Source organism: Puma concolor, chromosome A2, assembly GCF_028749965.1.
Source record: "Puma concolor isolate L17-30 chromosome A2, mPumCon1.1.hap2, whole genome shotgun sequence".
Taxonomy (NCBI): domain Eukaryota; kingdom Metazoa; phylum Chordata; class Mammalia; order Carnivora; family Felidae; genus Puma; species Puma concolor.
This window is the reverse complement of record NC_141668.1, coordinates 66,574,601-66,862,958: the sequence shown is the minus strand read 5'-3', so window position 1 is coordinate 66,862,958 and position 288,358 is coordinate 66,574,601. Positions and strand designations below refer to the sequence as shown.

The 288,358-nt window shown below is 35.1% G+C and overlaps 1 long non-coding RNA gene and 1 pseudogene across 1 annotated transcript; both read right to left on the bottom strand.

The window, feature by feature from the left end:
- Positions 1 to 63,315: 63,315 nt before the first annotated feature.
- On the bottom strand, positions 63,316 to 230,999 carry LOC147583240 (uncharacterized). The gene is made up of 3 exons (XR_015242970.1): positions 230,879 to 230,999; positions 224,036 to 224,131; positions 63,316 to 63,394 (listed from the first exon to the last, which is right to left on the bottom strand). It is a non-coding gene; the product is annotated as an uncharacterized LOC147583240 (long non-coding RNA).
- Positions 231,000 to 237,935: 6,936 nt separating this feature from the next.
- LOC112866346 (large ribosomal subunit protein uL6 pseudogene) lies at positions 237,936 to 239,866 on the bottom strand (annotated as a pseudogene).
- Between the last annotated feature and the right edge of the window lie 48,492 nt (positions 239,867 to 288,358).

Genomic DNA, 288,358 nt, shown 5'->3' with positions numbered 1-288,358 from the left:
GACAAGATACCTAGGCCTTTCTTTCCAGGAAACAGCTATATTGGTGCTAGCATGGGCTCAGTGGGCTAAGACCCACAAGGCTGAGCCCCAAGCGTTGCAGGGTATAGCCTTTTATGCAATTTCTACTTCCTCTTCCCTATATGGTAACACATATAGTCTGATTGGACACAGTCCAAGTTACAGAGCCATGTCAGAGCTATGCAGACACATATAGGAGTTAATTGGACCACGTTGCCTTCCTTTGTTCTGAGGAGGCCTCCACCCATTCCTTAGGGAGGGGCTCCACCTCTACCACACTATTACTTGTAGGAGGAGATGATACAACTATAATATGTAAGATATCATGGACTAACTTTAGGAAACCAAATATAGCACATATTTTTATAAACAATATAAAGAGTTCACTTGAAATATATCACATCTTAGATCCTAGAGAAATTATGTTGAAATAAGCTTTTTTCCTCATTCTTCTATTTTAATTTCCCTTTTTTACCAAAACTCTCAGGGCCTCATCCATGAACAGTATGTTTAAGACAGGTAAGAAACTTCTCCTACCTAATTTACCGAAATGTTAAAGTTAGTAGTTCAGACAGAAGGAGTAGGATTCCAGACAGAAAGTAGAATCTATACAAATAGGTGAGCAGTACTGAAAATCCAATAAAGATTAAAAAAAAAATTATTCATTTTTATTTTCTCTTAGTTTAATTGCTTTAAAAATGAAGTGATTGTTTAAAGCAAAATTAGTACTGACATATTATGTGGTTATAGCTGATGTAAAACCAAAATACATGAAAAATAGAGCAGCGGATAAGAGGAAGAAATTGGGAGTACAGTGTCATAAGTTCCTTTCACCACAATTAAAATGGGAAATATTATTTGAAAGACATTGATTAAGTAAAAATAGATATTTTAAACCCTAGGGCATAATCTCTCAAAATTGGAAACAAACCACATCTTTCAGTAAGTGGACTAACTATGGTTAATCAGCAATAAAAAGGAATAAATTATTGATCACACAATAATGTGGGTGATTTTTAAATGCCCTTCCTAATTGCAAGAAGCCAGGCCTTAAAAGCTACATATTCATGATTTAATTTACATTATAATCTGAAAAATGCAAAATAACAGGGAAGAAAAACAAATGTATGGTTCCCAGTGGTAGAAGGTAGGATTAAGTACAAATGAATAGGATAAGAAAATTTTGAGGCTATGGGATTCTTACATATTGTGTTCAAGGATACATGATCCTGTGCAGTCACCAGTACCCTTTTATGTATACCATAAATAGTGAATTTTACTTCATGTGAATTTAATAAAATGTCAACCAAGATGGGAGGTGGAAACTAAAATAAATAATATTGGGGCGCCTGGGTGGCGCAGTCGGTTAAGCGTCCGACTTCAGCCAGGTCACGATCTTGCGGTCCGTGAGTTCGAGCCCCGCGTCGGGCTCTGGGCTGATGGCTCAGAGCCTGGAGCCTGTTTCCGATTCTGTGTCTCCCTCTCTCTCTGCCCCTCCCCCGTTCGTGCTCTGTCTCTCTCTGTCCCAAAAATAAATAAACGTTGAAAAAAAAAAATTTTTTTTAATAATATGTAAATTATAGTAAGTAAATCTAAATAAATAATAGTAGTAAATACATAACAACTGAAGGAGGTGGGGAAGAAAACAACATAATTTACTTCGGAAAACAGAATTTGACTGGAGGATAAAAGGCTAAATACAAAATACATTACACATAAATGCTGTACTCTAGTTAGTGTTTCATACAGAGGTATGGATTAGAAATTCTTAAATTAATTTACGTGCATAGTAGAGTTGAACATGTAAGTCAATATGCTGTAGATAACAATAGGTAATTTTCTCCTTATTGGAGAAAGAATTTATAAATAAGGAAAGGGGAAAGGCAAGATTGAACCCTGTGTTGTTGGATCAGAATTAGAGAAATCATTAGGAACTCAGTATCATTTTTTTCTTTAAATCCTTTTTTTTTTTTTTTAAGCTTTCTTTAATGTTTGTTTATCTTTGAGAGAGACAGAGCATGAGCAGGGGAAGGGGCAGATAAAGAGGAAGACACAGAATTCCAAGCAGGCTCTAGGCTCTGAGCTGTCACTCAGGGACCTGAAGATCATGACCTGAGCCAAAGTCTGACACTTAACTGACTGAACCACCCAGGTGCCCCTGGAACTCATTACCTTTAAATATTCTTACAGGAGCACTTGGGTGGCTCAGTAGGTCAAGCATCCTAATCAGGTCATGATCTCCTGATTGGTGAGTTTGAGCTTCTCATGGAGCTCACTGAGCTGCCATTACCCTGTCAGTAAAGAGCTCTGTCCCCCCTTCTCAGCTCCTTCCCCACTTGTGCTCTGCCCAAAAATAAATAATTATTTTAAAATATATATTCTCACAGGTAGTGTACTAATTTTGTATTACTGCTATAACAACCACAAATTTAGTGGCTTAAAATGATATAGATATATTATTTTGCAGTTCTGGAGGTCATAAGTCCAAAAGGGTGTGCACTGGACTAAAATCAAAGTGTTGGCAGTGTTGCATTGCCCTTTGGAAGGTTTAGAGGAAAATTTTTTCCCTTGCCTTTTCCAACTTCTAGAGGCTGTCTACATTTCTAGGTTTGTGACTTTCTTCTCCTATCTTCAAAGCTAGCAGCACAGCATAGCATCTTCAAATTTCTCTGATTCTGATCTTTGCTTCCCCCTCCTTTCACTTCTAAGAATCTTGTGATTACAATGGGACCACCCAGATCATCTCCCCATTTCAAGATCCCTAGCTTAATCACACCTGCAAAGTCTCTTTTGCCATGTAACCTAACAAATTCAGAGGGTATCAGGACATGGACATTTTTAGGGGGCCAACATTCCATTTGCCACACATAGGAAGGTCAGAAATAAGTCTAATTTATGTGTTTATGCATGGGTCAATATGCATATATACTTACCTGAGCTCTGCTCCTGAGAGGTCCTTGAGACAATGAGAGCCCAATGGCAATGAACACACCTTCAGCCCAGATCTTGATTCCTAAATACCACTCTTCAATAAAAGGAACTAGCACTCTGAACACAAAAGATAATCCTAGAGCAGTTTGTGATGCCAGACAATAAAAAAGGGATCCAAAAAAATAAGGACATGGTGAAAGGGTACTGAAGCCAATATGAAAGAACTCCCAGTGGTCAAAACTAGAACAATTTGAGCAACAAAATAAATAATGACAATACTGGATTATCAGCCACAGAACATAATACATACCTGTGTGTCTATACTGAATAAAGTTGACTGATAAAATATAGGACACACAGTCAATTTGAATTTAAGATAAACAATAAATATTTTATATAAGTTTTTATGTATGTTTATATACTTATATTTTATATATATTTCAAATATACATGGAACATACTCATACAAGAAAATTTTCATTGTTTAGCTGAAATTAAAATTTAACTGGGTATTCTGTACTTTTCTTTGCAAAATCTGGCAACCACAACACTGATACATGATAAATAGGTAGATAGATGATACTTAGATACATAGAGTAAGTGAGCTTTGTTTTTTACAGAAGAAATCTAATTAATGTATGCAGAAAGAATGAGAAAAGTGGAAAATCACTATCAGAACAAAAGGCAAAATCAACTAATAACTGAAAAATTAGTAGGTGGAAAGTTTGTGGTAAAACAAGATACATAGTCTCAAAATATCTCCCTCCAGATATTTATTTATTATAAATAAAAGAATGGTAACTTTAGGTTAAATTTATTACCCTTGCTCTTAAACTATGACCAAGTCCAAACCTAAGGTACCTGTGAATAAAACCTCATTTCAAAATAGGCTTTTACAGATTTAATTAAGTGTCTTCAAGATGAGAACCTCCTGGATTTACTGTGGACCTTAAATTCAATTACTGGTGTCCTTCAAATAAGGGGGAGATAGGAGCCATAGACAGAGAGGAACCCTGTATGAAGACCAACGTGGTGCTGGAGGGATGGCAGATACAAGCAAAGGAACACCAAGGATTGCTGCTATCACCAGAAGCTGTAAAAGCCATGAACAGATTCTCCCTCATTTTCCTTATAATCTTCCATAAGGAATGAATGCTACTGACACCTTGATTTTCAATTTCTGGCCTTCAGAACTCTGAGACAATATATTTCACTTGTTTTAAGACACCAAGTTTCTGGTAAATTGCTATAGCAGCTCTAGAAACCTAACATACCAAGTGATTGAGGTTAATATTACCAGTAATGAGGTGTACTGATATCAAGTATTCCTCTTTCTGACAGAATGAAAAGTAAGCATCACTTCTATGGTATTCTTGCCTTAAGACATATTATGCATTATGTATTTAATACATTTAAATTAATGTATTTAATACATTTATTTATGTATTAAATAAAAACCTCATTGATGAGTCCAACTGAGCAGTTTCATTTGGGTATTACAGGCAGAAGATAAACAAGACTACTATTTGCTTTTAACTGGGATACAGAGAAGGGGAGTCAGGCTGTTATTGACTGAATGGTGCCCCTTCCCCGCCCCCAATTCATATGTTGAGATAGGGCTTTTAGTAACTAAATTAACAAGAGGTCAACAGGGAGTGACCTACTCCAATCTGACTGGTGTCTTAAGAAGAGGAGATGAGGACACAGGAGGGACACCAAGATGAGCATATCCAAAGAAAAGACCATAGAAAGACACAGGAAGAAAGTAGCTACCTGCAAGCCACGGAGAGAGGAGGCTTCAGGAGAAACCAAACACTCCAATGCCTTGATCTTGGATTTCCAGCCTCTGGAAATGTGAGACAATGAGTTTCTGTTGCTTAACCACCAGTCTGGTACTTTGTTATGGCAGCCTTTGTAAAAGAACCCACAGAGGAGACAGACAGTCTCCCATGGTGGTTGTGGTGGAAACTATACAGGCTTTGATAATTGAATATCTCCAAATGTCCAATTCTTTTTGTCAATATGGATATTAATACTTAAATTTCAATCTGTTACGATTATTCCGAATCAGACAGTTTGGTTTTCTTTGTGAGGAGAGAAGCGACTTCTTTGCTGAGCATGAAAGGAAAGTTGTATTTGAGGGTTTATGGGAGGGGTGAACCTTTAGAAGACACGTTATGGGAAACAGAGATCCAAGAGTAGTAAAGAATTAAGGATAATCCCAGTGAACTGTGTGACTAAATAACGCCCCTGAGTAGTTAATTTGCTTGCATCAAAACCTAATTATAAATGCCCTTTCTGCCATTTGTAATTCAAGTTTCTTTTTGTCCTTATATAAAACTGAAATCAAATATGCACTATAGTATTTATGAGAGCATGGCCTCTAAAAGTCAGACAATAAAAGCCTTCAAATATTTGACACTGAGTTATATAATTAGTGTCAGTAAAACTTAAAATATTACAGAATTCATACTAGATAATATCTGTTAAGAGATAATTTACAGAAGAAGGCTAAATTATAACCCTCATGTATATAAAGGAACACACATTAAAGATTATATTTAACTCACAAGGGAACCAGGCAGATGTTATAAATGGTTTAAAAAGGAATCCAAAAAAACCCCAGAAACATTTATAGATCAGGAATAGTGAAGTAAATATGCAAATGGAGGGAAAACTAGTTTTTCCACAGGGTGTAAGGAAGACAGCTGAACTTCAGCCAAATGGGATAAATTTATGTCTATCAATTACTTACATACAAAGAGTATTATAATCTCTCAAAGATATTGAAAGATTAGAATCAGATAACCTGAATATGTGTTCTTCAGATAGTACACACACACACACATTTTGTTTTTGAAACACAAGCTTTTTGTCTACATTTATAAGTAGAAGTTTCTCCTTCAATGAAATGTTAGTAGTTTAGGGCCAGGATAGTTTAGTGTATCCCATAGACCAAGAAAGCTGAAAATAGTTTCAATGTTGCATATTCCCATGACCACCAAAGAACCCTCACAGGTGGGTGCTTATTTTGTCAGAGTCAATGTCATTTTCCTTCCGATAAAATGCATAACTTTTTGGATATTGGTCATGCAACTTCTATAAAGCCCTGTGGTTAATCTCATTAATATCTACAAAATAGGCCTAAACTGATACATCTACACATGAAACTGTATACCAAGATGTTAATTATTCAAAAAGAGAATCAACATGTATTCTTGCTCTGTTTGTGACCTAAAGTAAGTAAAAACGACTTGGAAAATAGACCCTGATGGGATATTTTTTTTGAGGGGGAAGGTGTGAAAAACAGTAGACCTAAGATAAATCTTTGAAAGATACCAAGAGGAGCACTGTAATAAATTGTAATAAATAAATAGCTATTAAGAGCAGAAAAAAGTGGGGCTCCTGGATAGTTCAATCAGTTGAGCGTCCGACTTCAGCTTAGGTCATGATCTCACTGCTCATGAGTTAGAGAACTGCATCAGGTTCTGTGCTCACAGCTCAGAGCCTGAAGCCCACTTCAGATTCTGTATCTCCCTCTCTCTCTGTTCCTCCCCAGCATGTGCGCATGCATGCTTTCTCTCTCCCTCTCTCTCTCTCTCCCCAAAAAAACATTTAAAAAAATTTAAAACAAGAGCATAAAATCAATTCATTTTTCCTTATAAAAAATGCACATTAAAATACATAGATGTGCCCTTGTTAATTTAAAAATGTTTACTGAAGACACTTATCCTTTCCCTGCCTTAGCATCTAAAAGACAATAGGTTCTAATTTATCTAAGATGGCCTAAAAGTAAACAGAAAATGGGCTAGAAAAATAGAATCACTTGGGAAATTATATAAATATTACAAAGACCCATCTCAGCATACTCAGACTCAAAAGATTAGTAGTTAAGTCTAGTGTTCTAAATTTTTACATTTCAAGTGACTTTACAGAACCTCTGTGTATGAAATCTATTTCACAAAATATTTTCAACTTTTTTCTGATTTATCATCCTATTAACCTCTTATATCATTTGATTTAAATAATTCTGTGCAATATAGCTTCATGTCAAGAGTAAAGTGGACAAGGCAGAAATATTTAGGAATACCAGGATTTTCAAGTTTCCGAAACCCATTACTACCAAAAATGCAGTATTTCTGTCTTTGGGATGGAAGATAAGGGTGTCTTTAGTCAAGGGTCTTGTCCTGTTTTAGCTATGTGTTACAAAAAAAAACAAAAAAAAACAAAAAAAACAAAAAAAAAACAAAAAAAAAAAACAAAACAAACAAACAAACAAACAAAAAAAACTATCCTCAGTCCCTGAGACCCCAGTAATTGCCTTAGGGTACCGGCAATGTGGTCCTGTCATACTATATTCTATCTTTACAGTGTTCTTATTTTATTTATTAGTTTTAGCAGGTCACAATAATTTGTTTTGCTATTCATAGCCCCTCAGGATTCATTCACCTACTTTGCTGATAATTAAATGGTTTGTTTCAGTTTTACCAAAAGCTATCTGCCTTCTGCATTTGCAATGTTTGTCAATATTCTTCCTTAAGTACTTTTTTCCCTTTGCTGTTAAAGTGATTTTTTTTTTTTTAAGGACACATGTCCACTATTATAGTTGCCATTTGATGAAGAAGTCATTGTGACAGGTAGGTATTTTCTATCTCTGGTTTTACTTGGATAGTATCTTTTTTTCCCCCTAAAATCTGCACTCAATGAGAAATAAATTCAATATTTCATGCATTTGTCATTTTATATCAGCTAAACTTAAAGTCACCTTTCCACATTTACAAAATAAGGATTAGACCATATGAATCCACTTTTCCAAGTTTGCCATACAAAATGAAATATTTTCTGTCATGTTTTACATTTTTCAAACTTGCCAGGGGCCCTGTGTTCAGAACATACCGGAGTGACAGCATACTTGCAGAGAGAAATCAGTATGTAGTTATGTAGTTAATGTGAGATTTCTAGTTTATCTGAAAAGAGGTAATCTGGATAGCTGCAGAATGAAGACTAGAGTGTATAGGAATGTCTTCAGGAGTCCAGACCTATTATCGAAGTGCCTGGTGGGTTAAGTATACTACTTGGAGGTCAGGATGGGGAATATCTAAAGGCAAGTCTAGCAAGGTGTTCTAAGGCAGGGTTGTTAATGATTTTGAGCACCACAAATGATTGGTTCTTTTTTGTTTGTTTGTTTGTTTTTTGTTATGGAAAATTTCAAACATATACAAAAATAGAGATTAGTAAAATGAGCACTTGTACTCATCATCCAGCTTCATCAATTATCAACACATAAATGTTGCATCATTTCTCTTCTTACCACCCTTATCTCTATAATATTTTACAGTAAATTCATTTTTCATGCTACAGAATGTGTATCTGATAGAAAAGAACTTAAACAAAATCTTTATACTTCATGTACACATCTACTAAACTTAAAAATATTTTTTTAATTTTTATAATTTTTCAAATGTTTATTTCTGAGAGAAAGAGTAACACAGGGGTGAGGGAAAAAGAGAGAGGGGGACAGAGGATCTGAAGTGGGCTCCACACTGACAGCAGAGAGCATCATGCGAGGCTTGAACTCACAAACAGTGAGATGCTTAATACTTGGTTGCTTCACGGACTGAGCCACAGGTGCCCCAACAATAATTTCTTAATATATCATCTAATACTCAGCCATGTTGCCTCTAAAACATCCAAAAATGAATGAATGAATGAATGAAACATCTATAGGTGCATTTGTTGACATGTGTCTTTAGTCTATTTTAATTTTTAACAGTTTTTCTCAGTCCCTTGCTTTTCTAAAATGCTATTTATCTCTTCAAATAATGTAGTCCTTTGCTTTGTAGAATTCTGACTTCAGATCTGGTTGAGGCAGCTCTGATGTGCCATTTAACACGCTCCTCTTTCCCCCTATATCCTGTAAACTAATTAGAGCTAGAGGTTTGAGTAAATTCAGGTTCAGTTGTTATGGCACAAAGACTTTCTATGTCATTTGTGTGAAGTATTTTGTCTTTATGTTGTAGGCAATGAAGAACCATTATGTCCTTTTAAATATACCCTTTTATGGATCTAGCATGGTCACATTTTGTTTTAGAAAGCAGACATTGGGAAAAGTGAAAAAATCAAATCAGAAGAAACTAGAGGAAGAGAGAAATGTCATTAAGACAGTGTCTGTGTCAGCAGTAGAAGGAGACAGCTCTTAAGAAATGTTTTTGTAGTGGACTCAAGAGAAGTTGAGAACTGGTTCGGGTGGGGAGGTGAAAGAGAAGATGATGACGGTGTCTTAGGCACTGTTTTGCACTTGGATAACTGGATGTTGATGCTGCTAAGTGACACCAAAAGTACAGGGCTCCTGTGTGTTTTAGAAAGAAAGTTTGGATTTGAAATAATGAGTGAGAGGAGCTTCTAGAATGTATAATAGCAGCCTCTATCCAGCAGTAAGAAATATGGACCTGGGTCTGAGGAGAGAGGTTGAAACCAAAGATAGCTGTGTGGGAGCTGAATCCCTGTGCAGTGAGTGAAATGAAAGGTAGGAAAATAGACTATTATTTTTTTATTTTTTATTAAGTTTTTTATTTTAATTCCACTATAGTTAACACACACTGCTATATTAGTTTCAGGTATACACTACAGTGATTCGATTAAATAGATTGCTTAGTCATGTAAGTGTACTCATGTACATCATGATAAGTGTACTTTAACCCCACCACCTATTCCACGCCTCCCTCCCATCCCCCTCCCCTCTGGTAACCATCAGTTTGTTTTACTTGAATAGCGTTTTATTTTAAAATATAACAAGTGGATTGTTGACCTGAGAAAGTGAATGTTTTAATTGTAGATTTTTCCTTTTTATATGTATTCAGGAAAACAAAATTATTAAAGAAAACTACTTTTTTTAACTTAGTGAATTTGAAAAGTGTTTTCTGCTTCATTGTCTGTCAGTCTCCCTTAAAAGATGGAAAATAAAATAGGGCCAGAAAGACAGCAAAATTGAAGGGAATGAGCAGTTCTGGCAATAATAATAGATAAGTGTTTTGTGAAAATAGGTTATAGTTTTATTATTAATATTAAAGCTGCAATTCAAAATAAATTGGCACAATTTACAATAATCATTTACCACAATTACATATACATAAAAAATTTTACTGTCTCCGTAATCTCAGAATGGACGGTATTCAAGTTAACATTAAAATGAGGTCCTTCAATACAGGGCCATACTGCAATTGGGAATAATCTAGACTTAAATGAGATTCAACTGAATGGTTGTTATTCCTTCCAGAGCTGTGGCTTCAACTTAAATCATCCCAGGAAATGCAAGAATTCTTTGGTAAAAACTGAAATCTTAGCAAAGAAAGATAGAACTATTGTACTCAGAATGGCTTTCCTGGCTTTGAATTTAGCACCCTTTAGAACTTGGAAGCAAAACAGATCCCAGAGAGGCTCAGGGCAGATTTGAATGTGAATATGGGCTCTGGAAGTAGACCAGGTACTTCATCTAACTAAACCGCAGATTCCTCATATATAAAATAATATTATCGATACCTACCTCAAAGGTTGCCAGAAGGAAGAAATGAGCTAATTCATATAAAAAGTGCTTAGCCCAGGCTTGGGTTACAACAAGCAATCTTTTCATGGTTAGCTATCATTAATATTTATTACTACTCTCCTTCCTTTACTTTGTTACAAGTTTTCCTGAGTAAACAAGCAAACAAACAAACCTAACTGTCCAGAGTTTAATGAAACTACTCCATGTTATTGCTGCTTTGGTACCCATTTTGTTTGGCTAAGCAGCTCTTGGGGCCTTACCTCGACACTAGCCCCTCACGCAAGCGCATGCCCTTGATAATAGCCTTCAGAGTCCCAAGCATGACACTGGGAATGTATCACGGTTTCTGCTGTGACTCCCCAGCAGCCCTTGTGATAAACAGTCTCCCCCACCTCCTATGCCCTTTCTTTTTTTCACCCCTTAGATAAGACCCTCATGAAATTACCAAAACCTTGTTCTTCTTGGTTTGAACTAACCAATCTGGACTTAGCCTTAGAGCCCCAAAGCACTCTACCTAATGACCCTAATAAAGGCATGTGCCCCAAAACCTGTCACTGTCTCTGCCTGTGCTCTGACTTGACCTTATCGTGGGACCCTTCAAGACATGCTTGCCATGTACTTCCATCAGTGTGAGTAATAAACTTCTCTATCTCAACTGCTCTTGTGGTCTTTTACTAAACTATGGTGGTTCACCATCTGGCACCTGGGGACTTAACAAATGTTAATTTACAAAATCATAACACTTACATATAAACAAATAAAACGAACAAACAAAAAAAATACTTTGCTGGGTCAATCTTCTAGGAGCCCTACCACTGGGATTGTATTGTCTATGTGCCCACTTTGCATTTCCAGGAAAGCATAGATAAGTCACATGTAAGTTTATGTATTTTATATTTAAAAATTAGTACCTTCCCAAAAATATGTCAATTTTTATTGAAAAAATATTTTTAAATGTATGGAAAAAAAGTGTCTAGACAATGGTGGGAAAGAACTACATACATATACAAAAAGAAAAGAATTCTATTAGAGTGAATGTATACATGACTAAATCTTATTTTGATTTTTCTTTTTGTTAAATTTCCTGATGTATTTTTTTTATATTGCCTTATTAAATTACGACACACTAAGTGGCAGAGAAAACCCTAATTTATTATTTTACAATTCTGAAGGTCAGAAATCTGGTAGGTATGGGGTTACTGGGCTAAAATCGACATATTGGCAGGGCTATGTGCCTTTAGGAGGCTCTAGGGGAGATTCCCTTTACTGCTCTTTTGGGTTGTTGGCAGAATTCAGTTCTTTACTGGGATTACCATTTTCTTTAATTTTTTTTAATGTTTATTTATTTTTGAGAAAGAGAGAGAGAGAGCACAAGCAGGGGAGGAGCACAGAGATAGGGAGAAACAGAATCTGAAGCAGGCTCCAGGCTCTGAGCTGACAGCACAGAGCCTGATGCAGGGCTCTAACTCATGAACCATGAGATCATGAACTGAGCAGAAGCTGGACACTTAACCAACTGAGCCACCCAGGTGCCCCTGGGATTACCATTTTCTTGCTGCCTGTAAACTTAAGGCTGTCCCTAGTTTCCAGAGGTTGCTCATATTCCTTCATTTGTGGATCCCTTCTTCCATCTTCAAACCAAACAAGAGAGAGAATCAAGTCATTCTCACCTTGTATTCTCTCTGGCCCATTCTTCTGCTGTCCTCCTCCACTTTTAAAGATTTCTGTGATTACATTGGACCCATGGGGTTAATTCAGGATCAGAATAATCTGCCTATTTTAAGGTCAACTGTAAGCAATTCTTACTTGTTTCTACAAATTCTAATCCCTTTGTCAAGTAACTTAATATCTTCACAGATCCTGGGGGATTCAGAGGTAGACATCTTTAGGAAGCATATTGTCCACCACAACAAACTTTCAGAGAAAGAGAACCCAAATTTGGCATGTCTGAGATTGATCCCAATTTTACTCATTCATCTCTTTTCCTGATCTCTAAATAAACACCAAATTGAAACTATAAAGCACATTTAATTCCTCACACATTACTAACAATTCAGTTCTTCAGTGAGTTTTATATATAAATAATATGTTCTTGTTAGTATCCTTCGGCCTCATCCCCTACTTTGAATTTTACAGTCACTGCTTTAGTACAAACTCATTTTCTTAACGTTCTTAACTACAAATTTCTACACAACAGCCAGTAGACTTAATCTAAAGTGCTACTGCCATAGTATCATTTTCCCGTTAACTTTTCATTAACTTACAATTTCCACAGGGGAATGTCATGATTTTATCCCTCCTTAACCATCCACTTTCCCTTTCATTCTACACTTGACTCTTTCTTATTCAACATCTAAGACTTGGATCCACCTATCATTTTTTTGAGTAGGAGTCTCATTCCTCCACTCTGAGTGAGGTGTTCCTACGTATCCTTTCATACTTATTTCTCTCACCATATTTATCACACAGGTAGAATTGACAATTTTCTTGTCTATTTCTCCCAATAGGTGGTAAAATCCTGGGACAAAAGGATTATGCTTTTTATCTTGAATCCTTGAGTTCATTTTCCATCATCGCACCTAGTATGTACTCACTAGTTCTGAATGAATGATTAATAGTGATGAAAATGATCTCTGCCCTGTCTAGTCCCACAAATTTCTCAAGTTTCCAAAGAGGCAAGTCATGGACAAGTTATTTCTAAAATGCATACTACAGGCATTCATAGTTCAAAAAAATTTTTAACTTATAAAATAAAATATCTGTAGTAAGGGCTATATATTAGTAATCAATTTTATTGCCTCCTTTTTGGCACATCTATATTCTACTAAAAATGAATGATTTTAAAAGCTATTTTTAGAAACTTTATAATGGCCAATCCATGTACACTATAAAACTGTATTAAATTTCAAAAAAAGGCAGGGAGGTCTGCCATGGTTAACCTACTTTCACATCTATCCAGAATCACAAGTCTCCTCCAATACTGACGCATAGACCATGTAGTAAGAATCTTGACATGCTGACAACTCATCCCTATTAATTTAATAGTTGAATGAACAACAGTTTAGAAATCAATGGATACTTCCTCCCCTGTATTTTAAACAACTGCTCGTCTGTAAGTGTTAGACATGGGGTTAAAATAGAGTCTGCGTAGCAATACAAATAGTATAAGGGACCTGTCTTTATTTGAGCCTTGGTCACAGCTGAGCAGGAAGTTTAGTTACTTATAATCTGACAGTCTGAATACTCATCAGGCAGCAGAAAATTACTATATGAGTTTATGCCTTGATTTCATTAGTGTTTCAACAGGGTCCTATTTGGACCTATTTGGAAAGGAACTCTGGAAGACAATCTTTCCAAATCTAATATAGTTGTTTACAAAATATATCAAAATATATTTTAAAAATAGCCTTTAAATATTCTAATAACTATTAGAAAAAAACAATTAAAATAGTCTCATCCTCATTAGCAATCAAAATATACATTTTCTAAAAATAAACGAGAAAATGATAATACTTTAAAGAAAATCATCTAGGGGCGCCTGGGTGGCGCAGTCGGTTAAGCATCCGACTTCAGCCAGGTCACGATCTCGCGGTCCGTGAGTTCGAGCCCCGCGTCGGGCTCTGGGCTGATGGCTCAGAGCCTGGAGCCTGTTTCCGATTCTGTGTCTCCCTCTCTCTCTGCCCCTCGCCCGTTCATGCTCTGTCTCTCTCTGTCCCAAAAATAAATAAACGTTGAAAAAAAAAAATTTAAAAAAAAATAAAAAAAAAATAAAATAAAAAAAAAAATAAAGAAAATCATCTAATAATATTTGTATAAATGGAAAGATATAGCATGTTGATAGATGAGGATTTTAAAATTCTTTGGATTTCAATTATCCCTAAGTTGGATTACAACATTCATCAAAATATGAAAATAATTTATTAATATTATAACATTTTATAATTGTTAATTATATAATTATAATTAATTATAATTATTATAATTCATTTGGAGAGATAAATAGGCAATGATAGATAATAAAATATTTTAAAATAATAACAATGAGAATGTAGCTGTTCTATAAGATATTAAACTAGAATTAACTTTTCCAAAAATTAACATAATTATGACATTAGAAAAGGAGTAATAATTAGTGGAATTGAATATAAAATTCTGAAATGGATGTGATCATGGAAAATTTGGTATATCATTAAGATATAATTGCAAAGCATTGGGGAGAAAGAATAATTCAGTAAGTGGTGCCAGAAAATTGGGGGAAGGAAGTTAAGTTTAGATTTTTATCTTGTGGAATATAAAGACTAGATGGACTAGTGAATTAAGGAAAGAATGGAAGGAGGGAGGAAGGAAGGAATGAAGTCAAAGAAGAAAGAATAGAAGGATGAAAGAAGTAAAGGTAATAAATATCTAAAAGCAAATGCACATGCATATGAATATAATATAAAGTGAAGGGAATATAGAATCTTTAGTAAATGAGGAAAAAAATGAATTCATATTTCTATTAATCGTCAGCCACTGTGATACCTACACCCCATCATGTAAGTTCAGGAAGTTCATTCTTCTACAGTTTTTATCAACTATATGATTTTTTCACAAATATATAAGTTGCTTACTTAGTTCTAAGGGGTCAGTAGAGTTAAATCTGGGTCTAAAATATAAGAAATGAGTCTGAAATGTATTGCCATACAAAAGAGTAACAAAGCTCTCAAAGACTACCAGCATGAAGGATTATGTTCAAAGAATGAAAGAGCCAATGTGAAGTGATTCCTAATGGCCAAAGATGAGTCTGGTTGAGTATGGTCATCAGTAGGATGAGACACTCAAGGAGTTTTGAATACTGACTGAATATTTGATTATGGGGACTATTGGTTGGAAAATGGGTATACAGAGGTTTGTTATTCTATTTTCCCATTTTTATATGTGTGAATTTTTCTATAATAAAAGTTAAAAGGAGAAAACACTATTTTAAAATAATTATTATTCCTTTGTGTTAAAACAAAGGAAAAGACAAATAAAAGAAGCTCTATGATTATTCAAATTGCATATTAGTTGTTTTAATCTTTAACTTTAAAACAAATAGAAAGACTAATTCCCTAACAGAACTATCATCCACTAAAAACAGTACCAGTGAATCTGTAAATAAGCACCCCCCCCAATAGTCTGGCAGACACAAACATGGAAATATCATATATCTAATACAAATATTTAAATAATTATTATGAAACTATAGGTGAATAAAACATCTGTAGAAAATTTTCTTCTCCACAAAAAGCCATTTCAAAGGACCATTTGAGACATAAGTTCGTTAAATCTAATAAAGAAACAATCCTATTTCACAAGTATCTTTAATATAACAACAAAGGTGAAGGTGTTAACATTAAACCACTGCTTAAAAACAGTGCTCAGTTGTGTGAATATGATGTACTACATGACTGACCTTGTTGTCATGTTATATTTAAAGCTGATTTAATACTATAAGATCTCTTAGTGTATTTACATATAAAGGGTTAAAAATATCCTTCTCAGTTCCTCTCTAGATCATTGGTTTTCAACCATGGGATATTTTTGTACCAGCTTTTCCCTGGGCATATTTGGCAATGTGTGGAGACATTTTGATTCTCATAAATGGGAAAATGCTATTGGCGTCAACTTGGTAGAGGCCAGGGATACTGTTTAACATCCTCTAATGTACACAGCTGCCCTCTCAAACAAAAATTATCCAACTCAAATTGCAATGGCAACCTGGTTTAGAAATCATGCTTTAGACATACTAATATTTTTCTGTGTAAAATCATGACTTTTTAAAAATCATAAATAAATGGAAAGCTTACTTTTTATGCATTTATTCATTTATTTCTTCTTATCCTTAGAAATGTATTTTCTTTTCTTTTCGATTTAAGAATATAAAAGATAAGTTTATGCATATTAGATTTGTTTTTTAAATTTATTTTTCAATAGATGACAGTTACAGTAAGCTGATGTATATCAGATTTAAGGTCACAATTGTATTAAATTTGCTCTGATAGTTGAAGAGGCAAAACAAAAATTGTTTGAAGAGGTACGCTATGCTCATAGAGATAATAGAAAGCACTTCCTTATATCGTTACTTTGATTCACTGCGAACATACATGAAAGGTGCAATGTATAAAGTACAATACGATGGGAGAATGTCTTACAAAGACATTCTCTTTTATTCATTCATTCATTCATTCATTCATTCATTCATTTTTGATATGGGGCTTGATCTCACTGCAGTGAGATCATGATCCGAGCTGAAATCAAGAGTCAGATGCTTAACCAACAGCCTGCAGGCGCCCCATGAAGATAGAGTCTTAAAGATATTACTATGTAATTCTAATCTCAGTACTTTAGAAGATGAAATGATATTTGACAAGTGTATTATAAATAGATTGTATAAGGCTAAAATAAGGACAAATTTTTAAAAAATACTTCTACTTAAGGTCAAATAGATGTCACTAGCCTTAAGTTCACATCGGAGCTAGAATGTAATTTTTTTAACATTAAAAATTTTAAACATCGAAAACAATTTTAAGCATTAAAAATTAAATTTTTGTTGTTTCTATATCAAAAAGATTGTTATGGGGGTGCTTGGGTGGCTCAGTTGGTTAAGCACCTGAATTCGGCTCAGGTTATGATCTCATGGTTAATGGGTTTTAGCCCCATGTAGGACTCTGTGCTGACAGCTCAGAGCCTGGACTCTGCTTCAGATTCTGTGTCTCCCTCTCTCTCGGCCCTTCCCCAGCTCATGATCTGTTTCTCTCAAAAATAGATAAACATTAAAAAATTTTAAAACAAAAAGACTGATATGTACTCTTTTGAGACTATGTTCTAAATCCAAGAGAAAAAAAAAATGACCTTTGTTATACTTTGTTAACTTTATGCTATGTATTTTCTTCTGAACATACCCCAATTCTAAAATGTTATTACAAACTTAAATTTATATATTGTTATATGCTGTTAAATATAATATGCTGAGTCAAATCTAGAACTAAAATTCCAATATTTAACTTTTATTAATATTTATGACAGATTATTTGAATAGTGACTATTAAAGAAATAATAATGAAAAAACCCTTATGTTTTAATGTGATGAATATATTTTGAAAAGAGATGTTTATCAAATAATGTTCTTCAAGAAAATGAGGTACTAGGAGACTTATTTTTTTTTAAAGACTGTATTTTCTAGAGTTCTCAGATTGCTGCTTTGGATAACAACAAGGAACATAATTAAGTAAATCCTATGCCTTTAAATTTTAATTTGCTCCCAGAAATTAACTTTGAGTTTGGCTGTTCATTTTTAATAGCTGACCCATGTTTTAGTGAATCGTTGCCATGTATGTGTGAAAGAAATCTAATCAGGTGATTTAGACTCTATCATTATATCTAAACAAAAAATAATCTTTATCAAATATTATATTCATATAAAAGAGAAAATGAGAATTAGAGAAACGAAGGATTTTAAAGGCAGCCTAATTAAATCAATATGTAGCTATAAATCCCCATTGCAGATAAGTGACTAATTAGGTAGTTAAAATTAATAAAAATGTTTCTTGTGTGAGATTAATTTTAAGGGGTTAGTGACCACTGAAGATGATTTAAACTACTCTATTTTCAATATCTCTGAAACTATTCAAAACCAATGGGAAAATATTCAAACCATTCATAAACTATTTTACATTTTCAGATTTTTATGTGTCTGACTTTTTATGTGACTTCCTCAAATTCAGTATTAACTATTTTACTCAGCATCTGGGATTGTCATGTATCAGCTAAAACAAGACATAAATGTAGCTTCTGTTGAGAAAATAATTTAATGATTATTAATGACAATACTCATATAAAAATAAAAACTAAGATATGAATCCAACATAGAATTCAACTCATTTAATAATTGCATCAAATAATTGTTTTGGTTGCCAGGCTTAAGTCAATTATCACTTACAGATTCACTCAGGGGCTAGCAACAGAAGTCAGGAATAACAGTGGGTCAAAAAGATGGAAACCTACATCTCTCTTATATAAAAGGAGTTCTGAGGAAGGTACTCCAGGCTATCTGACGACTCCATTGAGTCATCAGAACCAAAAATTATTTTTTTTTCTTTTTTTATTCTCCTCAGCACTTGTTCTCTATCTTCAAGTTAGCTATACATTGCAAAATGTCTGGACTCCTAAGCAAAAAAATCACACCTGGACTCAAGCAAAGAAGCAGAAGGATGAAAAGGAACAGTCAAAAAGAGCTTATGGTAAGTGTGCATCTCAGTCAAGGGAGAGCATTCTTGGAAGTTCCTCTCTGCATCTTCTGCTTGCATCCATCTCATTGGTCAACTGTATCCACAAAGTAGTTTATACAGTCTTTGCATGAGATATCTTACTGTTTTGTTTTGTTTTTCTTTGGTTTTGGTTTTTGTTTTTGTTTTTGTTTTTGTTTTAATGGGGAAAGAAGGTAATGGCTATGGAATAGGAAACTAGCTATATATTTCTCATTCTGTAAAGCATTCTATTATTATAAGATACCTACTAAATATACAGAAGTTTAAAGGCTGTCTCTAAAATTTTAACTTTGGCCATTTTATTTAATATAAAAATTTCCTACATTTGTGCTCAAGTACTTAGAAAAAGCCGTTAATATGATACTCAATACTGGGAAGAGTGTTTTTTTTTTTTTTTTTTTTTTTCTCTCTTTTTACCTTTAAGAAGAAGGTGCACAACATAGTAGATTGTATTATGGTACATTTTTACATTTTTTCATTGATTTTTTTTTTCATGTTAACTTGTTGTAAGGGTCAGGGAATTTTTTTTTGGTCAATTATATGTAGTTTATAAAATAAATCTGTTACACTTAGGATCCACATTCATGCTAATAAATGTGTTTGCAGTTAAATTTGGCTATGAATCAGGCAAACTTCTCTAGAGAAGTGGCTCTTTGAAAAATAAATCTCCTATTTCCAAGAATGAATCTCATATAGGGTAAGTCCAAGAATGAGACTAGTTAAGTAGAAAGGAATTATGTGAAGAATTAGTGTGTCCCCTACATCAGTTCCTAATCATGACAGAGGCTCAGTTGTCTCATAACGCCCAATCTAGCTCTACCTCCTAGTCTTCTAGAGCAACTATTTCTCCCCAGGGTCCTTTTCATGTGAAATTTTTAACATCTGATATGATGATCTGTTTTTCCTCAGCTTACTTATGCTTAATAGCTGTTAATGAAATAGAGACTTAATTGTTTTTGATTCCCCTACTATCCTCTTAGGGGATAAGTCTGATGTTGTCAGGAACCAAAACATTCTTATGATAAGGTTTGGATGTAGTGCAAGGTGAGTTTCATAAATTGTGTTCTCCAGAAGAGAAGGCTCAGATAGATATCAGGGCACAAGATGTTTACCAAATAGTGTCTATAAAGCAAAGGCTTTGGAATTGAGAAGAAAGTGAACAGTGACAAGGACCTAGCATAGCCACGAGGAAACTAGTGGGGAGCTCTATACAAACAATTGTTCATCAGGCAGTTACAAGAAACAGTTGTAACTTTATATCTCTGCTTCACTCAGTCACTGGATTCAGGATTCCTAGGAAAGATTTGACCTCAGGAGGGCAGTTCTCTGCAGCTCAGGCAGACCCCAAAAGAGCTGAGAAATAGATACAATCCATACATAGGCAGAAAATCCCTTTGAAAGGGGATAAGGACAGTGCATCTCTATGTCTATGAAAATCCATTCTGAAGCAGATCCTCCAGGATTCTGGACAGCTTCTTTTCTTAAGCAGAAACTTGAAAAAAAACAAAAAACAAAAACCAAGAAGCTAGGAGACTAGCACTGTCACTATAGTTGGGATCAGGCTTTCTCGGTACTCTCTCTTCAACTATCCATTCTGTATTTCCTTCACTCTTAGCTACCACCTGGCTTGACTCAATAGCCTACCCTAGTGATGCAAAAGAGTCTCATCCATGAGGATCCTGAACTCCTGGTTGCCGTGCCTTTCTTGGGCAGGTTTTACTTTACCTGTGCATCCAGAGTCAAAACAGAGCAAAAGAGTACAAAGAAGCGTCAAACTGGCTCAGCTGGGGTTCTCACATACTCCTCTCTTTCTCTTCTATAACATCACCACCTTAGTCCAGGTGTCTGGACTGAGACGCATCACGGTATTTCAGCCTCTCCAGTGGGAAGGTAATGATCATCCTGACCCAGATCCGTTAAGGAGGGGATATTCTATATCCCTTAAGAGCAGAATTTGAATAAAGAGGGAAAAAAGAAGGATGAAGGAGAAGAGGAAAGAGGAAGATATTCAACTTTACAGATATCAACTCTGGATGGGGATCTAGAATGAAATAATCCTCAAGAATAAGGCAGATCTATTTAAGATATTAAATGCTTACATTTCAAAGGCAAGACATAGGTACCACTCAAAAAGGGTTTACATAAAATAGGAGGTTGATGCTGGGAAGAAACATGCTATTAGGTTGTGAGGACTTGTGTTAAGTTTCACTCACCTTGAATCTTACAGAAAAATTCATGCACAGATCGTTTTTTTCAGATGATAGTTTTCGTGTATCTTAACTTCAGTTTCTGGATTGTAGTCCTCACAGCACCCAGCCTACCCACAAAGCTTATCAATATCTGTTTTTTGAATCAAATAAGAATGAACAGGAAATATTCTTGAGTTCTATTTACTTAGAAATGTATTTACTTAACACATTCTATTTACTTAGAATTCTATAAATTCTATTTACTTAGAAATGTCCTATAGTAAAGATAATATATTTCCATTTACAGATGATAGCAAGTCAATATTCTTGAGCAGAGATTGTCAGAGGAGAACAAGCTAAACCAGACCCCAAATGGCAGCTCATGCTGCTGGAGAGTCCCATTTCTCTCCTGATGACATTGAGTTGAGACTCCATGGGAAGTGCCTTCAATTTTTGCTTATTCAAGCAGATTCCAGATAGGTGAAAATTCCTGATCTAAGAAACTTGGACAATATTCCGCATTTCCTAGAATACAGAATACTTTGTTCGCATTCCTCCAGTATGCACACGCTGAAAAGTAATTCATCTTGCCTTGAACTGTTGCTGTATCTATACACCTGAGCATAATCTACCTCTGCTTCTTTCTCCTAAATACCTGTCCCCATGTTTATCTTTAGCTACAATCCTCTGAATCTCCACCATGGCCAGGGCAGTCAGCCTAATCATTTCTTCTTGGATTAGGCACTACTGAGCCTTGTCCACTCAAGAGACTTCTGGTAATTCTCAGCTTGCTTCTCTCAGCATCATTGAGCAAAGCTGTTCTTACAGGTTGGACAAACTTATCCATGTCAAAGCATGAGGCTTTGGGTGGTAGGATAATCACATTTCTTCCTCTTTTGAGCTTATCACCTGATCTTTGAGAGCCCTCACTTTCATTCCAACTTCAGATTTAAAGCCTTAAATGTTACTGTACCATTAACTGCTGTGTATATCCTACCATAGTGATTCTATCCCTGTTCTTAAACTTTAAATTACATATTAAATTATTTTCAGGGAAACTGTTTTAAGGCAAAAATTTAGTAAGTACAAGTTGCATAATGATAAAGACTGAGAGGTATATCTAATAATTTTTAACACGCACAGACTATGTGTGTATATATATACATAAATGTATATGTGTGTGTATATACACACATATGTGCATATACACACATGTGTGTGTATATATATATGTATATATATACACACACACACACACATATATAGCCTTTTATTTTTCCTGTTACAAGAGTCCTCAAATTAACCTGAATTGTTCTTGGAAAAGTAATTTAAAGAGCTATCCCATGGTATAGACTATATTGATTTCTTTCACTTGAGTGTTAACACAAAGTAGAGGATTTTCACTGAGAGAGAACCTGGATAATCATTATAATTTGTTGATGGAAAGAATATTTGTCTCTAAACTAGGAAACCTGAATTCTCATCCTAAGTCTGACTCTAACTAGGTGTAGCACACTATATAATATTCCTGTTAAATTATTTAATATTTCTGTTAAGTTTGTTCTTAATTTCTTAAAATAGTTGTTATGTAGTTTATTTTTATAAACAAAAAATTACTAAGTGGTTCAAATAGACTTGCAAGCCAATCTTAAATGGGTGGAAATTTCTAAGGGTGGGTGGGGAAAGGAAAAGATATATTGATATAAGCAAAACAAATGTACTTTGGGTGTGTTCTGGTATTTTTATGAGGATAAATGGATGGGTGTTAAGATATCCCTATAGATTAGTTCCAGAAATGGGTGCATTAATAGGCTTGTTTGACTCCTATACAGGGACATAAGTAGCTGCTATTGGTCCTGTTTGAAAACCCCAGGTACAATTGCCAGTTTTTTGTGTCAGTGTGGAAGATATTTGAGTCTTGTATATATATATATCTCTCTTTTATGATTGCCGTACTAACCCCTGTTTTTTAGGAAAGGGTGAAAAGATATTTGAGTAAAAATGTTTAGAAATTCTTATTAAATAAAAGGATTTAACAAAATTATGTCAAAAGTCCTTTCTGAATCTAAAATTATAGATTCTATTCTATGGAATATTCTTATATCAGACCATTAATACTTTATGATAATTTTCATTGGGCAATGATTCCTGCTAAGTAACTATTTGCATACCAGCAGGAGGATGAGGATTCTCTGAAATCAGAACTAGTATTTCCCATAATGCAAAAGCAATTGCTTTTATAATTAGATGGTTTTTATGCTATTGCAAATAAAAGCATTAAAAACTCTAATTTTGAGCTGTACTACATTCTTGTTATATGGTAAATAAATTAAATATAAAGCTTTTAAAAGTTTATTCTCAGATTTCTTCCTAACCTCTTGAATCTTCTGAATGGTCACTTGGTAAGGCTGATAAATATATCTGGTTGGGAAACAATATACACAGGAGAATACTCACATATGATGGTTACTTGAGGCAAATCCAAAATGATAAGATAGATTTGAACAATATTTAACCACCAATTAAAAAATGGAAAAAACTTTGTGAACCTCTTTTCTATACAAATCTAAGAAGGGAAAGTCTCAACTTCAATAATGTTCATTTGTATGTGAGTCTTTGATGATAATTTCAACTGATTAAGTACTGTGTGAAGAAAGTATACCATCCTTCAATCTACTTGGGATATAAGACACCTTTTAAATGATCATCTAAAACTATCATCTTTGGATATTGAGTTTTTTAAGGAAATAGTAATAGTTCTGTTGGAAGTCTAGGAATTAGACTCTTTTTATCATTTCAAAACAACTTGTCCGTAATGATACATATTTTATGCTTAGTACTGCTCTAGTTGTTATGAGAGTGTGAAATCTTACTAGAGATTATACTTTCATGACCCTTTTTACAGTTTGAAAGGAGATCACAGTATCTTTGTATTATACATTTTAATATTATGTTCTGATAAACTACACTTTGTGGGTTCTATATTTTTATATTATATTTCCTATTCATGTCTGACAGTATCAACAAGGCAAAAAAAAAAAAAAAACACGTCCTTATGCTTTTATAGAATTCCTGAGTATGCACTATTGACTATGCAATATTGCAAAATAAGGATCTGATTTTTTTTTCCCTTTGTTAATGTATTTTGTACCTATTCAATAGGAAAAGTCTTATTTAAAACTAGAGCCAAGGGCTTTAGTGAACTGCATCCATTTTAACCTGCTGAGTTTATCACATCTTGGAAGATGACATTTTATAATTGCTGATGAAACCAGGCATGATGTGTTATACTGATAGTGCATAAAGCTTATGATCACTGAAAAGAAATGGTTTACTGAAAATGCATGTAAGGAAACCCTTCTTAAAATTAATATTGCTTTTCTTCAATTGAAACCAGCCATCCGTGTTTATAACTATGTTAGCAAGGAAAACCCAAGGACTGATAAACTATAAGGTATTTTTCACCTTAGCCCTACAGGCTCAACACTGATAAATGACTTTATTAAAACACATACGTTACATGCACACTCACATACACTTTGAAATTTTTGATGCTTTTACATTTTTGAAGTTTTTATTTATATACTTTTTATTAAGCCCAAGACATGGGTCTCTCAAAAGTACTCTAATATAAAGAATATTTTTCAAATCCCTCCAATGAAGTTTTGAGAGAAATTAACACTAGACAAAAATGAAACTGTGGCATAATGTGGTTATTGATATAAGATTTCACAGGTCTTAAGGATTTAGAAATAATTTTTAGCTGTTATTAAATAGAATACTTCTATCAAACAAGTCAATACTATCATCTTCTACTAAGGAAAACACTACTAACAGAGCTATTAAGGCCCTCTCAGTGAATGTCCTGAGAGTTTAATGTGGTATAAACCTCACTTTGTACACAGAAATTGATCATTTTAAAAATAAGAATATAACAGTGAACTATATATGTAAGTTCACTCAATTCTTCTTGTAACATCTGTAATGTCATAGTTTCTCAAGATTAACGGTACCAACTGTTTAACTTGGTTCTCCCAAGTACATAAGAAATGACATCTTAGAAAATAGCTGTCAGAAGCTGTCAACAGCTTTTACACTTAGCAACTACTCTGTCAATTTTCAACAACCACATCTTGCTATCAGTTTAGACTGAAAGAGTAGGAGACAAATGTGTATGCTTATATTTTTTTCATTTTTCAAAATGTGTTAATTTGTATTTGTTTATACTTAAAACACTGAGCAAAAAGTTGGTTGAATAACTATTTCATGAAGTTATATTTTGGTATATGTGCATGAGTTTCAATAAAAAATTCAAGTGGCTAAAAAATAATAATAAAATAATTCGTTTGGCTAATTTAAATATTCTAATTCCTGCTATGTAAAAAATACTGTACCAGGTACTGGAGTAAGGAGAATGGAAAAGAGACAAGAAATGTTGAAGAAAGAAAGAAAGAAAGAAAGAAAGAAAGAAAGAAAGAAAGAAAGAAAGAAAGAAAGAAAGAAAGAAAGAAAGAATAAATGTATTTCCTTACTATAGGCTTTAAAGCACAAATTTATTTGAGTAAATGTTAGAGTCTTTGAGTAATTAATAAGACATTCATGTGAAACAAAAAAAGACAATTTCAGAGTAATATTCTAATAAATAGAAGTAAATGTTATTTAGACACACTTTCTTCTTGGTGCTGAGGGACTACCTACAGAGGGATGAACTGAACCAAACTGCTTAACAATAAAGTGCTTCCTACATGAGCTGAGTTCTATTTCTTCTGAACTTAACATGAATGAGAAACAAATTCTAAAATTCTATACTTTGTGAGACCCACTGACACATTTTTATCACCTGTTGGAGGAGAAACCATTCCAAATATATTCAGTCTGGCTTAATATTTAAAGCCCCTTTAGGGGCGCCTGGGTGGCGCAGTCGGTTGAGCGTCCGACTTCAGCCAGGTCACGATCTCGCGGTCCGTGAGTTCCAGCCCCGCGTCGGGCTCTGGGCTGACGGCTCAGAGCCTGGAGCCTGTTTCCGATTCTGTGTCTCCCTCTCTCTCTGCCCCTCCCCCGTTCATGCTCTGTCTCTCTCTGTCCCAAAGGGGAATAAACGTTGAAAAAAAAAAAAAATTTTAAAGCCCCTTTAAAGCACAAAAGGATGTAGCTTTGCTCATGGTCCTCTCCAATCCATTTTGTTCCACTTGCAGAAGCTGGTCATTATTTCTTTTCATCTAGTGTGAATCATCTGATTGCTTTTCCTTTCCCGTCATTTTCAAACACCAATACCATACCTTAACCAAGTCTAGATTTGATCTCTTTCTTTTCCCCAGGTCTTATTTGTTCTGAAATTATTGGGTGGTAGTCTGCAAATTAAATCATTGTTCTATTTTTTTCACAGCCCTGCATTTGGACATATTTTCACACTACAATTAACCATGTTTCCCAGGTGATTTTACTTAAGCAGGAGAACGAGAGGAATTATGCAAGCATCTGGGATTCTGCCACACCTGACAAATTTTATTAATGATTAAGATTCTCATCTCAGTTTATTAAAGAGTAATCACTTATCTACAGCTACACAGCAATCACTAGTTAAGCTAACAGGACTACATCTTCATTCTTTCCACTTAAAAGGAAAAAATTATTTTAAGTGAGAATTATGTCTGCTCTTAAGACCCAAGTAAAGAGAGGTAAGTGATAGAAAGTCATACATTTTATAAATCCTCCTTTTGAGTGGAATTAAGGATTTTAAAAAAACTTTTTCTTCTATGAATTAGAACTTTTTTTGGTGGGAGGGGGGCAGGTAAGCACCTATCAATTTGAAGACTGACAATTTTTCATAAGGTTGGAAGGATCCAGTAAACACAGTTCAGAAAGTGGGGTGACAAAAGATAGGAGAACATTGATTTGATCCTTTCCTCCTTGATTTTATAGATGGCTAACTAATCTAACATGAATATTTATTTCTTAATGGAAAACATATAGACCAATCGTGTGCACTACTACCCTCCACTTTCACCCACATGAACCCACCATCATACTGTATTCTAGTCTCTTCCTTAGGAGAATATCCACTAGCATAATGATTGTACCTTTAAAATAAGTCAATAAATTTTAAAAAGGAGTATATCAGTTAAGATACAACCAAAAGTGAGTTAAACAAAATGATTGAATGAAAGTATCTTACGAAATACAAACATTAATGTCCCCACATGGCAAGAAGCCCAAAGTAGGCGATTCCAGAGTAGCAATTTGGCAATGTTCCAAATGAATGTTCCAAATGAATCTAGCTCTTTCAACATCTCTGCTCTGCAATCCTCAGTGTATCAACAGCATCTTCCCTCATGGCCACAGCATGTCTGTGCCAACTCTGGAATCACCTTCTCACATATCAGCCACCAAAGGAAGGAAGAGAGGGGAAAGCTGTTGATTCTTCTACTTCACCTTTTAACAGAAAGGAAAATCTTCCTCAGTACTCATTCAGAAGATGTCCCTTTATTCTCATTGGTGAAAATTGGGTCATATGCCCACCCTGAAACAACCACTGGTAAAGGTGAATAGGTCAAATGTAACTGCTTGGCCCAAAGTTTATCCCCCATATCTGGGGGAGAAGCACAGTTATCCAACCTAAAATCTAAAGGAACACATGTGAGAAAAGAATGACTGTTGGGTAAAGGACACATCACTCTGTCACCAGAGCTAAGTGGTTTCAATTAAATTTTCAAGGCCAACCTCATTAGGGAAAGGTAAAAATTCATGAATGGGGAGTGGATGAAGACGACGTGGGGGGTGAATGGGATGTAATTTTCTAAGTATGTGTTATGATAATGCTGGAATCTTTTTCAGAAAAACATCATTTGCAGCTTAAATGGTCCTTCAAACAAAGACTATCCCATGTGTGGGTGCCTGAGTGGCTCAGTTGGTTAAGCATCCAACTTCCGCTCAGGATATGACCTCCTGGTTTGTGAGTTCGAGCCCAGAATCGGGCTTGGTGCTGACAACTGGGAGCCTGGAGCCTGGTTTGGATTCTCCATCTCTCTCTTTGCCCCTCCCCACTTGCACTCCAACTCTTTCTTGCCCTCTCTCTCAAAAATAAATAAACATTAAAAAACATTTTTTAAAGACTATCCCATGTAGAATGGCACATATGCACAGGGAAGGAAAAAATCTAAAACGATCTTAGAGAGTGGCTATCACACCATTTACTGCCTGTAGATAAATGGAATCTCAATACTTTATCAGCACTTCAACTTGCTTCCTACTTTATCTAGCCTTTCATTAGTTAGAGCTTGAAAGCAGGCTACTTTCCTTAGTCTGACATCATTGATTTGGCCCTGACCACACTTTGGACGTCATCTCCTTTATTACATCTGCTTATCTTTCACTTTTTTTATTGTGGTAAAATATACATAATATATATTTTGCCATTTTAACCATTTGTAAGTTCAAAGTTCAGTGTCATTAAGTATATTTGCATTATTGTGCAACTGTTACAACCATCCATCTCCATAATTATTTCCAACCTGCATAACTAAAATTCAGTACACATTAAACAATAGTTCCCAACTCCTCCTCCCTCTAGCCCCTGACAACCACTATGCTACTTTCTGTCTCAATAAACTGGACTACCCTAGGCACCTCATAAAAAAGTGAATTCATACAGTATTTTTCCTTTTGTGACTAGCTTATTTCACTTAGAATAATGTTCTCAGGGTTCATCCATGTTATAGCAAGTGTAAGAATTTGCTTCCTCTTTATTCCATTGTATGTATGGTTTATACAATGTATAAACCACATTTGTTTATCTATTTACCTGTAAATGAACTCTTGGGTATAAATGAACTTTTGGCTATTGCAAATAATGCTCTTACAGATCTTGTGTACAAATAATCTGTTCAAGTCCTTGCTTTGAATTCCTTGAGTTATATATTCTAAAGTACTATTCCATTTTTAATTTTGTGAAGAACTGCCATACTGTGATCCATAGTGGTTACACTATTTTATTCCCACCAGGGGTGCACAAAGTTTCCAATTTCTCCACATCCTCAATAATACTTGTCATTTTCTAGTTTTGTTGGTGGTGATGGTAATGGTGGTGGTGATTATTTTTATTTGTTTGTTTGATGATAGCCATTCTCATGGCCCTGAACATGTATGTCACTGTGCTTTTGAATTTAATTTCCCTAAAGATTAGTCATGTTGAGGAACTTTTCAAGTGCCACCTGTCAGTTCTAAATCACTTTTCTTAATTTTGTTCTCTGAATGTTTTAACATATTTTTATCTCTGTTTTCTCTGTTTATAATAAAAGATATATCTACTTTACCTGGAATAGGTTCAAGTTTCAGGTCAAATCTATCTTCTATGTAAAACATTGATAATTACTGATGTCCTTTAAATATGTATTTTTCTGAAATAAACAATATAGAATCTAAAAAAACTGTAGAGCAGATAAATGAAACCAAGAGTTGGTTTTTGAAAAAATAAAATTGATAAACCTCAAAAGAAAAGGGAGATGACCCAAATAGATAAAATCATGAATGGAAATGGAATTATGACAAACAATTCCTCAGAAATACAAGCAATTATCAGGGAATACTGTGAAAAATTATATGCCAAAAAACTGGACAACCTGGAAGAATTGGACAAATTCCTAAGCACCCATCCACTTCCCAAACTCAAACAGGAAGAAAGAGAAAACTTGAACAGACCCATAACCAGCGAATAAATTGAATCAGTTATCAAAAATCTCCCAACAAATAAGAGTCCAGGACCAGATGGCTTCCCTGGGGAATACTACCAGACATTTAAAGCAGAGATAATACCTATCCTTCTCAAGCTCTTCCAAAAAATAGAAAGGGAAGGAAAACTTCCAGACTCATTTTATGGAGCCAGCATTACTTTGATTCCCAAACCAAACAGAGACCCAGCAAAAAAAGGGAACTACAGGCCAATATCCCTGATGAATATGGATGCAAAAATTCTCAACAAGATACTAGCAAATCGAATTCAACAGCATATAAAAAGACTTATTTACCATGATCAAGTGGAATTCATTCCTTGGCTGCAGGGCTGGTTCAACATTCACAAATCAATCAACGTGATACATCACATTAATAAAGAAATGATAAGAACCGTATGATCCTGTCAACTGATGCAGAAAAAGCATTTGACAAAATTCAGCATCCTTTCTTAGTAAAAACCCTCGAGAAAGTCAGGACAGAAGAAACATACTTAAACATCATAAAAGCCATTTATGAAAAGCTCACAGCTAATATCATCCTCAATGGGGAAAAACTGAGAGCTTTCACCCTAAGATCAGGAACACAACAGGGATGATCACTCTTACTGCTGTTGTTTAACATAGTGTTGGAAGTTCTAGCATCAGCCATCAGACAACAAAAGGATATCAAAGGAATCAAAATTGGCAAAGATGAAGTCAGGCTTTCACTTTTTGCAGATGACAAGATTTTATACATGGAAAACCCAATAAACTCCACCAAAAGTCTGCTAGAACTGATACATGAATTCAGCAATGTCGCAGGATACAAATTAATGTACAGAAATCAGTTGCATTCTTACACACTAATAATGAAGCAACAGAAAGACAAATAAAGAAACTGATCCCATTCACAATTGCACCAAGAATCATGAATTGCCTAGGAATAAACCTAACCAAAGATATAAAAGATCTGTATGCTGAAAACTATAGAAAGCTTATGAAGGAAATTGAAGATACAAAGAAATGGAAAAACATTCTGTGCCCATGGATTGGAAGAATAAATATTGTTAAAATGTCAATACTACCCAAGCAATCTACACATTCAATGCAATCCCAATAAAAATTGCACCAGCATTCTTCTTGAAGCTAGAACAAGCAATCCTAAAATTTGTATGGAAACACAAAAGGCCCCAAATAGCCAAAGTAATTTTGAAGAAGAAGACCAAAGTGGGAGGTATCACAATCCCAGATTTTAGCCTCTACTACAAAGCTGTAATCATCAAGACAGTGTGGTACTAGCACAAAAATAGACACACAGACCAATGGAATAGAGACTCCAGAATTGGACCCACCAAAGTATGGCCAACTACTCTTTGACAAAGCAGGAAAGAATATCCAGTGGAAAAAAAACAGTCTCTTTAACAAATATTGCTGGGAGAACTGGAGAGCAACATGCAGAAGATTGAAACTAGACCACTTTCTTACACCACTCACAAAAATAAACTCAAAATGGGTAAAGGACCTGAATGTGAGACAGGAAACCATCAAAACCCTAGAGGAGAAAGCAGAAGAAAACCTCTCTGACCTCAGCCACAGCAATTTCTTACTCGACACATCCCCAAAGACAAGGGAATTAAAAGCAAAAATGAACTACTGGGACCTCATCAAGATAAAAAGTTTCTGCACTGCAAAGAAAACAATCAACAAAACTAAAAGGCAACCAACAGAATGGGAAAAGATATTTGCAAATGACATATCGGACAAAGGGCTACTATCCAAAATCTATAAAGAACTCACCAAACTCCACACCTGAAAAATAAATAATCCAGTGAAGAAATGGGCAAAAAACATGAATAGACACTTCTCTAAAGAAGACATCCGGATGGCCAACAGGCACATGAAAAGATGCTTAATGTCACTCCTCATCAGGGAAATACAAATCAAAACCACACTGAGATACCACCTCATGCCAGTCAGAGTGGCCAAAATGAACAAATCAGGAGACTATAGATGCTGGAGAGGATGTGGAGAAATGGCAACCCTCTTGCACTGTTGGTGGGAATGCAAACTGGTGCAGCCGCTCTGGAAAGCAGTGTGGAGGTTCCTCAGAAAATTAAAAATAGACCTACCCTATGACCCAGCAATAGCACTGCTAGGAATTTACCCAAGGGATACAGGAGTACTGATGCATAGGGGCACTTGTACTGCAATGTTTATAGCAGCACTCTCAACAATAGCCAAATTACAGAAAGAGCCTAAATGTCCATCAACTGATGAATGGATAAAGAAATTGTGGTTTATATACACAATGGAATACTACTTGGCAATGAAAAATAATGAAATATGACCTTTTGTCACAACATGGATGGAAATGAAGAGTGTTATGCTAAATGAAATAAGTCATACAGAGAAAGATAGATACCATATGTTTTCACTCTTATGTGGATCCTGAGAAACTTAACAGAAGACCATGGGGGAGGGGAAGGGAAAAAAAAGTTAGAAAGTTATTTATTGATTAATAAATAAATAAATATGTATTTTTCTGAACATCTATTGTTCATTAAAAATTTTCTGGGGCGCCTGGGTGGCGCAGTCGGTTAGGCGTCCGACTTCAGCCAGGTCACGATCTCACGGTCCGTGAGTTCAAGCCCCGCGTCGGGCTCTGGGCTGATGGCTCAGAGCCTGGAGCCTGTTTCCGATTCTGTGTCTCCCTCTCTCTCTGCCCCTCCCCCGTTCATGCTCTGTCTCTTTCTGTCCCAAAAATAAACGTTGAAAAAAAAATTAAAAAAAAAAAATTTTCTGAACATCTATTGTTTATTAAAAATTTTTTAATGTTTATTTACCTTTGAGAGAGAGAGAAGAGAGAGAGAGCACAAGCAGGGGAGGGGGATAGAGAGAGGGAGACACAGAATCTGTAGCAGGCTCCAGGCTCTGAGCTGTCAGTACAGAGCCTGACACGGGGCTTGAACCCATAACCATGAGATCATGACCTGAGTTGAAGTCAGATGCTTAGCCAACAGAGCCACCCAGGCATCCCTCTATTGTCCTTTTTAAATCACTATTATTATTATAATCACAGTGATTATTTAAATCACTATTATCAATCCACAGATTGATATTATTATAGTTTATATTTGTATGGGTCTTTTTCTTCTACTCAACAGAGCTTTGTGCTTACTCATCTTGTTTTTCTCCCCATTTATAAATTCTGAATTGGCTCATTTACAAAGAGGAAACCTTTATTTAGAATATTTTTTTAATCTTTTGTATATTAATGTGTAGTTTTATGTATGATTATATCACAAAGTTCAAATTTTACTATTTAATTAGAATTATCAAAATGTGACACAGAGGCACAAAGAGAGCAAACGCTATTGGAAAACTGGCACCAACAGACTTGCTCCATACAGGGTTATCAAAACCCTTCAATTTGTAAAAAATACAATAAAGCAAAGCGCAAAAAATGAGGTATACCTGTATGATTTTTGAATAGTTGCCTAGATGTGTAATTGAATAGAAACTTGGTTACTGTTTTATTCTCTTGATATCAGTAATATTTATATCCTTGTAGCTCAACTAGATACCCAAAAGTAGAAAGCTTTTATAAGCTTCATTTGCCCTGACTTTCTAATAAACATAAATTTAATTTACTGTATTATTTTCTTCTATGAGATTCAAGTGGTACAGACAGGAGATTTGATTATAAAGAACAACTTGTTATTGATATGTTCCTGTGATAATGGGCACCATGAAATATTGTACACATATACACCGAACCGTGAACCCAAAGAAGGAATTAACAACATTGCACTTTTGATAGCTCTACTGCTGATTGTGTGCACTCCTCCTGGTAACTTAACCAAGTGGCAAGTATTCTCAATAGCAGCTTTAAGAAAGGCCAGGGTGTTGCTAAAAACAAACAGCACTTTCTTACCCTGGGACCAAAAGCATCTTGCAACTATTGAAGGTACATAGAAAAAAAAAAAAAAAAAAAAAAAGAATCCACGCTTAGAAATCCAAGGCCCTGTTCCAAACCAAGGTTGTCCTGGTCTCTGTTAAGTATGTAAGAACAGAGGTTGTAGTTGAAATCAAGATTATAATATTAGATTTCTCTCATTCTCCCTCTGGAAATAAAGACAAATCCTGGGTTAAATAAACCATTTTCATTTGGTATTATGCTAACAAAGACTTCATCATGATTAACTTACTGTGATACTGAGTAACAGTAATTAGCAAAGAACTGATGTGGAATCCACTCTTCTACAACTTTATTTGGTTAGTAAGTGACTAATGATGTATGAGATCCCTTCCCAAGATCTGATCCCAAAATGACATGTAAAATGAGACCTTGAAATAGCAAATATTATTTAGTTTATATATAGTAGTGTATTTTGTGGCAAAACACATCAAAGAGATAAACTATTTAACCGGAAATGTCTTTAGTTTTAGTTTTATCTGAGATCTAAAGACAGTAGGTATCACCTACTCCCATATTCCAGAATGGTATGCCAGACCCTCTAGGGTGGACTTGCAAAGGGCTTGATTGAAAACTTAGGTTGTTTTCCTTAGATTACAACACAGTTTCAACCCTGAGACCAGAGAGACAAAGAAAAGGGTAAGCAATACAATTGTTTTGAAAAACTGTGACAATTATTTTTTATTTATTTAAAAGGCAAGGGACTGGCTAAAGCAACACATGCCAGCAGATTAGAGAGGCCACACATGAGAAAGAAACAGTGCATAATTATTTTATATTCTTCCAAAGAAAGCCATCTGCAAGAGAAAGAATAACTTTAGAGACAAAGGCAATGAAGGTCTACTCACTCACTGCTGGTTGGTCAGAGGCTACAGGAATCTGGTCTGCCAAAAAGGGATGGTACATGAGGAAACTACAAAGCCTCCTCTCCCCAAGAAAGAAAAAGTAACTTTAGTCACATGCCCAAAAAGAAGATACCAGATCCAGTTTATAGCCAAAAGTTAAATGAAAATGTCTTAACCCATTGCCTCTTATCCCTCCTGATCATGCTGGATATGCCAGAACTACAATTAGCAAGGTAGGAAGTAGGGTATGAGATTTGATGAGACAGAATGATCTGATCACTTTTCCCTTTCCCATGGCAGTCTTATTTCCTGCAGCTGGCTCAAAGTGGGAAGCTAATTAAAATTAAGATAAAAATTAGAATACTGATAATTACACTGAACTGGGCATTATTATTGAACAGACTGATTTTTTTAAGTGATTAGAGAACTCTTTATTTTTTGAGAGTGATAAGTTATGTTCTGTACTCAGACAATATCCAGAGCCAGAGAAAAAATTAGCCACACAGAGTGAGTCCTATTGGACAATGAATATCTGGGCACTCCATGTGTTCACTGCTACTGGAATGACATTACTTCTAAGCACTTTGATTGAGTGAAGAAATAAATATGAGTTAATATTGATATTTCCGATTCCACGTTCCAATTCATGCTCGTATTTCCATGTTCTAAAATTAGGAACAGGGTTTTTTTTTCATAGCTTCGTGTTTTATAACTGTCTCTTTTAAAATAAAAAAGACAGCTCTAGTAACATTAGTATATCTATTTGATTTTTCCTAGATTTTATGTAAAATTATTTTAAATAAAAAAATCCCACAATTATGATAAATACTAAAAGACCTGAAAATGTAGTTTTGTTTTTTGTTTTGTTTCATTTTTATCTAAGTTCTACACCCAACATGGGGCTTGAACTCGTGACCTCAAGATCATTAATTGCATGCCCTAGGGTGCCTGGGTGGCTCAGTCAGTTAAGTGTCTACTCTTAATTTTGGCTCAGATCATGATCTCATGGTTTCATGAGATCAAGCTCCATGTCAGGTTCTGCACTGACAGCACAGAGTCTGATTGGGATTCTTTCTCTCTCTCCCTCTCCCTGTGGCCCCCTGCCCCATGTGGCCCCCTGCCCCATCTCCCTCTCTCTCTCTCTCTCTCTCTCTCTCTGTCCATCCCTCCCTCCCTCCTTCCCTCCCAAAATAAATGAATAAACATTAAAAAAAAAGTTGCATGCTGTACCAACTGAGCCAGCCAGACGCCCTGAAAATGCAGTTATTTTCAAGCTTAGAATATGTCCAACTAAGACTATGCAAAGTGCCATATCCAAAAATCCCTTGACATAATTCTCTATGCTTATTTTATTTATAAGCATAAAGATGCATGTGTTTCCATTATTTCATAATTTTGAGGTTTTTCTTCCTCTCCATTTTAATTTAATTTAATGTGATGTATTTTTAATATATAGAAATGTACATTTCAGAAGTCAAAATTATATAAATAAGTATAATATCCACTCATCACCATTTCAGCTATTTATTCTGAATCATTGACTTTCTGTTCCAAGATGTTATTCATATGCAATTATTTAATTATATTAAAAATTGTACTGTGTTCAAATATCTTCTCCTTCATTGCTTTCATCTGTGTGTGTTTCCTCTGCTGAAAACCTTTGATTTTCATTTGTTTTATAGAATAGTTACACTTTCTTTCCTTACATTTGTTTTAAAAGATGTTCCAAAGTCGCCTTGAATATGTGTTACTCTCAAGGTGTTGGATAACAAATTGATTTTTTTTCATGTATAAATGACTGTTTATCTTCATGTCTTAATATTACTGTATTTTACCCCCCCTATTATCTTAATAACTGGTATTATCTTGGATCAATTTTCCCAGAAAAGATTCCCAATGGAATCTTTCAGCAATCGGATCCACTTTAATATCATGAAATTTTCCTTGAATTATAATTGTAAATTGTAGTTGTGATCCATTGTTGACTTGTTTTTTTTTCCTAGCCAATTATAACTATTTTGGATCTTCTTTGCCTATCATCTCTATCATTTTTTTTTCTCAGATTCTCTCTACCTTGTTCTTTATTAGTTTTTATTCTTGGTTATTTTAATTTCTATTTGTATTAGAATTCAAAACTAAGACTAAAAACAAGATAGGGATATGATTAGAATAGAATATTTTATGCATGGCCTTAAATATACGTATTGATAAAAATTATTAAAATAATGAATTTGCAATAACCATTAAAAAGTACAAAAATAACAAGTAGAAAGAAGCAAAGAATAAAAATAAAAACATAAAATAACAAAAATAAGAAATACATATCTAATAATTAAATAATCTGATTCTTAATAGCAATAAACCACCAGGAAATTTAATTTGAAAAATAGCACAAATATATATAATAAGAAATTTAAAATGTAGGGGTTGCCTGGTGCCTCAGTCAGTAAAGCATCCAACTCTTGACTTTTGCTCAGGCCATGATCTCATGGTTCATGAGTTCAAGCTCCATGTTGGGCTCTGTGCTGAGAGCATGGAACCTGCTTGGGATCCTTTCTCTCTTTTTCTGCCCCTCCCCTGCTTGTGCTCTTTCTCTTTCTTTCTCTCTCTCCCTCTCTCTCTTTCTGTCTCTCAAAATAAACATTTAAAAAAAGAAAGAAAGAAAAATGTAATAACTATTGAAATAAAAATCTTATAGGAAATTACATTGTGCTAATCTATGAAAATAAAGTTGAAAATCCAGATGAATTGAATACTTTTTAAAAATATCATAAAATCCCAATGGAGATTAAATGTCTAAAAGAATAATGTCCATAAAAGAAATAGAGAATATTTTCAAGGACTCCCATCTCTACAAAGTAACCAGTCTCTAGTGGTTTCTGGGAATTCTTCCAAATATTTAAAAACAAATAATATTGCTCCTACTTAACTAGTTACATGAAATGCAATATAAGAAAAAATTATGGAGGGGCTCTTGGGTAGCTCAGTTGGTTAAGTGTCTGACTCTTGGTTTCAGCTCAGGTCATGATCTCATGGTTCATCGGATAGAGCCCCAGGTTGGTCTCTTTGCTGACCTGGTTGGGATTCTCTCTCTCTCTCTCTCTCTCTCTCTCTCTCTGCCCTCCCCCACTCTCTCTCTCTCAAAATAAATAAACATTAAAAAAAATAAAGAAAAATTTATGGAGCAACTATAAACTGATACCTGATAAAGGTGGTACAAAAGGAAGAAAAAAAAATACTTATGAGTACCGAGGTAAAATATCAAATAAGTTATTTGCAAATTAAATCAAATGTATATTATAAAGATAACACCAAGTGAGGTTTACTTCAGAATGCAAGGTAGGAATTTAAAATTTTTTATATGAGGAAATTGATTAATATTATTCACCATATTATCAGATTTAAGGGAAAAATTATAACATCACTTCTTTAGATTCCAGAAAATTCCCAACAAATGTTATTAAAATACTCAACAAAATGAGTATCAATGTATACATTCTTAATCTGAACATGTAACATATATACAAGCACATTTATAAAGGACACACATACATACAGACAAAAAGCTAGTATCATACTGGGAAAATACTGCATTCCTCATTTAAATCTGAAGTTATTATTATGACTTTTTTTTTTTAGAAAAATGTAATGTCCTATTAGCAAAATCAGTTAAAATAAGGGAAAGCAACTAAACTTTTGGAGAACAAAGAAATTAGAAAGGAAAAGATGCAGTTCTTGGATTTTATGTTGAAGTTCTTGAATTTTCTAGATATGCAATCTTACCAAATGTAAATAGATAGAACCAGCCCCTCTTCAGGAACCATCCAGGAGCCCACCCAGAGCCAACTCATTATAACAAAAGACACTCCTATCACCAGGGAATTCCAAGGGCTGTAGCAGCCTGTGTCTTGACCGGGGTCAAAAACCAAATATTAGAATAATAAATGCTTCTCATGCTCTTATCACTTAGGAATTACAAGAATTTTAGGAGTTCTGTGTTGGAAACTGGGATCAAAAATCAATAAAAGATTCTCCTAGCACCCTGTTTACAAGGATTTCAGAAGCCCTGTGTCAGGAACCAGGGTCAGAGACCAAAATATGTATTTCTTATTATTTCACAAGAAGCTTTTTGAAATCTTTTCCTGGGGAAAAGTTGAAAGCAATCAAGTTGCATCCCACCTCCTTCCTTAGTACTTGAAGAGCTCTAACCTTTAGTAAAACTTTAAATTATATTCTAGCACTCTTTCTCACCATACGAGCCATATATTTCTTCAGTATTAGTGAATTTCAGAACTAAATATTGGAATTGTTATATGAATATAGAACTTTGTCTTTATTTAAAGTTAGTAAAACTAAGGAAAATAACACTTTTTAAAGAGTTTTAGTCCTATAAGAAAAACTGTGTTCATGTAATATTTTGATAAATTATTAGAATAATGATGTTTTTGTTTAGTTGAAAAATTTTAATACTTTTTGGTCTATTGCATTATTTTAATGTTTACTTCCACGGAGGACAATTGATAGTCTTTGTTTTCATGAATGATACATAGAACTCCTAGGTCTTCTTTTTTAAAAAGGTTGATGTAGACCAAAAATGTGAATCAATTTAAAGATAAGCATTAAGCAAATTCTAGTACAGATGATGAGATTTCACAAGAATTGTGAAGAAACATTCAAATGAATGAAGTGTGAAAAATACTGGCCGACTGAATATATACTCTTGGCTGAACATTTTCAACAGATAAATAATGAAATCATTCTCTTTATCCCCAAGTCTGCCCTATTTCTTAGCTTGGTTATTGACATTACCATCTATTCAATCTTTTTTCTTTTTTTTTAACTTAAAAATTTTTTTAATGTTTATTCATTTTTGAGAGACAGAGAGAGACAGAGCACGAGTGGATGTGGAGCAGAGAGAGAGGACACAGAATCCAGAACAGGCTCCACACTCTGAGCTCTCAGCACAGAGCCCAATGCGGGGCTTGAACTCATGGACTAGACCATGAGATCATGACCTGAGCCAAAGTCAGATGTTTAACCCACTGAGCCACCCACGCACCCCTCCATCTATTCAGTCTAACAGTGATTTTCCTCTGGCCTTTACATTTTATCCCCCATTCACTGTGTTAAATAAGTCATAATTTGATCTCTTTCTATATCTACAATATTATATTTGTTCTCTATCTGTATTTATAACATTATATCTACATATCACTGGAGCATGAACATATTTTACAACTTCATTTCCATTTCTATGTCCTCAGTTCACCCTCATTAGTGTGTTTAAACTAATTATAATACCCTTCCATCTCATTGCTTTGTAACTTATGCTGTGCCTCTAAGCCACTCTCACACCCAGAGTTGTCATTTTAAAACCCAACTCTGATAACATAATTTTATATATTTAAAAGTCTTTATCAGTTTTTCATTGTCCATATAGCAGAACTCAAACTATTAGTATGGCAAATGACATCTTTTATATTCCACCCCAAACTAAATATCCAACATCATCACTCTCTCTACACAAATCCTAGTTTGGCATTTAGGCACACCAAGCTTTGTAATAATAATTTATCTTTGAAAAAAATTGTTACTTCTGACAGAATTGCCTTTTTCCTCTACTTTATCTGTTAAATTCCTCCTTCCCCTTTAAGAGTAAGTCATTTACCATCCCTTCTATATAACCTTCCCAAATTTCTGAAAGTACATTTCATTATTCATTCCTCTATAATACCAGTTAGTTCTTTGCCCTATTATAGAATATCCTGCATTGTATTGTGTGGTTCATCTATATTTTCCTTTTTATTATTGTAGACCCTGTCTTATTCATAAGAGGCAGTATAATATACAGTTTTCGGACTTGATGTTCTGTGGGCAAGCAGACCTGGGTTAAAGTCCAAGAATAAGTGGATTTCTGGTAAATGTCAGATGAATGAAAGGATAAATAAATTAAATGAGCTGAGAACCATCCCATGCATCAATGTATTCTTTATCCTAAGAACTTCCTCTCCTTTCATAGGATTACTACATTCCTTCAAGGTCTTATTCCCTTTCATTTCTTTAAAAAAACTAATATCATTTAGTGTATAGAGATGAAAAATAAGTTTAGAAAGATGCCATGTAAATGTCCATTTTGTATTCATTGGTAAAATACTACTTGTTAAATGAGTGGGTTCAACTTGACAATATTTGCTCCCTTCTGCTCACATCCCACAGTCTCTGACCTCAAGGGGCACATCCCTGCTGTGTGGTAAGCTTATGTTTAGCCATGCCTTATAAAGATTTTATGACATCATTAAAATTATAATTGTGCATCATCTAATTATGTCATTAACACATACAAATTATGTGATTAGAGCTATTTACATTAACATGCAATTAGATCAAATTATGCTAATAGGCCAATACAGGATAATTAACTAAAATTAATTTTAAAAGCAGAGAAATTAACTCAGATAAACTACATTCAAATATCATTATATATTTAGAAGTAAGCAAATAAATATTCCTGTTTTATCTGTACTAGTTCAGGCTCTAATCAACATGTCAACCAGCTTCCTTCTTCCCTCTCAAATCCAAACTCCATATATAATGTAGACCCAAAATACAGATCAAGCATATTACTTCTCTGCTTAAAAATCTTCAATGGCATTTTTCCCCTGTTAGAAACAATCCACACTTTTACTCCTCAAAAGCAGGATGGACTTTAACTTTCAGTGAGTCTTCTGAATCTTTCTGGTAAATTATCAAACCTGAGGATTGTTTGGTATACTCTTGAACTTATAGTTGGTGTCAGAAGTGAGAGTGGTCTTATGTGGACTCTTCATTCTGTCTTTATAGTTAGGCCTTAACTCCCTGTATTTGGGTTCAAAGTCTTGGGTAGACTTGGCAGTCTGGAGGATTGTGAATTTACCCTCAACTTTGGCTAACTCTGGGTAGTAGCTTTCGTTCAAATGTTTGCAATCATTTTAATAAATTAAATTTATTCCTCAGAATACTACTTTGGCTTCTTCCTGTAGGTTATAATATTTAGAACTACTACTTTAATTCTATTGAAAGTAATTTATAATTTCCATTTGATTTCTTCTTTAAACCCAAGAATGATTTTAAGTGTGCTTTAAGAGATCAAGGTTAGAGATTTTTAAATTTCCATTTTTGTTAGTTTCATTTTTGTTGTTAAATTTTAGTTAGTTAGATTTACATTAATTTTTTTTGTCTTTATAAGTATATTGATTATGCTGTACTGGGCATAGGTTCGATTTATATCTGTTAAGAATTTGTTCAGCTTCTCAAATGTATAAGTGTGTTTCTTTTGCCAAACTTGAAAAGTTTTCTGCAATTATTTTAATATTTCTCTGGCTCTTTACTCTTTCTTTTCTCATGATAACGATGAAACAAATATTAGCCTTTATGCTAATGAAACAGGTTCTGAAGTTCTGTTCATTTTAAAATATTTTCCCTCTGCTATTCAGATTGCATAATTTTTTGATGTGCCTTCATGATCACTGGATCTTTTTTTCATCATTTCCATTCTACTCTTACATTTATCCAATAAATGTTAGAGTTTTATCCTTTTATAATTTCCATTTTGTTCTTCTATTCTTTTATTTCTTTGCTGATACTTTCTATTTTAATTTATTGAATGTTTGTGATTGCTCATTTGACATTTTTGTAACTACTGATTTAAAAACATTGTTGATAATTCCAACATTTACACCATTTCATTTTGAGAAACTGTTGATTTTCTTTTTCATTGAAAGCTGAGGTTCTCATGACTTTTCTCATTCCAAGTAATTTCAGATTGTATTCTGGCCATTCTGAACATTAACTTTTAAACCTCTGGGTCTTGTATACATCTTATGGATAATGTCGATAGTTTCTTGTTTTGATGGATGATCAACCTATAGGTCAGGTTGTTTTGACAGATAATCAAGCTGCAAGTTCTAACCCACCTTCTCCATGCTGCAGTTCTAATGTCACTTCCGTTTCATAGATTGTGCAATACTATTCAGATTTGTTCCATGTATGCACCACTCAGTGGTTCATCTGACATCTGTATAAAGTCTATGAAGTCTTAAAATCTTGGTATATAAATTAGGATCAAGTCCCAAAGCCTATAAATTGAAGTTTATTAACAACTTTATGGGTCATTTTTCTGAGCTCCTCACTTCTTGCAACCATTCTGATAATTTCTAGTTCACTCAAATTCCTTTTTTTTTTTTTTTTTTTTTAATTCCTCTGGTTTGTAACTATTCACTTCCGAACTGTGTCATGCCCAGGGCCAAATGGCAGGAGAACAGAAAATAACAAACAAGCAAAAAACAATAAGGTTCTGCCATGCCCTGTTGGAACTATAGGTTCATCACACAAAGAAGTTCCACACCCTCAGGGTTTGGGGACTGTGGGCTCAGAGGGACACTACCCTTACTGTTGTCACAGCTGCCATCATACAATTGCTTTGGGGTTGTAGTGCAAGAAAATATAGGAAAACTATCGACAAGCCTAAGTATGGAAAGAACCCTAATGTCCAACAACTGATGAATGGATAAAGAAGATGTGGTATATATATACAATGGAATAGCAGTCAGCAGTCAAAAAATGAAATTTTGCCATTTTCAACAGCGTGGATGGAACTAGAGTATATTATGCTAAGCAACATAAGTCAGTCAGAGAAAGACAAATATCATATGATTTTACTCATATGTGGAATTAAAGAAGCAAACCAGATGAACATAGGGGAAGGGAAGCAAAAATAAGATAAAAACAGAGAAGGAGACAAACCATAAGAGACCCCTAAATACAGAGAACAAACTGAGGGTTGCTGGTAGGGTATTGGGTGGGGGGTGGGCTAAATGGTTGATGGGCATTAAGGAGGGTGCTTGTTGGGATGAGCAGTGGGTATTATATGTAAGTGATGAATCACTAAATTCTATTCCTAAAATCATTATTACACTACATGTCAGCAAACATGGAATTAAATTTAAAAAATAATAAATACATAAAACATAAATAAAAATAAATAAATAAATAATAAATAAAATAGAAAAAAGAATGAAAGAGAAATAAAACATAGGATTTTACTCTTTCTATGCTTAAGAGTCCCCTTTTCTGCTCCTTAATTCAGAACTTTCAAAGGGTTTCTCTTGAAGGTGTCCCTACCTCTACCAGGGTTTGCATTCTTATTTATCTGAGTATGTTAAGTACAGTCCAGGGCACAATGAAAGAAAAATATGATAAACTCCACACTGGCTCAGTGGGACATTAAATTCTGGTGTCCTTCCACAATTCACCTATTTCTGATTATTTTTCTGAATTTTCAAACAGCAATCAATCAATCAATCAATCAACTAGAATTTTAAGGGTCATCTACATAGAGACTGTAGTGATTGAGAAATCCTAATTGAATGATAAAAATTGTATGTAATAAATTATTTCCAGGACAATTTTATGGAAAATAAGCTTCCCAACTTGATCAAAGAACAAATATAAAACACACAATTATCTATAACTTCTTAAAAATGGTAATCAACAGTTTTTAAAAGTCCTCCCCTAAAAAAACACAGGAACTTGAAGATTTGTAGATAAGTATCAAAACTTTAGCAAATGGTCTAGAATCTAGGCAGAATCTGAGGACTCCTAAACTTTATCAGGCTTATCTTCCGTTAATATTAAAATAGGACATGTAAGGATGCAAAATAAAAAACGTAGTTCAGAGGTACCTGGGTGACTCAGTAGGTTAAGCATCCAATGCTTGATCTCAGCTCAGGTCTTGATCTCAGGGTCGTGAGTTTAAGCCCCATGTTGGGCTCTGCACTTGGAATGAAGCTTATTTTTAAAAAAATGTAGAGGCACCTGGGTAGCTCAATGGGTTAAGGTCCGACTCAATTTCAGCTCAGGTCATGATCTCATGATTCGTGAGAGAGCCCAGTGTCAGACTCCGCAGGGACAGCATGGAGCCTGCTTGAGATTCATTCTCTCTCTTTCTCTTCATCCTTACCCCCCTCTCAAAATAAATAAATAACCATTTTAAAAAATCAAAAAAATGTAGCTCAAATTCATTTCTGTCATAGTTGTAGAAGCACCAGGTGAAAATTAGCAAATCAAAGCCAAGATGTATATATAAAGATATTATAGTCAAATAAAGTTTAATCCATGAACTACAAAGATTATTTAGACTTAGAAAATTTGATAATATAATTCATGCTTTTAATATATTAAAGGAGAAAACTTATTTAATTCTTTTAAAGGATGCAGAACAGCACCAATCACTAATAAGGAAATATCTTAAGAAAAGATGAGAATGGGGGCGGGGGGGACCTGGGTGGCTCCGTCGGTTAAGCGTCCAGCTTCAGCTCAGGTCATGATCTCACAGTTAGTGGGTTCGAGCCCCATGTCGGGGTCTGTGCTGACAGCTCGGAGCCTGGAGCCTGCTTCAGACTCTGTATCTCCCTCTCCCTCTGCTCCTTCCCTGCTAGCGCTCTACTTCTGTCTTTCTCAAAAATAAACAAACATTAAAAAAATTTTAAAAAATAAAAGAAAAATAAGAACAGAAAGAAACGTCTTTAGCTTGAAAATTGGCATCTAGTCAAAATCTACAGTAAACATATTTTAGTTTAATATGCTTGAAACATTTCCTTTAAAGTCAAGAAGAAATGTGTTAGCCATATTGTGCTACATACAACTGATGGATGTATTACTAGTTTACATAATGAAATACTACATATACATAAAGAAATTTTTTTTTTAATTTTTTTTTCAACGTTTATTTATTTTTGGGACAGAGAGAGACAGAGCATGAACGGGGGAGGGGCAGAGAGAGAGGGAGACACAGAATCGGAAACAGGCTCCAGGCTCCGAGCCATCAGCCCAGAGCCCCATGCGGGGCTCGAACTCACGGACCGCGAGATCGTGACCTGGCTGAAGTCGGACGCTCAACCGACTGCGCCACCCAGGCGCCCCAACATAAAGAAATTTTTAAAAATCTAATATAAGATATTTCCTAGTGTTATTATGGATACATTTGTGGTGAACACAGAATAATGTATAGAGTTGTAATCATATATAAATGTATATAGATGTATATATACATTTATTTGTTTATTAATTAATTAATCAATTAATTTTAAGTTTATTTTTTGAGAGAGAGAGACTGCAAGCAAGGGAGGGGCAGAGAGAGGAAGAGAGAGAGAGAATGCCAAGCACAGAGGCTGACATGGAGCTTGATCTCACGAACATCATGACCTAAGTCAAAACCAACAGTAGGATGCTTAAATGACTGAGCCATACAGGTGCCCCTATATATTTTCTATTATGTGTGTATATATGATTTTCTATCCTGTTTCGGACAAAGTCCCTGGTTTAAACACAGAAATTTCTTTTTTTTAATCTAAGAAATAAGTTTTTATAACTGTCCATGCAGTTTTTATAATACTACATGGGGCTCTATGTCATTTAATGAGGCATTTCTCTTCATCAGTCTGAAATGTTCTGAAATGTTTTCATGCTGTGTACAAAGATGAGAATTTATAGAATATGCTTGACTATAAAATTTTCTTATTTTCATCTATATATAAATAGATTTGAGAAGTTGATGGTCTACTTGGTATCTAGCTCACATCTTACAAAAATTTAGATGAGCCATTGAGAAAAGTATTCACATACTATTAAGTTTGAAACATTAATACATAGATTTCCTTTATCCTCACCACCCAAAAATAAGGGACAAATAAACAAATCCACTATTATGAGTTTGGAGTCTGAATTCTACAGATTTTAGTGCATAATTTCAAATATTTTCCTAATAGATTTTATCTACATGATGGAAAGCATATTAGGAGAATATGGGTAGATGTGGCTGCATATACTATTATCTCAGACCATTAAAAAGAAAAAAAGACACTCACGTCCAACTGATGTACAGTTTTCGACTGTATACAATGCAACTAAGTCAGCTGTATAGTTATGACCAGAATGCTAAGCTGAATTCTCTTTACCAGGGCTCATCCATCCACAAATGGAAATAGTGCTAATGTAGGAAATACTTCTTTTAACTTAATTTTTACTTGCTGATGAAGCTTTACTTCAACGTATCTTTAATGTATCCTTGTAGTTCCTTATAGCCAGGTAATAAAGGGGAGAGAGCACAGTCTAAGACAGACAAAGCACCATTATTCTAAATGTTGGCCCTTTTATATAGGATTCAAATGATATCATGAAGCATCTCTGTTAAAAGGTGAGTAGGGGTGTTATTGGGGGCTGGCATCTATAGATCACTACACATTTCCTATTTTCTTATAGTGGGAGAAGTAAAACAAAATTAGACTTTTTGTGCATACCTTAAGTCTATTTCTTACAAAACTATCAAAACAAAGGCAAGTTATATTTTAGACCTACAAAAATAGCAAACAAACAGTAAATGTAACGCTTTATGCTAACTAACTGGCATTAAAATAAAAACTTTAAAAATAACAGACAGTAGGTTTTTTCAATAGCATTCATTTCGTTAAATCTCTATACTGTACCTTAAGCTAAATCCATCAGGTTACAAACCTTAATATTCAGTTAAGCCAAAAATGCTACTTGTGGTCAAATGATTCACTCATCATCATTAGAGTACATATGCAGGGAACTTGGTCATTGTGTTCCCAGCTGGCAGCTTTTACTAACATCTGGGTTATTAACATCAGAATCAGCAATCTAGAGAATTGTTCCTTCTAACACATCCAGCTAATCCTGGACCCAAATTAGTTCTCTTCCAAACCCACCTGCAGTAAAATCTAGCCGTCAAGCATATTACCCTTGCAAACAACTGTTTGAGTTAAACATAAGTGTATATATTAGGATTAAATATTCCAGAAGAACCCAGGCCTGACTTTCTGTCTGTAGACAGCTTTCGGTATCATGTTCTTGGAAAGTAAAAATCAAGATGCCAACGTTCATTTATCAGTGAGAAATTTCAATGAAAATTCAGAGATTCTGACTGCTATGTAACTAAAGCTATTTGAAAGAAGGGATGTTTTCCTCATACTTGAGACAAATAATCACAACTTGAGAAGTATCTAATCATAAATATTTGGACTGTTTCAGAACTGTTTGCTTATATGGAATATACTCACAGCAGGTTTAAACGGCAGTTCTGCTACTGTTTGAGCTTCGTGGTCCTGAATATGATTACTGCCTTGTTTGTAACCTAGTTTAGGGAAAGCTCTACCGTGTAGTGAAAGGAACCTAAAGCCTCTTCTGATTATGTGCCAATTATCTTACTGTATTTACAAACCATGAAGATAGTTTAACGCCAGAACATTCAACCAGTGTGGATTTTGTTTCCAAAGCCTTGTAACATGGCTTACATCATTGGTATTTTCTCTATGTGTCCCCCTACACAGAAACTTGTGGGTTTTCTCATGGAACACTGATTTTAATTCAAACACACACTTGACCAAACTCAAATATGTCACTTTGATGAATAAATGAAGTTCCTTAAGTTAGTAAAAATTTTTAAAGAAAACATTACATTTCTAAAAGGCTATTTGACAATACTTAACTGTGTTTAAAATACATACCATTCTATTAGTTATTCTTTTTTAAGAAATTTATCTTATGAAAATAATATACAATGTTTTTTTCCTACAAGATTGCTCATTGCAGCAGGAGAAACTGAAAAGCACGTAAACATTCTACATAATAAAATTAGTTAAATAAATTGCAGTGCACTTGTATCATGGGATTCTAGTCATTTATAAAAATCAAATGGATATGTGTTTACATCAAATATGATAAAGAAAAAATTATTAAGCAAGAATGTAAACTATTAAACACTAAACAGCATAATAGTGTGTGATGGCATGACTGTGTTCTATGAAATGCATGTACATACTTTTTTTTCACGGACAAGAAGGATTCACCAACCCGTTGGCAATAATTACCCATGAGTGGTGAAATAATGGATGTTCAATTCAATATTTCAGCTTAATTTAGTATTTTAGAATTCTCCCTAATGGAATGAATTGTTGGTATCAAAATAAATAAATTCATTTAATTTCTCTTAAAACTACTCCACTCTACAGGTCTTTTGTGGTTCTTTTAGGCAGAATTAAATGCTCTTTCTTCCATCTTCCCAGGACACTTTATTCGCTTATCTTATCAGTATAAATATACATTTCCTTAACTGATTTCACCACCAAATTTTGAGCCTTGAGGAGGGGCTATGATAAAATCATCTCTGTATTCACTGGTATTAGCAAAGTACTGGACTCATAATGACACTAATCATAGTTTTTAGAACAAATAAATGAACAAATCATTAAGCAAAGTTTGTCTAAATGTAGAAAAAGAGAACTAAAATTGAACTGATTAAGTCTATCAGAAACTACTTCAAGTTAAACTAAATGCCACAGGTATTTAATGCATTTCTACCTTCTAAATTAAAATAGCTCGTCCAGAACCATACACACTGTGAGCCCTCAATTAATATTGACTGAGATAATTCTATAAGAGGCATGAGGTAGGCCAGTAAATAACATAGAGAATGTTAATTTAGATCATGTTTCCAAATGATAACTAAAGTTTCAAGTGAATCTGTTAGGTGGCAATTCTATTTAGAAAGGAGAATTGGGGCTAGGCTTTTAAGTTATTTTTATTATATACCAGCCTAAATTAAGAAAATCTCCAGGTTATTATAATTTGAAATATATTGATATTTCATTTTAGCATAATGCAAAACCATAGAATATTTGCACACACTTAAAATAATAATGATAGTAATAATAACAGTAACAATAATAAATATGCCACATTAGATCTCCTAGTTATAGCTATCTACACATACTGACAGTTGAGGACAGAATGAAATATTTTTTCTGTTGTGTATAAAGCCTAGTCTTGGCAAATATAATAATTACAGCAAATATTTGCTTTATTCATCAATATGCTGTCTAGGACTATGCTAATTTACATATCCTTGTGATCATCTTAAAAACTGTATGAGTGCTTATTATAATTCTGCCCATTATACAGATGAGCAAAGTGTGATACAAGAAGTATATTTACTCCAGGATCATACCAACTGGTATTTCATACACCCAAGCTTGTCTGATGTCAGAATCTGTGCTTTTAAGTGCAATACCAAAGTGAGAAAAATTATCATGACCAGAAAAAAACACCTTCACTTGATATTCAAAATATTCAATGTCATGTATTACATGTTAACTGCAATTTTTTTACATAATTAAGAAATTAATTCTAAAATTCTGTGTTGAAATGACTTGAATCTAGACTTTTAGAAAATAATAATGAGGATAAATTAAATGAGGCCTGAAAGATGCTTTTGATACCTTGTGAAAAAGCAATATGTAAAATATGAAAATGTATTGTATTAAAATACTTATTTCAAGAAGGGAACCATAGTAAGTGTTTGAATATATTTTTTTCCTGGATATCAAAGGTAATGCATATCCTAATTAAAATAAGAAATATATACTAACTATTTTAGAATTAAAAAAAAATCCTCATACTATCATACTCAGAATTTGGTCCACTATATGTTGTCTCTGCAAGAGAAAGACAATAACTATCAGTAGATGTTTATAAAATGAGATAAAATGCATCTTGGGAAAGGAGCCTGAAATCCTACAAAGCCAAGATCAAAGGCACTATTATTACTTTAGTGAACAAGCAAAACAATCTGCAACCAGGAAACTCTTACATCTTAAAGGAAAGATAAAACAAAAACAAAAGCAAAAAAACCTCAGGAACAAGAAATGGAACTGGATTCATCAGGCTCTAATGATAGAACCTTAATGTTGTTCATACTCAGCATCAAAGAATAAACATTTAAACGCTCTCAACTGCTCTTTTCATTAAGTGAGAAATATAATAATAATCTTTGTCTAAAATCTCAGAAAGAGCCATGCATTTGTGAATAATACTTTTAAATACTTGTGGATATCATGGTTTCTAGGTGAATCTCGAAGACTTGCTAATTATCCTGCTTGTTTGTGTGAGTACCAGTCCCCCATCAGATGGAAAGGGGATTAGGATAGGCAGTTGAGTCTCTTTGAATTTGGTTCTGAAAGGGCTGTAAGCCAAGTTGAATTTGATTTCAGGTACTGCAATATAGAGTAGCACGTGTAATCTGGTGAACATTTTCAGAAACCTAAAAACAGCTTCCTTTTGCAAATGAAAAGATTTTAGATATTTTAAGAAAATTATTTGTCCCCTAAGGCATTTTTACATTTAAATTTTCCATTTAAATACTCTAAGGCCTTATTAAAATATTAAGTGTGAGAAATTAGCTAAAGATCCCTAAACTAGACAAATTGTTGAATTAAATATAGTACATCATACACTGAAAAATTAAGCAGCCCAAAATCTGTCTAAAATAATTTAATGATATGGGATGATGCTTATAAAATAAATTCCAAATGAAATATTACATGATTTCTTAGACATTTCCAATTTCATTGTCCATGCTAGCAGTTAGCCTCATCACCATGGTGCCAGTTATCTTTTCTAGTTATCTAAAAACAACTTATAAAATTCCTTATAAATGAGTTATATCTCCATAGAGGATAATAGAGAGGTACTGAGATGTGAATTTCAGACATTCAGTCAGTTAATTTACAAAATTCCTAAATCTTGCATACCTGTCTTCAAATGTGCACTGTTTAAATTCATGCCTCACCTAAATTACAAATTTAGACCAGTCATCCTTTCAAGTTTGCTAAAAAATGCATGCACATGAAACATTTATATTTATGGATGCCTTAACTAACATGAAAAATATCCTTCCAAACCTCCAAGTCTATAGGAAAATTTCTTTTCTTTAATTTTTTTTCTGTTTGCACAATTTCCCGTGGGAAAGAAATGTGTATTAATACACATCACTGACATCCTGGAAGAGACCAACTAATAGCTAAATTCAGGATATCAAAAGTGTTGCTCTCAGCTTATCAAGATTGACAGCTGATTTGTTAGTGCTTTGGAGTGGATGCTGTTTCATCTTCACAAAGCTCTAAGAAACCAATGTTTAAAACTAGTGTCAATAAATTTATTAAAAGAGAAGTAAAGGTACCAAATGGATAGAACATTTGTGTTAGTCTGACTAATGGATTATTTGTCTCTGAAGACAAATTAAGTTGGAATCCTATCTATTATGAGGTGGTTTGGTAAACTTGAAACAACCATCAAAACGAAGAGTAGTTCTCTGATTCAAATGTATAATGACTTCAGTTCCAGTGGCTCAGAGAGCCTGGTGCCTCCCACTAAGAGGTCTGCAGGTGAGAGGAAGTCTCCAAGAGTTCAAGGCCTCAACTGAACATCTTCCAATACTTAGGAATTGCTTGGAAAGAGTGACATAACCAAAATGTTTCTTCTGGCTTCCTTTTCCTCTCCTTATTTTCCCTAACTAATCAACCATCTCTCAACAAACATTCACATACATTTGTTTTTGAAATCTTTCTTTAGATATGCTAATATCATTAGTCTATTCTTTATATATTTCCATTTAGAGCCATTAAATTTTTTTAACAGTTCTCAGAAGACAAGTTCTTTTTCTGTCTACAAGTTATACTACTATTTTGTGTCTTGCGATTTTTTTTTTTAAACAAGGCTTTGAGCCAACACAGGGCTTACACTCACGATTCTGGGATCAATACCGAAGCTGAGATCAAGAGTCAGATGCTTAACCAACTGAGCCACCCAGGCACCCCTCTGTTTTGTGAAATTTTATTAAGGAGAATATATTACACTTCTAATCAGAAAAAAATTACTTTAAAAAGAAAATATTTGCAAAGAAAATCTGATCTAAATAAAAAGTAACAACAATAACGTACAAACATACAGTTTCTGAAGTTGATCAAGCTATTTTCTATAAGTTCTCACCAACTCAACATTTTCACTTATTCCTCTGTGGGTGAATTTTATGCTTCCCTTGATACAGCCCAAATTTTTATTTCATTTTTGTCTATATGTCCTGCTTTCTCACTCATTCTCATTAGTAAGATCATTTATTCTTCCAGACTTCACATTTTTCTTAATTATTTCAAATTAATCTACCATAGCACTCAAATCCGCTTATTATTTCTAGTTCTCCTTTTAGACTGAATTCTATGTCAATACAATAGGATTTTTAGCTGAGGACTGAACCACAGTTGGGCACTGATATAACTAACTGTTCTATGTTCAAAACAACTTGACTATAGAAGCCATTTGAGCTTCATTCATCCTGAAGCCTGATTCTCAATTCTGGCATGCCAATGGTGCCCCTTTGCTTATTGCCAGGGCCTGTTGTCAGCTAGTATTTTATATAGAGATAACAGCTCAATAAAGGGAGAGCTGTGTAACAATTATATTACAAGGGGACCACAGAGATACCTATTACACTTTTCATCTAAGAGCCTCAAGGTAACCTACTAACTATGGTTAATGGAGCCTTAGAGTTCCCTGGGGAAGATTTGAACTTGGACTGTATGCCTTGAAAAGCTATTGAGAGTCAAAATCAGAATTCACTTAATCTCTTTCACCTATTTATGGCATTACATCAAGTGTTGATAAGTCAGCCCTGCAGCAGTATTTAAGAAAAGAAATCATGAAACCCTTGTCCGCATGCAATTAGGGAGACCTGATCATTAGTACTTGGGATTAAGTACAAAACTGCTAAAATACTATGTCAGACCGAATTTGCTTTTTCTCCCTTCAATAAGAAATTATCTTCCTACTGTGTCCACTGCCACTTTGAGAAGATGAGTAATGATATCAAGTACCAACAAAAGGCCATTTGCTTTTTCCTGTCTAACTCAATTATTAAATGATCCGTTACAAGATTGCCTTTTATTCTCTTGCAGCAGGTGGTTCAGACTCAGATAATGAGCCTTATGGTGCAGGCACTGCATCTTTAATTCCAGTTAAAAGCTGGACTTCCACCCAGTTGGGCAGAAGGGTAACTATGGCAAATGACTAGTGACTCAGATGGAAGGAGGGACATTGGTGAGTCATCATGATTTAATGCTGAACTTCTTATAACCAGTGGGCTATTTTAGCAACTTTAAGGAAACAGTCAATGGAAGTGTTCTCTTGCTGGTGTTTAAAGAGCAATTCAAGTAATAAAAGAAAGATTTTGACTATTTGTGTACAATACCAAAATATCTGAATGGAGAGGGAAACATTCACCCATTCTTGACTTTTGGTCTTCTATGGAAAAAGCATCCAGACGACAAAATTTGTTGCATTTTTCCTCTGAATACTGAATCACTGTAAGGCAATTCTTTTCTAAACAAAAAGACGTTTGTAATCTTATTGGGCTGGGATGTTGAAAAGCTCTAAGAAAAATTTTCTAAAAATATATAAATATTAGATTTTTAAAAATTAATAAAAAGAAAGTGATTCTGGTGATTTAAAAATTCCTATAATATAATGGCCAGAAAACTCAGCAGAGCTACCTCAATATATCTTTTGGATAATATATGATATATTACAAAGAAGAAGAAAAAGGAGAAGGAGAGGAAGAAGGAAAAGAAGGAGGAGGAGGAAAAAGAGGAGGAGGGGAGGGAGGAGATGGAAAAGAGAAAAGAAATGAAGAAAAATTTCCTTAGGCAACAGAATACAAAATAACCAAATATCCTCTGAGACAAACTCAGAGAGAAATTTATCCAAAAGCACTTTCTAGCCAAAAAGATGACAGTTAAGGGGAGAAACAAGAGGGCAAGACATAGGAGGGAAGAGTAAAGGTAAAGAACTATATTTTTCATATTCCTTCAGAGAAAATTATCATTTGCCTTCATCCTTAACCCCCCAAAATATTTTCAGCATGTTTTTATGGAGTTTTGACTTCTATTTTTTTCACCCCCAGTATAGAAAACACAACCTTAAAAAGGAAACTAATGACTCCTCTGTTCTAAGATATTTGGAAATTCTTTTTATTTTTTTTAAAATTTCTTTTTAAATGTTTATTTATTTTTGAGAGACAGCCACCCAGAGTGTGAATGGAGAGGGGTCAGAGAGAGAGGGAGACACAGAATCCGAAGCAGGATCCAGGCTCAGAGCTGTCAGCAGAGACCAAAGTGGGGCTCAAACCCACCAACTGTGAGATCATGACCTGAGTTGAAGTTGGCTGCTCAACTGACTGAGCCACCCAGGCACCCCTAGAAATTTGGAAATTCTTACATACAGATTTGTGTCTCTGGAAAAAATTACATGAAACCATGAAAATAGTGTAATACTTATAAAGTTTATGGAGTGTAAAAATCAAAGTTTAAAAATGCAGACAGTAGGTCACTCTAATAAGAGAGACTTGACTTAAATGAAGGATATCTCTATGGTGAAAATTCTTAGGTAAATTTCTACTTTCTCTTAATACACATGGTTTTTTCTGCTTAGGAAAAATCTAAGGATCAAGTTGTGTAAATATATACTTCTGAACTTTCTAATTTTGCTCTATTTATTGACTTTTTCCTCCATAAAGCTTCAAATAAAATTACCTTATCTGTAATCATAAAGCATTATATTTTATGGGCATTTTAGTATGGAAGCATTGTGACTGATATTACAATGTTGTTTTAAATAATTGCTTTGCTATCAGAAAATTAAATATTTATTGAGGACTGGATTTCAGATAAAAACCAATATTCAGAAAAAACCAAGAGATTTTTATTTTAGGGGCCCCTGGGTGACTCAGTCAGTTAAGCAGCCAACTTCGGGTCAGGTCATGATCTTGTGGTTGGTGAGTTCGAGCCCCACAGTGTACTCTGTGTTGATGATGACAGCTGGGAGCCTGGAGCTTGCTTTGGATTCTGTGTCTCCCATTCTCTCTTCCCTTCCCCCACTCACGCTGTATCTCTCTCTCTCTCTCTCTTTTTCTCTCTCAATAATAAATATTGATTTATCAATAATTGATTGATTTTAATTGGACAGTATGGTTCAGTTTACTTCACTTTATATATTAATTTCATATTATGTTTTATATATTTATATATTTATATTATATATAAATATATTTATTATTATTTATATAATTATTATATATTTTAAAAATATGTTTATATATTTTATATTTTATATTTTAATTGATTGATTTTAATATGGACAGTATGGTTCAGTTTACTTCATTTTATATAATAGATGCATATTTTAAACTTCCCTCCAGAAATATTCATAAAAATGTTTATGATGGAAATTTCAAGTAATCTTTACTTTGCTCCCAAGCCACAAGAATAATAGTTAAATGGCAACAAAATTTATGGAAAATAGTAGAGACTTTTAAATCTTTTTACTTACTTTAATAAAAATAATTTTTACCAGCTAATATTGTGACCCATCTGCAACTATATGCTTAGGAAATAAAACATTCAGTAGCATACCATATTACAGAACATTAAAAAATTAGCAAAAATTATATGATATTCACAATTTCTGTTTCATCCTAAATATTTGTTTAAAAGAAAGCTTTTCTCTTCTTTGTGCTCCAAGTTTGCTGTATTGATTTACAATGTTTTCTAAATGAATAAATTATTCCAAACTATTTTAGGTGCTTTTCTTAATTGTAGAGGTATTTTAGAACCACTGAACAATTACTTTGGCTTTGGTGTATCTGAATATACTGATGAGAATAACTTTAATTAACCATTCCTTTTAGCAGGACACTCACTAGTCAAATACTACCCATACAAAGATATTTAATGACACTAGTCAAATTCTCTCTATCCTGTTCTTGATTAATCCTAAATAGTTTTGAGGGGGAGGAGAGGAAAATTAATATGGACTAAGCACAAGATCTCTGCTAAGCATTAATCCACACAATTGACCTGAAACATAAATATTACTATCTTTATTTTATAGATGAGGAAACAGAGGATCAGAGAGCTATAATTACAAGATTAAAGTTAGACTTTAACTATGAATAGGCAGAAAGTTGCTTGAGAATTTGACTTTAAAATCCATGCTCTTTCCCTTTACATATATTGCATCTACCATTTTTCTAATCTAGAAGACTTGGTTTTATTAACATATATTGTATAATCTTGAGGCACACTATATTTTTTCATTCAAATGAAATAATGATGAGGAAGGGGAAAAGGAGGTTGGTAACAGCTAGTATTTGTTAAGCTCTTACTTATGAGACCCAGAATGTCTGGGTCTATTTTTCACTGGGCTACTCAGTAGGCAGGTGACCACGGGAAAATTCATAATTTTGTTTTTCTTTGCTTCCATTTCTTCATCTGTAACATAGGGGTAATATAATCACGCATCTCCAAAACTGTTGTGAGAAATAAATGCACACAACATAAATGGGCATTTAAACTAGTGCCAGTCATAAGAGTAAACCTTCAATAAAAGTAATTTATTACTTCCAGTTTTTGTGTTAAATGTATAACACATATGATCTGAGCACACATTCAGGACCAGGCCTGTCCTTTGGAAAGATACACCAGTGTGGCCTTCTCCAGGTCCCATGAATAGCTGAGCAATATCTAAGGGATTCTACACTTTTCTCCTCTTTTCTGAGTACCATTAAAATCCATTTTGAAATTTCAATCTGGAAAGATACCCCAAGAGGCCTCTAAAAGATGCCTCCAGTACAGTTCCTTTGCAAGTCTGATTAAATTGGGCTGCTTCCTCCAACTGAGTTGCCCTGGTCCCACAGCCTTCAAAGAATTTCCCCTGAAACTTCCTCTGCCTCATGTCTTCATACCCACTTTACCCAGTTACTCCCATTCACCAAGCACTAGTGTGGTGATGGCAGTCGCAGAGAAAAAGCATGGGCGGGTGTCAGAGGTTTATGGGAAGTAAAATACATAGTAACCAACAAAGGATGCAGCCAGTCCAGCTGTGTGGAATACAATTGCCACCTTCTTTTGCCTCCTGTCATGTCTCTGCATAAATATAACTTTTAGGGAGTTCTTTCCTAGGCTATAGGATTGGTCCAGTGCCCTCTAATATTCCCATTGTGTTTATAATTCTCCCTTATACATTTTCCATACTTTCTGCTAAGTAATAATAGTAAGTACACTATATGTCTTCCCAATGGTTTCAAGATTTCATGGGGAGGGCCGATGTAGACCTGTAGACTGCCAATACCTACCTAGAGCCTGGCACATACTAGGCACTGAGTAAAAATTGGTTGAATGAAAACTAACTGATCGTTAGAATCTAAATATCTCCCCCATTCTCAAATTGATTTAATAAATGTTAACTTGTGGTTTTCTGGAATAATTATGAAGTATTCCTACTCTTTCTTCAAAAAGTATTATCCTTCCTGTCTGTATTATTTGCTGGTTCTCGACATTCTTTTATTGCTTGCTTTTTTCATCTTTTTTTATTGTTCCTCAGAGACTGTGTGTATCATTACCAAATTTAAATCAAAACTGGCTGTTTTAGGGTGCCTGGGTGCCTCAGTTAATTAAGCATCTGACTCTTGATTTCGGCTTAGGTCATGATCTCACAGTCATGATATCGAGCCCTGTGTCAGACTCCATGCTGTACATGGAGTCTGCTTGAGATTCTCTTTCTTCTCTCTCTGCCCCTCCCCCACTTGCTCGTGTGTGTGTGTGTGTGTGTGTGTGTGTGTGTGTGTGTGTGTGTGTGCGCGCGCGCGCCCTCTCTCTCTCTCTCTCTCTCAAAATAAATTAAAAAAAAAAAAAAACATTAAAAAAAACCTGGCTGTTTCGAACACGTTATGTACTACTTCAATCCTCTTGTCTTGTACAGCCACCACTGAAGTGACCATTTCTGTAAGGATAAGACCCAGTCTCATGTGGGGCCAGCACCTAGAATGCAACATGTGCTTTTCAATTCTAGCCTTCTCCAGTGAGAAGCAGACATGTGACAGTGAAGAAACCCATTTGCCAAAATACTGAACGGTCAATGGGAGCTGTAGGGTGAATGCATTTCCCTCTCTCTCCCAAGGTAATGGTCCACAGACATAATCACAAAGTTTCCCGGAAGGTTCCACAGTGTAAAGAAGCAAGTTGCCTATAGCGATGGCCAGCTCTGAACTTCACTGATTTGGCCTCCCTCCTCCCCTGCTTTGCTCCACCAGTAATAAGATCATATATACATCATTTCTTCAGGTCCTGCTTCCTAGGGAACCCAAGCTACAATAGATGCTCTGTCAGTAAAATATACTACAATGGCATGGTGAAGACAATCAGAATTCCAATGGCCCATTAAAAATCCCTAACAATAACAGTATTCCTGTTTTTATAAGTTCATTAACAAACCTTTGCCATTCTTTAAATTTTCTCTTTCTTTCATTACAATGAAATTCATAATCTTATTTTGTCTTATATAAGATTCATCTGCCTTATAAAACTCAGTTACACTGGATTTTGACACTTTACTTATGAAGTATAAAACTATAATGTAGATTTTTGTTGTCTGATGTAATCAATACGAGGACATTCAGAAAAGATTAGTCTGAACATAAGTTAACATGGATGAGAACAGTAAACTGGTTTGGTTTTCACATTTTGAATTATTTTTCTTTCAAAATCTTATTAATGAATGTAGGGAACAGGGGATACAGAGAATGAAAGAGGAAGAAAGAACAATAGTTAGAAGGTTGTGTTGAGATCAAGAGTAGGCACGAATTGTTAAAAACAGCTTACTCATATTAATCACATATAATAGTGCTTATATAACATGTGTGTACAATTTATAGCATGATACAAACAACACTTATTAACCCACCACTCAGTTTAGGAAATAGAACAAACACACCACAAATTCTTGAGAGTTTTGTGTGGATGACACATTTAAGCAAGAAGACAAACACCATGGAATCTCCTGGTAGTCCCAATAGTAACTGTGTGACTTTAAGGGGAAGCAATTCTCTTTGAGGACTTTTCTATTTGTGGGGAGAGGAAGTCACACAGATAACAGTAGCTGACATGCCAACTTTAGATAGTTTTGGGTTTTTTTCAGTTTGAAAAGAGATCATACTTGTGAAAGCAACTAAGTTAACATTTTTCTCCTTTCACTATTTCCTTGAATGCGTAAACAAACTAAATATGCAAATAATATTTTAAAACAGTCCCAAATTAAAAGAGCTGGTGAAAGGTGCTTCCTTACTATATCTCTTTTGAACTAGTAGCAAATTTGGTGGCATTCTTACTATCCCAGATACAAGATCAAGCATTTCCAGAATCTTAGGAAAATTTAAAGCATTTGATTATACTCTTCCATTGATCATAACTGTCTCTGAAATATATGAAATTGAAATAAAAGGGTAATTTAAAAAATAATACACAATTTAAAATTGCTCATTCACAATTGCATATTGATAATTCAGAAAATCTACCTCTACCTTAAAAGGAGAATCATTAAAAAATCCTTCTTGATTTTATAAATATGTCTGGCATCTAAAGGGGAAAAAAAAAACCCTGAAATTTTATTTGCGATCTCATTTGTTGTAATACGGCTTTTGTATTTCTAGATTTTGATTCAGTTGCAACTTGTGCCACACTTCACGGGCAATTTGCTGGGATAATGCCTGCCGCCACTTCCTCTCACATTAGCTGAGGGGGTGACTTGGAATCGGACACTCAGAACTTATCTCTCAGTAGGGTGCAAGTTCCTTATGCTACTCTCCCCTCCTCCCTGCTACCACGTTACTTGTGGTTAGTTTCATGCTGAGCACATGTTCTTCCACGTTAATACTCAGTTATTTTTCAAGTGGCTTTGGAGAACAGATGTTCTTATGTGAGTTCCCATCTTTCTTCTTTCGCCTGACATATTTTTCACAAAGGACTCCCTTGCTATTCCTTGTTTAGTCCAGAAAAGGTGGGGGGGGGGGGGGGGGGGAGGAAAGACTCATCCTAAGTATCATAAAAAAAGTTGTTTCTTAGATATCTTCCTATATAATTTTTCTTCACCTATTACTCCTGATACCTACTTTTGTAAAAAGAAATTTGCTTCCTAGTTTTTAAAATCTATTTCTATATATAATTTTCTCTTGAATATTAGTATGCTTTCATTTCAATATTTTACACCTAGATTTTATATGACACTTATCAATATAATCTGTACATATATATATATGTACGCATATGTATACGTATAGCATGTATATATATATACATAATATATACTTAAATACATATGTATTAAGATACATATCTTAATAAAAATATATCAACATAATGTATATGTATGTTTGTGTTGATACCTTTTTTATGAAGATTTTCATTTCGATGCAAGTGAATGGTTACAAGGTAAACTTAAAGAAAGTTAGAAAGTTAAGAACCAACCTTCTGCTGGTCCTGATTTAAAAGTTAAATGTCATTTTCTCCCATCCTTACTCTCTGTCACTTGTCAGGAATGACTTTGCGTTCTGTCTGCAAGTTTAATCAATTAAAAATGCTCTTAAATTTTTCTGTTTCTGAAATTCATTCACTGGGTGAGCTACACTACAACCTTTGGGAAAAAATGCAGTTTTTCTCTTCTTCAAGGGTAAAAATGAAGCTTTTGAATCCAGAGATCTAGGAACAATTGGATCCCTGGCCTTCACTCCCTGTTGCTAATCTCTTCTGAAAAATTGTACAATGAAATACAAAGTATATACATGTTGGTCCTCCAGAATATTATAGTTGGAATCAGTCTTGATTTTCCAAGACTAAAAACATTTAAATTCAAGCTCAAAAAAAAATTTGCTGAGGAACCATTTACTACAGTTTGTCATTAGTTCATCCTATAGGTACAAATCCTTATTTTGATAGAAATCTTTGAACCCAACTTGTTCCCTATGCCCTTAAGATAAATTCTTGACAAAGAATTTACAGATTTCAACCTGGGTGGGGGAGAAGCTTGAGTGTTAAAGACTATTAAATTAATCAAGATGGCCCAATACACATTGATTTTTTTTCTCTATCAGCTCAGAGGATTGGTTAAAGGAGAATAAAAGACTTCTGAATCGTTCCCCATTAGCAGATTGTAAACCTAATTATTTTTTTTGCAAAAACTTTTCAAGAGAAAAAGAAGTGGAAATCTTTCCTAAATGTATTACAATTCAAAATCCTTCTTACAAAGGTATTTAAACATTGTTCATTAATAATAGTAATAGAAAATCCTAGAGGTTCCTGTCACTTAAAAAATGCCAATTTATAAAAAAAGAAATCCCCAATTTCCTATAGTCCACCATTAAAGCCAAAGTCATTTCATATCTGAAACATGCCATCAGCCACCTCTTCCTGAGAAGGAGGGCGGCATGCTGTTAATGCATAGCTGTCACTCACACACATGGCTGTTAGGCAATCGAGGAGAAGAAGGGAGCCATTAGTCTGTAATTCTGAAAATTTACATCCCCTGTAATTTTCAGCGACCGCTTTGCTTTCTTGGCATCTAAAATAGACTGAACCACAACTACCACCACCAGTTCATGGCATTTTCCTAGAGTGAAGGCAGACAGCCCAGTAAGCTATTTCAAGACCAAAAAAAAAAGAGGGGGGGGCGATTTTGTTTTCCATCTCGACTTTCCTGTAACGGTCAAATAACAGACATTTGTTTATCCCATCTGCCTTCTTTAATGATCATGAACAGTGACAGATCCCAGAGAGAATGAACAATGCATTCTGCTTTCTGGAGCTCAGTGTTATTCTCTGTCAGGAAAAATTTACAAGTTGGCTTTCATGTTTGTAAAGTTCATTTCCCAGAATAGTAGGTTATAAATGGTCATTACCATAAACTACCCCACATATAGATGTTGTTCTAAGGAAAAAGGCTTGATATTTTGGGATTGATTTTTTTTTTTTTTCTATCTTATTTCTGGAAATATACAACTGTGATGTGGTTGGTCACTACTCTTTATTTCAAGGAGTTCATAACTATGAATGTTATTTTACTTAAGAAATGGAAGAAAACAAAGCATTAGTTGAATTATCATATAGCAGTTATGATACCAAACAGTTTCTCAGGAACCAATCTCCACTCACCCTGACACTTAAAAACATAGCACGAAGGGCCTGGAGAAATGAATGTCAAGTCAGGTAATCTGGGTCTTAAATTCTAGCTTTGACCAAAGTACCTACTGCACAGATTCCCTGAACCTAAATTTATTCATTTCTTAAATGAGAGTGCTAAACCCAGTTATATCTAAGTGAAAGTGTTAATAAGCTTTGACACATTAGAAAACAACAAGAAAGACCATGGAGGTGACAGAACTCTAGTTTTTACTTTGGTCTTCTTCAAAGTCCTCTGTTCAATCATGAATAATTCAGAAACAATGGACAAGCTACTTAGGTTCACAAAGCTTTGGAGTCCTCATTTGCCAAACAAAGAGGATAACTTGATCCTCCTGTCCACATTGGCATGGGAATCCATGCAGAAGGGTTTGGCAGGACGCCAAGCATCTATGGTAAGGCTTCTATGAGTGACGACTATTATTATTTCAGAAAACCAGTAAGAGCTCTTAAAACCATTTGTTTTGTGTTCTTTACTCTAGCAATTGTTTTCTAGGAGAAAGATCTTCCCTTATTCTGGTGGAACAGCTTAAAGTATGACTGGTTACCGTATACCTGTACTTATGTGACAAATGCACCGAAAAATCAGAAATATTCATCACTGATGAAACAAGAGTCACACATTAATCATAATAATGAAAGGAAATGGGAAGTGTAGTTAGTTCAGCTATAATGCAGTCTATATTCCTTAAAATGTGCTATGCATAAATGTGAATTAAGAAAACCACAGGGCTTATGGGAGGAGGAAGACAGGAGGAAAACACTCAGAAACCTTGATCAGTGACACATCAGAAGACGAGTAGTGATCTAATAAAAGTACTAGCACAGTGACATGATTAAGAAATATATGAATCCTACAATAAATATGACACTTTACCTTGAAAATGACAGATGGTTCAAGTTGGAAGGGCGGCAGCTTGTTGGTGAGGATTCGCAGAGGGAAGATTATCTGAAATCAGAAAGAGAGTTGTAATATTAGATGTGAATGTGTGTGGCTCATAACACGTGTGGTGAACTGAGGTACCTGGTAGTTAGCTGAGGTGTATACAGGTGTATGTTTGTGTATTCTGTATTCCTAACGGGCTCCCTTCAGCTGAGTATGGTTTTATGCCTTTACTGAGTGTTTCTTATAGACAAAAAAAATCAGACATGAGCAAACACAAAATTTGCATTATGCTCAAATTGTTGTCTAATATATCAATCGCTTTGGAACAAATTTGCATTTTCTAAACAAGTGTTATAGCAGAAATAACAACTCCAGGTGGTAATTATCCTCAAATCTCTTCCTTATACAGATTATGTATACACCTCTGTGTGCATGTGTGTATATATAGCATTGAAGATGAGAAAAGAAGTAGAAATAAGTGAATTATGATTTTCTTGTACATATCCATAGTAAAATTACTCATGATTGGGTATTTTCGCATAGTTCTGCATTTTCTACTACACCAAAAAATAATACTTGTTTTTTAAAAAATTCAAATACCAGGAAAAAATAGGTCTTACAAAATCCTTATAAGCACTCTTCTGCTTTCAACCTTTTTCAAGTTCCACAGTGTCTCAATTTCCAGCTTCAGTGGAAACAAGAGAGAAGGTGGTGAAGAAGGAGAGATACAGAAGAGAAGAGAATAGGGTAATGGAAATTCAGTTTAAAATGCAGACAAATCTGCCGTTTCTGCTTGATAGCCTGTAACATTTCCATGTAGTGCACTTTGCATGGCAGAATAGCTACTAGTAATAGAATTCTCTCACAGTGGAGGTTAATTACTTTTCAGCTACAGCAAAATAAATTTCCTGTCAAGCCCATGGACAGGAATATGCCAGTGTCCCCGTTTTTACCTGCAGTTTTAATTCAACATTAATATCTGACACTCCTTGCATTTGGTAGGCTGTTCCACTGAATAGTGGGAGCCCCAAAGGAATATTGAGGGCTTGTCAATTACGTAATATCAAAATGTGTGTTAAAAAAGTGGTTTGCCTCTCCCAGAGTTCATCATAAAGAAGACTGACTGAAGTGCCTCTCACTTTATCAAATGGAGTCTACCCTCTTGGTGATGTAAACACGTGCAAGTTAACACAAGACAAGGAATGGGGGAAGCTCATTGTCCCCAGTCCAGAGTGGAGTAAACCCTGGCTTTCAGGTGCATCTCCAACTGACTGCAGGGAGGCTTTGGGAGTCTCATTTCAGTCTATTCTCCATTTTAATAAGGCCAGGCCACTGCACAATGAGTTGAATTTTGTAGGGTAATGTATCAAGGGTTTCCTTTATTTATCCTGTTTCAGTACTGATTTTCTTCCCCCAAATGTAATCTCATCTATGACCATACTCATGTTGTATCTTTTGGACAGACACTGTCACAGTCACTTAATTAACACCAACTTCAGCAATCCAGAAGGCAGATGGAATAAAGACATGAGCGCAAATTACCTCCCGCTGCATAGAGAGCACGGGGTGGGGGGTGGGGGCGGGGGCACAGAATAAAGAAGCAGAGGGTTACTCCATCAAAAAGAATAGACTTCCTAGCTAAAATATTTATTATCAATTAGAAAATAATTTATTATCAATTAGAAAATTATCAATTAGAAAATGCATTCTCTTCCCATCAAAACTTTTAATTCCATATATCTGAATAGTTCACCCACAAAACCCTTCCTGATTCAGCTAATCCTATGTGGTCTCACTCTCCTTTGAAATGCTTTAGAATTCTGTTTTATTCTTTCCTGTGACATTTACTATACAGTCTCATATAATAGCTTTCACGCAATTTTTTAACCACTCTTATCCAATTAGATTGCAAGTACCTTATGATTTAATGTTTTATTTTGCTTCTAATTTACTGCATCTCCTAGCATGATGCCTTGCATCTAATGAATCCTCAATGAGTATTTGTTGAATCAACTTTTTTTTTTGAAGTTTAATCCTCTTCTGATACAGAGGAAATTGGAGGAGGGGATCCTCAGTGTATTAAAAAACTCTTAATGCTTTTATCTTTGACACTTTTGTAGTAAATTCATTTGCAATTTAGAATTTCTGTAGAAATCATTTAAGTGTGGATTTCTAGTGCAAAATATTGTAAGTCAAATATTCCCTTATGTTTTGCTGGAAGTTGGGAAATCAATAACCAATACATATCTTTTCTCTTCCTGAGGTTGAACCACACTGAAAATAAGATACCTGAGTCAGATTGATGGAGATAAGGGGTCAGTTTTGCTAAGCCCAAATGTGATGGGAGAAGGTGACTAAGATGCCATGGTTACATCAAGTTCCCCAATACTCCATTCCAGGCAACTCTATGCATTCTTTATATCAAGTTCCCCAATACTCCATTCCAGGCAACTCTATACATTCTTTACAAAGAGGAAAGTCATCACCACACAAATTATGTAATGGGAGAGTAGTAGAGCCAGAGGCTGCTCCAGGCAGGTGATCCATTAGGCTGATCCAGGCACATTCAAGTTCTCGAAATTCACCAATCAGAACAGTTTCTCCCCTCTGCTGAGGCACAGAAAAGTGATTGGAGAGGGGAAAAACGAAGCTTCAGAAAGAAGTTGTAGCATACTCCAAAGGCTTTTCTTTAATAAGAGGTAGAGGAAAATGCAGGAGAGGGAGCAAGTAGTTAGCTTTCCTGCCTAATATGGAATCCTGATCATTCCTATTAACTTTCTTTGTTGATGATAGTCAAGATATTTGCCATTAATGTTAAGTCTAAGTTGGTAACAAACCAGTTCTTAGAGAAAAATAAGTAATGGGTAGTGGAAAACATGTGAAGGTGGGGGAGGGCCCTACAGACAGATGGAAAAGAATCAGTCTCTATAAGTGCATGCACTGAACAGCCTATTTGAAGAGATGAAAAGTTCTAGCAAGCAACTGAAAAAAACTGAAACACACTCCTGAATGTTTTCTTACCTTGGAATTTGGTGAAATTTGTCCGATCATTGGTTTAACGGTACAGAGAAAATTCTCATTTGAAGCAGGGAAAAGGGGGAGTAAACAATCATTGAATAAGTTTCAAGTACTCTTGGGGTAAAATGGTCTATTGTAAAATAAATCAGGGTCACAAACCTTTTCTATAGAGTGTCAGATAGTGATTGTTTCAGGATTTGTGGGTCATATGGTTTCTGTCCGAAATACTAACTCTGCTATTCATAGTAGTGTTAAACCAACCATAGACATATGTAAATGAGTGAGCATGACTGTTTTCCAATAAAACTTTATTTATGGACACTGATATTTGAACTTCCTATACAGTTGACCCTTGAATAAAGTGAGAGTTAGGTGTGTAAACCCCTCACACTGTTGAAAATCCACATGTAATTTTGTTTTGTTTTAATGTTTTTATTTACTTTTGAGAGAGAGAGAGATAGAGAGAGAGAGGGAGAAAATGAGCAGGAAAGGGAAGAGAGAGGAAGGCAGAGGATCTGAAGCGGGTTGTGCACTGACAGCAGAGAGCCTGGTACAGGGCTCGAACTCATGAACTGTGAGATTGTGACCAGAGCTGAAGTATGATGCTCACCATACTGAGCCACCCAAGCATCTTGAAAAATCCACATATAATTTTGATTCCCCCAAAACTGAACTACTAATAGCCTACTGTTGATTGGAAGCCTTACCAATAACATAGTTAATACATATTTTGTAGTATTATATACTATATTTCTTACAATAAAGTAAGCTATAGAAAAGAAAATTTTATTAAGAAAATCACAGGAGGGGCGCCTGGGTGGCTCATCAGTTGGGTGTCCGACTTTGGCTCAGGTCATGATCTCACGGTTTGTGAGTTCCAGCCCCGTGTCGGGCTCTGTGCTGACAGCTCGGAGCCTGGAGCCTGCTTCAGATTCTGTGTCTCCCCTTTTCTCTGCCCCTCCCCTGCTCATGCTCAGTTTGTCTCTATCTCTCAATAATGCATAAATGTTGAAAAAAAATTAAAAAAAAAGAAATTCACAAGAGAAAATACATTTGTAGCACTGACTGTATTTATTTATTTATTTTTTTTTTTTATTTTTTTTTAATTTTTTCAACGTTTTTATTTATTTTTGGGACAGAGAGAGACAGAGCATGAACGGGGGAGGGGCAGAGAGAGAGGGAGACACAGAATCGGAAACAGGCTCCAGGCTCTGAGCCATCAGCCCAGAGCCCGACGCGGGGCTCGAACCCACGGACCGCGAGATCGTGACCTGGCTGAAGTCGGACGCTTAACCGACTGCGCCACCCAGGCGCCCCTACACTGACTGTATTTATTAAAAAAAAAAAAAAAAAATCTCTATATAAGTGGACCTTGACACTTCAAACCCATGTTGTCCCAGGGTCAACTACACCTTTTATGTGTCCCCAAAATATTCTTTTTCTTCTTCTTTTCTTTTCTCTTCTTTCTTTCTTTCTTTCTTTCTTTCTTTCTTTCTTTCTTTCTTTCTTTCTCCTTCTTTCTTTCTTCTTCCTTCCTTCCTTTCTTTCTTTCTTTCTTTCTTTCTTTCTTTCTTTCTTTCTTTCTTTCTTTCTTTCTTTCTTTCTTTTCCAGCTCCTGGATAATACACTGGCTTGATTTTGGTCTGTGGACAATACTTGACTGTCTCTTTAAATAAACATTATGGTTCACTGAAATACTATTATCAGTTCCCTACCCTGATAAAACCTGGAGAAAAGTACTGATAGCAATTATCTACTCTGTAATCCTCTATTTCTAAGCTTAGGTTCCTCAACTATGGTCAGAGATTTGCAAAAGCGAGTATCTATAAGCTTTTCATAAAATCTACAAAATGAAAGATGTTGATTATGCATTGTGATTATTGGCAAACCAACATTTCATTGTACGTTCAGACAGACCTTAATGCTAATGGATTTACAACAGAAGCAGAAAAGGTCAGAGGAAGAAGCCTGCTCAATTGCAGGATTTTAAGGATCAGTCTAATTTAGGGGCACAGGACAGGGACTTTGAAGCTGTATCACGGGTACCCAATTACACAGGAAAATGTTAAGCAAAGGCAAATTGGTGACCTTTACCTCCCTGCTTCTTTCATGAAAGGGCACAAAAGTATACTTTTTTCTAGACTGCTTCACTGTTTTCTGTGGGAAATAGAACTGAAGTTTCTGGGGGTGGAACAGTAGCTCAAGCTAAATTTATACGACAGTTCCTCAGAGTTACTACCTGAACAATATTGGCAGGGCGGGCACTTGCAGCTCATTCAACAGCAGCACAGTGCACACATTTCTGGTCCTTTTCCCATGTGACAAAGCTGCATCCACTTGTCCTGATCTTGACTCTCTTCTCTCCTCCTTTTTCCCCGCTTACCCAGTTTTTGTTCTTCAAATTATTTTCACTATGTCGTAGACACAGAACATTTTTAAATAAGGAGTAATATTTTATCTTTCTCTCTTCCCTAAAGACTTATGTATATAGTATGCCTCTAGTGGGTGAGCTGTGAAAAGATTTCCATTTTTTCCTTCTCTTTTCCCATACGTATATATAATACATACATAAATACATACATATATAAATATATATACGCATACATATATATAAATATATATATACATACACACATATATATATATATATATACACACACACACATAAAATGAGGAATTTGAGCTACCTAGTCTATACATTCCTTTTCAGTCCTAATGTTGTGATTCTCCGAATGCATTTTTATTGCATTTTGCCAGGTGCTGTACCAAGGCAGAGACAATCCTCGTACTTTAAGTCAGTTAAAAAAATGTAGATAAGAAAAAGGATGCACATGCCTGTGAAACGTGATATCAATATAATAATATAGTAATTATCTGTAAAATGTTTTGTACTATTTATTTTTATGTTCTGGTTACTAGAAACCCTAAACAATTACTAAAAAGCAATAAATTAACCAAATATGGGTTGGAAACATAAATTTCATATTATCCAAACACATTTATAGATTTAAAAAAAAATTTTTTTAACGTTTTTTCATTTTTGAGAGAGACAGAGTGCGAATGGGGGAGAGGCAGAGAGAGACACACACAGAATCCAAAGCAGGCTCCAGGCTCTGAGCTGTCAGCACAGGGCCCAACGCAGGGCTTGACACGGGGCTCTAACCCACAAACTCTGAGATCATGATCTGAGCTGAAGCCGGACGCTTAACCGACTGAGCCACCCAGGCACCCCACATTTATAGATTTTTTAAAGGACAATCACTATTTTTAAAATTTAAAAGAAACTTTCAGTCTATGCCTAATTCTTTCCACTCAGAAGTTTATTGCAAGAGGAACAGGAAAAGTAGCAAAAAGTCAGTACATTTAAATAATGTCTAAACTCAATTCCTCTGCAGCACATGCCCTCTGCAGTGTATAGTGCGTATACAAGCGTCTAAACAGCCCAGATTCCATCTCTGGGCAGAAGACCCCCTAGGATAAAAGCAAAGCAGTTGTTCCCAGAGAAAAATGTTGTGGTTCATGCATTGTTACTCTGCTCATAATTTATCCAGAGTCTGTAATTTACAGAGGGTCTGTTGTTCACCTCATTCATCACAGAGAGACACTAAGGAGAGGAAAGCTGTACACACAAAAATTAAAAATCTATTTGTTGCCCTTGGCATGCTTTCATTTCTTGTTCAACTCAGTTTGTTGTGTTTAACTCTTATTGGTTTATTCTGGGCTCCACAAAAGAAAAATGAGCTTGCTTTGTTGATCTCCTATAGAAACTGCCTCCCAGGGAGTCTCCAGGTTTCCATTGTCATTTTGCACTCTTACTGATGATACTGAAAAGGAGGATTGTTGTGGGCTAAAAAACAAACAAACAAACAAACAAAAAATCACAATTCTCCACCATATTTTCTGTTTTGCATTTGTACCTAAAGCAATTACTGCTGTTTTAGACATTATTTGCAATATAGCAAATTTTTTCTCTTCCTCTTTCTAATAATTTGCTACAGAGAAGTAGTATGATGTAGTTTAAAAGCTTACAACTTCTTTTATCTGAGTGAACTTAAGCAAGTTACTTAGACTTCACAGGCCTCAGCTTCCTTATTTATGAAAGAGGATAATAATATTACCCCTACTTCCTTAGGACATCAAGAGGATTAGGGGTTGTTGTATGCACTCACGAGAGTAATGGCAATTATTACAAACTTTCTGGGGATATTTGGTTATTCCATCTGTTATGAAGTGAATGTCTGTGTCCCCCTATGTTGAAACTCTAATCCCCCAGGTGGCTGCATTTGGATAGAGGCTTTAAGGAAGTAATGAAAGTTAAAAGAGATTCTAAGGGTGGGGCTCTGGTCCTATAGGATTAGTGTCCTTAAAAAAAGAGACAAGAAGAGCTTGCTTTCCCTCTCCTTGCACAACCAAGAAAAGGCCATGTGGGTACACAGTGTGAAGGCAGCCATCTACAACCAAAAGAGCGACATCAACCCTGCTGACACTTTGATCTTGGATTTCCAGTCTCCAGAACTGTAAGAAAATACATTTCTGTGGTTTATGCCACCCAGACTTTGGTATTTTGTATGGTAGTCTGAGTAAACTAATATCCCACCACCTACACTCCAATATGACTATTAAAATCAGCTGAAATATTTAGTTTTATTCATTGAGATTTTTATTTCAGGTTTTTACCATCTCTTGTTTCAGGTATTTTTTGTAGACACAAAGCTTAGTCTAAAATTTATGTGGAAAGGCACAGACTCTAGAATACCTAAAACAATCTCAAAACAGGAGAATAAAATGGGAAGACACTTTACCCCTTTTTAAGGATTACTTATAAATACAGTCATCAAGATAGTGTGATATTGGTGGAGAGGTACACGTATATATGAATGGAACAGAATAGGGAAACCAGAAATAAACCCACATAAATGTGCCCTACTGATTTTTGACAAAATTATAAAAGAAAACCAATGGAAGAAATATAAACTTTCAATAACTGGTGCTAGATTAATTGTACATCTATAGCCATAAAGGTAAACTTCAAGCTAAACCTCTCACACCTTATTTAAAAAAAATTAACTCAATGGGCTCCTGAATGGCTCAGTGGGTTAAGCATCCAACTTTGGCTCAGGTCATGATCTCACAGTCTGTGGGTTCGAGCCCTGCATCAGGCTCTGTACTGATAGCTCAGAGCCTGGAGCCTGCTTCGGATTCTGTGTCTCCCTCTCTCTCTCTGCCACTCCTCCACTCATGCTATGTCTCTCTCTCTCTCTCTCTCTCTCTCAAAAATAAACATTAAAAAATTTAAAAAAATAACTCAGAAGTCTTAAGGACTTAAACATAAAACTATAAAACTTAAAAAATAGAGCAAATCTTCACTATCTGGGGCTAGGCAAAGGATCTATAGATTTGACACTAAAAGCTAAATCTATACATGGATAGATTAGATCTCCTCAAAATCAAGAAGTTTTGCTCTGGGAATTGAAATAGAAACATTTCCCCTGGTCAGAGGATGAAAAGACAAGCTCCAGATTTGGAGAAAATATTCATAAACCACATATTTGGTAAAGGACTAGTATTGAGACCGAGCATCAACAACCCTAAAACTCAATAATGAGTAAAATAGACAATCTAATTAGAAAATAGGGGAAAAAAATGAATAGACATTTCACAGAAAACATACAGGTAGCAAATAAGCATATGAATAGATGTTTGACATCAGGAATGTAAAATGACATAACTACTCTAGAAAACAGTTTGCCAAATCCTTATAAAACTATATGTGCAATTGCCATAAGACCCAGCAATTGCATCTTGGACATTTATCTAAGACAAATGAAAACTTTATGTTCACACAATAACCTGAACCTTAATGTTCACAGAAGCTTTATTTGTAATAATCTAAAACTGGAAACAACCCAACTGTCCTTCAATGGGTAAACTGTTAAACAAACCAGTTCATCCATGTTGTGGAATACTACTTGGTGATAAAAAGGAACTAGCCATTGGTATATTACGATAACTTGGATGAATTTTCAGAAAAATATGCAGAGTGAGAAAAGCCAATCCCCAAAGGTTACATGCTGTATGACTTCATTTATATAACATTTCTGAAATTACAGTATTATACAGATGAAGAACAGATAAGTGGTTGCCAAGGGTTAAGGATGAGGATGGTTGGAAGCAGATAGATGTAGTTATGAAGGAGCAGCACAAGGGATATTTGTGATGATGGGCAGTTATTTATCTTGACTTTGGTGGTGACTACACAAGTAAGTGCATGTAAACCAGTGTATCTGAATAAGGTCAAGGGATTGTATCAACCTCAATATCCTACACTATAGTTATGCAAGATTTTACCACTGGGGAGAAATGGGTAAAAGGTACACAGATTCCTCTATTATTTCTTAATATATTTGAATCTACAATGATCTCAAAAAAAATTGAATTTCAAAAGTAAATGGAATCAAAATAAGGAATAAAGTAAGAGAGATAGTATTAGTTGATTCCTTAATTTTGTAATTTTACCATCACCAGGTGATCCAGGCAATGGGAATGCCCAGTTCAGGATTCTGTGCCATATGGTGTCTAGAATATACATAGCTCAGACATTCAGCTGTTCTCCTAATTTGTTCTCCTAATAATGTTCAAGCTTTCTGGTCCTTGAAAACTCCACTTTGTAATTGGACTTGATAGAATAATTAAGACTACAGGAATTACCATGCAGAGCATTTAGTCTCAAGTCCTCCAGTCAAAGAAAAGTTGAACTTTTGACATGGATATAAAACAGGCCCAGAAGGCTGCTGTTCAGCATAGTTTGATTCTTGGATTCAATTTCTGAACACTTTGAAGTCATTTTATGCCACTTGACTCAAATCATTCATCTCAGTGAAAATTTGTTAGTTAAATGTCAGCTCCTTGGTGTTAGTCTACAGACTTCGCAGAGGGAACCAAGGCTGTCTAACAATGTTTAAAAAGACACTTCTAGCTCTAGCAGCATGCCTAAGCAACAGAGAAAGCCTTCTACTGTAGAAGATTCTGCCGTAGGATAGCTTTGCTATCAGTAAATATACCCAAAACAAATAAATATCACGTTTAGCACACTAAATGAATTGTAGCATGATTCCTGCTGAAAAGACTATCTTCCTTGTTTTTAAAATATTTAAATATTCTTTCTCTCCCATTTCGAATAATATGGTAATTCAGAAGTAGCTATAGTTGTAATTTGTAAAAAACATAACAGGAATTGGTTGCTTTGAGCAGTTCTCTGCATGTACTACACGCCGTCTACTCTGAAGATACTATCTTCTCTCTGGTTCCAGAGACAGCCCCTATGATAAATATGTCAGCAGAATCAAGCCGAACAACATCTAGGCAGGATTCATTACAGGTGACTCTCAAGAAATGAAATGTTTGTTTTCAGATTTAAGTTAGTTTCAGTTATTAAACAAAGACACTGGCAGAACACAGTCGCAGATTAGATGTGTTTAAGAGGATGCTGGTAGTATTTCTAAAGAATCACTACTTCACACGCTCTGTTAGGGGACAAAAACCTCAAAACTCTTTTTCTTTAAAATTTATAGCAAGTGATTTATATTTAGTCTTGTCATGAGATCATGTGTAATTGCCAAGATGACATTATTTTCAATCAAAATAATTGCTAGACATCAAACCATAACCTGTGATGAAACAGAATATTTTTATCATACTATCACTTAGCAGCAGGACAATTAACATGTGTCATTTTTTTGATTTATTACTTCCAAGTTTGTTTTTTACAATAAACACATGTTGTTTCCATAAGAAAATTCTGGGTGCCTGAGTGTCTCAGTCGGTTAATCGTCTGACTTCAGCTCAGGTTACGATCTCACTGTTCATGGGTTCAAGGTCCGCATAAGGCTCTGTGCTGACAGCTGAGAGCCAGGAGCCTGTTTCAGATTCTATGTCTCCCTCTCTCTCTGCCCCTACCCAACTCATGCTGTCTCTGTCTCAAAACTAAATAAACATTAAAAAAAATTTTTTAAGAAAATTCTTAAAAATTAGTAAATCATTGGATGAGGTAGGAAACTGAAAATACAAGTACATGAAGCTGATTGGGGTGGGGGAGATGGAAATAAGAGAGAGGAAATTAACTTTTACATTTGTGGAACAATAATGAAGCCAAAGTTTAAAACATTAAGTGCAGCTTAGATAGTATCTTTCAAAACTAATAGCAGCTCTTTTGTCATTCTCTCCATGCTCAGATTCCTTCCATATAATATACAATTATTAACAAGAGTCCTATCTTCTAATCTTGGCTGCCTTAAAAGCATTAGCAGGGCCATTCATCATCATATTTCTTATTAAATCTTAGAAGAAACACCACACAGCAGTGTATCTTAGAAGTTGGTACTGTGAAGAAAATCACTCTCCATTATTTTCTCACTGATTTTAGCTAATACTAAAAGTAATTGCTATTACAAAATTTGCCTATACTTTAATTGCCAATTTACACAGATCCAGTGATTTAAAATTCCATTCCTATCCTCTAAAAATATTCATAGTTGCCCTTTTCCCCCTCTCTCTATCTGAATGTCTTAGAATTACTCAAGGTAGTGTTTTTGAGTTTCCCTTTTCAGGCATCCTGACAAAATCAGTTCACTAATGATATGTGTAACAGCCACTGGGCACTGCGATAGTATTGTAAAAAACAGAAACCAAAACAGCCAAATCCTGAGTTTGATATGGTTAGTCTGACAACATAGTCAAAAATCTGATGCGTTCCTCCTTTTGCACTGCTGGTGGGAATACAAACTGGTGTAGCCACTCTGGAAAACAGCATGGAGTTTCCTCAAAAAATTAAATATAGAACAACCTTACAACCCACCAATTGCACTACTAGGTATTTATCCAAGAGATACAGGTATGCTGTTTTGTAGGGGCACATGCACCCCAATGTTTATAGCAGCACTATCAACAATAGCCAAAGAATGGAAAGAGTCCAAATGTCCTTTGACGGATAAATGGATAAAGAAGTTTTGGTATATATACACAATAGAATATTACTTGGTAATCGAAAGGAATGAACTCTTGCCATTTGCAGCAACATCGATAAAACTAGACTGTATTATTCTAAGTGAAATTAGTCAGAGAAAGACAAATATCATATGACTTCACATATATGAGGGCTTTAAGATACAAAACAGATGAACAGAAGGGAAGGGAACAAAAATAGAAAAACAGGGAGGGGGACAAAACATAAGAGACTCTTAAATATAGAGAACAAACTGAGGGTTGCTGGAGGGGTTGTGGGTGGGGGATGGGCTAAATGGGTAAGGGGCATTAAGGAGGACACCTGTTGGGACGAGCACTGGGTATTACATGTAGGTGATGAATCGCTGGATTATACTCCTGAAATCATTATTGCACTAACTTGGATGTAAATTTTAAAAATAATAATAATAAATATGATGTGTCTCTTCAGTTATTATTAATTTTTCTTCATTGTGTTTATTATTTTAAAAAAATGTTAATGTTTATTTTATTTTTGAGAGAGAGTGAGAGAGACAGAGCGTGAGCAGGGGAGGGGCAAAGAGAGAGGAAGACACAGAATCTGAAACAGGCTCCAGACTCTGAGCTGTCAGCACAGAGACCAATGTGGGGCTCGAACCTACAAACCACAAGATCATGACCTGAGCCAAAGTTGGACACTTAACCAACTGAGCCACCCGTGTGCCCCTCTCTTTATTGCTTTTGTTCTGCTTACTAAGAATTCCTTAGAGGGCACCTAGGTGGCTCAGTAGGTTAAGCTCAACTCTTGATTTTGGCTCAGGTCATGATCTCACAATTCGTGACACTGAGCCCCACAATGGGCCCTGTGCTGACAGTGCAGTCAGCTTGAGATTCTCTCTTTCCCTCTCTCCCTGCCTCTCCTTTGCCCATGCTTTCTCTCTCTCTCTCAATAAACAAACAAACAAACAAACATTAAAAAAAAGAATTCCTTAGAAATACCCATCTTTTTCATATTTTGCCCTTAAGGGATACTTCTCAGCAAATAATTGATCATTGGTCTCATTCACAAAGAGCTTGTGTTGGTTTTCGGTTCTAAACATTTCGTGGAAATGAAATCAAACACTTTGCTTTCAGTGGCCTAAATCTTTCCTGAGCTTCTCTATGTTATGAAAGCATAAATACTACAAATACAGATTTTTTTTCCCATTTTCCAATATCCAGGTTAGCGTATTATAAACCACTGATCAACATTTAGCTTTTTTTTCCTTCACATTATATTTTGGAGATAGTTCTTTAATCAAACATAGAAAATATCTCCATTCATTGACAATCACTTGTGTATGCATCATAATTTAACCAGTCCTTACTGATGAACATTATGGCTGCTCATTTTGTTTTTTAGTTTTTTTGCTATTCTATACCATGCTTTATTGAATAACCTGTGTTTAGTCTTCCATTGCATTTGTCTGTAACTGGAGGATAAATTTGTGGACACGAAGACTATGTTATGTAGTAATTAAGCAATATTATATAACTGTCATCTAGAGCAAGGTTTCTTAACAATGTTGTTGACTTTTTGGACCAGTAATTCTTTGTCGTGGAAGACTATTCTGTCATTGCAAGATGTTGAACAGCATCCCTGGCCTGTACCCACTAAGGTGCCAGTAGCATCTGCTGCCACATGTCACCAGATATCGCCAAATGTTTTCTGGGAGGGCAAAACTGCCTCAATTCAGAACCGCTGTTGTAGGTGACTGTATCATCTACCAATATCACCAGTAGGATGAGACTCTTCCTCACTAATAGTGTGTGATATAAAACTTCAGAATTTGTGACAATTTGATGGGGAAGAAAATGGAATCTCAGTATCATTTCAATTTGTATTTCTCTTCTTATGAGAGAATGAACATTCTGTCATTTTTTTGACCTTTTCTCTGAATTGCCTGTTTATATTTCCTAAGTTTTATATTTGACAATCGATTTTCACTTTATATTTTTTTATCTGTTCTTGTAAATTTCGAGAAAACTTTTAAAGATTAGAGAGATTACTTCTTTGCAGTATGAGTTGAGATGTTTTTAACGTTGTCATTTGGCTTCTGACTTTTGTTATGGTGATGCAGATATTTTTAATTTTTTTGTAGTTCAATTTACCAATCTTTACTTTTTTTTAATGTTTATTTATTTTTGTGTGAGAGTGTAAATGGGTAGGTGCAGAGAGAGGGGTCAGAGAATCCAAGACATGAAGCGGGTTCTGTGCTGACTCTGCACTGACAGTACAGAGACCGATGTAGGGCTGAACTCACAAGCCATGAGATCATCACATGAGCTAAAGCTCAACCTACTGGTGCCACCCAGAGACCCACCAGACTTTATTTCTATGATTTCTAAATTATGAGTCATAATCAGAAAAGCTCCCCATTATATTATTTTCAAGGAGTTCACCTATGTTTTTGTTTAGTACATTTATGGCTTTATTATTTACATGTCTTTTATCATAGTTGATATTTATCCAATATTCAGTGTACCAATCTTGTTTCTGCAGATTTCCTTTGGTAATGTTTAAATTACTACATTCTTTTATAGATTTTTTTTCTTTTAGGTAGCTAAAACCAACAATTAATCAAGATTATTGATTGAGAGGACACTGGTAGGTATAATCTAAACTACCCTGTAGTTCTTACATATTTTACATTCTATATCATACTCTATGAAAAGGGTCTGTTTAGTAGAATCAATATTCTAATGTTAAACACAAAGTTTTATAACATTTTCTTTTTTCACAGTAAAATTCTATTTTCCCATAATCGTGTGGTTTTTATTTTATTTTTTGTACTAGGTCAACATTCAGAAACCTTAAATGGAGATTTATTTTAAGAAAACTTTACTACTATAATATTTGAAACATATAAGAACTCACTTTGGCTTTTAATATGAGCAGTATAAAATGTATCTGGTGAGGTCGTGTCTGTGCTTTTAAAAGAAATTCGTTTATAATAAGAATTGGTGCATATAGACAAAAACTTCCTCCTGAGCCAGGTTTATTTTTAGGTAAAACCACAGAATCTAATCAGGTTTCCTGTTATAATGTAAAGTGGAAATATAAAGATGCCTGATTATTTTGTGTTAGGACCAACCGTTTCATTCTATCATCTGTCTTTTTCTATCACCTCTGGTGTGATATCCTGAAATGGGGCTCCTGACACATAATAGAAAGCTTCAGAGGAAACATTAATATGTTCCTTAGTTCAAGTAGTCCATGTTATCACAGAAGCAAATGAAAAGTCTCCCAACCTTTTCATTTACTTCTACGACAACATGCTCTGAGAGAAAGGATTTTTGCCAGCTGTTTTAGTTTTAAATTACAGTGCCATGATTGGTTTCATTTCTAGGTCACCCATAGCAACCATTATATGCCAGCACAAGATGAGCAATGGATGCATATAAAATTGTCAAGAATTTAAGTTCAAGTAATCTAATTTCTTATCAAGAAGATTTTGTTACTCCGGATTTGATGGGATAGGGGAAAATTTACATCATTTGTTCATTAATTCCTCTTGTTTGTGGGGGGTGTTTTGAAAAATCCCTGTCTTTCAAAACTACTAATTCTTTATACATAACACTCCCAACAGTGGAAACACTATTCAAATAGTTTTGAAGTGTGTTCCACGGACCTCCTAACAGGTTCCCAATAAGAGGAAGAAGATTTTAAAGACTGTATAATAGGGAGGAGCCAAGATGGTGGAACAGCATGGAAGGTTTTTTTTTTGCCTCTCCACCCCTGAAATGCAGCCAGATCAACACTAAACCATCTGGCACACCTAGAAAACTGATTTGAGGATTAACACAACAATCTGCACAACCTGAACCACAGAACTCGACAGGTACACTGCACGGAGAGGGAACTGGTGAAGAGAGAAGCTGTGGGGGCAGGAAGCTGTTCTTGCTTGTGGAAAGAGGACAGAGGCGGGGTGGGGGGGTGGTATGAGAAAAGCTTCTACCCCCCAAAAAAAGCAGCTGGCAAGTGGATAAGTGGAAACAAACACATGGACTGAACAAAAAAAGGAGAAACAAGAGGATTTAAATTCCATTAAGACTGTATAAGTAGGGAGAGCACAGAGTCTGAAATTCTGCAGCTCAATACCTGGTGGAGCTCTGGTGGGAAGGGCGAATCCCCAGGAGCAGAGAACAAGGTCCTCTGGCCACACAGGGAGAAGCAGTTCCCTGCTGGGCAGACATGTGGCAGAGGCTGTGTGGCCACTCCACTGGCAAAGTTTACAGTGGAACCCCGAAGAAGAGCCACATTTGCCGTTGCTGGAACAAGGACGTTAAAGGTGAAGACTGGTGCCCAATGTGTGTTGTGTTTTTTCCATAAAGCCTGAAACACTGCTGGTACAAGATCACGTGACCCTTTTCCGGGGTGGGCTGGCATGAGGCTGCAGTCTCTGGGCTTCGGCAGCAGTGCAGTCTTGTGAACGTTTCCAGGGGTGGGCGGGTACCCCGCCATTGCTCAGTGAGACCCTCCCCCAGAAGGTCTGAGCAGGGAAGCCGCCGTCTCTCAGAGGTGAGGCATTAGGAAACATAGCCCACTAGAAATGGAACTCAGGAGGGAGGTGCCACCTGGCAGCCTGATGGCTGGTCAGGGACAGTGTAGATTCAGGGAGTGGATGGAAGCAAAAGACAAAGGAGGGGTGCTTGATAGCCAGTGATGGAGAGCACAGAGTTCTGGTACTAGAGACTGGGTAGTTGAGTGATGCCATTTTCACATCTCCCGCGCCTCTGCACGCATACCCACCTACAGGTGCCTCAGCAATCCACCCCAGTAAACTAAACAGCGCCATATAGTGGAGAACTGAGCTGTTACACTAAACTCCACCTAACTGGGCCAACAGTGCTCTTGACAAATACAAGTCTCTCCACCTGCTTAGTTTACAGACTATGAAGTGCTTCATAGCTTGACTTCTATGGAAACTACAATTAATTTCAATCGTATTTCATTCTGTTTGCTAGTCCTTTTATTCATTTTTTCTTTTCTTATTCTTGAATACAGAAAGAGAAAACATCTATTTTTACTTTCCATTTTTATTAAAAAGATTTTCTTTAGTTTTTTTCCTACTATACTTCTTCCTCTTTTGTAAGTTTTTTAAATTCTACTTTACTTTCATAACTTCATTTTATTCTATTTTATTGTATTCATTTTTTAAATTTTCAAACATTTTCCTTTTTTTCCTATTTTGTTTTTTTCTTTTTTTCTCTTTTCTTATCACTCCCTTTTTTCCCCTCTTTCAACAACCAGACTAAATGTTCTAGCATCCTTTATTTGATTTCTGTGTATTGTTTTTAATTTTTAATTTTTTTTTACTTTATTAATTCCTTTTCTTCCTCCAAAATGATGAAATAAATGAATTCACCTCAAAAGAAAGAACAGGAATAAATGACAGTCAGGGATTTAACCAACACAGATACAAGCAAGATGTCTGAACTAGAATTTAGAATCACAATAATAAGAATACTAGCTGGGGTTGAAAATAGATTACAATCCCTTTCTGCGGAGATAAAAGAAGTAAAACCTAGTCAGGATGAAATAAAAAATGCTACAACAGAGCTGCAATCTTGAATATATGCCACAGTGGCAAAGATGGATGGGGCAGAGCAAACTTATAGAGAATAATGAAGCAGAGAAAAAGAGGGAGACCAAGGCAAAAGAGCACAAAATAACAATTAGAGAACTCAGTGACTCATTAAAAAGGAGCAACATCAGAATCATAGGGGTCCCAGAAGATGAAGAGAGGAAAAATGGGTAGAAAATTTATGTGATAAAATCACAACAGAAAACTTTCCTAGCTGGGGAAAGACACAAACATCAAAATCCAGGAAGCATAGAGGACTCCCATTAGATTCAACAAAAACCGACCATTACAAGGCATATCATAGTCAAATTCACAAAATACTCAGGGAAGGAAAGAATCATGAAAGCACCAAAGGATATAAAGTCCTTAACCTACAAGGGAAGGCAGATCAGGTTTGCAGGAGAACTATCCACAGAAACAAGGCAGCCCAGAAAGGAGTGGCAGGATATATTTGATGTGCTGAATCAGAAAAAATATGCAGGAAAAAAATATGAATTCTTTATCCAACAAGGCTGTCATTCAAACTCGAGAGATTAAAAGTTTACCAGACAAACAAAAATTAAAGGAGTTTATGACCACTGAACCAGCCCTGCAAGAAATTTTAAAGGGGACTCTCTGATGAAAAAAAGAAAAAAGAAAAAAAAAAGACCAAAAGTAACAAAGACTAGAAAAGACCAGTGAAAAATACCAGAAACTCCAACTCTACAGGGAACATAATGACAATAAATTCATGTCTTTCAGTACTCACTCTAAACGTCAATGGTCTAAATGCTCCAATCAAAAGACATAGGGGAGCAGAATGGATTAGAAAACAAGATCTATCTATATGCTGTTTATAAGAGACCCACTTTAGACCTAAAGACACCTTCAGATTGAAAATAAGGGGATGGAAAACAATCTCTCTTGGTAATGGTCACCAAAAGAAAGCCGGTGTAGCCATACTTATATCAGACAATCTAGATTTTAAAATAAAGACTGTAAAAAGAGATGAAGAAGGGCATTATATAATAATTAAGGGGTCTATCCACCAAGAAGACTTACAAATTGTAAACACTGACGCACCAAATGTGAGAGCACCCAAATATATAAATCAATTAATCACAAACATAAAGAAACTCATTGAGAATAATACCATATAGTAGGGGACTTCAACACCCCACTTACAACAATGGACAGATTAATCCAAAAATAAACAGGGAAAAAAATGGCTTTGTATGACACACTGGACCAGATGGACTTAACAGATATATTCAGAACATTTCATCCTAAAGCAGCAGAATATACATTCTTCTCCAGGCACATGGAACATTCTCCAGAATAAATCACATAATGGGACACAAATAAGCCTTCAACAAGTACAAAAAGATCAAGATCATACTGTGCATATTTTCAGACCACAACACTATGAAACTTGATACCAACCACAAGAAAAAGTTAGGAAAGATAACAAATACTTGGAGACTGCCTACTAAAGAATGAATGGGCTAACCAAGAAATTAAAGAGGAAATTAAAAAGTATATGGAAGCCATAGAAAATTATAACACCAGAGTCCAAAACCTCTAGGATATAGCAAAGGTAGTCATAAGAGGGAAGTATATAGCAATCCAGGCCTTCCTAAAGATGGAAGAAAGGTCTTGGATACACAACCTAACCTTACACCTCAAAGAGCTGGAAAAAGAACAGCAAATAAAACCAAAAACCAGCAGAAGACAGGAAATAATAAAGATTAGAGCAGAAATCAATGTTATAAAAGCCAAAAAAACAGTAGGACAGATCAATGACACCAGTAGCTGGTTCTTTGAAGGAAATAACAAAATTGATGAACCAGAGAAGAAATTGAATTAGTAATCAAAAATCTCCCAACAAAACAAGAATCCAGGTTTGTATGGCTTTCCAGGGGAATTCTACCAAACATTTAAAGAAGAGTTAACACCTATTCTCTTAAAGCTGTTCCAAAAAATAGAAATGGAAGGAAAACTTCCAAACTCTTTCTAGGAAGACAGCATTACCTTGATTCCAAAACCAAAGACCCCAGGAAAAAGAACTATAGACCAATTTCCATGATGAACATGGATGCAGAAATCCTCAACAAGATACTAGCCAACCAGATCCAACAATACATTAAAAGAATTATTCACCATGACCAAGTGGGATTAATACCTGGGATGCAGGTTCAATATCCACAAAACAATCATTGTGATCCACCACTCAATAAAATAAAGGACAAGAACCACAACATCCTCTCAATAGATGCAGAGAACATTTGATAAAATACAGCATCATTTCTTGATTAAAACCCTAAAGCAAGTAGGGATAGAAAAAACATACCTCAAGGTCATAAAAGCCACACGTGAATGACCCAACACTAATATCATCCTCAATGGGGAAAAACTGAGAGCTTTCCCCCGAAGGTCAGGAACAAGATAGGGATGTCCACTCTCGCCACTATTATGCAACATAGCATCAGAAGTCTTAGCCTCAGCAATCACACAACACAAAGGAATAAAAGGCATCCAAATCAACCAGGAGAAGGTCATACTTTTACTCTTTGCAGATGACATGATACTCCATATGGAAAACCCAAAAGATTCCACCAAAAAACTGGTAGAATTGATCCATGAATTCAGCAAAGTTGCAGGACATAAAATCAATGCACAGAAATTGGTTGCATTCCTATACACCAATAATAAAGCAAAAGAAAGAGAAATCAAGGAATCAATCCCATTTACAATTGCACCAATAAGATAAAATATCTAGGAATAAACCTAACCAAAGAGATGAAAAATCTGTACACTGAAAACTATAGAAAACTTATGAAAGAAATTTAAGAAAACACAAAAAATGGAAAAATATTTCATGCTCCTAGATTGGAAGACCAAACATTGTAAATGTCAGTACTACCCAAAGCAATCTACATATTCAATGCAATGCCTATCAAAATAACACCAGCATTCTTAATAGAGCTTGAACAAACAATCCCAAAATTTTTATGGAACCAGAAAAGATCCTGAATAGCCAAAGCAATCTTGAAAAAGAAAACCAAATCAGGAGCCATCATAATCCCAGACTTCAAGACATATTACAAAGCTGTAATCATCAAGACAGTATGGTACTGGCACAAAAATAGACACTCAGTTCCAATGAACAGAGTAGAAAACCCAGAAATGGACCCACAAACGTATGGCCAACTAATCTTTGACAAAGCAGGAAAGAATATGCAATGAAATAAAGACAGCCTCTTGAGCAAGTGGTGCTGGGAAAACTGGACAGAGACATGCAGAAGAATGATCCTGGACCACTTTCTTACACCATACACAAAAACAAACTCAAATGGATGAAAGACCTAAATGTAAGACAGGAAGCCATCAAAATACTCAAGGAGAAAGCAGGCAAAACCTCTCTGAATTTGGCTGCAGCAACTTCTTACTCAACACATCTCCAGAGGCAATAGAAACCAAAGCAAAAATGAACTACTGGGACCTCATCAAAATAAAAAGCTTCTGCACAGTGAAGGAAACAATCAGCAAAAGTAAAAGGCAACAGACAGAATGGGAGAAGATATTTGCAAACAAAATATTAGATAAAATCAGGTTAGTATCCAAAATCTATAAAGAACTTATCCACTCAACACCCGGAAAACAAATAATCCGGTGAAGAAATGGGCAAAAGACATGAATACACAGTTGTACAAAGAAGACTCCAGATGGCCACCAGACACATGAAAAAACGCTCAACATCACTCATCATCAGGGAAATACAAATCAAAACCACAATGAGATACCACCTCACAACTGTCAGAATGGCTAACATTAGCAACTCAGTCAATGACAGATGTTGGTGAGGATGCAGAGAAACAGGATCTCTTTTGCACTGCTGGTGGGAGTGCAAACTGGTGCAGCCACTCTGGAAAACAGGATGAAGTTTCCTTAAAAAATTAAAAATAGAACTACCCTATGACCCAGCAATTGCACTACTAGGTATTGATCCAAGGGATACAGATGTGGTTTTCTGAAGGGGCACATGCACTCCAATGCTTATATCAGTGCTATTGACAAAAGTCAAAGTATGGAAAGAGACCAAATGTCCCTCGACGGATGAATGTATAAAGAAGATATGGTATATATATACAATGGAGTATTACTCGGCAATCGAAAAGAATGAAATCTTTCCATTCGCAATTACATGGATGGAACTGGAGGGTATTATGTTAAGTGAAATTAGTCATGAGAAAGACAAATATCATATGACTTCACTCATATGAGGAATTTAAGATAAAAAACAAATGAACATAAGGGAAGGGAAGCAAAAATAATATAAAAACAAGGAGGGGGACAAAGCATAAGAGACTCAAATATAGAGAACAAACAGGGTTGCTGGATAGGTTGTGGGAGGGGGATGATCTAAATGCGTAAGGGGTATTAAGGAATTTACTCCTGAAATCACTGATGCACCATATGCTAACCAACTTGGATTAAATTAAACAATACATAAATTAAAAATAAAATAAAGTGTATAACAAAAAAAATCAAGATTTTACAACAACTACCACCTTTGCTCTTTAAAATTTTTTAAATAGTTATTTTTGAGAGAGAGAGAGACAGAGAGAGAGACAGAGAGAGAGAGAGAGAGCAGGGGAGGGGCAGAGAGAGAGGGAGACACAGAATCTGAAGTAGGTTCTAGGCTTTGAGCTGTCAGCACAGAGCCTGATGCAGGGCTCAAACTCACAATCCAATCCAAGCCTGAGATCATAACCTGAGCCAAAGTCAGCAATTTAGAAGACTGAGCCACCCAGGTGTCCCCACCTTCACTCTTTAGAACCTCATACTAAAAGTGACAGGTTTTAATTACACTGGTATTGCTATTTTTTTTCCTGAGCTTGTTATTGCTTCCATGTTATCTGCTTAGTTATTTTACTTTTCTCCACCTAATTTGTTTCTTCCCAGTTCTCCTTACTGAAGAGCCTAGAAACCCCAAATGAATACAGAACCATGGCTTACAATATCTCCGCACTCCCCAAATGTGTCTGCACATCTGGCTGGCTTCACACTGGTACTTAGTAGTGTCTTAGAGGAGGGATTTCACTTCAATAAGTAAATTTGTTATCTCTAATGTTCTCAATTTCCTATAAGTCAGTGATACTATAAAATACATTTCGATAATGGCTTAATCCAGGGTTGGCAATTTTATTTATAAAATGCCAGATAGCAAATATATCAGGCTTTTTGAGCCATATGGTCTCTGTTAGAACTACTCAATCTTTCCTTTATAATATGAGAACAGTCACAGACAACACATAAGTAAATTGAACACAGCTGTGTTCTAAAAAGTCTATGCACACTGCAACTTTAATTTCACATAATTTGTAAGAGTCATTAAAAGAGTCTTCTTTTAATTTTTTAAAATTATTATCAAGATAATGTAAAAATGATTCTTAGCTTGAAGGCATACACAAAAATATGAGGGAGATTAGATTCAACCTAGAGGCATTATTTACTAACCCTTGCTCTAAGCAGTGATTTTTCAAACTTGAACGTTGAGTCACATGAAAAATTAGCTATAACAGATTAGCAGGGCCTACCTCCAAAATTTCTGATTTGGTAGATTTGGCTGGGGTCCAAGACTTTCTATTTCTAAAAAGTTCTCATGTAATATTAATCTGAGATGCTCTTGGAACCACACTTGTAGACCAGAGATCTGCATCAATGGTTAGCAAACTTTTTCGGTAAAGGGCCAGATAATAAATATTTTCAACTTTGTAAACTATAGAGTATCTGCAGTAACTACTAGACTCTGCTATTGTAGCACAAAAGTATCAATAGACAATACAGAAATAAATGGAGGTGCTGTATAATAATAAAACTTTATTTACAAAAACAGCCAGGGGGCTGGATTCGCTTTATGGATGTGGTTTGCTTACTATGATCTGGAAGATTTCCTCTTAGTCAAGAGGAAGGTAAGAAACACATCCATATTATTTTTTATGAATAAAGTTTAAGCTTTTACATAATTTCCTAAGCACATTGTGATAAAAATAATTTCAAAAATTATGTTTTTTATAAAGTTTAGCAAGTTCAATTAGATATATCTGTGTCAGACTTCACTGTTGATATTGAGAAATAACAGTAGAAAAAAATCTGAGCTAACTAATGAAATGTGCATGCATGCAAATAAAAATAACATTCCTTTTGTTCTTCCTTTATTACTCTGCTAGCTGCTAAGAAGTATGTTTGATTGTTTTCACTAATGTACACTTTCAGGTATTTATCAAGTTCGCCTGAGAACTGGTATTGCAAAACAACACCCTCTAAATTATAATTTTCCCTCAAATTTTCTATTTATTTCATATAGTCTGAGACTTTACCTTGGCTTTCTCTTTCAAATGTTTTACTGACTTTGCACCAGATGTATTTTTTTTTTTTTGATGCATCATTTTATCAAATACTTCAGCAAGTCCCTGGGGACATTTGTCTATGTCCCTCTGTATGACTGTTTGTAAGTGCATGTGCACATATGTACGTGTGCAAAGCTTTTCTCTTTCCTTAAATTATTTCAATTTTCTCTGCGTTACTTTTCCTGAGCGGTAGGCTAGGCTAATTTTTGTCATACAATTCTCAAATATATAATGATCTTGACTTTCTATTCATAGTTAAAAATGAGAGGACAGGAATATTGGTTGAGAATTCCAGTTTGTGAGTGGATGGCTCTGCTTTAGGATAAATAGTTGGGGAATCACATATGCTTGGAGTCCTCTTAATAGAATTACAGGGCTTCACTCTGAAGTGAACCAACTACCCTAGTTCTTCCAAGTTCTCCCCCCTGGTTGTACATACAGTTGCTATTCATAGAATTTCAATTAACATTCTTGTTTTTATTTTTTTTTATTTTTTTTTTATTTTTTTTTAACATTTTATTTTTGAGACAGGGAGAGACAGAGCATGAACGGGGGAGGGTCAGAGAGAGAGGGAGACACAGAATCTGAAGCAGGCTCCAGGCTCTGAGCTGTCAGCCCAGAGCCCGACGCGGGGCTCGAACTCACGGACCGTGAGATCATGACCTGAGCCGAAGTCGGACGCTTAACCAACTGAGCCACCCAGGCGCCCCAACATCCTTGTTTTTAGACTACTCTCCTCTCTTTGAGTCTAAATACCTTAAAACTGATATATAACATATTACTTGTATACATATACAACATCCTTAGGTTTGGTATGCAGGGAACTCAGCGACAATGACAGCAATACATTCTGGTGAGTGGGTGGGGGGTCCTAAAACTGCAAAGCATTGACTGAAGTAAGTTTGTATCAAAGAAATAATCCCTTAAAATTAGCATATCAGTAAACACTGCCATCTCTGCTAGAATTTAAAACTGAATGAATTAGCAAATTGTATATTGATAATATTTTTCACAGATGCAAATTGTTTGACTTCTAGAAATCCAGGCTACGTTTTACCAACCCAGCTAGGCGATCAGGCTTGACTCTCTTCTCTTCTCAAATGGGAGCCCCATTACTCTCTCAAGACCTCTTAAACCCAGGCTTATTTTCACACCACATTACAAGGACAGAAGAACGCTTTTGAGTAGGAGAAACTTGACCAGCATTATTTCAAAGAGTTTTTGAATTTCCTTAAACTCTATTGGTAAGTTTTCCATACAAACTCCAAGTGGATTACAATTGCCACAAAATGCTTTTGGTTTGATAGGGTGTGACAGCACATCAAAGTCAATTGCCTCAAATCTAATTTATTATTTTATTGAAAAGTTGGATGTGTTGAAGTTCAGCTTAATTGAGATTACTCATTACCAGCTATCTTCCCTGGGTGGAAATATAAAGTGAATGGCATTTTATGTATAGAAGGAAAAATTTCAGCAATACTGCAAAAATAGCATCTGATGAGCAGAAAAGAATCCTACGTAAAGCACACTATTATCAGCCACCACAACTGCTCTTATGTAGCAGTCCTGTAGCATAAGCTCTGCAAAGTAAGCCAAAGCAATCATAAGCATTTTTACAGCAAGGCTGTTCATGCTTTTATAGTATGCATTGTGTCAGCACTTTAATTATAAATTCTTTTTATAAGTTTACACCAAAGATATAACCCCCCAAATTATTTTTTAAGCCTCACTTGTGTTTAAAATAAAATAAGAATATTTTTTAAATGCTGATCAGAGCTTTCTATGTATCAAACAACAAATGCATCAATTAGTATGTGCAACAAGGCCCTTGCAAAAAGAGATGGCCAATGAAAGCAAAATTGAATAATCCAATAATGTTCAGAAAAATATAGTACTCAAAGGCAACAAGAAAATGAAAAATTATTAGGAAACAAAATATTTTAATTTTAAAATTGTAAACTATAGATTAGAACCCCCATCATTTTCCCCATTACACGGGTTTGATAATAATGCTGGGGAGGAGTGAAGAGGTAGGGAACAGTGTTTTCATTGTCACCAGTGCTACAATTGTATGAAATTTTATTACAATTAATATATATGTGTGCGTGGGTGTGTGTGTGTGTTTTCATGTGTGTTGTTTGTTTTAAGACAAAGAGTGTGAAGGGGGGAGAGGGGCAGAGGGAGAGAGAGAGAATCTTAAGCATGCTCAATGCTGTGTGGAGCCCAACATTTGGCTCTATCCCATGACGCTGGGGTCATGACCTCAGCCAAAATTAAGAGTTGGAGGCTCAACTGACTGAGCCACCCAGGTACTGCTTGACTAATATATTTTAGTTCAATTATATACTAAAGTTAATTTCCTTAAAAGTTAAACAAATAGGGGCGCCTGGGTGGCGCAGTCGGTTAAGCGGCCGACTTCAGCCAGGTCACGATCTCGCGGTCCGTGAGTTCGAGCCCCGCGTCGGGCTCTGGGCTGATGGCTCGGAGCCTGGAGCCTGTTTCCGATTCTGTGTCTCCCTCTCTCTCTGCCCCTCCCCCGTTCATGCTCTGTCTCTCTCTGTCCCAAAAATAAATAAACGTTGAAAAAAAAATTTAAAAAGTTAAACAAATAAAGGCAATACTGAAGATGTTAAAAACATTTAACATACAGAACAGAATGTAAATGTATATGGCATCTTTTATATGGAGGCATGATGAAATAATACTAGCATATAAAAAACATTAACACATCCTGGAGATTTAGACCCTGTTTTATACAGTGATAAGACCTGATCAAACCTTAAAACCTCACATCTGACATTGTTTCTTTCCCTTGTACAAAACTGTTTTCATTCCCCTTGTTATATTATGAGTTGAGAATGATGCTTGCTTCAGTTCCAGAGTGGATGGCTGTTGTTAGAGTCTATCATAACATTAAAATTATTTAACTATGAAATTCTTTTTACAGTGACTTCTCTATAACATTACATACAAAGACATATCTATAGTTTGCTTGACAGAGCCTTTTAGAGATAAATGGTTGCTCAAAATGCTTAAACAGTAAAAAGAAATTTATGCAAAAGAGCCATTCAAGGACTGGGAAGTTGGTGAATTACAATAACACAACGTATAGAATCATTATAATGATGGATCGGCTTCACAATCTTCAAGTAACACACAGATCTTGCTTAGAATAGTGAACTTGCTATATAATTGGTAGTATGAACATATACTCATCATGTTAGCTTCCATAAAGAAATGTATACGCATTTTTACATGAAGAAATATATAGGATATGGTATAAGATTATTATATACCACTTTAAGTAGATATTTTGAGTGAATATTATGTTGGATTATATCATACCCGATGTATTCAGTTGAATCCTATTCCTATGGCTGCTACAACTTTGTTTTAGAATTTCCTTGACAAAGTATCCATTTAGCCATTAACCATTGTTTAAACATTGCTGTCTCCATCTATTTCAACAGGTTATTACTGAGGGTTATTTTCTTTATGTGGAAATGTACGTAAGACTGTTAATTTTGATGCCATGTTTACATAAACATCTCTTTATAAATTCACAATTTAGAGACAATAGGGCAGAAATGGATGGGCTAAATGTTATTTCTGACTTTTCTTTTTCAGAATTATTAAAGATACTGTATGAGCAGTAAATTTGCAACTTCTTGGAATGTCTAAGGAAAAGTACCTCTCTTGGTTACTTTGGACAGCTATTTCTGCTTTAGTAGAAGTATATAGACTTAGAAACTGTAACTTAGGATTTTTCTTTCTACTAAGTCTGACTTCTTTACACTAGGTTGGCCCCCTACCACTATTGTTTGCTAGGAAACACATTTTGTTTATAATTATGCTACAGTTATTTTAAATTATGCACATTTCTCTCTATTGATCTTCTTCTCTGTTTAAATCTGTATGTCACTTGTATTGGTAGGTTTGCAATCATGATGGATAAAACTCCAACAATATTGCTGAAGTCCACTATATTAATATTGAATCCTGGATTATTCTCTTAGAAAAATAGCATAAATTCATTTATTATTTGATTTCACTTTAAATTTAGACATTTGGTATGTTCTTTCTTTTCTTCCCTTTCAGGCATACAGATTACCTTTGATAATTGCTACAGTAAGAAGGTCATTTGTCTCATAATTATCATGGGCCTTAGGTATCCAATAAGTCAAGAAAGTTTGAAGTCATAGGCTATAGTGTGGTTAAAATATTCTATCTTTCCTTGAAAACAAAATACCACAAAAACAAGATGCAGGGATAGTGCAAAATAATGAACTACTTGTTTAATCTAGCTATTTCTTCTTAGAAACAGAGTTGTATCTTTCTGAGAGAGGATATTTTTATCCATTTCCTATTTCAGTAACATGGTTCAGATTAAGAACCAATTGACTGAAACATATTAAATTTTACCAAAAACAAGCATCTTGTCTTCTTACATCATTGTCACTCAAGACACTAATTAAGGCTTTTGAGAAGATATAGGCCACTTGCAACTTCAAGGTTTGTGAAGGCAATCGATGACGGCTTATAGACCTATTCCAGTGAATGAAGGATTTGGATCTAAACACAACTATCTTACTCTTCAGCTTCTGTGAACATATATTCGCAGTTTCCACATAATCCTATTCATAACATAGGATCACAGAAACACAGAATCTTAGAATTGGAAAGGAAGTTAAGGATTAAACATTCCATCTTTGAAATAATTTCACATATATAAAGATGGACATCCAAATGCAGTTTGAATGATTTGAACAATAGTGGTTTCACTATCTCAGAAGTGGTCTTCTGAAAGGAAACCAAAGAGGGACAGTATATCTATATACTTATTCCTAGGCATGTCTGGGTGTTCCCTGAGGACTGGTAGGTGATTTAGATATTTGTGGAGGTTTGAGGAGGTAGATAGACAGATATAGGCAATGAGATATCAGGCTTGTCGATGTGATTTGATTCTTACTCACGGGCTACTAAAGACTGAACACATTCAGGTCACCACAGACAGCCATCTGGTGTTGGACCTGCTGTTTTGCAGCACTCCATGCCAACTGTCTCTGTACTCCCCATACCAGTGTGCCCCAACTGTACACACAAACCCATTGCTTATAAAGCATATCTAAGATCTGACTACAATGTTTAAGTACAATATTATATTGGGTATTTTAATCAATTGATACTACAAAGCATTAAAAAAAATTAAGTAGCCAATAGACACATACCCTAAAACTTGATACAAATATTTCTGAGAAAAAAAGCCATTGTCCTCCACAAATAAGTGACATATGTTTCAGCAGTTGCAAGTTGTCTAAGCCAAATGCATACTTTCCTTCTCTTTCTCTCTCTCATTATGAGTAAACACCATAAAGTGTTAATATGTTTAACAAAAGTATCTTCCATACCTTGTCCTATCTTCTCCACCTCAATAGTATTATTTGTGTTGAAAAATTCATTTACTAACTTAAGCGTCTTCCCAATTTTTTTTCTATCATAAAGATAGTTGAGAATAGCTGTTAAATATACAGGTTCTGGGGGGGAGCCAAGATGGCGGAACAGCATGGAATTTTTTGTGTGTCTCGCGTCCATGAAATACAGCCAGACCAACAGTCAACCATCCTGCATACCTAGAAAACTGATTTGAGGATTAACACAACAATATGCACAACCTGAACCACAGAATTCAGCAGGTATGTGGCACAGAGAGGTGAATTTGGGGAGAAGCCGCTGAGGGTAGGGAACCACTTTTGCGGTGGAGAGCGGACAGAGATGGGGGGGAAGAATACGGGAAAAGCACCCCTCCCCAAAAGCAGCTGGAGAGAAAGTAGAAACAGCTGCACGGACTAAACTAAAAAGGAAGAAAAGAGAAAGGAGAAAAGAGAGGGTTTAAATTCCATTAAGATTGTAAAAAAGGGGAGTGCAAAGGTTGTACAACCTGAACCAGAGAACTCAACAGGTACATGGTGCGGAGAGGTGAACTGGGGTAGAGAGAAGACACTGTGGGCAAGAGGCCACTTTTGCGTGCAGAGAGAAGACAGAGACGGGGAGAAGGGTGCTTTCCCATGTTTTCCCAGGAAAAGCACCCCTCCCCAAAAGCAGCTGGAGAGGAAGTGGAAAATTAGAAACAGCCACAGGGACTAAACTAAAAAGGGAGAAAGGAGAAAGCAGAAAGGAGAGGGTTTAAATTCCATTATGACTGTAAACAAGGGGGAGGGCAGAGTCTGCAACTCTACAGCTCAATACTTGGTGGTGCTCTGGTGGGAAGGGCAACTCCCCAGGAACAGAGTGGGTTCCAGGAGGTTCTTGGGCCACACAGGGAAAAGTGTTTCCACTGCTGGAAGGACATTTGGTACAGACTGTTGAGGCCACCTGGTCCCAGTGGACCTCAGAGAATGCCCATATTCGCTGATTCTGGAACAAGGTCCTTAAGGGTGAAGCCTGGTGCCAGGTGTGTATAGTGATTTTCCACAATCCCTCAAAAGCTGTTGCTATACTATCTCGTGAACTTTTTCTGGGGTTGGCTGGCACCTGGCCACAGTCTTGGAGCACTGGCAGCAGCAGCGTCCAGCAAGCTTTCCTGGGTGCAGCTGACATTCGGCCATTGCTCATTTGGCCATTGCTCAGTGAGACCCTCCCACAAAGGGGCAGAATGGGTCAAAGCCACAGTCCTTCAGAAGTAAGGGGCCAAAGAAAACAGCCGCATCTGAGACAAAACTTGTTTACTGCCTGGGGCTTGGTCACAGAGTGAAAAAGCGGGGAGTGGAAAAAAGCTGAAGGTAGAGGGCAGATGCATGATTGCTCATAAGGGAAAACAGAGTTCTGATACTAGAGACTGGGTACCTGGGTGACGCCATTTTCACCGCTCTTGCACATGCGCATACACACCTATGAGCGCCACAACAATCCACCCAAGTAGGCTAGCAGCACCATCTGGTGGAGAACGGAGTCATTACACTAAGCCCTGCCCAACTGGGCCAACCTCACTCTTCAAGAACACAAGTCTCACCACCTGCTTACTTTATGAACTATAAAGAGCTTCATACTCTGACTTCTAGGGAAAAACGAAGTAATTTCAGTCCTATTTCAATCTGTTAGCAGGTCCATCTATTCAATTTTCTTTTTTTTTCTTTTTTTCTCTTTTTCAATACTTTTCTTTTTCTTAAAGAGAGAAAAAAATCACTTTTATTTTCAATTTTTATTAAAATATTTTTCCTGGGGCGCCTGGGTGGTGCAGTCGGTTAAGCCTCCGACTTCAGCCAGGTCACGATCTCGCGGTCCGTGAGTTCGAGCCCCGCGTCAGGCTCTGGGCTGATGGCTCAGAGCCTGGAGCCTGTTTCCGATTCTGTGTCTCCCTCTCTCTCTGCCCCTCCCCCGTTCATGCTCTGTGTCTCTCTGTCCCAAAAAATAAATAAATGTTGAAAAAAAAAATTTTTTTTAATATTTTTCCTTAATTTTTTTCACTATATTTTTTACTTTTGTGTAATTTTTTTTCAAATTCTATTTTACTTCCATCATTTTATTTTAGTCTACTTCAGTGTATCACCTTTTCAAATTTCAAATGATTTTTTCTTTTTCTTTTTTCATTTCTTTTTCTTAAATGCAGAAAGAGAAAAACTTCATTTTTAATTTCAATTTCTATTAAGTATTTTCTTTATTTTTTACTATATTTTTTGCTTTTATGTGATTTTTTTCAAATTCGAATTTACCTCCATCATTTTATTTTAGTCTACTACAGTGTATTCACTTTTTCAAATTTTCAAACAATTTCTTTTTTTTCTTTTTCTTTTTTTTCATTGCCTTTACATGAATACAAACAAAAAATTCATTTTTATTTTCAATTCTTATTAAAAATATTTTCCTTTAATTATTTTCAACTATATTCTTTACTTTTGTGTAAATTTTTTCAAATTCGATTTTACTTCCATCATTTCATTTTAGTCTACTTCAGTGTATTGATTTTTTTTCAAATTCTCAAATGATTTCCCTTTTTTTCCCCTCTTTTTTCTCTAATCTATCAAACCACTCAACACCCAGACCAAAACACATCAAGGATCTAGCATCATTTATTCAATTTTATTTGTGTGTGTGTTTTTAATATTTTAATTTTAATTTTTTTTAATTTCAATTTTTTTTTAATTTTAATTCTTCTAACTCATTAATTCCTTTTCTCCATTCTAAATGATGGAACGAAGGAATTCACCCCAAAAGAAAGAGCAGGAAAAAACGACAGCCAGGGATTTAACCAACACAGATAAAGCAAGATGTCTGAACCAGAATTTAGAATCACAATAATTAGAATACTAGCTGGAGTTGAAAATAGACTAGAATGCCTTTCTGCAGAGATAAAAGAAGTAAAAACTAGTCAGGATGAAATAAAAAATGCTAGAACTGAGCTGCAATCACAGATGGATACAGTGGCGGGAAGGATGGATGAAGCAGAAGAGCGAATCAGCAATATAGAGGAAAAGCTTATAGATAATAATAGAGCAAAAAAAAAAGAGGGAGATTAAGGCAAAAGAACACGACTTAAGAACTAGAGATATCAGTGACTCATTAAAAAAGAACAACATCAGAATCATAGGGGTCCCAGAAGAGGAAGAGAGAAATAGGGGTAGAAGGGTTATGTGAGCAAATCATAGCAGAAAACTTTCCTAACCTGGGGGAAGACACAGACATAAAAATCCAGGAAGCACATAGGACCCCCATTAGATTCCACAAAAACTGACCATCAACAAGGCATATCATAGTCAAATTCACAAAATACTCAGGCAAGGAGAGAATCATGAAAGCAGCAAAGGGAAAAAAAGGTTCCTAACCTACAAGGGAAAACAGATCAGTTTTGCAGCAGACCTATCCACAGAAACTTGGCAGCCCAGAAAGGAGTGGCAGTATATATTCGATGTGTTGAATCAGAAAAATATGCAGCCAAGAATTCTTTATGCAGCAAGGCTGTCATTCAAAATAGAAGGAGAGATAAAAAGTTTCCCAGACAAACAAAAATTAAAGAAGTTTGTGACCACTAAACCAGCCCCGCAAGAAATTTTAAGGGGGACTCTCTGAGGGAGAAAAGAGGTAAATAAATAAAAACATAATTACATAAATAAATAAATAAATAAATAAATAAATACCAAAAGCAACAAAGATTAGAAAGGACCAGAGAACATCACCAGAAACTCGAACTCTACAAGCATCATAATGGCAATAAATTCATCTTTCAGTACTCCTCTAAATGTCAATGGACTCAATGGCCCAATTAAAATACACAGAGTAACAGAATGGATAAGAAAACAAGATCCATCTATATGCTGTTTACAAGAAACCTACTTTATACCTAAAGACACCTTCAAATTGAAGGTAAACTGATGGAGAACCATCTATCATGCTAATGGTCACCAAAAGAAAGCCGGAGTAGCAATACTTATATCACACAATATAGACTTTAAAATAAAGACTATAACAAGAGATGCAGAAGGGCATTATGTCATAATCAAGGGGTCTATCCACCAAGAAGACCTAACAATTGTAAATATTTATGTGCCAAATGTGGGAGGACCCAAATATATAAATCGATTAATCACAAACATAAAGAAACTTATCGAGAGTAATACCATAATAGTAGGAGACTTCAACACCCCACTCACAGCAATGGACAGATATCTAATCAAAAAATCAACAAGGAAACAATGGCTTTTAATGACACACTGGACCAGATGCACTTAAAAGATATATTCAGAACATTTCATCCTAAAGCAGCAGAATGTACATTCTTCTCCAGTGCACATGGAACCTTCTCCAGAATAGACCATATGCTGGAACACAAATCAGCCCTAAGTAAATACAAAAGATTGAGATTATACTGTGCATATTTTCAGACCACAACACTATGAAACTTGAAATCAACCACAAGAAAAAATTTGGAAAGGTAACAAATACTTGGAGACTGAAGAACATTCTACTAAAGAATGAATGGGCTAACCAAGCAGTTAAAGAGGAAATTAAAAAGTATATGGAAGCCAATGAAAAATGATAACACCACAACCCAAAACCTCTGGGACACAGCAAAGGTGGTCATAAGAGCAAAGTATATAGAAATCCAGACCTTCCTAAAGAAGGAAGAAAGATCTCAGATACACAACCTAACCTTATGCCATAAAGAGCTAGAAAAAGAATAGCAAATAAAAGCAAATACCAGCAGAAGATAGGAAATAATAAATATTAGAGCAGAAATTAATGCTATTGAAACCAAAAGAACAGTAGACAGATCAATGAAACCAGAAGCTGGTTCTTTGAAAGAATTAACAACATGGATAAACCACTAGCCAGTATGATCAAAATGAAATAGGAAAGGACCTAAATAAATAAAATCAAGAATGAAAGAGGAGAGAACACAACCAACACAGCAGAAATAAAAACAATAATAAGAGAATATTATCAGGAATTATATGCCAATAAATGGGTAATCTGGAAGAAATGGAAAAATTCCTAGAAACATATATACTACCAAAACTGAAACAGGAAGAAATAGGAAATTTTAACAGACCCATAACCAGTAAGGAAATCAAATTAGTAATCAAAAATCTGCTAAAGAACAAGAGTCCAGGGGCAGATGGCTTTCCAGGGGAATTCTACCATATATTTAAGGAAGAGTTAACACTTCTCTTGAAACTGTTCCAAAAAATAGAAATGGAAAGAAAACTTCCAAACTCTTTCTATGAAGCCAACATTACCTCGATTCCAAAACCAGACAGAGCCCCTAATAAAAAGGAGGACTGTAGGCCATTTTCCATGATGAATATGGATGCAAAAGTCCTCAACAAGATATTAGCCAACTGGATCCAACAATACATTAAAAAAATTATTCACCACGACCAAGTGGGATTAATACCTGGGATGGAAGGCTGGTTCAATATCCACAAAACAATTAATGCGCTTCATCACATCAATAAAAGAAAGGACAAGAATCACAATATCATCTCAATACATGCAGAGAAAGCTTTGATAAAATACAGCATCCTTTCTTGATAAAAACCCTCAAGAAAGTAGGGATGGAAGGAGCATACCTCGAGATCCTAAAAGCCATATATGAATGACCCAATGCTAATGTCATCTTCAATGGGGAAAAACTGAGAGCTTTCCCCCGAAGGTCAGGAAAAAGACAGGAATGTCTACTCTCACCACTGTTAAGCAACATAGTATTGGAAGTCTTAGCCTCAGCAATCAGACAACACAAAGAAATAAAAGGCATCCAAATCAGCCTGAAGGAGGTCAAACTTTCACTCTTCACAGATGACAGGATACTCCATATGGAAAACCCAAAAGATTCCACCAAAAACTGCTAGAACTGATCCATGAATTCAGCAAATTTGCAGTATATAAAATCAATGCACATAAATTCATTGCATTCCTATACACCAAGAATGAAGCAACAGAAAGAGAAATCATGGAATCAATCCCATTTAGAATTGTTCCAAAAACCATAAAATACCTAGGAATAAATCTAAACAAAGAGGTGAAAAATGTATACAATGAAAACTATAGAAAGCTTAGGAAAGAAATTGAAGAAGAAACAAAAAAAAAAATGGAGTAAGATTCCATGCTCCTGGGTAGGAATAACAAATATTGTTAAAATGTCGATACTATCCAAAGCAATCTACATATGCACTGCAATCCCTATCAAAATAACACCAGCATTCTTCACAGAGCTTGAATAAACAATCCTAAAATTCTTATGGAACCACAAAAGACCCCGGAGAGACTGAGCAATCTTGAAAAAGAAAACCAAATCAGGAGCCATCACAATCCCAGACATCAAGCTATACTACAAAGATGTAATCATCAAGACAGTATGGTACTGGCACAAGAATAGACACTCAGATCAATGGAACAGAATAGAGAACTCAGAAATGGACCCACAAACATATGGCCAACTAATCTTTGACAAAGCAGGAAAGAATATCCAATGGAATAAACACAGTCTTTTCAGCAAGTGGTGCTGGGAAAACTGGACAGCGACATGAAGAAGAATGAACCTGGACCACTTTCTTATACCATACACAAAAATCAACTCAAAATGGATGAAAGACCTAAATGTAACACAGGAATCCATCAAAATCCTCAAGGAGAAAGCAGGCAAATACCTCTTTGACCTGAGCCGCAGCAACTTCTTACTCAACACGTCTCCAGAGGCAAGGGAAACAAAGGCAAAATGAACTACTTGTACCTCATCAAAATAAAAAGCTTCTGCACAGTGAAGGAAACAATCAGCAAAACTAAAAGGCAACTGACAGAATGGGAGAAGATATTTTCAAATGACATATCAGATAAAGGGTTAGTGTCCAAAATCTATAAAGAACTTATCCAACTCAACACCCAAAAAACAAATAATCCAGTGAAGAAATGGGCAAACAACATGAATAGACACTTGTCCAAGGAAGACATCCATATGGCCAACCGACACATGAAAAAATGGTCAACTTCAATCAAAACCACCATGAGATATGACCTTACACCTGTCAGAATCTCAGGCAACAACACATGTTGGTGAGGATGTGGAGAAAGAGGATCTCTTTTGCACTGTTGGTGGGAATGCAAGCTGGTGCAACCACTCTGGAAAACAGTATGGAAGTTCCTCAAAAAACTAAAAATAGAACTACCCTACGACCCAGCAATTGCACTACTATGTATTTATCCAGGGGATACAGGTGTGTTGTTTTGAAGGAACACATGAACCCCAATGTTTATAGCAAAATTATCAACAATACCTCAGTATGGAAAGAGCCCAAATGTCCATCGATGGATGAATGGATAAAGAAGATGTGGTATATATACACAGTGGAGTATTACTCAGCAATCAAAAAGAATGAAATATTACCATTTGCAACTACGTGTATGGAACTGGAGGGTATCATGCCAATGAAATTAGTCAGAGAAAGACAAATATCATATGACTTCACTCATATGAAGACTTTAAGAGACAAAACAGATGAATATAAGGAAAGGGAAATAAAAATAATATAAAAACAGGAAAGGGGACAAAACAGAAGAGACTCATAAATAGGGAGAAGAAACTGAGGGTTACTGGAGGGGTTGTGGGAGGGGGGATGGGCTAAATGGGCAAGGGGCACTAAGGAATCCACTCCTGAATTCACTGTTGCACTATATGCTAACTAATTTGGATGTAAATTATTAAAAAAAATTAAAAGAAAAGAAAAAAATATATAGGTTCTGAACTTAGACTGTGCTAGGTTCAAATTCACATTGACTTGTTAGGTAATCTTTGCAAGTTATTTAATTTCTCTAAGACTACTCATGAATACAAGTGTAATAACTCTAATGTCTACTGTGATGTTTGTATTAAGATAAATTATATCAATATATGTATATATATATATATTTTTTAAACTGACACAAGCATTAAATAAGTTAGCTATTATTATTGTTGCTGTTATAATTATTTTTTCCCAATATTAATCTCAAATATCTCTTATCCCTTTAAGAGTTCAATTATCTCTGGAAAAAAAATCTTCACCTCTATTCTTGTCTTGTGATGTGATCTTACAATCAAAAGCTCTAGTAGTTACCATATTGCATCATCATTATTTATTTCTGTGACTATCTCCCTGAAGAGGGAGAAGTCTATAATATTAATAATTTACCCTCACCAAGCAGCATCAAGCCTCATGCACAAAACACACTTGGTGTAATGGCCACAAACCGTGGCTACCAAAATACTGCTGTCATCTTCTATGACAATTAATTCATCTATGGAACCAAAATTATTCAATAAGCACATACTTAGTTTCAGGTTAAACAGTAAAGAGCAAAAACTTCATGATTCTTTATGATACACAATTCCATGTGTTTTCTTTTATATTCACATTTGGTACTCTAAAGCAAAACTTAGGGCGCCTGGGGGCTCAGTCAGTTAGGGGTCCGACGTCGGCTCAGGTCATGATCTCACGGTCCGTGAGTTCGAGCCCCGCGTCGGGCTCTGTGCTGACAGCTCAGAGCCTGGATCCTGTTTCAGATTCTGTGTCTCTCTCTCTCTCTGACCCTCCCCCATTCATGGTCTGTCTCAAAAATAAATAAACATTAAAAAAATTAAAAAATAATAAAGGAAAACTTAGTCAATAAAAAGAAAATCACCAACTCCCCTACAGAGAGGGAGGGAGGCAAATGATAAGAGACTCTTAAGGACTGAGAACAAACTAAGGGTAGATGGGGATGAGGGGGACGGGAAAGTGGGTGATGGGTGGGGAGAAGGGCACTTGTTGGGATGAGCACTGGGTGTTGTATGGAAACCAATTTGACAATAAATTATATTAAAAAAAGAAAATCTTATTAGATACACAGAGATCTTTTGCTTAATAAAAGAAGCAAATACAGAAATTTTTTTCTAACATACAAGCTATGCCATATTTATTTTAAGGTATAGTTAACTTTAAAAATCTGATAATAAATTCTTAAGTGATCTTCAAGCCTTAAGGCAATATAACAACTATCAACATATGCTATTGGTGTTGACAACATTAAAACGATAAAACTGTAAGTAACAGTCTGTATAAAGATCAATTTATGCAACTTGGAGATTGTCCAAACAATCACCATACATGATAGTTAACCAATGATATTGACATCTTCTTGCCCTAAAGATTCATAAATTGATAAAGGTTATTAAGGTAATTGGATGAGCAACTACTGTAAATACATCTTTAAATGATAGAAAATGGAATTTAAACTTCTCTGGGAAATAGATTTCTGAAATAGATGATATGCAAAAGATGAAAAACTTCTAAGCCTATGTAGATTTTAAAGTGATTTCATAGTGAAATTAGTAATAAGGCTGAACTTTAGGAGGAAAACCAAGAAAAGTATACAGAAAATCTCCACAACATGTTATGAAAAATGACAGTTACTGTCTATCAGTTACAACTAAACTGAACTGAAATAGTAAGAATATATATAAATAAAATATCTAAATCTAATCTACTCAAAACATCTTAAGGAATTTTACTAATCATTACTTCATATCTCCTCTTCTGTAATAAACTATACTTCTTTTTTTTTTTAATTTACCACCTGGAGGAGACTTACCATTAAAAGGGTTTGGTAATGGAATTACAAATAAATTTGAAACATCAGTCATAACTGACAGGAACATTTGAAAAAAAGAATGCATTAAATCACTAATTTAGTTGATGATCAAGACATAGAAGCAGGAAAATACTGACAATCTGTACATATTTAGAGTGACAGACGTGTCATGTTGAACATCTATATAGTGGAATAAAATAAAAATGGTGTCATTAATAAAGCACCCATAGGTTAATAAGTCTGAACTTCAGACTAGCTGGTGCCTCAAAGATTTTCAAAATGTTAAGATCATTTGGAAACTATGTTATTTCTTTTTATATAAATACTTTCATTTCTAATTAAACATCAATTATGATTTGGGTATTGCAGATTAGATAATTCAACTAATCTTTCTTCTGAAGAAAACTGGATGGAAACATTCTGCGTGGAGGCATAAGAGAGCTAAGAAATAAATAATTACCAGCCCAAGATCCAGGAGCAGACACAAATCCAGACAAAAGAACTCGATATCAGAAATTTTTCAACTTTTGGGTGTTTGTTAATTCCAAGAGATTCTGAGTACATCAGTTGGCAGCTTCCTTCCGCTAAAAGGGCAAAGGTGGGAGAACATAGCCATCTAAGCATGGGAAAGTCTGGTAAATTCTTTGAATAGCTCAAAACCTAATGGGCTATACCCTTGAGAAAAAGGCTAAGCTAGAAGTAATATGGCTCTCCCAAGGACTATGGCCCAACTCCAAATTATCTTAATGCCTGAAATTGGATTAAGATGTTCTCAGACTGTCAGCGCTCTAGGCACATGAGAGAAGTAAATGAAAAACCTTTGAATATGAAGATGACATCCTAAGCTACAAATCAATTCAAAGTTTAATAATACAATGTATATCACGAAATTATAAATAATCAGTGACACAGAGAGAAAGTTACATGAGAATAACAACAACAACAACAAAAAGAAAAAGATCCACAGTTTCTCCATATATTAGAGTCATTAGATCCAGGTTAACAAAACATACGATAGCTAAGTTAAAATTTTCATGATTTAAAAAAACTCTTCGGAAATTTGTGCAGAAATATAGTGTATTTAGAAAAGAAATAAGAAATACAGAGTTATGAATAACAATAACTAAAATATGTGGGGGCGCCTGGATGGCTCAGTCCATTAAGTCTCTGACTTTGGGTCAGGTCATGATCTCATGATCCAGGAGTTGGAGTCCTGCATCTGGCTCTGTACTGACAGCTTAGAGCCTGGAGCCTGCTTCAGATTCTGTGTCTCCCTTTCTCTCTGCCCCTCCCCAAATTGTACTCTGTCTCTATCTCAAAAATAAATAAAACATTAAAAAAAAATTTTTTAAAGAGAACTTAGAGAATAGTCTGACACACAAGTCGAGAGAAGAAAATACTCAGACTGAAATATGAAGAGGAAAAGAACAGGGAAAATTTTAAAAAGTAAATTACATAAAGCATAAGGTGAGAATATAAAATGCACATTTTAGATTCCTCAAAGACAAGGAGAGATAGTATGGGTGACTGAAGAGATGGTGACTGAGAACTTTCCAAAAGCAGTGACTGACATCTGCCACAAATTCAGTAAGTTCTGAAAAGACCAAGTTTTAAAAAGAAAAGTAAAAGGCATTTCAAATTACATTACAGTAATACCTTTGACCAAAGAACTAAGGCTGACTATCTTACAGGCAGCCACAGAATCAAAGATTGATTGCCTTCAAAGGGAAAACAATAACACTGAGAACTGGTCGATCAACTCAGTAAAAACTAGAAGATAACAAAATGATACCTTTAAATGCTGAAGGAAAATAACTGTTAAATTAGAATTCTATGTCCAGTACAAATATTTATTAAGGATAAAGGTGAAATTCATTTTCAGACAAGCAAAACTGAAAAAATACTTCTCAGAAAATCTGCAGTAAAGGAAAATCTAAAAGTAATTTTCCAAGAAGGAAACAATATACACAAATAGCATCTTGCAAAAAGAGATAAAGAACGAGGAAAGGAAAAATATACTTGTATTGGTATTTACATATATTAACAAACCTCCTTATAGCATATAACCAAGAAGGCAACAAATAGGAATCAAAGGTCCTTGAGAAAAAAGGGTCCAAATAGCATTAGACTTTGATAAGTCAAGATTCATGTGATAAGTTCTAGCTTAAACACAAAAAGATTTTTTTTAAGTAAAGAATGAGTGAATAAAGGAACCTACAACGAGGGTGAAAATAGAAAGACTTCAGTAAAATAAATTTACATTCAATTATATTTGTTGTAGAGAGAGAAAGACAGAGACAGAGAGAGGCAGAGAGTCCCAAGCAGGCTCCAGGGCATCAGCGCAGAGTCTGAAGTGGGGCTCGAATTCACAGACTGTGAAATCATGACCTGAGTTGAAATCAAGAGGTGGATGTCCAACTCACTGAGCCACCCAGGCATCCCTAAAACTCTAATTAAAAGCAAAGTGTGCTACACTTGGTTTAAAAGATCATATTCTGGGGGCACCTGGGTGGCGCAGTCGGTTAAGCGTCCGACTTCAGCCAGGTCACGATCTCGCATTCCGGGAGTTCGAGCCCCGCGTCAGGCCGTCAGGCTCTGGGCTGATGGCTCAGAGCCTGGAGCCTGTTTCCGATTCTGTGTCTCCCTCTCTCTCTGCCCCTCCCCCGTTCATGCTCTGTCTCTCTCTGTCCCAAAAATAAATAAACGTTGAAAAAAAACAAAACAAAAAAACAAAACAAAAAAAATAAATAAAAAAATAAAAGATCATATTCTGGTTATCATTTACAAAACATTAAGATACAGAAATAATAAAAGTAAAGAATGCAAAAAGTTATGCCATGTAAAGGTAAATTAAAATAAATTGATAAAACAATATTAATATCCGACATTAGGGCCAAAAACATTCCTTGGAGGAGGGGGGGGCATTTCACAGTGGTAAAAGATTTAATTAACAGAAATTCATAACAATTCTAATTTTTTGTAACATGAAAATATAGGTTTACAATATATGAAGCAAAAGATTATAGAGCAAAAATAGAAATAAACATATCTACAACTCTATTAAAAAGTCTTAACAGGGGTAGCTGGGTGGCTCAGTTGGTTAAGCATCTGACTTTGGCTCAGGTCATGATCTCATGGTTCATGTGTGGGTTCTAATCCTGCATCAAGCTCTGAGCTAACAGTGCAGAGCCTCCTTGAAATTCTCCTCTCTCTCAAAATAAGTAAATAAGCTTTAAAAGAAAGTATTAATAAAATTCTCTTTAACTCTTTAACATAAAGCAAGAAACCACAAAATCAGTAATAATTGATCAAAAGACTTAAAAAGCGTGTTGAGGAAACTTCATTTAATTTTGATTTTATAGTGTTCATGTATATAAATGTGTATGTATGTATTTTACTGTTATTGCAAACAAAAACTACAAAATACATTTTTTTTTATTTGCAACCACACATAAGGAATTTCAGAATTGAATCAATAGTTCTCTGACTACAATGCAATTGAACTAAAACCAATACTAAAATGTTAACTGGGAAAAAATAAAATATTGGAACATAAGGACATAGTGACTCTCATTAAAAAGACAAGAGGCATAAAAGCCACAAAGAAAAATACAGATATTACCGACAACAGCAAATTTTAAAAATTTTACTTAGAAAAAATATGTAAACAAATTTAAAATATTTATTCTAGACACTAAATATGTGTATTATCTGCATATAGATAAGAAAAACATACAGAATCCAACAGAAAACAGTTGAAAGCATAAACAAGCATTTATGATCAAGAAATTCTAACAGGCAATGAAATGTTTGAATGTTTTTTAAACTTTATTTTTTTTAATTATTTTTTTATTTTGAGAGAGACAGAGGGAACATGAACGGGGGGGGCGGGCAGAGAGAGAGAGAGAGAGAGAGAGAGAGAGAGAGAGAGGGAGAAACCCAAGAGCCCAAAGTGGGCCCAACACGGGGCTTCAACTCATGGCCCAATGCAGGGCCTGAACTCAGGAAACCATGAGATCATGACCTGAGCTGAAACCAAGAGATGGAAGCCTAACCAACTAAGCCACTCAGGCACCCCTGTTTTTTCAACTTTAAATTAAAGCAATAATGAGACACAATTTCTCCTAAGACATTGACAAAATATTAAACAATGGCTGCTTCTAATAATAGTAAGAATGCAGAGCCAGAACATATTTAGTGGGGATATGATAAACTTAGCCAATCTGGAAAGTAATTGAACTACCTACCAAAAATTAAAATACAAATATCAATTGACAAAGTAAGTCCACTTTTGGAAATCTATTATCTAGAAATAAATATATGAGTGCATAAAATACAAATAGAAATGTATGTCTCTATCTATTGAAACATTGCTTATAGTTAAAAAAAAATAAAAATAACATAAATACCCATACAGAAAGGAATGGACTAAAAATTTGGGATACACATTGTTACAAAGGAAAATCGTACAGCTGTTAAAGATGAAATATGGTATACCAAAGATGGATTGGTCTGTGTCTCTTGTGCTAAAGGGAGGTTTGCAATGTGCTTTGTTGTAAGATGAAGAAAGTAAGTTCCAGAGTAATGTGTGTGCAAGTGTATAAGACATGCCATATATATATATGCATATATATATATATATATATGCATATATATATATATATGACATTTTTAAAAAGAACAATGTGAAATATATTGATATGGTTAACATAAGCATAGAAAGAGGGAAAAAGGATAACCATTTTTTTATCTATCTAAATTTTTTTCCACCTTCTACATTAAGTATGTATAAAATGTGCTATTTAAAATTGAAAGTAAACGTAATACAATAGAATGTATTGTATGCGTATGTGCACATTTTGATATAACACAAAACTAGATTCAATTTAATCTCCATTGCTAAACACCTATGTGATCCTGACTAAGGCATTTAACCATTCACCAACCTCATCAGCAAATAGGCATTAATTCAAAGAGATTATACACGACTTATCAGATACGTAAGGGCACACAACAGGCACATGAAAAGATGCTCAACGTCGCTCCTCATCGGGGAAATACAAATCAAAACCACACTCAGATATCACCTCACGCCAGTCAGAGTGGCTAAAATGAACAAATCAGGAGACTATAGATGCTGCAGAGGATGTGGAGAAATGGGAACCCTCTTGCACTGTTGGTGGGAATGCAAACTGGTGCAGCCACTCTGGAAAACAGTGTGGAGGTTCCTCAAAAAATTAAAAATAGACCTGCCCTATGACCCAGCAGTAGCACTGCTAGGAATTTACCCAAGGGATACAGGAGTACTGATGCATAGGGGCACTTGTACCCCAATGTTTATAGCAGCACTCTCAACAATAGCCAAATGATGGAAAGAGCCTAAATGTCCATCAACTGATGAATGGATAAAGAAATTGTGGTTTATATACACAATGGAGTACTACGTGGCAATGAGAAAGAATGAAATATGGCCCTTTGTAGCAACGTGGATGGAACTGGAGAGTGTGATGCTAAGTGAAATAAGCCATAGAGAGAAAGACAGATACCATATGTTTTCACTCTTATGAGGATCCTGAGAAACTTAACAGAAACCCATGGGAGAGGGGAAGAAAAAAAAAAAAAAAAGAGAGAGAGAGAGGTTAGAGTGGGAGAGAGCCAAAGCATAAGAGACTCTTAAAAACTGAGACCAAACTGAGGGTTGATGGGGGGTGGGAGGGAGGGGAGGGTGGGTGATGGGTATTGAAGAGGGCATCTTTTGGGATGAGCACTGGGTGTTGTATGGAAACCAATTTGACAATAAATTTCATATGTTAAAAAAAGATACATACGGGCACAATATCATTTGATGAATGATGAGTGTCAGTCTTATTACATTGATTCTTAGATTACATACATAATACAGTGAAAGTACTGTAACTGAGTCATGAGATAATAAAAGCAGAGTGAGGAGAAGAAAGAGAAAGAGAAGGAGAGTAGATAAAAGAAGGAAGAGGAAGAGCTAACGGTTACTATGAACTTGCTATAAGTGAGGCAACAATGCGAAAATTTGCAGGCTCTACATCTTTACAATATGTGACTGCAACATATGAAGTTTTGATAACTAATAATGACTACAAGTTATAATTTGTCTTGCTATATAATAAGAAGCAAAATAAGAATTATCCTAAAAACTTAGTGGCCATTGTATTTCAAAGATCATGCATCATCCAAATGCTAAAAATAACCAATAATCTTAATCCTTTGAGTCCTTTGAAGAAACAGTTATTCCCAAGAGATAGCACATTACTTATTAAATACTTTTATACTGATTCTAAAGGACGCTAATTGCTAATGTGGCAGTAATTACCATTACCAAATTAAATTAATAAAGATTTTAACAAATACAAGTTTTTTTTAAGTAAATGAGCAAATATGTGAAATAGCAAAATACATTATTTCAATCTAATCATTTTTAAAGAAAATTACTTAGTATTAAAAGGGAAAGAACTGGTAGGAGGACGCTGGGCTCACTGCGCGTCCTGCTGATCACTTAGATTCCACCTACACCTGCCTAAATAACCCAGAAACCGCCAGAAGACTAGCAGAATGCCAAGCGCAGATGAGAGGCCCATGGAAGAGGGTAGGAAGGGCAGGGAGACGGTGCGCACTCCACGGACTGGCGGGAGGGAGCCTTGGCAAAGGGGCGGCCCGCCGGCAGCCAAGCAGAGCCCCCGAGTCTGGCTTGCAAAAGCGGAGGGGCCGGACTAAGTGTGTTCCGACAGCAAGAGGGACTTGACATCTGGAAGGTTATAAGCTAACAGCTCTGCTCGCAGAGCGGGAGGGCTGGAGGACAACGGCAGGGAGAGTTGTTGAGCCCCAGACTACAGAGCTCAGCTTGGCGGGGAACAAAGGCGCTCGCCAGCGCCATCTCCCTCGCCCATCCCCCAGCCGAAATCCCGAAGGGAACCAGTTCCTGCCAGGGAACTTGCTTGCACCGCGCAAACACCCAACTCTGTGCTTCCGCAGATCCATCCCTCCGGCGGGTCTGACTCCCTCCCGGTGCCACAGGGCCCCTCCCGAAGCTGATATCTGAAGGAAAAGCGAGCTGAGCCTGCCCCTCCCGCCCCCGTGCACCTTGCCAATCCACCCCAGCTAACACGCCAGATCCCCAGCACCACAAGCCTGGCAGTGTGCAAGTAGCCCAGATGGGCCACGCCACCCCACAGTGAATCCCGCCCCTAGGAGAGGGGAAGAGAAGCCACACACCAGTCTGACTGTGGCCCCAGCGGTGGACTGGGGGCAGACATCAGGTCCGACTGTGGCCCTGCCCACTAATGCAAGTTATTCAAGACAGCACAGGGGAAGTGCCCCGCAGTCCCGCACCACTCCAGGGACTATCCAAAATGATGAAACAGAAGAATTCCCCTCAGAAAAATGTCCAGGAAATAACAACAGCTAACGAACTGATCAAAAACAATTTAAACAATATAACAGAAAGTGAATTTAGAATAATAGTCATAAAATTAATCGCTGGGCTTGAAAACAGTATAAAGGACAGCAGAGAATCTAGTGCTACAGAGATCAAGGGACTAAGGAACAGCCAGGAGGAGCTATAAAATGCTATCAACGAGTTGCAAAATAAAATGGAGACAACTACGGCTCGGATTGAAGAGGCAGAGGAGAGAATAGGTGAACTAGAAGATAAAATTAAAGAAAAAGAAGAAGCTGAGAAAAAGAGAGATAAAAAACTCCAGGAGTATGAGGGGAAAATTAGAGAACTAAGTGAAGCACCAAAAAGAAATAATACACACATAATTTCTATTCCAGAGGAGCAAGAGAGAGGGAAAGGTGCTGAAGGTGTACTTGAAGAAATCATAGCTGAGACCTTCCCTGACCTGGGAAGGAAAAAGGCATTGAAATCCAAGAGGCACAGAGAACTCCCTTCAGACCTCACTTGAATTGATTTTCTGCATGACATATCATAGTGAAACTGGCAAAATACAAGGATAGAGAAAATTCTGAAAGCAGCTAGAGATAAACGTGCTCTAACATATAAAGGGAGACCTATAAGACTCGTGACCGATCTCTCTACTGAAACTTGGCAGCACAGAAAGGAATGGCAGGAGATCTTCCATGTGATGAACAGAAAAAATATGCAGCCGAGAATCCTTTATCCAGCAAGTCTGTCGTTTAGAATAGAAGGAGAGATAAAGGTCTTCCCAAACAAACAAAAACTGAAGGAATTCGTCACCACTAAACCAGCCCTACAAGGCATCCTAAGGGGGATCCTCTGAGACAAAGTACCAGAGACATCGCTACAAGCATGAAACCTACAGACATCATAATGACTCTAAACCCATATCTTTCTATAATAACACAGAATGTAAATGGACTAAATGCGTCAACCAAAAGACATAGGGTGTCAGAATGGATAAAAACACAAGACCAATCTATTTGCTGTCTACATGAGACTCATTTTAGACCTGAGGACACCTTCAGATTGAGAGTGAGGGGATGGAGAACTATTTATCATGCTACTGGAATTCAGAAGAAAGGTGGAGTAGCCATACTTATATCAGACAAACTAGACTTTAAATTAAAGGCTGTAACAAGAGATGAAGAAGGGTATTATGTAATAATTACAGGGTCTATCCATCAGGAAGAGCTAACAATTATAAATGTCTATGTGCCGAATACAGGAGCCCCCAAATATATAAAACAATGATTCACAAACATAAGCAACCTTATTGATAAGACTGTGGTAATTGCAGGGGACTTTAACACCCCACTTACAGAAATGAATAGATCATCTAGACACATGGTCAATAAAGAAACAAGGGCCCTGAATGATACATTGGATCAGATGGACTTGACAGATATATTTAGAACTCTGCATCCCAAAGCAACAGAATATACTTTCTTCTCGATTTCACATGGAACATTCTCCAAGATAGATCACATACTGGGTCACAAAACAGCCCTTCATAAGTTTACAAGAATTGTAATCATACCATGCATACTTTCAGACCACAATGCTATGAAGCTTGAAATCAACCACAGGAAAATGTCTGGAAAACCTCCAAAAGCATGGAGGTTAAAGAACACCTTCTAAAAGAAGGAATGGGTCAACCAGGCAATTAGAGAAGAAATTAAAGGAGAGGGAAGATGGCGGCGTAGGAGGACGCTGGGCTCACCGCGCGTCCTGCTGATCACTTAGATTCCACCTACACCTGCCTAAATAACCCAGAAAACCACCAGAGGATTAGCAGAACGGAGTCGCCGGAGCCAAGCGCAGACGAGAGGCCCACGGAAGAGGGTAGGAAGGGCGGCGAGGCGATGCGCGCTCCAGGGACTGGCGGGAGGGAGCCGGGGCGGAGGGGCGGCTCGCCGGCCAAGCAGAGCCCCCGAGTCTGGCTTGCAAAAAGCGGAGGGGCCTGACGGACTGTGTTCCGACAGCAAGCGCGACTTAGCGTCTGGGAGGTCATAAGTTAACAGCTCTGCTCAGAAAGCGGGAAGGCTGGAGGACAAAGGGAAGGAGAGCTGCTGAGCCCCCTGACGACAGATTTCAGTTTGGTGGGGAACAAAGGCGCTCACCAGCGCCATCTCCCCCGCCCATCCCCCAGCCAAAATCCCAAAGAGAACCAGTTCCTGCCAGGGAACTTGCTCGCTCCGTGCAAACACCCAACTCTGCGCTTCTGCGGAGCCAAACCTCCGGCAGCGGATCTGACTCCCTCCTGCTGCCACAGGGCCCCTCCTGAAGAGGATCACCTAAGGAGAAGCAAGCTAAGCCTGCCCCTCCTGCCCCTGTGCACCTTGCCTACCCACCCCAGCTAAGACGCCAGATCCCCAGCATCACAAGCCTGGCAGTGTGCAAGTAGCCCAGACAGGCCACCCCACCCCACAGTGAATCCCGCCCATAGGAGAGGGGAAGAGAAGGCACGCACCAGTCTGACTGTGGACACAGCGGTGGGCTGGGGGCAGACATCAGGTCTGACTGCGGCTCCGCCCACCAACTCCAGTTATACACCACAGCACAGGGGAAGTGCCCTGCAGGTCCTCACCACGCCAGGGACTATCCAAAATGACCAAGCGGAAGAATTCCCCTCAGAAGAATCTCCAGGAAATAACAACAGCTAATGAGCTGATCAAAAAGGATTTAAATAATATAACAGAAAGTGAATTTAGAATAATAGTCATAAAATTAATCGCTGGGCTTGAAAACAGTATAGCTGACAGCAGACAATCTCTTGCTACAGAGATCAAGGGACTAAGGAACAATCACGAGGAGCTGAAAATAGCTTTAAACGAAATGCATAACAAAATGGAAACCACCACGGCTCGGATTGAAGAGGCAGAGGAGAGAATAGGTGAACTAGAAGATAAACTTATGGAAAAAGAGGAAGCTGAGAAAAAGAGAGATAAAAAAATCCAGGAGTACAAGGGGAAAATTAGAGAACTAAGTGATACACTAAAAAGAAATAATCTACGCATCATTGGTATCCCAGAGGAGGAAGAGAGAGGGAAAGGTGCTGAAGGGGTACTTGAAGAAATAATAGCTGAGAACTTCCCTGAACTGGGGAAGGAAAAAGGCATTGAAATCCAAGAGGCACAGAGAACTCCCTTCAGACGGAACTTGAATCGATCTTCTGCACGACATATCATAGTGAAACTGGCAAAATACAAGGATAAAGAGAAAATTCTGAAAGCAGCAAGGGGTAAACGTGCCCTCACATATAAAGGGAGACCTATAAGACTCGTGACTGATCTCTCTTTTGAAACTTGGCAGGCCAGAAAGAATTGGCACGAGATTTTCAGTGTGCTAGACAGAAAAAATATGCAGCCGAGAATCCTTTATCCAGCAAGTCTGTCATTTAGAATAGAAGGAGAGATAAAGCTCTTCCCAAACAAACAAAAACTGAAGGAATTTGTCACCACTAAACCAGCCCTCCAAGAGATCCTAAGGGGGACCCTGTGAGACAAAGTACCAGAGACATCACTACAAGCATAAAACATACAGACATCACAAAGACTCTAAACCCATACCTTTCTATAATAACACTGAATGTCAATGGATTAAATGCGCCAACCAAAAGACTTAGGGTATCAGAATGGATAAAAAAACAAGACCCATCTATTTGCTGTCTACAAGAGACTCATTTTAGACCTGAGGACACCTTTAGATTGAGAGTGAGGGGATGGAGATCTATTTATCATGCTACTGGAAGCCAAAAGAAAGCTGAAGTAGCCATCCTTATATCAGAAAAACTAGACTTTAAATTAAAGGCTGTAACAAGAGATGAAGAAGGACATTATATAATAGTGACAGGGTCTATCCATCAGGAAGAGCTAACAATTATAAACGTCTATGCACCGAATACCGGAGAGCCCAAATATATAAAACAATTACTCATAAACATAAGCAACCTTATTGATAAGAATGTGGTAATTGCAGGGGACTTTAACACCCCACTTACAGAAATGGATAGATCAACTAGACACACGGTCAATAAAGAAACAAGGGCCCTGAATGAGACATTGGATCAGATGGACTTGACAGATCTATTTAGAACTCTGCATCCCAAAGCAACAGAATATACTTTCTTCTCGAGTGCACATGGAACATTCTCCAAGACAGATCATATACTGGGTCACAAAACAGCCCTTCATAAGTTTACAAGAATTGAAATCATACCATGCATACTTTCAGACCACAATGCTATGAAGCTTGAAATCAACCACAGGAAAAAGTCTGGAAAACCTCCAAAAGCATGGAGGTTAAAGAACACCCTACTAACGAATGAGTGGGTCAACCAGGCAATTAGAGAAGAAATTAAAAAATATATAGAAACAAACAAAAATGAAAATACAACAATCCAAACACTTTGGGACGCAGAGAAGGCAGTCCTGAGAGGAAAATACATTGCAATCCAGGCCTATCTCAAGAAACAAGAAAAATCCCAAATACAAAATCTAACAGCACACCTAAAGGAAATAGAAGCAGAACAGCAAAGGCAGCCTAAACCCAGCAGAAGAAGAGAAATAATAAAGATCAGAGCAGAAATAAACAATATAGAATCTAAAAAAACTGTAGAGCAGATCAACGAAACCAAGAGTTGGTTTTTTGAAAAAATAAACAAAATTGACAAACCTCTAGCCAGGCTTCTCAAAAAGAAAATGGAGATGACCCAAATAGATAAAATCATGAATGAAAATGGAATGATTACAACCAATCCCTCAGAGATACAAACAATTATCAGGGAATACTATGAAAAATTATATGCCAACAAATTGGACAACCTGGAAGAAATGGACAAATTCCTGAACACCCACACTCTTCCAAAACTCAATCAGGAGGAAATAGAAAGCTTGAACAGACCCATCACCAGCGAAGAAATTGAATCGGTTATCAAAAATCTCCCAACAAATAAGAGTCCAGGACCAGATGGCTTCCCAGGGGAGTTCTACCAGACGTTTAAAGCAGAGATAATACCTATCCTTCTCAAGCTATTCCAAGAAATAGAAAGGGAAGGAAAACTTCCAGAATCATTCTATGAAGCCAGTATTACTTTGATTCCTAAACCAGACAGAGACCCAGTAAAAAAAGAGAACTACAGGCCAATATCCCTGATGAATATGGATGCAAAAATTCTCAATAAGATACTAGCAAATCGAATTCAACGGCATATAAAAAGAATGATTCACCATGATCAAGTGGGATTCATTCCTGGGATGCAGGGCTGGTTCAACATTCGCAAATCAATCAACGTGATACATCACATTAACAAAAAAAAAAGAGAAAAACCATATGATCCTGTCAATCGATGCAGAAAAGGCCTTCGACAAAATCCAGCACCCTTTCTTAATAAAAACTCTTGAGAAAGTCGGGATAGAAGGAACATAGTTAAAGATCATAAAAGCCATTTCATAAATGTTAACATCATAAATGATGTTAGCCCACAGCTAACATCATCCTCAACGGGGAAAAACTGAGAGCTTTTTCCCTGAGATCAGGAACACGACAGGGATGCCCACTCTCACCGCTGTTGTTTAACATAGTGCTGGAAGTTCTAGCAACAGCAATCAGACAACAAAAGGAAATCAAAGGCGTCAAAATTGGCAAAGATGAAGTCAAGCTTTCGCTCTTTGCAGATGACATGATATTATACATGGAAAATTCGATAGACTCCACCAAAAGTCTGCTAGAACTGATACATGAATTCAGCAAAGTTGCAGGATACAAAATCAATGTACAGAAATCAGTTGCATTCTTATACACTAACAATGAAGCAACAGAAAGACAAATAAAGAAACTGATCCCATTCACAATTGCACCAAGAAGCATAAAATACCTAGGAATAAATCTAACCAAAGATGTAAAGGATCTGTATGCTGAAAACTATAGAAAGCTTATGAAGGTAATTGAAGAAGATTTAAAGAAATGGAAAGACATTCCCTACTCATGGATTGGAAGAATAAATATTATCAAAATGTCAATACTACCCAAAGCTATCTACACATTCAATGCAATCCCAATCAAAATGGCACCAGCATTCTTCTCGAAACTAGAACAAGCAATCCTAAAATTCATATGGAACCACAAAAGGCCCCGAATAGCCAAAGTAATTTTGAAGAAGAAGACCAAAGCAGGAGGCATCACAATCCCAGACTTTAGCCTCTACTACAAAGCTGTCATCATCAAGACAGCATGGTATTGGCACAAAAACAGACACATAGACCAATGGAATAGAATAGAAACCCCAGAACTAGACCCACAAACGTATGGCCAACTCATCTTTGACAAAGCAGGAAAGAACATCCAATGGAAAAAAGACAGTCTCTTTAACAAATGGTGCTGGGAGAACTGGACAGCAACATGCAGAAGGTTGAAACTAGACCACTTTCTCACACCATTCACAAAAATAAACTCAAAATGGATAAAGGACCTGAATGTGAGACAGGAAACCATCAAAACCTTAGAGGAGAAAGCAGGAAAAGACCTCTCTGACCTCAGCCATAGCAATCTCTTACTCGACACATCCCCAAAGGCAAGGGAATTAAAAGCAAAAGTGAATTACTGGGACCTTATGAAGATCAAAAGCTTCTGCACAGCAAAGGAAACAACCAACAAAACTAAAAGGCAACCAACGGACTGGGAAAAGATATTTGCAAATGACATATCGGACAAAGGGCTGTATCCAAAATCTATAAAGAGCTCACCAAACTCCACACCCGAAAAGCAAATAACCCAGTGAAGAAATGGGCAGAAAACATGAATAGACACGTCTCTAAAGAAGACATCCGGATGGCCAACAGGCACATGAAAAGATGTTCAGCGTCGCTCCTTATCAGGGAAATACAAATCAAAACCACACTCAGATATCACCTCACGCCAGTCAGAGTGGCCAAAATGAACAAATCAGGAGACTATAGATGCTGGAGAGGATGTGGAGAAACGGGAACCCTCTTGCACTGTTGGTGGGAATGCAAATTGGTGCAGCCGCTCTGGAAAGCAGTGTGGAGGTTCCTCAGAAAATTAAAAATAGACCTACCCTATGACCCAGCAATAGCACTGCTAGGAATTTATCCAAGGGACACAGGAGTACTGATGCATAGGGGCACTTGTACCCCAATGTTCATAGCAGCACTCTCAACAATAGCCAAATTATGGAAAGAGCCTAAATGTCCATCAACTGAGGAATGGATAAAGAAATTGTGGTTTATATACACAGTGGAGTACTACGTGGCAATGAGAAAAAATGAAATATGGCCTTTTGTAGCAACGTGGATGGAACTGGAGAGTGTGATGCTAAGTGAAATAAGCCATACAGAGAAAGACAGATACCATATGGTTTCACTCTTATGTGGATCCTGAGAAACTTAAGAGAAACCCATGGGGGAGGGGAACAAAAAAAAAAAAAAAAAAAGAGGTTAGAGTGGGAGAGAGCCAAAGCATAAGAGACGGTTGAGAACTGAGAACAAACTAAGGGTTGATGGGGGGTGGGAGGGAGGAGAGGGTGGGTGATGGGTACTGAGGAGGGCACCTTTTGGGATGAGCACTGGGTGTTGTATGGAAACCAATTTGACAATAAATTTCATATAAAAAAAAAAAGAATAATCTAAAAAAAAAAAAAAGAGAAGAAATTAAAAAATATATAGAAACAAACGAAAATGAAAATACAACAATCCAAACGCTTTGGGACGCAGAGAAGGCAGTCCTGAGAGGAAAATACATTGCAATCCAGGCCTATCTCAAGAAACAAGAAAAATCCCAAATACAAAATCTAACAGCACACCTAAAGGAAATAGAAGCAGAACAGCAAAGGCAGCCTAAACCCAGCAGAAGAAGAGAAATCATAAAGATCAGAGCAGAAATAAACAATATAGAATCTAAAAAAACTGTAGAGCAGATCAACGAAACCAAGAGTTGGTTTTTTGAAAAAATAAACAAAATTGACAAACCTCTAGCCAGGCTTCTCAAAAAGAAAAGGGAGATGACCCAAATAGATAAAATCATGAATGAAAATGGAATGATTACAACCAATCCCTCAGAGATACAAACAATTATCAGGGAATACTATGAAAAATTATATGCCAACAAATTGGACAACCTGGAAGAAATGGACAAATTCCTGAACACCCACACTCTTCCAAAACTCAATCAGGAGGAAATAGAAAGCTTGAACAGACCCATAACCAGCGAAGAAATTGAATTGGTTATCAAAAATCTCCCAATAAATAAGAGTCCAGGACCAGATGGCTTCCCAGGGGAGTTCTACCAGACGTTTAAAGCAGAGATAATACCTATCCTTCTCAAGCTATTCCAATAATAGAAAGGGAAGGAAAACTTTCAGACTCATTCTATGAAGCCAGTATTACTTTGATTCCGAAACCAGAGACCCAGTAAAACAAGAGAACTACAGGACAATATCCCTGATGAATATGGATGCAAAAATTCTCAATAAGATACTAGCAAATCGAACTCAATAGCATATAAAAAGAATTATTCACCATGATCAAGTGGGATTCATTCCTGGGATGCAGGGCTGGTTCAACATTTGCAAATCAATCAATGTGATACATCACATTAATAAAAGAAAAGATAAGAACCATATGATCCTGTCAATTGATACAGAAAAGGTCTTTGACAAAATTCAGCAACCCTTCTTAATAAAAACCCTCGAGAAAGTCGGGATAGAAGGAACATACTTAAAGATCATTGGGGCGCCTGGGTGGCGCAGTCGGTTAAGCGTCCGACTTCAACCAGGTCACGATCTCACGGTCCGTGAGTTCGAGCCCCGCGTCGGGCTCTGGGCTGATGGCTCAGAGCCTGGAGCCTGTTTCCGATTCTGTGTCTCCCTCTCTCTCTGCCCCTCGCCCGTTCATGCTCTGTCTCTCTCTGTCCCAAAAATAAATAAACGTTGAAAAAAAAATTTAAAAAAAAAAAAAAAAAAAAAAAAAAAAGATCATAAAAGCCATTTATGAAAAGCCCACAGCTAACATCGTCCTCAATGGGGAAAAACTGAGAGCTTTTTCCCTGAGATCAGGAACACGACAGGGATGCCCACTCTCACCGCTGTTGTTTAACATAGTGCTGGAAGTTCTAGCATCAGCAATCAGACAACAAAAGAAATCAAAGGCATCCAAATTGGCAAAGATGAAGTCAAGCTTTCACTTTTTGCAGATGACATGATATTATACGTGGAATATCCGATAGACTCCACCAGAAGTCTGCTAGAACTAATACATGAATTTAGCAAAGTTGCAGGATACAAAATCAATGTACAGAAATCAGTTGCATTCTTATACACTAATAATGAAGCAACAGAAAGACAAATAAAGAAACTGATCCCATTCACAATTGCACCAAGAAGCATAAAATACCTAGGGATAAATCTAGCCAAAGATGTAAAAGATCTGTATGCTGAAAACTATAGAAAGCTTATGAAGGAAATTGAAGAAGATATAAAGAAATGGAAAAACATTCCGTGCTCATGGATTGGAAGAATAAATATTGTCAAAATGTCAATACTACCCAAAGCTATCTACACATTCAATGCAATCCCAATCAAAATTGCACCAGCATTCTTCTTGAAACTACAACAAGCAATCCTAAAATTCATATGGAACCACAAAAGGGCCCGAATAGCCAAAGTAATTTTGAAGAACAAGACCAAAGCAGGAGGCATCACAATCCCAGACTTTAGCCTCTACTACAAAGCTGTAATCATCAAGACAGCATGGTATTGGCACAAAAACAGACACATAGACCAATGGCATAGAATACCATTGTATTCCCAGAACTAGACCCACAAACGTATAGTACTCCAGAAGTAGACCCACAAACGTATGGCCAACTCATCTTTGACAAAGCAGGAAAGAATATCCAATGGAAAAAAGACAGTCTCTTTAACAAATGGTGCTGGGAGAACTGGACAGCAACATGCAGAAGATTGAAACTAGACCACTTTCTCACACCATTCACAAAAATAAACTCAAAATGGATAAAGGACCTAAATGTGAGACAGGAAACCATCAAAACCTTAGAGGAGAAAGCAGGAAAAGACCTCTCTGACCTCAGCCGTAGCAATTTCTTACTTGACACATCCCCCAAAGGCAAGGGAATTAAAAGCTAAAATTAACTACTGGGACCTTATGAAGATAAAAAGCTTCTGAACAGTAAAGGAAACAACCAACAAAACTAAAAGGCAACCAACGGAATGGGAAAAGATAGTTGCAAATGACATATCAGACAAAGGGCTAGTATCCAAAATCGATAAAGAGCTCACCAAACTCCAAACCCGAAAAACAAATAACCCAGTGAAGAAATGGGCAGAAAACATGAATAGACACTTCTCTAAAGAAGACATCCAGATGGCCAACAGGCACATGAAAAGATGCTCAACGTCGCTCCTCATCGGGGAAATACAAATCAAAACCACACTCAGATATCTCCTCACGCCAGTTAGAGTGGCCAAAATGAACAAATCAGGAGACTATAGATGCTGGAGAGGATGTGGAGAAACGGCAACCCTCTTGCACTGTTGGTGGGAATGCAAACTGGTGCAGCCGCTCTGGAAAACAGTGTGGAGGTTCCTCAAAAAATTAAAAATAGATCTACCCTGTGAGCCAGCAATAGCACTGCTAGGAATTTACCCAACGGATACAGGAGTGCTGTTGCGTAGGGGCACTTGTACCCCAATGTTTATAGCAGCGCTCTCAACAATAGCCAAATTCTGGCAAGATCCTAAATTGCCATCAAGTGATGAATGGATAAAGAAATTGTGGTTTATATACACAATGGAGTACTACGTGGCAATGAGAAAGAATGAAATATGGCTCTTTGTAGCAATGTGGATGGAACTGGAGAGTGTGATGCTAAGTGAAATAAACCATACAGAGAAAGACAGACACCATATGGTTTCACTCTTATGTGGATCCTGAGAAACTTAATAGAAACCCATGGGGGAGGGGAAGGAAAAAAAAATAAAAGAAGTTAGAATGCAAGAGAGCCAAAGCATAAGAGATTCTTAGAAACTGAGAACAAACTGAGGGTTGATGGAGGTGGGAGGGAGGGGAGGGTGGGTGATGGGTATCGAGGAGGGCACTTTTTGGGATGAGCACTGGGTTTTGTATGGAAAACAATTTGACAATAAACTTCATATATTGAAAAAAAAGGGAAAGAACTATTGAAAATAAAATGACTGCCTTTTTAGAAGAAAATGCAGAAATCTTTTTTGATAGAAAGCAAAATAATATGAATGCATTAATATTTTTGCATTTACTTCTTTTTGTTAATGGAGGTTAAAAGCGCCAAGAGATATTTAATATTAATGCTATTTGCAACAGTATGGGACTTTGCACTTCACCAGTTTCTGCCTAGCAAAAATTGTACTGCAAGTACATATTTGTGAGCTTATTATTTTAGTTAATTATATGCTCGTTTAGAAACCATGATAGAACTGGCAGCTATTATGACTACAAATAAATGTTTATTTTTGTAGTTCTATATTTTATAACATAATAACTAAACAGGGAAATTTAACCATTAGCCTTTGTGAGTCACCTAATACTATGTATCTTTTAATAGCACTCTTTGTTTGACAGATTTACTAAACATATGATTCAAGTAGTTGAAAATTCACCACAGGAACCAGATACTTAGAGTTTTTTATAAAAGTAATTTTGTACGATTTTGCATTTACATATGACAAATGCATTAAGCCTTATTCCCTTAAAAGTAAAATTCCCTCATAAAATAAAAATTGTATAGAAAAAATAATTTTTAGAACTATCAAAATTTCAAAGAATGTGAAAAATATTTCCCCCATGCATAGCTAAAAAACAAAAGAATTACAAAATTAATATTCATTATAAAATAAATCATGAGATAATGATAAATACAAGAAAAAAGAATATGTATAATAAAAGCTTAAAATCAACAGTATATTTCTTAAATGTCTAGCATACCTCCTTCATAGAGTATGTATTTTTTTCTTTCCAAGCTTATATCCCTTCTTTCAAATTACTATTATTCAGTGAAAGAGAAAGAGAATATAGAATGATCTTTAACAAACAAATCACAGCATTATTTGTAATAAAGTTCAGCAAAGTCATTCACTTTTCTGGTAGCACTATAAAAATAGAATGGTTTAACGCTTCCTTTTCTTCCAGGACACACTCATCAAACAGAAGGCCCTAAGTAAACTCTTATTCCAAATTAACTTAAGGATAGTACTTATTCAGAAATTATTCTGGGTGTGAATGTAGTCTGAAAACAATTGCCATTTTCAGAACACTACTATGAGATATTTTAAAGGAAGTTCCTCAAGCTTTAGTGAAATATATGATAGAAACTAGCTCTACACAAAAATAAAATAACTGGAAATGGCCAATATGACTTTTAATAATATGTTTTTTTTCTCATATCAATTTCATTAATGGACAATTGACTATGAAAGCAATAATAGCAACAACAAAAGTAATGCATTATGGAGTTTATGATATATGCAAGGCAAATATACAACAAAAATAGCATAAGGGATGAAAAATAATAAGAGAATTATACTGTTATAAGATTATTGCATTATATATTGATTTGACTATATTTAAAGGTAGACAGTGATGTTACATATACATATTGTAATTCCTAAAGAAAATAATAAAATAAAAATGAATTAACAGACATAACTCAAAAGCTATTAGAGGAGACAAAAAAACACAAAAAACAAAAAAAAACCCACCAAAAATATTCAATGAATCCAAAGATCAGGAAAGAAGAAAAGTGGAAAAGAGCAGGTAAAGAACAAACAAGATAGTAGACCTGAACATATCAATAATTACACCAAAAAAGACTTTAACTGAAGGAGAGAAATTGTTACTAGATTTAAAAAGTAGAAGTCAAATAGTGTTTACAAGAGACAAGTTTTTAAACAGGAATATTTAAGGAGAAGAACATTACTAAGGATATTTCATAATGATAAATGGGTCAAACTAACAGAAAGCTGTAACAATCCTAAATGTATATGCAACTAAAAACAGAGCTTCAAAGTATCTTCAACAAAACTGACAACTCTCTGTGGAAAAAACTGCAATAATGATTGAAATTTTTATTGGCTTTCCTATTAAATTGATAGAATGATAGACAAAAACAATCCAAATGTTGCCAAAAACAGATTCAAAATAACAAATATTACTATAATTTCCACACACATAAGCTACTTTTTGTCAATAAATTAAACAACTTACATGAAATGGACTTATTTATAGGTCTAAGACAATTACCAACTGACACAAGAAAAAAATGAAAATCCCATATGAAAGAAATTGAATTCATAATTAAATATCTTCTTACAACAAAAAATTTAGGAATAGATGACTTCTCTGGCAAATTCACTCAATATTTAAAAAGGAAATAATACTACTATTTGACAAATTCTTTCATAAAGTAGAAGGGGAATGGGGCAACTGGGTGGTTCAGTGGGTTAAGCAACCTACTTCGGCTCAGGTCATGATCTCACAGCTTGTGAGTTTGAGCCCCATGTCGGGCTCTGTGCTGACAGTTCAGAGCTTGGAGCCTGCTTTGGATTCTGTGTCTCCCTCTCTCTCTGCCCCTCTCCCCCTTCATGCTCTGTCTCTCAAAAATGAATAAACATTAAAATTAAAAAAAAAGCAGAAGGAGAAGAAGCACTTCTCAATTCATTTTATGAAGGCAAGAAAATCTTGAATCTAAAATCAAAGGTATTGCAATAAGACAATTCTATATCAATAATAGTCATTCATGGGTATGCAAAAATCTTTAACAAAATGTTAACAAAGCAAAGCCAGAAATGCAAATTAAACACTGAAACATCAATGTAACTTAATTTAAGAAAATAAAAGGAAAAAAACAATACAATCATTTCAATGTATGCAGATTTGTAAATTAAAATTTTAATAAAGTTTATGTAAATGCTTATAAAATTTGTTATTCAAATAAAATTGTAAAAACTCCCAAAAAACTAGAAAGAAAAAAATACCTTTATGACGACTAGTAGATAAAAATTTCTTAGGACAAAGAAAGTTATACAATTACAAAGTTCAAAATTGATCAATCGTACTTAAGTAAAAAAAAAAAAAAACTTGTGCAAACTACAAATACTACTAATAGATTCAATACCTAAACCACAGCTTGGAAGAATATCGTTGTAAAATCTGTCTGACACAGAAATTGTATTGAGTATAGGAAGAACATTTATACATCAATGAAAAGACAAACTTCCATTTAAAATTGGGCAGAAAGGAGAAAAAAACAATTTGCAAAGAAGAATTATTATTTATTTCTTTTTGAGAGAGACAGAGAGAGAAGGAGTGGGAATGGGGGAGAGGGGCAGAGGGAAAGAGAGAGAATGTTAAGCAGGCTCTGTGATCAAGGCAGGAGTGAGGAGGTAGGGAAGAGTATTTTCATTTTCACCAGTGCTACTATTGTATGGGGGGGCTGGTGGTGGGAGAGAGGGGCAGAGGGAGAGAGAGAAAGCAAATCTTAAGCAGGCTCCCCACAGTGTGGAATCTGATGCAGGGCTCGATCCCATGACCTGACCTGATCATGACATGAACCAACATCAAGAATTGGAGGCTCAACCAAATGAGCCACCCAGGTGCCCTACAAAAGATTTTTAAATGGCCAATTAGCACCTGAGAAATTACTAAGGATTATTAGTTGCCAATGCAAACTCAAACAACAATAAAATGCCACTACATTTCCAGTAAGATGACTAAACTTTTAAAATAATAATGTCAAGTGTAGGCCGGTATGTGAAATAACCGGAGCAGAAGACAGTCCTGTGAGAGTATAAAATGATACAACTGTGTTGAAAAGCTTTGTTAGCAGTTTCCTATGAATTTAAGCTTATAATATGCAGAAAATTTTCTCTTAGATGTTTGCCTCAGAGAAATAAAAAGATGTGCTTTTCATCATCATTCTTTTTCTGCTTTTTATCTTCCATCTTTTGCTCGTGTTTCTAACAAACTTTACACTATGTTTTATCTTAACTCATCTCTTCTGTCAAAAACATTATGTAGGCATTTGTAGGGGCGCCTGGGTGGCGCAGTCGGTTAAGCGTCCGACTTCAGCCAGGTCACGATCTCGCGGTCCGTGAGTTTGAGCCCCGCGTCGGGCTCTGGGCTTATGGCTCAGAGCCTGGAGCCTGTTTCTGATTCTGTGTCTCCCTCTCTCTCTGCCCCTCGCCCGTTCATGCTCTGTCTCTCTCTGTCCCAAAAATAAATAAACGTTGAAAAAAAAATAAAAAAAAAAAAAACATTATGTAGGCATTTGTAATGTTATGCACAAAAGCAACAACAATAAATGGAAACTACTACTCAGTTTTAGGGAATAAATAAATTATGGTGCACATAAATGATGAGACATTAGTTCAAACATTACCAAGTATGTTTTAAAAACATGTTTGAGGTAGGAAAATATAACGACCTCTCAGCATTACTTGCAACAGCTGTAGTCACATCTTGAAAACTATCTTCAGGGGCACCTGAGTGGCTCAGTCGCTTTAGCATTGACTCCTAATTTTTGCTCAAGTCATGATCTCACAGTCGTGAGATAGAGCCCTGCATTGGGATCTGCACTGACAGCATGGAGCCTGCTTGGGATTTTCTCTCTCCCTTTCTCGCTCTGCCCCTATTCTCTCTCTCTCTCTCTCTCTCTCTCTCTCTCTCTCTCTCTCAAAATAAATAAAAAAAAAAAGAGAGAGAGAAAACTATCTTCAATTGATCTCAGAATGCCATATCCCTATGGTGCTTCTTCATTACAATGTGCTCCTTTTGTGTTCTTTGTTGTGTTTTTTTCCTTCCAACTATGAAAGGATATCAGGACTTAGTCTTGATAGCCCCTGATTTCTCTATCAAAACCCTCTCTTTAGTGACCTCATGGTTTTCATGATTTTGAATATACGTATACATGGAAGACCACCAAAATTATCTCCAACCTGAACATGTCCCCTGCACTCCAAATGTTTACCCCCCAACAATAATGTGTTTACTTACATATTTATTAGATATCTCAAACTTCTCATGCCCAAAGCAAAATTCAATTTATCTCCTCCCTTAGTAAACAGCTCAACCATCCATACATTTCTTCAGGTTCATAATATTCACCTTTCTTCCTTACCTTTTTTAAGGTTTATTTATTTATTTTGAGAGAGGGAGAGAGAGAACAAATGTGAGCAGGGAGGGGCAGAGAGAGAGGGAGAGAGAGAATCCCAAGATGTTCCACACTCTCAGAGCAGAGCTTGACTCGAAGCCCAAACTCACAGACTATGAGATCATGACCTGAGGTGAAACCAAGAGTCAGTCACTTAACTGACTAAGCCACCCATGTGCCCCTTTATTCCTTACTTTTATACCTTACATCCATTCCATTAAGTCCTCTTGGCTCTATCTTTAAAATTTATCTCCCATTTAACCATTTCTCTCCACTATGGCAGCTACCATTTTGGTTCAAGCCTTTTATTCTCTCCCTTATGCAATTGCCTCCAAACTGATGTCCCTGCTTATACTCCTGCTCCCTACATTCTCCTTAACATATAGTCCCCAGAATGAATTTATTTAACATGCCATATTATGTCACTGCCCTGATCTAATATGCTCCAATGAAAGAAATCCAAAGATGTTTATGGATTCTTCTTAATAGACTACAATTAATTTGGTCTTAACATTTATTTCTAGGGTTGTATATTTTCTTAATTTTCTGCCATAATCATATAATCATTTATTGCTTCTGAAAAACAAAGAATATATATAAAGCAGTTTGGCAAGTCAACACTGTAAAAACAATTAACAAGAAAAGAACATTTAGAGAAGATAAAAGAAATGAGAAACAGTTCTATTGCAATACATGAATTTTTATTTTATTTCTAGAAGACTGAAATTAATAGGAATGTACAGAAATAAACTGTCAGGTGAATACCTATTATCTTTTATTGTACATGACTGTAATTGCTGTTACATGGTTTACTTCATAATACAGAAGTGCTTATAAAATTTTTGTATTTATATTCATAATATTAAAAAGAAGACATTCCTGGGAATATCATTATTGGGATTGATCACAATGAAAAACCTACACTGAAAATAAAAGCTAAATTACCATGTCACTAAACTAATCATGTAAAGGTTAAAATCAATGTAGATACTCAGTATTTTTGTTCTTACAGTTATTCTAAGTAAATAGAAATTAAGGAGAAAATTTTGAGATGACATGGGTTATATGATCTTATAAATTTACCATAGACTCATAGAGTATTAGAGATTTAAAAAAACTTAGAGCCCATCTGGGATAATTCTTTCCATGCCATGTAAGAAAACAGACCCAGAGAGCAGAAGCCACTTTTCTAGTTTTGCACAGCCAGGTATTAATAAAACAAATGCTTTAAATCAGTATCCTACAAATTAATCTGTAGTTTATCTCTGAATAAGCCATGACACTGAATTTCCTTACATTGTCACTGTTACCCATACTTTGGTCACATTTTCCTCACATGAGCATTCTGAACTAGCATCCTAACCCAATGAATCCAGAGCTGTGAACACAAGAAGCTGAACAAAAGCTATTGGTGCAGAGGTGAGGATCACTCCTATATTTCTTTATGATTAATTGCCATTCCATTCCCATATTAGTAGTTGCCAAAAACAGTGCATTGTCTCAGTGGCTCAGTGTTGCTATACATGGATAGAGCTAGACTGTATTATGGTAAGCAAAATAAGTCATTCAGAGAAAGACAAATACTATGTGATTTCACTCATATGTGAAATTTAAAAAACAAAATAGATGAACATGGAGGGGAAAAACAGAGTGGCAAGCCAGAAAACACTCTTAACTAGAGAGAACAAGCTGAGGGTTTCTGGAGGGCGGTGGGTTAAATGAGTGATGGGTATCAATGAGGGCAGTTGTTGTGATGAACACCGAGTATTATGTCAGTGATGAAGCATTAAATTCCACACTTGAAACTAATATTACATTGTATAACTAACTTGAATTTAAATAAAAACTTCAAAAAAAGAAGCTATCAGAAGGGATGAAAAAGAAAGGGGAATGGAATGAACAAAAGACAAATAATTCACTTATCTTCCAGTCAGATTATTGTACATTCTTGAAGTAGGATGCAATCTTAAAAGACCATTTAGTGTAATCTCACGACATGCCTGTGAATCTCTACAGCATGTTTGTCGAGTGCTTTTCTAGGTTATGATTGAACACATTTTTGTAAAAATAAAACAATTATCTCTCAAGACACTTCATTACATCTTTGAATAATTCTGTTACAAATTTTAAACTTGGAAATGACTTTAAATGTGTGTTCCATTTAATTTCTCCCTATGATGCTAATTTATTTATTTCTTTGTTCTCTTAACAGATACTTGTAAAGGGGGTGTGTGTATCTGTGATCAGAGTTAAATAACCTCTCCAGTTAAGATTTGAATAGAACAGAGTCCCAAATGATTATCACCTTTGTAATAACAATAATTTTATTATATCCAGGAGTTAAGACAATTCACTTTGGGTCAAACTTTGTAAAGTTTTTAAACACATTATTTTATCTTACTATATAAAAACTAGTGAGATAGTATTATTAATCCCAGTTTTTGAGATTTAGAGAGGTTAAGTAACTTGTGTAAGGTCACACGGCTAGTAAAAGTAGTGCAATTTGATTCCAGTCTTTGCTCCTTAGCCATTTCCCAATCTTAATAAAATATCCTATTAATGCAAACTGAGATTGAATTTACTTTTTTGTTACACATCTCACTTATATTGAACTTACTGTTGTTTATAAAACAACAATAAAGATAAGAGAAAATGAAAATATCTAATGTCTGTAACACAGAAGATTCTCACAAAAATGCCCTTGACACTTTTGACTATTTCTGCTTAAAAAAATATATAGTCTAACTTAACTTATACACAATTCTCTATGCCTGTAGACTTTCTATGTGTGTCGTTGTTGTTACTGTTGTTACAGAGATATTCTTAGTATTATAAGTTGAGACTGTCATAATGAGAACTTCTCAAATTGAAATACTGACAAATGGACTTGAGCTAATTTTTGTTCTTGCCTAAAACATTAAAATACCTCTTCATTCAAACAATGATGATGCATGATTTGCTTATTCCATTTGGAGAAGAAAGATTGATCCACAAATCATACCTGGATGTTTCCTCGATCTTTAGCCATTACCTCGTTTTTTTTTCTCCTGAAATCACAGCAAAATGTCAGCTATAAAAGGTGTGGCTTTTTTGTTTGTTTGTTTTTAAACAGGCTTCAAGCCTAGCCAGGGGTGGCGGGGGTGGGGGTGGGGGGCAATGCAGGGCTTGAACTCAAGACTGTGAGATCAAGACCTGAGCTGAGATCAAGAGTCGGATCCTTAACTGACTGAGCCACCTAAGTGCCCCCAGCTACAAAAGTTTATTCTACCTAGTTGTGAGTTTTGAATTCCATACCATGTAATATGTTTCTTTTTTTTTTTTTTTAATTTTTTTTTAACGTTTATTTATTTTTGAGACAGAGAGAGACAGAGCATGAACGGGGAAGGGTCAGAGAGAGAGGGAGACACAGAATCTGAAACAGGCTCCAGGTTCTGAGCTGTCAGCACAGACCCCGACGCAGGGCTCGAACTCACAGACTGTGAGATCATGACCAGAGCTGAAGTCGGAGGCTCAACCAACTAAGCCACCCAGGCGCCCCTGTAATTTGTTTCTTGTGTAAGTTTTGTAATCTTGTTAAGACAATTAATTTGGTATCTTCACAATTTGAAGTTGCTAGGTTTTAGAACATGTACGTTTTCTTTGGGAATAACAATTATTCCCAAATGCTTCCATTGTCTTAAAACATAAGAAAAGAGCCCTTTCTAAACATTTATCAAATGTGTGATATTTGAAAGTTAATGGATCTAATTTTAATTACATGCTATCTTTATAATTCCAACAAAGACACGCAAAATAATATCTACTTTCAATTATTTCAATGTTTAATGGATACATGTGAAAATCAATAGAAGAAAGAATTACTTCTCATATAACTCTCTAAAGCTATAACTGTGAGATAATTTTGTGTATGTGATTTTTATGCAGCCTAATTCTTTTCTTAACAAAGATATTATGATGCATTTCTTAATAATGAAGGCAGGGAGGGGCGCCTGGGTGGCGCAGTCGGTTAAGCGTCCGACTTCAGCCAGGTCACGATCTCGCGGTCTGTGAGTTCGAGCCCCGCATCAGGCTCTGGGCTGATGGCTCAGAGCCTGGAGCATGTTTCCGATTCTGTGTCTCCCTCTCTCTCTGCCCCTCCCCCATTCATGCTCTGTCTCTCTCTGTCCCAAAAATAAATAAACGTTGGAAAAAAAAATTAAAAAAAAATAATAATAATGAAGGCAGGGAAAATCTATGTGTTCTGTACACACCATAGGGTGTTGTCTCCCCTTCTAGTCAGATGTCCTGGTCTAACACTACCCTGCAACAGAACTTAGGTCTATGTTACAAATTACCTAAATGTAAGTTACTCTAATGTCCATGTTTCCCTTCTAGAACAAACAGAATCCTCACACAGATTTTTAGATTCCAATTTAGAAAATGTGTTTTTTATGAACTATGCTAGTAACTTTAATCTGTTTGGAACAAAAAAAAATTGCTTCTGCATCAGTCAATTACAATTAAAAGAATAAGGAATGCAGTTAATGCATTTAAAACATCTGAAGTTACTTGAAAATTTTTTTAATGTTTATTTATTTATTTTGAGAGACAGAGAGAGAGCATGCATGAGTGGAGGAAGGGCAGAGAGAGAGAAAGAGGAAGAGAGAGACAATCCCAAGCAGGCACCACACTCAGCATGGAACCCAATGTGGGGCTTGATTTCAAGACCATAAGATCATGACCTGAGCCAAAATCAAAAGTCTGATGCTTAACTGACTCAGCCACACAGGTGCCCCTAAAGTAACTTGAAATTTTTAGTTATACTTTTTTGTATGGTATGGTATTATATCTAAATGTCTTCAGACATAAGAACCTTAACAGAAAGGTAACTCATTTTAACTTCTTAAATATACAAAATAAGAATACAAGTTTTTCCCCAGGAATTGTAAAAAGAATATACTCTAGTATATCTTTTCCACTATTTTCTGTAACATCAATTCCATCTCTACCCTACATGTTATCGACTCCATTTGATTATTGTGCCCTGAAGTTTTTATCTCATCTGTTATGATTAAAACCATTATTATTTTCCACATTGAGTAATAACAACCTTATTTGAATGGAGCAGCAGTTTATTTATTTTTCCCCTGAGGACACGTGATATTTATCTATTTAACTTACGTAACACCAAAACTGCCTAGGAAAAGCAGAGAAGAGATGGAAATTTACAAAGCGAAAATAGAACGTCTTTGAAAAAAGGACAGAATAATGGAAGAAGGGTTTCTGATGTTTCATGAAAGAGATTTATTTTTGTTTTGAAACGTTGTTTATGTTTCCCAAACCAGTTAAAGCCAAGAGACTTATATATTTCCTAACCTTTAATTTACTCTTCCTGAAAGTCTATTGCTCCATTCACACACACACCCTCCCCGTTTGAGAAACTATACTGACAACATATTACATACTCTTAAGTAACTTACTGGATCTTCTTGTTCTTCTGAGTGAGATATGAATGATAACAATTTTGAAAATATTTCATCGGATATGTTAGCAAATGGATATGTAACTCATATTCATATTTGCTATTTTTCTTTTAATTTTTGAAAAGAATAGTGTTGAACTCTCAGAATTTTTCAAGAGTCTATATAACTTTTTGGCCCTGAGAGTGTTTTTTAGACATTCAAATGTCTTTAATGACAGATTGAATAATTATCATTTCACCCAAATTGTCCACTGTAGAAGTTCAAACCCTCATTAGGTTTACCTGAAGCATTTTCAGTTTCCCTGATGGTTAATATTGTGTAAAGAAGAGGTGAGTGGAGTGCAGAGAGTCAATCCACAAATAAAATAATTCTTTCCTCCTTTTTTGGTTTTATTATGGAGACCTGATTTTATGGTGTTCATATGTACTGATCATCATTTGAAAATCATTGCCTGTGAGCGTTAATGATATTAATAAGCCTCCTCAAGTCTTTCATAGGATTAATATAAGTAGCAATAAGTAAACCCTACTATTGTCTTTCCCAGTGGTTCTCAAACTTTAGCAAATATTAGTCATATGGAAGAAAAGATTTGTTAAAACACAGCTCTGGGCTCCACCCCAGATCTTCTGGGTTGGGGCCCAAGAATTTTCATTTTTAGCAGTTACTTCTGCTGTTTGGAGATCACACTTTGAATCACTGACATACTTTGTTAATCATGTTCATTACAAATCAGTAGTTAAGCAGAGGAAACAATATATAAACATTTGTATCTGTAGGTAACATTTCCATCCAACTAAAATTTCCACTTTGGATCTTGATACCTAGTGGGCCATAAACTTGAGAAAGAAAGAAAAAAAACATAATAGAAATTAAGATAATTAAAAAAATTAAAAACCTCTCAGAAATTTTGAGAGAAGGAAATGGCCCTTGATGAAAGTGCTGCTTTACTATAAAGATAAGTCATTAGACATTTGCTATAACCAGATTCATTCACTGTTATACTGAGAGCTGAGGTAACACTTGTTATGTTGACCAACATGGCACTTCCCAACTAAATACCAAGTGATTGTTCTGACTGAATAATTTTTCACAAAGGAAAATTTATTTATTTACTACTGAGTTGGATGAATAAAAGTAGGGGAGCTTGAAAATACTTTTCATATAAATTAATTTAAAGATCTGGCAGTTTGAAACTAGAAGAAATAAAGTCAATTCTCAAGGAAGTTTTTCCCAAACACAGAATATTGCCTATGGAAAATGTATACAACTGTGTGGTATAAACCCAATGTTTATTCTTAAAATTTTTTGTTTCTAGAAAAGCTGGAGAAAGCAGAGCAAGTCTTTCTGAGTACTCTTTTCCAAAAGAATATGCTATAAAAAGATAATCTCAAACTAATGAAAGATGCATCACCTTATAACAGTTATTCTCTATATTGATAAAAAATGTACTTGTCTATGAGAGAGTCACTTATTACAACCATTTATAGGGGCATCTGGGTGGTTCAGTCAGTTAAGTGTCCAACTTTGGCTCAGGTAATGATCTCACAGTTGGTGAGTTTGAGCCCCACATTCGGCTCTGTGCTGGCAGTGCAGAGCCTTCTTCGGATTCTCGCTCTCCTCCCTCTCGGCCTCTCCCCTGCTTGTACTTTCTCTATCTCTCAAAATCAATAAATAAACTTAAAAAAAAACGTTTCTAAAATAACCTAAAGAAAAATACATATGGGAGTTCTACTAGCTTCCTTGCTAATTCCTACTGCACCCAGGTACTCCAATACTTTCACGCTTTGGATCAACATTTCTCTGTCAAGACCTTTCTTACCAGATCTTTACATTTGGTTAAGTTCCTCACCCACATATTCAGAAAGACCAGAAAGTAGCAAAACCCTGTTACTCTCCCCATCCTACCCAGCTTGGTTTATTCTTAGCATTTATTATATTTCAATGAATCTGTAACCTATATTTATATGATGTATGAAGTATGATTAGTTCTCCACATTGTGTCTTTAGAATATGTACATAAATTCTGACACTCCCTTCAAAAGGTGAGCCTGATTCCCATCCTCTTCAATGAGAGCCAGACTACATGGCTATTAATGAATAAGAGAAGTCAGCAACTATGGATATTCATGAAACCTGTGAAGAGGCCAAATGTAGGAAGTGAGGCTTCCTTCTAACAATCAGCACCAACCTCACAGCCCTGAGAGTGAGTCACCTTGAAATTGAATTGTTCAGCTCCAATCAAGCTTTCAGATGACCGCAGTGTCAGCTGACATTTTGATCACAGTCTCATGAGAGAAGACAAGCCAAAAGTGCCCAGCAAAGCAGCTCCATAATTCCTGACCTATAGAGACTGTGAGGTTAATATCTTTATTGTTATTTTAAAGCATTAAATTTGATAATATGTTGTTACAAATCAATAGCTAAAAATCACTATTGAAAAAGTACCAACCATTTTACTAACAAAATCCTCTCAACACTTACAAGTGCCATTTTGTATTTAACAAAAGAGATCTTTGAAACTATTTTAAACCTGTATTTTAATTGTGTATCACTCTTCTTGTGTACTCATAAAAGGAAAAAGCAAGTGAAAGAAACTGGTGATGATACATCTAAAACTTCATTTTAGAATCCAATGTCTTTATATTTTCAACTTAGTATTATCAACACCTGTGTTTTCAACATAATGCAATATGTAGTGACATGAGGAGTGTTGATGAGGGTGTTCTACACTATCGTCTCTAAAATTTTCCTCTCAGGAACTGACGCTCATGATGCAAGTTTTGTTGGTAGTGCTTTCTCAATCTTACTATGTTGTGAGACAATACAAATTATATTTATCTCATTTTCTGGTCTATAGTTATCATATGATACATCTGCATCTAGAAATTAAAATATTTTTAAAAATCATCTTTGAATTAATGAAATAAAATATTTAGAATTACATTTATTGGTTAGTTGCAATCATCCCTGCTAGAATGTTATGACTTTGTCTTGTGTGCTATTATATCCCCAATCCATCACAGTGACTGAATAAATACATACATATATTCATAAAATTCGTGAATAATACATACTAGATATGAACATTTTCTGGTTTGTTTATGTACATGAACTTTAAAATATTTTAAGTAACCATTATTGGGGTGCCTGGGTGGCTCAGTTGGTTAAGCATCCAACTTCTGCTCAGGTCATGGACTCAGGGTCCGTGAGTTCGAGCCCCACATCAGGCTCTGTGCTGACAACTCACAGCCTGGAGCCTGTTTCAGATTCTGTGTCTCCCTCTCTCTCTGACCCTCCCCTGTTCATGCTCTGTCTCCCTATATCTCAAAAATAAATAAATGTAAAAAAAATAAGTAACCATTATAATAAATTTTGTTTCCAAGTTGAAACAGTGTATGAATAAAAATTATCAACATTACTTGAAGGTAACTTAATATGACTATTTCATTTGATACTTTATTTACTATTTAACATTCTTGTTGTTATCATTTTTATAAGAAACAGATGCTTTAGCTCATGAAACTTTCAGTATAAGTCCTTTTCAAGTTGGGGTGCTGGGTTACTCAGTCAGTTAAGTGTCCATCTTCAGCTTCATGATCTCATGGTTCCTGAGTTGCAGCCCCATACCCAGCTCTGTACTGACAGTGTGGAGCCTGCCTGGGATTCTCTCTCTCTCTCCCTCTCTCTGCCCCTTCCCCTCTGAGCACACATGCACTAGATAGATAGATAGATAGATAGATAGATAGATAGAAAGAAAGAAAGAAAGAAAGAAAGAAAGAAAGAAAGAAAGAAAGATAGATAGATAGTGGCACCTGGGTGGCTCAGTCAGTTAAGCATCCAACTTCAGCTCAGTTCATGATTTCACAGTTCAGAGTTCGAGCCCCATGTTGGGCTCTGTGCTGACAGCTCAGAGCCTGAAGCCTGCTTTGGATTCTGTGTCTCCCTCTTTCTCTGCCCTTCCTCTGCTTACACTCTGTCTCTCTTTCTCCCTCAAAAATAAATAAATGTTAAAATAAATAAATGAATAAACTTTAAAAAAAAATTTTATAAAAGTCCTTTTCAAGCAACCTGAAAACTCTCCATTTGATTTAACCTTAATCCCTATTATCTGGTATATGAGTACATTTACATAAAATAAGTGCTTAAACAGGATACTATCCCATTTTAAATTTTTCCAAGTTTTAGGTGGAGGATATAGAGGAAGTTTCTACTTTAAAGTATACTCCAATTTTAAAATTAAAAAAATATATATATATATACTCCATTTTGCTTTCATACAGTGCCAGCTTAACATATGACTATTTTCACCTCTTTATAAGCCTGATCTTTTCCATGTCTATATTCTGAACACTTTATCAAGAAATACTAACTGTCCTTTGTGACACATACTTTCCAGGAACTGTGCCCATTTTGCAGAAAAATTGTTTTCATCACCTCAAGAATGAGTACGTAGTCAGGGGTGCCCGGGTGGCTCAGTCGGTTAAGCATCCGACTTCGGCTCAGATCATGATCTCACGGTTCGTGAGTTCGAGCCCCGCGTCAGGCTCTGTGCTGACAGCTCAGAGCCTGGAGCCTGTTTCAGATTCTGTGTCTCCCTCTCTCTCTGCCCCTCCCCTGTTCATGCTCTGTCTCTCTGTCTCAAAAATAAATAAACGTTAAAAAAAATTAAAAAAAAAAAAAAAAGAATGAGTACGTAGTCAGGATACAAAGGCAAGGTCGCAACAAATGATGCCTATCAAAGGGCTTTCCTGTTTAGGGTTGACCACAATTAATAATAGTTTTCCAGTTCCATAATGCTCAAGATAAATATGACTAAAGTGAAAAGGGTTCCCTGGAAAAGACAAGTAAAAGGTATATTGGTTGAGTGGAATGTTAATATATTAATGAAATTGATGACATTAGTGATTTATTTCATTGACAGAATTTAGAATGAGATTCATTTATCATTATCCCACAGTCATTCATCAGCAGAATATTGCCCCAAGCATTTAGCCTCCTGTTAGCAATTTAAGTTTCCTTTGTAGTAATTATACTGGAGAAGAATACACTATGTTTGTGGTCCACTTGATTATAAATAAAATATAAACAAAATTAATATTTTATGGAAAATAATATTTATATTCTTCAAGTGATAATTCTATTACTTTGTTTTACATATTTTATATTGCTCTATCTTTTCTCCTACCAAAATTACTTAGTTTGAAAAGACATTTAATTTTAATTTTACAGTAATACTCTCCTCTTCAAAAGGAAGCATGATAACAAAATCCCTAGTAAAAATGGATGAATTTTAGATAATGTCTACTTGATATGTAAGATATCAAAGACTTCATCGGGTAACATCAATAAATCGCCAGCATATGCAGCATGCGAGCGCTCACACACACGCACGCACAAGAGTACTTAGATACCGGGCAAGTACAACCACAGTTTAGCCTGGAAACTGCTCTGCCTCTCCAAAGTTAAAGCCCTAAAAGACCCATTTTGGAGTTGGAATGGTTCAGTGAGACTGTCTCACAACAGAGGCAGATTAGAATTTAAGAATCATAGGAAAAGCAGCCTCTAGACAACTAGCCAGAATTCATGATGTTTAGATCAAGTCCGGAAAACATGGCACCTGAAGATTCTAGTTTGTAGGTTATCTAGTACTCGTATTTTCTTATTCTCTAATTTGTTCAAGCTAGGAATAAAGGTGACTATTCCCTCTTCATCATTGAAGGAAGATTTCCTCAGCAGATTCCTGAGCTGTCTCTCAGCGACTTAGCTTGTCTAAATCCCTTTTCCAACTGTTAGTAATTAACAAAGAATACATACAGGATGATTTATTGTAGTAGACGTTTTTAAGTGAGATCTTTCTCAAACTTAGACATAACAAGGTATTAAACTTTGTGGAAATGAATGCAATTCAATTATTTTAAAAATGGAAAGATGCTAACATATGGATATGTGTAATATACTGTAGCATCCTACCATAAAGAGTTAAAATGGGGAAGGGGGATAGCGGTATAAGGTTAGGGATAGATTGAAAATACAGGATATGTCAAAAAACCTTCACAGAACACATGAATTTCAAGCCGGATTTTTTAAATGAGTAGGAGTGCACAAGATAGTAAAGGTTGGGTTGATGATATCCTAGGAATATGGAATACAGGTTTTGAGATGACATGGGGAACAGTGAAAAGTTCAATGGAAAGACAATATGGGATGCATAATGGAGGGTACAGGGATAGATGGGAGTGTAATATAGAGTGCCTAGAGGGTACATTAGTAAGGAATATAGGGTGCATGATGGAGGAGGTCACATGGGTGCACTGGAAGAGAAGGCAGTGTTCATACAGACAAAACTGTGAAGAGAAGTTGTGGCACAAACACGAAGACCTTGTGGATGCTACTATGGAGCTTTTATTTTATCCTTCAGCGAATGGAAGAATCTTATATGAGACAAGTAGTTACCAAATGTGCAAATTATGGAAAGCTCATCCTAACAGCTACATGAAGAATAACTAGGAAATCAGTGGTGGTTAGGCCATCAAAACAGTTGAGGCAAAACTTTTAGACTTCTCACAAGCTTCAAGACTCAAAGAAAAAAATCCCTGATTACAGAATTTTAGGCATTAGGACTTGAAAAAGTATTATGTGACTCATATTTTATCAGGTCATTTTAGATCACAACTTATAAACTTATTGCTAGAAAGTAAATTAACCAGAAAATAACAATGGTAAGGTCGAAATACACCTACTAACCAAAAACATGTTAACTTCTCACCTCATGAATTTGGCACCAGAATAATGAACATAGGCTTCAATAAAGCCAACATATTTTTAAAACATGTGGGTTTTTTTAATGATACTAGGTTTAAGGCATTATGTTAGATGCTAAGACTAAGTTAGATGCAGGGGCAGCGGTGGGAATGGAATAAGGATCATGAGGTAAAAATGGTTAAAAAAAAGGGGGGGGGCTGTTAGCAGACATAATAAGTTTCATGGCTTTTCTTACCATTTTAAAATACCTTAGTGTAGTTTGGATGAAGAAATAGTTTTAGAACCCAAGCATCCTTAATCTTAGTGACAAAAGGCCTCTGTGAGATGAGAATGAAAGGAACCCGAAAACATTTTTGTGCTGATCTACTTGACCTGAATGCTGTATGTCTTACTGAATGATTAGATCAGTTCCTGGTGCTACTGGAGTTTAAAATAATGGCTGAGAAAATTAGAATGGGTCTTAAATTTACTGATAATTTTGGCAAATGTTGAAATCTGGTCCATGTGCAGCTTAGCCCATTATGCTTCAGTGGTTTTTAATGTACTATGTACTTTTAAGATTTTTTTCCCCAGATAGAAATTGTCTGCCTTACCTTCAGTGAAATTGTATCCTCAATGAAAGATCAGATTAACTGGAATAAGCGCAATGCTTATAAATTTGGATTAAGAGAACACAGCTGAAAGGATGCTTAAAATGTATCTTTAAACCTAAGTGCAGAATTTCCATACATACCTTGAAATACGTATTGCAGTATTAAATGTGCTCAGTAAGCTAAGTAATGTGTTAGATAATTAATAAACATTTAACAGCACTGATTTTTATAGCCTGCTTTATTGAACTTCTTATCAGTATTGAGCAGATGGGTCATAACTATGAAAAATTATATTTTAAACATGATTATTATATGTGGATTATATTTGAAAAATACTGTTCAGTGAAGCATTTACAAATGTAATTTAATGCACAGAGCAAGACCCCAAAGTTAAGGTACTTTTCCAACATTATATACAAAAGTACTAAACTAATGTATAAAGAACATTATGCAATTGTTTGAAAATAATTTGAAATAAAAAAATAATCTCCTATGTGAAAGCATAAAGTTGTATGTACAATGTCAACAAGGAGTAAACAATTTGATCGATTTTTGTTTTTGCTTAGTATACAATAAATCCATTCTCATTATCCTTTATAATCATACTTGATATATCAACAATGATGTTTGAAATTTTACATAACTACTGTAAAATTTGTATAACTAAGATAATAATCTTTCTGAATGATAGCCACTGTCGAATAAGTCTTAAATTGCAAGGAAACACACATGACACACACAAATACGCACACATACATGCATGTATGCGCCCACTTCAAACGTTCATTGAAACCTGTCACAGAACTGAGAAAATGAGAAAAAAAATCTAAAAATTTTGTATGTCTCCCTAAATTATTTTATTTTAAATAATATTTGCATATTTCAGGCATTGGTTTATTATGACACAAATGTGTTTTTTTTAATAAAGAAATAAAGTATAGGTAATTTTTTTTAAAAAGTACACTAAGACCAAAACAAGTTGTAATTGAATCTGTCTCAATTTTCAAGAGAGGTAAGCAGCCTCTAGGATGATTTAAAACTTTGTGCTGTCCCTGCTTACAGTGCCCCAGGTTAGTTAATATAACCAATAGCACATGGCAGAAGTGATAGTATGTCACTTTTGAGATTTGATTAAAAAAGACTGTGGCTTGCATCTGAGAATCTCTCTCTCTTTCTCTCATCATTCACTCTGAGAGAAGCCAGACTGCATGCCAAGAAACTAAAAAAGACCACTGTAGCAAGGACTTTAAGTCTTTGGCTAATACCCGGCAAACAAAAACAAAAACAAAAACAAAAACAAAAACAAAAACAAAAAACAAAAAACAAAACCTGAGGCATGGAAATAACTATGAGAGAGAATTGGGAAATGGATCAAGTCTTCAGATAAAATGGTAGCCACATCTTTGAAACTTTGAGTCAAAACCACTCTCCTAGATTTCTGATTCCTGGAAACTATGAGATAATAAATATTTATTATTTTAAGTTGCTGACTTTTGGGGTTATTTGTCAGCAATTTATAAATACACCAAATGACATAGTTAGCCACTAATACCTAAGAGACATAATGCTTGATAAAAGAATAGGATAGCATGTGAGTGTTTATTGCATATACCATCCAGGTTTAAAAATTAAGATATATACAAATAACATGAGCTAATATAGAAAAACATGTACAAATGTGTATGAAGATAATGATACTAAGGAAATGACATTGAAACACAGGCAATAGAATCATTTGTTGAGGGCCTACATGAAGTCTTACAGAAAAGCTGCAAATATATTGATGTGTAAATGATGACATGATTTGGACAGTTTAAAGTACTCCAGATTGAAGACAGAGTTGTACAAAGACATGAAAGTGAGAAAGGACAGAAAGTGCATAGGAAATAACAAAAAACCTAGTTGAGCTAAATACTTAGTATTTACATGCATGTAGACATAATTATATTATGTATGTAATGAACTAGAGAAATGACATTTATCTTTGAGACAGAGAATAGGTTAATATTCTATATCTAGTTTAAATTATGTATTTTTAAGGTCTCAAAATACTTTTAAGCTTTGATTTATGCTTTTGTAAAGTGAAAATCATATTACCACAAATCTACCTGTTCTGACTCCTAGTGTAACTCTTTATACTAAAACAAATCTACCTTCTTGGTCTGACTTCAGACTTAGAATGGATAGCAACAGAACAAATTCTTCCAATTCTCATCCGAATCTATTGTCCATTGTGAGTTTATTTGTTTTTACAAAAGATTTTGATGTGCTAACTTAATAGAGGAAAGAACTGTAGCACTGCCAGTTGAATAAAACATTTCTATATAAAAAGGGGTTAGTCAAGGACCCAAGAAGGAATGCTTTTTGCAGGATTATTGAATTATAAAGTAACTTCATTCATAAATTCAGTCCTGTTTCCATGCTGTTAGTCATTGTGATACATACATGACTTTGCAAATGCATGTGTACTTTAATTAGGATGACCTTGCAATGCTGTATCACTGATTTATTAACAACAATTAATTGAATATATGCAAAAAGCCCTGTGTTTCAGAAAGTAAGATAAAACTGCTATAATCTATATCTCAGTGAGTTTATATTTTACCTCAGTCATGGATATCAAGTCATGTCTAGCATTCCAACTCTGATAAATTGGTGGTAACCACCTGGATATCTGTGTTGAAGAAAAGCTTAAGGCAGTATCTGGGTTTAGAGGGAAATGGTGCCATGATCAGTTTGGAATGTCTTCCATGAGAAAAAGAGAGGAAAGAGATGGCACTTGAGCACTCTGTTGACTATATCTGTACCTACAGAAGAGGTTAAACACATAGACATAAAAGAAAACACAGGTGATAATGCTAGCCCCAATGTGATACACTTAATAACTGCTACTGGAAATTTTTTTACGTTGAAAATATTACAATTTGATAATTAGTGAAAGCTAAGGAAGAAAGCCCAAATCTAGCCTTACAGAATAAGTTATATATTGTTAGATAAAGCTTTAAAAATGAGAAGCCCTACCCTTTCAATATAAATACAATGTTATATCATTCAACATTTTTTCTCACTCAACTCGGTTCTCCTATATTATTTTCTTGAACTGTCTCAGGATTTTATGAGGATCAGAGATCAACCTATCTGTAAGTGCTATATATAGTCAATGCTATTTTTAGTTTAGTAATAACACATTCAGTATTATCTAAAGATGAGACAAACTAAGCATATCATCGGTGAGTAATGCATTCCTCTTCAAGAAAAGGATAACTGAAAAACAGTAAGTTGAACAAAGACGGTTACTTTTCTCACAAATGAAGAAATTCAGGAATAAATTCTGACATTTCTTTGGCTTCTCAGTGATGACATAGTTGTCCCATCTATTTCTACATCCATGATTCACAAAAATCATGTTAGCATCTCACCTCACACATATTGACTTATTATTGCAATACTTTTTTTTTTTTACCTCGGAACACCAAGTCCAAGCTCAAGGTCAGAGAAGAATGAAAGAGGAAAGAAAAATCTATACATACCTGACTTATTTCAATAGGACATCAGGTGGAGTGCCTGGGTGGCTCAGTCAGTTAAGCATCTGACTCTTGAACTTGGCTCAGGTCATAATCCCCTGGTTTGTGAGTTCAAGCCCTGCATGGGGCTCTGCACTGATAGACAGAGTCTGCTTTGGATTCTCTGTCTCCCTCTCTCTCTGCCCCTCCCCTACCTGCTCTCCCTCCCTCTCAAAAATATATAAATAAACATATTTTTAAAAATAAGACATCAGGTTACACCACAGGTGTCATTGTCCAGAAGTTCTTCCTTTATTACTGTAAGGAAGCCATCATCCAACACTTAAGTCTAGGCATCTAGCTACTTCAAACAAAGTCAGCACATAGTAAAGAAAAAGGGAGAAATGTGTAATGTATAAACACTTAACAACACCTGTTTCACTGATGTTACATAAAATGGTAGCCTTAAGCCTCCATGATTTATTTTCAAGAAGCACTTAATCAATGATGTTACACATAATCATTGTAAAGAGAATTATTGTTCATTCAACAATCATTTATAGATTACCCACAATGTGACAAGCACTTTCTCAAGTTCTCAGGATATGAAAATTCTGAGGCTTACTTTAGACAGTTTTTCAAAAACCAGATACATTAGACTTGACATTTTAAAAAACCTTTGCAAACAAAAGCACCGAGTCCCTCACATCTATAATAATAATTAAAATGTCAATATATAAAAACAACTGTATCCTTATACTCAAGGAAAAAAAAAAAAGAAATAGCATTAACAATAGGATCTAACCACCAAATAAATCTAACAAAAGATAGCCAAGACCTTTGTAATGAAACAAAACAAAACATTCATGAAAAAAATTAAATAAGAGAGTAACTCTATGTTCACAAATAAGAAAATTCAGAAACTTAGAGATTTTACTTATATTCGGTTTGACGTATAAGTGTAATTCAATTCCAATGAAAGCCCAACATACTCTTTTTGGGTATTTATCCACTACTATTAACATTTATATTAAAATGCAAAGTATCTAGAATAGTCAAGACAATGATGAATAAGAAAAATTTCAGGACTCACCCTATTTGATCTCAAGACTTATTATAAATGTAGAAAAAATAACAAAGTACGGGATTGGCACAAAAATATATAAATAGATGAAAGGAACATAATGGGAAGGTCAGAAATAGACACACAAATGGTGCTTGTAATATTTGACTACACTATTACGGAACAAAAGAAGCAGTCCCCCAAAATATACATTGTTTGGGACACCTGAGTGGCTCAGTCAGTTAAGCATCCTACTTCGGCTCAGGTCATGATCTCAAGGTGCATGAGTTTCAGCACCATATTGGGGTCTGTGCTGACTGCTCAGAGCCTGGGGCCTACTTCAGATTCTGTGTCTCCTTCTCTCTCTTCCCCTTCCCCACTCGTGCTTTGTCTCTCAGAAATGAATAAACATTAAATTTTTTTTTAAATACACCTTCTTTGATTCAATTTATATAATGTTCAAAATAAGGCAAAACTAATCTATAGGCTAGGAATTAACATAGTAGGTATTTTTGGAAGGGGTAAGGATAATAATTGGGAGAAGACAGAAGAGGACTTTGGAGGTCCCTGAATCTGGGTGCTGGGGTGTTCATTTTATGGAAATTCAATACACTTAAAATTTGGGCATTTTATTTATGTTTATTATAGTTTAATACAAGATTATATAAGGGACACCTGGATAGCTCAGTTGGTTAAGTGTTCTACTCAAGATTTAGGCTCAGGTCATGATCTCATGGTTTGTGGGACTGAGCCCTGCATCCAGCTTTGGATTCTCTCTCTGCCCATCCCGTTCCTGTCCTCCTTCCCTCTCTCTCTCTCTCAAAATAAATAAAATAAATTAAAAAATTAAAAATTACATAAAAATCAATAGCTATTATACTAGCAATAACCAATACAAATATTATTTTATTCATTTGTAATTTGTAATTCAATAAAATTTGTATTTTATTGAACTGTAAACTGAACAGAACTGGTTCGATTTACAACATTAAAAAAACTATAGAATACATAAAAATAAATGTAAGATAAGATGTGAAAAATCATTATAGGTTATCAAATACTATGACAAAGAAGTTTGAATAAATGAAATATGTACCCTGCTCACAAATGAGAAGACACAGTATCATAAATGTTGAAACCTCAAGTTAATATACAAATTCAATGGAATAAAATTCCACTATCATTTATCATGTAATTTCTCAAATTGACTCCTAAAAACAATAAAGTTCAAAATAGCCAAGCTAAATCTGAAAAATAAAATAAAATAACATGTATTAATTAACTGTAAAAGTCTTAAATTAGCTCAAAGACAGACAAACAGATCAAAGAACAGCAGAGTGCATATAAACATACACATATGGAGGAGTTAAGATGGTGGAGCAGTAAGGAGACCCTGAACTTGTCTAGTCCCTGAAACGCAGCTAGATCAGCACCAACCCATTTTGAACACCTAAGAAATTGACCTGAGAATTAACACAATAATCTGCATAACCTGAGCCACAGAACTTGGCAGGTATGCAGTGTGGAGAGGTGAACTGGTGGAGAGAAAAGCCACAGAGGGTAGGGAACTGTTTTTGTGGAGAGAGGACAGAGAAAGAAAAGGGGGTGGGGGCTTGTGGCTCATCAGGATCATGCAAGAAAAACAATCCCCCAAAAGTAGGTGGAAAGAGAGAGAAAGAGTGAAAACCCTTGCAGGGGAATGAACAAGAAATCTGTTCCCCAAAACCATTGACAGGAAGAAAGAAAAGGATTTCAATACCACCAGGATTCTATAAATAGTGGAGTGTAGAGTCTGAATTTCTCAAGCTCAGTGCCTGGCGGTGCTCTAGTGAGGAAGTAGGGCAAATCCCCAGGAACAGGCAGCGGGGTCTGAGGGGTCCATGTGCCACACAGGGAAAAGCAGTTCCCCTACTTGGAGTATATTAAGTAGAGGCCATATACTATTGAAAGATAGGATAAAATAGGCAGAAAAGGAAAGGTTAGGACCTGAGGTCCCTGGGTGGGGAAAAACACCTATTTTGGAATAGTGCTTGAAGTGTTTGACTACAGCAAAACCCCTCCAGGCATAAGGTCCCTTTTAAGAATGCAACAGACACTACTTACTTCCCCTGAGGTTCCTCTTAGGAATTTTACAATAAAAATACCTAACTAAACCATCAAAGTTATGTTATATGTGGTATAGTATGACCAGTCAGAATCCTCACACAATGGAGCTGAGCCAGTCAGGAATGAACAACCCCAGCACCTAGAATTGTTCAACCAGTAAGGGTGAAACCTGAGAAGGAATGAGGTGCTGACCAGAGCCTTACAAAACAAGGAACTTTGCCTATAGTCATGGTCATACACTTTCAAATGTCCCTTCTCTGTAAATAGAGCTTTCATACTCTTCTTAACTTTTGCCTATTGCTCATTTTGTGTCTACCCCCTTCATTCTTCAAAGTGGTGAGAAAAAGAGACCTGAGTATTGTGGTAAAAAAGGTCTTGCAAGGGCGCCTGGGTGGCTCAGTCGGTTGAGCATCCGACTTCGGCTCAGGTTATGATCTCGCGGTCCGTGAGTTCGAGCCCCGCGTCGGGCTCTGGGCTGATAGCTCAGAGCCTGGAGCCTGCTTCCGATTCTGTGTCTCCCTCTCTCTCTGCCCCTCCCCCGTTCATGCTCTGTCTCTCTCTGTCTCAAAAATAAATAAATGTTAAAAAAAATAATAATAAAAGTACACTAGTATAAGATTGAAATTCTCCTTTAAAAAAAAAAAAAAAGGTCTTGCAACAGCCATACAGACTCACAAAAGGCAAAGGTCCCAGTGGAACCTGGAGAGCAGTCACATTTGCTGGTATTGGGACAGAGATGTAGAGTGAAGTAAAATCTGGCACCAGCTGTGTGTTGTGATTTGCCACAATCTCTGAACCTCTGCTTAATCACATGAACGTTTTCTGGGGCAAGCTGACACCTGGCCATTCCTCAGTTAGACCCTCCCCCAGAGAGTCAGTGCAGATGTAAGCTGCAGGGGTCTCTGAAGTGAGAGGTTTTGTAACACAATCCCACCAGAGATAAAACTCTGAAGGGAGGTGCCTCCTGGAAGGCGGGCAGCTTAGACATGAACAGGATAGAGGCAGGAAGTGGACAGAGGCCAGAGACAAAGGAGGAGCACTTGACTGTGAGTTGCTGAGAGTGTAAAGTTCCTGTGCCAGAGACTGGGGAGCTGAATGAAGCTATTTCCTTGCACACACGCATGCCCACTACACTGATGCACTTCAGTAAGCTAAGTAGTGCCACCTAGTGGAGAATAGAGTTGTTACAGTAAGCCCCACCCAACTCTGCCCTCCAAACACATCCTCTAGAAGACCAGCACAATCATTTCACCTGCTTATATATGGAATAGAAAGTGCTTCATAGTTTCAATTTTATGGGAAACTGGATATAACTTCATTTGGGTTTCATTTTGTGTACTGGTTCATTTATTCATTTTCTTTGCTTCTATTTTTCCTTAAACTGTTTTCTTTTTACTTTCTTTCTTTTCTTCCTCTTTCTTGGACATAGAAAGAGAAAAATTTGTTTTTCTTTTCTTTTTTTTTCCAAATGTTTATTTCCTTTCCTTTTTAAATTTTGTTCTATTTTATTCTATATACTTTTTAATTTTTAAATTTTTTCTTACCTTTTTTTTCCTTTTCTTACCCTTTTTCTCTATTTTATCAAGATTCTTTCAACAGGCAGAACAAAACACACCTAGGATCTAGCTTCCTTTATTTTATTATTTTTGTTTTTAAGTTTAAAAATTTTTGTGTTTATTAATTTTTTTCTTCCTCCAAAATGACTAAACTAAGGAATTTACCCCAAAAGAAATAACAAGAAGAAATGACAGCCAGGGGCTTAATCAACACAGATAGAAGCAATGTCTGAACTAGAATTTAGAACCATGATAATAAGAATACTACCTGGGGTCGAAAAAAGCATAGAATTCCTTTCTGCGAAGATACAGCAATAAAATCTAGTCAGGATGAAATTACTATATACTAAAAATAATATAAGAGGTTCAATCTCAAATGGATGCCACAACGGCAAAGATGGACACAACAAAGCAGCAAATCAGTGATTTATAAGACAAAATTATGGAAATTAATGAAGCAGAAAAAAAGGGAAACAAAAGCAAAAGATCATGATACAAGACTTAGAGAACTCAGTGACTTACTAAAAAGAAATAACATCTGAATCATAGGAGAACTGGAAGATAAAGAAAGAGAAAAAGGGGCAGAAGGCTTGTGTGAGCAAATTATAGCAGAAAAATTTTCTAATCTGGGGAAAGAAACAGACATCAAAATCCAAGAAGCACAGAGAACTCCCATTAGATTCAACAAAACTGACCATCAACAATGCATATCATAGTCAAATCACAAAATACACAAACAAGGAAAGAATTATAAAAGCAGCAAGGGGAAAAAAAGTCCTTAACCTATAAAGAAGACAGATCAGGTTCACCACAGACCTCTACACAGAAATTTGGCAGGCCATAAAGGAGTGGCAGGATATATTCAATATACTGAATCAGAAAAATATACACCCATGAATTCTTTATCTAGCAAGACTATCATTCAAAATAGGAGAGAAAAGAGTTTCCCAGACAAACAAAAACTAAAGGAGTTCATAACCACTAAACCAGCCATGCAAGAAATTTTAAGGGGAACTTTTTGACTGGAGAAAGATGAAACAAAACAAAAAAGACCAAAAGCAACAAAGACCAGAAATGACCTGAGAATATCACCAGAAACACCAACTCTACAGGCAACATAATGGTACTAAATTCATATCTTTCAGTAGTCAATCTAAATGTCAACGGACTAAACACTCCAAACAAAAGACATAGGGTATCAGAATGGATAAGAAAAAAAGGCCCATCTATATGCTGTTTACAGGAGACTCATTTGAGACCTAAAGACACCTGAAGATTGAAAGTAAAGGCACGGAGAACCATCTACCATGCTAATGGTCATCAAAAGAAAGTGGGAGTAGCCATACTTCTACCAGACAAACTAGACTTTAAATTAAAGATTGTAACAAGAGATGAAGAAGGGCATTACATCATAATTAAGGAGTCTATCCACTAAGAAGATCTAACAATTGTATGTATCCATGCCCCAAATGTGAGAACACCCTGATATATAAATCAGTTAATTACAAACATAAAGAAACTCATTGATAATAATATCATAGTAGTAGGGGACTTCAACACCTCACAGTAATGGACAGATCATCTAAGCAGAAAACCAACATGGAAACAGTGGCTTTGAATGACACCAGACCAGATGGACTTAACAGATATATTCAGAACATTCCATCCTAAAGCAGCAGAATACACATTCTTATCAAGTGCACATGGAACATTCTCTAGAATAGATCACATACTGGGTCACAAATAGGTACAGCCCTCAATAGGTACAAAAAGATAGAGATCATACCTTTTATATTTTCTGACCAAAAAGCTATGAAACTTGAAATTAACCACAAGAAAAAAATTTGGAAAGACCATGAATACTTGGAGATCAAAGAACATCCTGCTAAAGAATGAATGGGGTGGGGGGGCGCTTGGGTGGTTCAGTTAGTTGAGCATCTGACTTCAGCTCAAGTCATGATCTCATAGTTCATGGGTTCAAGCCCCATGTCAGGTTCTGTGCTGACAGCTCAGAGCTTGGAGCCCACTTCAGATTCTGTGTCTCCCACTATCTCTGCTCCTCCCCCATTTGTGCTCTCTCTGTTTCTCAAAAATAAACATTAAAGAAAAAAAAAGAATGAATGGGTTAACCAATAAATTAAAGAGGAAATTAAAAAGGACATGGAAGTCAAGTAAAAAGGACATGGAAGTCAATTAAAAAGTACATGGAAGTACAGCCCCAAATCTCTGGGATACAGCAAAGGCAGTCGTGAGAGGGAAGTATGTAGCAATCCAGGCCTTCCTAAAGAAGGAAATAAGGTCCCAAATAGACAACCGAATCTTACACCTAAAAGAGCTGAAAATAGAACTGCAATGAAAGCCCAAATCCAGCAGAAAAAGGGTAATTATTAATAAGGACTAGAGCAGAAGTCAATGATATCAGTATAAAAAACAAAACAAAACAAAACAGTAGAACAGATAAATGAAACCAGGAGCTAGTTCTTTGAAAGAATTAACAAAATTGATAAACCCCTACCCATACTGGTTAAAAGAAAAAGGAAAGGACCCAAATAAATAAAATCAAGAATGGAAGAGGAGAGATCACAACCAATGCTGCAGAAATACAAACAATAATAAGAGAATACTATGAGCAAGTATATGCCAACACAATGGGCAATCTGGAAGAAATGGACAAATTCCTAGAAACATATAAACTACCAAAACTGAAACAGGAAGAAATAGAAAATTTGAACAGACCCATAATCAGTAAATAAATCAAATTAGTAATCAAAATGTCCCAAAAAACAAGAGTCCAGGGCCACACGGCTTTCCAGGATAATTCTACGAAACATTTAAAGAATAGTTAACACCTCTTCTTTTGAAGCTGTTCCAAAATATAGAAATAGAAGGAAAACTTCCACACTCATTCTATGAGTCAGCATTAACTTGATTCCAAGACCAAAGCCCCCACTAAAAAGGAGAACTACAGACAAATTTCCTAGTAAATATGGATGCCAAAATTCTCAGCAATATACTAGCAAACCATATCCAAGAATATATTAAAAGAATTATTCACCATTATCAAGTGGGATTTATTCCCAGGATGTAGGGTTGGTTCAACATCCACAAATCAATCCATGTTTGGGTTTTGGGTTTTCATGATAAAAACCCTCAAGAAAGTAGCGATAGAGGGATCATTCCTCAAGATCATAAAGGCCATATATGAAAGGCCCACTGTTAATATCATCCTCAATGGGGAAAAACTCAGAGCTTTCCCGCTAAGGTCAGAAACACGAAAGAATATCTACTCTCACCACTGTGATTCAACATAGTGTTGGAAGTCCTACCCTCAGCAGTCAGACCAAAAAAGAAACAGAAGGAATCCAAACAGGCAAGGAAGATGTCAAACTTTCACTCTTCACAAATGACATGATAGATACTCTATGTGGAAAACCTGAAAGATTCCACCAAAAAACTGCTAGAACTGATCCATGAATTCAACAAAATCACAGGATATAAAATCAATGTACAGAAATTGGTTGCATTTCTATACACCAGTAATGAAGCAGCAGAAAGAGAAATCAAGAAATCGATCTCATTTACAAATGCACCAAGAACTATAAAATACCTAGGAATAAATCTAACCAAAGAAGTGAAAAATCTATACACTGAAAACTATAGAAAGCTTATGAAGAAATTGAAGAATACACAAAGAAATGGAAAACCATTCCATGCTATGGATTGGAAGGACAAATATTGTTAAAATGTTGATACCACCCAAAGCAATCTACATATTCAATGCAATCCCTATCAAAATAACACCAGCATTCTTCAAAGAGCTAGAATAAACAATCCTAAAATTTGTATGGAACCAGAAAAGACCCCAAATAGCCAAAGCAATCCTGAAATAGAAAACCAAACCTGGAGGCATCACAATCCTGGACTTCAAACTGTATTACAAAGCTATAATCATCAAAACAGAATGGTGTTGGCACAAAAACAGACCTATAGAATAATAGAACAGAATAGAGAACCCAGAAATGGATCCACAAACGTATGGACAACTCGTCTTCGACAAAGCAGGAAAGAATATCCAATGGAAAAAGACAGTCTCTTCAGCAAATGGTGCTGGGAAAACTGGACAGCAACGTGCACAAGAATGAAATTAGACCACTTTCTTACACCATACACAAAAGTATACTCAAAATGGATGAAAGACCTAAACATAAGACAGGAAGCCACCAAAATCCTTGAGAAGAAAACTGGCAAAAAACTCTTTGACCTCGGCTGCAGCAACTTCTTACTTGACATGTTTTCAGAGGTAAGGGAAACAAAAGCAAAAATGAAGTAATGGACCTCATCAAAATAAAAGCTTCTGCACAGCGAAGGAAACAATCAGCAAAACTAAAAGGCAACTGACGAAAAGGACAAGATATTTGTAAATGACATATCATTTAAAGGGTTAGTATCCAAAATCTATAAAGAACTTATCAAACTCAACACCCAAAAAACAAATAATCCAGTGAAGAAATAAGCAAATGATACAAATAGACATTATTTCAAAGAAGACATCAAAATGGCTAACAGACACATGAAAAAAAATGCTCAACATCACTCATCATTGGGGAAATACAAATTAAAACCACAATGACATTTCACCTCACACCTCTCTGAATGGTTAAAATTAACAACTCAGGCAATAACAGATGTCGGTGACGATGCCAATGGATGTCAGCAGAGAAAGAACTCTTTGGCACTGCTGGTGGGAATGCAAACTGGTGCAGCCACCTGGAAAACAGTATGGAGGTTCCTCAAGAAATTAAAAATAGAACTACCCCATGACCCAGCAATTGCTCTACTAGGTATTTATCCAAAGGATACAGGAATCCTGATTTGAAGGGGCACATGCACCCCAATGTTTATAGCAGCACTATCAACAATAGCCAAAGTAGGGAAAAAACTCAAATGTCCATTGACTAATGAATGGATAAAGAAGAAGTAGTATGTGTATATATATATATATATATATATATATATATATATATATACACACACACACACATACATACACAATGGAATGTTAATTGGAGGTCATAAAGAATGAAATCTTGCTGTTTGCAGCAACATGGATGGAACTAGAGTGTATTATGCTAAATGAAATTAGTCAGAGAAAGACAAGTATCATATGACTTCACTCATATATGGAATTTAAGGTACAAAACAGATGAACAAAGGGAAGGGAAGCAAGTACAGGGAGATAAAGAGTAAGAGACTCTTAAATACAGAGAACAAACTGAGGGTTGCTGGTGGGGTGTTGGGTGGGGGGATGGGCTAAATGGGAGATGGGCATTAAGGAGGACACTTGGGATGAATGCTGGGTGTTATATGTATGTGATGAATCACTAAATTCTATTCCTGAAATCATTATTAAACTGTATGTTAACTAACTTGGATTTAAATTTTAAAAAATAAAAATAAATAAACATACATATATGAAAACTGTCTCACAAAAATAAACCAGTTAGTATCTGATGTGGTAATAATTGACTTTTTATGTGATGATGTGATCCTAGTTAAAAAAATTTCCAAAAATATAACTGCCTATCTTGTTCTAATAAAAACTCCAATTAAAAATTAAACTTTAGGGGCGCCTGGGTGGCGCAGTCGGTTAAGCGTCCGACTTCAGCCAGGTCACGATCTCGCGGTCCGTGAGTTCGAGCCCCGCGTCGGGCTCTGGGCTGATGGCTCGGAGCCTGGAGCCTGTTTCCGATTCTGTGTCTCCCTCTCTCTCTGCCCCTCCCCCGTTCATGCTCTGTCTCTCTCTGTCCCAAAAATAAATAAACGTTGGAAAAAAAAATTAAACTTTATAACTATTAGAAGGAAAATATACAATAATAAGTGACCTTTATGAAAGGGAAGTAATTCTTAGACAAATCTCTCAAAGCATAAGTCAATGAAAGTAATAAATTTAAACATAACAAAATCTAAATATTCTATTTAATAAAAAAATCATAAAGAAAATAACTGGGAGAAAACAAGTGACTAAAAAAATAAGTAAATAACATATAAAGAACTTCTATAAATAAATAATAAACAAATTATAATAAAGCAATCAAAAAGGACCTATCAGCCTATGAAGACAGTTCACAGAACAGTAAATATACTTCTATTTTGACAAGATTATTTTGGTTTTGTTGATAATAAGTTATAGGCAAATCAGGCAGAAACTGGGAAAATAAATAGAAGTTTACTGCAATAATCCAGGCTAGAGACATTAGTGGTACAGAGTAGGACAGTAGTGGTGGAAATTCTGATTAATAATCAGATTCTATATATATTTTGCTGATGGTGTCCACAGGATTTGCTGATGAATTACATACAGAGTGTGAAAAAAGAAAGTGTCATGGATGAGTGCAAGGTTGCCAGCCTAAGTGGAAATATAAAGTTGTCATTCCCTGAGGTGGGAAGACTACATGAGAAAAAAGTTTTTGAAGAAACAACAAGAATTCCATTTTGAATCTATTAAATTTGAGATGCCTATGAAATATCTAAGTGGAAATGTCTAGTAGGCAGCTAATGTATGAGCGTGAATTTCAGGAGAGATTTTAGGATCAATAAATCTGCAAGTCTTAAGGGTCCATAGGTGGTTCAAGCCAAGAGAATAGCTAGAATTATGGAGAGTGAGGACAGAGAGGGGAGAGGTCCAAGGATTGAATCCTGAAGCACTGTAAAAATAAAAAGTTGAGGAGAAGTCAAGGAAAAGAGCCTTCAAGTAGGAAAAAGGAAGAGAAGTAAATAAAGCAATTTAAGAGGAAGAGTGGGATTGAATATATGTCAAAGGTTGCCATTGGTTCAAATAAGGCAAGAACTGAGAATTTGCTCTCTAGAGCTAGCAAATACGACTTGAAGATTTGCAGAGTGGTGAAGATTTGTGGAGTGGTGAAGATTTAAGACAGATTAAGAGTAAAGAAAAACACAATTGTAGAAAATTCTTTCCAGGAATTTTGTTGGAAATATAACATTATCAGGAGGGAGAATTAGGATTAAAATGGTTTGCTGATTGTTTGTACTTTTTCTTTTAGGTGATAGTAATAACAGTACAGGCATATCCTGAAGGATGTTTTCACAGCAGAAGAATGGATTACGGGGACAGTGAAGAGAGGACAGACTGGTATACAAAGAAAATATCTGTGAACTCAAATTGAGTAAGTGACGATATCTTTAAATTAAAACCTTTCATACATCAATAAGAAAAAGGTGAATATCTAAATAGAAAAATGAGCAAAGGAAACAAATATTCAACTCATAAATCAGAAAGGCAAATATTTACTAAAAGATTTTCATACTTTGTAGTAGAAATTAAAATTAACATTTTATTTTAGAGATAACATAATAACTATAATACGTAAGCATCTTTCATCTTTCAAATTGAGAGGGGGAAAAATCAGAATAACCCATTTGTTAAGATCATTTCTCAGTATTTCCTAAGCTGAAAATACACAATCCCACATCTATGAATTTACTCTAAAAGAAAACTTGGAAAATTTTTAAAAGATTAATTTCCAGAAATGTTCCAGCAATACTGAAAAACTGAGACCCCAAATATCCATCAATTAAAGGCGAGATCACATAAATTATGACACAACTCTAGTATGGAATAAAAATCATTAAGAATTACTGTATTAATACCCATGTAGATAAAAAAATTATAACAATATATTAAGTAGTTGACAGTAGAATATTATCTTATTTTCTAAAACAATAAGTAAGCAGAGAAAAAAGTAAAGAGATACTCCAAAATACAACTTTTTATTACATAATTACAGATGTTTTTCACCATAAACATATGCTATATTTATATACCCTTAGTTTTGAAATAGAGAATAAAGTATTTTAGTATTAAAATTATATAAGAAATGAAAAATTCCCTAACAACTTTCTATTTTAAAAAAGTATCTTAAAAGCAAAATAGGATATACACTATCAGAGGCTTGACTTTTAAGTTCATTATGATGGAAATCATCAAAAAGAACTGGTCCTTGGAATTTGCTTCAATTCTTTCACGGATAAGAACATATCAACCACCTCCATCACAGGGAATAACACCATTACTTTTCTTCAGAAGCCAGTCTATCTCATGAAAAAATCCAATTTCTCTTCATTACTCGCATCTGAACAAGATGTCTATTTAGTCAATTTTACAGACCAAGAAAAACAAGAGTTCCATAGTTCACTCTAAATCTCAAAAACCCCAAACAATTATATCAAATAGATGGGGCCCCAAATTGAGACTTTTCAGGGAGTAGTAAGAGCCATTTTGCCTCGAAGATTCCTCTGCTTTTAGAACTAAATGATGCAAACTTCCATAAAACTCTTTGTCACTGGAGATTTGTGAGAATCAGTCATTCTCCCTTAGGGCTGATGATTGCTCAGTGTTTTCTATATCATGGTGCCAGACTTTATTGTTACACTTTTTGTTATTATTATCCTCTCTGACTAAACTGAAGCTTTGAAAATTGAGCCATTCAGTTTCCATTGCCTAAGGATAAGTAACAGCTAATGATTACAGAAAGGGAAATGGAAGTAGTCATTTCCACCACCAAGGAAGCCCTTAAAAAGCCTGAGATGACAAGTGACCATTGATCTTCATTGGGATATTCGATTCTCGCTTTATATGACAGATATATTTGCCCTCCTTTTTGATATTTATGCAGAAATCTTAATTATTGCAAGAGTTTAAGAGAGCCATGATTGTCTCTTGAGGACATTTAGAGGATTGCTTTAAGGCAAAAATAACTATGTTGTTTAATGCTTAAAATGTCTTTGAGTGGTACTACTTTCAAAAAGTTTGAATTCGAAATCTGATTTTTAATTGCTTAAGGGGCACATTATTTCACTAATATCAATCTCCCTCACAGCTGAAAACAAAATATAAATTTGTTGTAACTGCTATGTTTAACAAATTTAAATAACAAACAACTCTGCTTTTCTTTACATATTTTTATTTTATTTTATTTTATTTTATTTTATTTTATTTTATTTTATTTTATTTTATTTTATTTTATTTTATTTTATGTTTATTTTATTTTTGAGAGAGACAGAGAGAGAGCAAGTGAAGGAGGGGCAGAGAGAGACAGACAGACACAGAATCTGAAGCACACTCTAGGCTCTGAGCTTTCAGCACAGAGCCTGAGGACATGGGGCTCAAAATCACAAACCATGAGATCATGACCTGAGCTGAAGTCAGACTGACTGAGCCACCAAGGCACCCCTTTTAATTTTATTATTTTATTTTATTATTTTATTTTTATGTTTATTTTATTTTTGAGAGAGAGAAAGTGGGGGAGATGCAGAGAGGGAGACACAGAATCTGAAGCAATCTTTACATATTTTTGAAAAATCACTCATTTTTAAAGCAAAATTGTAAAACCAAAGGGAAATATAACTACTATTTATAGATACCGCAAAAACATTAGCCATTTTGTGTTTTACATGTATTTTGAGCACATGACACACACACACACACACAAATAGATGATAGGTAGATGATTGATAGATTAGATAGATACATAGATAGATAGATATAGATAGATATGTTGGTCACAAGAACAGTAGCATAATCTGGACTCTGATTCCCATTACCTAAACCTGTAAATATCCTTGCTTATTTTCATAAACCTGGTTTCTAAAACTTCTCTCAATTCTGGGAGAAAATTCCACAAATTTTTCTAACCAATTCTTTTTAACTTCATATAAACAGTTATTTTCTGTTGCTTACAACCCAAAATCTTACTGATATAATTCAACTGAAAACCTCAGTAAAACTGGCATATAGCAAACAGTTTAGTGATGGTAGTTATTTTATTATATTTATCACTATTTGGGGGGGAGGATTTTTTATCACAAAGAATTTGTAAATGCTGGAGTCATTTAAATGTATTCTTCACATATTCCTCAGGAAGAGCATTCCTATGTACAAACCACATCACTAAGCACATAGAATAAAACATGTCTGTCATGTTTAGCATTTTGTCCCAAGGGGTTAGCATTGTGATTTGTACATAGGGGTGCTCAATAAATATTTGTGTATGGATCAATTAATAAATGCCTGCCTGAATTAATGAATAAGTGAATGGATGTGTAAGGAAGCTCTTATTTTTCATGTACTCTGCTCTGGTCTTTCTAAGGATTATGTGCAGAGCATTGTACTAAATGCAAACAAAAACTGAATGAGGAAGATGTTATTTGAGCGCCATTTTCAATTAAGAAAATTGAGTCACAGACAGATTAAGAAAATTTCCCTAAATCACCCAGTTAACATATGACAGTTTTCATTAGAACTCAGGCAGCCTTATTCTAATACCTTCTCTGACAACATACTGTATGTACTTCTCATTGGAGTTACTTAATTGGAGAAAGGAACACAAAGAAGAAAGAGAGAAAAAGGAAGCCAAAATGTAGAGAAGAAGAAATGACTACATTACTAACAGACCACCTTTAAAAATCCCTATTATTTTCACCCACTTAAAAACATTCTTACTTGGCCCCCCCACACACAAAAAAATGTTATGGTGAAATAATTATACATTTAAACATAAATTCTGCAAACCAGCATTGTTCTGTCATGTATTGGTAATAAATCATATCAAAATCAGTGCTCATCTAAAACTAAAAGGAAACATCCACTTTTACCACTATTATTTTTTGCTGTTTTTAAACCACATGTATTTTCAAACCACATGCAATTTCATAGTTTCTCACATAAAACTTATAATTTAATAGGAGAAATGTGCCTGTTCATGTTTCACTCACCCTCAAAGGCAAGAAACATCATTTGCAATGCTTAAAAAATATTATATATGAAAGTATAATTTAAACATTTCAAGGTAGAATCCATAGTAATTCTAGCAAGCAAAAGGCTGCAAGTCAGAAGTGATTGATGATAAAGTCCATGGGGGCAGCTGATAAACAGTGAAACTAAGATCACCACGAAACATTTCACGAGCAGAGAACATTAGCAGTCCAACAAGACTATCTTTTGGTAGTGAGCTAAAGAGGTCCAAGCACAGTTGGAAGTGCTGGAAAAATTGCTTTAAGGCTCCATTTACTCATGCAGAACTAATGATGCATGAGAAAAAATGAGTCCCAAATTTAAGTAATTTTGGGTAATGGAGCAAAACATATTCCCTCACTGAAGATCCACATGGCACATTAGCATTTTGAAGATACTGATAAGTCATATAGTAAAGGCAGTGATTCAATTTCGTTTATTCCATGACTTTACATTTTTACTTAACCACAAGCCTCACCATTTTTATATAAACATTTAAGCTTTCAATAGTACTAATGTTCCTTGGAAACACAACAAAAATAATTCTTTAAGAATTACTGAAGCACACTGATATTCTATGTGATGTAGGATACAAAGTAAAAGATGGTAGTAGTAGCAGTTAGTTCCTAAACTTTTCGAACTCCCCATAAAACTTGCAAAATAACAAAGCAAAACAAAACAAAACAAAATGAAACATTTACCGAAAAACAAACTGAAAAGGTATCCTCATGAACTATAATAGGTAAGTGGATATGTTCTTACTATAAATAGTTTTAATACAAATGGTGTCAGCATAAAAACAGAAAAAATGGAAAAATATCTTAGAAGTATCAGGTCATATTTTGATCACTTCACAAAAACAAAATAAAAAAAAAAAGAGGGATTTCTAGAGCAACAAAGCTAAAAATGTGACACTGATTCACACCTATTCCTGAAACTAGAAAAGAATTACCATCAAATCTTACACAATATTATTATAAGAAAAAAGAGCAAACAGTAAGAAATTAGATCTCTACACAAAACTAATAAACATTTTAATAATGTGTATTTCAAAACCGGCCAAAAGAAATTGAAAAAATGAAAAAACCTAAGAAAGAATCACAGAAATCACTATAAGAAAATTGAAACAAATGTGTAAAATATTTGAAAAGAGAGGTTATGAAACTGAGAAAAAATATTTTAAAATTAAAGAAAGTTATTTCAGAAATGAAGTGTAAACAAAATTAAGTAGGAGAGCAAATAAGTTCAGTGGGGGAAGTTCCTTAGGAAAAGTAAACAGGAAGGATAAAATTTTTCAAAATTTAAAAGCAATCAAGACTTTAAAAAAAAGAACCTTCAGCAAATGTGATAGAGAACATAGGCAAAGAAGATCAAATATACATATAATAGGAGTTTCTTAAGAAGTACAAGTTAATGGAACAAGTACAAAAAGTATGATTAAAGAAAGCTTACTAAAGAAAAAAGAAATTTTAACCTATATATTGAAAGAACAAACTGCATACCTGAAAAAATCAAATCTAGATGAAAAAATCAAATCTAGATGATCAAAACTAAGAAAATTTAGCAGAATTATTGAACTTTAATGTAAAAAAAAAGACAAAAAAGAAAAAACTAGACAAAAAGAACAAGTTGTGGGTAATGAAAGAATAAACAGATTATTAGAAGTTTTTTTTGTTTTTCTTTTTGTTTTAACAGCAACAGTATAATTGAAAGTCACTAGAATAATGTGTTTAAGTTACTCAAGGAAAGAAAGAGTAAGCAAAAGTATTTATATCCAATTAAGGAGACTAAAAAACTGAAGACATACTACTCTCAATATGGAAGAACACTAAAAATGTTTTGTTAATCTATTTCAGAGGATTCTAGTAGAGAATGAGATTCATATATGAAGCTTCCCAATGTCAGAGAGACACTGGCTTAAGGACTCGTGATGATTCATTACACACACACACACACACACATAATATTTATTATTATGTTATTTTGTATATATACAATTTACTGCAGAAGTAAAATAAGTGATGAATAAAAAGAAGCTACTATAGAATGTAATAGCTCTATGCTGTAATTAATTTGAAAAGTGAGACAAAAAGGTGAGAGCATATGAAAGTAGGATAAATTCATTGCTTTAACTACAATTACAAGCATATTGCTTAAAATGAGATGATGAGGAAATATTAGTGGGGAAGACATGGTTACTATCTAATTTCAATATTCATAAAGCAAAACTCTTCTTGCTAAGGAAAAGGGTGGGACTCAGGCTATTATATAAACATTAGAACACTAGTAAATAACATAAAAATAAGATGAATCTTTTTTTAATATGCATAAAATTTGAAAAGATAAAGTCAAGTGGAAAGCACAGGAATATAAGTTAGACTTATTAGAAGATATTTTGATTTTCAAGTTTGACTTTGGTAACATGCATTTTACATAATTTAAAATTCAATGGCCTAAAATTATAAATGAAATAAAACTAAATTATGCATGTATCCAATTGGTGACATAGCTACACAAAAACCATTTATTTCAAGTTACTGTATTATACTGTAATTTGATTATACAAATCTAATGAAATGGAAACCTATGGACAAAAAAATAATCTTACTTTGCAAAACTACATTCAGTAGTAATAATATTTTTGCTACCTTTTAATTTTATTTTACCCTGAGTCTTTTTTTGTGTGAGTATATGTGATATAGCAAATAAATACTTAAATTGAAAATCCCTTTACAACTGGGTTTTTCAGCTTGGAAGAAGGATGAGATCTGAGATGTATGACATTGGGATAAAACTCCTTATTACTGAATTTGATTATAGAATGTCAATATGAACCATAATATATTATACCTTTTAAAACTACTTATACACGCTCAATGTCTTTCTTTCTGGGGAAGCTGTTAAAACAATGTACTGATGTAGTTCAGATTTTTTTTTTTTTTTTGATAAGAGAAAACAAAGAAGGCATTAGAATTATTACGGTCATAACAAAAGCATTCAGGATCAGGAGACAAACAAAACAGGCTCTTACTATAGGCTATGCTAAATTGAAAGAAACCGGGGGTGGGAGGAGCCATGATGGCTAAACAGCAGGGAAGTTTTTTGTGTGTCTTGTGTCCATGAAATACAGCCAGACCAACACTAAACCATCCTACACATCTAGAAAACTGATTGCAGGATTAATACAACAACCTGCACAACTTGAACCACAGAATTCAGCAGGTACTTGGCGTGGAGAGGTGAACTTGGGGAGAGAGAAGCCAGCGGCGGGCAGGGAGCGGCTTTTGCAGGTGGAGAGAGGATGGAAACAAGGGGGTGGGAATATGGGAAAAGCACCCCTCCCCAAAAGCAGCTGCAGAGAAAGTGGAAAATTGGAAACAGCCGCAGGGACAAAACTAAAAAGGGAGAAAGGAGAAATTAAATTCCATTAAGACTAAACAAGGGGAGCACAAAGGCTGCAATTCCACAGCTCGATACCTGGCAGTGCTCTGGTGGGAAGGCTGAATCCCCAGGAACAGAGTGGGGTCCGGGATGTTCTCTGGCCACACAGGGAAATGCAGTTCCACTGCTGGAAGGACATTTGGTAGAGACTGTTGAAGCCACCTGGTCCCAGCAGATCCCAGAAAACAATCACATTCGCTGGTCCTGGAACAAGGTCGTTAAGGGTGAAGCCTGGTGCCAGATGTGTGTTGTGATTTTCCATAATCCCTGAAAAGCTGCCACTACACTATCTCGCGGACTTTTTCTGGGACTGGCTGGCACCTGGCTGCAGTCTCGGGGCACCGGCAGCAGCAGCATGCAGCAAGTTTACCTGGGTGCAGCCGACATTCAGCCATTGCTCATTTGGCCATTGCTTGGTGAGACCCTCCTGCAAAGGGGCGCGATGGGTCAAAGCCTCAGTTCTCCAGAAGTAAGAGGCCGGGGAAAACAGCCACATCTGAGACAAAACTCAGTAGAGAGGTACTGCCTAGGACCTGGTCACAGGGAGTGAAAAAGCGGGGAGTGGACGGAAGCTGAAGAGAGAGGAGGGGTGCGTGACTGCTGATCTGGGAGAACAGGCTGGGTCGCTGGGTGGTGCCATTTTTATCAATCCTGCGCATGCGCATACACACCTATGAGCTCCGCAACAATCCACCCTGGCTAGCACCGCAGATAGCAGCGCCATCTAGTGGAGAGCGGCGCTGTTACACTGAGCCCCGCCCAACCGGGCCAAATTCGCTCTTCAAAGACACAAGTCTCACCACCGGCTTAGTTGATGGACTGTAAAGAGCTATATAGACTGACATCTAGGGGAAAACGAAGCAATTTCAGTCCTACTTCAATCTGTTAGCAGGTTCATCTATTCAATTTTCTTTCTTTCTTTTTCTTTTTTCTTTTTCTCTTTTACAATTCTTTTCTTTTTCTTGAATACAGAAAAAAATTCATTTTTATGTTCAATTTTTATTAAAAATATTTTCTTTAATTTTTATTCCTATATTTTTTTACTTTTCTGTAATTTTTTTCAAATTCTATTTTACTTCCATCATTTTATTTTAGTCTAATTCAGTGTATTCACCTTTTCAAATTTTCAATTTCCTTTTTTCTTTCTTTTTCTTTCTCTTTTTCATTTCTTTTCTCTTTCTTGAATGCAGAAAAAGAAAAACTTCATTTTTACTTTTAATTTCTATTAAAAATATTTTTATTTGATTTTTTCTACTATATTCTTTACTGTTATGTATATTTTCTCAAATTCTACTTTACACCCATCATCTCATTTTAGTCTACTTCAGTGTATTAATTTTTTCAAATTCTCAAATGATTTCCTTTTATTCCACCCCCCCTTTTTTTCCTCTAATCTGTCAAACCACTTTCAACACCCAGACCAAAACACACCTAAGATCTAGCATCATCTATTCGATTTTTGTGTGTGTGTGTGTTTAATTTTTAATTATAATATCTTTTTAATTTTAATTTTTTTTAATTTCAATTTTTCTACCTCATTAATTCCTTTTCTCCCTTCACAATGACAAAATGAAGGAATTCACCCCAAAAGAAAGAGCAGGAACAAATGACAGCCAGGGATATAACCAACACAGATACAAGCAAGATGTCTGAACAAGAATTTAGAGTCACGATAATAAAAATACTAGCTGGAGTTGAAAATAGATTAGAATCCCTTTCTGCAGATAAAAAGTAAAAAATAGCCAGAATGAAATTAAAAGTGCTATAACAGAGCTGCAATCACATATGGATGCAGTGGCAGAAAGGATGGATGAGGCAGAACAGAGAATCAGGGATATAGAGGACAAACTTATAGAGAATAACGAAGCAGAAAAAAAGAGGGAGATTAAGGCAAAAGAGCACGATTTAAGAATTAGAAAAATCAGTGACTCATTAAAAAGAAACAACATTGGAATCATGGGAGTCCCAGAAGAGGAAGAGAGAGAAATAGGGGTAGAAGGGTTATGTGAGCAAATCATTGTGGAAAACTTTCCTAACCTGGGGAAAGACACAGACATCAAAATCCAGGAAGCACAGAGGACCCCCATTAGACTCCACAAAAACCGACCATCAACAAGGTGTATGATAGTCAAATTCACAAAATACTCAGGCAAGGAGAGAATCATGATAGCAGCAGAGAAAAAAAGTCCCTAACCTACAAGGGAAGACAGATCAGATTTGCAGCAGACCTATCCACAGAAACTTGGCAGGCCAGAAAGGGGTGGCAGGATATATTCAATGTGCTGAATCAGAAAAATATGCAGCCAAGAATTCTTTGTCCAGCAAGGCTGTCATTCAAAATAGAAGGAGAGATAAAAAGTTTCCCAGACAAACAAAAATTAAAGGAGTTTGTAACCACTAAACCAGCCCTGCAAGAAATTTTAAGGGGGACCCTCTGAGGGGAGAAAAGATGAAAATATATATATATATAATATGTAAATATATAAGTATATAATATATATAAGTATATATATATATATATATATATATATATATATATATATATATACCAAAAGCAACAAAGACTAGAAAGAACCAGAGAACACCACCAGAAACTCCAACTCTACAAGCATCATAATGGCAATAAATTCATATCTTTCACTACTCATTCTAAATGTCAATTGACTCAATGCTCCAATCAAAAGACATAGAGTAACAGAATGGATAAGAAAACCTGATCCATCTATATGCTGTTTACAAGAGACCCACTTTAGACCTAAAGACACCTTCAGATTGAAAATAGGGGGATGGAGAACCATCTATCATGCTAATGGTCAACAAAAGAAAGCCGGAGTAACCATACTTATATCAGACAATCTAGACTTTAAAATAAAGACTGTATCAAGAGATGCAGAGGGCATTATGTCATAATCAAGGGGTCTGTCCACCAAGAAGACCTAACAATTATAAACATTTATGCTCCAAATGTGAGAGGACCCAAATATATAAATCAATTAATCACAAACATAAAGAAATTCATCAATAGTAATACCATAATAGTAGGAGACTTCAACACCCCACTCAGCAATGGACAGATCATCTAATCCAAAAATCAACAAGGAAACAATGGCTTTGAATGACACACTGGACCAGATGCACTTAAAAGATATATTCAGAACATTTCATCCTAAAGCAGCAGAATATACATTCTTCTCCAGTGCACATGGAACGTTCTCCAGAATAGACCATATACTGAGACAGAAATCAGCCCTAAGTAAGTACAAAAAGATCGAGATCATACCGTGCATATTTTCAGACCACAACACTATGAAGCTTGAAATTAACCACAAGAAAAAAATTGGAAAGATAACAAATACTTGGAAACTGAAGAACATCCTACTAAAGAATGAATGGGCTAAACAAGCAGTTAAAGAGGAAATTAAAAATTATATGGAAGTCAATGAAAATGATAACACCACAACCCAAAACCTCTGGGACGCAGCAAAGGCGGTCATAAGAGGCAAGTATATAGCAATCCAGGCCTTGTTAAAGAAGGAAGAAAGATCTCAGATATACAACCTAACCTTACGCCTTAAGGAGTTGGATAAAGAACAGCAAATAAAACCCAAAACCAGCAGAAGACAGGAAATAATAAAGATTAGAACAGAAATTAATTTATCGAAACCTAAAAAACAGTAGAACAGATCAATGAAACCAGATGCTGATTCTTTGAAAGAATTAACAAAAATGATAAACCACTAGCCAGTTTGATCAAAAACAAAAAGGAAAGGACCTAAATAAATAAAATCAAGAATGAAAGAGGAGAGATCACAACCAACACAACAGAAATAAAAACAGTAAGATGAGAATATTATGAGAATAAAATGGGTAATCTGGAAGAACTGGAAAAATTCCTAGAAACATATACACTACACCAAAACTGAAACAGGAAGAAATGGAAAATTTGAACAGACCCATAACCAGTAAGGAAATCGAATTAGTAATCAAAAATCTGACAAAAAACAAAAGTCCAGGGCCAGATGGATTTCCAGGGGAATTCTACCAAACATTTAAGGAAGAGTTAACACCTATTCTCTTGAAACTGTTCCAAAAAATAGAAATGGAAGGAAAACTTCCAAACTCTTTCTAGGAAACCAGCATTACCTTGATTTCAAAACCAGACAGAGACCCCACTAAAAATGAGAACTATAGGCCATTTTCCATGATGAACATGGATGCAAAAATGCTCAACAAGATATTAGCCAACCGGATCCAATAATACATTAAAAGAATTATTCACCACGCCCAAGTGGGATTTATAACTGGGATGCAGGACTCGTTCAATATCTGCAAAACAATTATCATGATTCATCACATCAATAAAAGAAAGGACAAGAACCATATGATCCTCTCAATAGATGCAGAGAAAGCATTTGACAAAATACAGCATCCTTTCTTGATAAAAACCTTCAAGAAAATAGGGATGGAAGGAGCATACCTCGAGATCATAAAAGCCATATATGAATGACCCAATGCTAATATCATCCTCAATGGGGAAAAACTGAGAGCTTTTCCCCTAAGGTCAGGAACAAGACAGGATGTCTACTCTTGCCACTGTTATGCAACAGTATTGGAAGTCTTAGCCTTTGTAATCAGACAACACAAAGAAATAAAAGACATCCAAGTCGGCCAGGAGGAGGTCAAACTTGAACTCTTTGCAGATGACATGATTCTCTATATGGAAAACCCTAAAGATTCCACCAAAAAACTGCTAGAATTGACTCATGAATTCAGCAAAGTTGCAGGATATAAAATCAATGCACCGAAATCAGTTGCATTCCTATACACCAACAATGAAGCAACAGAAAGAGAAATCAAGGAATTGATCCTATTTACAGTTGCACAAAAAACCATAAAATACCTAGGGATAAATCTAACCAAAGAGGTGAAAAATCTATACACTGAAAGCTATAGAAAGCTTATGAAAGAATTTGAAGAAGGCATAAAAAAATGGAAAAAGATTCCATGCTCCTGGATAGGAAGAACAAATATTGTTAAAATGTCGATACTACCCAAAGTATGGAAAGAGCCCAAATGTCCATCGATGGATGAATGTATAAAGAAGAAGTGGTATGTATATACAATGGAGTATTATTCGGCAATCAAAGAGAATGAAATCTTGCCATTTACAACTACATAGGTGGAACTGGAGGATATTATGCTAAGTGAAATTAGTCAGTCAGAGAAAGACAAATATCATATGACTTCACTCATAGGAGGACTTTAAGAGACAAAACAGATGAACATAAGGGAAGGGAAACAAAAAACTGTAGAAACAGGGAGGGGGACAAAACAGAAGAGACTCATAAATATGGAGAACAAACTGAGGGTTACAGGAGGGGTTTTGGGAGAGGCGTGGGCTAAATGGTTAAGGGGCACTAAGGAATCTACTCCTGAAATCATTTTTGCACTATATGCTAACTAATTTGGATGTAAATTTAAAAAAAAATAAAAATAAAACAAGTTAAAATAAAAAAAAGTAAATTGAAAGAAACCAAGTATGTGTAATTCCATCAGTTCATAATGATGCTAAAAAGTAAAACAAAACAAAACAAAACATCCATATAAGTAATTTGGATGGTGCTGGGGAATCAACTTATTACTTTGGAAATCAGTAAACATATTTTATCTTTACTGTGTGAATTGTCCTTCAGGCTTAACAAAGAGTAAATGATGAAAAAAAATTTATGGAAGAATTCAGCCAATAAATGAATAAGAATGAAAGAGTATCACCATTATGGAACACTTAATGAATTATTGGACCTAAGAAATTATCATCAAGAGTTTTTAATGTCATGAAAAAAGATATAGATATTACATACCTCCTCATGACATAGTCTTATCTATAATTGGCTTTTACCTAAATTTTATCAACCGTTAGATCTAATTGACAATTTACAGGAAATTCATGGGACAAAGAAAAAAGTGTAAAATAACACGTGAATGAAAATTATGAAACTTCATGGTGTAGGAAGCTGTACAGAAAAAAATATCCTGGTGTATTTTACAATAGCAACAAACAAGGATGTAGGGAAGAAAGTTGATAGAGGGATAATTATGGATTGAAAGGGTCTTAGAAAATATAGCAACCTAATCACGTCTTAATTTTTCTTTTAAATCCTGAATCATATAATTAACTTTTCTTTTTAAGTAGGCTTCATGCCCATCACAGAGCCTAATGGGGAGCTTGAATTCACAACTCTGAGATCAAAACCTGAGCTAAGATTAAGAGTTCAACACTTATCCAACTAAACCACCCAGACACTCCTCATATAATCAAATTTTTAAAAAGAGGGGGAGAGGGAGGAAGATCATAATACAATTAGAGATTTTTGAACATTTTGTAGACATTCCATATTTAAAAATTATAACTAGGTGCAAAAATGATAACACCATCATGGTAAAAACTTATGTTAAACATAAGTACAGATGATGAAGTTTTCTTTAAAATATTCTGAGTAGTGTAATTATAGATAAAACAAGGAGTTATGAGTAGAGGATTATAGGTGAAACAAATTTGGTTGATTAATGGCAGATCATTTATAAAATTAGGTGAGAGGTACATGGAGATATGTCATATTATTAATGCTACTTTTGTATATGTTTGAATTTTTTCATGATAAAATATTTAAAAGAAAAATACATGTTTATATTTATATGTATAGTTTTAATGTTTAGGTTATGTATAATGTTTTTATACATGCACATATATTTAAAAGAAAATTATATATGTCTATATATATAATGTTTTAAATAAAAAATATAATTTTCTGTGAAATATTTTATTGTAGACATGTATGCAATTTAGTTGTATATGATTTATTTATAATTTGACTTTCTCTTTAGATCATATGTATCATCTATTAATATATCTGGATGGAATCCACAGGCATGATTTCTTTTCTTCATATGAATAAATCACCTTTTTAAAGCAAACTTTCAAAGTCAAACATGATACTAGGAATTAGAAACACGGGTAGAATGAGCTAAGTGCACTTTTTTTTAGAGTCACTAATTAAAAGGTGAACTTCCATGCCTTCCTGAACTGAAATGTGTAACCATACCTGCACACTTAGGCTTATAATTTCTTTTTTTTTTTTTTATTTTTTTCTATTTTTTTTTATTTATATATGAAATTTATTGTCAAATTGGTTTCCATACAACACCCAGTGCTCATCCCAAAAGGTGCCCTCCTCAATACCCATCACCCACCCTCCCCTCCCTCCCACCCCCCTCAACCCTCAGTTTGCTCTCAGTTCTCAACAGTCTCTTATGCTTTGGCTCTCTCCCACTCTAACCTCTTTTTTTTTCCTTCCCCTCCCCCATGGGTTCCTGTCAAGTTTCTCAGGATCCACATAAGAGTGAAACCATATGGTATCTGTCTTTCTCTGTATGGCTTATTTCACTTAGCATCACACTCTCCAGTTCCATCCACGTTGCTACAAAAGGCCATATTTCATTTTTTCTCATTGCCACGTAGTATTCCATAGTGTATATAAACCACAATTTCTTTATCCATTCATCAGTTGATGGACATTTAGGCTCTTTCCATAATTTGGCTATTGTTGAGAGTGCTGCTATGAACATTGGGGTACAAGTGCCCCTATGCATCAGTACTCCTGTGTCCCTTGGATAAATTCCTAACAGTGCTATTGCTGGGTCATAGGGTAGGTCTATTTTTATAACAAAAGCATCACTGATAAACAGTTAATGGTGCACAGATGCACACATATTATTTGGAAAAAAAAACACATGAAGTATGATTTTTTTAAATAAAGTGATTTTAAAAGAAGGTATTTTTAAAAATAGCCCCTATGTGTTTCAACTTGTTTCCTATGAATTAACACACTAAATAGGTAGCATTTCAAATAGTTCTAGGGGTGATGAGCTGGATAGAAAAATGCATGGATTTTGGAGTCAGATAAACAGGTTAAATATTGTGTCTGCCACATACCAGCTGTGCAAACTTAGAGAGGTTATTTAGTTTCTCTGAATTTCAATTTCCTCTTCATACAAAGTGAAAAGAATATTATATATAACACCTGGCACATAGTAAATACTCACTAAGTAGTTAGTAGTAGTATATTTCTGAAATAACTCTTCAATTTCCTGTAGAAGGATCTCAAAATGAATTTTTTACTATTAAAAAAATGATTTCTATTTATAGTCATTTGAGTGCATGTTATCTTAAAACCATTTATAGAGAAAATGAATTAACTCACTCAATATATGAATAAAAATGGGCTTACACGTTCATTTTTCACCTCTGGAAACTTCTGTTCACATCTTTCCTTTGGTCTTGAGTGAAAATGAATTTAATGGTCTGCCTCATCAATAGCCCCATTATCACAAAGCTGCCATGCAAGTCAGTATAATTTAGTACAATTGTCATTCTGTTAGTCTCTGCTCAAAATTAAGCCAGGATCAAAAATAGCAAATTGTCTTAATTTTTCCTAGCACACTGATAGAACTGTATCCATAAGTCCTGCTGCCCATATTATTTTAGCTCTAAGTAATGTCATGAAGATATTTTATTCATGACTTACATGTTCCAGAGCTATGGCTTTCAAGTTTGTCTAAAATCATGATCAACTTTAACTTTTTAAGAAATATTGATGCTCAGCAATCCTGATTTGTTGATTGTGGGTAGGAGTCAGGAATTGGTATTAAAAAGTCAAGTAAATACCCAGGTGATTTTCTTTAGTAGGAAAGCTTAGTCTCTTGCTACTCAAAGTTGGCTCATGGACCAGAAGCTTTGGCATTATCTGGGAATTTGCTAGAAATGCAGAAACAGGTCCTGTACTGGTCCTGAACAGAGCTTGCATTTGACAAGATCCCCATGTGAATCACATGGACATTATAGTTTGCCAAGTACTATCCAAAGTTTACCTTGAATTCACTGAATTTTCAATTAAGCTACAATTTAGACCTCTACACATAGTTGCCTAATTAAACTTTTGAATTACATTAGTAGAAAATGTACAAAAAGTGAAGTAGAGATAGTATTCATCCACTTATAAATTATCTTAAACTTGAAAAAAGAATATTTGGGTGTCTTGAGATAAGGAAACTCATAGCATTTTTAAGCATCATCATCATCATCATCATCATCATCATCATCATCATCAATGGCTGTTGTAACTTTCCACTGGAGTACACTGAATCATATCTTAGATTATAATTGAGTATTTATATTAAGAGCAAGTAACATTTCAGAATTATTTTAGATTCAAGTAGTTAATATTCTGTTCCTAAAAGAATATGCATCTATATCTATATACCTATACGTACATATAGTATTCATTTTATGTTCTTAAGAGGCTGTATAGAAATTAACATAAATCCATACACTTTTGAATCACTGATTATATTCCCTGAGAATAAACAACATAGGTTTTTAAAAATCCTGAGTGGATTTATGCAATATGAGAATTTAGTTCAAAATTTTTTCTTTCATTCTTTTCATTCAAAGAGTAATGTTTTATTTTTTATGTATTTTTTAAATTTAATTTTTTTTTTAAGATTGAGAGAGAGAGAGAGAGAGCACCTGTGCAAGCAAGGGAGGGGAAGAGGAAGAGAGAATCTTAAGGTGGCTCCACACTCAGCATGGAGCCCAATGTGGGGCTCAATCTCATGATCATGAGATCATGACCTAAGCCAAAATCAAGAGGTGGATTCTTGGAGCACCTGAGTGGTTCAGTTGATTAAGCTACCAGCCCTTGATTTCAGTTCAGGTCATGATCTCACAGTTCTTGAGTTTGTGGAGCCTGCTTGGGATCTCTCTCTCTCTCTCTCTCTCTCTCTCTCTCTCTCTCTCTCTCAAAAAAAAGGAAAAAAAGAGTTGGACACTTAATCAACTGAGCCACCTAGGTGCCCCAACAGAGTAATCTTTTAAAACAAATCTGATCACAAAAGTCCCCTGTATAAAGTTCTCCAAAAGCATTCCATCCCATTAAAAATAAAACAACAACAAAACCCCAGCTTCTTAGTCTGGCCTACAAAGTCCATCTTTTTTCCTAGGTCACACCAGACTCACTTCCTACATGGAACCTATGGACCAAATCTTCACTCTGCTGCTAGGCTCAGCCCTCTGGCTTTTGTAAGCTGGGCTCTTACTTGTTATTAAATCTCAGAGAGGTCTGTTCTAAACGCCCAGCCCAAAATAGCTACCTAGCCACCTGCTATAGAGCACCCTCTATAACACTTTTCAATCTATTTTCTTGTGTATTAATTTATTTATTTTTATTATCCACTGTACCACTTAAGGATATAAGACTCATGAAATAAGGGATACTGCCTGTTTTTCACTATAACAAGAAATATTTTTTAATGGCATTATAAGATAATAAATCCCATGGAGCAGTGGAGATGTCAGTCAGGAAATGCTGGGTGAGAGTGTGTGACATTTTAATATTTAATATGAAAATATCCTACTTATTAAGCATCTATGATACCAGGCTCTGCACTGGGATTATATACACCATCTCTAGTCCTTACAGTCGTACTCCTAGATGGATTTGTCATCATTTTACAATAGATGAATTTGTGACTCCTGAAGATTATAAAATTTATTGACGTTCCCTCTACTAGTAACATTGGAACCAGGATTTGAACAAAGGATAATCTAGACTCAAAATATCCAACCCCATAATTCCTCCCGTTAGAAAATTTGATGGTCCAGCGGTACCTGGGTGACTCAATGGGTTGAGTGTCCACTTTCGATTTCTGCTCAGGTCATGATCTCATGATTGTGAGATCAAGCTCCATCTTAAGCTCTATGCTGAGCGTGAAGCCTTGCTTGGAATTCTCTCTGCCCCTCCTCTGCTTGTGCTCTTTCTCTCTCTCAAAATAAAAAATAAACATAAAAAAAAAGGTTGATGGTCCATGTAAAGTAATCAAACAATTTTAGGATACCTCCTAAGAATTAGGTACTTATAAATATAATATTGCCTTTAAAATTAGTTCTATGTTATCATAATTCTATGCTCTACATCAGGGGATAATATGAGATGCACTTATATGTGTATGAAGCTTGAGATACAAAAAACATTTGCTTATGTAGATTAAAACATAGATATGATACATAAGTCAGGAATTAATTAGAACTTTCCACCCTTAATTCCCTCCCTGCAAATACCTTCATCACCAGACTGAGACAATCTTTGTCATAATTCTCTACTGGAAATTTAATCTTTTTTCATCCTTTCCATACTGTATTCTTTGAAAGAAAGTCACTATATAGATCTTACATTCTCCACTTAAGGAGTAGGGAATTATATCTGCCACTTTGAAGGAAGATTATTTACATAAACTATGTGGAATTCTTATAATAGGGAGATATGTTATTCTCTCTCATATATTTGTATAAATAATCATTTACATAAATATGGAAGCATACTAAAGTTATTTAAATTTTTGGTAAAATTGCTCCGACTTCAACCATTGGGAGCTTAATTCAGTTAGCCTTAAGACCCTTTGACATATTTCCATAATTGTGTGTTGTTATTGTGTTATTGTTGCTTCTGTTTTTGAGCAGTTCTTTTCTTTCTGGTACTACAGGAAGCTCCAGGCTCATCTTGTACATTTCTTGCCACAGTCTTAAATTCAGCCATTTCTCCAAGAATCTCTTTTCTTTTATTGGAGAACAGTATCAGAAATCAAGAACTGGGCTCTAGATGTGCTGATTGCTACTAAAGTGATTTTAGGCTCTCTCAGCTAAAGAAGAAAGAAAATATATGTGTTTATACTTACCTATATTTAAACATATCTATAAATATATCTAAATGTAACCATCTATACCTGTATGAAGCTAAACTTGAGTGTATACCTACATTTCCGGCTCTAATCCATGATCAGGTGGATCATTCTAGACTCCTGAAAACTCTCACTCCTATAGTAAAAACAAAAACAAAAAAACAAAACAAAACAACTGGCTTACAACTCTCATTTACTTGACTGTACAATTAACAGAGTTACTAACCTATACTCCCATGAGAAATGACTTCCTCAACTAATGTACCTTGCTTATCTACAGGGTATTTTTAACCTTTAGTCTTACATATTTCCTCATTTCCAAAGTCACTAAGGCCAGTACTTTCTCCCCACACACACTCTTAAATGAGGTTTTGTACACTTGCAATAGAGTTAAATTGCTTTGTCACACTCTGCACTCCATTCTGGGAGCCCCCAGCCTTCCAAATCTACATACATTAAAGTTCACTTTCTGCACTGTAAAGTTCAATGGGTTTTGAAAACACCCATTGTTTCTATTTGAATATCGCATTGAACATCAGATATTATAATGAAGAGTTTCACCACTCTCTACTTAGGAAATAATGAATCCAAAACAAAATAAAAAATTTAAGTAAAACAAAAAGCAATTTGCATATCTGGAGAGATTGCAGAGATGAGTGCCACCATCAAGACTTGAAGGATACAAGGGTATTGCTTGGCTGGATCCAGCAGATCCAATAAGGCCCGAAGTGTCACTGGCAAAGAGAGGTGCTATTTGGAGGCTTTGGCAGGCTCCTCCAGGGAATCACATTACAGATTAAGTATTCTGAAGCAAAGCCCTACCATCTTCTGTGAATAACTGTCCTTCCTTTGACAAATACCTTTTGGCTTGTTATTAAGGCCTTACTTGAAACTTAATGCTTAACCATAGGCCATCAAGTTACCATGTGACCTGAACTGTCTATCATGAATTGAGTGTTATCTGTTCCCCTAAGCTATAAATCTAGGCAGGCACACCAGCAATTTCCAGAAGTTATATAGATGAGAGTAGGCTTGGGTAGGTCCTGAAGTCCCAAATAAGTTACTTGGTGAAGTGTCCAAATATCTGTGGTCCCCACTCTTGCTATATTACCTTCTGTCTCACACAGCCTACACTTGGTCTCATGGGGAGTTCCCTATAATCAGTTGACAGAAGAAAAGAAAACTTGGTTTCCTGATGGTTTTAGGTGTACAGGCATCACCTGGAAGTGAACAACTCCAGCACTATAATCCTTCTTTGGGACACCCCTGAAGAACAGGGTAAAGGGAAATCCTCTAGTAGGCAGAACCTTGTGCAGTGCACCTGGTTTTTCAATTAATCATTTTTACTGTTTAAGGGGCATTACAGAGAACCCCAAATCCGTAAAAAAAATATATTTCTTAAAAGAAAAAGATTAATCATTCTTCAAAAAGTCCTTATATTTTACATACTCAGTTATTAGATGTGAAAATATTTTGTACTACATTATTAGGTTGAGTTTGGAAAAGAAAAATCAAACTCAAAAGGTCAAAATGTAATTGTTTAAAAAAATGTTCAACCAGAGATTTGCCGTGAACATAGTCAAGGTAACACCAATGTAGAATGTATTTTTGTATCTTTTTTCCTAATAGCCAGTTACATAAACCTTAGGGGGCAAGTAATCTTTCCTAATGATAGTAATCACAATAGAGCTTAAAGTGGCTGAAAGCCAAGACCATGTCAAAGAAATGGAAAGGTAAAGGGAGGAAGCAGAGGAGGAGAAACATGATTAAAAAAGAGAAAGTATGCATCCATCCCAATGCTACAGGCATGGAATGAGAACAAGTATACCAAATATAAGACTGTTACCATGAAATTTGCATTCTAGCTTTTACTTTCTTTTTTTAAGAGTGAAGAGTGTTAGATGCTCTGGTGTGTTGTGAGAGAAAATAGAGATATTGCATTGCGAATTACCCCTTTTAACAGTCCAAGCACATTTGATAGCAGTATGATGAAGTAATTCAGTTGTCTATACCTATTTTTGCATTTTGCCAATGGTTGGCATAATGTTTTAATCAACTGTAAGGTAAACACTTGCACAGCCACAGGGAGAAAATCAATTGCATCCTTGCCATAGGCCTGAACAAAGTAACATCCTTTTCAGTATTGGAAAGTCAGCCTGGTGCAATGTAATAACAATATTATTCTATAGTTTTTGAAGATCTTCCACATAAATCATCTCATTTACTACTTATAGTAATTATTCAAAGAGAAATCATTAATATAGTAAATAATTTGCTCAATTCACAATTTGTATGAAACGGGGCCTTATCAGTATCCTGAAAGAAAATTCTCTTACTGTTGCATCATCAAGAAATCCTAGAAGAAAATCACACCTGAAAATTAGAGAGCCAATAGACCCTTCCTCCCCTTTTGTGTGACATAAAAGTTCATTGACTTAATCAGACTAGGGGTCTCCTAGGAAGAAGAGTGACTATTTTCCATATTTTCTGATGTTTATAAACCTCCTTCCTAGTCAAGACTAGATACATTTTTTAAAATATTACATTCTAACAAAGAAGAGGGATATCTTGAATATACCTGGGAGTATTTTTTTTCTTTTCTTTGTTTTTAGAAAAAAAATACCTTGCTAAATTTCAGGATACCCAAATGCTGTTTTGATAAAATTATATTTATGTTGAGTCCTAGAAAGAAACAATACCCATATGAAAGACCACAAGATTTTTTTTTTTGATGACTTGTAAAGTTTTGAGGGAGAGCAAATTAAAAACTCAAACTATATATAAGGATTACTATAAGATGCATAGAGATATGAATTCTGCTTCATTTATATAGGTAGCTGATGTATAGGAAATTAACTTGACTCTGTGGTAGCTTCCAAGTTTAAGTACCACATAATTCACTGTGGAACATTACTGTCATGGAACGGAAAGGTTCATGGAACAGAAAGACTGAATGAAAGCACTCAAAAAAACAGACTATTAAATCAACTTAAGAAGTAAGAGTAAAGCTTGAGTAAGTTAACACACTTAGGATAAGGTATAGGTGGATGGAAAACCACACTGTCTGAATCCTGGGTACCCAATGTTCATTTATATCCCAGCTCTGGATCAGATGAGCCATTCCCACTAATAGCATAATATTTTAATTACATTTATTATATGCTACCCATATTATAGGTATTTATATTAATTATGTGTATTGTATATAACCATATATATTTTAGCTAGGAGGACCAGGGCTGTGATTGAACAAAGAAATTCACAGACAGAAGGTCTCCTGAGCCAATGATATACACTTGCTCTAGCAGAGAGACACGGGGACAAGGTTGCTGGGCCAAGAGCTGTAGCTTGCCAAACAGCCATGGGTTTTATTTGTATATAAATATAAAATACTATATTTATATTTATTACTTCATGAGCCTTGAACATATTTACTTCCTTCCATTCCTTTCTCCTATTTTAACATAACATAACATGTATTTATACCTAACAAATTTTATGAATCCATCCCATTTTTTTCTAAAGCAGAATTGAATATTCAGAAATAATAAAGAAATTCACATTGCAATAGCCCCCGACTTATCACTTTGAACAACCCCTACAATGCATTTCTTTATGCAACCTTTGTCCATTTTTCATTTCCAAAGGTGCCTACCACAACAGCAATGAACTAGCCTATTCCACAAAAGAAGGATTTTCTTATATCTTATATAGTGATCATGGTATCATTTGGAGAATGTATACTAAAAAATATGAGTAGAATGTGAAAGATATATTGTGTATTAGAAAATAAATTATAAGACTAGTTTTAAAGGAGTGTGTATTCTATCACAGTAGCCAATATTTTTTAGTTGCCAAAATCATGTTAATTCATTAAAATATAAAAGGTCACTAAATTTTGAATAACAACATAATGCTGTACAGAATTTCACAGTTTAGTGATGAATTTGCCATCCAAGACAACCTTATATTCACATTGGTATCTGAGTACGTGCATACCAGAGATGCTCTATTTTACATTATGGAGTTATCTGTTACTCTTTTTAAAACATATGGCAACAAGGCATTCCTGGTAGAATTTTATAATATTTCTTCCATTCTGAGAGAATTTATGTAATCAGATACTAATAAAGTACATCTTAGTACATCTTAAGAAAGTGAAAAGTAAACTACAATCATAGTACCATATAGTTTATGAGTTCCATCAGTCAGTGAGATATGTGAAAAAAAAATGATGTAAATTTTAATCAGTAGCAGTTATTCTTCAGACTTTAAATTACATTAAGTATTGAGTATTAATTTCTTAGGCTGGTTAGGATATATTAACAGTGTGCTGAAGTATTTAATAACCTGACTTCTTTAACTTAACTCGCCATCAGTAGTAAATCATTAGACAATAGGACCCGTTGGCACCACTATATACTAATGCGCTTGCAATGCTATGTGTGTGTGTGTGTGTCTGTGTGTGTGTGTGTATCTAAACATGTAGATAAATGTTTATATTTAGTAATGGACATTCTTTCTTAGTGCTTCATAATAGTATTTTCCCATACAGCACAAGTCATCTGATTTTTGTTGCCTCTCACTAGCAAGCCAACCACCTTGTAAAATCTGTGTTGTCATCAACCATGACCACTGGCAGCTGTACCATCTTGTCTACGTTAGAAGTTCTTGAGGCCTAAAAATACATGCTGCCAGAGCACTTGTCCAAAGCTTTATTTGGAATATGCAGAATTAGTTTGGAGAAAGAGGAAAAATTATATTTGTTCCATCTAAGCTAGAATCACATATGTATTTTATGGCTTAGCTTCTGTTTGGGGAGTTTGACTTGTGTGTACGAACGTATGTCTCTCAAAGGGACCATACACCAATTTATTTTTATTTTCTTTAAGGTTTTTTTCAAGACATATATAAAATGGGATTTCTTCTGTGCACACTCCCAGGATCACCATGTCAGACAGCCCTCATCACACCTAATTTTCATCCTTGAATTCCCTTATCCTCAATTTCAAAAGAAACTTTTCATCCTTTCCAAATTATAATGATGAAAGAATTACTGCGATAGAACTAGGCTTAAATATTTACTTATATGTAATCTGGTTTCTTAGAAACCATCATTTTATAAATAAATTTTATTCTCCAATCTCAGTAGTATTCAGTATCCTTTCTTGACTATTTTCCCCCTCCTGCCCAAATGCTCCATATTCCTTTCACTAAATATAGAGGGCAGATTCATCTTAACTGGAAGCTTTCAACCATAAACTTTAATAGCACTTTAAAGAGCCTCAAAATGAAATTTCTCCTTTAATTAAGAAGATGCTACTTTGTACATCATAATTGAAATACATCAAAAAGTTCCTTGTTAAAGCTGAAGATATATTATAAAGCTATTCTATGTAGCACGGCTGCTGGGCTTTTCTAATTGGAAGAATGACAGATCAAATCCCGGAGAAAGTAATGTCATTTGGGATGCTAGAGATGAAGCAGTTTATTTAAATTACATACTCAAAACAATTAGGAGAAGATGTCAAACCACATTATTTTGCTTTGTTTTGTTAAAATGAAACCCAAACTACAATCAAACATCAACAATGCATCATTTGCCTTTATGAGTATGTGTATATGAGTACATGTACATAGAGAAATTTAATTTTTCAAACTTAATGTCACAAGTTTATGCACCTTCAAACTCAGCAATCTGGAAATGTTCCTGGAAGAAAGAATGAACTTTTAGAAATGAATCAAATTTTATCCTTGCAGATTGACTTGAGGGACTTAGGTCAAATAAGTTTAGAAAACATTGTTTTTATTAGAGTTCCAAGTTATCAATAGTCTAATTTTAATAAATTTCTCAACTATGAGTTTCCTTATTTTATTGATTGAAAAGTGTTTTCTAAAACCAAAATATTTATTTCTGCTTGTATTTAGTACAAGTTATTTGTGCATATTCCGCAGCATCCAGAGCAAACCTATGTCTGTGTTCAATTCTCTTAACCACACTCTGAAGCTACTATTTTCAATCTTCTTCTTTTCAAATGTTTCATTTAAAACATATCATTAACCCCACTAATCCCTAGAGTGCCACCTCACAGAGATTTTACCTAACTTCTACCACTAAATATATGAACTCATCTCCTAAACTTCCCACATCCTTGAGTCCTCCACCTCCTCCAAAGACCACTCCCTCCATGGACCTTCCTCAGAATCTGAGTCTATTAATGATCCCTTCTTTCCTGCCCTCAATTGTCTTTTCTGTTCATTACTGTCTTCTGTGTGTTTACCTGCCCCCTCTCAACTGCATCTGCCTAGTGGCATTTTAAACATGTCCAATCTTTTGTCCATTTTCCAAGAAAAGGAAAAAACAGGGGGCAAATGACGAGTTTCCTTCTATCTAATGTTCCCATCTCAATCAATGATTACCATATTTATTTTTCTCATTCTCTGTAATGATACTTGTAAAAAGAATTGCCTTTTTAGACAGCTATTCACTAAGAAAGACAGATTTTCTTAATTTGCTTGCGTAGTACTTACTCTCCAAGTCACTTCAGCTTGGTTACTGCTACAACCCCATCAAGTCCAGTTAACACATGCCAATCCTTACTTTCTGCACGTGCTCTCTCAGTGTTATTTATTACTGTTCATTTGTTCATTAGATCACTCATCATTACTTAATGATTTCTGAAGGGTACAGTCTATGTGCCAGACATTAAATTAGCTATAGGGGCCACTGTAGTAAACAAAAGTTACAAACACCATAAGTCATTGGAGGGTGGGCAGGAGACAGACAATGAAAATGCTAAATAAGTAATAACATACTATATGGAAGTAAAATAAAGCAGAGAAGTTGCCTTGGGTGAGTTTGAGTGAGAAATTCAAATTTAAACAATGATTAAAAAGGTTTCAATGGAAATGTGATGAACTTAGCAATGGAGTGAGCATGTTGGTAAATGAAAGAAGGCTTTTCCATGAGGGAGAGCAGCACTTTTCATGCCTGACATCAGGAAGGATAGAACATTCTATCTTCTTGTACTGACACACATTCCTGGTTCTTCTAACTCTTGCCATTTCTCTTTTTGCTTATAGGCTTCTCTCCTCTACCTGGACTTTAAATGTTGGAATGCCTTTAAAATTACACTCACATTTTTTTCTTCTCTTTTTCAACTTATTCTATCTGAAACTATGGTGTCAATGATCACCAACATGGATATCTAGTTAAAACCTATGCTTTGAGTTTATGACTTGCATGTCAAACTGCCAACTTAACATTGAGCTTTGAATGTCTAAGATATCTTATACTCACTATGTCCAAAAATGTACTAGTGATTTTTTACAAGAACTATGATCTTCCTTCTACAGTTCTTTACCTTAGTGAATGACACTATCTTTCTTTAAGTTTCTCCAGCCAAAAACTTGGCAGTCATCATCAATAACTCATTCTCTTATCATACCATAGTCCATCAATCATCAGATTCTTTCAGTTTAATATACTTAATACATCTCTATTCAATTTAATTCTCTCCATCTACATTTTCTCCTTTCTAGTCCAGGAACCATCATCTTTCACCTCGAATACTGACACATTCTTTAAACAGTTCCCACCTTTGAAAAGATCTTCATATTGCAGACGGGTTAATCACATACTTCATCCAACTGCTTAAAACACTCAGTAGCTCTTCGTGCTCTTATGACAAAACCGATGATGCTTAATATGGGACACAAAGCATCACAGTCTGATCCCAATAACCTTGCTGGTCCCATTAACCACCATTTCCTTTTCCTTGTTCTGTGTTCCTGACAAACTGACCCTTTAGTTCCTCAAATATGGTGTGCTCTTATTATAGGGATTTTGTGCGTGCTCTGCTATTCCTTAGATTGGAATTTATCCTCATCCCCTTTAATAACTTAATCCATTTTTTTCCAAGTTGTATTGAAATTCCAGTTAGTAAACATATAGTGTAACATTAGTTTCATATGTTGAATTTAGTGATTCATCACTTACATAAAACGCCCAGTGCTCATCACAGTGCCCTCCTTAATACCCTTCACTCATTTAAACTGTACCCCTGCCCACTTCCCCTCTAGTAACCATCATCTACTTAATCCATTTTTATCCTTCACACCCTATTTCAAAGCTTAATTCTCCACATTAGCCAATATCCACCAGAATACCTTGGATTCTATTTTAGATGCTTCTGCAGACCATGTACTTTTCTTTTACACATTTCATCATAGTTGTTATTTTTCAGGTTGTGTGCTACAGTTTGATGCGGGTCTATCTTCTCAACTCAGCTTAGACTATTTTAATTTTGTTTTACTGCTATGCCCCTAAAACCTAAGCATTGCCTAGCACTGAGTACATGTTCATATATTTGTTGGATAACTAAAGGTATGAAAGAGTAAATGAGCAAATGCATGTAAAATGTCATTTGCCTTTGCCACAAGACAGTTTTTGGCAGTGGTAGATTGTATTTTTTGTTTTGTCACTTGTTAAACATATTCCTTTATGATGGTTACATAAGCTCACTAAATCTTAGTTTGGTCTTCTGTAATTTGAGGATAATTATAGTATGTGCCTCATGGGTTAAAATGAAAATCATGCATCCTTATAAAGGACATAGCGTAGTACCTTGCAAATAGTAAGTGCTCAATAAATAATAGCTTCTGGTATTTTTTCTATTGTCTAAATTGCTTACACCAAAAGCCCTAACTGCAAAAACTCCACTTTTTTTTCCCCTCAATTAACTCAGCAGTTAATTTTTTTAATAAAAAGGATAATTCCCTGGATATTGGGGTAATGTTTGAACTGCAATCATTATATTGAGCTGTCATAGGTGTAAGTTTTCATTTTAAAGTTTTAATTACTTCTTATACATGTGGGGTGAAGAGGTCTCTCCAATTCCTACAGTTTATCCTTCGCAGATTTTTTTTTTTTTTGCTCTAGGGGAAGAAATCAATTAATTAATGACTCCAGAAATGCAATCAGCTTTTAGCAGAACCTTGACTGAGAAACACTCATCTGAAATAAATGGGAAAGAGAAAGAGAGGAAATATGGTGCCAGTAAAGATAATGCTGTCTTCTTCACCAAAGATCTCCCTAGAATATCAAAGGAAATAAAACAAAATGAAAACTCTTATCATTTACAGAAATAGAACACACATACAGTCTTAAACAACATTATAAAAGAAAGAGCTGCTAAATAAATAATAGTACTGTTGCATGCAGACAGCTGGTGAGAATGAAAACTGGTAAATAACCGTGTTATGCTCTGAGGCAAAAGTTAAATATTCACTTTGAATGATAAGAAGAGAATACATGGGATATAGGCAAGACCATTTCTTGATCAAGTCTGTCCCAAAGAAGAAGCAAAGATAAAGGCATAAAGATTCACAAGAAGTTACATACTTTTGTATGGCCTCCAGGAAGCCATTTCTCAGGAATGAAGAGAGAAAGACAAACATTCTGCACTATGAGTAACACTATAGCTGACAATTTCTGTTGGTTGAGGGAATAAAACATTAGAGAAATGTATGCTATAAAGAAGTTTATCATAAACCAGGAAGCTGCTAGCTTCCATGCTTCTGGCATGGAAATCATCTGTGTCTATAAAATCATGGTAGCATTCTTCAAAGAGCTTGTCCAATAAGAACTCAACTCATTTCACAGTAAGTGTTAAGCAAACGAGAATTAGTATGAGCTTTATATAAAAGTACTATAAGGAAAAATGGGGAGTGGAAGAAAAAATAGGTAAAAAGCAGTGGCAGATTAAAAATATTCTCTAGAAAATTTGCCATGGATCAGATAAAAATTGTGATCAATACTAATTCAAAATATATCATAGACCTAAATATCTCTGGGGCATAGTGAAGCATGTCTCTCTCAAGGTCCCTGGATAGACAGAACTGCCCCCAGACCATGGCTGAGTAGGGCTGGAGCTGAATCACAGGCCATTACAGAGTCCACAGACATGACAGAGGTCTGTGGGCCTGCTACTTAAGGCACAGACAGGTATAACTCTTCCCAGGTCCCAGTGCAGATTGTGCTAGAGGCAGAACCCAGGGCAAATAGACAATAGTTGACTCTATAAGGAAGCAGAACTGTATCCAATTCTGTGGTGGGACCATGTCACCTGTGCAGAGACCTATCTTGTCAAAGAGCCCTCTTTGTTTTGGGCTCCAATGGAGTTTTAAAAGCTCGTGTCTAGATCCGAAGCTCCCACAAAGGCACTTTTGTCTGTGGATGGCTGCCAAATTATTGTTGCTTTGAGGGAATACAAGCAGGAGACCTTCTATCATGCCATCTTGTGGCATCACACTTCATTAAAATAAAACCATATGCTCTGCAAAGTCACTATTAAGAAAATAAAAAGAGAAGCCATAGTCTGTCAGAAAATATTTGCTATCTAAAATATAATATTTGATACACAGAGTATATAAAGAGCTCTTAAAACTTAACAAGAAAGTGACCCAATTAAAAAATGGATAAAAGACCTGACGCACCTGGGTGGCTCAGTCAGTTGAGCAACCGACTTTAGCTCAGCTCATGATCTCATGGTTCGTGAGTTCGAGCCCCACATTGGACTCACTGCTGTCAGCCTGTCAGAGCAGAGCCTGCTTCAGATCCTCTGTTCCCCTCTCTTTGCCCCTCTCCACTTACACTCTCCCAAAACATAAATATTTTTTTTAAACATGAATAAACATTTTTTTAAATGAATAAAAAATCTGAACTGACAGCTCACCAGAGAAGATATATAGATGGCAAATGAGTCTATGAAATGATGTTCAACATCATATGTCATTAGGGAATTACAAGTTAAAACAATAAGAAATCACTCCACACTTATCAGAATGATTAAAATCCAAAACACTAACAACACTAAGTGTGGGAAAAGATGTATGTCAGTAGGCACTCTCGTTCATTGGTGGTGGAAATGCACAATAGTTACAGCCATTTTGGAAGACAGCTTAGTAGTTTCTTTCAAAGCTAAACACAGTTCTATTATACAGTTCAACAAGTGTACAACTAGTTATTCATCCAAATTAACTGTAAACAGGTCTATACAGAAATGTGCACAAAAATTGTTACAGTCACATATTAATAAGTTGTCCCAAATTGGAAGTAACCAAGATGTCCTTCAATAGATAAATGGATGAACAAACTTTGATACACCCATAAAATGGAATACTATTTTGAAAAATTTGAAAATATATATATATATATATAAGTTATCAAACCATAAAAAGATATGGAGGAACTTTAAATATGTATTGATATGTGAAAGAAACCAGTGAGAAAGGCTACATGCTACATGATTTCACGCTATTTGGCACTCTGGAAAATGTAAAATTATAGAGAGTAAAAGCGTGGTATTCATCAGTACATTGGAAGAAAGAGTAAAGGAGGGAAAATGGGTGGTGCACAGGAATATTTAAGTGCAATGAAACTGTGCTCTATGATTATGAATTGGTGTAGACAAGGCATTTTTCATTTTGCAAAACTGGTAGACCTGTACAGTGTAAAGACTGAGGCCTAATTTCAACTGTAGACTTTAATTAATAATAACGAATCAAGATTTTTCATCAGTTTTAACAATTACCACACCAATACAAAATGTTGATAATAGGGGAAACTATGTGTTAGGAGACATAGGTATATGAGAACTTTCTATACTTTCTACCCAATTTTTCTGAAAATATAAAACTTTTCTTTAAAAAACGAACTTAGGGGCCCCTGGGTGGCTCAGTCGGTTAAGCGTTAGACTTCAGCTCAGGTCATGATCTCGTAGTTCATGGGTTCAGGCCTCGCGTCGGGCTCTGCGCTGACAGGTCAGAGCCTGGAGCCTGCTTCGGGTTCTCTGTCTCCTTCTCTCTGTTCCTCCCCTGCTCACGCTCCGTCTCTCTCTCTCTCTCAAAAATAAATGAAGATTATAAAGATAAATAAAATAAAAAAAAGTTAAAAGCGGGTAATAATACATTATGACTAACTGGAATTTATCCCAGGTTTAAAGTAGGGGCTTATTAAACAAAACAAAACAAAATCAATGTAACACCATATTACACTAAAAAAAATACATAAAACAGAAAAACACATGATCATCTCAATTGAAGCATAAAAACTCATTACACAAAATTCAACATCAGTTACTCAATTAAAAAAAAAAAACTTGGGGCGCCTGGGCGGCTCAGTCGGTTGAGCGTCCGATTTCGCTCAGGTCACGATCTCGCAGTCTGTGAGTTCGAGCCCCACGACGGGCTCTGTGCTGACAGCTCGGAGCCTGGAGCCCGCTTCAGATTCTGTGTCTCCCCCTCTCTCTGCCCCTCCCCTGCTCATGCTCTGTCTCTGTCTCAAAAATAAATAAAAACATTTAAAAATAAATAAAAAAATAAATAAATAAAAAACTAGTAAACTAGGAACAATTCCTCAACCTGATAAAGAATATCAATGAAAAAAAGAGCTAGTATTATAATAAATGTTAAAAGACTGAATAATTTCCTATTAAAATCAGAACTAAGACAACAGTATCTACTCTTACTACTTCTATTCAACATTGTAGGACAGGTTCCAGACAGAAAAAATAAGTCAAGAAAGAAAAAGAATAGTATTCAAACTGAAAAGAAAGATGCCAACACTTTATTCCCAGAAGATATGATTGTATGTAGAAAATAAAATGGATTCTACAAAATAGTGAAATAAGTGGATTTAGCAAGTATCAAGATGCAAAAATCAATGCAAAGCACAATTTGTATTTTTATAGACTAGCAAGAAACACAGAAAATTGAAATAAAAGAATTATAAAATCACAAAGTATGAAAATTTGGTAATAATTTGACAGAAGATGTGCAAGATCTTTACATTGAAAACTACAAAACAGTTCAAAGAAAAATTAAAGAAGACTCAAATAAGTGGAGAATATACCATATTTATGGGTCAGAATATTTAATGTTGATTAAGGTGCTAATGCTTCTCAAATAATTGAAAGAGTCAATGGAATCTCAAAAAAAAATCTTAGAAACCTGATGTATTGAAACTGATAAATTGGGTCTATAATTCATATGGAAATGTAAATAACCTACAACTAATGTAAAAAAAGAACAAAGTTGGAGGATTAATTCTTTCAAGACTTGTTATAAAGCCACACACATCAAAACATAGAGCGTTAATATAAAGATAGACAATTAGACCAATTGAATAGCATAAAGATATCAGAACTAAATCCTCACATAAATGAACTTATTTTCAACAAAGATTCCAAGGCATTTAGGTGGAGAAAAGATAGTCTTTTTACAAATGGTATTGGAAAAAAATGGGTATTTTATTTAAAGAAAAGAAATTTGGTTCATACCTTGCACCATACATAAAGATTAAGTCAAAATAGATAATAGAATTATGTGTAAAACCTAAAACTCTAAAATTTCTAGAAGGAAACACAGTATCAAAACTTTGTCAATTGGGGCGCCTGGGTGGCTCAGTCGGTTGAGCGTCCGACTTCAGCTCAGGTCATGATCTCACAGTCTGAGTTTGAGCCCCGCGTCGGGCTCTGTGCTGACAGCTCAGAGCCTGGAGCCTGCTTTGGATTCTGTGTCTCCCTCTCTCTCTGCTCCTCCCCCGCTTGCGATCTGTCTGTCTCTGTCTCAAAAATAAAAACATTAAAAAAAATTTTTTTTTAAACTTTGTCAACTTATCCTAGAGAAAGATTACATTTAGATAAAACATTAAAAATATGATATGTCAAAGAAAAATTGGTAAGTTAGACTTTAGCACAACTAAGCACATGACCATACCAAGTGTTGGTAAGAACGCAGAGTATTGGGAGCTCTCATACTCTGCTTGTGGAAATCTTAATATGTGTAGTCCCTATGGAAAACAACTTGACAGCTTCTTAAGGGTTAAGCATAGACCTACCACATAATCCAGTCATTCAAATCCCAGATATTTACACAAGAGAAACATAACATATGTCTATACAAATAGTTTTATGCAAATTATCATAGAACTTTATTTGTAAGAACTACAAACTGGAAACAATGTAAATATCCATTAATAAATGAATGGATAAACACATTGTGGTATAACCATATAATGAATATTAAGTGTCTGTTTAAAGAATGAAATATTGATAGTTGTGATAATATGGATAAATATCAAAGTAACGACACTGAGTCAAAGGCACAGACAAAACATAGATACACTTGGTAATTTGATATATATGCAATCCCATAAATTGCATACTAATCTATAGTAACAAAAAGCCGAAGACTGATTGCCTATGGTGAGGGGAGATTTTGAGGGATGTGAAGGGAGGGGATATTAAAGGAGCAAGAGAAAATTTCTTGCAGTGATAAATAATTTCATTATCTTGATTATGATAACAGGTTCACAAATATATGCATACATCAAAATCAAAATCAAATTATACACCTCAACTAAGTGTAGTTAATTGATGATTGTACCTTAATAAAGTCTTTTTTAACGATAGATAATTTAGATGGCAATCAGAATTTAACTGATTAAATTTAATCAGCTATCCCTTCTCCCAGTGTAAGGAGTAAAACTGACAATAAATATAAAGAGATAAATATGAGGTCCTTCCTTTAGATCTAAACTCAGTTTGCACAAGTGCCGAGTGTTGAAGACTGTTTAAAAACTAGTTCTAAAAAGGTAGTTACTCGGTTTCTATCAATTGCCGTTGAGAGTTAAGGAAATTCCCTTCAACTCTTCTCTTACTAACAACGTATTTTTAGGTAAAGAATATATATTGAATGCTAACAAATATCCTTTCATCATCTTTTAGGAGAATCAACTACAATATATTTATTCAGCAAATCATATTAATGATTTCCAAATGTTTACAAAGTATGATTTTTTTTTTTTTTTGAGAGAAAGAGACAGGAAAGAAAGAATAAATTGTTTATAGTGGACACTATAGAGAAGTAAAATTGGATGAATCCAGGCAAGATAGATTTACTTTCCTCTGTATTCTCCTCTGAATGTTTTGAATGTGCATAAATAACCAATAAAAACTAAATAATTAATAGGGAAAATTGACACAACCCAAATGTTTAGAGTAGTCAAAAGGCTAAGGAAAATGTCACTAAATTATCCTATTCCTCACCCTCTTTACCAACAAAATGAGGATTAATAATTATATCTACTTTACAGGTGATTATAGTATTAAATTATTTAATGCATGCAAAATATTTGGAATAGGGCCTGGCATATAGTAATCATCACTAACTCTTCATAGCTAATAGTTAAGTGGTGTACCCACTTATCAGGTTTTAAGAACATGGCATTTTTTATTCAGTGTTTCTCTGTTTCTTTTCTGTCTCTCTCTCTCTCTCTCTCTCTCTCTCTCTCTCCTCTCCTCTCCTCTCCCCTCCCCTCCCCTTTTCTCCCTTACACGTATACATATACACACACACACACACACATACACAAACACACACCACAAACCCAAGCAATAAAGATTTGACCATTACCATTTCTGAGCCTGGAGCCTGCTTCACATTCTGTGTCTCCCTATCTCTCTCTGCTCCTCCCCTGCTCATGCTCTTTCTCTGTCTCAAAAATAAATAAACATTTAAAAAAGTCACTATTTAAGCATATATATATATATATGTATATATATATATATATACATATATATATATAATTTTAAAGCCTAACCAAAACTCTTAACATATTTTCCATCATAATTAAGTAAAAAAGAATCAAATCTGAGTATTTATAAATTAGTGAAAATGGACACCATACACATAAAATTTTATGTAATGGTGGAGCTAAAGAGAGACAAAGAGAGAGACAGAGGCAGAGGGACACACATAGAGAGAATTAAAAAAAATGAGCTCAAAATGTTAGCAACTGAAGAAACTAGAAATCAGAACGAGCAAATAAACAACATGCAAAGCCAGATGATGAAATAATAAAGGTAAAGAGAATCCACATTTACTTTTGTTAATATTAAAAAATTATTTTGGAAGTACAGGTTTCCAGTCATGGAATGAATAAGTCACAGGGATGCAAGGTATAGCATTGGAAGGACAGCTGATGGTATTGTAACAGTCTTCTGTGGTGAGAGATGGTAGCTACACTTATGGTGAGCACAGCATAATGTATGGAATTGTTGAATCACTATGTTGTTCACCTAAATCTAATGTAAAACATTGTGTGTTTAACTATATTTATAAAATAAAATAATTTTTTTTTACTTTTAGCAAAAAAATCTTAAAATACATTTATGGTCAATAACGTATAATTGATAAATGATTACAAAATCCAATAAAAAGGTTAAAATAAGAAAATTAGAATGGATTTTAAAAATAAAGACTTTTTTTAATTATGAAAGAATATAGCCCAGGATGCCTGGGTGGCACAGTTGATTGAGTGTCTGACTCTTGATTTTGGCTCAGGTCATGATCCCAGGGTCATGGGATCAATCCCCACATTGGGCTTCATGCTGAGCATGGAGCCTGCTCAAGATTCTCTCTCCCTCTCCCTCTCCCTCTGCCCCTTTCCCCTGCTCACCCTCTTTCTCTCTCTCTCTCTCCTCTCTCTATCTCAAATTTAATGAAAAAAATATTTTTAAAGAATATAGCTCATTCTGCTAATAACTGTTTTAATGTTAATCAATCATACATAATAAAAAATTGTGTATCACAGAAAGAATGAACTAAATGACCTACTAGATAGTTACAAATCAATTTCTCCTGAAGGAATTTCAGCAATAAAAAATGTCTTATAGTTTTAAGTATGCAAGCCAAAATGATAAGCTGGCTCATCAAAAGTAGGAAAACAGAAATGGCATTGTCCTTCAGTATAAAACAAATACCAAAAAATAGCATGAATCTGTAATTATGCTGATTATATTCTATATCCAAACTGAAATTATACTTAGGTCCATGAATAAAAAGTTAATAAGAAATCTTTAGAATTGTTTTAAGTTGTAAAACAAGAGACAATATAATAGAAAATAAAACTATTTCAGTAATGAAACATAAACACTACAAATCCAGATTTGCCAAAGCAGCATTAAGAGGTAAATTTTTAGCCTTAAATGTACTTATTAAGAAAAAGGAAACAAAAGACCGAAAAATAAATTTCTTATTCAAAGATTAGAAAAGAAAAGAAAAAAAGAACATACCTGAGAAAGATGGAATAAAGAGATATTCATTAATTAATGTTGAAGAATGAAATGAAGAAAACAGAGCCAATACAAATAATCAATAAAGTAAAAGCTGAATTTTGAAAATAATGAAAATTGATGAAAAATTAAAGATCTGAAAATCAATTTCACCAAGGTGAACTAATTAACATTTATATAATACTTAACCCCAACAAGAGCAGAATACAAATTGTCCAAGTGTATGTAGTTTTCACCAAATTAAACCATATGCTTGGCCATAAGTAAAACCTAAAAAATGCAAAAGAATTGCAATTATATAAAGTCTGCATTCAAATCATAATGTAATCAAAGTATAAATCAATAATAAAATTCCCATTTAGAAAAATTCCCAAATATTTTTAAGTTAAATATATATTTTTATGTTTATTTATTTATTTTAAGAAAGAGAGAGGGAGGATGATTGCACAAGCAGAGGAGAGGCAGAGAGAGGGAGAGAGAGAATCCTAAGCAGTCTCTGTGCTGTCAGTGCAGATCCCCACGTGAAGCTCGATCCCATGAACCATGAGATTATGACCTGAGCTGAGATCAAGAGTTGGATGCTTAATCGACTGAGCCACACAGGCACCCCAAGTTAAATATACTTTTAAATACCCATTGATCAAAGAAGAAATATGAAGAAAAATTAAGAATAAAAAGACAACATATCAAAATTTGTAGAATGTAACTAATTCAGTATTTACAGGGAAGTTTAGAGCATTAAGAGAAAATATTTAAAAAGAAGAAAGGTCCTAGATGAATTATTAAACTTCCCTTAATAAGTTAGATAAACTCAAAGAATAGGACATAAATACAATAGCATAAATCAATGAAATTAGCAACAGAGTGACTGGACAAAAACCATTAAAAGTAAATCCTGGTTCTTTGAAAATATTCATAAAATGGAGAAAACCCTAGCCAGAGTTATCAAAACAAAATTACAAATATCAATAACGAAACAGAAGAGGTCACTAAAGACTACAGATTTTGAAAGGCTAATAAATGAAAAAAGAAGAAATCTATGACCATAAATATGTTAAGTTAGAGGAATGGACAATTCCCTTAAAGATACAATAAAAGTAACTGAAACATTTTGATAGTCCAGATATCTGCTGAAATCATGGATTTAGAGGTTATAACCTCCTAAGAAAGAAAATTTCAGGTCCAGATGGCTTCCTAGTAATTTCTATCAAAACTTAAGAAAGAAATAATGCTAATACTATACACTATCATCCAGAATTTAGAAAAGAAGGAAGCTAGGGCACCTGGGTGGCTTAATTGGTTGACCATCCAACTTCAGCTCGTGGGTTCAAGCCCGTCATTGGGCTCTGTGCTGACAGCTCAGAGCCTGCAGCGTGCTTTGGATTCTGTGTCTCTCTCTCCCTCTCTCTCTGCCCTTACCCCACTTGCGCTCCATCTCTTTCTCTCAAAAATAAATAAACACTTAAAAAAAAATTAAAAAAAAAGAGAAGGAAGCACTTCACATATTTTTAAAAATCACTTTTTAAATTAGTATACACTAAAATAGACTTTTTTGTTTACATATTATGAATGATAACACATTTTATCTCTGTAACTCCCACTACAATCAGGATACATAAGAGTTCCATTACCCCACCATGAAAACTCTATTGTGCTGTCTTTGTAATAACACTATCCCATGCCTAAATTCTCTGTAACAACTGCTCTGCCATTATTGCATTTTTGCCTTTTAGCAAATGTCATATAAATTGAATCATAATCTATATAAACTTTTGAGACTCATTTCACTCAACATAATGACTAATCCAAGTTGTTGGGTGCTTCAATAGTTTGTTCCTCTTTATTGATGAAAAGTATTCCATTGTATGGATTTAGTAGGATTCCTTTTTATGGATTCACCATTGTTTCGTTATCCATTCATCTGATGACAATTCTGTGTATTTTTAGTTCGGGATGATTATAAAGAGAGCTGATATAATAAACATTTTTATACAGGTTTTTATATGAACATGAGTTGTTGATTCCCTAAGGCAGGAATTTTCAACATTGGTAGTATTGACATTTGAAGTTGTGCAATTCTTTGTTGAGGCTGTCCAGTGCATTGTGGGATGGTAAGACACCTTGGCCTTCACCCTCTAGATGGCAGTAGTGCACTCCTCCCTTCCTGTTGTAGAAACCAAAAATGTCTCCAGACATTAAGAAATGTTTGCCTTCTCACGCTCTTCTGAGGACTACTGTTTTAAATAGAATATCTACAAGTGAAATTGCTGAGTCATATGGTAAGGGTATGTTTAATTTCATGAGAAATTGACAATAGTTTTCCATAATAACTGCTCTATTTTATATTCTTACCAGCAATGTATAGGTAGGTGATCTAGTTTCTTTGAATCCTTGCCAGATTTGGTGTTGTCACTATTTTTTATTTTATCCATTTATAATAATTATTTAGTGGTATATCATTGTGGTTGTAAATTTCATTTCCCTAAAGTCTAAAGATGTTGACCATCTTATGTGTTTATGTGCCATGCATATATCCTCTTTGATAAAATGGATATTCAAAATTTTTTCTCATTTTTAAGTTGGTTTCTTTACTTTCTTACTATTGAGTTTTGAGGATTCTTATATTCTGTATATAAGCCCTTCTTACATATGACATATGAGATTTTCATCTATTTTCTCTCATATTATAACTTGTCTTTCCATTTTCTTAACAGACTCTTACAGAGTACCTTTTTGACATATATATATCTATCTATATATATATATATATATATATATATATATATATATATATATATTCATTCTCCAAAACTGAGAAAGAAAAAAACCTAACTGGATAACAAGCAAGTATACAAGGAATTGTAACATAGTTATTTCACTAACATTAGACAAAAAAGAAAATTGAAGTTTTAAAAAAAAAGGCAATATCTTAAAAAATTATGATATAATATGAAATCCAAATTGAGTTGTATGTTTATATTAAGTTAAACTGCTTCTGTCAAAAAACTGAACATTTTATAATAAAATATTAGTAATGGTTATCTATTTCAATTGAGTGATTGACACTTATTTTTATAATGTTTGTTTTTAAATTTTTATTTTGTCTAAAGTCAGCCCAAACTTTTAAAAAATTTTCTTGTGAGTGAAAAGATATGGCATTTATCTTTCTTACTCTGACTTATTTCACTTAGCATAATACCCCATAGGTCCATCCATGTTGTAGCAAATAGCATGATGTTTTCAAAAAATTTTTTGTGCATGAGAATTTCAGAAATTTACTGCAGAGGAACTTAAGTTCACTGAACACAGGAATTCAGTCAGACTCATTATTTAAACATTGGTGCATAGAAAAATGCTCTGCACTTGGATGGAGCTTGGTGAATGTTTATGGAATTAAGTAAGATTTTTATCTCATATGTTTTCATCAGATTTTGTTTCCTATGCAACAAACATTTAAGTTTTAATATCAATTAATTTTAATATGACTATCTTACTCATCAATCACTATAGCCTAAAATGCAAGGAGCATACTCTATATAGATACTTTGTATCTCCAATAAACAGAGGTATGCCATTTATTATAGGTGATCAAAACTACTTAGAGTCAGTTTTAAAATATCTGTTTTAAAACCTAATTAAATAATAAAATGATTTTAAAATTTCCATTGTACTAAAAAAAGTGATACTATTTTATTTGTTTTTAATTTATTTTCAGTCATTTTAAAGTGCCAAAGAAACATTTTTGCTGTTTGGTCATAGCTCATCTCCTACTACACAAAAAGACTATTTTGTAACCTGTGAAACAGAATCAACATTTGGAATCATCTATTCTTATGACCATGTGACTGTACAGTCTAATGGCTGCTTGTCTCCTTTGACAGAAAACTCTATCTCACTGTCCTCTCTAAGTCAGTAATAAATTAAAAGAAAAGATAGGAAGGTTAGAGGGAGTAATTGGTGAATACGCAATGTTGCTATTGCCCTCTCTAACAACAGAAAAGCTACTTAACTCAAATTTGTCATAGTGCTATTAAACCATGGTGCATTCATTATTCTTCACAACAACAAAATCCCCTTGTAATCAGGTTAGAGTTGAGAGAATGTGGATGAGTTCTAAACGTGAGGCTTTTTTAATGTGGTAGACTTGGCAAGGCTTACTATGCATGCCATCACCAGATGTTGTCAGCATATAAAAATATTTTTCTTTTTTTTTTGTCTAATTTATCAGTTCACTCTTTTCTAATTAATTCACATTTACAACATCTGACTGATCACAGGAGATATTTCTAATTTATTCATCCTACTCATAGAGACAAGTATTTTCAGTTGGGAAGGAAGGAAGGAAGGAAGGAAGGAAGGAAGGAAGGAAGGAAGGAAGGAAGGGAGGAAGGGAGGAAGGGAGGAAGGGAGGAAGGGAGGAAGGGAGGAAGGGAGGAAGGGAGGAAGGGAGGGAGGAATGGAGGAGGAAAAAAAGGGAATTTTTTTTCAACAATCAAAATGGACCCAATTCCGTTATTTTACAACTACATGAAATTGCCCTCTTCAAGATCATTAATGCCCCTAATGTTGCTAAATCCAATGTAAGTTCACTAGCCACAATCTTATTGACTTCTCAGTAGTGTTTTCTACACATCTTCTTTTTTAAACATTCTTTCTTCTTGGTTTCAATGAACACTATCTTGCCACTACTGGCCTTACTACATGTTCCTTCCCCAGATGTTTTGGAGTTTCTTTTTTTCTTCTCCTTGTCTATTCCTTAAATATTGTCTTTCAAATGGTTCTCCTATTTGCCATCTTCCCTTTGAACTCTGGTGAATAATGGTGAGTAGTCTTATCCTCCTCTCTCATGGACTCTTAACTACTTATACACAAATGATTCTGGAATCTACATTTACATGTAAAGGGGTAAAAGGCATGCATGCACATCACTCAACCAGAAGACAAGCCTAACCAATCAGAATGGACACTTAGCATAAACAACAGGTAAGGATGAACAATTGAAAACTGACAAGTAACTCTGCCTGAAGGCCAAAAGTTTCTTCCAAGCTCAGGTCTCATAATTCAATTGTGTACCTCTCAACAATAGAACTTTCAAAAAAAATATTAGTTACCTATTGCTGCGTAAAAAGCCACTCCATGATTTAGTGGCTTAAAACAAACATTTATGAATCTATGGGTAATTATGTATATCTAGACCAGGCCCAGCTTATCACAAGTGGACTCCTTCATGGGTGAGTGATTAGCTGGTCAGCGATCTGGGATCTGGCTGGTCTTGGATGGCCTCAGATAAAATAAATCAAGTTGACTCTACTTGTCAACCTCTAGCAGGCTAACACAAGCTTATTGTGATGATGGTGGGGGGAATCCAAGCAAGGAAGTAGAATGTACAAACATATTTGAAGTCTCTGGTTTAGTCAGTTTGGCCACTATTCCAAAGCAAGTCACACCAAGCCCAAAGGCAATATGGGAGGATCTTCTAAAAGCCATAATTGGAAACACTAACACAATCTACTCACCCAACTCAACATGTCAAAATCATGAATTTTCTGCTTCTTCTCTCTTCCTCCAATGTAGGCCTTCTTTGTTATTGTCCAGCTGGCTTACTGTCACCTAGTTAATCATGCCATTCTTCACTTTTCCATTTGTCCCAGCTACTTATATTTAACAAATCACAAAATTCTATTGATTCTATCTGATAAATATCTATTGGATTCATCAAGTTTCTTCCATCTCCACTGCCACTATTGTGACATCTCTACCATATTTTACCTCAGTTACTAAAACAGTTTTCTAACTGGCCACATCATCCTCAGACTTAATCCCTGATATCCACAATCCATACAGAAACCACACAGATTTTTATGAAATACAAATATGATCAGGAGATGTAAGTGCTTTAAGTAAGCAGTTTCTTGTTGCCCTTAGCTTAAACTTCAACTTCTTAAATGACTTGTAAGAACTTTCATGATCTGGTGCTTACATTCTCGGTTTTGTTTCTAGCTATTCCTCTTCTCAAATTCTGTGATCCATCTATAATGAATTACTTTCTTTTTTTTAACGTTTATTTATTTTTGAGACAGAGAGAGACAGAGCATGAACAGGGGAGGGGCAGAGAGAGAGGGAGACACAGAATCTGAAAGAGGCTCCAGGCTCTGAGCTGTCAGCACAGAGCCGGACGCGGGGCTCGAACTCACGGACCGTGAGATCATGACCTGAGCCGAAGTCGGACGCTTAACCGACCAAGCCACCCAGGCGCCCCTATAATGAATTACTTTCAATTGCCTGGATATATCACACACTTATTTCCACAAATACTCTTTTTGGCTAGAACACACTCTTACATGACTGATGAGGAAAAGAGAACATTAGTTATATTTTGCATGTACAGCTAAGAAGTTAACCTAGGATTTGAAATTTCCTGAATGTAAATAAGAAGTACAATAATATTATAAATAGATAATTAATGGTGTTCCACAAAAGTTGCCACATAACAACTTAACTAAAAATAAGTTACATAAAACAATTACAATTTATTATGCTAACACATTCATTGGTTCAGGTATTTGGTCAGGGTACCATAGAGATGGCTTATTTCAACTCTGGTAACTCAGCTGGGAAGATTCAAATGAAAGGGGGTTAACTGAATGGTTGGAGCCTAGAATCACCTACAGGATTCTTTTCTCATGTAGTCTGGAACTTGGGACAGAATGAAATAAAGGCTGGATTTAGTTGTGACCGTTGATCAGAGTACATCTTTACAGATTCTCAATGTGGCTTAGTCTTCTCACACCACAGCAGCTGGATTTTGAGAGGACACATCCTAAAGAGTTTCCAGAAAGCAATTATTCCCAAAAAGACAAGTAGAAGATGCATGGCCTTTTCTGACCAAACCTCAAAAGTCATGAAGTGTGACTTCCACTGTATTTATTACATTGTTCTAAAAAGTCACAAGCCCATACAGATTCATAGGGAGAGACAAATACTCCAAGTACCACGGGGAGTGAAGCCAAAAAATTTGTTATAATTTTTAAAAACTGCAACAGTTAGTTTATTAGAATTCAAAAAATAAGAACTGTATTTCTTGGCAGATGCCACTAAAGACAGAGAGAAAAAAAGAGAACAAGAAGAAATTAAAATTTACAAAGTCCATTCAAATGTTTTTACTGAGTGCTTACAATAGGCCAGGGATTTTGTATGCCAATCACTACTACTCTATCAAAGCTTCAGTTTTGTATCTTCATTTCTCTCAGAAAGCTATCTGTCATCATCACCCCCCAAATCTAGGTAAGTGGTCTTGCCTTTGTGTTTCCATTAGTATCCAATTCTAGACCCTACTTTCTGCAGTGACGAAGTCTATCTCTTCCACAATTCAATTCCCTTAGCTATAGAGATGAAGATCACTCTATTTCTAGAAGAACCAGGATTAAAACTCAGACCTTGGTGGTATTTCCACCTTTATTTATTGCTTTCTATAGCTAAATAACATGTTGAATTTTGACTTCACAGTATTTTAAATCACTTATTAAAAAGTGCCAGGTATCATCAGAGGTACTGGAGAGCAAGATGTAAAGGAAGCATGGCCATGCCACTCACAGCTTATGGACAGCCTAAAATTATTGATTAAGTTAGGTGACCCAAGCCTTGGTCACCTAATAAATACTCTCCTCATCCATAAGCAAAGAAAATATCATGAGGACCATAAAAATGTTTCCACCACTGGGATGCCTAAGGAAAGCTGTTAGAAAAAAAAAAAAAGCTAAAAATCCGGTGTCCAAAACACTATATTCTTAAAAAAGATTTTCAATGTTTATTCATTTTTGAGGGAGAGAGAAACCGAGTGCAAGCAGAGGAGGGACATAGAGAAAGGGAGACACAGAATCCGAAGCAGGCTCCAGGCTCCCAGCTGTCAGCACCAGAGCCGTCGTGGAGCTCAAACCCATGGACCGCAAGATCATGACCTGAGCTGAAGCTGGATGCTTTACTGACTGAACCACCCAGGAGCCCCTCAAAACACTATATTCTTGATGAAGAAGGATACTTACAATTCCATTTTCTAGTCTCCTGTGGATTAAGCCATACTTATTTCTCCAATTTGAAAATATTATTTTTTTCTTACTTTTATACATTGCAAAGCATCCTGTTTAAATCTGTACCTTTTTCCTAAAGCACCAAAATACTAAATCTCGAGAGGTGATTCAAAAAAGCCTGAAAATGATTGTTTTAGCAAATAATCAGGGTATCTCTGTTCCTCTCAAGGATAAATGTTAAAATATAATTTATATTTTACTCCATCATTACAAGTGTTATCAACTTCTCTATGAATACCATGTGATTTACTCAATCTAATATGAATTTATATTATTTTCACACAAATGATATATAAATCAACATATGACAAGTCAATCAGCTAGTTTTCTCAAAGCAAAAAAATAAAATAAAATAAAGGAATATGAGTGATCTCACATTTCCTTTTGATAAAGAAAATATTTAAAATATTCTGCGGTGTATTCAGGTGTCAAGTCGTCCATTATGTCATAGCACATTACATCCAATGATAATGACAACAACAACAACAAAAGTTAGCAGAGAAACATACATAGAAATATGGAACTCTGAGAAAAATGAATTTAAATCTGTTTGGGGGGAAGTCATACAGAAAGGAGAAAAAAAAACATGCTGCTTTCACCACTGATTTTAAGCAGCTGCTGCCTGAGTGATTACAGCATAGCCATTTCTTGAACGGCTGATGAAAATTTCCATATGCAAATTGGGTGGTTGCAAATTCTTTCATTACTTTTACTGTTATTTTGTCACTTCAAGCTCACGTTTTCTGATTATCTGCCCTATGAGTTTAGCCAAAGGATTAAGTTTTATGGGAGGTAAAGTTCAGAAACAAAGAGGTCAAGGATTTACTGAGCAATAATGAAAGGCAAGAAGAGCTCCCTCCTCAACTGGGCTCAAGACCACTTCAAAGAAACAGAAAGGAGGGAGGAAGGTCTGCACCCACAAGCCTGTTAGGTTTCACTAAAATAACTATGCCTATTAATATCTTGAAAATGTACCAAGTTGTGATGTTAATAAACCCCTAATTTGGTTCTATATTTTCTTCAGAAATGCAAAAATGTTTTATTTGAAAGACAGAGACCATTAAACTTTATGAAAGAATGAAAAACAACTCAAGAGAACTTAAGGAAAACTGAGCCTTTTTCTACTCTCATTTTCATCCATTATTTCTTGGATTCATTCATTCATTCATTCATTCATTCAGACATGATTTATTTTAGGAAAAAGAAGCATGATAGGCACTCATTAATTAGTTATTAAACTAATAAATTAGTGAGAGATAAATGCTTCAATGATACAGCTCTAGGGGATCATTTCTTAAGCCTCTTTGAAGCCATAAAATATCTTTAATAAAATGATTCTGTTAAATCCAATATATGAAAATCCAAATCTTAATAAGGATAAATTAATAATGACTATTTGCATTAGAAAAGAATTAATTGTACAAAGTGATTCACTATAGAAATCATTTAACAGTGGACTGCTGTTCTATGCTAAAATAATAAGAATTTATACAAAAATGAAAAAAATATAATCTTTCTTTGTGGTGAAGTTCCCCCAGCCTTTCTCTCAGAAGACCTATCTTGTTAAATTAATACTTAACTGGAGTGGGCAATGAATATTATCCACTCATGCCAGCCTATTTGAGTAACTGTTTCAAAGGGTTCATCTTCTGAGGCCTTTGCTTTGTGGCATGAGATATGTATGACTGAAGGCAGAGCTGGATTACTTAAAACAATAGAAGAGATTAGAGAGGATTTGGGAGATAATATAGAAGATGAAAGAGAGTGAAGACTGGAGAGGAAATGGTGAAAAGAGAACCAAATGTCCACAATGGTATTTAATGAAATGAAGTGGGTGGCCTGTCATGACTTCTAGGTCTTGTTTGTGGGGAGGTTAAAATTCTGAGGTATGCAACTAAGATCTGAGTCTGCACTCAAAGTGGATATAGGTGAGAACAGAGTACTCCCAAGAGAACTCAATGTAAAATGCAAAAATAAAGCATAATTTAGACTCTAATCAATGCATGAAATATTATCAAATACCTACTAATGGCAGACAGAGGAAGTTTCTACATAGGTGAATAGAATAACATCCTTGCCTTTGTAGGAGTGACAGGCATAAACATAATCATAAACTGATCTAGTTTTGATGGTGCACAATGATATACAAAGTTCTGGGAAAGCTGCTTTGTTAGAACCAACTCAAAGTTACTAAGAAAATTAGGAAAACATCATTGAAGAGGTAACACCACAGGCAGTTAGTTAGCTTTTAACAGAATGTCTGGAGGCCAACAAAGAGGACATCATGGCCAGCTACCAAGAAAGTCAGAGGCCTATCTTGGCAAAGTTCTAGAACAAAGCCATGAGAAGCCAGATAAAACCAGACAGGCTCAAGATGGCTGACAAAGTAGAAACCACTGACCAAAGAAGGAAGAAACAATGAGAAATCCTGCTTCCAAAAACCCCACCTCTTTAGCTCACCTACTCTCACATCTTGATAGAGTACTTTCACTTTAATAAAATCTCCTGCCCTGTCGCTCAATTGCTGTTTTGTGTCTGTCCTTGAATTCTTTCCCCTGAAGGGACCAAGGGCCTTCAGCTACATCTTTGGTCTGGGCTGGGTTGAGACCTCAGGGACCAGGGTCTCCCCAGTTCAGCCAGCAACAGTAACGTTAAGTTCAGCCTTAGTAAGAGAGGTGTAAAGCAAACACATTTAAGAAACAGAGAACAGGGAAAGATACATGTAGGAAGATTTCAAGAAGTGAGAAAGACATACAGTAAAGAATGAGGGCATGGGAGACTTCATAGAGAATGACAAGTGGTTTACAAGCTTGAAGCACAGGATACAAGCATCAAAATGTGAGGAGATGAGATCAAGTCACATAGGAAAAGAGTAAGGCAAGTCTTATGCAATGTGCTAGGAAATCTGAATTTCAGTTCTTGGTGAACAGGCACAGTATTAGAATAACATGGGTTCTGGGTCACGGGCTACACCCATGACTGCATGCAGGGGAGAGAGTCTTAACAAATGCCCCACACAATAAAAAAATGGAGAAGAAAGAAGGGTCTGTTTCTTCCCACATTTAAAACTCAGTGGTTTCAATTGAATTTAAGTTTCTTTCTTGGATTTGGAAGAGTTGCTTGTTATTCATCAAACAGAATCCACATAAATCATATCCACATAACCAGAACTCCTCATATAGATTCTTTTGGGGAGCAATAATTACTGTCCCCTTCAAGGTCCTTTGAGAAGGACTGAGAATCAAACTGACATGAGACAGATTAACAGAAGAAAATCCAATTTAATAGCATAAATATGGGGATCCATATAAATATGGCAATTCCAGAGGCAGTCAGGCAAAATGAGGTATTTATTTCATTCTGAACTAAGAAAGGAGTAGGGATCTGGCACTTCAGAATAAAGGAATGCAATTTACAGGAAGATGAAAAAAAAATAATAAATGTGTGACAAATGTTTGCTGGGCCATTCAGAAACAATGGGACGGGGAGGACTTCAATCAAAGTGGCCTTGCTAGGTCCCTCCCCATCTGCCATACTTGGTTCATATCATGCTATAGTTATTTATGGTGATAGCTCTTTTCCCAAAGCAGGTCCTCTATCTATCTTTTAGGCAGTTGTGGGGGAAGTAGAGATCTTTTCCTGAGTCTCTTGGGTTTTTATTGCTTTTTACCTTAAAATAATCTTCATGTCAATGTGGTCCATCTTGAGATGACCTGCCTTTGGCCTCCAACAGTGTCTCCATACATTTCCACAGCACGATGGGTGTGTTAGTAAAGGAAAAGAGTATGGCAGTTCAGAGTATAGGGTATTGTGTTCTGCTGAACAGAAAGTGACTCTGAGGTACCTGAATGCAGCTTTTTCATTACTTCTTTGCAAAATCATTTAGTTTGCTTATTTTTATCTTCAGAGACCTAGTTTAGAATATTTATTTTTAGATTTTTTTTCTTAATGATCAGGCACAGTTAAATTATTCTGACACTTGTTAAAACAGAAATGACGGCTTTATTCAAGATTACTGCAATAGAAATATTGTGTTAGGAAAGAGAGATCAGGCTCAACTCCAACTACAACAAAGGCAAGTGGGAATTGATAGCCAAGGAGCAGAGTAAGGGGTCAATCAACAGAAAATGACTAAAAGGAGACATGAAGGATAGGGATATTCATGCTAATGTAACCTATCAGGATTCTTGCTAAACACAGGCCAAAAACTTTTCTCTAAACTAACTTAACAAAATTCTAGCTAAACAAAGACCTGGCAAAGATAGGGTGGACATTGAAGGCCAAGGTCAAGGCCCAGTTGGGAAGAGGACTCAGAAGAGCCTGACCATAGTTTGGTCAAGGAGAGAGTCTTTGTCAGTATACTCTTAAAATAAGATTGATTGGGGTGAGCTAGAGCAAACTTTGCTCTTCCTATCTACAGAGATAGATAAGACACTCCAAATAAAGTGAGATGGAATTCATAACTCTACTAATGTGCATGTTGCCACTAGAGATTGAAAAGCTTCTATACATAACACATCTTTGCTCTCCTTTGTGTACTATTTGTGATCAAGCAAAGAAAGCATAGGACACTTCAACATTTATGCTAAAATTATATAAATATTTTTCCTTTTCTTCTATAAAGGTTTTTTTTCCCTGCTTTTTGTTATTTCTAAATGTCATTTTCCAGTTAACATGAAGAAATACTTTATGCAAAAAAATATAAAGACAGTTCTTTTTTAAGTACTTATTTAGTTTCTTTGCATCTTTGGTGATCCACTCAAGTTCAACTTATTAATACTTGCATCCTACAGGGAATACACTTTTTTTTTCTTCTGGAGTTGATAGACCACTTTGAAAAAAATATATATATATGATAAATTCTAAAGGCAGAAATTTATCAGGCTAATACTCTCTGCTTATAACACAAATTTAAACAAAACCCACAAAACAGGCAAACAGCAGTGACAGAGTCCATATTTATGTTGTTAGATATGATTTGTATATTTCTCCACCTCTGAAAAATTTTGATCTTTTATCCTTAAATTTATCTGAACATCTTTTTCCAGATTAACTCTTAAATGACTTTAAATCAATCCCAGAGAGCTGTACTGAACAAATAATTAATAGAAAGCACAATCAGGGGCACAGAGACTTCTGAGCTACTCTTAATATAAAAACAGTCTTTTAAGTAAATATGAAGTTGCAAAAATTTTCATTTAATTTATTTAATTTACTTTATTTTATTTTACTACTATTTTATTTTATTTTATTTTATTTTATTTTATTTTATTTTATTTTATTTTATTTTATTAATTTTGAGAGAGAGATAGAGCACAGTGAAGGGGCAGAAAGAGAAGGAGAATCCCGAGCAGGCTCCGTGCTGTCAGTGCAGAGCCTGATGTGGGGCTCAAAGTCATGAAACATGAGATCATGATCAAGCCAAAATCAAGAGTTGGACACTTTCACAACTGAGCCACCCATGTATCCCCTATTCCCCAAAAACATTTCACATGTAATGAAAGATTATTTTAATATATTGGAACAAAAATATTAAGTGATCAATAAATATCAAACATGGTCAAAATGTTTTATATTTTGCATGTTGCAATTGAGAGAAAATGAATAATAAACTAGGCATCCAACTTAATAATTTAAAGAGTTATAATAATCTAAAGAAAGGAAGTTTATAATAAGGAATAATTAAGCCTCCCTGTGATGTCTTCATATTACATCAAATAGAAGATCTTGCCTTCTGGTATTATTTATCAAAGTAATCCAATTCTGGACAAAATTCTGACACAATGATTACAGCTTTCATTGAAAAGACCAAAATCCTATTATTTTAAATATACTCTCTCTCTTTAGTTTCCATGATGTAATATTCTCCTCATTTTTCTCCTCCATCTAGAGGCTTATTTTTATTCTCCTTTACCAAATTATCTTCTTTGATCTTAAATATTGGAATTCCTCAAGTACATATTCTAGGCTCTTTCAAGACTCAATATTCAGTTAATAGAAAATATCCTCTAAGTCATGTTTCAATATTTTTCTAAAAACCCATGAATTGCTATTGCATTCTTCAGGGAGACCACTTGCATGTGCCCCACTATATTCCACAATATCTCCACAAGGATATCACATAGTCCTCATAATTCAATGGCTCTGAAATTGAATTTATCTCTTCTCCAACAGGTGTTTGAATATGGTTCCTTATCTCTACAGAGTTTACCAAAAGCTCTGCAGTTTCACAAAAGATTCCATGTCACTCTGGTTACCTCCTTCTCATTTAACTCTGTTAGAAAATTCATCATCAAATCACTTGGTTTTAACTTCTGAATATATTTTTATTTTATCCAATTCTTTTCCTTTCCTCCACCAATTTAGAACTTTCACCTGGACTCTGCCATTGCTTTTGATTGACTTATCCCTGTCAGTTTTTATAATTCTTCATGCTACAGCCCAGAGTGAGACCAGACTCCTCTAATACTGTCACAGTGCTTTTAGGAGAAATACTAAAGTTCTTAACTTAGTATGGTTCTTGTGGTCCACTTCCAGCCACTCTCTACTATTTTGTCTCAAACTCTATCTAGCCCATGCTTTCTGTTGTAGTCACTCAAGCCTGTAGTCAGTGCTTTGAGCAACCCAAATCCTGTTGAATTGCTTGGCCCCCTCCTCAGGTTTCCTTCTGAGTAAGTTTTTATAGGTTTGGGTTTCGCATTTAGGTCTATAATCCATTTTGAGGTTATTTTTATAAAGTGCTAATTTTACCAAAAGGATAGAGAAAAAGATCTTCCCAATAGATAATTAGTAAAAACATGAACTGAGTGTTAATAAAGAGGAAACAGACTTAATAAACATATTAAAAGATATTCAGTCTAGGGGCACTGGGTGGCTTAGTTGGTTAAGCATCTGACTTGATTTCAACTCATGTCATGATCCCAGGATCATGGATTTGAGCCCCGCATTGGGCTCCACAGTGGGCATGGAGCCTGCTTAAGATTCTCTCTCTTCCTATGCCTCTCTCCCCCACTTGCACTCTCTCTCTGAAATAAAAAAAAAAAAAAATAAGATATTCAATCTAATAAAACAACTTATATGAATACATGAACACATACATACAAGCATATAATACTTTTTACCTATGAGATTATTATTGTCAGGAAAATCAGAAAATCTAATGTTGATGGACAATATGATGAACGTGCCACTCTAATACCACTATTATTTGGAAAATCATTTTTTACTATCAAAATTCATAAAATACACATTCCTTTCATTCAGCAATTCCAATTCTGGAAATCCTTCTTGAATGATCCATATACTGAAATAGGTATAGGCCTGGATTTATTTTTCAAACTGGCATTTAAAATAACAAATTTTGAAATAATTTAGATACTCAATAATGGGCAAGTAACTTATTAAATTATCACATAACCTAAAAAAGAAGTAATTTATTATGACATACTCATACTATATATATATATACATATATATATATATCAAAAATAAATAAAAATTTAGTCTTTATATTTAAGAAATAGTTTGAAGGAATTCCTACATTTAATCTAAATGCAAAAGCAGAATGGAAAAGGGTTTAAATCATATGATTTAAGCCATCCTCAGTAAAATCACACTACCACCCCTATGATTATCTTTATCACACATATTCCTTAAGTAGCCAAAATTGTTAGTGTTTGCATTTGGTTAGAAATTAGACGTAGTTTTTTTTTAATTTCTTTAACTTTTTATTTATATTTGAGAGACAGGGAGAGACAGTGTGCGTGGGGTAGGGGCAGAGAGAGAGGGAGACACAGAATCCAAAGCAGGCTCCAAGCTCTGAGCTGTCAGCACAGAGCCCGACATGGGGCTCGAATGCACGAACCGGATCACGAGATCATGACCTGAGTTGCAGTCAGCTGTTTAACCGACTGAGCCATCCAGGTGCCCCAGATGTGGTTTTATTTTTATTTATACAAATTCCAAAGAGAATGAGAGGCAGTCGCTCTACTTCTCATAGAAAACAATATATTCTGGATCATCATATACTTAATTTAGTATGTGGCAAGTTTTTCTTAGATTCCATCCATGTGGTCTTTCAGTTACCAAAAACATAAGAGGGCTTTGTTTAGTTGATATCAATTAGAAAGTGGTCCCACATGATAAAATAATGTTTAATTTCAATTTAATAGTGAAAGATGTAGACACATGTACCATTATTTATAGATAATAATATAAATAACTAAAATGCACAGAGGCTATTATTGTGCTAAGTTCTTTACATACAATTCTTCATTGATTCTCTTCCCACAACCGTAGAGATAGATATTATTATAATTCCCTGAGAATCCAATGAGAATAGTAAGCCATAGAGAAATAAAGTAACTTATACAAGGTCACTAAACTGTTGACCAAAATAAATATCCGTGATATACTGAAGCTATTCAGCTTTCAGAACTCATACTTCTATAAACTTTCTAGTTTATATTTCTTCATAAATGATGTCCTAACAGTCATCAACATCTCCTTTAAACAGATGAATATTCTCAGATTTATTCCTGCATTGAGTGCCAAAACTGGAACTGCCAACAGATTTCCTGACTCTTGGTCCCGTACTTTACTCACTATGCTCTGACGAGCTATATAAACTCTCTTGCAGACTAAGATGAATCCTGTTATGTTGCACAGCTGGTACTCAAAAATGTCACTGTTGATTAGATATTTTTAGTCATTTAATTTTGCTCTATAAGCTAGAATTCAGTTCTCCTTCATGACTGACACATATTGTTTCTGTCTTTTTCTTCTGTCCACATTTTTCTTTAGGGTATTCATTATAAGAACATGACATGTTATTTTTAATAATACATAACCTGTGGGAGGAAAGCAATGAGAATAAAGGTAGAGTCCTATCCATGAAAAATACTGCTTTAGTTAACTTATCCTAAATTAATTTTGTAAAATGTTTGTCATAGGATTAAAACAAAACAAAACCTTAAATCTGAAGACTAAGTGGTACTGTAGAATAAAAGTATTATGACTTAATATATCCATATAAGAGAATGTGAAGAAATTCTAAAATCTTACAAGAGAATATTCTGTTTTTTCCAGAAACACCTGGGCACTTACTATGTGTCAAAGTCATAGGTGAGAATTCCACCTGTGGGAATATATGATGCTTTGGTTAAAAAGAGGAAACAATTTGGATTTTTTTTTCTTCAGAAAACAGAATTATGTAATCCTTTCCTCACAAATTAGAACCTGTTTTATCTTCAAACCATAGTTTTATATGTGTGTATGCAACAATTTGGAGTTTTGTATCAATTACTAAAAAGAAAAACCCTGTAATTTCTATTTCATAATCCTAAATTCAATATGCATCATATTGTAAAATAGGATACTTTTATGTAGACATGACTAAAGATGTTGAAATAAACTAAACAACATTGTCATTATCTTGTTGTAAATCTCAATTTTTTATATAACATATGTTTCAATGAATTGTTTGGTAGAAAATAATTAATAATAACCTGCAAATTTTCATAAGATATTTATAACTGCCAGATGCTACTCTTGGCTAATCATTTTCATATAAAACCTTAAATTATTTTGAAGATTATAAAAAATGGTTAACAAATAAAAAAAACCCACAAATCTTGAGGGGTGTCTGGATGGCTCAGTCAGTTAAGTGTCCAACTGCAGCTCAGGTCATGATCTCACAGTATGTGAGCTCGAGTTCCATGTTGGACTCTGTCCTGACAGCTCAGAACCTGGAACCTGCTTTGGATTATGTGTGTCTCTCTTTGCCCCTCCTTCACTCATGCTCTGTTTCTCTCTCTCTCTCTCTCTCTCTCTCTCTCACTTTTTTTCTCTCTCTCTCTCAAGAATAAATGAATATTAAAAAAAAATACAAACCCTGAATATGAAAAACATAACTTCGTATCAGAATAAAATGACTTTATATACTATCATAGACATATATACATATATATATATATATATCTGTTTATTTTTTTTAAGATTTTATTTTCAAGTAATCTCTACACCCAATGTGGGGTTCAAACCGACAACCCCAAAATCAAGAGTCTCACAGTCCTCTGACTGAGCCAGCCAGGCACCGCTATTTCTGTAAATAACATACATATACATAATTATCCATTTTATGATACATGGCAGACACAGAACTAGGGTTTACATTTATTTTCTATTTTAATTTTCACAATATCACAAAAACCCTGTGAGCTAAGAAATATTAATTCCCATATTTTACAAATGTGTATATGGAATTATTGATTTTTAAAAGGGAAGATAAGAGGTCCTCCCCATTAAAATGGGTCTGCAGAGCCACACAGCCTGAGTTCAAATGATGGTTCTGGTCATTACTAGCTGGAGGACTTTAGGCAAATTCCTTCATTACTTTAACCATCACTTTCTTCATCTAAAATTGAAATAGTTATGTGACAGTTAAATACTTCAATGAATTAAAAATGTTTACATGTAGCACAGTAAAGTTTCCATAACTATCAATAAATATCACGCTATCTATTTTGTTCTGTAATATTACCTCTTTATATGTGAATATATATAAAATGATCGCTTTTTCCTTTTTACAAGAGATTTGTAGCATTTTGCTTTTATTTTGCCAATCCCCCTTTGCTGTTGTTGTTGTTGTGATATTTTAAGAACATTTTGATAACTGAAATCTTAACTTAGAAAGGCCTGGGTATCTATAGATTGGACCCATCTATCACCTTTCTTTAGTTCAGATCACAAATTACTTGAAACACTTTATACTGATATACTGAGCTGGCAAAATGGAAAAAAATTCTTATTATGCTTTATGAAATAAAAGAAAGCTTCGTTGCATCTTTCTACTTTTTAAAAAATACAGTCTGTAATTCTTGATTTTCGTCTGATACTTCTATCTTCAGGATAATCGTGAGCAAAAAGTAAGTGACCATGTTCATTTCAGCTGGTGCACTTACAGTGCGGAGCAGGGGAACGGCCTGGGGTTCTATGTTCTAACTATTCTCAGTGAAGTGTTTGAATTTTGTTTTCATGTATATCTAGTAGGTACGTTTTCACAGAGAGCAATGGCTCTTCTACTTCTCACCCCTACCAAAAATCACCTACATCCAATTAAGTATGTGCGCAGCCCATCCTTTTAAATCATACTGAAACCAGGCTAGATCCCATGGCCATTTCTCTTTAACACAAGTAATTATATACTTCCATTGTCCTCTGAGTAGTGTGGGAACTGGGGCAGTTCAGTGTAGAAATGAGCCTCATTAATCCCATTTTTGCAGTTGGGTCCAAAAACTGTGAGATGGCAACATTTTCCCCCCACTGTTAACTAAAGCAAATGCTACAGAGACTGATCTATTTTGCCATTTAAGAGATCTACTATTGCCAAAATAAATGAATTAGAGACACATTCATCAATTGTATTCAGCACCACCACCTAATCCTGCTCCAGACCACAGTCAAATGAATTCATTTTCCTTCTGGCTGGGTAGCAGAACAATCTTCAAAAATTAGGAGTATTGCTACTCCTTGTATTAGTCTTATTCCACACTCCACTAAAAATTAAGTGCTTAAGAATAAGGCCCTCTGAACTACTCTTGCCAGAGAAATGTTTAATGATGTTACATAGCCAGTGTTAAATTTGATTCAATTTATCTCACTGCATTTTATATATTAGTATTGACCAGTACAAATATATAAGCCACATATGATATCTTACATTTCCTAGAGACCACATTAAAAAAAAAGTAAAAGGAAAGTGGTGAAATTAATTTTAATGATCATTGTTATTTAACCTAATATATCCAAAGTATTAATATTTCAACGTGTAATCAGTAAAAAGAACGTTAAGAACATATTTTACATTCCTTTTTCATTATTAGGTCTTTGAAATCTGATGTTTATTTTTCACTTATAGCACCTCTCAATTCAGACCATATTTCAAATATTAAAAAGCCACATGTAGCCAGTGGTTGTTATGTTAGACAATACATATTTCTATATTTATATCTGTATCTATATCTATGTATCTCAACTTAAATCCTCTCTGGAACAGGATAAGACAAATATTTACAGTAAAAAGAAAAAAATAGCTAACATTTTTTGGGCAGGTAATAGTTTGCTAAAAACTTTAAGATGCATATTTATATTTGACTTGCAAATTAGCACCATTGTTTTTCTGCTGCATCATAGCAATTCCTAAGGTAGAATGTGTGATATATGTGTAAGAGAAAATTAAAGTTTACTTAGAGCTAAACCTGACAGTAGCTATTTCTACAACTGAAGGTGAGTTACATAATACATAATTTATAGAAATGGAAAGTAAATAAATCTTTACACCAGCCTCATCCCTTAGAAAGACTTGTGAGAGAGACCTAAAAATGAAACTTGAGTAGATGTTTGGCCTTGTCCAGCAGAGCATAGAAAGGGATTCTGGATTGTGTGTATCGACCCAAGCTAACTCTGGAGACCTAAGTTGGAGAGGAAAGGCGTAGTCTACATCAGAACAAGTGTTGTTAGTATGCTTGCTTAGGGGTGAGTATGAGAACACTGTCATTGCTCAGTAGAAGGGGCAAGGGCTATAGTCATGGCCAGAGGCAAAGCTGACTTTGGCAAAAATATTTGAGGGGAATCTCAGAACTACACCTCTTAGCCTTCTGTTCCTTGCCTTTTTAATAAAAATAACTTCTCTCACATTTTTCTTAAGAAATAAGTCCTTATTTGTTTCATTTTTCTTTTAATCCTCACTTCATATTAAAATGTCTCTGTTTACTACTTGCTACATGTCTTTCCCTCACCCATTTCTGGTCTTGTTTTTGAAGCTTTTTCTTTAGTCAAAGAGCACTGTGGTATTAATAGGCTTCATCAAAATGCCCACCAAATGACTGCATTATTAAAAGTATAATCTATTGTATGAATTGCTCTAAGTTTTATTTGAAGTTCTTTTAAGGATCCAACCTCAGAGCAATTCTCTATCTAGACACAAATAAAATATTTTCATAAAAAAAGCAATAAGAGTATTGTTGCTATCACCTTGTGACTTTTTACTAAGGATGAGGCTGGAGGGAGAAACTCAACTCTGGGACTATTGTCTCATAAAAGCCTCACTGATACCTCTTACTTTGTTCGTTCCCTTTATTTATTTGTAATTCTGGCTCTTAGTTACAGAGAAGCAATGGTAAAAAGGAAGAAAAAAAAGAAAAGAAAGAAAATGAAGGAGAGACTGAGAGAGTAAGAAAGGAGGGAAAGGAGGAAGGAAGGAAGGAAGGAAGGAAGGAAGGAAGGAAGGAAGGAAGGAAGGAAGGGAGGGAGGGAGGAAGGAAGGGAAGAAGAGGGAGGGAGGGAGGGAAGGAAACTGCTATTTGCTATTTTTCCACGCTGGATTCCCTGTTTCCACTTTCCCTATAATGACCTAGGAACCATAAGACAGGTCTTTAAAAGCAGGCAACAGTGGCAAATCTCTAAAGAAACAGGTAGACTTCAGAGTGATCTTGCTGGGTCTTACAGCACATTAGAGCTGATTGGAATTTGAGATTTCTTCCTAGTATCTTATTTTGGAAGGTATTAGGCATGCAGGATTCTCTTTGGTTATTGATCCACCTCTAGAGAAACCATGCTAATTATAGCAAAAACACAGCTGTTGGTAAAGAAACACAAACTGGCTCTGTGGGATTAGGAGATAATTTAGGTTAAAACCTAAAGCAGAGACTTGCGCTTTCCAGGATGACACAAGGCAATCTCTTGGGGGAAATTAAAGAATATTACTAAATCATCCAACGAGGGGAGATTCTCACTAGGTATTGAATAGTGTGAAACTTAATTTATTAATAAACTTCACTTTAGAGTGAACAGGAATGGCATTCTCTGTCAGGCTGCAAACCCCAGGCTGTGTGTGTGTGTGTGTGTGTGTGTGTGTGTGTGTGTGTGTGTGCATATGCGTGTGTGTGTGTATCATGGTAGGCAGAGGTGGGAACAGGGCATTACTAACTTCTGAAGTTGTCATATATAGACCCACTTCTTATTCTAAGCCTTCACTAAATCAATGGTTCTAAGACCAGGGCCTCTTTGAAATTCTAGGCAAACATTTCTCTGACTTTTCTACCAGCCTCCTTGGTAGATGCCACTGCCTCTCTACCTAGATCATCTTCAAGCCATACCTAACACTTTCTATCTCCCAGAAAATTGCAGATGTTTTTTAGTCTTTTGTCATTGTCCTCTCTTCCTCTGCCATGGGTTTATTTACTTACTTATTACACCTTTTATATTTATTTTAGTTTTAACTCAAGGGAGACACAGAACAAATACATGAGCTAAACCTGGTCTTCCATCATGAACTAGATGACAGACGAATCATGTGGTTTTCCCTTTTCTTTACCAGTCATTAATCAGTACACAGTTGTGTTAGCTGAAAATGTGAGAAGGCATGAGAAGTAATCTCATGGGAGATTCATTTATTCATTCAGCAAGTACTGAGCATCTTACAGAAATTTGGTGATAAAGAGCAGCCTGAGAAGAAAGAGAACCAGAAGAAAGCCAGATCAGATTTGTCAAGGAAATGAGACTTTCTGGAGCTGCTAATGTCATAGCTATTCATTGCTATAAAGTACACAAGTAAGACAAGGACTCTAAAGTGACGCCTTTTTGATCTCATCAGGCTATGTAGCTCCATGCTTGTCTACATTTACATCTTCTACCTCTTCTCTGTCAACTTAAATACAACCTTTCTCAATATGACAGATGCCATAGTTCTAGTTCTGGTTGAAAACATTAAAAATTTTTTTAAATGTTTATTTATTTTTGAAAGAGAGAGAGAGAGAGAGAGCCAGCATGAGCCGGGGAGGGGCAGAGAGAGAGGGAGACACAGAATCCAGAGCAGGCTCCAGGCTCTGAGCCATCAGCACAGAGCCCAGTGTGGGGCTCAAACTCATGAACCACAAGATCATGACCTGAGCCAAAGCTGGATGCCCAACTGACTGAGCACCCAGGTGCCCCAGGTTGAAAACATTTTAAAAAGAGAGGTACTAAATGTATTCAAATTGAAAGTATTTCCCAACAACTATATCCAAACACTCCAAATCCTCTGTATTTGTTTCATCTCCTTTAAAGTGCTGGAACCATAAAATATCTCTGTGTCTCTTAAGTTCAATGAGTCAATAATAAAATACAGTTTAAACACTGATTTCACTACATTATAGCACATAAACATATGAATGAATAAAATCTACATAAGATTTTATTATGATACAGTGAAAATATCTGTGATCCTTTAATCATTTTTATACTATTTTGGGGCCAGTTGCATGCCTTTTGCTGATCTCTGAACTTCAGTCCTTTCCAGGTGCAAAATAATGAACTAAAAAAAAAATTACACTAATGCTATTTAAGCTTCCACTGAACTTGACATAATAGAATATAATTTTCTTCCAAGTCTCAATTATAACCCCCAAGAATATCCCAAATAATCAGCTCAAGCTAAGATAAGGAAATGCTGAGAACATTTATCTCATAAATTTGAGCTTCAAAGGGTTATCCTGAACCCGTTCACTGTCACCGAAGTATCTAAGCAAAGGTCAGGCTCTCATTAAAGCTTATCTGAAGCCAAAGTTATATGTTATGGTTTATTGCCTCAAGTACCAATTAATACAGAATTAAAGAAATGAAAAACCAGTGATTCATACCTTTGCAAGCGAACCGTCATACTTCAGCATAAAGCTAAAATATTAATTGTCATTTTAGTCATGTAGTATTTTATTAGGCACTTAACTCTGTAGGTTTTATCAAAAGATATATAACATTCATTTTTAACAAAATGCAGAGGAGATTTGGGGAACATTTACTCAAAAGCTAATAAAGTAAAATCTTAGAGGTATTTTCTAACCAGCGACTTAAACGTGGACATCAATTATTAATGAGGTTGAAATGCTTAATAATAGGAGACTGGAAGGAAGCTATAAAGAATTGCTGAAATATCACCATGATATCAAGGGCGATTGTCTTCTTAGGAGGCATACTAAAAACAATAAAAAGCATAATTGCACACTGTAGCATTAACAAATTTTGTCTGCAAGGCTGTTGTTGATGGTGAGGCAACATGAAAGGAAGGAGGGTTACACACCAGGGGAGAGTATACAGAGGTGTTCTTTCATTGCTATGATTTTATGTAACCTGGTCTCACCTTTCCTACAGATAAATGCTAACCCAGTATTATTAAAAATCTCCAAATACTTGCAGGCACATTTTACATGCATGCATATCAGCTTCATGATCAGCATATGCTCCATACTACCAGGGGCCCTGAGCCAGAACCTGCCTGCAGGCTGAACTTACACCTTTGCTCCTGGAGATCCCTAAATTCTGCCTCCTATCCGCACATTTGTATGTCATATTTACAACGAAAGCATACACTGTGTCTGCTTCCACATAATGGAAGCTGTCCCTCCAAATATTTAACATCATACAGCAACCGAGTCTACAGATGAACTCAGGGTAAAAGAATAGAGAAATTCCCCATAAGCAGCAAGCAAACAAGATTTTAGGAAGAAAATTATCGTTGATAAATTGAGTCTCCTTGGGATATGCATAGATAAAGACGGATTCTTATGTTATTACTGTCATTTAAGAGACAGCTGAAGTCCGTCGTAAGCCTCTTAGGACTTCCTGTGACTGAGACACTAGTGCCCGTTTTTGGAAATAGAGCTTTTTAAAGACCTTCACGTTGGCACTAGCTTAAAATCTAGCATACTTTGTCTGTTTTAATAAGGGATATGCAGTTAAAAGCTGATGTCTTCTGTCTATTGCCTTATATAAAAGAAACATTTTGCCACAATAATTTGCTCTTGTGTGACTGTACTACTCAGCGGCTTCCTACTCTAAGTCTTTCCTTTCCATCATCCTTGTCGCAGGCCAGCACAATGAATGCACCCTGGGCTAACATGAGATAAATACGTTTACCTAAAAAGTATCTAATATATTTTCTTTAGGGATTAATAGACTCATTTCCTCAGTGTTCAGAGCACATATTTTGTCTGAACACAAAGAAGCACACCCTGTGTAGACTAAATTTCATGTAGTCTATGAAAAGCAAATATTTTACATATATTATATATATATTATCAATCTATCTCTACATTCTATGAGAATATTAAGTCTCTCTACTCTGATACAGAAAGGTTAGTTTGTGCCACCTGACTTCTTCAAATTGCAGATTGAGAGAAGGAGCACTGTAGCTTAAACAGAAAACCATGGTGTAGATGTAAATAATGCAAAGAACACCATACTTTTATCTGAAATTTATCTGGGATTCAACTTCTGCCTTCGACACTTATCAGTTTTAGTTTCAATAGTCTTACTTTTTTTTCCCTCATGTCTAGAGTAGGAATAATTGTGCCTGCAAACATAACAAATGTCATTAGAATTAAGTGGAGGCTTTTAAAAACTAAAGAATGATGATGATGACAATGATGATGGTGATGGTGAGTTGTTCCATTGACTCATTGTCTGGACAGAGTACTGTCTAAAAATGTTTTGTTGCTGTTATTGTAGCCATTTCTTTAGTTTCCCACCCCCTGCCTAACTTCCATGGCAGAAACAAATTTTTTTTCAAGGCAGAGACTAATAAATTTGATTGGATTGATCTATAAACTAAAAATACTGCCACCAATGCCTCCTTCCACTTTGGGACTATGCTCATTTCCAGGATTCTATCCACATCTCATCTCTGATTTCCAATTTAAAAACTCTTGTTCTCTAACCTGACTTTCCATACTTCATCCTCATTCTCACTTTCACTCCTAAAATATTTACTATTGGGCATTTTAAAAATCTCCCAATCCTTCGGTTTTTAAATATTCCATCCCATGGTACCATTCTTTGGATTCACTTGCAAACACTATTGAAAACACTACCTCACTCCCTTGACCTGCCACTATCCCTTCAGCTAGTCTCTCTTCCTAAGATAGATCAATTTTCCATTTTGTCCTATTCGTGTTACCAAGCACCTCAACAAATTGCTTAAAGGTGCTGACTGATTATGTTACAAATTTAGGTTCTCTAAATTTAAAGACACTCATTTGTGTCTTTAAAATGTTTTGACAATGATCTTTTGGCTCATACAACATACATTCAGTATGGAGGTCATTGCAAACTTGTACTGTTCTCTTATGCTCTCTTTGATCCACACTAACCCACTGCCTTGAGCGAATGATCTAGCTTTTATTATATCATGAAAATGGAGGAACAAAACAGAAACAGTATCCAATATCCTTCCTTCTCACTTCAATTAAGGGTCTCAGATTCTTTTCTCCTGCCTTAGAAGCAAAGAAACCACACTCTTTGAGGTATAGGCCTCCCTTCCATGCTCATTATGACAGCCCCTTCTTCACTCTCTAGCTTCTTGGTCTGTCAAGTTTTCCTGTTCTTGTGTCTTTTTCTTTTCATTGGCTCCCTCATCTCGACCAAAAAATATGTTTAAATAAATGTTAGCTCAATTTCACCTCCTATCAACCTACTGACTCCTTACTTTTTTTCTTCACTAGCATCCTGAAGAGATTGTGTTGTAACTGGAAATTTTGGGGTGTCTGTAGAGATTGTATCACTTTTAATGTTGCTCCATTACCCACTCTAGTCTCTTACTTCTCTTAGGGCTCCCTCATCCTTTTCCATAATTTCAATTGCAAAAGATATATGTATATACATATATGTATAGACACACATAGATTTAATTTCTTGATGGTGTTAATATCAATTACAACATTCCACCTAGTATCCTTACCAGGATATCTGCAATCATCTCAAATTCAGAATGTTACAGAGTAGAATTTCAGATGCTCTCTCTTGACTCTACCTCTTTAATACCATTTTGTTTGTCATTGTTCTAAATTAGGCTTCCTTCGTTTTCATCTGAACCCTCAAATTGCTGAACTTATAAGATACTTTAAGATCCAACTCTAATGTCACTCCTTCATTAATCAATTCATTCATCCATTATTACACTCAATTACTCAACTTTTAAACTGAATTCCTAACATGGAACATGAGCTGTTACTAAACACTGGAAACACATTACTGAATCACAAAGTGATTTTCCTGGCTTTATGGCAGTTTGTTGACCTTCCTTTTACAAATAAATCCTTCTTCCTCTAGGGTTTTCATGAACTGTCATGCAGTCCAATATTATAACAATTGTAACATTTAAAAAAATTTAGAAGGTTATCTTTATGCTTTCCATAGATCAGCTGAATTCCTTGAGGACAAAACCTGGTTTTGTATAGGTGTATCTGAATAAATGTGTGTATTGTTGCTTTTGTTTTTTCCCCACTATATGAATCTTATAGTTATCTCTTTAATGTTCATTTTTGTTGAGTAAAGTAAATGTGGAGTCCAGGGAAGCCAACATATAATCATGGACCTGAATGTTTAAGAGTACTTTCTCTGAAGAATTGTGTTTCTATAGATTGGTTTCCTTGTAAAGAATTATCTTTTTCAGAATTTGATAAACCTGTTTCATCATTCTGATTAATATATAAGGGCTGGTAAAGAGGAAATTATACATTGTTTGATTAACATAGCATCTTGAAAGTTTCTTAACACTTTTACTTTCTTTTGGGCACAATATGAGAAAAAAATGGAAGTACATTTGGTTTAACTCTAGAGTACAATTAAAAGAATTAGCTTTGGGCTGTGGAGACACAACAATAACCAAGAAATTATCTCAGAACTCAATATTAAAAAGAAAGTTCTTATTGAGGGCATATGGAACATTGTGATTTGGAATGAAGAGACAGAGACAAAGACAATAAGAGATCTTATCTGTGATAAATATTGAAAAAATGTCAATAAAACATCCCTATTGAATTAAAAGATGCTGAGCCCATCTGTAACTTAAGTATCCCATCTTTGATATAATAGATGCAGCTCATCCAATTACCAACAGCATTTTAACATACTACTTCATGACAGTTAATAAAATTTGATCATTCTTCTCTGCTTTCTACTTTTTTTGTGGGATGTAAATAAAAGTGTGACTGCATTGCAACAGCTTTATGGAAACTTTCTTCAAATTGCTGATACCCAAATCATATTTTTCAGGTCAAAATACAGTAAAAAAATTGAGATTAAAATATTAAATGTTTGAATTATATCTGCCACCTCTCATTTGAATAAATTCTCATGTTTTAGGATCAAATGATTGTATGAAATAGAGAATAGACATAGATGTAACTCTATAATCTGTATGACCATGAAGACATATATTTAAAAGTCTATATAAGAGAAATATGGAAAACTGAGTGCCTTGAAAATAGTATGATTAATCTCATTAAAAAATCTTGCATTAGATATGTGCCCTTTACTTTGTAATACTTAATCCCCCAAATCACAGCAAGACAGAACTTGAATGGGAGTAAGTGTGTAACCCTGAGGCAGAACCTACTTGTAACTTAAATAGACTGTGTTATGATTAGTGGATCTGTCTTAGCTTTCTTTGTTGAATCCTAAATTAGAACTATGTTTTTCTGTCCACATAAAAAGGAGGAAGAGAAAGATAAGAGAGGAAGGAGAATGAATGAGAGAGGGAGGAAAAGACAGCAAAGTATTTCTTTCGTGTAGTGGTCCTCCAAGAATTTATAGCATCAGAGTCTTTATTTCCCTAATTTTCTTTCCCTTCTCTTCACATTCTAAGTCTCCTCATATTCTCTTAAAGTTATTCTGACAGCTCATATTCCTCTTAAAGTATAGTGTTTATAACTAAACAAAAGATTCGAGGGATAAAGCTATCTCTTTAAACCTTTAAATCTTCCTTACCATCTCCTCCCTTTTTTAAGTGTTGAGATTCCTCAAATGTCTACACTGAGTCTCTTCTAATAATACTTTCTCTTCCTGGGAAATTACACCCATTTGCAAGATTATGTGTGTGCTGATAACTTCAAAATTTACATCAATTGCATTGGTATCTCTCTTCTGCTCAAGACTTTGATTTCAGGTCATCTGGTCCTTCAAACACTGAAAGTAAACTGAACACATCACATGTCTTTCCAAATATTTTCCCTTCCTTTGCTCCAGTTTCTCATGATGAAAATGGCATCAATATTTTATACTCTTCTTACTTTGGATCATCAAGTGGAATGGGTCAATAGTTTCCATCTGCTGCTATCTGTTGTTCTTATTTATCTTTAGTGTGTTGTTGGACCCTCCTAATTGGTTTCCATACCTCCACCACAAATTTCATGCTGTTTCAATCAATATTCTAAAACTGTTTTGATAAGATTACAGCCTTCTTCAAAGTAGATTTTCCAATTTACAGTATGCTTAGCATAACTTTAATTTCTTTCCATAACATTTGGCCACAAACTATGGTTGTAACTTTGTCTTACACAATAAGAACACAGCTAATAACAGTAATAATAATAGCAGCTCCCATTTATTGGATATGAGGCACAGTATATTTCATATATAGTATCTCAGTTCAATCTTCATGACAAACCTGTAATATAGGTTTTACAGTTGATGTATTTTGCATTTGGGGCCTGGAGAAGCTAACAAATGTTCCTGTGGTTGAATGCAAGTGACAGAATATGAACCTGAAAGGTTTTTCTGAAATCCATAATCACTCTCTTTGCCTTATGTTGTCTCAGAATGCATTTCAATCGCTAAGCATACCGCGCTTTAATTCAGATTTTACTGATATTTACTAAACAACTCCTGCTCAGTGTATTCACAGCTATCCTGTCATCCTCACCATGCATTCTATAATTCAGTTTTACCAGACTATAGTGTGAACTTTAATAACTCAGTCCCTATGCTCACGATTTCCCTTACTTAATGGAAATTCTGACCACCTTTTCAGGCTTAACTCAAATGCCAATTCCTCACAAAGCCATCTAAAATTAAACTAGTTGAAATTAATGGTCTTTGCTGTGGTTATCCATTGCCCAGTATTGGTACTCCTAGTACTAAACTAAATATATTTTACCTTTCAATACACTACCTGTTCCAAGCCTAGCAAAGAATCTATCTTCTTTATCTTTATCTTTCTAGCCTCTGGCAGATATTCTTTGATTTAGTACATGTTCAATAAATGCATATAGAACAAATGTTTAAAAATTGTATTTAGAATGAGATAAACTCTAGGAAAATATGTTTAAGATAGAAACATTAGGTGCGTTTTTATTATTTAACACAGAGTACAGATGTATGAACCCCAAATATGTAAGAACATGTTAGCAATCTGAGATTTCTCTTAAAAGCAACCATAATCTTACATTCTGTGGTCCAAGAACTTGTCATCTCTGTTAACTAATTCACTTCTTTGGGGTCAAAGGAAAGGAATCTGAAGCATTTGGGTCTTTCTTCTTCCTTCTCCTTTTTGAGGCCTTGATCATTCTAAAGTTGGCAAACCACAATGGCAATTTCACTCATTCAGTCATTGAGAAACATGTTGCCAATGCCTTGTAGCTCACAGTCCTAGGGAATCCATATATTTTTAATTCTTTAACATTTATTTATATATGAGACAGAAACAGAGTGTGAAGAGCAGGGAGGGGCAGAGAGAGAAGAGAGGGATACACAGAATCTGAAGCAGGCTCCAGGCTCTGAGCTGTCAGCACAGAGCCTGACACAGGGCTAGAACCCATGAACCATGAGATCATGACATGAGCTAAAATCAGACGCTTAACCGACTGAGCCATCCATATGTTTAAATAGTCATAAGAGATGAGCATAACTTGGCCATCCAGACCTAATCTGGGTTCACTATGTGTAATATAGACATATTTCAAAACCTAATGCACCAACTTCCGGAAAAAGTTAAGTGTGATGGTTAAAAACGTCAAAATTTATCAATAAATCAAAACTTATACCATGTTTCTTAAATGTCTTCCAATGTTTTTTGCTTCCAAGACTAAGGTTGCAACAAAGTATACATTTATACAATTTTCCTAAATGTAAAATGTTTGGAAGTTGAAAGTCACACCATAGCTATAAATGAAAGGCACCTTTGTACCTAAATGACACAATTGTGCTAACAAATATTATCATATAAGGAAGCATTCTTTTTTTCCACAAAGTTTGACTAATTGTTGTTCGTTATTTTATTATCATTTCAAATAGCCTAAAATCTTTTTCTTTCAATGGGAAGTAAGAGAACAATTTTAACATGTAATAATGGAGTTCCTGCCATTTCTTTTTCTCCACAGGAAGAAACCCAAGCCAAATCCTGCTCTCCTGAAAATACTTCTATGAAGGGCTGGCAAATCAGAGCTCTCTCAGTAACAGAAATGCAGCTGTAAGTATTATGCTTGACCAAACCCTTCTTTCTGTTGGCTGTTTCCCACTTTCAGTTTCCTTCTTTTGAGTAGTGCTGGTAAATTAGCAAGGAGAGACCTTGTGCTGGATTTTGGGCATGTGCCTTCAGGGCCTGAAGCCATAGCCTTCAGGAGTCATGCTGAGTGGGCCATTAAACAAATGACAAAGAAAGAAGAAAAGAGTCCTCCTTAGCATAAATACCCAATGATTGATGATAGCTTCTTTATTTATTCCTGCCCAGAATGTTTGCAAGTCTACTCAAAGAGGCAAATACTAGCTTTAATATAAATCCCCAGGAAAATATTTCATATTTCACACAGTAGAGTCAATTCTCTGAGGTATATGTTCTTCTCTCTTGTGCACAAGGTGGTAGGTAGCATCCTGCCCACCCACCGCCACCCCCAGCATTGCCCTTTGCTTATTTTGATGCTTGTGTTGATGTAGATACTAAGCCACAACCCCTAACATTAGATTGAATAAGTGACATGATTTAGCAATATAATAAGTAAGAGATATATCTGTTCAGAATTCAGTGACAGAATCTTAGACGTTTGTTTTGTTTTTTTTTCCTTTTTTGGTAAAGCATAGGGACAGCAGCTCAATATGCACGGGGCATCTTCCTTCCTCCAAATAGCAAGAGCCTCCCTAGGAAGCAGCAGTATACGGGGCATAGAGGTCTTCCCACCCCCCAGTATAGTATCAGCAGAATTGTGTTCCTGTTCCCCTTCTTCTGTAATTCCCAGCACATTCGGTGGATTACATACTGTTTATGCATCATGCAGCCTCCCTGAGCCCTGTTTCTTTACAGTACTTACTCCTGCTGCTAAAAGGAAAATAGGCTCTGACAATCCTCTTTGGCTGCCAAAGCTGCTGCCTCTGAATGAACACATCCTGCTTCCAGGAGTCAAGCTGATCCCTGTGATCCTTGAATCCAACAGGAGTTCAAAAGAATTCTGTGCGCCTCAAAGAGCAAAAATTGCTATTCGTTTAGGATTGAAGGAGGAACCAGAGCTTCCTCACTAAGAGCTGATGCTATCCTGCCTCCTGATTCTGCCACTGCTGCTGAACCAGCTCAAACTGCAGATGAACCGGAAGGCCCCAATCTGCCTGCGACTCTGGATCTCCTCCTGCCTGACACAGTTCAGCTCAGACACAATAATGAGACCATTGAATTTCCCTCTGCAGCTGGGAGCTGGCTGTAAACGCTAAAGTTAAGTTGTTGAAATGACTGTGTCAGGGGACTTGCAAATGAATATACTGTCATTCCAACGTAACCCAATTTACCCTGTGTTCATAGTGAATAGTTTTAGACACTTAGTGTAAAGCCCTACTATGATGTTCGGCAAAAACATCTTTAGAACACACGCTCCCAGAGGAAAATTGACAAGTAAGATGACAGCTTAGAAAGGGATAAAAGAATCACAGTGGTAGAGTATATTTTATGACACTTTGCATAAAAGGATTTAAAGATGTTAAAAATGAATGATTTCACAATATCCACAAAAGATCAGTAGTAAATATTATTCAAGTTAAAAAATAAAAATGAAATAAGTACTGCAATGTTTTATTATTCTGCAATTCTCTTATCAAATGCAAATGAATAAAATGTCCCTCTCTGAGCAGATGATAAATGAAAATCAGTTCTTATAAATCTGTATGAACACACAGGCACCATTCTAGGACCTTACCAAAATGAATACAGAATATTTGTTGTATTCCACTTAGAAATGTCTTAAATAGATTTTGAAGATCCCTTTAAAATTATTTAATATATATTCTGACACATTAAAAATTGTCAGGAATATATATCTTGAGTTTAGTATTCATAAAATGGCTTTTATAAAAATTTTATAAAATTTTTCTAGAAACAGATCCTCAGGGCCTTTATATGCTTTAATTATAGTAAAAGTATATTTGTATAAGGGTTTCTTGAGAGATGATACAAGTATTTGTAGTGATTGTGTGCTCTTCTAGGTTGTGTATGAGATCTAGCTTGTTCGATGGTATAAAATGTAGTTAGGGAATTATTAACTAGGATTTTATCAAATAGGTAAAAAATTTTAAATTAGGGACTTTTTCCCCTAAAAATATGTAGTCTTGGAGACTACTAAATGCTTATATATTGAGAGGGGCAATATGAAAAAAGGGTAATCATTTGCTTCCGTTCCCACAGTCTCCTTTTTTCCCCTCAAGCCCTGTATAATTTGAGCAGGATTCCGTGGATGTACACAGCATATCTCTTCTCCATTCTGTGTCAAATGGAGCAGCTTGAAAGCTGGGGGATAGAATCATCTGAAAGCTTGTTCACTCACATTTATGGTGATTGATACTGGCTTTTCACTTAGATCTTTTCGTGGGTTTTGGCTACTTCCTCATGGTGTGGTGGCCAAGTTCCAAGGATGAGAATCCTGAGAATGTAAGAACATGGCAGAAGACATGTCACATTTTATGATGAACTTTGAAAGGCATGTAGCATCAATTCCAGCCATTTTAGTTGTCAAAGCCATCACAAAGTCTCAAGTACCAAGTGATGGTAGATTCTATCTCCTAATGGAGAGTTTCAAACTTCTAGAACAGCATGTGATAACAAAAATGTTGTGGCCATTTTTGAAAAATGCCAATATTCAATATTATACAAGACTCTCTTTAATGAAGTGGTATTAAATATCAAAAAAATATACTAAGCATTTATACTGGTCATTTCTATTTAATAATGAATGTACTCTTTCATTCTTGCACGCTATTCTGATTCCTCTCAGTTGTAACAAACAAAAAAGCTCTGGACAGTCTATAGCTCAGGCTGATTTCTAGCACTTAAAGTTTTTGATATAATTTCTAGACTACTCAATGACTTTGTTTCTCCTTTGTGTCCTATGGCTTACTTTAGATTATTGCATTGCACTAAAAATTAGGTAGAGGATGAGATAAAGATCATAACAGATGTTAAAATGTATTTGATTACTTGAGACATTGCCGACTCTGGTTTTAAATAGTAATCTAGAATTGGGTTCATAAGAAAAACTGTGAATAACAGATTTTTAATTCCTGGACAGAGTTGGTTGGTGATGGTGGTAGTGGACAAGGAGTGAGAAGGAATGATGATCAATTTTTTTTTTTAATTAAGAAATTTGATTTTTTTTACCTTTGAAACAGAACTAATTACAAATTCAGAATCTATTTAATGCATATCAAGAGAACATAGCTGGCATTTCTGGAAATCAGATAAGTCTGCAATGACCTGTGCCCTCACATGGTTTTGCACACAGATGAAACTGAGTAATAATAGATGTCACAGGTATTTTCACTGTGACATCTATTTAAACATCTGTTTAAATGTTTTACATCTTTTTCTTGGTCAAAGACTATTTAACCTATGTCACAGTAAACTATTGTTTGCAACATAAAGAACACTGCTTTTCGAAAACAAGTTATTGTGATTTAAATTTTTTTTAAATGTTTATTTATTTTGAGAGAGAGAGAGAGACAGAGCATGAGTGGGGGGAGGGACAGAGAGGACAGAATCTGAAGCAGGCTCCAGGCTCTGATCTGTCAGCACAGAGTCCGATGACATGGGGCTTGAACTCAGGAACTGCAAGATCATGACCTGAGCTGACGTCAGACACTTAACCAACTGAGCCACCCAGTGCCCCGCTGTTAGAAAACAAGTTAAAGAGAAACAGAAAAAGGATAATATTTCAGCAGATTCCTCTCAGGATAATCTTAATCAGATCACAAATTGTGTTTTATAGCCAAAATTCTTCTATAGAAAAAATTGTAATATTTCATAAAGAGGGATAAATAGTAATGATTATATCCAATTTGGTTTGTTTTTATTTATAAAATTATAAAATTCAACCCTGTACAATGTGTTATCTGAAGAGTGCTTACAAAGAATTAAAGCTTTCTCATTTCTCATGTAGAAGTAAAACATAAAAAATACAAGAAATATAAAAATCATTTCAGAGCAAAGCATTAGAATTCTAAAAATAAGACCTTAGTATTGGTTTATATTTTATTTTGTGCAAGGAGTTAAATTGCAATCCATATTTAATCCTCAAATTAAGCCTGAGACAAAATGTAATTTTTAGCATCTATGTTTACAAATCAGACGTTTGTTAAATATATAAAGCAGTATGCATTAGTTGCCAAGTGGGAGAAAAGTTAAAATTATTTTTACATGTATTTATTATGAAAAATGGAATTAAAATTTATTTAAGTTTACTTAAAACTAAACATTTTGCTTGCAACTATTTCTTAACTTCACTATGTATCATATATTAATATTGTACTTTTGTAAAAAAGTAGTTCATGGAATTAACTAGTTAAAGGACTTCCCCCCAAAATATCGGGGAATTACTTGAGAACAAATATTAGAAATCATTTAAAGAAAGGACTGTTTCTGTAAATGCACTGATATGTTAATTTAGTAAACTTTTGCAAATTATATAAAAAAAAAATTTCCCTTCTCTGTCAATTCAAACTTAAAAGGTCACTGTTTACCTTTTAGGTAATTTTTGCTCAGGAATTCTGGAAACTCAATTACATTACACAATTGTTTTTCATCAGGGGCAGGGCTATTCCTTAGTAGACATTTGGAGATGTCTATTGTTTTATGTTGTTTGGGTTGGCACAACACTTGAAAGGCACTATTGGCATTTAGTTGGGGCAGGGTTTACATATGTTCAGGGATGTTAGCTAGCTATCTTCTAACAAGTCTTTCAGAATGAAGCATTTTTCAGATGTCATCTGACTTTCTAAGTGCCCCCCTAAAACCAGATACACATAGCAGAGAAATGTCTGTTTATACCTAGCGGATCCTAAGACCTTGCCAACAGGTTGTCATATCCGCAAAAAGTAGCTTTGCATAGTTTTAATTACATTTGCCATGTATAGATATATAAAAAAAATTGATTGGGTAGTTTGCTTTGTTTGAAACTTTACCAGGAATTCTTTACCATGTCAACCATGTCAGAAAATCATGTTGTTGAGCATGATACTCTTTTTGCCATTAGAGTCATCAGAGATATGCACCTGGATCACTCTAAATTCACAGCTTTCAGGTTCATAATAAATCTCATTAGAGGTGTATATATGACTACTTTACTATGTCTTTTAATGTAATGCTGACTAAGTATTTGTCTTATACTTCTTTATTCTTCATTAGTACTAAGGGCAGTATATATTTTAATTGTGTATAGGTAGATTACATTACCTTTTTTTTAATGTTTATTTATTTTGAGAGAAAGAAAGAGAGAGCAGGGAGGGGCAGAGATAGAGAGGGAGAGAGAATTCCCAAACTGCCTCCATGCTCAGTGTGGACCTGGAAGTGGGGCTCAATTTCATGACCATGAGAGCTGAGCTGAAATCAAGAGTCAGATGCTTAACCAACTGAGCCACTCAGGTGCCCCTAGATTACATTACCTTTAAATTTCATGTCACTCTTGGAAAATGGATATGTTATAACATTTGTGATAGAAGAAGGCATTGGGTGTAATCAAAATTCAAAACCATTGCTCTTAATACACCATCCCAAACCTATCGAGGAATAAATTCTATTCCCATACAGGCCTCAGAATAGCCCAACATTCCCAGTAGACTTCAAGATGAAGGACTTTGGTAAAGCCAGATCTTTTATTCAAGGTATTGCAAATTCAATGCCTAGAGGGCCAGGTAGTTAAAACAAATGAATGAAGTTGGTCAGCTACAAAACAGTAAGGGGTGGAAAATAGAAAATTTAATAAAGAAGGCAAAGGGGGAGGCTGGATGGTTCATTCAGTTAAGGCTCTGACCCTTGATTCACCTCAAGTCATGATCTCAAGGTTTGTGGGTTTGAGCCCTGCAATGGGCTCTGTGGTAACAGCACAGAGTCTGCTTGGGATTCTCTCTCTACCCCTTCCCCTCCCCCACCTCAAAATAAATAAACTTTAAAAAAAAAAAAAAAGAAGGCAAAGAATTTTTGTAAGGAAGGCAAGAACTGCTTAGCTCCAGACAACAATGCCTTGGAGGAATGAGAATCCAATGTGGCCATCTGTTATTTTTTAAGTAATGCAGAACATCCAGATAAATAATTAAAAATTACTAAATTTTAGTAACATTACAAACAAACAACCACAAACTTGTTAATAACTGTACTTGGAGATGCCAGTTTGCAACCTTTGTTGTAAGGTTCTTAGTGGAAAGAAATAACATCTGGATACGAAACCCTGAAGCATGAAATTTGCGCACTCAATTTCTTTTTGGTCAACCAGGTTTTTCACTCAGTTAAAGCAAAATGTTCATTGCACAGTTATCAAAAGATAAGAATAATGCTGCAGTATCTCTTACCTTATAATGCATTACAGATTATTTGACTTACACCATTGAAAAACCATGCTAAAACAAGGTGTTGTGTAGATTCTAATATAGTGTGATTTTAATATTCTTTTCAATTCATGTCCATTAATTTTACATCTTATCACCATAGTTTTTGAGAATCCATTCACTTGCACATAGTCTGTACATAATAAACTATGCCAAACGGTTTTGTCTTATCACTCAAAAAAGTTACTTTATATGGTTTCCTTTTATAATTTGAATATGTACACTTTGTATATTTGAAATATCATTACAATAGAAATGAACTTATAACAATGTACAGGAGCCCTAATGTAACATAAGAGGATATATATTCTCAACTCCTTTGTTCATTTTTTCCACTTTCCTTCTAGAAATTGTTTCTGTCAATTTTAATTTTCATTGAATTGAGTGGAAAAGGGATGTAAGGAGACAGTTACCTCCAACTGCAAATAGCAATAGAAGATTAGTAATGTTTTCAGCAGTTCCAAGTTTCATTGAACCTGTCTTGAATGGTATGGGGCCAAATAAAATACGCATTTCTGGAAAAGCAGTAAGAAACATCATGGTGTCTTAAGTTTAGGAAGTGAAAATTAACTCAGAAAAGATCTCAAAATTGCAGTATAATGGAGGTACAAAGGAATTTCCAAAAATAAGAACATAAGACTCTACCTAGCACAAAGATGTGAGGCAAGAGTAGCTTTCATAAAAACAGAAAAGTTAATGCAATACAAGTCAAATATCACAAACTCACTTTAACAGTTATCTTAGTAATGACACACATTAACAAGGACACAGCAACTATTTTTCCAATGTTCCTATATCAGTTTTGAGCAAATCATTCATAACCTCAAAGCTTCTGTTTTTGCTTTAGCGGTCATTCCTTTTATGTAATTAAAAGCAGAGCAAAACAGAACAATGAAGTTACTAAAGAACCAAAGGGTTTTAACATGTAATTTCTTAAAACAGATACAGAAATCATATGGAATAAGGTAAAAAGAAGCTCTTTGAATAAAGTAATAAGATTATGTACCCCAAATCTAATGGGATATATACATTTTAAAGAAAAGTCAAAAGCAGTCTGTCAACTTCTCTTAACTTCCTCAGTCCTTAGCACATCTTGACTTTAAATCTGTTAAAGAAACTCTGTGGTAACGGCACACATATTTTCTCTAAAAGAATTGTCAGAACCCTGTGGAAAATACCATGCCCATTCATAACAGAACTGAGGGTTTGTTATGGTCAAATGGAATAACCAGTTTGAGGAAAAACTTAGCTAAGTATTTATATGAAATACCTTTACCTCAACACTAGGGATGGCCCCTGGCAGGGTTGAGTGTATAATGGTAAACAAAGAATTTTTTTGCCTCAGAAATAAATTAACCAACCACAGTTTAGTTGATTCTCTGTATCTAGTTTTCCCAAATATGAAAATGTACTTTTAGACAAAACATAATATCTCCCTTCCATAAAAATGTCAGACTAGATAAAGTATTTCTGGGTACACTGGTGGGAAAATTAGCAAATACGATATTTCTGCTCTACAAATGAAAATGAACCCTTGACGCTGTTTTTGATGGCCTGTTACAAATATCTCCTATAGAAATTCACAAAATGGTGTTTGCAGAGGAAAGCCACAAAAATAGGAAATATGATTTGGGTTACTATATTCACAGGTGGGATAGCTCTTTTTAGATAAAATCATTATTGATACCAACAGAATAAGACTATTTTGATCACTGACTGTATGGTGGGTACTGTAATAGGATTGCAAATAAACCCCAAATGTAAAAAAAAAAAAAAAAGAATGACAAAAGTGGGTCGGTTGAACAGAAATAATTCTTGTAATAGGCCTAAGTATAGGATAACAAGCAGCCTCTTCCATCATACTGTAAGCTATTCTCGCTGATGTTTTTAGAATATGTATGCATGTATAAATGCAAATGTGTGTGTGTGTGTGCGTGTAGTACTAGATATACATATATATGCTCACTATAGTAATATATGGAAAATAATATAAATTATGCTTATAATTTACTTAACAAAATTGCCACTGTATTACATTTGAACTAGACATAAATTCATATAAAATACTTAAAAAATTATTCTTGTTTATACTTTAAAAAGTACATAAAAGCAATAAAAATGATGCTTCCCAATATATTGACTAAAAGTGAAATTAATTTAGTTAGACTTTTATTTAAAAGGCTTATTTCATAAATCCTGGTATACTCAAGATATTTACAAAAGGCTGTACTGCACTCTTACTCAAACCAATAGAATATATCTAAAACAATATCAATACAGCTACACACAATGTGTGCTCTTTCAAAATTTCCTTCTCCAACTTTGATACTAAGTGTAATATTCATATACAAAGGCTGTATCTATTTCCTACAAATAAATGTGTTTTTTTTTTTGTTACACATAGAGCTTCTAGAAGATTTAGACCTCAGTTGAAAGCTAAACTTCAAACATTAATAGGAAAAAGCATAAAGCCAAATGTTTTCTTAGTTGCAAACCAAATTAAAATATTTTCATTTGGATTTACCATAAATTACACAAGATCTGTAAAACAAAGGTAGCTGAGGAAGCTTTTTTTTTAAACTGCAGACATCTGCGAAAACATTTGAGATACTCAATAAACCCAAAATATGGCCAAGTTCATCCATCCCTAAAAGTAATTAAGAGATAGTTTTAATCCCTTTGAATTAATATCTTCTTGAGCTTGAGTTATATTTCCCCTTTCCCCCCCAAAATTATAAAGGTCCTCATGACTGCAAATGAAACATATATAATTGTAGTTTTTCTTCCTTATTTACCTCTCATCATTAGCAGGGACAACTTTGGATTCCAATTCTGAGGGCATCCAGTTGTCGGTCTAGCAAGCTCCATACTACTGTCAGTGCGCTCAGTCTAGCAGAACATTGATTTTTGAACAGGGAGCCTTGAAGAAAATAATCCAATATTCTATTAGACAATGAATGCTGGCAGTCAAATGTGTAGAAAGGAATCCTTTACTCCATTTTAATGTATATTTATGGAAAAATAGCTTTTTTTGTTCCTCTTAGAATATTTGCCTGTAGATGTATTTAAGGGGTGAATCATAGAGAATCTTGTATTTATGGGGAAAAGGGAGTGAAGCAGAAAAGGGAAATCAAAGGCATAAAAGAAAAACTGGTTAAGTGCATTGAAGTTTTGTTGTCGTTTTTAATTTAAAAGTTCTCTCAGTTGACTCAGTAACTCTGTCCTTAACAGTTCAGCTAGTTTATGTTTGAAGCTTATCACAACTCCATGAACACTCTGACTCCTCAAATCAGGCAAGTTAGTTTAAAAGAACGTGTTTTCCTAACATATCCTTAGACGTGCCTTAAAAAAATGAATCATAAAGGAATAATATTCACCTATTCGTCAGAATCTTCACATTATTTTGACTCAGCCTTAGGAAACGCAGAAGGAAAGTAATCAAGTGAAAATTTATCAAAGAATAACATAATTTAGATTTAGAAAAGGAATGGACTGACTTTTTAAATCCAAAACATGTAGGCTATTCATGTTGTTACGAAACAAAATTTGGGGTGCCTGGGTGGCTCAGTCAGTTAGGTGTCCTGCTCTTGATCTCTGCTTGGATCTTGATCTTGGCATTGTGAGTTCAGGCCTGGCATTGGGTTCCATGCTGGGCATGAAGTCTACTTAAAAAAAATAATAATAAAATTCAACTCTGTAAATCTTAAAGCTCTAATTAGCACTATTCACTGATGCATGAATAGGGCAGCCTCCAATGTAGCAGACAGAAGGAAACTTCAAGAAGCTGTACAACATTAGAGTTATGTTTTAATTTATTTTAAATTTTATTTATTTGAAAGAGACAGAGTGAGTGGGAGAGAGGGGCAGAGGGAGAGAATCTCAAGTGGGCTCTAGGCTAAGCAACCCGGGGATTATGACCTGAGCTGAAATCAATCATATGCTCATTTGACTGATCCACCCAAGCACCCCTAAAATCTGAGTTTTATAGATAGAAGACAGCAGAAACAAAGAAGTTATAATAGGCAAAAAAGCAGGTTGGATACTGCAAGTTTTCTTTCCTTTAGGAGATGAAAGGGATCTGTCAGGTAGATTACCTCAGTAGTACTGGTCAGGTGATCCTTGATTGCCTATTTTAAGATTCCATTTTGGGAAAAATTTCTGGGAAAGCCAAAACTGTAATTAAGTTAAGTCTTGGTTTGGTGACATGGGGCTTAGTATAATCAACTCTGTTTTGGCCTGTTACCTTGTTTTTTAACAATGTAAATGTAGTTGGCAAACAAGGAATGAGCTAACCCTATACTATATAAGACATCTAGAAAGTCTAATATAAAAGTTAAGATACTTAGTGACAAAAAATTAACCTAAGTATGCAACATTTCCCTGGAACTTGCATCTTCTCTTCTTTTAGCTCTTGAAAAACTCAGAGAGTGGGGAAAGATGTGTAAGAGGCCACTCTCTGGCTGCCTATTGGTCAGACTTCTAGACTTATTAGCAATCTTTCCATTTTTTGCTGGAAAACTGAAACATGTAAGCTCAGCCACCTCACAGCTCTCTGATATCTTCTCTTTTACTTATAGGTATAAGTCTACAAGAATGAGATATTTCAATTATGCTTATAAATTGGTTTACTTTTAATTATGTTTGAAATGGTGAATACCTGCGATCAGTCATCTCCAGATATACGTTCATCACCCAGTGTTTCTAGCAGTAAGTTCAGCATTAATAAGTACAAGTGTTTTTAATATCTAACACTTAAAATTATTTCAAATAATAGGAATGAAACATAACATAGGAAAAAGCATTACTTAATTTCTTTAGACTTTGGTTTCCTATTTTGTAAAATTATAGTGTTGGATTACAAACCCTAAAGTCACGTTGGATCTACTAAGGTACTGTATATTTTGTCAAGTCCACTTGTCCAATTCACATTGTTTAATACTTACCAAAGCCCTAGACAGAGATACCCAATATCTACATACTGGTTAGAGTGAAAATTTGAGAATTAGCTCAATTAGGTTCAACAGACAGGGTTCCAATCTTATATTGGTTATGAACTTTGGAGAAATTATTTAATCATTTTAAGTTTCAGTTCCTCACCTACAAAATTAGGAAAATGATGGTACCTACTGCCAGGGCTGATATTCAGGGGGCACCCACCTTTTCAACCCTCTGAGTTGTTAATGGACATATTATTTCTAGTTGGTTAGTACCTATACTATGCCTCTTGTTAAGTATTCTGAATATTAGTTCTTAGAATAATCTTGGCATTTCTTGATAAATATTTCTTCCTAATAACCTGTAGGAGCAGTGGCAATATGGACATACTGATTTCTTCACTATTTTATATGTCAGAAGGAGTCAGTAAAGTATTATTTCTGTGCTTTCTTCAACATCTTCAATTCTGAATATAATTCTAGTAACCTTTACATTGGATGATTATTAAAGTATGGCAAATAACAATTTTAGAAAATGACTTAACATATTATTTAAAATAGATTCAAGACTTTTTTGATCATTGCTGAAGGAGTGGGGTTTATTATAGGAATCCTAATTCAGGATTTGGCTTAAAATATTATTCATTGTTTCTTACTCTGATAAAACTTCCTGAAGTATGGATGCATTTTCCCTTTCCAGAGGAAAATTAGGAGACACTAAAGAAAGGTGTTAAAAACAATTAGCACACAAGTAAAGGCTCTTTACATATGCATAATAAATTAAATTAAAAGTGACTTAATATTTTGTTTCAACCTAAGCCTTAAACACTTGTTGAATTGTAAGCAACTCAAAACCATTACCAACAAAAAGATAAAAATAATTGTTTATCTGTAGAAATTCTTGGAATATAGTCTCAGGCCATATTGAGAGTTTCCTTTTCAGAACCAGGGTGTGACCAGGCAGACATGGAATATCCATAACAAAGAATTCTGACAGTGCAGATTTGAACTGGCATGGCAAAAATGGAGAAGTGACATTATTAAACTAAAATAGTAGGAACTCCGGTTGTACAGACTTTAACCCATGATTACAGATATGTATCAATGGGTAGATATCACTTCGGATCTCCCTTTGCAATTTAATATGTTCTTCCTATTCCAGCTATCTTAGAATTTGCTAACAGGCTACTTCCAAATGCTGCTCTCCAACAGGTGCAGGTTCTTATCACAAAGTGAACTCATTTGCACCTGCTTACAGTTCTGCACGGAATATAGTAACTGTGTCAGTAGTGCTTCTGCTTATCCAATTTACATTTCAAAGTGGCTAAATTGTTTTGAAAGTGTATCCCAGTGTGGAGTCTTTTGCAATCTTGGCTTGATGTTTAAAATGCCTGATATCTGTCGAAAAAAACCTACATGTTCTTGACATTGGATAAAGCACAAAGGAAAAATAAAATTGCTCCCCCAAAGGGCAAATTTACAAGTATTTCTTTCTACAGATACATATGGCTTATATCACTATTAATATTTAGCATAAAACGGAGTTAAATGTTAGATGTTGAAGGGTTTTTAGATGACATCTATGTCATTGCATCCTCATTTCATAAATGAAAACACTACATTTCAGAGAGCTTATGACATTACTAAATTAATACAGTTTGGAGTTGGATATGTCTTGGCTGATCCCTGATTGTCACTTAAGTTGTGGGAGTGCTAAGCCTCAGTTTCATGATCTGCTAAAGATTAAATAAAATAACTTAAATGATCAGTTATGGATAAACTAAGAAAGGAAATCCGGTTGAAAGGAGCTGAGTAATAGCAGTGGCAGACCACTGAGAAGATATGAGAGGATGGTTATAGGCCTCACAGCAGGAGGTGGGGGTACATAACACAAAATATGTTTAATATCTATTTCCGGTCTGTCAGCCTGACCTTTGACAGACCATGCCAATGGTGCTGGATGTTTTTGTTTGACACTCCAGTTTATTCCTCTTCCTTCCAGCCTATGTCCTAGAGTGCTGGCTAGCCACCATGGACCACGCCAACATCTTTCCGTATCTTCTAGCAGCCTGCTGTTTTCTGGTAAGGACTCCATCCCTTTATCATCTCAAGCTAAGGCTGGAAACAGGCTATACTATCTGTTGTAGTCCTCCCTTACACATACCTCTGTAAATAGTCTGAGTAAATAAATCTTCCTTGAATTATCCATTTTCAAAGGTCTGTGTACTTCTGGCTGCATTGCTGACTGGTACAGTACCTGATGACAGAGTCCCACTATAGCTCCCTGGAGGTATGAAAAAGCTCAAATGACATAAGTCCAAATTGTTCCTCTGTTTTTCTATTCAGGCAAATTGCTATGGGATACACTTATTCTGCTTATACTTTTGAGCCCAGTTCTTGGCACAGCTTTCTGACTTGGACTAGTGAAGGAGTGATAGGGCTATACACATTAGGTTTCTGGGGTGCAAAGGCAGTCAGAGTCTGATCTGGAACACATAGGGACAGTTTTGAGAGTACCTAAGGGTTTTTAAAAAAATTATTTGTAAACATGAATGAGATAAATGGAATATTTATTTAGTGCTAACATGACATTCTTAAGAGTTTCTCTTAAAAGACCTAATTTCCTTTATTATGATCTATTATATTAGAGAATATACATTGTGTTGAGTTCAATAAAACACATGTAAGTTTCTAATTATATCCATAAAGACAAGGTCAAAAAATGTGGATTGGATTCAATCGCTGATTCAGTATCTATGTCCCTAAAATGTCAATCAATAGATTGATCTTAACATGGAGAAATGTCTCTAGGGAACTTTCCAGTTCCCCATGCTATTCAGAGACATAAAAAATTATATGGAATGTTTGATATATAAAGTGTTAGGCAACAATATTGAGAGGGAAAGCTAGTATATGTGAATTAAGACTCAGTTTATCTACAATGTGAAAAGGACTACAATTAAGAAGATATAATTTAGTAAAAGTAAAGGCAAACTCCTTAATTCCAGGTTTAGAAAAAAATGTAATTTTGCAAATACAACATCATTTTAGACTTAGTTTAGCATCAGTTTATATGAAATATATTAGAGTAGTTTTAGTTAGCCACAAGTTCAAGTAAGCTACACAATGATTTGACTAAAAAAATACAATGCCTGCCCTACTTAGATCCTAACTAGAATCACATATTCATTTTTCAGTGGCATATTTTTAGAGGAAGAGTTGAAGACCAGAGACATCAAGGTGGTAAAGGAAATACACTGAGAATGGTTTGAAAGTGCTTTGTATTGTTAAAACAAATTCAAACTACAAAAGCCTACTAATGAAATCTTTATTTGAAGACTGTCTATTGGGAGACAAAGGAAAACTATTTTGTGCTGCACCAGTGAACCAAAACCAATGTGAGGAAGTATAGTCTGATTTCAGCTTAGTGTACCAAACACAATAATTACAGCTGCTGGACAACATAAAAGTTCAACCCCCAGAATAGTGACTGCATGATCACAGAGCACAGAAGAAGGAATCCATGATCTGGAAGAGAAGAGATTAAGTTGGGAGTTCTGAGCCTCTTGAGGGCTAGACGTATTAAAGAAGAACATCAAGGGTGTGCTCAATTATAATCTATATGCCTGTGCTCCAAAGTTAAGACTCGAGATATGTATGTATGTGCATATTATTTTTTTTCACACCAGTCTAGGTAATATTTTGTATTTAACTTCACCACATGTCTAATATTTTTCCAGGTCTATTATATTCATGTCTCCTTTCTGTCTTGTAAAGTTTATTCATTTTCATCTTAAATCTGTGGAGGTTTCATCTTTGCTTTTGATTGTTAAGTTTATCTATTTCACAATTGTCAGCGATAAATACATTGCACTTTTGACAAAAAATTCATGTCTATGCATGGTTGTACCTAAGCCTCTAATCTGGAATTATACCTTCTAGTACTCTTGTAAAACATGATCTTCCCCCCTCCCCCAGGAAACAATTGATAACATTTGTCAAGTTTTACAATTTTGCCAAGGATGCATTTATATGAGCTTATTATAAAAATCATATACAATTAAGATGAACATGACCCTATTTACCCATTTTTGTGGGAAAAATTGTTATAAAATAATTTCATAACATGCTTGCTGAAAAGAGGCTGTCTTTAACTCAACAGAATCATACAGTGAGTCTGATCCTGAAGTCCCTCTGCTCCTAACATATCCAACTTTAAAACCCCTCTACCTTTACCTGTTTTCAATTATGTTAGCATTTTCTCCTAGATCCTATGAATTGGTGGGTTCCAGGCTAGTAAAAGATCTCTATCTATTCACTTATTCGAACAGACAGATGAGACAAACAGAAAATTCAGACAGTATTATACTACGAATATAATTTAAACCAATATTTAAATTATACCATGGACCAAATCATTAATATAACTTTACTAATCTTTTTCTTTGCAGAGACAAGCAAGGCTACCGAATTAACTGGAAACAAATATCTGGAAAAACAATATCCTTTGTCTCATTATGTATACATCTCTTTAATTTTTTTTTTTTAATTTTAACGTTTATTTATTTTTGAGACAGAGAGAGACAGAGCATGAACGGTGGAGGGTCGGAGAGAGAGGGAGACACAGAATCTGAAACAGGCTCTGGGCTCTGAGCTGTCAGCACAGAGCCTGACGCGGGGCTCGAACTCACAGACTGTGAGATCATGACCCGAGCTGAAGTCAGACACTCAATCGACTGAGCCACCCAGGCGCCCCCCAAAATTTTTTAATGTTAATTTATTTTTGAGAGAAAGAGTGATAGATTGTGAGGTGGGGGGAGGGGAGCAGAGAGAGAGGGAGACACAGAATCCAAAGCAGGCTCCAAGATATCAGCACAGAGGGCTAGACGTATTAAAGAAGAACATTTTTTTTTTCCCAAATCAGTATAGTTTTATTGCATCCTTAAAGTATCACAAGTAAGTCTGAAAAATCATCCGGCCTCTTGCTGTCTCTGTAGCTGGACAACGTAGATTTTATTCATCAGCCTGCTGAACAGTTCCTTTTTCAGAAACATAGATACCATCCAAAAATTTCCTGATATCCTTGTTTTTAACTGTTGTGGCTTGCTGAATCAAAGCAGCTGAGTTTGATACAAGTTCAATGTCATTTCCTTCAAGAATTAACTCATCTTTCTGGGCTTGAGATACGGAACAAGCAACACCTGGCCTCATCTGAACCCTGCGTATGTATTTCTCACCCAAGAAATTTCGGATTTCAACGAGAGAGCCATTCTCCTGAATAACAACGTTGATGGGGAAGTGGGCATACACAGACCTCATCTTGTAACAGAAGCCCAATGTAACACCCTTGATCATGTTCTGTACATGACTACAGATAGTACGGACAGTAGCCAGTTCTTTTCTATTTCCCCACCATTTGTCAACACGGAGCCTCTTCTTTTTCTTTCCTAGAAGACTGAGTTCTACATTGATGTGATTGAAGTCCCTTCGCAGGGCTCCTCTGGGTCCCTTCACAATAACGGTACGTCCCTTGAGAGTGATGTCGACATTTTCCGGAATGCAGGCTGGAACTAACAAGCTGTGTGATCATGACCTGAGCAGTGAGATCACGACTTGAGCTGAAGTCAGATGCTTAACTGACTGAGCCATCCAAGCGCCCCTATACATCTCCTTTTAAAAATAATAGTATTTTTAACTCTACCCTGTCCAAGCTAGATTCTAACTTAGGGAAATATCATTAAATAATTGACTAAAGTTTTAAGAGAAAATGTGGAGTAGGTACTATCATGGTACATTAGGATTTGTTTCAAGTTCATTTTGATAGGATAAAGAGGTGGCTTATAACTTTATTAGGGTTTTTAACACTTGAAAATCTCAAGATCTTTGTATTCTTTTGAAAATGCATGTACTCGGATATAGACAAAATGAACAGCATGGCCTGCTTGCTGTTCAACTGCTCACACCATTTTCCTCTGGAGCTAGAAAACTAAATCTAATCAAACTTACTTAAAAAAAGAAAAACACTGGAATAAGTATTTTAAGCCACTGGGAGAAGTATGTTTCATCAGAAACTTGAGCAGTACTTAAATCTACTAAATTAGTATAGTTAAAAGCACTGATATTTTCCAAAATAATTCTACACATGCCATACAGTTTTATTCTGGTGCACATGAAAGATGAAAGAGCAATACTCCTTGTAGGAAAGGAATAAGTAAGCCTATACATAGATATGCAGACTCTCCTAGCATCCTTCTTCTAGCACAGTTCATGTGGGCAGGAAGGTTTTGGCCTTAAGTCCTAAACAAAGTACTTTCCCCCCCAGAAATAATCATGAGTGCTGCAGACTGTCAAGAATTACGCTTGGACTCTGTCTCCCCTGTTCCCTTCACCCTCCCAAGGACAATGCCACTTTTGCACCTTTAAGGGAAATAAATATTTGAAGAAAGGAGAAAACTATTAGTTTAAGTACAGAACCAATGATACCAGCTGGTAGCTAATGCACCTTGAACATCAACCAGAGTAAGGGAGAATGTAAAGAGATTACTAAAGATGGGAACGATGACCTAAATGTTCCCCAGTCCCCTTTCTCTGCTAGATTATAAACCTCTGTCTCAGACAGTTTTAATTTCTCAAGGTCTAAGGCTGAATCTATGGTTAATGGCCAGATCAGCTGATTTCAGCCTTAAATACAATGAAATTGGTGATATGCTTTACTGCTATAATATGTTTAGTCTCTCTTATGGAGAGTTTCCTTTTTGTAGGTTTTCAGTAGAAAGTATATTTTGGATGGTTTTCAGGTAAAAGCAATGCCTTTATGTTGACACATCCAGATGATTACCCAGAATCCATGGTTACTAAAAACACCCATTCACAGAATGACTGACTTAGAAAATGAGTCAACTCATTAACAGAACACAGATGACTAAAATTTTAACCTTTTAAGCATAACTTTTAGGCATTGTCTTCCAGGCAACTGAGCTAATGGGTCACAAATTTTATAAATTTACATGTGGTCTTTCCAAACCCATGGAATAAGCATTCAAGTTCATTCTAGGACATTTTATAACCAAGGACCCATTTTGGTGGTAGCAAGAATCTTTTTACGTATTTTCAAATTGAGTAGTTAAAAAATTGACATATTTTATGTAGATAATGGGAATTCATAAAGAGGCAAGCACAGATATTGAGAATGTTTTGGTGAACAGAGATAAGCAAGCAATGTGCTACATTAATTTTTAAGACTCTGCATATTAATATCTTCAAACAATTGCATCTCTCATGCTTGCCTAAGTTTTGAGCACATTTTGATAAATCATCTTTATTTAATAATACTTGATCATGCAAAATTAAACACATTTAGCATTTCCTTTTCCTTATAATAGAATAATGCCCACTTAAGATTTCTTTTTGCCTCAGGACAGTTTCAAAGGTCTATGGGGCCTAGATTCCTGAACGAACATGAGAGAAATCTTCTAAAAACTACAAACATGACAGAAATCTTCTAAATATTGCTGAATCAAGTTATTTTCTCAATTTGAAACTCTACTGATCCATTCTGAGATGTTGTTTTGCAACTTCAAAGATCTGAGCAAAAATAAGAGTCCCCAAATCATACTCTTGGTCACGCAGAACCATTCAAAAACTGAAAAATGGGGTTTATTTTGGGTGTTTATAGACAGGGGGCAATTTTTAAAATAAAATAAATAAAATAAAATAGAGAAACAAAAGTATAAGCATATGTGTTAATATTTATTTTCTTCTAATTTGCATAAATTATCTAAATTATTTATGGTTGCTCATTATTTTCTAGTTCTCTATCTTCTTTGCCTTTCCTTTCCATAGTCAACTTTGAGACTAATGAAACTGCTTGCTGTTTCTTAAAATGCTGTACTATTTTGTTCCTGGATGTCTTTGTATATGCTTTTGCTTCTAAATGCAACAATTTTTCACCAGAATTCTTCTGTATAAATCATCTTCAGGACCAAAATTGAGAATTTCTCATGGACATATTTTTTGTGACTCCCCGAAATCATAAATGTCTTCAGGTTGCTTTTTGTATAGCTCTAAGAGTATTTACTGCACTGTGTTGAGATCATGGATTTTATTATTTGTATCTTCTAGTATATGTGAGCTCCTTTCGCAAAAAGATCCTACGTGGTTCATCTAATATTGACAATCACAGATCTGGAATAGAGGTTATAGAACTGAGTAAATGAGTGAAAGAACAAATTAAGAAATAGAGCCACAAACTTCGGTGATTCTGTATGCATTGTCGTATGATTTAGCCAAACACCAAAACAGACACACATGAGAAACCAAAGAGGAAATCTCTAAGCAAGAAATCAAGTCAATCAACTCAATTAGTTATCAGTATTGCCACCAAAAAATACACACATGGGAAACCAATGAGGAAATCTCTAAGCAAGAAATCAAGTCAATCAAATCAGTTATCAGTATTGCCATTACATTACAGACCAATCATTTCAGTTATTCTAATGGCCAAATCAATTTAATCACTAAGTTACTATGTATTCCATCCCCTATTCGGGAGTCAAAACTGGCCAGGAAATTTAGACTTTCCTCTTGAAAGCTGAAATTACCACTGGATAAGGCAGAGATTAACCAAATGATTTTAAAAAATCACTAGAAAGTTGGCACAGCAGTTATGTCTTCTCAGCAGTAAGATGCGGTATAAAGATGTAAGTTTCAGAGCCAGATAGATATGGCTTCAGTTCCTAAAAACTTTACCTTCTAAATGTGGGACATTGAATAAGACCTTTTTTAATGTTCTGTTTATTCATTTATTTGTATTTGAAAAAAAGTTGAATATTAATACCCATCATAAGTGGGGGTGGAGAAAGGGCATGAGACAGATGAGGTAACATATGAAAAATGCCTAGTTCCATGTCAGACACAGAGCAATTAATAAATACTAGTTTTATCTTTATACCACCACCTTTTCTCTACTAACACTTCTTACTGATCTCTGTTTGCCTTTGGAAACAACTGAATGCTGGAGCTCTTTGGTGGAGATTCACAGATGTCACCCAGACTTCCTTTGTACTTTGAATGTAGCAGAAGTTGAACTGGTGTAAGTGCACTGAGAAGAACAATTGCAGTTGACCCTTGAATGACATGGAGTTTAAAAGCAATGGATCCCTCCTCCCATGAAGTTGAAAATCCACATATAAGTTTTGACTCCCCCAAAATATAAATACTAATAGCCTACTGTTGACCAGAAGCCTTCTGATAACATAAACAATTGATTAACACATGTTTAATATGTCATATACATTACATACTATATTTTTAGAGCCAGAAAAAAGAATAAGTTATTAGAAATCATAAGGAAGAGAAAAAAAAAAATTACAGGATTAGATTGTGTTTGTCAGCAGAAATCCGACCCTTGTAGTTTAAACTCATGTTGTTAAAAGGTAAACTGTATTTTCTTTCCTCCCTCTATCTCCCTTTTTTCCACTTTTCTTTCTCTCTTTATCCTCTCCTTCCTCCTCCTTTTCCTGCTCATTTTCCTTTTTTCTATGAATCTATTCAAATCTAAGAAATGTAAAGACATTTTAAAATTAAAAGTTCGGGGCGCCTGGGTGGCGCAGTCGGTTAAGCGTCCGACTTCAGCCAGGTCACGATCTCGCGCTCCGTGAGTTCGAGCCCCGCGTCGGGCTCTGGGCTGATGGCTCAGAGCCTGGAGCCTGTTTCCGATTCTGTGTCTCCCTCTCTCTCTGCCCCTCCCCCGTTCATGCTCTGTCTCTCTCTGTCCCAAAAATAAATAAAACGTTGAAAAATAAAAAATAAAAAAAAAATAAATAAAATAAAATTAAAAGTTCATCTTTATGAAAATATTAGGGTATCTTCTCTCACTCCATCTAAAGTAGTCAACCATCTCTAATCTTTACTTCTATATAAATTATTTTCCATATTCATAGTAAAGTGCTTAAAACTCATCAGAAGCTGATTAAAATATTTGTATTCTTCTCCCATCAAAAATGTACTTAATGTACTTAAATGTACTCTACAAATCTGCAGTTTGCTATTCACCTTAGTAAAAAATTTAGTATTAGCTAATTTGTTTAATTTTGTGTAAACAAAACAACCAACTGAATGATGAATATTTCACTTTTCAGTTCATTGTTTTAACATTAGGTAGGTAGATACAAATTAAATTATGCCACTGAAGCAGGCATGATAGGGAAGCATTTTCTAGTACTGGTAGTGATTATAGCTGCTGAGAAAGACTTTTAAGGTATTAGACAACTATTTGGTGGAAAATGGGTAATAAGCACTAATTAAGTCAGCTACAAAGAAAACTCTTGGGGGAAGATCAATATTATTAAGTGTTTAAACTGGCTTTTTACATTTACCGAATCTGTGTGCAACTGGGCAAGCTGCAATTCCTTCTTTGCTTTCCTACTTTCTTCTCCTCTTTCATTTAAACTGAAAATTGGCTTGCAGCTTACCTTTCTAATCATCTCTTACCTTCTAAAGGAACTTATTTAAGTTGCCACATATATGTTGCATGTTTCATAATCTTGTCCAACTCTGAGTCACTCGTATGGTCAATATGTAAAGCTGATAAATCTGGTAGGACTAAGAATGAATATTAACAAAATAAAACAAAAGTTTCCTACTTCCTTCCCCCAAGGTAGAGCTCCAGGGTAAAACTGCAAGGTAAAATTATGTTGGATTGACAGGGAAAGTGAGAATAGTTCTGATATCAGCACTAACTGCCATGATGTAAAGCAAAGTAATAGTTAACTGGCCATGAGCAGGATTACTAGCTATACAGGATCTGAAGTACAATGTGAGTACAAGCTGCCCTCAACTAATTATTGGTTACTTAAGATGCCCTCTAGAATAACAACAATAACAACAACAACAACAATAATAATAATAAATAAAAGTGTGACTGGGACACATTATGTGGCAGGTACTAAGTTTTTTACTTTTCATTCTTGTGACCACTATTTGAGGTAGGCACTATTAGAATCCCCATTTTACAATAGGGATTCCCATTTTATATGAGTCATCCAAATCTCAAACAAGGTAGGTAATTAAAAAAAATTACATTGCTACTAGATGATAAAGTTGGGATCTGAACTCAGACGACATGGTTCTAGTGTCCAAGCTCTATCTAAGACAATTTTTCTTTTCGCTCAAGGAAACACGTTCTAATTTCACTGAGGCTGGTGTCAAGGCTATCAACAGTACCTTAGGAAATCAATGATGACAGGTAATGGAGTTAGTTATATAGGCAAAATTCAGCAAATATCTATTTTGTCAGAACAAAAGCTGGAAACACTGGACCAAAAAAAAAAAAAAAAAGGAAAAGAAAAGGGCAAAATGACCAGAGAAAACACACTTAGAGGCTAAGATCTCAGAAATCTCTGCAAGAACATTTACCATTTTCTAAGATACTAATATTCTAGTTTTACTCTTCTCTCACCAGGCCACCTGTAGCATCATCTGCAAGGGCCCTTATAGTTTTCGATAACACCCTAGTACTACAAATAAAGCCTAATTTTTTAAAACTTACTATGTGCCTGATAGTGAAAAAGGGCATTATGTACATTACTTCACTTATCCTTTGCAGTCTTGTAAAAGAAATATTTTTTGACTTATGTTAAAGCTGAATTCACTGAAACTTAGAGGATTAGCTACATTTTTGAAAGTACAAAATTAAGCAAGGAAATCATAAAAACACAAATTTCAACAAAGTTATTTTATAAGCATCTGACTGGTAACAGTAGAAAGATGTATAATTTCAAGCGTTGATGTGGATAGGAAACACACGATACAGGGCCTCATACAGTGCTTGCGAGTATAGACTGGGGCGCTTCTCCTGGTAATCATTCTGGAAGGTAATCAAATTACCCAATAAATTACCAATTTTAATTTCAGATATATATCCCAAGATACATATCATAAAATTCTATAAGGATGTTTATTACATCATCGTTTGTGATAGAAGGGAGTTACAGGTGTCCATCACAAAAGTGTCAAAAACATAAATTGTAGTAGAAGACCAAAATGGGCTGTCATGCAGCAGTTAGAAGCAAAGGTATGTGTGCACATGTGTCAGCATGGATAGATCTAAAAACATTATATAGGATGGGATAAAGTATTTATAAATCTTATGTCTGATAAGGAACTTGTATCCAGAATATACAAGAAAACTTACAAACCAATAATAGTAAGACAAATTAGCTAGTTAAAAATGAGCTAAGGTTATGAATAGATATTTCTCCAAAGAGGAGATACAAATGTCAATGAGTACATGAAAAGATGCTCAATATCATTATTCATTCAGGAAATGCAACTCAAAACCATAATGAAATATCACTACACACCCACTAGAATGTGTATAATAAAAAAGACACACAAAAAAAAGTATTAGTAAGGATGTGAAGAAATTGAAACTCAAATATTGTTGGTGGTATTGTACAATGGTGCAGCAATTTTGGAAAATGGTTTGGCATTTCCTTAAAATGTTAAAGTTGTCATGTGATCCAGAAATTCTACTCTCACATATATACCCAACACAATTGAAAATGTATGTCTATACAAAATCCAAATATTTACAGAAATATTACTTACAACAGCCAACAGTAGAAACAACCCAAATGTCCATCAACTGATAAACAGGTAAACAAAGTATAAAATATCCATACAATGAAATATCACTCATCTTTCAAAAAAAATGGAGTATTGATACATACTACTATCCACAATAGGAGTATGTATCCATATTGTATGAATCCATATAGCATGTATCTGTGTACTCACTGATACATACTACTATCCACAGTATCCATAATGAACTTTGAAAACATTACGCTATGCGAAGGAGGCCAGTTAAAAAGACCACATACTGTTAATCCTATTCATATGACATGTTCAGATTAGGAAAACCTACAGAAACAGAAACTAGATTAATGTTTTTGTGGGACTGGAAAGATGAGTGGGGAGACTGGAGAATAACAGTAAATCAGTATGAAGTTTCTTTTAGGGACATGAAAATGTTCTAAAATTGGTCCTGGAAATAGTTGCACAACCCAATGCAAATATTAAAAACTATTGGATTGCACATTTTAGATGAATGAATTGTATGGTATGCCAATTGAAAATAAATATTTCTTTAACATACTGTTAAAACATAGTACTGAATAATGTAAGCGAAACGGCAGAGTGAGCACCTCCAAGCTCCCATCACCTAGCAAAACATTCAAAAGTAAGCAGAAATTGTCAGAACTAATTTTGTCAGAGTCCTGGAAAAGGTTTACAGCAACCAATTGAATGCTGAATCAAGAAAAAGGCAACTTTAAATAGTCAGAAAATTTCATGGAATTTTTATGTGTCCTTGTTCTACCCACTCCCTGACTCAGTGGCAGTCTTGATGAGGACAGCCAGTATTCCCATAATCATCCCTGATCCCTAACTCTGAATTCAGAAGAGATCTTATCTGCAAATAATTGTGTAGATCTATTCTAATCTGTCTGGGGCTCCCTGAAGGAGCTGTCTCTGTTTTGCCTAATTTTGAACTTTCCCTGGCCAGAAAAGCAGCAGATGATTGGGGCAAAAGATTAGGATTTACTCATAAAACAGACCATCTAAGTCCTGGTATAAACAAAGAAACAAACACAAAGAAACAAGAGTGTATGGCCCATCCACATGACAGAAACTGTGTCTGCAGGAGTCTACACATTACATTAACAAGATAACAACAGTCTTAAATATGAGCTAAAGAAAAACATGGACAAAGAATTAAAGGAAAGCAGGAAAACAATGTATAACTGAAATGATAATATGAACAGAGAGACAGAAATCATAAAAGGAAGCAAACAAGTTCTGGAGCTGAAAAATACAATTAAAATGAAGATTTCACTATAGAAAATCAACAGCAGATTTGAGCAGGCAGAAAACAGAATCAGGAAATACGAGGATAAGGCAATTGATATTTTCCAGTCTGTGGAGTATAAAAAAAGAATGAGAAGGGGCACCTGGGAGGCTCAGTCAGTTAAGTGTCCTACTTTGGCTCAGGTCATGATCTCGCAGTTTGTGAGTTCGAGCCCTGCATTGGGCTCAAAATGTAAATCAGGGAGGGACAAAGAGAGAGAGAATCTCAAGCAGGATCTGCACCATCAGCACAGAACCTGAAATGGGGCTTGAACTCAAGATCCATGAGATCACGACCTGAGCCATTATCAAGAGTCTGATGGATACTTGATTGAGCCACCCAGAAGTCCCTCCATGACCTTTACACTTAATCCACCTCAGCTACCCACTCCAAGGGCCTCACCACAGACTTTCACTTCATTCAGAATTGCTCATTCTCTAAAACAAGAAATCCAATTGCCCACGTGTTCTACACAACCTCAATTCTTTATGACTATCTTACTTAGTTACTCTCATTACAATTATTCCTCGGTATCAAGACCCTCAGCCTTGTGATCTCCCATATTTTTGATCCCTCAGTCCTATTTTGTCTTTCTCTTTTTCTTAATCCAGTTTTGATTTTATACTCTCCCTTTTCAAATGTGTTGAGTCTTGCCATTAACATCATATTTTGCCAAATTCAAACCTTTTCTAATGTCTGTATATTGGCTACTGTTGGTTATACACACACACACACACACACACACACACACATCACACACACACACACACTGTTGGTTACACACATGGATATGCGCGTGTGTGTGTAACAAACAGTGGGTGTGTGTGTGTGATGTGTGTGTGTGATGTGTGTGTGTGTGTGTAACCAACAGTGTGTGTGTGTGTGTGTGTGTGTGTGTATAGTAGTATATGCATTTACTACATTGAGATCTAGAAATGTGTGGCCTTCCTCTTCAATCAGAGGATCAATTCTTCTATATTTCCTTAGTTTATTTATTTATTTATTTTTTTTAATTTTTTTTTTCAACGTTTATTTATTTTTGGGACAGAGAGAGACAGAGCATGAACGGGGGAGGGGCAGAGAGAGAGGGAGACACAGAATCGGAAACAGGCTCCAGGCTCTGAGCCATCAGCCCAGAGCCTGACGCGGGGCTCGAACTCCTGGACCGCGAGATCGTGACCTGGCTGAAGTCGGACGCTTAACCGACTGCGCCACCCAGGCGCCCCCTTAGTTTATTTTTTTAATTCTTCCCAGAACCATATCTTCCACAGAATTTCTTCCTTCTTTATAAAACTTTAACAACGTCACCTCTCTCCTCACTCTTGATAGACAATCTCAGATAAACTATAAATTATCCCTTCCATGTTTTTAACGTGTCATTTATTATGGCTCTTTCTTATCAACATTTTAAACAAAAAAATATTCTCCAACCTTAACATATCTCCCTAAAGCTCATATCCAAGTGTCCCTGCCTCAGATATCAACCCATCCCCCATTTTACAAGTGCAAGCTTCTTCATTGGATTATCCTTTAGGATATTCAGTTTATTGTCTTTACATCCTAACTTACCTCTTCTTAATGTATAAATATGGTTTTCCCTTCTCAACACCCAAAAGCTGACCAATGTGATTGTTGAGTTACAAGTGGCTGAATTCAACAGATAGTCCACACATATTAATGCTACTTAGTCGTCTTTAATATTTGCACTATTTACTAGTCCCACTTTGAAATACTCTTTCTTTGGCTTGCATGATATCCAATGCCCTTGGCATTCTCAAAAACATCTCTTGGTTTTTCTTTCCAGCTCTTAAATATTGAGTTTAAGGGATGATTTTCTATATCTTTCTTTTCTTTCACTCACTCAGTGATTCTCAATATTTTGGAGGTTTTGAGTAAAAGTCACATCATAGTAGGAGACTCATGAGAGCAACAGATTTTCATCTTCTTCATCAATAACAATTTCACAAGACACTTAGTTCCACCATTGGTAAGAGTGACAAAACTTAAGAACAAGAGATTTACCTCAACAGAGCTGTTGCTGGTAGGAGGAATGAAGAGGAAAGGATAGTGGTTTTGAAATCTAGGCTCAACAGGTATAAAAGATGTCTTCATTCACTATCAGGTAACAGTTTGTGGACATATGGAAGAACCCATGGAAACTAATAGCACTATTTGCAGAAGGAGACATCTACTTGAAAAGAAGGTGGGAAATAAAACCTTTCAAATTTGGATTTTTCTTACAATACTAGGTGAAATGTAGCACATATTGACAGAACACAGAATTGAATAAGTACAAATATCTAATATAAAGAAAAGTAGTTTCACACAGTTGTCATTAAGAGAAATAAATGTGAAAGCAAACCTCACTCATTCTCCACTATAATTCCCATCAAAAGAATTCTGTTTTTATTATTCATTTATTTTATTTTATTATTTTTTAACTTTTTATTTTAATTGCAGTTAGTTAACATAGGGTGTTATATTCGTTTCAGGTGTACAATACGGTGATTCAACAATTCCATACATTATCCAGGGCTCATCATGACAAGTGCACTCCTTAATTCTCATTACCTATTTTACCCATCCTCTCCACTCCCCTCCCCTCTGGTAACCATCAGTTTGTTGTCCGTAATTAAGGGTCAATGTCTTGGTTTATCTTTCTTTCTCTTTTTTTTCCACCTTTGCTTGTTTGTTTTCTTAAATTCCACATAACAGTGAAATCGTATGGTATTTGTCTTTCTTGGACTGACTTATTTCACTTACCATTATACTCTCTAGCTCCATCCAAGTTATTGCAAATAGCAAGATTTCATTCTTTTTTTCATGGCTGAATAATATTCTATTGTATATGTATACCACATCTTCTTTTTACACTCAACAGTTGATGGGCACTTGGGCTGATTCCATATCTTGGCTATTGTAAATAATGTTGTAATAAACACAGGGGTTCATGTAACCCTTTGAATTACTGTTTTTGTATTCTTTAGATAAATACCCAATAGTGTGATTGCTGCGTCATAGAGTAGTTATATTTTTAACTCTTGGAGCAAGTTCCAAACTCTTTTTCACAGTGGCTGCACCAGTTTGCATTCCCATCAAGAATGCACAGGTGTTCTTTTTCCTCCAAATCTTCACCAACACCTGTTATTTTCTGTATTTGATTTTAGTCATTCTCAAAGATGTGAAGTGATATTTCAATGTAGTTTTGATTTGCATTTCCCTAATGATCAGTGATGATGAACATCTCTTCATGTGTCTGTTGGCCATTGTACGTCTTCTTTGGAGAAATGTCTGTTCAAGTCTTCTGCCCATTTTTTAGTTGGATTCTTTGGGGGTTTTGGGGGAGTATTGAGTTTCAGAAGTTCTTTATATATTTTGGATACTAACCCTTTATAGATATGCCATTTACAATATCTTCTCTTATTCTGTAGGTTGCCTTTTAGTTTTATTGATTGTTTACTTTGCAGAAGCTTTTTATTTTGATGTAGTCCCAAAAGTTTACTTTTGCTTTTGTTTCCCTTGCTTCAGGAGACGTTTCTAGAAAAAAGTTGCTACAGTTGCTACTGATGTCAAAGAAGCTACTGCTTGTATCCTCTACTAGGATTTTTATGGTCACACGTCTCACATTTAGGCCTTTAATTCATGTTGAATTTTTTGTGTATGGTGTAATAAAGTGTTCCATTTTCTTCCCTTTGCATTTTGCTGTCCAGTTTTCCCAATATAACATGTTGAAGAAACTGTCCTTTTCCCATTGGATATTCTTTCCTGCTTTGTCAAAGATTAGTTGACCACATTGAATTAGCTCTGTTTTTAAAGGAGATATTGTACATTTACCCTTTTTCAGCTCTATCCTGTAAAGAATTATTCTCTTTGCCTGTCGAAGCCTCTCCTACTACTCTCAGGACACAAACTGAGGTTACAGAGTTTTCTCACATAAGTTTCAATTATTTTTTAAGATAGTAATTTTCCTCTATTTTTTTAATTTAAGTGAAATTTTCCTCTAACAATTATATCAATAAGGCATCTTTTTGAAGTGAAATCTTCATAGATTTAATATTGATGCATTAAGAAGCAAATTGATTTAATTTTAAAACAAAGAAGAGTTTCTTGAAAAAATAATCATATTAACATGTAGTTGGAGAATTTATTAGAGAACGGTTAATCTTTCCATAACATGTCTACTGTCATAATAAATATTTGCTCACGTCAATTAACTACATCTGTGATAGTTTAAAAATTTTACAGGTAGATACCAAGTCTCTCCAAAGGAGTTACCCCAACTTTTATCCCTGGCTTTTTTCTCTCATAAGACTTACTGAAGAAGCAAAAAAACAAAAACAGCCTTGCTTTCCAATCAGGCAAATACATTCTTTATCACCTAAACATGTATTCTCATTTCCAAATCTGTAATTTTATTTATTGTACCGTGATCTTTCTTGGAAGGCCTATCTTACTCTTCTTTACCTCCTTAAATACTACTTATACCTCAAAACCTTGACTATGTATATCCTTTTTAAAAGTGTTTAGCACTCAGCCCATTGTGATCTATTTCTTCTTAGACTTCCTTGCATAAAATAGAATTATGTTTTAAGTAAGATAATATATAAAACATGCTAAACCTAAGCATACATGTTTTCCAAGTGTTTATATTTGGAGGGTATGGCCATTGCAATTACTGTCATTTTGACTATCCCATAACAGTATATGCTGTCTTTACTGTTATTTAACCTTTCATGGTTTTCAATGTCCCCCCAACTAGGCTATTACCTAGGGACCAGCTTTACCTCTCCACATTGAATACAGCTACTAACACAAAAGGTTCAATGAATAATTTAATAAATAAGAACTGAATAAAAGAAAAGAAAGAAGGGAGAAAAAGAAAGAAGAAAAAGCAGAAGGAAAAAATTATGAAACATGGAACAAGTTAAGTGGTCCTTATCAATCACTAACTTCCAAGTCACTTTATAAACAAATTTTCAAAACAGCCTAAAGACTTAGGTTGCTGAATTAATGTTTGTAAAATTGCTTAAATATTAATATACAATGCTATACAGATGTGGGCATTAAAAACTAATCTAAATCTGATACCAGAATAGCTTCTGCTCTCAATACTGTTGAATGTAATTGTCTTTTGAATTAGTCCCACACTACTCTGTCCCTTAGTAAATTTAGTGAAAATTGTGCAATACTTATGGGATTTAGAATGGTTCAGAGTGAATTCTAATGAAATTCTGTGAAGAGTCAGTCATCCTATTACTAAGAGATACTTGTCTTTCTTTCCAAAGAGACAACTTAAAAGTCCTTAACTACAGACAAAAGATTTGCTATAGAGCCAGGATGTTAAAAACTCACTTTAAATTTTGCCACTTTAAATATACATTTGAGAAAGCAAGCTATGACTGCTAAAGGGGTTGTTTTATTTTTAGGTCACTCAAAAGTCCCCACATTCCACAAAAGTTATTTTACAAATACATAAATATGTATTTACACAGAATATAAGATCCTTTACAAAAATGCTTTTAAAATATGGTGTAAATATCTATATATTTAAGCAGGTTTTCTAATGCCAATTGTATTTGCTATAAAAATAAACAAACCACAGAGTTGCTATTAAATCCTTAGAATCATTTTAAATAATGTATGGAACAAGAGGAAGAAAATGAAAAAAAAATTTTTTCATTGCTAGAGAGATTCAATTAGTTAAAAGGGGACACTTTTTAAAATATTTTTTTTTAATTTTTTTAACATTTATTGATTTCTGAGAGAGAGAGAGAGACAGACAGACAGAGCACAAGTAGTGGAGGGGAGAGAGAGAGAGAGGGAGACACAGAATCCAAAGCAAGTTCCATGCTCTGAGCTGTCAGCACAGAGCCTGATGTGGGGCTTGAACTCACGGACTGCGAGATCATGACCTGAGCTGAAGTCCAACACTTAATGGACTGAGCCACCCAGGTGCCCCAAAACGGGACACTTTTAAAAAAAAGAAAGTTTATATGTTTTCAAAATATTAACATAATTTTATATACATATGTAAAATTTTAAAGTCCCTTCTATTACCTTCTGAGTGTTCTTAAAAAGCTGTCCAGCTGAAATTCCTTGTTTGCATTTTTTAGCTGATGGTTTTCTATTTAAAATGGTTTAAATTTATTCTTAGAGGGCATTTAAATTTAAATATTGTAGCAAAGGTACTAGTTTGGAAGTAGTCTTTGCAATAATGGTTCTAAAATACAGTAGCTTAAAAAATACACAGTCAACAGAATACTACTTTCAAGCAGTGTTTTTGGCAAGATATTCTGAAAAGTCTCCCTGCTACAAAACAAGTCGATTCTCATGAAATGAGATTTCCAGTGCCTCTCTGTGTTCAAATTTCCCCTCTTTAAAAAGACACAGTCATATAGGTTTAGGGCTCACCCTAATGATCTAGTCTCAACTTGATCACCTGAAAAGACCCTATTTCCAATTAAGGTCATACTCACAGGTACTAGAGGTTAGAATATTAGTATGTTTGCAGAGGTGGGAGGACACAATTCAACCAACACCATAATATAAAAATATTAATTAAATTAATACATAATTTTATGGAACAAATCTGCCAGAGACTAATTTGAGTATCTCACAGATATACACAAGTAACTATTAAAACTCTATTAAGATATTTATAGTTTATATTTATTAATGTGATAACAGATTATATGCTTCAAGATAGAATTCTAAATGGAAACACATGATTTAAAACATAAAAAAATGAATCATATTTTCACTTTGCAGAGCTGTGATATATATTTTCCTTTTTATCCTTTCTACTTTGTCATTAAAGTCACATAGATTCGCAACAGATGTCACACTAATTGAGATATCGATGAACTTGATGTAAAAAAGGTCACACTTAATCAAAGCAGATCAGATATTCACCAAGCCTTGGTCTTGGCCATAATATAGCATCGTAGGTTTCATACTGAATTTATATTGTGTATTCATCTGTTAAAAGTTAATTAAATTCTGTTTATTTAAAGGTAACATAATTTGCAAACATAACATTCATAAGCCTAAAAGAGGAAAATCTTCACACATATCCACATATATGCTGAAAATCTGAACCAATAAACAGTTTTTATCCTCTTTAGATAGATATCTAATATTAAAATTTCAAAAAATGCTATCTTTATTATGATTAATTAGAATGGCTAAATAAAAATAGAAAATGTAAAAATAAAGTTGGTGAATATAGTGAAGTATATTTGCCAATATATTTATATAAAAGAAAGACTCAAATCAATTGGCACAGAATTTCCTCAAATATTTCAGTCTAGATAAAAGTATTCAAAATAGCAGCTACAAAACAAGTAGGCTGTCCCTCTATTAACTCCATGAAAATATGATCCCTTATTTAAAGTGCCAGAAATTCTTTGGGGATGTCTTCCATGCTTTTTCTAAAGGGATTATGTAAGTAATTACCTCCTCATTTTCCTCCAATCTTGTTTTCTGTTTGATGTTGGGTAACAACTTTATTTATTATAAAGAAACTGAATCAGTTGGATCCATGCCAAGAATATAAAAACTACTCTAGGTATTCAAAGTAGAATATAATACAAGGAATTACTTATAGGATTGATGGATGTGATAAGAAGCCAAACAGAAAATGGTGAGATAAGAGAAAGATTTTCCGTAATAGGAAGCTGCTAAGAACCCTAGGCTGGATGGACAAAGAACAGAGGTGGTGTTAGCAGAGCCCACGGGCCATGAATGCCCAACTAGAATGACTGTGGACGTCTGGAGCTAGTGTCACTGAGATGATGCGCTTGTTGCCAGAGACCATATATGTTTCCTCTTTCTTCATTATCTTGAATATTCTGCTTCCTATTGACTGAAAAGCTAGTGGACATGAAGTCAGAGTATATCAACTAAGGTCAGGCCAGGAAAGAAGAAATATTCTATTTAAACAAACAGAAAGATTTTGATACAGAGAATTGGTTACACTGCTGAAAAGAGAACTAAAAGCCATCATTCAGGTGATAAAACAAAATCAGAAAGTCTCTACCATTACTAGACTGAAGAACCTTGGGAAGGAATCAGTGCTACCAGAACCCAGGGCCATCTGGCAGGAGTCAGAACTGCAGGAATGGATACTGGGGCAATGGAGACAACTTAGTCTGTTGGAAACTTGGGAGAGGGGGACATCTTTGCTTTCCCTCCATTTCCTCTGGAACAGATGCTGATGTTATGTAGATTCTGAGGCTGCCTTGGTTTTATCCTATCTGCTAATATTTGTAGATTCATGAGAATAACCTGTGACTCACTTTTGTTGTATAGATCATCCATGAATCTCTGGTTTTGATATCTTAAGAACTCAATTTTTATGAGGAGATTCATAGAAGTTTAACAGCTATAAAAGCAAAAAACTATTCTATTGTCTTCATGTTTCCAGAATCCTTTCCTATATATTTTCATTCCCCTTTTTATTTCATAAATCACTTTAAACATATTTATTTATAGTCTCTAAATAAGTTTCACCAAATGACATATCCCTATTCCTGTTATCTAATTGTTGTATTAGTAGCATCTGCTGACTCCTTTTAATTGTGGAATTTTCCTTGTGGTTTTATTCATTTTCGTCTGTGTGCTCACATACTAACGTCTACAAACAGTAGAACTACTGGTAAGCCCTGCAAATTAGTCTCTCTAGGACAAGTTAGTGTTTGTTCAGATTTATCAAAAGTTTAGAACAACCTTAATGATTAACTTTTGACTTGCGGTCCCTAGATCATATAGCTACTACAAATTCAACCCTGCACCACTCCCCACCCCCACACACATCCTGTTGAAAGACAAACCTTTTCATAAATTCTGAGAAAATTGTTTTTTCAACTTGTGCTGGGTCCAAAGACAAAAACACTTCCTTGTTGATTACTTGAGCTTATTCACTTATAAACTCAGATTTATGAGGAGATACCACTACTAACTCCTTCCTCACTCATGATCTTGGCCTTATTTTCTTCCCTTCTGATGACACTAAGTCCCAACCATTGCTTCAGGGCCTGCCTTTGATTTTTTTTTTAAATAATTCTTTATTTGTGACCTGTAGGAATTTTCTTTCCAGCCTTGTGAGCTCAGCTTTACATTTCTAAGGATTTTGGCTACATTGTTTAAGTATTTTTTAAACAACAAAATTTGCAGGTTGACAGAAACAAGAGTCTATGGCACTTGCACAACTGGGGATAAACAAAGACTTTCCAAAAACAGCTTTTCCATTTCCAGATCCTTATTCTTTTTTTTTTAATTTTTTTAATGTTTATTTTTTAAGAAATGGAGAGACAGAGTGTAAGAGGGGAAGGGGCAGAGGGATAGAGGAAGATACAGAAGCCAAAGCAGGCTCCAGGTTCTGAGCTGTCAGCACAGAGCCTGATGTGGGGCTTTAACCCACCAGCCTTGAGATCATGACCTGAGCCAAAGTCAGACGCTTAACCAACTGAGCCACACAGGCTCCCCTCCAGATCCTTATTCTTTATCACTCTCCTAAAACTCATCTACCTGATAGCACCTTTACTGTTCTCAGTTTACACCACCATGTTTTGAAATTACCCTTCTCCTACTTTAATATTCAAAGGTCTAAGTCCCATTCGTCCCTTATTTTGTAAGGTACATTTCCATGGCTACAGAAAACCCTGGCCTGCCCAATAAAGGGCCAATTCGGGTCTTTGCTGAGAAAATCAATGACTCCAAAGACAGGGTAACAAATAGTTCAGTAAGTTAAATGCTTTCCAATTTTTGCTTAGTTCAACAAAATTGGAGTGGAACCTGATTGACTGGTTAGTTCATGAAAAATAATGTTTGATGGCAAGTCACAATGTGACTTTTGGCATGAAATTCACAGCGTTCAAAGAATGAAGCAAAAGTGCTATAAAAATTCAATTTCTTTTTGTACACTAATTTTTGTGACTATGATTCTTCAATGATTCCTTTTACAAACAACCACCTACACAAACAAACAAAAAAGCAGGGAAAGAATTACTGCTAAAACTAATTTCATTCTTAAATGTCCATCAAAATATGTATGAACTAATTGTGAAAAGTGCACTTAATCATGCCAATAAAAAATGTATTTTACTATAAAATTTTACTTTTTAGGATTATTTTCAAAATTGTAACATATTTAACTTTTTGATAAGTTATATACTAATAATAATTGCAATTGCAATAATAATTTAATCCAAAAGAAAAACCTTAATGATTTGAGTATTACAGTTCCCAGAAAATTAAAATAAATTATACACCTGTTTTGTAATTTTATAAAAGAAAATGTAAATTCATGTATGTGTGTGTGTGTGTGTGTGTGTGTGTACACACACTTGTTGCAGTGCAGTTTAGTATAGAAATTACAAAGCACTTTCAAACATAAAATAAGTTAGGATAACTTTCTATGGGGAAGTGAAAAAAATATACATAAGTTTTAAGTGAAAAAGTAATCGCTTAAAATTTCTAATTATAAAAAAAGAAAATTAATGCCTTGACAGTCTTTTTAAAAAAGGATTATGGTGGATATTAAACTGACATAATATTTATATTCCATGGAATACATTTTTAAAATAATATAATTTCATCTGGCAATACCTGTACTCAAAGCAAAATATAAGTTACATTCTTTGCAGAAATTTAAATTTCAGCACAGTATGCTAAAATTTAGATAAATACAATGTGTGAATGTACAGTTGTCCAGAATTATTTTCTGGAAGTGTGAGCAAAATGTTAGAAAGTCACTAATCTTATCTGCCACAGTGATGGTTATAGAGATTTTCTTATGCCAATTGGATGCATCTTTACAGAGATAAAATATTTTCCAAAACTGCACATCACATAAGTGATTCAGCTGGACAGGCTGGTATATTCTGCTTTCCTTTTCAGAAGTATCCTATATGAGACCTAATTATAAGACTATAAAATTATTCCCCTCCCTCCATACCTCACCACCACATTCCTAAAGGCTTATTTATAGACATTTCATTCACCCAGTACATTATGTCTGGAAAAATTACAAGGCATACCAAAAAGCAAAAAACTCAATTTGAAGAGACAGAGAAACCACTGGAAATAGACATGGAAGGGATGTTGGAACTATCAGACTGGGAATTTAATAAACTATGATTAATATGCTAAGGGCTGCAAGAACAGATGGGCAGTGTAGGCACAGTGAAGGACATCCTAAGAAAGAATCAAAAAGAAATGCTAAAGATAAAAAAATGTTGTAACATAAATGAAGAATGCCTTTTATGGGCTTATTGGTAGACTGGATATGGCTGAGGAAAAAGTCACTGAGATAAAAGCAATAACAAGAGAATCCTTAACAACAGAAAAGCAAAGAGAACAAGTATGGAAGATAACAGGAAGATAATATCCAAGGATTGTGGAAAAATTACAACAGGTAAAACATATATGTAATGGGATACCAGAAATAGAAAAAAGAAACAGAAAAAAAAATTGAAACAGTAATGGCTGAGAATTTCCCCCAAATTAACATCAGAAACCACATCACAGATCCAAGAAATTCAGAGAACACCAAGCGGGATAAAATCTAAACAAATAGGCAAAAACTCCCAAAAATCTACACCTACACATATAATTTCAAACTGCTGAAAATCAAAGATAAAAAAATCCTGAAAGAAGCTGGGCTGGGTGAAGGATGGGGAATCCACCAACCTAGAATTCTTTACCTTAAGAAATTATCCTTCAAAAATGAAGAAGAAATAAAAACTTTCTCAGACCAAAGAAATAAAAAAAGAAGGAATTTGTTGCAAACAGACATACTTTTCAAGAAATATTAAAAGAAGTTCTATAGAGGAAAGGGAAAGAGAAGTCAGAAACTTGGATCTATACATACACACATAAAAAATATTGAATAAGGAATAAGTGAAGAAAAATATGTAACTCAGAACCTAGAAGATCCAAACAGAAGAAAGTGAATTTGGAGGATGAAGATAAATGAAATGTCCCAGAATCATACTCACAGAACAAATTCTCTAGATCAGGAAGGGATCTCTAAACAGAGAAATGGAAATAATAGCTTACTTGAGGTGTTTGACTTTAGAAACAAATTTTATAATCGATGGTGTGGAAATAGTGATAAATGCATGGAAAATGTCATGGGCTATTTAAAGTTTCCTGTATTTCACTGTATTTCACTGAATTGTATCATACCACTGAGTTCAACTTATATAAAGTTGTAAAAAAACTTAACAAGCAGAAAATTGTGCATTACTTGAATGAAATATGTGGACAGGTTTTTGATAATACTTATTAAATGAAAACTGTACACGTAAGTATAATGAGAAAAACAAAGACACTTATGTGCATGTTTTATAGGCATACTTAGTGTTTAATAATGATGAAATTTGGAAAACAGAAAGAGATTTAAAATTTTTAAATAGTCGATTCTTTGAATAATGTTTTTAAATATATTTGTAAATTATTTATAAAGTAAATGAAGTTATTACTTTGGGAAGCAGTCTTCCGTGGTCCCTGTACCAATATAGCCTGATTAAGTGTCCAGAATCAAAAGGCCATGATTTTTCTTTCACCAGTGCTACCTGATGAATTTCTCAGAATTGTTTAATCAGTTTAATTAGTTTTTTCTGAAAAGTGAAATGATGTACCACACAAATGCATTAAGTAATCATGAACTGTGCCTGTTACCCTATGGAAAAGAACAGTCTTGCTTATTGTTTATTAGAAAAATGGCAGATTTCCTAAATTCAGGAATCCTCTCCTGTTGTTTTGCCCACTGTGTTAGCAGGATCCACTTCATGCTACTCTGTAAGATTTGGCAAACCAGCACAATGATGTTACTCTGTCTACTGCTATTACTATGAATAATAATTTGCCTTTTATCTATGACCCAGGAAACATGTCTTATGTCAGCATGCATGAAACAGTATCAACTCATAACTTATTAACTCATATGGTTATTTTAATGCGCAGTCTCCTGCTTCTAGTTTTCCTCCATATTGTCAACTTATTTAAATAGGATTAGATTCCTACAGTAGCATGCAGAAACCTATGGGGTTTGTTAAAAATATGTTGGATTCTATCACATCATTTACCATTATTTGTGTTTCAAAATTGTTGGAGATCACTGAAACAATGGAAGTTGGGTCAAAGATTATCCAGATAAGCAACTGACAACTGAATTGATTGTATTGACTTACTTTTTAATTTAAAATCTATTTACTGAATAATTAGGGTTAAAGAAATTCTTCCAAAGAGACTCAAAGCAAATTCAAATATTATTTTTCTTTATCTTCAGAAGCAGATGCAATTAATCATTGTATATCACGTAGAACAAACTTTCAATTTAGAATGGATGAGAGAAATTTGTTTTCAAAGATAATATAGCCAAAGAGTTCGTGGCCAAAAATTCTCAAGAAAATAAAAAGTCCAGAAAAATAAAAAATAGACAATTTTTGACAGAGAGTCAAACCTATTTCCCCTATCTTATGAAAAGAAGCAAATAAAATTAATATTTATTACCAGCCAACATTTGCTATTTTGCTGATTTACCATAATTACAACACAGTGAAAAACATTTAAAAATGTTGAGTTAAAAGTGAAAGGGACAACAATTTAGAGGTTTGGATGAAGTGAAGAACAGGTGTGGAAGGAATATTCTCTACCACAAATTTCAGAGATGAGCACCGTATGGTTAAGGGTTAAAAAGAGAAAATTTCAAAATTCCATGAGAAATAAAGAATTTAAAGCACTAGAAGGCTGGATTTTGGACAGGTCATAACATGGACACTTTTGTCATCTGGAACTATTGTGAGATTACAGGCCAGATGTCAAAGCCTTAGTGAGTGAAAAAAACTGGGAAGAATGGGAGGAGATGAGGATGGCAAAGCATAAATCAATCATATGGCATGAATCTCAAATAAGCAGAGATCTTTACTCATGGAAAGGATCTAGAAAGTGGTAGCTTCAGGGAAATCTACGTTTTGATCAAAATCATGAGATTGTAGAGTTTTATCAATAGGATAAAGCTATGTGGGTGTTTGTCTGCCATGAAATAAGAGTTCCAGAAAGAACAATGAGAGGGAAGAACCATAGGCAAAGTCAGACTCAAAATTCAAGGGCACAGGGGAACCTGTGTAGCTCAGTCGTTGAGTGCCTGACTTTGGATTTTGGCTCAGGTCATAATTCCATGGTCGTGGGATTAAGTCTGGTGTGGAGCTCTGTGCTGACCGTGAGGCTTGCTTAAGATTCTCTCTTTCCCTTTGCCCCTTTCCCCACTCAGGCTATTTCTCAAAAAAAAAAAAAAAAAATCAAGGGGCATATAAAGATGAGAATTAATAAGCTTATTTTAACCTGACAAACCTATATTTTAAATTGTAAGGTAAAATAAGATAGGATTAGAAGGCTAAAATTAATGAAATTGGGGAGAGGGTTGTCTCAGGTCTCTTTTAGGACTATATTTTATATTTTCATTTAAAAGTGTAGACTTCTCACATTAATATGAACATTTGAGTCTAACTACATTTTCTTCATTCACACTGAATTTTAAAAAGTACATTGATTATAACTGAAAATAATGAAGTTGTTTTCAAACATTTTTTTAAAAGTAGAAATATGGACAGGCTGAGAAAGAAGTGACTTTTTTCTTCATGCTATTTTAATGCTTCTCATTTCTCAAAGAGAACCCTCAGGCAGTCTTGTATCTGTTATAGAGACATTAAAAAAACACAACACTCAGTTCCTATAATACATTTGCACATTTTAGAAAAGAGTCTTTTCTGCATTTCATTAGTATCATCAATGAAAAGGATGGCAGGAAAGATATAATGATTAATGCATATTAAATGCATCATATTTTACTTTATTCTATACTTAAAGACAGGAAAATTAAGCTAAAATTTTCTGCTTTTATATCTCTTGCTTCATGTATGATATGATAAGTGAAACTTATGGTTCTAATGTTTTGGTTAAAAGAGACTTTTTTCATGCCACTAAGCCCATAGGAAATAACACTAATGAAGTTTAAAATATAATTCCAATTCAATTTTAACAAGTACCTTATTTTACATGATTCTTACCTATATACTTAATTAGCTGAACAAAAAATAATTCATGGGTTTTATTTTTTGCCTGCGTTTTTCAAAAAAAAGATGTGACTTCTTTGGAAATGAATCTCTCATGTGCTTACCTATCCTAATTTCTACCCCAATACTTGCAGACAGAACAATGAGAACTCTAAGCAAACCAGAGCTGGAAAAACCATATGGTGTGACCATCATGTATCAATCAGGGCTGACTATTTTCACAAAGGTTGTAGGCACTTTGATTAGAAAGGAATGATTATTTCAACCTCTAAATTAGAGCACAAGCTCAAAATAGAAAGTGAATAGAAATGATTATTAGATTTTCTCTCTTATAATAATATATATGGATCATCAGCCCATACCTGAACTAAACATTTAAGTATTTACCAATTACTCTGCTTAACTGAAAGCTTCTTACTCTGCTAGAGACAACAAATTGCTGCCCACTTTATTCCTTCTTCTCTCTTCCTTCTTTCCCTCCTTTCTCCCTTTTTACATTCCTTTATATATTTTTCTTTTTCTTTAAAGCAATTGTACATTTGTGTTCCCCAAAGCATGAAGGACTACATTTAGGAGGAGGGTAGAGACTGTCCTAGGTATGATGGAGAGGCTAAAAGATCAAGGGTTTAGGCCCTCTACCCCTGTTTCATTCAGAGAAGGTTATCTTCTATATATTTCAAATATTATGAAAAATATTAAAAATGTGATGAAGCATGGTCTTAAGATTATCTAAGTTAAACTTGATTCTTATTGTCTTATTAGCAGAAATTAATTTCGTAGTGAAAAAAGACTTTAAATAAATAAATAAAGTTAGGAGCTTTTGTTAGACGGAGTGAGGAAAGAGTACAGTACAAAAGTCGTTAGGACGGGAAGTCCCAATAAACCATTAAAAATACTGATTGACAGTTATAAGTATAGCAGCTCTGAGAGGCTGCAGTGAAAAAGCTAAAATGATCTTGACCTTCTTTGAAAACAATATGAAGATTTTCACTTAAACACTGAAATTTAATTCAATAAAAAGCTGTCTATTATACACCATTTTCTATTCAAAAATGCTATATCTCAGTGATAAATAAGATGCAATCCCTATTGTCAAGAATCTTTTCTTAGTTTGAGGTTGGTGATCTACTCATTTTATTTTCCCCAGTGGATCGTCCAGTTGTGACAATGTCAAGAGTGACTTTTGAAATGCTGAAGGAAAAAATATAAGAGAAACTCTATTTTGACTATGATGGATTAACCGGTATCAGACAAATATCTTGCTGAGAAAATTTAGTAAAACTTGATAATATGAAAAATGAATTGCTTTGAAGTCATTGAAGAGTTACTAAGACACCAGAATTTTGACATATCAGGATCTCTTGGAATTGGAAATGCATTCAAGTTAACCTCTCAGTTTTTGCCTTATGGCATTTGAAGATTCAAAGGGGAAGAGAGGCTGAACACTTGAATGGAAATTTACAGGTAAGTAGAAGAAAAGATAAACCAAGCATACAGCCCTTCCACAATTCAGGACAGATAAAAATTAGAGCTCAGGGCACACCAAAATTGAGATTCTCTAAAACTCTACAACTTAGTTTAAATAGATAAGGCTTTAAAAGTTTTGAAACTCAGCTTGTATAATGCTCACTGTTTAAATAAATTAAGAAAATACATGCTTTCTCTACCTGTCTGAAATACGTGTTAACTTTCAATGAACACCTTATCTAAAGATTACTGTTTTTTCCTAAATCATAACTATGTTCAATCAAAAATTGCTAGTCATAAGGGTAGAGTAGATAGGATCAAAACAACAATATGATAAAACAGATCTATAGTTTCTCCAAATATTGGAGATATCAGAAATCAGTTTAAAAATAATTGCTACTGGTAATTTTAAAAAAGAGATGAGGAAATGGAAACAAATATCAGAAAACTGAACTTTAGAAAAATAGAATCAAATGAAAATCAAGACCTAAATTACATAGCAACTAAAATTAAGAACAGTAATAGATTTAACATAAAATTAGACAAAGCAAAAGAGAAAATAAATAGATAAAGAACAGTAGAAATCATATTTTCATATGAGGGCTGAAGCAAAAAGAAATAAACAGAATTGGAAATACAAAAAAGTATGATAACACAGATAAGATAGTAAATTATATATATATATTATTACAGTTATATATATTATTATAGTTATATGTATATTACAGTGTGTACATTTTATTATACTTCTAAAAAGCAGATTAGGTGGCAGTGGCAGAAATAATTTTTAAAGAGATAATAGCTAAGAATTTCTAAATTAGATATCTAGCCATAGTTTGAGGAGCCACTATTAACCAAAAGCAATTTCAAAACAAACTATGCCAGGCATATGATAGCAAAATTTGTGAAAATTAAAAACAAACGAAGTTTTAAATTCTGTCAGACAATAAAGACACACTACCTTCAAAGAAGCAAAAATAGGATTTAACCTGATTTTTCAACAGAAATGATGGAAAGTAAAAGGTAATGGAATGGTATCTTCAAATTGCTAAAAGATAAAAACAGCCAACCGGGAATTTCATTCCCATTGAAGAATTTCTTTAAAGAGTAAGGTGAAAAGAAACATTTGGAATAACAAAAACAGAAATCTTCTCCAGCAGACATTCACTAACAAGGCATTTAAAAATGCTAAGGGGAGGGGCACCTGAGTGGTACAGTCACTTGCAGGGTTTTGAGATCGAGCCCACATTGGGCTCTGTGCTGAGTGTGGAGCCTGCTTGGGATTCTCTCTCTCCTTTTCTCTCTTTCTCTCGCCCTCTGCCACCCCCCCTCCACTCACACTCTATTTCTCAAAATAAATAATCTGAATAAAAACATTAAGGAAAGTTCTTAAAATGATTATTAGGCATAACAATGCAAGAGTGAATAAAAAGTAAAAGAAAAGATAAATATACGGACAATCTAAGTAATATTTTTAGTGTAAACTAATAATGATAAATATATCATTATTATTAGGAGGAGGAATACAATGTATGTTATTAGGAACATATGTTATATGAGGAATATAATATATATTTAAATAAAGTAAATTACAATAATAACACAAAACATTGGAGGGAGTAAATAAAATTAAAGTAGTTTAATAAAATTAAAATCAAGGTACTAGCATTGTCAAAATATGTTTATTTATTTGTGATTTACTGTAAGCACTAAGAATGTATATTATAATCTCTCAAGTAAAAGTTTAAAGAATAATCAAGTGCTGTATAAATAATAGAAACCTGACAATTCCAGCATCCCTGCTATTTCACTTTCTAATGCTTACTGTCTCTTTAAGTTGTATTTTTTGCCTTTTGGTATGCCTTGTAATTTTTTCTTTATACTCAGACATGATGCAGTGAGCACAAGTAACTGTTGTAAATAGCCCCTTACTAATGTGGTACTAAGTTGTCAGGGGAGGGGAAGTGTTTTATAACTCGAAAATTAGATCTCAGTCTTTTAGGGAGCCTATGCCTCTGGAATGTGAACCTTACAAACATTGTCAGTTTTTTCTCCCCCTTCAGTAGACAGGAAGCCTAGAGTGGGCTGTAGTTTGGCATTTCCGTTCTCTCACTGAAGGTTAGAGCTGACTGGAGTTGGAGATTTTCCTTTCTCCAGGTCAGTTAGGTTCCTATCATTCCCCAGCAGATTATGCTTTTGTGAACTTCTTTCTTCTGAGGTCCTGTTAGGAAGAAGAGAGTGCTCTGGCAGATTTCAAAATGGTTCTTTTCCCTCTCTCTCTTTCTCTGCTGGAAGCATGAGGGGATTTTTCTCTGATATTTACTGTGAAAACCTGGTTAAGCTATTCAACGTAAATCTCATAAAACTGTAGGAGCTCCTCTATGACAGTCCCTCTGGAGTTTCTAACTCTTAAGAGTTGTCCACACTCAGCCACCAGCAATTCACAAATTACAGTTCAGGTTTTCCCATCAATTACCAGCTTCCCCTGCAGCCTCCACTCCCAAGTCTCTGTTCCAGGTACTGTAACTCCCTGTATATGCCTCACTGTTAATCTGATATTGGGGGCAGTGGAACCGGGAAGAGTTGCCGGTCTTCAGTCTATTAAACTTTTTACTTGTTAAGATGACGTAGTGACTTCTGAGCTTGGATGAGGTACTGGAAATAGGAAATCTGTTGAAAACTTTTAATTTCTCTTGAGGTACACATGAATATGTGGATTAGTGTATTATATTTTTCTTTTGTATGCCTCAAATATTCCATATAAAATATTAAAAAAGAAGCATGCCTGCAATAACAATATGAACTTGAGAATTATAGAAGAAATTAAAATATTATCTTGTTTTAAGGTTATTTTATCAAAAATTGTTTCAGGGGCGCCTGGGTGGCGCAGTCGGTTGAGCGTCCGACTTCAGCCAGGTCACGATCTTGCGGTCCGTGGGTTCGAGCCCCGCGTCGGGCTCTGGGCTGATGGCTCAGAGCCTGGAGCCTGTTTCCGATTCTGTGTCTCCCTCTCTCTCTGCCCCTCCCCCGTTCATTCTGTGTCTCTCTCTGTCCCAAAAATAAAATAAACGTTGAAAAAAAAAAATTAAAAAAAAAAAATTGTTTCTGTGGAAAGGAAATCAATCTCAAGGGGCACATACGTTCTTCAGCTTCTGAAAACATTCTAATGGGCATTTAAAAGCCCTGTAAGTAAGTATATTGAGTGGCTATAATTTTTATTTCTAGAAATTATTTGAAATTATCAAAAGGTAACATATATGAGAACACCTATAACTTAGGTTAACAACTGAGCAACTGTTCTGCTCTACAAAACTTTGATTTGTTGTATTTGTAGCATCACTGTTGCATTTCTTTCAAATGTACTTGCTTTAGTATTAAAAACCTGTGGTGTTCAATTTGTCTTCCCCAGGAATCCATGACTGTTGACTACAAGATACTGACATATCCAATATACCTCTTAAGCTGTAGTCTAATGCCCCTTCAACAGAGTTGCAAAATGTGACTACAATTTTAATCAGTTTAAGAACTAGTAGAAAAATAAAATTAGGGGCGCCTGGGTGGCGCAGTCGGTTAAGCGTCCGACTTCAGCCAGGTCACGATCTCGCGGTCCGTGAGTTCGAGCCCCGCGTCGGGCTCTGGGCTGATGGCTCAGAGCCTGGAGCCTGTTTCCGATTCTGTGTCTCCCTCTCTCTCTGCCCCTCGCCCGTTCATGCTCTGTCTCTCTCTGTCCCAAAAATAAATAAACGTTGAAAAAAAAAAAAAAAAAAGAAAAATAAAATTAATTTAATAATAATTAAATTTCCTCATTAGAAAAGATCTACGTGTTCATTATAAAATAATTGGAAAATAAATTAAAATAGAAAAAAGAAAAGAAGCACTGAAATTGCTTCTACTTAGAACTAGCCAGTGCTAACATTTCAGTGTCACCCCCACACCCCGCTTTTTTCCCCAGTAAATAAGCTTCTATATAATTATGATCTTTTGGCCTTTAAAAATATATTTATGGGACATCTGGGTAGCTCAGTTGGTTGAGTGTCCGACTTCAGCTCAGGTCATGAGCTCACGGTCTATGAGTTCGAGTCCCGCATATGGCTCTGTGCTGACAGCTTCGAGCCTGGAGACTGCTTTGGATTCTGTGACTCGCTCTCTCTCTCTGCCCTTCTCCCACTCATGCTCTGTCTCTGTCTCTGTCTCTCTCTCTCTCTCAAAAATAAATAAATATTAAAAATTTTAAATGTATTTATCAACTTAATTCTTTTAGTAATGATAAAAATGGCATACATATTATAGAACAGCAGCAAAATATAAAATCTGTGAAGAACAAAATGTAAATCACCTTTGAGCAGATACTGCTGGCTGCCACCTCAGTATCCATTCTCCCCTTCTTTACTATGATTCTGCTCAAGTAGTGTGGCTCTTTCTCCCAACTACCTGCCTTTGATATTCTTAATTGGGGACGATGTGAAACCTACAACCATTCAACCATCCATCCATTTTTATTTGGTGCCAAAATGCTGAAGTGACTTCTACTAATTGTTATTACAATTAAACGGAAGTAAACACATAATTGGTTGGCTATTAATGATTTCCTCCGTAAAAATAGAGTAAACCTGTCAGTATCAGAATGTTTACCAAGTATTTCATTTCTCCAATACACTGAATCCACAAATGTAAAAATGACATAAACCAGAAAAAAATATATAGGAATGTGTTTATTGTGCTGAAGCTAAACTTTCAAACACATAGAAAGAGAAGGCTGATAGAGGAGAACTCCATTTCCAGGGAGAAAAATTTATATTCTCTGACCCTTCCACTAGCCACATGCAATTTTAAACAAGAAGCTCTTGTTTTTAACTATCTTTCCAATTTTCCTTTGTTATGTAAGGAATAAAGCCAGATGGAAGGCAGTGCAGGCATTTTCTGATTGCTTTTTGGTTTTCCATTAAGCTTCTTAGCACAGATTAGATACATAAAAGGATATGGAGTAATTTTTTTTCTTGTTGCCCCAGAATTATTAGTGTGGCTCAGAGCTAAAAACAATGTTCTTCACAAACTACTGATTACTGCTAAGTGTTGAGACCGGGAACATTTTATCATAGTTTATTAAGAGTTAAGAGAACCCCTTACCTCCACTACAACTTTCTTGACTTTATAAGAGAGGAGACTGAAAGGGAGAGTCAGCAGGTTTACAGAAAGAACCATGCAGGGTTCTCCCTAAACAACATATTGGTAAACTCACGACCTTGTTGATGACAGAGAGGGAGAGGAGAGTGCTTCTTTTCAATCTCAAGACAACAGAGTATAGAGGGAAGAAAATAACTTGTACAACAAAGGTCTTAGAAGTGCCTGAAATTAGAGGGATATATTTTCCACGCCTTACCTGGATGTCTGTTTAAGTATCCAAACTCTTCACCTGTCTGAGCAGCAGAGGTAAGTGAAGAGAGGTAGTAGGGAGAGAGAAAGGATGGTGAAAGAGCTGCACATGCCCTGCAATGTGGTATGGAAAGGAATGCATGTTTCCTTTCAAAAGTCAAATGGACATCACAAACCATGGACTATCTTTCCGGTATTCCATCTCAAAGTGGGAGGATCTCAGCAAGAGCATATGTGCTAAGGGAAGGAGATGAGTAGACTCTTGGCAGGAGTTCAGCCAGAGCCAGACCTTCTACAGCAGAGAAGTGTTTTGTGGACAGATTCCACAGGATCTCCAATGCAGTGATCTGAAAACCATCCTGTGGACACCTTCCAGAAAGAGGGCATCAGTGTTTCATCAGAGTAAGTCTAAGAAACAGGAGGGAGCAGTGTGAGTGTAACAAGTCCCCCTTCTCCTTCCCAGTTCATCTATATTGGAGAACCAAGGCTTTAGTGGGAAGGGCGAAGGACCCATGCCTTTGCTACAGAGAGAAGTAGATGATTTTGAAACTTAGATTACAATTTAAATTATAAAGTATCCAGTATTTTAATGATCAAAGTTTCTGGACTCCTTGTAAAATCTGCCTAGATTCCATTACAGGACAGGAAAGGAAAATATATCAAAGCTACGGTGAAGGTGATGATTGTAGAAAAAAGTAACGATTTCAGGTTCATATTTCACTGATTTGAGACTCCTTAAAAAGCTGTTGCAGATAAGAAATAGGGACAAGACCAACGAAAATGTCTCTTAGCACATTTTTTTTTTACTATTAAAACCCCTAGAGCAAAGGATTAAAATAATGTACTACTTTTTGCTCTAGCTTAACTAGTCTGAATACAGTCTACTTCTAACAACTTCCAATTAAAGAAGCTTTGACAGTTATTTGAAAAGTTGGCAGAGAGGGAAGAAACTAAGTGAAGGAGAAAAAAAAAAAAACCCAAAACACAGGTGCTATTAAACACACACACACACACACACACACACACACACACACACACACACAACCTGCTTTCCCATCCTTTGCACTGTTACCTTTCTACAAACTCTCATTTCATTAGCAATTTCGTGTTTAGCATGTTGGTTACAGTACCTAAGTGTTAATTGGCTATTTGGCATGTTATGCCAAGATGAACCTGATTAATTAAAAGAGGAAGCACTATCCTTTGAGCAACATGACTAGGGCACTGATGTTGATGCCTCAGGTTGAGTGTATAATGAGACTTGTAGCTTCAGGCAAAGGGATGTTGCATGCTTTCAGTCTCTGGCATAGCACCGAATTAAGTATTAGCTGTGTAGTGGACCCCTGCTTATCAGCAACCTTGCTATTACTCTCCCGACCCTGATGTGCATAAGCAATATTTTCATCCTCTTCCCAAGAGATTTATCTGGCTGTTGAAGTAGAAAATGAATATTTTACAGTTCACTTGTCTGATCAATTACCTACAAGCTGCTGCAGTATTTTATAGCCAGTGGGAGAGCTGTGTAGGTGATGATAGAGAAATCTGGAGGGAATCTCTTAGCCAACTACACAAAAGGGAGTAAAACCGTGAATGAGCCATCAGTAACAGTTCTTTGTTCATCCCAGCCTGGCCAGAAATTACAGTGTAACCAATTAATGTACTTAAATGATAATCAGCAGAATGTGAATTCTAGAGGTGAGGAAACTTGACTACTTGATTAGAGGATAATGAAGTGCCGAATGGTTCAAAGCCAACCCTTCTCTAGGCAACAACTCCCTTAGTCCTGCCATTTTTGTCTTCAGTAATTGGATGAAAACCTTTTTTCAGGGACACTTTGGAAATTAAAAAAAAAAAAAAAAAAAGGTAAGTAAAATGTGCACATTTGAAAATGTTATGGTCCCTGTCTTATAGGAAAGTATATTATCACTGTCAACTTTAGAGGAAACTTGAAATTTTTTAAATGACCATCTTGAATCATTTTTCTAATTTAATATTATTTTGCATGATTTTTATTGAATAGTTTAAAATGACTTTTTCAAAAGAACTTCTTTCAGTTCCCAAAGAAATATTCTAAAAGACTCCCAGATGCATTAAAGTTAGTTTAATTCTTAATGTTTGGGGTTTTTTTTATTCTTTTTAAAATATTTATCAATTATATTACTAGAATGATATTTACTTTTCAACATAAATTTGTCTCAAGCTTTATAAACATGTAGTCGAATTATGATGCAAAATCTGAAATGATAGAATACCTGGGATCTACCATCTGTTGAACAAACTCCACTATTCTCTTCAAAATACAAGAGTGGCTTTGACTGACAGAATGAAAAGTATGGACTGTCCAGTAACTTTCAAAAAAACCCAAAACACAACAATATGATATTTCACTTTGTTTCACAGAGATAAATTTGAGTAGATTTTATATAGTTACAGAGATGATACAAGGTATTTTTAGTGACTATAAAGATCATCTTAAAAGGAAGAGACAAGTTATTTAAATATATGTTACTTTGAAAGAGATTTATCTGTATTTGAAAAAAATTATACTTTAACATTTTCATAATTAAATTTTTCCTTACCCACCCAACAAAATATTTCATTACGCAATAACTTTAAATTGAATTAAAAAAATAAGGTTTATATCCAAAAGATTACTGTATGTGGAGCTATGATGTGAATATATAACATATTTAAGGACTGGCATTTTTTTCCTCAATGTATCATTTTCTTTTTTCTTTTGTTTTGGTTTTTTGTCCATCATAGCTATGAGTGAGAAAAATCTATACTAAGAAGTAGATATTTTAACCTCTTTGATACATTAAAATTAATCTTGGATTAAGTATTTAAAATTTGAAATGAAATTTAAAATGCTCTGTATTTGCAATTGTACTAAATCTTCATGCATTATCTAAGGCTCGGAAAATATTTTATTAGGATAAGAAAATTCCCTTACAAAGAACTTTTATTCCTGAACCAATATTGCACTGTATGTTAATTAAAATTTAAATTAAAACAAGTAACTTTTAAATAGTAAGATTAACCTATAACACAGATTGTGAAGTGTTTCCAAATAATATAAATTGACAAAATATATGTGAAAAATAAATGTCAACATATCTAAAGCCCTTGATATAACAAATCTAACTCAAAAGTATTTGAGCAACTATAAAAATTATGGAGCTTTTTATTTCACTGTATAATTTTGAAACAATTCTATCAGTTAGCTGATGTCTTTTGGTCTTATTTCTAATCTACCTACTCACTTAGTGCTTGCGGCAAAAAACAAAAAAAGAGTCCATCAATCTTTGCTTTACTGATTTTATAACTAGGTCATTTTACCTCATTAGTTTCGGTGCCTTTGAGGTTTTTTTTTTTCTGAATATTTTAAGTCCCTTCATTTCCTCTTTATTTATTTTATTTTTCTTTCTGGTTTTTCTCTTCTCAATAATAGAATGATGATGAGTTTATTGTAGAAAAGCTTATTGCTGCGACTATAGGAGTATATAAGGACAACATGAAACCCTCAAACTTGGACTTTCTTAAGGCTGCTCCAGCATTTAGTTAATAATAAAATACATCCTAAAATTAATATCTGGTAGGTTTTTTATGTTCCTCAGATTTCAAGTCATATGTTATGAGGTATGCATATTTTCTTATATTAAAATTAAATTAAATTTCTCTCATTAAATGATATTTGAGAGGCAAATTCATGGCTGTTAATTCAAGGATAAAAGAGTCAATGGATGAAAAACACTGAGAAAACTGTCTGTCACATAGTAAGCATACATAAAGGTTAGCAATTAAAGAGTAGTTTGAACACATTTTCAGCTTCAAAAGAATGATTTATGGTGTACAAGCTTTATTTGAAAGTCTCTAATGTTTCTTTGGGAAGATAGACTCTTTTTGTGATTGGCCACTATAGAGTATTTGGAGCCCATTTTTACCTGTGGATCCTGCTGTCAAAATGGCCTTTGCTGCTGATTCTCCCTTCCATTGATGGCCTCTTTGCATGAAGTCCATTGACAGCCCAAGAATTTGCTTTTTAAATACACAGACTTTTAAAACCCAGTCCAGCATAATAAAGCTATCAGTTTTCTCTTCTATCAAAACTTAGTGATATATCGAGGCAATTATTAATTTCTGTAGAAAAAAAATTACTTTTATGTGCATTACTTTAATAGTGAAACAAATGTTTCTAATTTCCTATAAAAGAATTTTAGACGTAGGCAAATATGACTGTTTAAACCATCTCATTACAGCCAATTTTCTAATTTGTTAAACAAGTCCAACCCTGGGGTCCAGAGGCCCAGCCGATACAATGATCCTAAATAATACCTATGTTTATAACTTCATGGAGTTGAATTGGTTCTCCAAAATGGAAAGTTGTAGTCTAGACTGTAACACAGCAGAACTGAAAGATCAGGTTCACAATTTTAGCTCTGCTTCTAAAATAGGATAGTTCTGAATAAAGCTTTTGCATACATCCCCTGAAATATATAATAAAAAAATCTCTAATCCATGGAAAACATGTTTCTGTAGATTTCATGAAAGATTTATTGAAAGTAATAATTTCTAGCACATTCGCATCACACATATTTCTGTATTACAGCTTTATTTTTACCCTGATGAACTAGTATAATTCTTTATGAAACTCATAGCATTTTTGTTTTTGCCTTGGTTGCTAGGATGCATGGAATGTTTCTATTAACAATCTTATTTCTTAAACATATATTTTTGGGCAAAGTTAATTTATCTGATTTTTACTTTTTTCCAACTCCAACTGAAAAGTACAATGCTTTTAATATACTACCTTTTAGTAAATAAGAAATATAGGAAAACAATAAGTGGTTAGATAATCAAAAGGAAATGTTATTTTTTTCTTCAAAATAGTGATGAAAAAGGTAATGAATTATCTTTAAAACAACTTCAGAAAAGAAAGCATTTTATAAATACAAAATTATTTAGATATGAGAAAGATGATATAATTTTCCAATAATTTTTGCTTATTGCCAGTAAAAATTCACCCACACAAAAAGGAGACTTTATATACTATTACAAATTAAAACAACATTAAGAAATCACAAGTACACTATTACTATGTCTATGACTATGGTTTCCCATAGAACAATTTTTAGAAACTACACCAACAGAAAAATAGATTCTAGTGCCACTATGTAGATAAAACTTTGAGATGAGGGGAGCATTTAAGGAAAAAAAAAATCTTGTCTCTCTTTAACCAAGCAAACAAAAGCACTTCTTTTTCACTTTTCTGTTTGTTGTTGTAAATAAGAAAAAAAAATGTTTTTTAAAGGTAGGCAAAGAACAACATGCCTAAGAGAAGCAAGAGAGCTTTCACTAAGATGTTATGATTATTGTTTTCACATATTTTCATTGGAAGTCAGATCCCACTTTTAGTGCTCTGATGGATTTGGCTATAAAGAAAGCCTGCAAAGCTACGTAGGATTTGAAGATTATAGCTTTATTGTTCAAGGATTTTCTTATTTTATAGTAAAGCCTATTGTGTTATGAGGCAAACAGCATACCTATGAAACAAAGTGCCCCTAGGCCTTCTAATTCACCTTTATAGCCACAGCAGCTCAACTGAGGTTTGGAAAAGCACAGAGAAATTTCTACAAGTGAAAATTAAATATATATGAAGAGACAGAGAGAGAAGATACAAGATGTACACGAACACCTACACAGAGAAGATATAAGATGTGTGTACAAATACCTACAGACATTATTTTCTCTGTAAGTCAGCTCCATTGCTGTATTTCTCCAGATTTATGCATTTTGCATAGACAGAACATTTTGGTGACTGAGAAGGTGACAATAGCCTGCGTTGTTCATTATTGGAACCACTGATTTTTTTTTTCCTGTAATTTGGAAAGTGAGGAACAAGGATATAGTTAAATGACTTTGTAAGTCTCCTCTGACCCCACAGACCTATGATTAGTTCACATATAATTTGGCTTTATTTATTCATAGAAAATATTTAAGATAAAACTAAATATGGATGATAGCTTTCATTAGGAAACAAAGCTATTGCCTTTTTTAAGTTCTGCACAACCAAGTGCTGACATTTAAATTTCTAAGGTTAAAATCTTATTTTAGCCAATCAAATACTAAATAAACAAATAGTTTTTACTGATAGACAAATTTTTGCAAAAATAATTTGCTAAAATTTTAGAACCTCAGCAATTGAATTCTGGCAACTAAAACTTAGAGAAATAAAAATTGTAATCTATCTCATTGTAATTTTCCTGAACAATGAAAAAAATCACCTCTTGATGATATTTTATTCTTTGTGTGTGGCTCTCAGGTGACATCAAAGTCATTTTTTTTTTTTGCTTTAATTTAATCTTATTTTTATTTTTTTTATTTATATATGAAATTTATTGTCAAATTGGTTTCCATACAACACCCAGCGCTCATCCCAAAAGGTGCCCTCCTCAATACCCATCACCCACCCTCTCCTCCCTCCCACCCCCCATCAACCCTTAGTTTGTTCTCAGTTCTCAACAGTCTCTTATGCTTTGGCTCTCTCCCACTCTAACCTCTTTTTTTTTTTTTTTTCCTTCCCCTCCCCCATGGGTTCCTGTTAAGTTTCTCAGGATCCACATAAGAGTGAAACCATATGGTATCTGTCTTTCTCTGTATGGCTTATTTCACTTAGCATCACACTCTCCAGTTCCATCCACGTTGCTACAAAAGGCCATATTTCATTTTTTCTCATTGCCACGTAGTATTCCATTGTGTATATAAACCACAATTTCTTTATCCATTCATCAGTTGATGGACATTTAGGCTCTTTCCATAATTTGGCTATTGTTGAGAGTGCTGCTATGAACATTGGGGTACAAGTGCCCCTATGCATCAGTACTCCTGTGTCCCTTGGATAAATTCCTAGCAGTGCTATTGCTGGGTCATAGGGTAGGTCTATTTTTAATTTTCTGAGGAACCTCCACACTGCTTTCCAGAGCGGCTGCACCAATTTGCATTCCCACCAACAGTGCAAGAGGGTTCCCGTTTCTCCACATCTTCTCCAGCATCTATAGTCTCCTGATTTGTTCATTTTGGCCACTCTGACTGGCGTGAGGTGATACCTGAGTGTGGTTTTGATTTGTATTTCCCTGATAAGGAGCGACGCTGAACATCTTTTCATGTGCCTGTTGGCCATCCGGATGTCTTCTTTAGAGAAGTGTCTATTCATGTTTTCTGCCCATTTCTTCACTGGGTTATTTGCTTTTCGGGTGTGGAGTTTGGTGAGCTCTTTATAGATTTTGGATACTAGCCCTTTGTCCGATATGTCATTTGCAAATATCTTTTCCCATTCCGTTGGTTGCCTTTTAGTTTTGTGGGTTGTTTCCTTTGCTGTGCAGAAGCTTTTTATCTTCATGAGGTCCCAGGAATTCACTTTTGCTTTTAATTCCCTTGCCTTTGGGGATGTGTCGAGTAAGAGATTGCTACGGCTGAGGTCAGAGAGGTCTTTTCCTGCTTTCTCCTCTAAGGTTTTGATGGTTTCCTGTCTCACATTCAGGTCCTTTATCCATTTGGAGTTTATTTTTGTGAATGGTGTGAGAAAGTGGTCTAGTTTCAACCTTCTGCATGTTGCTGTCCAGTTCTCCCAGCACCATTTGTTAAAGAGACTGTCTTTTTTCCATTGGATGTTCTTTCCTGCTTTGTCAAAGATGAGTTGGCCATACGTTTGTGGGTCTAGTTCTGGGGTTTCTATTCTATTCCATTGGTCTATGTGTCTGTTTTTGTGCCAATACCATGCTGTCTTGATGATGACAGCTTTGTAGTAGAGGCTAAAGTCTGGGATTGTGATGCCTCCTGCTTTGGTCTTCTTCTTCAAAATTCCTTTGGCTATTCGGGGCCTTTTGTGGTTCCATATGAATTTTAGGATTGCTTGTTCTAGTTTCGAGAAGAATGCTGGTGCCATTTTGATTGGGATTGCATTGAATGTGTAGATAGCTTTGGGTAGTATTGACATTTTGACAATATTTATTCTTCCAATCCATGAGCAGGGAATGTCTTTCCATTTCTTTAAATCTTCTTCAATTACCTTCATAAGCTTTCTATAGTTTTCAGCATACAGATCCTTTACATCTTTGGTTAGATTTATTCCTAGGTATTTTATGCTTCTTGGTGCAATTGTGAATGGGATCAGTTTCTTTATTTGTCTTTCTGTTGCTTCATTGTTAGTGTATAAGAATGCAACTGATTTCTGTACATTGATTTTGTATCCTGCAAGTTTGCTGAATCCATGTATCAGTTCTAGCAGACTTTTGGTGGAGTCTATCGGATTTTCCATGTATAATATCATGTCATCTGCAAAAAGCGAAAGCTTGACTTCATCTTTGCCAATTTTGATGCCTTTGATTTCCTTTTGTTGTCTGATTGCTGATGCGAGAACTTCCAGCACTATGTTAAACAACAGCGGTGAGAGTGGGCATCCCTGTCGTGTTCCTGATCTCAGGGAAAAAGCTCTCAGTTTTTCCCCATTGAGGATGATGTTAGCTGTGGGCTTTTCATAAATGGCTTTTATGATCTTTAAGTATGTTCCTTCTATCCTGACTTTCTCAAGGGTTTTTATTAAGAAAGGGTGCTGGATTTTGTCAAAGGCCTTTTCTGCATCGATTGACAGGATCATATGGTTTTTCTCTTTTTTTTTGTTAATGTGATGTATCAACATGCAGAAGGTTGAAACTAGACCACTTTCTCACACCATTCACAAAAATAAACTCCAAATGGATAAAGGACCTGAATGTGAGACAGGAAACCATCAAAACCTTAGAGGAGAAAGCAGGAAAAGACCTCTCTGACCTCAGCCGTAGCAATCTCTTACTCGACACATCCCCAAAAGCAAGGGAATTAAAAGCAAAAGTGAATTCCTGGGACCTCATGAAGATAAAAAGCTTCTGCACAGCAAAGGAAACAACCAACAAAACTAAAAGGCAACCAACGGAATGGGAAAAGATATTTGCAAATGACATATCGGACAAAGGGCTAGTATCCAAAATCTATAAAGAGCTCACCAAACTCCACACCCGAAAAGCAAATAACCCAGTGAAGAAATGGGCAGAAAACATGAATAGACACTTCTCTAAAGAAGACATCCGGATGGCCAACAGGCACATGAAAAGATGTTCAGCGTCGCTCCTTATCAGGGAAATACAAATCAAAACCACACTCAGGTATCACCTCACGCCAGTCAGAGTGGCCAAAATGAACAAATCAGGAGACTATAGATGCTGGAGAAGATGTGGAGAAACGGGAACCCTCTTGCACTGTTGGTGGGAATGCAAATTGGTGCAGCCGCTCTGGAAAGCAGTGTGGAGGTTCCTCAGAAAATTAAAAATAGACCTACCCTATGACCCAGCAATAGCACTGCTAGGAATTTATCCAAGGGACACAGGAGTACTGATGCATAGGGGCACTTGTACCCCAATGTTCATAGCAGCACTCTCAACAATAGCCAAATTATGGAAAGAGCCTAAATGTCCATCAACTGATGAATGGATAAAGAAATTGTGGTTTATATACACAATGGAATACTACGTGGCAATGAGAAAAAATGAAATATGGCCTTTTGTAGCAACGTGGATGGAACTGGAGAGTGTGATGCTAAGTGAAATAAGCCATACAGAGAAAGACAGATACCATATGGTTTCACTCTTATGTGGATCCTGAGAAACTTAACAGGAACCCATGGGGGAGGGGAAGGAAAAAAAAAAAAAAAAAGAGGTTAGAGTGGGAGAGAGCCAAAGCATAAGAGACTGTTGAGAACTGAGAACAAACTAAGGGTTGATGGGGGGTGGGAGGGAGGAGAGGGTGGGTGATGGGTATTGAGGAGGGCACCTTTTGGGATGAGCGCTGGGTATTGTATGGAAACCAATTTGACAATAAATTTCATATATAAATAAAAAAAAAAACAAAATAAAAAAAAAACTTGTTGGATCTCTGAGAAATGTAGAGTTGCTGTTTTTTTTATACTCAGTTCATAGTATGTTATTTTCTGTTTACAAGGTTGATCAGACTGTACAGACCAGCAATCCGTGTATCATTTTGTTTTTTATTATATTCAGATGAGTGTGTATAATAAAAGTTTCCAACTTTTGGTTGAGCTTCAAATATTCTACAAATGTAGGATTTCATTTTCATTTTGAAAACATATTTAAATATTGTAAATGTTATGAGTAAGCTACACACACATTGTGACTTTAGCATCTGTAACACATTGACTATTATTAACTTTTGTTGGCAGTTTAATTCAGTTTTGTATAACCCAGATAAAATTGTATTGCCATCCTTAGCACATATTTATTTTTTCTGTGTATCATTGAGTAAGAAGTTTCTAACTTTGCACATATCATTCTTTGAACTTGGGTCTGCATGACTCCTTTCTGCAAGCCAGTGTTCTTTCATGGCAGACATGAAATGGACTTAATTAAATGCCAGGCAAAGCTCCATGCATACTCTTTAGAATTATGTAGTAACAATGAAAATATCATTTACCATGTCCTAATACTGCTGCATTATGTATTAAAAATGGTTTGGGACCTTACTGTACCTTTAGAATATATAAATTTTTTGTTTTTGATAAACCTGACTAAATTTATGTTTACAATGTTATCTGTTTTCAAGTGTGGTACACAATTACTCTTAAAAATAGACTCTATCATCTTTTAAAAGCAAAACATTTAAAAATAAGATTTCATGGTGACCAATGACTCTGACATGATTAAGCAGACTTGAGATCAAAGGACAATTTTTATTCAACTCCCAATGAGTATTTCTTATCCTAATATCAACCACATCAACAATAGTGATAAACTAAAGGGGCAGCCTCAAAATTTTCATGTGAGTTCACTCAAAGACAGAACACTGTCTTTTGTGTTTTCATAAATGAAGGCACTGTCCAAATTCTAACGAATTTTAAGTTGTCCACTGTTACACAATAGTGTTGTAGTCCCTGCAAAGTTACATATAATTTTGAAAGATAAAATAAAGAATGTAAACAATTAGAGCTTCTGCTTCCTTTATGCTTATTGTGAAAAGCTTACGATTACTAAAAAAAGGTTTAAGTAACAGATAAGGTGAGTTACACTCATCACATTTGAAAGAGAGACAGATAAAATTAGGAAAAAAAATAGTTAAATCCTAGATTATTAACATTGCAACAAACATGTGCTATGGATTGGTTGGGAGGGAAATAGAATTAGTGCCACTGTCAGATAACCCAGAGCAGAAAAGATTCCAAGAATGATCATGCAATAGGACTGATGCATTTTTCCAAAGTCTGAAATATGGATCTTTGTGAAACTAGATAACATTTGGGATATTAAGTTTATATTCCTTTTCCTTTCTGTTTCTACTTCATAGTTATTTTTGTCTTTTCCCATTTTCACCCCTGTGCTGACTATAGAAATGGAAAATGATAGAAAAAGTTTAAAAGGCTATTGTTTCCACATTGGTTTTTATCTTATGACAATTCCTCATCTGCCATTCCCAGCTCCAACTACATTGGCCTTCTTGCTATTCCTAAAACTACCCAAGTCCAGCCTACACCAAGGCCATTTCGCACACTGATTTTGGCTTTCTAAATTATTTATTTCATTCACACATTCTGCTCAAATATCACTTTTTCAAAGAACTTGTCTCCATCTACCCTCATATATCGCATTATCTTCATAGAGATTCACATTATCAGAGAACATGCTTAAAATATATGTTACATTGCTTATTATTTTTTTTCAAGAATATTAGTTCCATGAAGGCAGAGACTTTGTCATTTTTCTTACTGCTAAACAGCCAGAGAAGCATGGTTGGCATTTAGTAGGTATTTAAGTGCTTGCTAACTAAATGAATAAATATTCCAGAAATCGTAACCTTATAAAACTTGGAAGATTTGAGTTTTGTGGGATTTTTTTTTTCTTTCATAAGAAGCAGAGAGAAAAGAATAATACATTCTGTTCTTAGAGTTAAAAAAAAAAAAGGTGACCCCAGGCAGGAAGGAAAAATAAAGAAGAAATGATGAGAGTGGGGAGTTAGTGGAGAGAGGAGACCTGGGCCTTAAACGCATGGAGAGTGCCAGAGAGGCACAAAGATTCCTGAAAGGGAATGACTTTTGAGAGCTGTGTCATGGTATGGAAGGGTGTAGATTCCCATGTGCAGATTCCTATGCCCTAGCCCTCTATACCCTAGCAAGCATGGAGGTAACAGAAGTACTCACAGGATCTGAAAAGGGAAGTGAAGGTTTCAGCAGTCACTAACGGAGCTCACGGATCAAGTACAGGATGTGGCAGACCTAAACTCACTGAAACCTTAAGACACTTCTGAGCATAAGAAGCCACACTCAGAGAACTGGTTAAGCTACTTCCACTCCGGTAAATGGGGGCTTGGAGTACAAAGTTTCAGATTAAATATTTATATTCCTCTGCACTTGAATTTATGGGCTGAGATTCATAACTGCCACATTTACAGTTCAATTGAATGAGAATGCACATATTTCTGATTTCCATTTGCTTGTTTTTTACTGTACATGCAGGTGCATGTGAGGAGGTTGCATTAATATAAACACTTGACACTTGGACAACAGGGGAATTTTTTTGCTAGTGTTTGGATCAGGTTTTAACACACCATAAAGGATGTTGGCAAAAATGTAGTGACATCTGTACTGACAGTGTGAAAGCACTGAGGTCAACAACTGCCGAGATGGCAAGTATGAATCTACTGCCCAAATGTGTTCAAGTCAGCACCACATGTTGCAAAAAAATTATAGAAGCCAGCATCTTTCAAAAACAGTTTTGGGAAATGTCACAGAATTGTCAAATGTATTAACAATCTTATTAAATAGAAGACTTTTTCAGAAATAGTTCTAACAGTCTAGGTGGAGGTTTAAATATGTCATAGAAGACAAACTCATTATTTTTGCTGATGAAAACAACCCATTTGATTAATATCTCAAACATACAATCTCTCCCAAACATGTCTGTACGATACATTTAGAATAGGTTAGATATATTTATTTTTTCCTAAGCTCATTTTGGCAGTGGGGGATTGGATTCCTAAAGTACAATGTTGTAGGTAAAGTGTTAGTGAATGGATTCTGGATTCAACTTGACAAACAGAATAAATATTGAGTGCCCTGATGTAAGAGAATATCTGAGACAAATGCACTCACCTGATATTTAATTTAACAGATCACTCAATTTATAATATTTAAGATATATTTGAGAAATTACTCAAAAATAATGTTATAACCTGGCTAAACAGACTTATACTCATTCTAAATGTTTCACCTATCAGAAGACCTAAGAAATTATTAGAGGTTGCTATGGATTGAACAGTGAAAAAAAAATCTGCTATTCAGGATTCTGCTACATTTTAAATGAAAAGCATCCTATGAATAGAATGCTAACTGTTAGTGCTTCAGTTGTCTAACTAGACATACTTGGATTTCTTTGTTCAATTAACCAAAACAATATTTCAAGATAAAATGGATGCTAAGACTTATTTGTGCTTGATTTTTTTTTTTTAAATGCAACATCTCCTAATTCAACTTTTTGGTTATTTCCTAAGATATTTTGTTATTTCAAATAGCCACATTTTTGATAACTTCATTTTACCTAAATCCTATAAAACTGTACTTAATGTATACTATTAATATGTTACTTCTATTTTCTTTATTTTCTAGGGATTTATGTGAGATTTTAATGAAATATTTCTATTGCTAAAATAGTTTGAAAACACTGTACATTTTTTTGGTTTGTCAGCTCACTTTTAGAATTTTATTCTTTAGATATTGTAACTGGCTTTGAGCAGTAGTGGTGGGAAAAAATTACAATATGGACACTGTCATTTCTGGAACTTACAGTCTCACAGGGGAGAGAATACCACACATCAGTGTGAAATTACAACTATCATAAATGCTATAAAAGAAAGGCACATGTTGTATGAGAGTCTGACAGGGATTTTTAAAATAAGACAGAAAGACAAGGAAAGCTTCAAGGAAGCTTTGTCCCAAGGAAGGTCTGAGGGAGTAACTGGACTAGGGCAGGGAAAGCCTTGTAGAATGAAGAGCATGTGAAGAAGGAATGTGTGGCTGCAAAGCTGTGACCGATGTGGTGGAATGGGTGGCAAAAGTCGAAATGAGAAGAAGCCAGGGTTCAAGTTAAGGAGCTCATTCTTCATCTCAAGAACAGTGGGAAGCCACTGAAATCATTTCAGTAGGAAGTGATCTGGTCATATATGAACTTCAAAGAAGTCACTCTGGCTTTATGAAGAGAATAAATTAGAGGGAAAGGAGAGAGAATGATGGAAGCAAAGGTAATAGACTATTGGAGTATTCCAAATGAGAGAAAATGGTAGCTGGGGCAATCAAGCTTTGAGAGAAGATAGTAGAGAGACTTTAGAACTGTTTTTTAAGTGGCAAATTACTAAACAAACTTCCTTTAAGTATATAAAGAACTCTTTAATTTTGTTTGTTGTTTGCATTTTTAATTTGATTAACAGCATGGATGGTGATGCCATCCACACATCATTCTAGGCCTCTGTTTCTTCTGGTGTAAAGTGAAGGGGTTGATTTCTAAGTTGTCTCCAGGTCTAACATTACACTATGGACTTAACCAATTCAATAAGGACTCAATAAAATCAACTTACCAATAGTGTCCCATCAAATCATCTTTCCTGAGTCTCTCTTAAGCAATACCTCATGGTCAATCTTACTTACATGAAAGGAACTAAAATAAAATGACTTCTAGTTAATAATGAAAAGGTTAGAGTTAAAATGGATTTCTGCTGAGTTTTTTTTTTCAGAAAAAATGAAATAATTTTTATCTCATTTAAAATTTTCCCTGAGTTGTTGCCTTGTACCATTTACAGCTGTTTAATGCACTGCCTTCTTTGAGAAGTATGGAATCACTCAGTTCCAGAAGCCCACCTGAGGCAAAAACAACTTCTAAAATCTCCTAAACTTATTCACTTTGCTCCAACAACCCTTTGAAGAGCTTAAAATTCTTAATCAATATTTGCTTGAGGTTTTGAGAATGAGGGCATTTGCATAGTTACAGTATAGACTTTATACTGTATGCTTTACCTGTTGAATATACCTGTACTCAGTGATATTTGCCTTTAGAGTAATTATCATGTTGACCATGGAAAATGAGAAAGTAAGCCTTGGTGATAGGCATATTATCAGCTTCCCTACGGGAGATTGCAGACACAGCATGAAAATAAAGCTGGACATAGTTATCTCTTTAATACCTTCTAAAAATGTACTTTCATTCTAATTTCTAGACTCGTATCTCTCCTTAAATGATATTTAGAAATATAAAAAATCACTAAAAATGAATTCTTATGGCATACACTTTCATTTAGTTTTTCATTCTTTCTATTTAGCTCTCCATACATTAAAAAAAGATATTTAATTACTTCTGAAAATATTTATTTATGGTCTCATTCCATAAATCTCTATTTGTGTTCCATGTTAAACTGTACACTCCATGTTAAATAATACAAATTCAAATGAATATTCTGACCAATTCTTTCTTGTGTGGAAAGGACTTGGCATTTACCAGTCAATAAGCTGCTATTCAACATAAATTTAAGATAGAAGGTTTCCTCTTTGTGATGAATTTTCTATTTTCCTAGTTTAGGGGAGGCCATTGTCTGCCCTTAAATAAATGCGGTCTATATAAATTGTTACACATACTTTTCTAAGTTCTTTCTAAAGAGGCAGGACTGTATAGGCAGGAAACAATAGGCAATGAGTCAAAGAACCTCTTTTTACTGCAAGCTGTGTAAGCTTCCCAAGTTCCAGTGTCCTCATAAATAAAACAGGTATAATATCTTAATTGCTTACTTTATAGAATTATTTTGAGAATCAAATGCGATAATAAAGTAAAAGCACTAAAAACTATAAAGGCTATGGTAGTGAAATATATAATCATTCTTAAAGGGCAGCCTTTTATTTATAAATAATGCATGGTTATTAGTTTTATTATTACATGATTATGAAAATATTGACGATTATTACATTAGCTTCTTATGGCTACTATAACAAACTACCACAAACTTGGAAGCTTAAAACACCACCAACTGATTCTCTACTAGTTCTAAGCGCTGAAGCTAGCTTCACTGGGTTGGTTCCTTCTAGAGGCTTTAGGAGAAGTTCCCTTTTCCTTGCCTTTTCTGCTTCTGGACGCCAACTGTGTTCTAAGCCAATGACACTTTCCTTGCATGAGTCCAACCTCTTTAGTCAGTCATCAAGTTGCATCTCTTTTTCTCTCATTAAATCTTCTTCTGCCTTCCTCTTCTAGGGACCCTTCTGGTTATATTTTGTGTCCACCATGATAATCTAGAATAATTTCCTCATCTCAAGAGTCTTAACTTAGTCAAATATGAAAAGTACCTTTCCTCTAAGGTTACATTCACAGGTTCTAGGGAATAGGATGTGGATGCATTTGGGGCCATTATTCAGCCTACTCCAATTATTAAAAGATGATCATGGTAGCTAAGTATCTTCAAGGATAGGGAATCAGGTGAATGCAGCTAGTTACTGTTTATGGGAGCATTTGCCTGCAGTACATTGCCCTAGGGTGGTGACAAGCTTCCAACCAGGGACTAAAAAATCCCTGGAACCTATTCAATATAAACATCCATTGATCCATTCATCAATAGATACTAAAATTATTACTATTGCAATGTGGGCAGCCCTAAAATGTTTTTACTTGTAAATGGCCCTTATGTTAGGAAGGCTATGAGTGTATGAGCCCTAACAGGGGAAGCTAGGGTCAAATGAGCGGAGGCATCAGTAGAACCAGGCTCTGTACTCCCACCCTCACTTTACAGCTGCAAGAATGCTGTCTGCTTTAAGTATTGGACTTCCAGATATGCTTTTGGTTTAATAAAGGGCAATGGAAATAAAATAAAATAATAATAATAGTAATTACTGAAAATGGATATTCCAAAACACTATCATTCTGTTCTGCAAGTGAGGAACTTCTTGTCATATATAAACATTAATGATTACAGCACTCCCTTAAAGGGACCACCACTACACTGACCCATAATCATTCTAATACTTCTTTTCTGTAAAAGCGCTATCTAATCAGAAAGATTTGGAGTTTTATTTTTGTTGTTTTGTTGTTTTTTTTTTTTAACTTTGCTGTTCCTTAGGAAGTAATCAGTTATGATAATGGGTCTTATTAGAATTCAAGAGTAAATAGAAATTTTGAGCAAATTACAACTCTTTGCAATGGCTTAATTCCTAAATGAATTCTCCTATGTTTAGGCCTATGCTAGTCAAGCAATATTGATGTTAATCTAAGTGGCTTAAAAGTAAATTAGCATCCTTTCTCATACGGCCCACCATTCACTCTAATTCTTAACCATAGTCCAAATTTATTTAACACTTTGATTGAGTTATAGGTAGAACAATAACCATAAAGCAGTTTTTCAATTTGTATACAAATTATGTCGTTGTTAAATTTTAACTTAGACATTTATGAAATCCTAACATATGAATTAAAAATAGCTAAGTCAAATTGATACAATTTAAATGCTTGCCTTTTATTTTTATCTATATTGACTACATAAATGTTTGATTATTCACCAGAAAAAATAATCAACAGTTGTTCATAGAACAAGAAATCTAACCTTCACAACATGTGTTTTGGAAAAAAAAAAATACTTCTGACTATGCCTGACTAATAGGTCAAAAGTCAAGAAACAATTTAATATAAAATATTCATCTTTTGGGGCACCTGGGTGGCTCAATCGGTTAAGTGTCCGACTTAGGTTCAGGTCGTGATCTCATTGCTCAAGGGTTCAAACCCCACATCAGGCTCTATGCTGACAGCTCAGAGCATAGAGCCTGCCTCAGATCCTGTGTCTCCTTCTCTCCCTGCCCCTCCTTCACTCATGCTCTGTCTTTGTCTCTCTCAAAAATAAACATTAAAAATATTTAGAATATCCACTTTTATCTTTGTTTTTTGTTTGTTCTCTGCAAATGAATCTCATTTCTGACTTCCATCTGCTCATTGCTACTGAGCCTTCTTAACATGATTGCAACCTGAGCCCATTCCCCCTCAGTTTCTACATTTTCCTGTGGTTATCAGTGGTAACATAATTCTCCCAAGCTTCAAACCTATGAATATGAGTCACTTCTAACTTTTTCCTGTTCTTTATGCCAAAGTGCTGGTAAACATCTAACACACCTTTTTCTTTTATATATTCTTAGACTTTTCTTTTATTTTCAACTAGTTATGCCATCACCCTAGACAGAAGCCTTATCACTACTTACTTTGGCTTTTCCAATGCTCAGTTAATGTAAGGGCTCAGGCTTAATTCACCTTTCCAGCCAATTATCACATAAATTCTTTTCACGTATTGATTTTATCATTTTACTCTTAAAAATGCTTGATGATAGTTCCTCAAGTCTGTCACCATGTTTTTGAGTCCTTTTGTTTTTGAACTTCATTTTACTAATGCAATGTTAGTTCTTCAGCCCAGGCTTCCATGACCTGGGAAAATTTTAATTTTCCACTATCCCAAATCTGTGCCTCTATTTATTTTGTTGTGATATTATTCTATTAAAATTCCACAGCAGGTTCCTGGGTGGCTCAGTCAGTTAAGCGTCTGACTCTTGCTCTCAGCTCAGGCCATGATCTCACATTTGTGACTTTGAGCCCCATGTATGGTTTAGTGCTGGCAACATAGAACCTGCTTGGGGCTCTCTCTCTGTCCCTCTTTTTCTGCCCCTCCCCTGCTCTCTCCGTCTCTCTCTCAAATATAAATAAAAACTTTAAAAAATTAAAAAAAAACTCCACAGGAATTCAGATTATTCTCTATATTTTTCCTTAATGTTTGAAGTATTTTACACAGCATAAAACACCACTCTGGCTGTCAAGACTGAAGCAGTACTTGAGTACTGCTTGGAGTACTCTACATGACAGGTGGCTGATTCTTCACTGCTAGCCAGGCTTTGCACAGAAATCAGATAAGTTAGTAGATGATGTCACTGTGCTAACTTTCCTGATGATAATCATCCAATTTTAGAATGAGATTTTTGCTGAGTTTTAGAACTCTATAAATATTTCTTGACTTTCATTACTAAAGGTAACTTAAATGTAGCCAACAGATTTAGGCAAACACTTGTTTTCATAGAATTTGTAAGTCATCATTTGATAAGATCAACCCCACTTATATTTTTAACATTTTTTGTAAGTTAAAGAAATTTGCAAAATGTATTTGACTACTAAAAATGTATGCTTCAACATTAGAGTGGATACATCTACTTTCTTCAAAATTTCAGAACTAACAATAAAGGATTATAAATGTGGACTAAGTTTCAAGTTGTGAGATGTTTAGCTGTAAAGACCATAGGTTTTAATATTTCAAATATTCCCCCAATACTTTCCTAAAGGAATCAGGTTGACTTCTTCTGGAGAACACCTTGTACAAATATAGGCACTACAGTTATGAAATGAGCATTTGCTCTCCTCA